At 40.2% G+C, this 251239-nt stretch overlaps 2 protein-coding genes and 4 pseudogenes across 2 annotated transcripts; all 6 read left to right on the forward strand.

Moving 5' to 3' along the window:
• Window positions 1-18771: 18771 nt before the first annotated feature.
• Window positions 18772-19972, forward strand: LOC128579346 (inactive serine protease 35-like; annotated as a pseudogene).
• Window positions 19973-62009: 42037 nt separating this feature from the next.
• LOC128579352 (poly(A) polymerase alpha-like) lies at window positions 62010-63963 on the forward strand (annotated as a pseudogene).
• Window positions 63964-80345: 16382 nt separating this feature from the next.
• LOC128579350 (sodium/bile acid cotransporter 7-like) lies at window positions 80346-202143 on the forward strand. Its single transcript, XM_053581493.1, has 5 exons — window positions 80346-80479; window positions 89639-89723; window positions 97183-97319; window positions 115786-115861; window positions 202072-202143. The coding sequence occupies exons 1-5, from the start codon at window positions 80400-80402 to the stop codon at window positions 202141-202143; spliced, it is 450 nt and encodes a 149-aa protein (XP_053437468.1). The 5' UTR covers window positions 80346-80399.
• Window positions 105004-106349, forward strand: LOC128579339 (NAD kinase-like; annotated as a pseudogene).
• On the forward strand, window positions 175795-176193 carry LOC128579351 (prefoldin subunit 4-like). Its single transcript, XM_053581494.1, has one exon. It carries the CDS (start codon window positions 175801-175803, stop codon window positions 176191-176193), a length of 393 nt encoding a protein of 130 aa, XP_053437469.1. The 5' UTR covers window positions 175795-175800.
• An 11592-nt stretch (window positions 202144-213735) lies between the features above and the next one.
• LOC128579347 (immunoglobulin lambda variable 1-40-like) lies at window positions 213736-214259 on the forward strand (annotated as a pseudogene).
• Window positions 214260-251239: the final 36980 nt, after the last annotated feature.

The raw sequence follows: 251239 nt of genomic DNA on the forward strand, positions 1-251239 counted from the left end.
TCCCATTTTTCAAATAAGAAAACCTAGACTGGGTGGCTCATTTGGCTCAGTGGGAAGGGTGCCAGCCCCATATACCGAGGATGGAGGGTTCAAACCCAGCCCCGGCCAAACTGCTACAAAAAGAAATACCTGGGCATTGTGGCAGGTCCCCATACTCCCAGCTACTTGGGAGGCTGAGGCAAGAGAATCACCTAAGCCCAGAAGTTGGAGGTTGCTGTGAGCTGTGATGCCACAGCACTCTACCGAGGGTGACAAAACTCAGACTGAGAGAGAGAGAGATTATGTGCCTGAGTCCACCCAGCTGGTAAATAGATAAAGTAGGATTTAAACCTAATATGAGAAGATGTTGACTGAAAAACAGACATTTTTCTTTGCAATTTTCGTTTTTGGCCGGGGCTGGGTTTGAACCCACCACCTCTGGTATGTGGGGCCAGTGCCCTAATCACTGAGCCACAGGCGCTGCCCTGAAAAACAGACTTTATGTTTGTTTACAGTGAAAACAGAATTACTGTGGGTTTTTAAAAAAATTGATAACTTCATTTTTAAAAGCAGTTTTAGATTCACATATTGTGAGGTTATTCTAGTTCTATAAATAAGCAATATAGTTTTTATTTAAAAAAAGTAAAATCAGTTGGAATCCTTAAAACTCCCTGTAACAATTTCATGCAATTTTTGTTTTTTTTTGAGGCGGGGTTTGGCTCTGTCGCCCCAGCATCACGGCAGCTTATGGCAGCCTCCTGAGTACCTGTGACTATAGAGGCATGTCACTGCACCAGGCTAATTTTTATAGAAGCAGGGTCTCGCTCTTGCTCAGGCTGATCTGGAACTCCAGGCCTCAGGTGATCCTCCTGCCTTGGCCTCCAAATGTACTAAGATTACAGATGTGAGCCACCATGACTAAACTTCAGCCTTCACGCATGTTCTATATGGTTATAAACATATATGCAATTTGAGAAAAAGCAGAGTCATATACATTTTTAAACATTCAAAAACAATTTTTAATGCAAATTTTTGGCTTTCTCCTGACATCCTTCCTCTTATTACTCACACATTTGAAAATACCATATAATATTATCTATACCTACTCCTTTATCACAGCATACACACATGTATATATGTATGTGTACGTAATCTATCCAAGGGATTGATTACCTTACCCAGGTTCCTCCCTGCATTTTTTTTAATTTTTTATTTTTTTGAGACACAGTCTCATTTTGTTGCCCTCAGTAGAGTACCATGGCATCATAGCTCAAAGCAACCTCAAACTCTTGGGCTCAAGCAATCCTCTTGCCTCAGCCTCCTAGTATAGGCACCTGCCACAATGCCCGGCATTTTTAGAGATGGGGTCTCGCTCTGGCTCAGCTGGTCTCTAACCTGTGGGCTCCGGCAATCCACCCACCTCAGTCTCCCAGAGTGCTGGGATTACAGGGTGAGCCACTGTGCCTGGCCCCACCATGCATTTCATGTAACCACCTTCTGAGCAGCTCCCTCTAATGCAGCTGGGTGGATGGTGTCTATTCCTGGTACAGCAGGCCCCAAAGTGTAGGTACACCCTCCTGATGGGCATTTACTTTAGTTCCACTTTTCTGCTGCTGAGAGAGGATACCTGGGAAAGGGGAGGTCTGAGAGAACAAAGGTCTCTCCAAGGAGGCCACAAGGATACTCCTGCAAGGTCCTCTCCATGGTGACTCAGCTCTTAGGAATTTGTAGAAACTTAGCTTGTTGGGGCCTGGAAACTAACTGCTTGCTTCTACTTCTATAAAACCTCAAGCCCCGCTTCTCCAGCTTGGTTTAAACTGACCAATGAGAAAGGAACCCGCTGGCTGGAACTTTTGACTAGACATAAAAAGGAAAAGACTGAGCCAGTGGGGGAGCACAGCCATTCAGACTAGTCTGCCATCACTCCACCAGCTGGAATAAGGCCCTTCCTCTATTAAACATGGTGTTTGGGTGTTCTTCCTCTCCATCAGGCCTCATCTTCCTGCAACACTGCTATGCAAAAATGGTTGCAATAAATATCCTTGCACATGGTCTTATTTTGAGCTCTTAAATTTTCCCTTTCCTTCTTTTATTCTCTATATTCAGCCATCAGCTCACTCAGTTTTGTCCCCTTCCCAACTCCAGGGCTATTGCCTAGTTCAAACTTTCATAAGATCAGCCTGAACTACTGTAAAATCCTCTGAGCTGTGCTTTCTGCTACAAGTTTAATTCTTCTCTTTTACATCTCTTTATCTTTCAACAATTCCTTCAGGTTCCAGGACTGTCTTTCTGATACATATGCAAATGTTGCTGAACTTTTCTGGCAGCTTCCTACCATGGAAATAGCATCCTGGGCTAAAGAGTAAGATAAAGAATCCTGTCCTGGAGAGGACAGATGGAAGCCCAGGCGCAGTCTGGATATGGAGCCGGCAGTAAGGATTGGCCACACCACCTGTCTCTCTAGACTGCCGGCCCCTGCTCAGCTCTGACTGACGATTGCCACCAGGGAATGTGGACCAGACTTGCCTATTATTATTTTTTTACAATAAACCTAGAACTCAGGATTTTAATGGAAACCTTCCAATTAAACACCTGCGATCTGAAACTTTTGTCCTGCAGGATGGAATGTGGCCCAGGCAGCTGGCCACTCCCATCTCTCTCTGCTCCTGTCCACATCTGTCCTCTCCTCACTGATAACCACCTGCTGTTTGTTCATCCACCTGATGTCACTCAGATGTTATGAGGGTTCATTTAACTGATTCTCTGTCTCTGGAGCTGGTCAGAGTCTCAGGACATAATGAGAAAGGAAAAGCAGAGGATGACATGGAAGTGACATTAGAGGCACCCAGGTCCACTGCCTCTCCTGGTGTTGCAGGAAGACCAGACCTGATGGAGAGAAAGAGCACCCAAACACCACGTTTATAAGAGGAAGGACTTTATTCACCAGCTGGGAGCTCACAGCATAAAAGAATTCCAAATGGCCATGCTCCCCGACTGGCTTGGTCTTTCCCTTTCTATCGACAGTCAAAAAGTTCCACCCCACAGGCACCCTTCTCATTGGCCAGTTTGAATCAAGTGGGAGATGCTATTCCAGCCCCTACAGAACTACAGGATTTCACAGAACTTGGAAATTTCCAAGTTCCAGGAAGTTAAGTTTACAAATTCCCAAGAGCTGAGTCACCATGGAGAGGACCCTGCAGGTGTATCCTTGTGGTCACCTTGAGAAGCCCTGTTCTCCTGGACCTCACCCTTCTTGGGTATCCTCTCTCACTGGGAGTTGCAGTGGTGACCTCCGTCACAAGCCACTGTGCTCTGCTCCAATGGCTGCTTCTCCAAGGCCCTGGACTCGGAATTCTAGCTCTACTTCTGAGCACCTGCCCTGTGCCAGGCTACAGGTGGGGCTGCTCTCCTACCTCTTACGTCTCCCTCTTAAACTGCTCTTCCAGGTAAGTTTTATGACACATTTTCACATGAGGGAACTGAGAGGTTAAGTTGCCCCAATCACATGGCAGTAAGTGGTAGGATTCAGGTTCAAATCTAGGTCTTTAACCCCAAAGACATTTGCACTGACTGTCCTGTTGTCAGATAGCTCAGTGCCTTATCCAGGGGCATCATAGGAGGAGAAGCCTTTGCTCTGTCACTGGATACGTGATTGAAGCTGTGGTTTGAGCCTGACGAAGGTTTTCACTGAAGCTTTGCTCATGTCCTCTGCTTATTTATCACCATTTCCAGAATCAAATCCCATGTAATTATATATATATATATATATATATATTCTTTTTTTAGAGTCAGAGTCTTACTTAATCACCCTCAGTAGAGTGCTGTAGCATCACAGCTCACATCAACCTCCAACATCAGTGCTTAGGCAATTCTCTTCCCTCAGCCTCCTGAGTAGCTGGGACTATAGGCACCCGCCACAACACCCAGCTATTATTTTATTGCTGTTGCAGTTTGGCTGGGGTCAGGTTCAAACCTGCCACCCTCAGTATATGGGGCCGGCGCCCTATCCACTGAGCCACAGATGCCACCCAATAAATTTTTTAAAATGTATTATACACTATCTCAAAAAAATAAAAAACAAATATCTATCATGAAATTTTAAGCTCAGATTATAAATAATTCTGCCTGTTAGTCCCACCTCACACTTCTAGGAATCCCACTTTTCCAGAGTGGTCTTTCACCCCATTTAGTCCCATCTGAGAGAACTCGTGGTGGGGTGCAGAGTTTCAGCCTTGCCTGCACGCCCTGGAGCTCTCACCTTCCTCAGGCTTCCCGTTTATGCTTCTCTAGGGAGGTGTAGGTTAAGTAAGTTTCAGTGATTTCTGGGTAAACCCAGTTTCTTCTGGTTGTCATCTGTGCTGTGTGTGAACGACAGGTGCAAGGGGTGGCCACTCCGGATTCTGGACAGTCTGGATTCTGGACAGTCTGGACTCTGGCCAATCTGGATTCTGGCCAGTCCGGATTCTGGACAGTCTGGATTCTGGCCAATCTGGATTCTGGCCAGTCCGGATTCTGGAAAGTCTGGATTCTGGACAGTCCGGATTCTGGACAGTCCAGATTCTGGCCATTCCGGATTCTGGCCACTCGGGATTCTGGACAGTCCGGATTCTGGACAGTCTGGATTCTGGACAGTCCGGATTCTGGACACTCCAGATTCTGGACACTCCCGGTGCCCTTCACTTTTCTCAGGTAACAGGAGGGAAGCACCCTCAGCTGTGCTCGGTGCTGGACACACAGGAGTTGTGTGGTCCTGTGTGGGAGGTGGACACAGACAAGCATTTCCCAAACAGTGAGACCAGTTCCCAGACCAGGGCTGGTACAAATGAGAGACCGACACTGCCCTCTGGGGAGGACAGGCCCAAACGCCACAGCTGGGGGGCAGGGTGCTACACCAGGGCTGCTGTGGGGACAATTTTCAGATCTCTGTCAGGAATACATCACAACTCACCCTTGGGCCACATAAGAGGACAAAGTCAATGGTTATGCAGATTTCTGGAGAGGCAGCACCTGTTCCTCTAATTAGCTGACCATTGGTGGCTTCTATGAGGATAGAAGCCATTTAGGGGAATGTCATCTTACCTTATTACATCTGCCTTGTTTCCTCAGTTGACCTTAACCTAGGGGTTAAGATTAAGATGGTTCTAAACATGCGGAACCATCCTATCTAAGGAATAAAGGGTTTAGATACAAGTTTGGGATTAAAAATTAATAGGGGAGATTCCGGCCCCAGCAAGTCATGCCCCTTTGACAAAGTTGAGTCATCACCAGGCCATCTGACTACAGACTGTGCAACAGCTCTTCCTGTCTTTCCATAGCTAAAACTTTCCAAGGACATTTCCGTGACAAATACAATTTAGCACCAGAGAGAGGGCTCTGCTATTCTGGTCTGAGTCTCTCGGAAAATCCAGTCTAGGACAAAGGCTCAGTGGCCTTAATCATAGCTGGGCCTGACAGTGGTCACCATTGTCTTCTGCAGAGGACACAGTATCACTAATGACCCAAAATGTAACAAGAGATGTGTTCATGGGCTCTTGGCCCCATTTCTGGGGAAACATACAAATGTCCCCATTAAGCAGGGTTTTCACAAAGGACGGGCAGTTATGAATTCTGCTGGTCAATGAGCAGAGGACTTGGGCTATGTTGGTAAAAACCTTTGTTCACAATAGCCACACATTAGAAGATGAAGGTAAGGCGTGCTGGGGAAAGATTCTGGAAGCTTTGTTACAAGTTTTTAAAAATTGATAACACTCCCTGCATTGCATTTTCTCCTAATATGGTAGGAGTTATATTGTACAAAGTGATTGCCCCATATGGAGACCTGGTCGGGGAACACTGGAAAACTGTAGGACCATCATAACAGGAGTGGGTTGGGATACGCTTCAGAATGGGTCTGAATCTCTCACATGGAGCTAAGAAAATATGATGGGGGGGGGGGGACTGGACAAGGCCTGAAGAAGGAATCAGGATTAAGAGAAGCCAGAATCCTGGAACCTGATAAGCAGCAAGCTTCAGGCATTGGGACCAGATAAAGAAACACAGTGGATGCTATGGTGACCCTGAACGGGTCCAGAAATGAAGAGTGGGAGGGCAGAGGGTGAAAGGTCAGGGAGGGGCGGAGCGCCCTGGAGGTCAGCTCTATGTGGGGCTGGCAGGAAGCCAAGTGGCTTAAGGAAACCAGACCTGAGTCTAGTCCTTCTCACATAGATGTAAGGGTCTCAGTCTGACAGTGCAGCCCCCACACTCTTGCAGCTCAGCCTGCTGATGGCAAATGGGGCAAGCTGAGGCCAGGGGTGGGGGGCTCTCACCACCAGTCTGTGGCAGACAGGGCTCCCACCCTGTGTTCTGGGCTTTCTCACCAACTTCCCCACACTCTGGTTGACTAGGAAACTTTAAAAGTTCAACACATACGTAGCACCTACTGTATGCCAGGCCCTGTGGTAGCTGGTGGTGTTCAAAGCAGCCCATGAATGTTACAATCTAATTGGTGAGACAGAGAGGGCAGAATTGTTACACCAGCCAAAAATTGCCAATAGATTTTAATGACACAGATAAACGCATATGTAACAATGTTACGTGTGAAGACAGCTAATAAGCAAAACCTTATACACAGTTGATCCTGAACTGCTTGGGTCCACTTAGAAGAGGATGTTTCCCAACCAAACATGATTGGAAAATATGGAAATCTTGGGCAAAACCCAGGTAGACAGAGGGCTGACTTTTCCCACAGGTTGGTGAATAGAAGGACTTGGGTGCAGCCAGGGTCCTGGAGCCAGTTCCCCTGGTATATGGAGACATGATGGTATGTGTGTCACAATTTCATTCTGTTAGAAAATTCATAGAAGCCTGAGAAATGCAGTAACTCACCACTGAACCAAGTGGCCAGGTCCTGCCTAGACCTGGCTGCGGGTCTGTGAGCACAGGTCTGAGGGCCAGGACCGAGTTTCTGACCTATCAGCACGTCTTGCTCTGGGCCTCCCAACCCCCCTCAGCTCAGTGGATGCTGAGGAAATGACACCCCCTTCTTCAACGGGCCCACCCCATCCACTCTGCTAGGGGCAGGGATGAAGCAGGTGGGAGGGAAGGATGGGAGAGGGGCCTGCAGGAGGTGGTGAGGCAGAGACTTATGACTCTCCTAAGTAGGACAAGTGGCCTTTTCTGGACAGATGGACACTGACCCACCCTCATGCTCTGAGATTGCCCCGTGTCCCCTCCTGGCCTGGAGGTGGCCCTTGAGCTTGAGGCCAGCACAGGACAGGTGGCCCTGGAGTCTGTGGGTCCGAGACCTGCTTTGGCTGGGCCGGGCAGCGGCGTCCCGCCCTTCCGCCCCTTGGGCCAATGTCGGGGTCTCACAGCAGACTGGGGGCACCCTACCTCCTCTAGAGCATCTTATGACACTGTTTGAGGGGTGTCCCTAGCACAGGGACAGGCGCTTCTGGCGAACCCCCTCTGGGCGGTCTCGGCTCTATCCTTTCCTCTGGGTCCCCACTTCCCGCCACTCTCCGGGCAGCACCGCCTCCTCTGCGCTCTGCGCTGGCAGCTCCAGCCTTGGACCAAGGGCTCCCGCGGGCTTCGGGCAGCCGCGCCCCACCCGCGGTCCCCCCCAACCCTGAGCGTGTAGCAGGTGGGGCGCACAGGTGAGCAGAGCTCCGGGACCCCCGGGACGCCCGGGAGCGCGCGCAGCAGGTGGGGCGCACAGGTTGGGCGCACAGGTGAGCAGAGCCCTGGGACCCGGGAGCATGTTTGAAGGGCTTTAACCACTGAGACTCAGCACCTTCCGTCCTCGGGGAACTCCCTTCCTACAGAGCCTGGGTGAGTTGAGACTCCTGCCAGGTTTAATCCGAATAGCAACAGGGTTCATGTTGGGAGAGAAATGGAATTATTTCTACTTAAGCAGTACGGGGCGGGGCGCCTTTCCTTGTCTGATTATTAGCAGATGCCATTGACAAAGGTGTAACCCCATTCTTGGAAGATCCTCTGGGCAGGTGGCTGTGACAGTTGCCTCAGAGCCCCTTCCCCTGTCACCTGGCCTCAGGGGTCAGGAGAGGAGCAGTGGGGCCGCTGAGAAAATGAGCAGGTGACACCAGGAGCCCGTGGCGGCACCTTAAACCCCAGTGAAACTGGAGTGGGGCGGGGGCCACGAAGAGGAGCCGGTGGCCGGTGCTTCCCCCTCAGCTTTTCATGCCTTTGCCTCTACTTTTGATAGTCTTGAATTTTTTTTTTTTTTTCTACCAGGGCCAGGTTTGAACCCGCCACCCTGCGTATATGGGGCCGGCGCCTTACCGACTGAGCCACAGGCGCCGCCCTAGTCTTGAATTTTTTGATCAGAAGACATTTTAAAGATGTAAAAATATTCCCACCTGATTGCTCTCCACACTGTCATTGATTTGAAAAGAAGCTGCTGGTTACATCTAAGTCACCCCAGTACACTTGTCTCTACAGAGGATTATAAAAGTCATAATTTGCTGCCTGGACAATTATAATTAGAATCTGCTTTATAATTAAGACAAAAAGTGAAATCCCAGCCACATAAGGGATTAGGCTTGAAAGTAGTGGCCAGTCGTCCTATGGAATTTTATTCTTATTAGGAAATATCAGAGGAGTTCCCTTCCTGTGAGAACGAGTGGATGTGATAGCCTCCCCACTTTTCTTCCAGGCAGCTGGGAAACCTGTATGCTTTTAAGAATCTTTTATGTTGGGTGGTGCCTGTGGCTCAGTGAGTAGGGAGCCAGCCCTGTATACCGAGGGTGGCAGGTTCAAACCCAGCCCCAGACAAACTGCAAGAAAAAATATCCAGGTTTTGTGGCCAGCACCTGTAGTCCCCGTAACTCGGGAGGCTGAGGCAAGAGAATTGCCTAAGCCCAAGAGCTGGAAGTTGCTGTGAGCTGTGATGCCATAGCACTCCACTGAGGACGGTAAAGTGAGACCGTCTCTACAAAAAAAAAAAAAGGATCTTTTATCTTGTATGTTTTTAAACATGAAATTGTTAAGCACACGCTTGACACAGTATGTGTTATATGTTAAAATAAACAATTGCTAGTGTAAGTTTCCCTACTGAATAAATTAGTTTTCTCTGCCTAATGTGCAAATATCCAACAAGAATACTGCATATTATTTTATTTTATTTTTTACGAGACAAGAGTCTCACTTTGTCACCCTCAGTAGAGTGCTGTGGTTTCACAGCTCAAAGCAACCTCCAACTCCAGGGCTTAGGGCGATTCTCTTGACTCAACCTCCCAAGTAGCTGGGACTACAGGAGCCTGCCACAATGCCTGGCTATTTTTTGTTGCAGTTTGGCCGGGGCTGGGTTTGAACTTGCCACTCTCGATATATGGGGCCCGCACCCTACCCACTGAGCCACAGGTGCCACCCAAGAATATTACATTGTAGGACCAGGCTAAGAATTTTTGGAGGATGAAACTACCTCATCTTAGCACAGAGTTAACTTTGCAGATTAAAAATATGAGATGGAGAGGTTAGGAAACAGGTCAAATTAGTGGTATACAAGACAATTTTAAAGCTGCATATGGGTAAAATTGATGTATGACTAGTGAAAAACATTATGACCATGGATGATTTAAACCCTGAAAAGTAGCAAGCCTTTATAAATATTCTTTACTTTCAAAGGCCAATTTGAAAAACATGTCTCCAGCCATACGCTGAGCACTGCATGAGGTTGGACAGGAAAGTGTTCCCTCGGAGGCTCCCATAATACTGCCATTTGCCCCACATTGTATTTACACACAGCACATCCATCAGAGAATTGAGATGGGTATGTCCTGGAAAAATAGCTAAAAAAGTCAAAGGGGTTTTACTTTTTATTGTGATGAGAAACAGAAGTTGTGTGTTACTATAAAATAATCAACTGTGTAAGTCTACCATCTTCGACTCCCTCAAGTACTGTCAAACTTTTAAAGCAGACATGAGTTTACCTTCATTCTTGACACTGAACTTGAAAATTGTGCTGAAGTATGCTATTTTGAATTTGGCTGTCAGTGAACTCTCTTGCCATTTATTTTCAGCATAGAATCAGAGTAGAGCTTATCCTTTAGTAACGATTATAAAGTATTTGATAAACATATGTAAACTACTTGGCAAGTTCAAGATTTTCCTAGTGTTGAATCGCGTTGCAGCACGTTTGGGGGACTATTTAGCAGTGCTGTGGGTCACGGTGCAAGTGTGCTGGCGCTTCGACTGTTTTTGGAAAACCACCCGCCAAAACATTGTTTGGCTGGAGACAGTATTATAAGCTCTCCGTTCATCAGGATGGGCTCAGTGGTCTGTAAGTGGTTTTCTAAATGTAATAAATTCCATATGTGACAACTATTTTGTATAATATTATTAGCCAGTTAGACATTCCCCCCTCTGTGGAATCCCACAAGTTTTTAAAAAATAACATCTATTCCACAGCTGGGTGAATGTAAACCATTTAAACACCTGCTTAGATTTGCGTTATTGGGCTAGCTTTGCCATCTAGTGGTAGTAACGTGGATAGCAGGCGCATTCCTACCCCGGAAAGACTAGGAATGATCATTGATGGGTAAATTTCTGGTACTTGTGTTTTCTGGTTTGTGGTTTACTGCAGGACTTTACAGCTGAAAGAGATCTTAGACATTTTCTAGTCCAACTCAATAGTTAAGAAGGACCATCAAAGATTGTTTTTTAAATAAAGGCTTTGAAAGCCGGGCATGGTGGCACACACCTGTAGTCTTAGCTGTTTGCAAGCCAGAGGTGGAAAGATCCCTTGAATCCAGGAGTTCAAGGTTGCAGTGAGGAATGGTCACCCCACTGTTCTCCGGATGGAGTGACAGATTAGAGGCCCTGCCTCTAAAAAGATTAAAAAAAAAAAAAAAAAAGCTTTGAGGTGATGCATAGCAGGGTAAGCCCCAGGTGTGTGTTTGCTGATAACCAAATTTATCAAATTTATCAACCCTAGTTCCCTTTCCTGTGTTTCTCTAGAATTACTACTACTTTACCACTATGAAGTGGTATCACCATCTTCTGATTTTAGTTTTAAAACTGCATGTCAAATTTTCCTTAAAAAGAACTTCATTGATGTTTTGAGTCACACAAAGCTCTCTTTTCCACTTTATATCACTCTTACAATTTCTTTCTTTCTAAACACCGAGCACGTACAATTTTATTCTATTTCATTGTTTGAGTCACTATTTCTCTCTGTTTCCTGGGGCTAGAGTGCAGTGGTGTCACAGTGCAGACAATTTCAGAAACTAGATTCTCACCTTTACAAATAATCACCCATTTCTACTGTAATAAATCATTAAAAACATAGTGTCTAACAACAACACAAATTTATTATCTTATCCACCTGGAGTTCAGAAGTCTGAAGTGGGTCAGTAGGACTATTTCTGTGGAAGTTCCAGGAGAGAACTGTTCCTTACCTTTGGTGGCAGTAGAGGCCGTCCACCCTTAGACTGGTGGCTCTGTGTCACTCCAACCTCCATTCCAGTTCACAGTTCTCTCACTCTTAACCCACCAGCCCCTTCCTTAAGGAGGCCTGCGATTCCATTGGACCCACCTGGATAACCCAAGCTTCCCTCCTCATCTCAAAATCCCTAAGCTAATCACATTAGCACAGTCTCTTTCACTGTGTAAGAAACATATTCACAGGTTCTGGGGATGAGCATGTGGATAATTTTGGGAGGCGTGGGCTGCTATGGGCCTGTCACGTGGTGAGGCTCAGTTGGGAAGGGAAGCCTGGGAGGGTGCCACATGGTGAGGGACAGGCAGGAAGGGAGGCCTGGGCTGGTGCCACATGGTGAGGGACAGGCGGGGAGGGAGGCCTGGGCTGGTGCCACGTGGTGAGGGACAGGCGGGGAGGGAGGCCTAGGCTGGTGCCACGTGGTGAGGGTCAGGCATGGAGGGAGGCCTGGGCTGGTGCCACGTCGTGAGGGATGGGCTGGAAGGGAGGCCTGAGCTGGTGTGGGCCTGCTGTTTGGTGAGGGACAGGTGAGGAGGGAGGCCTGGGCTGGTGCCTGTTGCCTGGTGAGGAAAGCTGCTGGGTCCAGATCCTTGCTAGGGAGTCAGCATCTCCATTTTCATCCGTGTACAGAAGAAATATTTAATTTGAAATATTTTTAATATATTGGCCAACCATCTGATCTGCCCTGCCTAATCTAGACTATAAACTTCTCAAGTTAAAAATAAAAAACAGAAAACAAAAGAGAGGCTGAACCTCAAGAGCATAACTCTGTCATGTCATAGTAAACTTCTGTTCACTCCAGATGTGCGCTCCCCAGCCCTGGGCTGCAGACAGCTGCTGGTCTGTGGCCTGTTAGGAACTGGGGCACACAGCAGGGGTGAGCAGCTCGGCTTCAGTGAGCCAAGCTTCATCTGTATTTACAGCTGCTCTGGTCACTCCCACCACTGCCTGAGTTCCAGCTCCTGCCACATCAGATTCTCACAGGAGCGTGAGCCTGACTGCACACCGCTGTGCACTCCTTATGAGAATCTAATGCCCTTCCTTACCAGTCCATGGAAGAATTGTCTTCCAATTGAAACCAGTTCCTGGTGCCAAAGGTGGGGGACTGCTGCTCTAGAGAGACTCATTCAAAAGTTAGGTTTTTCTTTCACTGTAATTCACTCTCTTAGAGTAACTATTTTGACATCAACTTTTGTCTTTTTAGGCTGTGGGTCTGATACAGTTCCAGAATTCCTAATGTAGATCCAGGCTATAAATAAGATGTGGAAATACAACTTAAGTCTTTTGTGGCTGGGTGATGTTTAATCGTACTCAGGTTTAACAGCCATGAAAAAGATACACAACAGAGTCACTGATATTCATAGACATGAGTAATTAGGAAAGCATTCATTTGGGAAGTTTCTAAAATGAAGCTGTCCTTGAACAAAGAAAAGAAGAATTTTATAGTGAGTTGGAAACTATCTTGAAATAAAAATATTTGACTATAAAACTGACTTTTTAGAAAACTACAGGTTCTCTCATTTTGGCTTATACAACAGCCTATTTTAAAGTGTTACTAGTTCACCCATTAAGGTAGAACATTAATTGTAAAATCCATACGTGTACTATGCCCTGAGCTCGGTAGTAATTCTTTGCAGGTATCACCTCATTTAATCTCCCGGTGGACATTAGGAGTGGGAGATTAGCCTTGTCCCCACTTTGCAGATGAGGAAGGAACAGGCTACGTGCTGCAGGTGGCCATGCGAAGAGAGCCTGGAAGTGGAGCCTGAGTCTTCTCCCTCCCTGGTCTGTACCTAAGGCCCCAACGCTAGTCCATATGCACATAGTCTGGAAGCTGTCAGCAGCACAGTTCTAAGAAATCATAAATAAACAACAAGAAGGTGGAAACAGTGAGCTGTCTCCTATGGGGGGGTGTGGCCACTTCTGTTAGCAGACATGTTAATGCACACACTGGGATGACGTCTGTAGGTCCATCACAGAGCATACATTTTCGCTGCTTCATGAGCACCCGGGACCAGCTGTGTGTGTGCTTACCCCTCCCCGCGGTCTTGTCTTCATGACCTTCCCTGCCCAGGACTAGCTGCACATGTCCTGACCCCCACTGGGGACTGAGGGCTGCCACTGCACTTCTGCTAACCAGAACTGGGATTCAAAGCCCCAAATGAAAGGTATTTTGACCTTGACAGTGAAGGTCACAGTGAAGGAAGACGAGAAAAAGCAGGGGCTGGGGGTCGAAAAGGACTTCAGACCTGTCAATGCTGGTGCCCCACCAGCTGGGCCTCTGCCCCCTTAGGTGGGCGAGTGAGAGCTTTGGAATGAAGGGCGTGTGTGGATGGATGGTCCTTTATTGTTGCATTGACATTTTACCACAAGACAAACAGATTTTCCAAAAGAAAGTGCCCTTAAGCATTTGTCCAATTTTAAATTACAGGGCAAATTAGACAGGCTGACTAAACTGTGTCCTCTTATTACTGGGATTCTGAGGCTGCATTATCCAGCTCTGCCCTGCCCAGGGCCAAGGAAAGATGTGGGCAAGGCTGGTCTCGCAGTGGTGCCCGAGACAGAGCTCCCTCAAAAGACAGGGCTTCAGAGACAAGCAGCTGTCACTAGAAAGCCAGGTCAGCCGCTGTCCCCAGGAAGGCTGCCTTCCTGCCTTTGGGGTGAGGCTCAAGCTGCTGCACCAGGGCCTCAGGCACCACCGAGGATCAGGGGCATCACAGTGGGGAGACCCCCCACCTCCCTCAGGAGAGTGTCTATCAGTAGGCTCAGGCTGGACAATGAGCATTTTCGACGAGCTCCAAGGGGACGTCAGTGCTCCTCCTGGTCAGGGATCTGAGACCCAAAGGTCCAGTCTTCCTTTGGTGAGCAACCAGGATTTGGGCTCTGAACCACCGTTCTCACCTGCTGTGAGAATGTTCACCTGAGTACACACTTGGTGGGAAATGAGGCCTATGTCACTGGTATTATCATTTGGTTTAAAAGGGACTGATGGTATTGACAATTTCCAAAGTATTGGCTGAAGAATAACAGATTTAAAAATCAGTGGGAGGCTCAGCACCTGTAGCTCAGTGGTTAGGGCACCAGCCACATGGCCCGGAGTTGGGGGTAAGAACCCGGCCAGGGCCTGCTGGACAATAATAACAACAACAACAATAACAATTAGCCAAGCATTGTGGCAGGCGCCTGTAGTCCCAGCTACTTGGGAGGCTGAGCAAGAGAATCGCTTAAGCCCAAGAGTTTGAGGTTGCTGTGAGCTGTGACGCCATGGCACTCTACCTAGGGTGACATTGTGAGATTCTGTCTCAAAAAATAAATAAATAAAAATTAGTGTGAGAGATAAGCATCCAAAAATGAAATTATACTTGAATACAATTCAATTCTAATGGGGCTTTTCCTCCCTTCCCCTCTCGTTTCCTTTTTTTTTTTTTTTTTTTTTTTAGAGATGGGGTCTCACTCTTTCACCCAGGCTGGAGTGTAGTGGGAGGATCATAGCTCACTACAGTCTTGAATCCTGGGCTCAGGTGATCCTCTCGCCTCAGGCTTGTGAGTCACTGGGACTAACAGGCGTGCACCACACCTGATTTGATTGGCTTTCTTAAAAGTCTGGCTACAGAATTATCACATGGGGCACATGTGTTATCGAGTATGGAAATTCTGTTTGACATCTGTATCCTAGTTCAATGATATGTATAGTAAAATATTGTCACGTTACTTATCACTTAATATTTACATTCTGTCTTTCTGATCTCTAAGTAGCTAAAAAGTTGCAAGACTGAATTAAATAATACAGGAAAAAAAAAAACAGGGGAAATAATACCACTATTTAGACATCCACAATTTTACCTGGGGAAGCCTTTGACCTGGTGATCACCCTCAGGTCGTTAAAGTCAGGTGTCACACAGAGTGAGCGTCTACACAGGTGGCTATAAAATCTGTGTGGGATTTAAAGTAGTGTGCAATTTAAAACTGCATGTGAACTTTATGATCACCTGTCTCCTGATGTGGGTCTTCAATAAGATCATATATTATTACTATTTTTTTAAGAACTCTTTTTTTTTTTTTTTTTGAGACAGAGCCTCAAGCTGTCACCCTGCGTATAGTGCTGTGGCATCACAGCTCACAGCAACCTAAAAATCCTGGGCTTAAGCGATTCTCTTGCCTCAGCCTCCCAAATAGCTGGGACTACAGGTGCCCACCACAACACTCACCCACCTAATAGGTAGGTGCCCACCCACCTATTTTTTGGTTGTAGTTGTCATTGTTGTTTGTCAGGTCCGGGCTGGATTCAAACCCTTCAGCTTAAAATGGTGCCTTAGCCACTAGAGGTATAGGTGCCGAGCCTACTATCTATCTATATCTATATCTATATCTATATCTATATATATATATATATATATAATTTTTTAGACAGCTGTTGCCCTGGGTAGAGTGCTGTGGCATTATAGCTCACAGCAACCTCCAAGTCTTGGGCTCGAGTGATTCTCTTGACTCAGTTTTTCTATTTTTAGTAGAGACAGGGGGTGGGGGGTCCTCAATTTTGCTCAGGCTGGTCTCCAACTCCTGAGCTCAAGCAATCCACCCATCTTGGCCTCACAGAGTGCTAGGATTACAGGTGTGAGCCACTGCACCCAGCCAATTAAATCATATGTTAAGTACATACAGGACAGCTGTTGTCTAAGGGGCTAAATGAAGAACCAATTAAAAAAATGTTTTCCACCCACAAAACACTCCCTTGATTAAAATTATTCTAAGAACCACACCCTTGTACTTTTGGCACTATGGAAGGCTGAGGCAGGTGGATTGCTTGAGCTCAGGAGTTCAAGGCCAGCCTGAGCAAGAGCAAGACCCTGTCTCTACTAAAAATAGAAAAACTAGTTGGGTGTTGTGGTGGGCTCCTATAGTCACAGTTATTTGAGAGTCTGAGGCAAGAGGTTTGCTTGAGCCCAAGAGTATGAGGTTGCTTTGAGCTATGATGCATGACACTCCACCAAGGGCAACAGAATAAGACTCTGTCTCAAAAGAAAACAAAAATATATATAGTCAAGAACATATATATATAGTCAAGAACATAATTTTTCATCTTGGGAACTACAATATCAAGGGCTCAGATTGTTACCACATTATGAGACTTTTTCATTCCAATTAAATCAAAATAATGAAATATTCTTTGTGAAAATTGCATAGAAGATGAAAGAAACCATTAATTAATATAATTACTGCTTTGTATAAATTCAAATTTGCAGTGGTGATGTTTAGAAGATATTGGGACATGAGTACAGGCTTTCCCCTAAAGTATGTACTTGTATTGATTTTTAAAAACAATATCAACACTATCTACAGAAGAATACTTTCCTTAAAATAAAAGAAATTACTAGCTTTTTAGCAAGTACTACAGTCTAATTTTAATCAGAATCAACATTACCCAGCATACAAGTATGAGCAGATAAAAAAAATGAAAACTGCAATAATTGTATATAATTTTGTTGATGCCAAGTCACGATAAAGATTATTCTAAACTTGCTTAATATTCTCAAATGTATAATGGCTCAAATTAGTTATATCATGTTACAGTGGATACATCATGCTTAAACAATACATAGGTTAATGTAGTATACATTTTTGTTTTAATAAAAGAATGTTACTCTTTTGTTAATAAAATCGTGCACTTGGATATGTTGAAATAAACTCCCATATCCAGGAATGCTGTTTTCAACTCTGCGTCCCAGCCAACCGTGGCCTGTGTGCACCCAGGCTGCAGCTGCTGCTAATACCCTGCATTCACTTTATCCCTGCAAAGAATTCCTGTTGGAAAGCATCAAGAGTGAAGATATTATAGGAATAATCTAACATTGAATTGCTTCTGCTTTATACAAAGTACAAATCATTTACTAAGCCTTCATATTTTAACTACTAGTAAAAAATATTTTAACTATCAGAGCAGAGCTGACCAATAATGCTGACACGTGTGAAACTGCTGCTCCAAAGAGGGCCACCACTACCTGCACCTCAGGCCATGCCTGATGAACACCACTCTTCCTAAATAGATCCCCCCACATGCCAAAGAGCCCCCAGAAGAGAAGAGGGGTAGAAGATGTGAGGTATGAGGTACTGTGTAACTTACCAAGTACTGGTCTCTCTAACAGTATCTAAACAACACAGAAGCACCACTTGCGGGGCATGAGACCTGTGATGAGAAGGGACTACACTCCAATCACTATCACGTTTTCCCAGGGACCAACCTGGAACCACAGCCTGTGCTCCATAGATTCCTACAACTACCTTTAATGTACAGTGAAAGCCTACCCCCAAATTATTTTGTATGTTGCTTTGCTTAGACGGTGGTTGTGAATGTAGTTTTTTTTTTTTCTTTTGAGACAGTCTCACTCTGTGCCCTGGATAGAGTGCTGTAGCATCGTAGCTCACAGCAACCTCAACATCTTGGGCTCAGGAGATCCTCTTGTCTCAGCCTCCCGAGTAGCTGGGACTACAGGTGCCTGCCACAACTCCAGCCTAGTTTTTCTATTTTTAGTAGAAAAACTTGTGTGCTCAGGCTGGTCTCAAACTCCTGAGCTCAGGTGATCCACCCACCTCAGCCTCCCAGAGTGCTGGGATTACCCGTGTGAGCTACTGCGCTGGGCTCCCCAGCTCACAAATTTGTTTGTTAAATGCATCTTTCTCACTTTGGCATAGAATGGCCTGGGCTGGACTTTCTTTTTATGACCAGAGGTCCCATAAAAACTAAAGCAGATCAATAGCAGACTGACCTGTTTATTTATAAGACTTCTGGTTTTAGACCATTATCCAGTGATTTGCAGGGACCATCACATCAGCTTGGGCTGTAAACCATGGATAACACACAATTTCCACAAAGGAACATGTCCTGAGCTCTGTGCTAGACATTTGCACTGTAGAGGCGAGGAATTTACGTGATCCCTGCTTTTAAGGAGTCAAGTGTGAGGACAGTCAGCTGGACATCTGCTGTCTTTATTTCAAAATTATTTGGAAATAAGGTTGTAAGAGATCCAGGGAGGAGGGGATGTGGCTTAGGCCACAGAGTGACCCAGTTTTCTGCAGTCCCTGGCACTGGGCTGTTAGGGGAGGGAGGTGGAGGAGACCAGTGGGGGTGGGACAAGGGAGGCTAGGGAAAAACAATCTTCTGAACTTGGAGTCTGAAGAAGCCAGCTTAGCTGTGTTTATCTAACATCAGTCAACTGGAAGCCAAGTGAAAATGAGAGCTCTTGCTTGGTGATGGTGCACTGCGGACCCAAGGCCTCCAGGAAAGGTAAGTAACACTTAAAAAAGCCACCATTGTAACTTCTATTTCTTTATTTTTAAGGACAAAATACAACTTCAAAATGGGAAATCTGCTGTTTTGGCTGTTTTTTTTTCACCCCTGGGTGGGCACTCCCTGATGTGTCTGACACAGAAGAGGATCTCAAGTGGCATTTGAGTAAAGTGCCCCGGATCGTCAGTGACCAGACCGTCCACCTGCCCAGCCCCACCTTCCAGGCGGACGCGTGGGCAGCGGTGTCCAGAGCGTGTGGCCTCGCAAGCCAGCAGGAGCTCGGGGCTCACAGCCTCTCAGAGCTGGAGCATCACCTGTCCTACGAGACAGTCTTCAAGAACAGCACCCGGACCTTGACCAGGGTGAAGGTCGAGGGCCTGGCCCTGGAAGGGGCTCCGAATGCCAGCAGGGGGCGCGCGCCGGCCCGGAGGCGGTGGCAGGTGTTCGGGAATGACAGCAGGTTCAGCATCGTGGACTGAAGGTTCTCGACCAGCTTCCCGTTCGGCAGCGCCATGAAGCTGTCAACGGGCTGCAGCGGCATCCTGGTGTCCCCACAGCACGTGCTGACCGCGGCCCACTGCATGCACGACGGGCAGGAAGGACTACGTCCGCGGGTGCCCGAGGCTCAGGATCGGGGTGCTCAGGGCGAGGGCCTGGGGCGCAGGTAGGAGGCGGCGGGGTCCCCGGAGGAGCCGGAGCGAGGCCGGGGACGACCGCCCGGGGGCGCCGCGGGCCGCGGGCCGGGGAGGGCACAGGCGCCGGGCGCAGGCCCCGGGCGCCGCCTTCCAGCGGACGCGCGTGGCGAGCACGCAGGTGCTGCGAGGCTGGGCCCAGGCGGGCGGCGCGGCCCCGGGACTGGACTTCGACTACACGCTGCTGGGGCTGCGGCTGGCGGCACATGTTGCTGGGCGTGAGCCTGGACGCGCCCGGCTGCCCAGCGGCATGATCCACTTCTCGGGCTTCGACCGCGACAGGGACGGCCAGCTCGTCTACCGCTTCTGCAGCGTGTCCGACGCGGCCGGCGACTTCCTCTACCAGCACTGCGACACCGAGGCGGGCTCAGCGGGCACTGGAGTCTACCTGCGCCTGCGGGACCCGGACGGCAAGACCTGGCGGTGCAAAGTCATCGCCCTGTACTTGGGGGCCCCCAGCAGGTGCGCGTGCACGGCGTTGCCCGGGACTACAACGTGGCGGTGCGCGTCACACCGCTCAAGTTCGCGCAGATCTGCCGCTGGGTGGGTGGCGACGCCGCGCGCGGTGCCTACGGCTGACCACGGGCAGGGCGGGGACAGCGGATCTGGAGATGACCTTAACGCGGCGGCTTCCCGGGACGAGCCTGCACCCGCCAACCCGAACCCTGCCCATAGCATTCAACGTTTTTACAAATGCATTGTTTCCAAAATTAGAAGATTTTCATATCTTTAAAAATGTGTAGGTGCCGATACTAAAAGCAGGTGGTACTTTGGTGCCGAGGATGTGCTCTTTCTGGGTGTCAGGAATGGGGAAAGTTTCGTTTACTTATGCTTTCTTAAAAATTAGACACTTTAAAACTTCCACCCGGTGCTAGAAATGGACGTATTCTCAGGGCCCCACTCTACAAGAATCTAGCGGGTGCCAGTCGCATTAAATGTGAAGGTGCACGAGCAGAGACAGGTGTTGACACAGTCAGGGTCAGCCCTGGACGCCTACTCCGAGACGGTGCGGGTGGCCTCGTGCCCCAAAGTATGTCTTCGGGGTCTGAGAAATCTATTGGGTTTTATTTTTTTTTTAATTTTCAAAAATAAAAAAGCAGAAGAAACAGCAAGCTTTATAAACAAAACCATTAACTATTTTACTGCCTTGAGGAATAGCAATATGCAGTGTGTATTATTTTAAAATAGGTAAAATACTTTGTTCTATGAAATGAACCTAGTTTAGAAATAGAGAAGCTGGGACATTTGGGGATCTCAAATGTCTTTTTTACTTAAAATGCGGATTTCTCATGTATGCCTAGGAAATGATCCTATATTCAAAACATCGTTTTGTGGTATACTTTCTATTAGGTGCGAGGTGCTGTATTTTTTGGACAAGGAATTCTATAATCTATAACTTTTTCTGCTTGAGAAAGTTCACCTTTCTTCACTAGGGCCATAGGCATGTTATTTTTGGGACTTCTCCAATTAGTAGTTTTAGATATATTCTTTCCTAAAAATGAATATAGATTACAAATATGAGGGTTTTTTTGTTGTTTGTTTGTTTGTTTTTTGTAGAGACAGAGTCTCACTGTACCGCCCTCGGGTAGAGTGCCGTGGCTTCACACGGCTCACAGCAACCTCTAACTCTCGGGCTTACGCGATTCTCTTGCCTCAGCCTCCCGAGCAGCTGGGACTACAGGCGCCCGCCACAACGCCCGGCTATTTTTTTGTTGCAGTTTGGCCGGGGCTGGGTTTGAACCCGCCACCCTCGGCATATGGGGCCGGCGCCCTACTCACTGACCCACAGGCGCTGCCCCTACAAATATGAGTTTTTAAAGAAGATTCTGGTTATTTTCCTGGGTGACTCTGGCCACGCAGCATGAGCCGTGTTTGCCCTGGGAGAAAACACGGACAGGCACCAGTGTGGACAGAGAGGTGCCATGACTGTAAGGGGGGCAGTTTGGGGCGTTGTGTTTGAAGAGTTCCAGTGATCCATCAATCAAGGCACCCTAAAATTTGGAACTGCAGGATGATTTCTGGTGTGCTCTTTCTGGAAGTTTCTTGGGCCACATTCTCTTTTCCCATGATACACTCAAGTCCCTGATTCTACTACGATTCAAATTTGTTTTACTTATTACTATTTTTTAATAGTGGGGAGCTATATTCTTGACTAGCATGCAAAGGGGTATTTGAGTATATTATGATAAATGATTTTATAAGTGGCGTCCAAAATAGCTGAACTTCAAAGCAAATGTTCATTTTTAAATAATGTGAACCTGTTAAAAATCATTTAATAAAGAGATCGTATTGTCACATTTCAATCCCTATCTTACTAATAGTCAAACTTGTATTTATGTTACCGACATCCTGTACGTATATTCATACACTGATGAGTGTGTGTGCTCTCAGGCGTGGCACAGGGAAGAGGAATGCTTTGAAAACAGAAAGTTGCCTGTGGCCAGTGTCTTTTTTTTTTGGCTGGGGCTGGGTTTGAACCCGCCACCTCCAGTGTTTTCAACCTTTCTTATCTCACAGCTAGAACACATCTGATCTCACACTAGAACCTCTAGTTAAACTTCCATGGCACATGTAAATTATGTTGATCCTCCTGCCCCCCCAAAAGAGTAAAAAATATATACTTACTATGCTTTGAACTTGTTTCAAAAATAATTTAACTGATGATGTTTAAAAATTTTGTGGCACATCTTGAGATCCTCTCGCCGGTTGAAAATCTCTGCTCTTAGATTTTGCTCAGCCCAGTTCCTGCTCATTTTTCTTATTCCTCTCTATAGGCTACACTTACTTTCATCAGTAATTTGTAAGACACCACACCATTAACATTTCATGATCTAGAATTTCCTTTTCTGATAATTTCAAGTCTCTAAAATATAACAAAAATGTTGAGTAAAAAATTGTGTCTTCTGAATAACCAAAATAGGCACCACAAAATTATTTTTACTCTAAAAATAGTCTTAACAAGTGTAGTTATCTGCTGTCTCAAAGTAAAATTAAAGGCTGCTGCTGAGACAAGTCCAGGGCAGTCCCAGTGCAGGGGGGTGGGCATAGACAGAGGACTGAGCTGCTGACCAGAGGACATGTGTACTGGGAAATAAATAAGCCCTGTAAGGAAGAGCAGCTCATGTGCTTTCATTGGTGTGTGGGAGCTGAACAGGAAAAACAGCTGATCTCCTGGAGTCAGAGGATGGAGGGATGGTTCCCAGAGGGTGGGAAGGGAAGTGGGGAGGGGATGAAGAGGGGGTGGTTAATGGTGTAAAATATAGTTATAAAATATATATAATGATACATAACTATATTAATAGCTAATATAATTAGAAGGAACAATATTTGATAGCACAACCAAGTGACTATAATCAACAAGTTAGAGCATACTATAAAATTACTAGAAGAGCAGAATTTGAATGTTCCTCACACAAAGACATGATTAATGCTGGAGGTGATGGATACCCAATTACCCTGATTTGATTAATTCACTTTGTATATCTGTATCAAAATATTACATGTGACCTTTAAAGATAAACAAGTATTATGTACCCATAATAATTAAAAATAAAACATTAAGAAAAATGGAATCATACAATATGAAGAAAATACAGGTATGCAAGAACTACAGAATTATATTAATAGTAGTTTGGAGCTTCTGAGTTTGAGCAAGTCCTCTATAAACTATACCAGCCTGTGAGGGCATACCAATCTATGCTATGTTTATATGATGACTGGATAATCAATACAAAATTATGCTCAGTAAGAGTTCTGGAAGGCGTTATAGGAACATTTTCAACAAAAAAGCTAACCATTTTTTTTTTAAATAGCCTTGTTTAAAATAAGAGAAACAGTGGTGAACAGAATTAACTTGGTTTACACTCAAATGAAATTCTATGCCCCAAAATTAAGAAAAAAATCCTTCCTAAATATTTTACTAAGCCCGTCAAATTCTTAACAGTTAAAATATATTTGAGTATTTTGAAGGCTGACGTGTTATTGAAAGTTTAGACAGCTGTGTTCAATTTTTGCACACACAGACACCACAAATCTGGTCTAATAAGAAAAAATGAAGCCTTCAGAATAAAATACCTTTAATTGTGTAGCCACAGCAGACTGCCCTGTGCAGAGCAAGTGTTGACTAGATGGAAGGCAGCCGTCACTGTCATTATTAATAGTACTGTGAGACTGTAAAGATGACCCAATAGTTGCATGTAATAAACAAGTTGCATTCTGTTTTGTCTTAAATTTGTGAAATAAAGGCTCAATTTTCCTAAAAGCAGAGCTCAGGTGTCCCTGAAGACCTGAATGAGTGCTGCTGGGCACACCGGAGGGCTGGTGTGATGCACAGCCTTTTTCTGAAAGGACTACCCCCTCCTGCTCACCCTCCCCTTACTCTCAAAGTCCCAGCTTCCTGGGCTTTGTGGTGTGGGTACAACACAGTAGTTCTCTAAGAACTGTCCATGAGTAGCAATTTGGGGATCTCCTGAGAAATCTAATTCGCAGAATACTAAGAGTCTCTGGAAAGCAAGGCGGAGAAGCCTCTCTCTGATGAAGGGGCTTTCCCTCACCAACCCTTCACCCCGCCATTAAGTGACCAGAATCAAGAGTTTGCAATTTTTGCTTTCCTTAGAATGTAAACCACTGCCATGACCAGACTCTAGATCACAAAACCATGTAAATGTCAAGGTAGAAGAGAAGAAAACATATACTAGTATGCACCAGAGAAGATAGAAGGCCATATATTTTTCCACTTTAAACTTACCATAAATGGATAATTATTTAAAAGAATCTACAAAAGGGCGGTGCCTGTGGCTCAGTGAGTAGGGCGCCGGCCCCATATGCCGAGGGTGGTGGGTTCAAACCTCAGCCCCGGCCAATACTGCAACCAAAAAATAGCCGGGCGTTGTGGCGGGCGCCTGTAGTCCCAGCTACTCCAGAGGCTGAGGCAAGAGAATCGCTTAAGCCCAGGAGTTGGAGGTTGCTGTGAGCCGTGTGACACCACGGGACTCTACCCGAGGGCGGTACAGTGAGACTCTGTCTCTACAAAAAAAAAAAAAAAAAAGAATCTACAAAAGATTGTAGTTAACAATCTTATGACTTTTTTTTTTTTTGAGACAGAGTCTCAAGCTGTCATCCTGGGTAGAGTGCTGTGGCATCACCACTCACAGCAACCTCCAACTCTGGGGCTTAAGAGATTATCTTGCCTCAGTCTCCCAAGTAGCTGGGACTGCAGGTGTCCACCACAACACCCAGCTATTTTTTGTTGCAGTTGTCATTGTTGTTTAGCTGGCCTGAGCCAGATTTGAACGCACCAGACTTGGTGCATGTAGCTGGCGCTGTAACCACTGTGCCATGGGCGCCAAGCCGAGGTCAAAGTTATTTTTATAATAACGTGGTGAGGTTAAATCATTTTCATGATAATTCTGAGAAGGCCATTTTCTCACACATGCGCTCACTGTGGAATTTTCTAGCACCTACCTGACATGGCCTGTTGTTAAGTCTGAATGCAGAAGCCAATTTCTGTTAAGTCCAATGCTAAAGAGATATTTAAAAAGTGGCAAAACAATACCACTCTCCTAAATTATTTCTTTTGAATTGTAACTTTTCATGAAAATATTTTATTTAATATATAATGGTGTTAATATTTCTACTTTTAAATAAACAGGTTCCTCAATTTTTAATTTCTAACCCAGTAAATACTGAGATGTACCAACAGAAACATAAATGTTTAGGGTCCTCAAGAGATCTAAAGAGGTAAAAGAGATCTTGAGACCAAACAGCTTGAAAATGTCTGCTTTGCAAATAAATTACAGAACAGCAGCGTTGAACATGTATGTCACACGTGGCGATCAGTTCAGAAAGTTAGAGAGTAGCTAAGGTGGGTGCTTCTCCCTAAACCGCACATACCTGTTCCTGGTACCCATCTCCATTCACAGGGGAGATCTGAGTAACAACAGAGGCAGAAATGGGACCCGCTGCTCTCGAGGTATGAGAAACAGAAATTTCTTTAAAGCCCAAGAAGATTAACAACAAACTACTACAAACTGCTGCCTAAAAAATACAAGCCAGTGTGACCCTTGTGGTAACATCAACACCCATTTTGACTTTCAACAAGGCTTCTGCACAAAACCCAGGTAAGCCCGGCTGTGAGACCAGACCTTTCCCTCCAGCAGAGATGTGGGGTGAGCAACTACAGGTACACGTTAAGGAGCGGAAAGAGGCCTTTGCACAATTTATCTTTCTACTAATCCAGTTCTCATTTCTCTTTTCATATCCTCTTCTCTTCTGAATCTGATGATTCCTCCTCTAAATCTTTAGTCTTTGTGGGCGGCGCCTGTGGCTCAAGGAGTAGGGCGCCGGTCCCATATGCCGGAGGTGGCGGGTTCAAACCTAGCCCCAGCCAAAAACCACAAAAAAAAAAAAAAAAAAAAGTTAAAAAAAAAATCTTTAGTCTTTGTTCCTTTTTAGAAGTGCAATAAATAGCATAGAGAAAAGTAGACAGTTTGATGCTGAGAAAACCACCCTTGCAATCATGACATATATAAAAAGATGTAAATCTTCAAGACTTTTTTTCTTCTTTTTGAGACAGAATTGTACTTTGTTGCCCTCCGTAGCGTGCAGTGGCATCACAGCTCACAGCAACCTCAGACTCTTGGGCTCAAGCAATTCTCTTGCCTCAGCCTCCTGAGTATCTGGGACTACAGGCACCTGCCACAACACCTGGCTATTTTTAGAGACAAGGTCTTGCTCTGGCTCAGGCTGGTCTTGAAACTGTCAGCTCGGGCAATCCACCTACCTTGGCCTTCCAGAGTGCTAGGATTACAGGCATGAGCCACTGCGACCAGCCCTTCCTGCACTTCAGTTAATTACCTTCTGAGCAGCTCAGAGCAACCTCAAACTCCTGGGCTCAAAGATCCTCCTGCCTCAGACTCCCAAGTAGCTGGGACCACAGGCGGCTGCCACAAGGCATGGCTATTTTTAGAGACAGGGTATTGCTCTTGCTCAGGCTGGTCTGGAACTCCTGAGCTCAAGCAAACCACCCACCTGGGCCCCCCAGAGTGCTGGGATTTCAGGTGTGAGCCACCGCCCCTGCCCACAATGGGGTTTTAATTGGTGTGAGTTCTTCCATTACAATGAGCTGAAAAAGAGGTATTTGTAATAATATTAAAGCCCAGATAAAACAGAACCACTCCAGGATCCCATCCAGCAATCCTGCTTCTGGATATATAGCAAAAGGATTTGAAATCCGTATGTTGAACAGATACCTGAGCCTATGTGCTGCGGCACTCACTGGACCCAACAGACCAGGTGTGGACTCACCTCAGGGACTGTCAGGGAATGAAGGGCTAAGAGCCACCTGGAGTGCACATACTCGGCCTGGAAGGGGTTCTTTCATGACCACACTGGTGAACCCAGAAGGCCATATGACAGGCACAGAAGGACAAACACTGCTGAGTACAGGAGATCTAAAATCGTCAAGTTCACAGAAGTAGAGGGTCGACTGTGGTTGCAGGGGCTGGGCGGGGTCAGGACGGGGAGACGGGGACCAACAGGTGCAACGTTTCAACTGGATGGGAGGAAAGTTCCTGAGATCTACCGGGAAGTACAGTTACTCACAGTGTATCGCAAATTTCAAAGTTGCTACGAGTAAATTTTTTTTTGCTTTTAATTAATTTTTAAAATCAACAAAATGTATGACATATAGTGTGGTATTTTGAAATATGCATACACTATGAAATGGCTAAATTGAGCCAATTAATGTATTACTTCACATACTTGCCAAAGGAGAGGAAGTTTCAAATGTTCTCATTGTAAGAAACGGCCAGTCCGTGAGGTAGTATAATAGCCTGATTTAACTACTGTCCCACGCTGTAGACATATATCATAACATCCCATTGTGCCCCACAAACATAAGCAGTTATAATTTATAAATTAGAAGTAAAAACAAAGAGACTCTCATAACATCTGACAATAAACACACTGTGTGAGTTATTCTCTAGTGAGGAGGATGGGAGCCCAGCCGCACCCAGGACAGGGAAGAGCACACCAAGGACTAAGTGCTGTGCTCATCCGGGGACATCTGCTCACAAGGCACCTGCTGGGTGGGCTGGCTGCTGATTATGATATGATATGGTCGGTGCTGAAGACCCATGAAGGCTGTGCTCCAAGAGAGGGTGGGAGACAGGACGTGCCTGCAGGGGTAGGGTTGGTGCTTTCACGCAGAGGGCCCCGTGTGGGCCAGCACAGTGCCAGGCACCCCTGCGGTGGGCAGTTGGTGTGGTTACACACTGGACAGTGTTGGCACAGCCCACTATCTGATTTAAAAATGATGATCTGGCAGCTTCGCCTATTAAGAATTGAATGGGCTGTTCAATGCAGGAAAAAAAGCTTATAAAAATAGTACAACAGGGCGGCACCTGTGGCTCAGTCGGTAAGGCACGGCCCCATATACCGAGGGAGGCAGGTTCAAACCTGGCCCCCGCTGAACTGCAACCAAAAAATAGCTGGGCGTTGTGGCGGGCGCCTGTAGTCCCAGCTACTCGGGAGGCTGAGGCAAGAGAATCGCTTAAGCCCAGGAGTTGGAGGTTGCTGTGAGCTGTGTGATGCCACGGCACTCTACCAAGGGCCATAAAGTGAGACTCTGTCTCTTCCCAAAAAAAAAAAAAAAATAGTACAACAATGGGCTTGGTGCCTGTGGCTCAAGCAGCTAAGGCGCCAGCCACATACACCTGAACTGGCGGGTTCAAATCCAGCCTGGGCCCGCCAAACAACAATGATGGCTGCAACCAAAAAATAGCCAGGTGTTGTGGCAGGTGCTTGTAATCCTAGCTACTTGGGAGGCAGAGGCAGGAGAATCGCTTGAGCCCAGGAGTTGGAGGTTGGTGTGAGCTGTGATGCCACAGCACTCTACCCAGAGAGACAGCTTGAGGCTCTGTCTCAAAAAAAAATAAAATAAAATAAAATAAATAAAAAAATAGTGCAACAGTAAACTCAAAATTATTTACAATCCAAAACACAATATTCATATTACAATATGCCTGTAAAGTAATGTATTATCAAAATGTAACCTATAAAATTCATATATTCAGATACTAGCCTCTGAAAGTTCTTAGGATACAATTTCTGGGTAACAAAGACAGTTTTAAAATAAAAGTAGGACTGTGTTGCATGAGAGAAATACTTGCATTTGGGATGGGACTGGCTTTTAAGATGTCATGATCTAGTTGCCAGGGTAAACTCACTGAATTTTATTAAAGGAGGTTAATCTAGGTCAGCGCCTGTGGCTCAAAGGGATAGCCACATACCCTTGGCCCCATAGCTGGGGGCCCATAGCCCCACATAGCACTGGCCCCATATGCTGGAGGTGGCGGGTTCAAACCCAGCCCCGGCCAAAAACTGAAAAAAAAAAAAAAGGTTAATCTAGATTTTGGATGAGAGTATTTTTGTGAAAGTGTGTGAGAAAATTATAACCTAAGGTCATATTATTCTTTAACTTCCAGGGAGACTTCTCATAAAAATAATTACAAGACTTTAACGACGTATTTTAAAAGAATTTTACCCCCCAATACATATTTTGAAATATGAAATTTCAAGTATTTGGCAGCAGTCATGGAGTCCTGTGTTTAACAAAAACTCATTACAAGTACTCTTTTAACCCCTTTTTAGTTTTTTTTGTAAAATAATCAAAAGTGTATCAGCATGGGCCACATATTTTAAAATGTTTAGTCTTTTGTGGGCGGTGTGTGTGGCATTTGAAGCAGAACTGTTCCCTAAGAAGCAATCACGGAGAGAAAGGTTGTGTTGTGTTTTCTTTATTCCAGGAGTTTATTGTATCTCAGAGGGCACACATGCACTGACTGGTCAACCAAACACAAAGAAAAGCCATTTCCAAATTGGTTTTAGGTAAGTTTCCCCCATTAAAATGTATATTATTCCCACAGTAAACTCAGATACAATCACTTTTAAATGGTACCAAACATCTATTAAATAATTTGAAAAATAGGTAAACACCTTTCCAACCCAATATGCTTTTACAAAGAGCTGCCATGCTACTGGCAACACTGATCCACAGCGACCTCGTTTATGCATCAAAATCGTAAGCCAAGCCATCAGCACAGACAGTGTGACAACAAATTAAAAATGAAAGAATACAATATGCACAGCAAAGAAGACAGCTCTCTGAAGCAGTTCAAATCCTAATCACAATGGCACAACGAAACCTGCTCTGAGCTCCATCTGAGGGATGAAGAAGGCTAGTTTACAGAACTCACAAGGAAGTGCTGAATGAACAGATGCACATGGAACCCACAACAAAGGGAGAATATTTGCAGTGGGCTTTAAGTTGCTGATACCCCGTGGGGTGCCTTCATCACCATGTGAACAGCACATCTCCATCTGCATTCTTGTGCACACGATAGAAACAGACCCTTCATTTTTCAGTGCATTTCACCAAGAATGAATAAACAGGTCAATTTAGATGTAAAATCTGTCAAATATCATTAAAATATATATTTTAATATAGCAGAGATACATACGGAATTCGCCCCATACCATTTTTCATTCTTAATAAGGTAGCTTCAAGGAGAAGTATTTATCATGGGCTTAACCTTTATATTTTTTAAAAATAAAATTTCTTAACATATACAGTGCCACAAAAATAAACATTTCTCACAATGGTTGAAGTTCCTGTGATTGAAAAAATGTAGTCAACACAGAACAAGGTTTTTGTGTATTGAAGAGTGTTTTCCTTACTATTCGAGATTATCACACTACGTTTGTAACAGAAATACAGAAGAAAAGAGAATTTATGGGGAGAGTTTAGGGTTTGTCCAAAAGTTGTATAGACATTGAAACCTTCAAAAACACAGACATCTTCCTGAGTGGCCCACCATGACAGCTGCATCTTCCTTCCATGGGCAAGGTTCAGAAAAGCACTAATGGCATCAGAAACACCCATTCATTGTTACATCATACGACACACAATAACCGGAATACACTACAGTGTGAGAGTAGGGATAACAGCGACGGTGGTGCACATGCCTGACGGCCATGGCCACGGCCATAGCCACGGCGGTGCCACACCTTTCAGAAGAGAAGTTATGAGTAAGCATTGGGTTTGGTACTGGTGGTTCACTTGGAACTCTGAGCGTCAGTTTCATTTGAAGTCTCCAAACTCATGTGGTTTCTTTTATTCCTATTGAGTCACAAAAATTGCAGCTGTAAAGAAAAAAGCATGTGAATTAGAAAAAAAAGACTATTCCATACTCCTCAAACACTTTACCTCCCTTGCAGTCATCCCTAACAGTTGGTACAACTTGTACACAAAAGTATTCTGTATTAAATTCACAATGATATGCTTTTCGCAATTCTTTAAAACGAGCTTAAGCTTTCAGCTAGAAAATTAAAAAACAAACAAACAAAAAACCCCAAAACTTTCAATGTATGTTTTTATCTCAGATAAAACTCATAGTAACAAAAAAATTGAAATTTAGATATTTATTAGAAATTTTAGTAGCAAGACATCCAAGGTTTAAAGGTTAAAGCTAACCTTTAAAAAAGAGCAGCCAAACTAAAAAGCAGAAAAAGGTGGTGGTGGGGAATGCCGAGGTAACTTCCGTCCGATATTTTTTCTTCTATTCAGTTATGGGGCTCAGTGAATCACTCGCTATACAAGTAAACTGGTGGTAGAGGATGGGGGACATCCCCGGTCTTCCCACGGCTACTCCCAGACACTCCCCCTTGTCCCCTGGCTCAGCTGTCCCCCCAACCCCTGGTCATCCCTGCCTGACCCTGCTCCTGGGGTCTTCCTGCAGCTGCTTTGGTTGCTCTTCTTCACAAACGGCCATCTCAATCCCTCTCTCCTTCCCCCTCCTGTGAATCAGTGAGGGCAGGGACTGTCTTGAGCACCTGGTTTCCTATACTTGTCAATGTTCCTGGCATCTGAGGAAGGCCAAGTTTGGGGAAAAAGATGTGGGTAAAAGGGTTGTTTGCAGTTTCCTGGGTCACTCCTGAAACTTTAATAAGTGCTCACTTTCTCACTTAGACCTGCGTTAGCTGACCCAACGTGGAATAGGAAATTGGACACATGGAGAAATTATGGGAAAGACAGTAGGCTTGAAAATGATATATTATTAATTGTGTAAAATCAAAGTAGGAACCCACAAAAATATGAGCAGGCACAAGTTTTTTTTTTTTTTTTGCATTTTTTTGGCTGGGCCAGGTTTGAACCTGCCGCCTCTCGTATATTGGGCCAGAGCCCCACTCCTTTGAGCCACAGGTGCCACCCACAAGGGGAAGCTTTTAATGAATACAGGTAGTAAGTGTGTAACAACATGGGCAGTGTCCAGGAACCTCGACACGCCCTCTGCTCTTCCTGCCAGGCTTCTGGCTAATCCCTTACTGCCTAGATCAGTTCTTCCAGGTGTGGAGTGGAGATAAAAACCATCTGGATAGTTTATATCACAGGATTTCAATTTTCTACTTAGAAAATCAAAGAAGTTAATGACTGGTACATGGATGGGAAAAGTAGTGTGTAAATTCCTGTTCATCAATTTAGCAAGTTCTATGTCTGTGGTTCTCAACCTGTGGGTCGTGACCCCTTTGTAACAATGAGGGGTGGGGCCTTGGTGTGTGTCACACTTTATGGGGGCAAGACATGATTGCAAGAGGGACTTTACCAGCAATTTCAATCAGTGTAACCTGGCTTATTGTACCCTCAATGAATCCCCAACAATAAAAAAAAGAAAGAAAAAGAAAATACATCCTGCATATCAGATATTTACGATTCCTAACAGTAGCAAAATTACAGTTGTGAACTAACAATGAAAATAATTTTATGGTTGGGGGTCACCACAACATGAGGAACTGTATTAAAGGGTTGCAACCTTAGGAAGCATTAGGAAGGTTGAGAACCACTGTTCTATGTGGAGAACCGACCCACTGTGTCAGGTGCTGGGTTAGTAACACACACATTTCTTCATCAAGTTCCATCTGTAAGTCCACCATTAATCATGTAATAAAGTATATGAAATTTACAAAATTTAAAACTAGTATAATAGAAATTTAAAATCCCGCTTGCTGGCAGAGATGCAGAAGGTAACAAGCTAAGCTTTACTTTATGAGGCAAAAGAAGGATGAACGGGGCAGCACCTGTGGCTCAAAGGAGTAGGGCGCCAGCCCCATATGCTGGAGGTGATGGGTTCAAGCCCAGCCCTGGCCAAAAACTGTAAAAAACAAAAAAAGAAGAAGGATAAACAGAATGAAAATACAACTATATGGCTAAATACATTTGGATGACTTCTCAATGCAATATTGTCAATGTGAGTTTTCTACCAATCTCAGTTATAATGTAATAAAGTAGTAATTTTCTAATTTACCAGGCAGTTTGGGCACCTTTATAAGTATAAGCTTGGTGCTTTTTGGGATAAGGTCAATTTGGAGATTTTGTTCCCTTCCAGTTTTATGAATTCAGATTTTAAAAATTCATTGATAAAGATAGCTTTTAATATCAATTTCAAAAGGAAAAGCATGCACATTATTACGATATAGACAGGTATTCAAAACACAAAGAAAACCAAATATATCTGAAACAGTGAAGCCCAGTACAGCTCATCATTACAGTCCCCAGGAAAAGCTCAGTCTTAGATACCTTAAATTGTTTACAAGAAATCCTTGATGTTAAGATACGCTAATGGGTCCTTGGCTGGAGGTTTCTTGGGACTCTGAGTGGCAGGTGTAGGGCTTGGAGAATGCTAATGGGGAAAGGCCAGCCCCAAAGAGCAGGAGCAGAAAGCAAACAGAGAGACAGGTCAGCGTTAGGCAGAATGCTGGCCAGGGAAACAAACGCGTGGAAGATCAGGCGTTAAAGGTGGAACTTCTCTGTTCCACCCAGTCACGGTGCTGTGTTTGACTGGGGACTAGTAAAGCACACTTCAACCGACACGACATCACACTTCAGCCAAAGTAAAATTTAGAGACTACCCTAACCCTAATATGGATCTGAATTAGGGAAGATGTGAAAAACTTAGTCACGTAAATTTTAAATATACAGTCAAACAAGCAAATGACCATTGATTTTTCTATACAAAAGCATTTTACTTCAAATTATTAGTACCACTACACTAATTAAGCAATTTAAATAGCTCTTATAGTGAGAGTGAATTTGAAGGAAAAATGGAAAGAAAATGGTTTGTAGAAAGCCACTTAAAAACCACTTAATTAGATAAAAATACTTGCATTTCATACCAAACGGTCACATTTGGAGGCACTGTTAGTTTCGGAGGACCTAAAGTTTTTCCTCTCATCCCAGAAATGACCACAATACCTCAGCAAGGTACATATAGGATAAGCTGTGGTTCTTACTTGAAAGTGGCCACAAAGTTCTGAGTGGGCCAGCCCAAGATGAAGGACTTCACAGCCTCAGTGTTGCCTTCTCCCTCTTCAGCCAAACAGCTGGTTGTCCACATATCTGATAATTTAATTGTGTTTTTTGTCTTGAAGTTCTTGATGCACCTAGAAAGATGAAAACAAAAGGACCTCTGGCTATTTTGTTTCTTAAATTTTATGGGAGATTTTGTATTTGTAATAAGTGTCTTATAGGCTCCTATTATCTTCAGTAGCTAGCACACTACACTGTAATGTAGTTATCTCCCTTGTTCCAAGAGAGCCTTTTGAACATTTGGTAAAAAATTTATTCCTCATGCATGCATGTACAAAAAAATGTATATAAAATAGCCATTTAATTTTTCTATTCATTGAGCATAGCATTTGGAGAAAATGCCTTTACTTTAAATTTACTACTTTTATAAAAAATTTACTCATTTATTATCTATGACTTGTTTATTTCCAAAAAGACTTGAAGGATAGTCACAAAACTATACATATTTTATTAAAATGTTTATCAAATTTTCATGTTAAAAGAGAGCCACTGAAAAAACTTGAGATTGGAAGAATTTATAATATGTTTTCACCTAAGAGGTTATAAGATTTTCTACTCTGTAGAAGCATAGAATATTTTACATTTTAAACCTTAAGATTTTGGTGAAAAATTCCCCCCTTATTCTCTTGCTTAAACTGAGAAATATAGCCTAAAATAGAATAGAAAAAAAAAAACAGGTTTGACAAAATCAATATTTATCCCTCAGGATGTAGAAGGTGATCTATTTTTAATACAGAAGTGAAATTACTTTCAGTCAATTAACACCTAATCCTCCTCAGACCCACGTGGTAGAAACCATCATATCCCTTCATTTAATAGACATTTTTACTGCTCAGACAGACCAGAAAATTGAACAGAAGGCATTGAGTAGGATGAAGTGAATGCATAGGGAGATTTGGGTCCTTTTCAGCATTCAGAACCTTTGTGGCAAAACTAGAGTAAAATCAAAGAGACCTCATACATGCAAGTATCCCTGAAACTCTGCTTCATGAAATATTTAAGGCCAACACTCTTAAACAGAACTTATAAAGATAACAAAGACAAAAAACAGAACTTATAAAGATCACAACGATCATTACAGGAAGCACAGAATCCCGCATATGGATAATCTAGTTTGAAGTGCTTCCCCTAGGGTGCACTGAATTTACCTGACATAAAAAAGGGGTTGTGGCATGATAGCTTCTTTCTATATTGAATTAAAGTACTTTTCACCCTGCTGCTATGAATCATTAGATTTTTATAAAATGAAAAAAGACTGAATTATAGACTGAATTTTATTTCATGATGCCTGTTATTTAGGCCACATAAAACTGTAATTACAAGTCTTTTGGAATGAACAGATTCTTCCATATTTGGTTTCACACATTTTGTGCTTTATAATGCAGATCACACATAAGTTCCCATATTAAAATGGAAGGTACGAAGAGCCAGGACTGAACCCATCACCTTCTCCATTTTATCTCCTACATAACTCAGGCATGGCACAAGAACTAAATGAATGCTTGTTGCATAAATAATTGACACATTTCTTTACCAAAAAAGGAAAGAATTATAAAACTCAATTTAGATGCTGGGCATAGTAACAGAGACTAGACATTATGACCATAGGCACTGAGTCCATTGAGTGAAAGAGTATCTTTGCTAGTGAAAATGCAATTGGATAATGATTACTGTGGAGAATATTCAGTCCACTTACTTGGTTTTGGTCACAACAAACACATCATTGTACAAGAATATATGACGCTTCTGCTTCTTCAGGCTTCTTTTCAGCTCAACTGGGCCGTCGATCAGCAGAGTCCTATTGGAGCACACAGATGGTGACAAATGCACAGGTGTTGACAGTAGCAGATGGTCTTTGCCACAGATCAGTAAGTTAAATGATCCAATACAGGCTAAGTTTACGAGAACAAAACCCATTCTCCAGGGCGGTGCCTGAAGCTCAGTGAGTAGGGTGCTGGCCCCATATACTGAGGGTGGCGGGTTTGAACCTGGCTCCCCAAACTGCAACAAAAAAATAGCCAGGTGTTGTGGTGGGTGCCTATAGTCCTAGCTCCTGGGGAGGCTGAGGTCAGAGAATTGCATAACCCCAGAAGCTGGAGGTTGCTGTGAGCTGTGATTCCACAGCACTCTACTGAGGGCCATGGGGTGAGACTCTGTCTCTAAAAAAAAAAGGCAAAGAAAAAAAATCCCAGTCTCTAATACAAATTGAAAAATTAGCTAGATGTTATGGTGTGTGCCTGTAATCTCCCCTACTTGGGAGTCTGAGGCAGGAGGATCACTTGAACCCAGGGGTGTGAGTTGCTGTGAGCTTGGCTAATGCCATGTGCCCAGGGTGACAGAGTGAGACTCTGTCTCAAAGAAAAAAAAAAAAAAAAAGGAAAGTTTGGTGAATAACACAACGTGTGATTTTACTATTCTTATTTCCAATTGTTTCTACAAATCAACTTTAAACTTTGACAAAATGTGCAACCTTGATGCTTGTGTACTATGTGATGTGAGATATAATTTTGAATCACTTTGAAACCAAGTGAGCATACACACCAGCTCTGAAAGGCTTTATGATTCCTGCAAAATATAGGCCTTATAAAGTAACCTCAGATTAGAAGTCAAATTTTTCATTCTTAAACACACAATGCTGGTGCTAATGGAAAACAACAACAACAACAAAATCCACACCTACAAGAAATGTGACCTGAAACTCACCATGGAATATAATGTTCTAAGCACACACCACATGTGCAGTACAAAGCCTCACACTTACCTGCCAGTAGGAGGCTGTTCTTCCGGGACTCTGTCTGGGAGAAGAGATGGAATGATCCTCCCTCTGCCTACTAATATGTTTGTTTTCTGTTTAGGAAAATATAAATGAAGATCATGTGGTTTATAAGAATGTAAACATTGATTTTCAATCTAATTCAATAAGTTTTGGATTGCCCATCTTTACATACCAAGGACCCTACAATTTCATTATGAAGATAAAAATATAACATCTAAAATAGAAAAGATTTTTTAAAAAGGATAGCAAGTATGAAAAACTTGTATAGGGGGCGGCACCTGTGGCTCAGTGAGTAGGGCGCCGGCCCCATATGCCGAGGGTGGCAGGTTCAAGCCCAGCCCTGGCCAAACTGCAACAAAAAAATAGCCAGGCGTTGTGGCGGGTGCCTGTAGTCCCAGCTGCTCGGGAGGCTGAGGCAAGAGAATCATGTAAGCCCAAGAGCTGGAGGTTGCTGTGAGCCATGTGACGCCACGGCACTCTACCAAGGGCAGTAAAGTGAGACTCTGTCTCTACAAAAAAAAAAAAAAAAAACTTGTATAGGAAGTAAGATTGCTTTGTGTGCTCAGTGACTAAAGTGGATGTTGATCACAGTATTTGGAAAAAAAAACCTAGTAAAAGAAAATCTAACTATGGCTTTTAAGGGCAAATCATACATTTGGAAGGGGCTGGACTTCTTTGGTGTAATTCTTAGCTCACAAAATCTCCCAAGCCCTCAGAGATCTCTCCCAAATTATTGTTGTCACCACTACTCTGGCCTCAGTTTTGCTGTTCCCCTCATTAATCTTCTGGCTCACTTGTAAAAACTATATGCCCAAATATCTTTCAGTCAACTGTAGGAATTAGATACAACATTGATAATAAAAGGTAGGATGGAAATAGGTTAAAAGGGAAATTCTCAACTGTCTCATTCAAGAGTTATTAACTATGAATTATATTTAGGCCAACTTACTTGAAATTTTTTTTTTTTTAATTTTTTGCCATGTTGTATACTTGGTGCCTCTCTACAGAAAAAGCCCACAGGTTCCATCACATTCCCAGAATAGTCTAATCCCTCTCAAGTTCAGTGGTTCAATAACCTAGTTTATACTTTATAGTGTGAAAGCCCAATGTCAGTGGTTCCATTACCTACACCTCTTAGGAACACAACCATCAGGAATCTAACTCCTTAGGCTGATGTGACTACAGAAGTGGCAAGAAGAAAGGAACTCTGGGAGCCAAGGATTTGCATTGCAATATGAAGTGTAAGAGAGTCTCAATGCTGGAAGACTGGACTGAGTTTACTAAAAAAGGAGGCATATCAGAAATACTTGATTTTACTTGTGGACAGACACACACACACACACACACACACACACACACACACACACATTCATGCCCTCCCTTAATCTCCGAAGGGAAAAAACACTGAGTACAAACTGCAGACTCAATACATCAAAGGATGAGGAGGCAGTTCACCCTGTACATGGAGTTCTCAAACACCTCTAGATAGCTCTCACCCACAGTCAATGTCCTGGGAAGCTCAGACACTTCCAACCCTGGGGCAGGGCTCTCACCCCTCTTCAATGGCCCTCTGGCCAACCCAAAATCCTGGAGGGAAGATTTAGGAATGGCAGTAAAATCAGGACAAGCAGGGAGGCAGTGCAACTCCCTATGTCCCTGCAGCACCTTGAGAATGATCTTAAGGAAGAGCCAGATATCCCTCTATCAGCCATTTGTTTCCAGAGACTCTCGAAGGGTTCCACTGCCATAAGGAAATACAGGGCCAAATATCAGAGTGACTTATGCAGGGGGATGGGGAGCTCAGTGACATGGACAGAAACACCAGTGCCAGTTTGTAAGTGAGCTGAATGGCTCTGAACCCAGGTACAATTGCTGGGAATCCTTCTACAGAAACTTGGACTCCATGGGAGCTCTCCTGCTACTTGATGGCTGAGTTATTGTGAAGGGACTGTTCAAGTAGAATTCTTCCTGCCACTTGGTGGCTATGTTTATCTAGGGAAATCTTGTAAGTCATGGCCCAGGTTGACCCTCCCAACAATGAGGAAAACATGCCACCCTTACTCCCCCAACAACACCTGCACCCCTCTCTAGCCTCCAGAGTCCTAATGGCCAGAGGAGCAACACCACCACAGACCACCACTTCTGCCCTCTCTACAGTACTCCAAGACCTATCACCCCCCTGGGTGGCCCAGTTTGGTCGAGGGTAGGCCAAAGCTTCATGTCCCCATGGTCACCAGGGTCAGCATCCTACACCCACCCTCCACCTCTCACCACCACTTCCCAGACCTGGAGTCAATTCTGGACACCTGCAGTGGGAGTGGAATATCCCCCATAATTCACACAGAGCAGCCACCAGTGGCCCAGCCTGGGGCCCAAAGCCCACCACATACCTTCATCAAAGTTTGCTGTTGCCCCATGGCACATGCTGCCACTCTTGATGTCTCTGAGCTGGCCTCACTGAGGGGTGGTCGCCCACATGTCACCTTGTAGTTCTTCTCTGACTGTGGCATCTCAGTATAGTCCCCGCCCAGGTTCAGTTGTCCATAGGTTGGGATGTTGAGTTGTGGCATCTCCTAGATGTCCACACCAGGAGGGATTGGTGCACAGCTCACCTCAGGTATGGCCCCCACCAGAGGCAAATCTGTGTCAGTCCCACTCAGGGTCTGTGGCACACAGGTCACCTTAGGGATGGCCCCCACTGGGGTCAACTCTGTGCCGGCCCCACCCAGGGTCTGTTGTGCACAGATTACCTCTGGGATCAACAAATGTGGCATTTCAAAGGTGGCCACACCAGGGGGGAGTGCTGCACAGCTCACCTCTGCAATCTCCAGGTGTGGCATCTCCAACGTGGCTCCCACAGGTTGGAATGGTGCACAGGTTACCTCAGGGATCACTTCCACCAGAAGCAATTCAGTGTTGGCCCTGCTCAGGGTCTTTGGCACACAGGTCACCTCAAGCATAGCCCCCACTACGGTCATCTCCATTCTGGACCCACCCAGGGTCTGTTGTGCACAGGTCACTTCTGTGATCTCTAACTGTGGCATCTCAAAGGTGGCCACACCATGGAGGAGTGGTGCGCAGCTCACCTCAGGGATGATTTCTACCCGAGACAACTCTGTGTCAGCCCCGCTCAGGGTCTGTGGCACACAGATCAGCTCAGGGATGGCCCCCACTATGGTTATCTCTGTGCCAACCCCACCCAGGGTCTGTTGTGCACAGGTCACCTCTGGCATCTCCAGGGTGACCTCACCAGGTGAGGGTGGTGCACAGCTCACCTCAGGGATGGCTTCTACCTGAGGCAACTCTGTGTCATCCCTGCTGAGGGTCTCTGGCACACAGATCACCTAAGGGATGGCCCCCACTGTGGTCATCTCTGTGCCAGCTACCCCCAGGGTCTGTTGTGCACAGGTCACTTCTGGGATATCTAACTGTGGCATCTCCAAGGTGGCCACAGCACAGGGGAGTGGTGCACAGCTCACCTCAGGGATGGCTTCTACCAGAGGCAACTCTGTGTCAGACCCGCTCAGGGTCTGTGGCACACAGATCACTTCAGGGATGACCCCACTGTGGTTATCTCCCTGCCAGCCCCACCCAGGGTCTGTTGTGCACAGGTCACCTCTGGGATCGCCAGCTGTGGCATCTCTAAGGTGGCCCCACCATGGGGAAGTGGTGCACAGGCCGCCTCAAGGATCTTCCCCAATGGGGTCAACTCTCTGCAGGCCCTGATCAGAGTCTGTGGCACGCAACTCATCTCCGGGGTCTCCCCCTCCCAGGGCATGTCAGTGCCAACCCCACACAGGGTCCATGTCACAAGGGACACCTTAGGGATTACAGGCCTTGGCTTCTCCAAACTTGCCCCCCCCCTACGGGGCAGTCGCTCATAGGTACCCGCAGGGACTGAGGGCTGAGGACAGGGATGGACAAGGGCATGACTTTCTCGACTCCCACCCCAGCCTGGGCTGCCCCCTAAGGCAGGAAGCAGGCTTCAGATCTTGCTGCTCATGAAGCCTACAGAGTCTTTTCCTGAAGAAATAAAACTCTCTGGATGTCTCCAAACTCTTCACAGGATCACAGTGAGTCAAGAAGCAGCGGTAGTGTTGCAGATACCGTGTTGTGGCCGGTAGTGGCGGGACAGACAGTGCGAGAAAGTCTCCAACAGACGTGGTGCGCAGGCTGGAAGTGGACCAGTAAACCTCCACTGGGGCTGTACGCCAGCAGGTGCAGGAGCGCGAGACCGCAGGCAGGAGGGCACGGGATGGAGGACGCGGGTAGGATGGCACAGGACAGAGGACATAGGAAGGATGTCCCTGGAGGGAGGACGCAGGAAAGATGGCACTGGACGGAAGACGTGTGAAGGCTGGCATGGGAGGGAGGATGCGAGATGGAGGACATGGGAAGGACGACGCGGGAAGGAAGGCGCGGGACTGAGGACTCAGAAAGGATGGGACCGGATGTAGGAAACGGTTATGATGGCGCGTGAGGGAGGACGCGGGACAGAAGAAGCAGGAAGGATGGAGCAGGACCAAGAGCGTGAGACGGAATATGTGGAAAGTATGGCACGGAAGGGAGGATGCGGGAAAAATGGCTCGGGACTGAGGAGGAGGGAAGGATGACACGGGACTGAGGACGCGAGAAAGATGGCACAGGACTGAGAGCATGAGATGGAGGATGTGGAAAAGATGGCGTGGGAGGGAGGACGCGGGAAGGATGGCGCTAGAAAGATGGTGAGGGAACGAGGACCCGGGATGTTTGGCGCCAGCGGGTGGACAAGGTAAGGGTGGCGCCGGACTAAAGGCTCGGGATGGAGGACTCAGGAAGCTTGTCTCTGCACTGACAGTGAGGGACACAGGGCCCAGGATGGACCCACAGGAAGGATGGGTTGAGAAGTAAGGCACTGACAGCAGCTCCAGGGCCTCATCATCTCTTGGAAGGTGTCCACACTCCCAGAGATTCAAGTCAGAAGACAAGCCCAAGCGGCCCCTGAAGCCTCTTCCTTTAGGACCTTCCATCACCTGCAGCCAGGGAGGTGTCATGAACTGTCATGAACACAACTGGGAAGAGAAAAAAGGGTGCTGGTAAGGTGTGGCTGTGGCTCTCAGGCCAAGAAACAGCTGCAGTGAAGTCTGACTCTTCAGGGACTGGCACCAGCCTGGAGGCAACAGACCTGTGACCTCATTTCAGTGCCCTGGCCCGTCCACCTGCAGGCCTCCTTCCTTCTTACACCTTGCCAGGTATGATGCTGGTTGAATGCCAGACCCTTTCCAGGCGGCTGTGGTGGTTTTGGGGACATGTGCTTGAGAAGCAGGGTGATGATGACCTCAGTCTGAGCGCAGAAGCTTCAGCCCTAGGGTGGAACGGAGGGGGCACTCAGCAGAAGCTGAGACTACACAGTACGGCCCAGACTCTGAGTGATGTTGGCCTTGGTTTCCCCATCTGCATGGGAAGGCAGCCCCCAGGCCCTGTGGTTCTCAGCGGGTGGGTGTAGTCCCTGAGCTGGAGCTCAGAGGAACAGAGCAGGCTCTCCATTGGAGACCACCCCTCCTGAGATACCCCATGTCAGAGGCAGGAAATGAGATGAGCTTCTCCTTCCATCAAAGGTAGAAAGCTCCCTGATACTAGGGCTGTGTAAGCTTTGTGTCTGTCAGCTGCAGCAGCCGCCCCCTGGGGGAGGAGGAGGCCCAACCCTGACCTGGCTGCACAGTGCCCCTAGATCCCACCCACCGTCCCTGTGAGCAAGGGTGGATGGGAAATGCGTGGCTCAGGTGGTGTTCTACATCCTGATGACCACCAAGTCCACTTGCAACATGGCCAGTGCCATTGCCAGGGCCTGACAATGTCAGCTAGGACACCTTTTCCTTCTGTCTGTGTTCTTCCAGGTCTTCCAGATTGTGGACATCTCTGCAGTCCATGGCAAAATGGAATTCCTCCTGATCATCTACTTTATGCTGACACTTACTCCAATTAAGCCTAGATTATTTTTTTTTCTGATAATTTGTGAACTCTATCTTTAGTACATCTTTTTTTAATTGCCCTATTTTGTTCAAAGTAAATAAAGAATGATGTAGTTAAGTGACTTAACTTGTCTTGAGTATTGCGGTACGAATAGCATTTTAGTCTTTCAACACTAATGAAGTACAAATAGCATTTTGTATTTATGAATGACAAAAAATCAAAATAAATGTACAAAGGTCATTTCTTATACAATAATTTTAAATAATATATCCAGACAGAACATTATAATAAAACCTTTAACACCTCTCATGAACTAATAGATTTAGGCAACGATCATTAAGGAATGCTTAAACAGTTAAAAGCTGGATGGAGAAACTAAAACTAATTCATGAATCATGTTGAATCAATTGATCAATCGTGCCCAGATGGGGCAATCATATATATTATATAACTTCTTAAAAGATGCTTTAAGATGTACACACCCCCTCCCTGTGTAAGGTACAGAAACAATGAAAACAACGGTGAAATCCAAATCCTAGAAGAATGTGGCAAATATCACAAGACACATGTTCTTCAACAAATAATAAACATAAAAATAAATGGAAGAGAACTATTATAAGCTTTAAAAAACACATAAGACGTACTATCCAAATGCAAGTGTGTGGATGTCATTTGAATTCAGCTTTGAACAAACAAAGTATACATAAAAGATAAATCATGGAAGAATTATCCGATGATATTAAGCAAACATTGTTAAAACTGTCACTGGGTGGGACTTGTCAGGAGGAAAGACCCACCTGCAAGGGGATTGGGTGAAGGAGCCACCAGCATGAACAGGGAGCTGGTAACCACAAGCTATTGTAATTTGAAGGAGCCAACCAGAGTTCACCACCAATACCTGGGAGAAAACTTAAGACTTACAACCCCAGACAAAAAGCCAGGAGTGGCAACCTGCCTTGGGCCCTCGGCTGCACCGGAGGCTTTGCTTTTCTCTTATCTGCAACAAGATCTGCCCTCTCACTATCTCATGGTCCATGAATTAATTCTTTAATTCCTGAGACCAAAGACCAGGCAAGGAAATCCTGACATCAATAGCAACCCCTGCTGCAACTCAAGCTTTCCTTCCTACCAACTCCAGGTCTTAGACAAAGCTTAACTCTTTCAACCAATTGCCAAATAAAAACTTCATAAGACCCATCTAAGGCTTGTAACCCCTGGCTTCAAGATGTCCCACTTGTTCAGGTCAAACCAATGCATAACCGTTTTTGATTTCTTATTTTACCTGTAATTCCTATCCCTGAGAATGCATAAAGCCAAACTATAATCTGGTCACCTGGGACACATTTTCTCAAGACATCTTGAGAACTTGTGTCCCCCAGGCCGTGGTTGTACACATTTGGCTCAGAATAAACCTCTAAATTATATTATGGAGTTTAGATTTTCTCCTTTGTGGAAGAGAAGGGAAAATTTACCCGCAGCCTCCAGAAGGTTCATTGAAACATTAACTCACAATAAGGCAGATTAATAAAAGAAAGAGATTACAAAATTATTTACCATGCACACAGGGAGATCACAGAGGAGTTACTCAATATCCCAGCCCAGAAGTTTATCCTAATTTTAGAGGGGAAATAAGAACTATAGGTAAATCTACTGAGGGGCAATAAATTATTACTAGAGAGGATGAATAGATACTGTAGAGAATGAATGGATGTTAGGGGGCAAATTGACTTGTGAATGATTCTCTTTGGAAATTAAATTAACCTAAGAGATGGGCATTATTCTTTAAATGGATTGGGCCAGGTCTGGTTGCATCCTTGATCTTCCCTCCTGCAATAGATATGGAGGTAAGGGGAAAAGGGAAGGAAAGACAATTGTTTTCCTAGGTAGGTCTGTATCTCAGAGAGATAAAGTAATTTCAAAACTTTGGAGGGAGCCAATGGTGCAGGTCTATTTCAGTCAATTTAATGTGTCAAAATTTTGGAGTAAAAATATTTCCTTCACTATTCTTGTGTAAATGGGGTGCCAGAACCAGGAGGAAGAGCCTATGGGTTAAAATTTTATCTTTCATTTACCAAGATTCAGAATCCTAGGAAGACAGCAAGATGATTCTCAAAGCCTGCCTTACTTTGAGAGTGTTTCATACAGTCCTTATACCTTCCCCCAAAGTTATTATCTTTAGCTGTACTCCATCTATCCCTCTCATCTCTAGCTGAAGGGCTCAGTGTTTGTTACTTCCCCAAGCTGCACACTGGGAATGTTACCAAAGAGGGTCAGGCTGCCTGCTGCTGTCAGCCAATATGTAGAGATGAGGATATGTCCACCAAACTTTGTTATCAGAAGGCTAGCAATTCTGGTGAACAGTGAGAGTAACAAGACTCTTCTGTTTGTCCATTTCCAAACTCACAGTTTGGTTTTTTTTTTAAACAATACTTCTTTTTATTTTTTATATTTCATCATATTTTAATACTTGTAATGTGTACATAATTTTGAATTATAAAATATCCATATATTAAATTGTTATTTCAACAAATATGTAATGTGCAGTTACTATGCCACATCATCTTGTAGGTTCTGGGCCTAAAAGTATGGATAAACCATTATGTCCTTATGTAACTTGCATTTACAATAAGCAAGACAGGTAAGTTTCATAATATAAGTACACAGTCTTTTTTTTATTAAAACATAGCTGTGTATATTAGTGCAATCAAGGGGTACAATGTGCTGGTTTCATATACAATCTTAAATATTTTCATCAAACTGTTTAATATAGCCTTCATGGCATTTTCTTAAGTTATTCTATGTAGACATTTGTATTCTGCATTTAGTTAGTTTCTCCTGTACCCATTCTAAGATTGGTGTGACCCACCAATTACCCTCCCTCCAGCTGAACCTTCCTCCTCCCCTCCCCTCCCTTGAGCCTTTCCCAATATTCTTGTGCTATAGTTGGGTTATAGCCATCATATGAAAGCTATAAATTAGCTTCATATTAGGGCTGAGTACATTAGATGCTTTTTCTTCCATTCTTGAGATACTTTGCTAAGAAGAATATGTTCCAGCTCCATTGACATAAAAATAAAAGAGGTATAGTACCCATCTTTCTTTAAGGCTGCATAATATTCCATGGTGTACATATATCACAATTTATTAATCCATTCATGAGTCAATGGGCAGTTGGTTTTTTTCCATGACTTAGCAATTATGAATTAGGCTGCAGTAAACATTCTGGTACAGATGTCTTTGTTATGTTGTGATTTGGGGCCTTCTGTGATAAACCTAGTAAAGAAATTATAGTATTGAATGGCAGGTCTATTTTGAGATCGCTAAGTATTCTCCAAACATCCTTCCAAAAGGAACGTATTATTGTGCATTCCCACCAGCACTGTAGAAGTGTGCCCTTTTCTCCACATCCATGCCAACATCTCTGTTTTGGGGATTTTGTTATGTGGGCTAATATTACTGGAGTTAGATGACATCTCAAAGTAGTTTTGATTTGCATTTCTCTGATGATTAAGGATGATGAGCATTTTTTCATGTCTGTAGGCCGTGTGCCTGCTTCTTTAGAGAAGTATCTATTCAAGTTCTTTGGCCACACTGAAATGGAATCACTTGTTCTTTTCTTGCTAATACGATTGAGTTCTCTGTGGATTCTGATTATTAAACCTTTGTCAGAGGTATAACCTGCAAATATTTTCTCCCATTCTGAGGTCTGTCTGCTTTTTATACTTACTATGTCCTTGGCTGTGCAGAAGCTTTTTAGTTTGATCAGGTCCCAGTAGTGTATTTTTGATACTCCCCAATTGCCTGGGGAGTCTTCCTCATAAAATATTAGCCCATCCTGATTCCTTCGAGAGTTTTACCTGCACTTTCTTCTAGTATTTTTCACAGTTTCATGTCTGAAATTTAAATATTTTATTCAGTGAGAGTCTATCTTAGTTAATGGTGAAAGGTATGGGTCCAGTTTCAGTCTTCTGCAGGTTGCCAGCTAGTTCACCCAGCACCATTTGTTAAATAGGGAATCTTTTCCCCACTGAATGTTTTTAATTGGCTTGTCAAAGATCAAATAATGGAAGTAGCTGGATTCATCTCTTGGTTCTCTATTCTGTTCCAGACATCTACCTTTCTGTTTTTGTGCCAGTACCATGCTGTTTTGATCACTATCAATTTATAGTACAGTCTGAGGTCTGGTAGCGTGATTCCTCCTGCTTTGTTTTTATTTCTGAGTAATGTCTTGGCTAATTCAATGTTTTTTTAGATTCCATATAAAATGAAGTATTTTTTTTGAGATCTTTAAAATATGACAATGGAGCTTTAATAGGAATTGCATTAAATTATATATTGCTTTGGGTAGTATAGACATTTTAACAATGTTGATTCTTCCCACCCAAGAGCATGGTATGTTTTTCCGTTTGTTAACGTCTTCAGCTATTTCTTTTCTTAAAGTTTATTAGTTCTCATTATAGAGATCTTTCACATCCTTTGTTATGTAAACTCCAAAATATTTCATCTTTTTTTTGGCACTACTGTGAAAGGAGTAGAGTCCTTGACTGTTTTTTCGGCTTGGCTATTGTTGGTATATATATAGGCTACAGATTTATGGGTGTTGATTTTGTAGCCTGAGACATTGCTGTATTCCTTGATCACCTCTAAAAGTTTTGTAGTAGAATCCCTGCTGTTTTCCAGATATATGATCATGTCATCTGCTAAGAGTGAAAGTTTGATCTTTTCTGACCCTATGTGGATACCCTTGATCTCCTTTTCTTCCCTAATTGCCATGACTAAAACTTCCTTTACAATCTTAAAGAGCAATGGAGACAATGTACAACCTTGCCTGGTTCCTGATCTAAGTGGCAATGATTTCAATTTAAGTCCATTCAATATGATATTGGCTGTAGGTTTGCTGTAGATGGCCTCTATTTGTTTAAGTAATGACTCTTCTGTACCAATTTTCTTAAGTGTTCCGATCATGAAGGGATGCTGGATATTATCAAAAGCTTTTTCTGCATCAATTTAGAGAATCATATGCTCTTTATTTTTTAGTTTATGTGCTGAATTACATTTATAGATTTACGTATATTGAAACAGCCTTGAGACCCTGGGATAAATCCCACTTGGTCATGGTGCATAATTTTTTTGATGTGTTGTTGGATTCTGTTTGTTAAGATCTTATTGAATATTTTTGCATCAATATTCATTACTGATATTGGTCTATAATTTTCTTTTCTTTTGGGTGGTTCCTGGTTTAGGGATCAGGGTGATGTTTGCTTCATAGAATGTGTTGGGTAGTATTCCTTCTTTTTTTGTATTTTGGAACAGGTTGAGTAATATTGGTACTAGTTCTTCTTTAAAGGTTTGGTAGAATTCTGACTTGAAGCCATCTCGTCCCAGGCTTTTCTTTTAGGGAGATTTTGTATAGTTGTTGCTATTTTAGAACTTGATATAGGACTGTTCAACATTTCTGCTTCATTCTGGCTAAGTCTTGGCAGGTGGCGTGCTTCTAAATATTGGTCAATTTCCTTCTGATTTTCATATTTCTGAGAGTAAAGTTTTATGTAATATTCGTTGAGGATTTTTTGAATTTCTGAGGGGTCTGTTGTTATTTCGTCTTTACCATTTCTGATTGATGAAATTAGAGATTTAACTCCTTTTTTTTCTGGTTAGGTTAGCCAAAGGTTTATCTATTTTATTGATCTTTTTAAAAAAACAACTTTTTGATTTATTGATCTGTTATATAATTCTTTTGTTTTCAATTTCATTTAATTCTGATCTAATTTTTGGTTATTTCTTTTTTTTTCTGCTAGGTTTGGGGTTAAAATGTTCTTCCTTCTCCAGTTGCTTGAGATGTCTGATTAAATTGTTAACTTTCTCTCTTTCTATTTTCTTGAGGAAGGCTTGCAGTGCTATAAATTTCCCTCTTAGGACTACCTTTGCAGTACCCCAGAGGTTCTGATAATTCATGTCTTCATTGTCATTTTGTTCCAAAAATATGGTAATTTCCTTCTTCATCTCATCTATGACCCATCTATCCCTCATCATAAGGTTATTTAGCTTCCATGTTTTTCTGTGAGTATGCAGATTCCTGTTGTTATTGAGTTCAACTTTTATTCCATGATGGTCTGAGAAGATGCAAAGAATAATTTATATTTTTTAAAATTTGCTGAGTTTAGACATGTGACCTAGAATGTGATGAATTTTGGAGTATGTTCCATGGGCAGATGAGAAGAATGTGTATTCTGTTTTCTTGGGATGAAATGTTTTGTAGATGTCTGTTAAATCCAGATGTTGATTTCCTAAGTTTAAATCTACACTTTCTTTGCTTAGCTTCTTTTTGGAGGTTCTATCCAACACTGCTAACTGGGTGTTAAAATCTCCAACTACTATGGAACTGGAAGAAATCTAGTTGCTCATGTCTGTTAGAGTTTCTCTTATATATTGAGGCACATTCTGGTTGGGTGCATAAATATTAATAATTGAAATCTCATCATATTGAGTTTTTACCTTTAACAAATATGAGGTGTCCATCCTTGTCCTTCCTTATTTTGGTTGGTTTAAAGCCTATTGTATCTGTGAATAGGATTGAAACACCTTTTTTCTGATTTCCATTTGTCTGGAAAATAGATGACCTTCATCTTAAGTCTATATCTTTTAAGGTAAGATGAGATTCTTGTGTATAGCAGATATCTGGCTTGAGTTTTTGTAGCCAGTCAGCCAGCTTGTGCCTCTTTAGAGGACAATTTAAACCATTCACATTTACTGAGAATATTGATAAGCCTTTTGAAAGTCCAGTGGACATTTTTAATCCTTTTGCAACTGTGGAAGTTGGAATTTGATCAAAAGTTTCTTACTTTTGTGGTGGAGGATTATGCTGGTCTTTATGGAGGATAGGTTTGAAGATATCCTGTAGAGCTGGTTTAGTTATGGCAAATTTCTTCAACATGTGAATGTCATTAAAGTATTTAATTTCTCTATCATAAATGAAACTCAGTTTAGCTTGATACAGGATCCTGGGTTGAAAGTTATTTTGTTTTGGGAGATTAAAAGTCAATGACCATCCTCTTCTAGCTTGAAAGGTTTCAGCAGAGAGATCTGCAGTTATCTAATATTATTGCCCTTGTAGGTTATGGTTTTCTTGTGAAATTGATTATGTGTCTGGGAGATGTCTTAATCAGGTTAAGTCATACTGAAGTTGTGAAACTGTCTGCTATCTGAATTTCAGAATCTCTTGTCTGGAAAGTTCTCTTTTATTAGTTTCGTGTCTGGAAAGTTCTCTTTTATAATCTCATGAAGAAGAGACTCTGTGCCTGTGAAGTCACTTTGTCACTTTCTGGGATTCCCAGAGCTTTGGCTTTGAATTATCCCAGAGCTCTCTGAGAGAGTGATCTGTTTTTGCCTTCCATTTCTCTTCCTCTTTGATAGTTTGGGAGTATTTGAAACCTTTGTCTTCAATGTCACAAATTCTTTCTTCTGCTTGCTCCATTCTGTTACTGAGGGATTCTATTGTATTATTCAGATCTTTGAGGGCTGCAACATCTTGTCTCAATATGTCAAAATCTTTGGTCATTTGATTTTTGAATTCGTTGAATTCTTGAGACATGTTTTGGAATACTGCTTGGAATTCTAATTCAATCTTGTTTGCTATCCAAATTCTGAATTTGATTTCTGACATCTCAGCCATTTGTTTATTCATGGGATCTTGTGCTGTGTTTGCCTTGTTGTTCCTTACGGGAGTTGATCTTCTCTGATTATTCATATTGCTGGAGTTTTTCTGTTGATTCTGCCCCATTATTGTTTTTAACTGTTACCTCTGGCTGTCCTCAGAGTTGGGGAGGTGTCTCTTCAAGATTAGACCCCAGAGGGATCACTCTACTGTTGCTGGATCTTTGTAGGTAGTGACCCTGCTTAGCTCCTCTAGGGCTTCCCCAGCCAGGGAGTTCTGGCTGTGGGAACAGCTTCGGTTTGTGGCGCACCCAGATCCAGCAACAGTGTGGGGGGTTGTGCACACCGTTCTGGGAGTGCCTGGCGGCCTGACTTTGGCACCGAGAGCCCAAGGCTCCAGCAGTCTGTGGCCAGGAGGAGGGCTCTGCACAGAGGCAGGGAGGGTGTGGCTTGCGTGGCTACCAGAGTTCCTGGGCAGAGAGGTGGGCCGGTTTGGAGGCATGGAGGGTATGGGTGGGAGGCTGCAAATTGTGTGTCTCCTGGAGTCTTCGCCAGGGTGAGCGGAGTCCCAGTGGGTGTGGGGTGTGGGTCCATGCAGTTGACTATGTGGTCCCTGGCGGAGCTGCCATGCAGAGGCTCAGCGGGCATGGTGCACAGGGCCACACAGTTGCTGGTGGAGTCCCTGCCTGGGGCAGGCATGTGGAGGCCCAGAGGGCATGGGGTGTGGGGTTGCCCAGTTGCCAGCAGTCTCCCTGGCTGGGGCGGGCATACGGAGCTCTGGAAGCTGCAGGGAATAGAGTCGCATGGTTGCCAGCCAGTCTCTGGCCGTGGCGGGCATGTGGATGACCGGCAGGCATGGGGTACAGGTCCGCTGTGTTCCAGCAGAGTGTGGGGTGGCTCAGTGCAGCCCCCAGACTGTCTTGCTTGGTGGGGGGGCACTTGGTCTGGCAGATGTGGGAGGCACTGCTCAAGAACTTCCTCCCTCAGTCTCAGCAGGGGTTAGGCTTCTGGTTCATCAGGTAAGGGGGGAAGTGTGTACTGGAAGTTCAGAATGGCAGGAAAGTCTTTAGTTCAATTTTTCTGCCTAGCAAGAAAGTGTTCAGAGTCACAGAAAGGTCCCTCTGAGGAAGTAGTCCCCACTTCCCACGGCACTCATCCATGGGAAGAGACAAGAGGTCCACAGTTCACCTCTTGTCTGTAGAAAACCCACAGGATCAAAGGAAGAGAAAAAAGAAAGGAGACAGGAAAACAAACAAACCCCACAGCTTTCTTGGGGGAAGGGATGGACACTTTTCTTTTCAGATGAATTTTGTACCTGAAGCTTAGTTTCTTGGAGTCGCAGCTTGCCTTAGCAGAGGTGACATGCAGTTATCATTTCTCTCTCAGCTGGGCTACTAGTCTTCAGCTTCATTGGGCTGTTTTTTGACGTTATCGTTCCTTTTGGACAGGAGCCTCTTTCACAGTCTGTGTTCAGTTGGCGATCTTGCCCCTCCACCCCCCCAAATTACAGTTTTATACATAAAAGTTAAAAGCAAGAACCATATCAACTCTTATCTTAAAACAGTAATTAACACTTATATTAAACAACAATAATCACTATACCCAGGAATGATAATATACAATAATTGACATAAACCATGACCCATATAAAACATTCTGGTGGAAAGTTAGTCTCTTAAGTCAATCACCCTAAACTACTCAGGTACACAACTTCAGGTTGAAGCTTAATTTACAAAACAACAAGAATGTAAGACATTAGGTAATGGTCAGATTGAAATTAGGTATGGGGTCCTTTATTGGCTAGCCTAACCAGAAGGATTTCCACACCTCCAATTTCTTGGCACCCGCACAACAAAAGGGAGTTTTTATATCTTCCTTTTAGTTGGGGTGGGAGTGAAGAGCAAGGCTTGACAAGGTTAGATTTACAGGGTTTTAGTTATGATGTGGGAGACTGAGGACAGGAATGTGGTTTTACAAGGGTCTGCACTAACTCTGGGTTAATTCCCTGTCTCTGCAGGATATGTTTGTTTAACAGCCCATTTCCGCAAGGCCTACATGCTGAAAGGGGTGTTGAAGAGGAGGAGGAAATAGAGTGCAAATGTGGGGCCATTTGACCTTTCAACATAGAACCTAAAGCAACCAGACCAGCTGAGTCCTAGAGGCCCTGGCCTGACTGACTCCATCTTATTTTTATCACATGTGTTCTTAGGTGGTCAGGGTCACTATGACCTTCATGTCCACTCAGGTGAGGTGGACATGAGTTGTCTGATAACTAGTTAGATCACTAAGCAACTTTTTGCAGCTTAAGGTGGAGGGGCGACTGTGACACTGTTTTTCCTCTTTCACTTGGATGAATTAGGTGGGTATCCACAGCACTTGAAATGTACAAGTAGATGATATTGGCTAAGTTGATATTGAAAGCACATGTAGTGAGAATAAGACAGAGTTATTCAGGCTGGGCCTGACATGACACAGCTGGTCTGGTCAGTTTAGTTCCTAAGTGACCTTTAACTCATGCCTCCCATTTTTGTTTTGTAAACTCAGCTTTAACCTGGAAGTGTGTGTATTAAGTAGTTTAGGGCAATTGATTTAGGAGATTCACTTTTTTTTTTTTTTGAAACAGCCTCAAGCTGTCATCTGAGGTGGAGGGCTGTGGCATCATAGCTAATAGAAACCTCCAACTCCTGGGCTTAAGCAATTCTTTTGCCTCAGCCTCCCAATTAGCTGAGACCTCAGATGCCCACCACAATGCCTGGCTATTTTTTGGTTGTAGTTGTCATTGTTTGGCAGGCCCAGGCTGCATTCAAACCCACCAGCTCTGGTGTATGTGGCTGGCACCTTAGCCGCTTGAACTACAGGTGCCAAACCATGGAGATTAACTTTTGAATTAGAAATGTTCTGGGTTGGGAGTTATGTCAATTATTGTTTTTTATGGGTCATGGGTTATGTCAATAATTTTTGTTTAAGGTAAGACTTAGTACTGTTCTTTCTTTTAACTTTTATGTATAAAACTGTGATTTTGGAAATGGAAGAACAGAACAGTCTTGGAGAAGCTACTTTGGAGAAGCTACTCTCACTGTTCTTCAATCACTGGCCTTCTGATAAATCAAGTTTGGAGAAGCTATCCCTGTCTCTGTGTATTGGTTCATAATGGCAGGTAGCTGGACCCTCTTCATCCAATTAAGTTGTGTGAAATAAAATAAAATCTTAAGTCTCTCCCTAAGCTGTTTACTGACTGGAACCACTATTGGCCAAGAGGACCCTTAAAATTGAGTCAGACATGCCTCATCAGGCCCCTCCCCTTCTTAGAGATGTCTTTTGTGACTCACTAATGTTGTAGGAAGGCAAAGCCCAATGGAGAGAAAGAGTACCCAAACACCATATTTAGGAGGAAATAGTCTTTTATTTCAGATGGCAGAGCAAACAGCATAGAAAAATTCAAAATGGCCACGCTCTCTGCACTGACTGCCTTGGTCTGTTCCTTTTTATCTCCAGTCAAAAAGTTCCAACCCACAGGTGCCTTTCTCATTGCTCAGTTTGAATCAAGTGGGACAAGTGTTCCAGCCCCCACGGAACTATAGAATTGCACTAAAGTGGAAATTTCCAGGTCCCAGGAAGTTAATTCTACAAATTCCTAAGAGCTGAGTCATTATGGAGAGGATCCTGCAGGTGGATCCTTGGAGTCTTTTTGACAAGGCCTCCATTCTAGACCCCACCCTTCCCTGGTATCCTCTCTCACTAACAGCCCTAAGGCTATGCAAGACCTGCCTGCAGGTCCTCAATATATGTTTACACCTTACAAACCATGTGAGTCTGTACAGTACTTTGTCTCTAATTAACAGACCCTTTATCTTAAGCATTCCTTTTCACTGACTTCTGGTCTTTTACACAGAACCTCATTCTTTCAGCCAAGTGTCAGCTAAAGAATTTTTAAACCCACCTATAACATGTAAGCAACCTAATTCCAGATAACTCACCTTTATGAGACAAACTAATAATGTATGTTTTCCATGTACTGATTTATGACCTCACCTATAATCCCCGTCTTCCTAAAATGTATAAAACCAAACTATAACCCCACCACCATGAGCCCATGTACCTCAGTGTTTCCTGGGTGTGGCTTTGGGTCATGGTCCTCAAATTTGGCTCAGAATAAACCTCTTTAAATTATTTTACAGAGTATGGTTTCTTTTCCAAAGACAGTTATTAAACAAAAAGAAAATGTAGCAAAACATTATGTACATCATAGAGCTTAATTTTTTTTAAATAAATACCTTTTAGAATAACAATGATTTGCCTTAAAATATGACTGGTGATTATCCCTGAGTGATGTCCTTATAGAAGATCTTGTAGTCTGGTCTTTGAACAAATTTCAATGACTTCTTTTTTTTTTTTTTTTCTTTTTTTATAATCCTCTTCTTTAACTAACTATTTGACCTTTTGAGTTGTTTCCCCGAAATGGTGGGTTCTCTGCAAGACAAAGGAGCTAAGATGCTGAAGGCTCCCAGGCAGAATTCTTGATTCCAATATTCACCATCGCCCACTACCTGCTCTCAAAGTATGTGGTTGGCATTTAAAGGCCCAAGATCTCCTGTTAGTCAGGGGAACAGATTTGAGGTAGATTCTCTTGTTCCCAATCAGATATCTTATGTAGTAAATAATTCCCCTCTGTCTTGGCAATCCAATTTGTCTCAATAATAGGATCTGTGTGTGGGGATCAACTGAAACCCCCTTGAAGTTATGTTGCGGAGGGAATAGCCTGAAACAGTATGGAAAAAAAAATACTTTCTGTCTCCCAAATTCTCCCAGGATTTGGGAACAGAATCCTGTATCCTTGTCTCAGCCAGTGGTTGTGGGGAGGGAATGTTTATGTCTGTGCAACAGGAGATAGCTCGAGGGAATCCTCTGGGTGGAGGTCATAAGATCCTCTTAGCCTGAAGTGGAATGAATCCAGGCTGAGCCCATTGTCTTGGCCCAAGAAGAGATGCCCAGATCAGAACCTTTAAAAGCTCCATGCTTCTTTCTGCTCAGAAGGAAGAATCTATATTTTGAGACCATTGTCTGCCATTTTCCTTTTTTGCTGGCAAAGTGATCAACTTCTCTTTCCTTCTCCTCAAACTGCCTGTCCCCTTTTTCCTGATGTGGCTTCAGTGAACAAGTGCTGAACTTGTGGTAATAATTTCAATAACACAAGGATGTATGGGAAATGTAAGCCACACAGGTACAATAACGTCTTTAAGATGACCTAGAACAGGCTCGGTGCTTGTAGCTCAAGTGGCTATGCAGGGGTCATCAAACTGCGCCCCACGGACCACACGAGGCGGTGTGATTTCATTTGTTCCTGTTTTGGTTTTTGACTTCAAAATATGATATATTCAGTGTGCATAGGAATTGGTTCATAGTATTTTTTTTAAACTATAGTCTGTCCCTCCAATGGTCTGAGGGACAATGAACTGGCCCAATGTTTAGAAAGTTTGAGGATGTCTGTAGGTTGTCAGCCACATACACCAGAGGTGGTGAGTTTGAGCCTAGCCTGGGCCTGTCAAATAGCAAGGACAGCTACAGCCAGAAAATATCTGGATGTGTAGGATAATATTTAGAAATGAACATATCCTACATCAAGCACACAAAGTGAACTCAGTGTGAGTTAAACAGTTTTCTGTTCTTGCAGAGGCTTAAGGAACTTGGGGCCCCTTGAGGCACGCACAGAGCTGGCTTACCTGGGGTTAAAATTCCACAAGATGATTCTCTGAAGTTGTACACTATGTCAAGCATGAGGTCAAAGAATATGCCACCCCTCCTCAGAGATAAGGCCCAGAGAGTTGATGTATGTTAAAAACATATCGTCAGAGGTCTATAGGTGTTCTGCCCTGGGGAGAAACACAGTCATTACTTCATGCTGGGTAAACTGAGTGAACGCTAGAAGGCACTTTTCCATTAACTCTGTTCCCCTCTGGCTGTTTTCTTCTTTGTGATCTTTATTTAGATGCCTGCCCAAGAGATTAGTCAGTGTCTAGAAAAGAATGTTTACTGCAGAAGTGATTATGTTGATGTGGTAACAAGATATTTCTTTACAAGTTAATTTCAGATAGGTAAAATGAGGTAACTAACAGATGATAGATTAAGTGTGTATGTGACTAGAAGTGTATAAAATCAGACCCCGGAATAAATAACTTTTCTACACGTCATCCCATGCTGTGTAGTCTGTTTCTTACCCCCTTTCCTTAACATTACAGGAGCGAGCTTATTCCTGAAGGCTACAAGGCTGTCTCTCTGTAACCCTGGCATTTACACCAACATATTGGTGATGAGGACGGGATAGAGTTGCAGCTATCAAGACAAGGAGCTTTTCCAGAGTCCAGGCTGGAGGACGGCTGCCCCAACCAGGACACCTTGATCTTCTCGTTGCTGTAGCCTCTTGAGGTAAGTTTGAGAACCCTGTAAATGCGATGGTGCAATTTCCACACAGAGTACATGGGATGTCTCCAGCATAGCAAGAAACATGGGAGGAAATAATATGAGTCTTCAGTTCTCTTCTTCCTTGGAGGATCAGTACATTGCCATTTTAAAAACTCTTATTTCTACCACTAAAATTCTGGTAAAAACCAGTAACCTGTGGGAACTTTTCCATGTGGTTATTAAGCATTGCCACTGGTTCATGCCTGACCAGAGAATCCAGATTAATTTGAAACTCTGGAAGAAAGTGGGTTGGGCTCTGTGTCATGCCCACCACAAAGGCAATTTTATAAGCAGGGAAGTATGGGCAATGTATTAGCTGGTTCACACAGTGCTGGAACTGTTCCAGCCATATTCTTAGCAATCCTCCAGGACTAAGGCGATTGGTGCTAATGAGCTGCCACCCCCACCTACTTGCCCGAGCTGGGTCAATTAGACCAGCCAGAGCAGGCTGTGGAAAGTCCCAAAGAGTCTGGACAAGAATATGATATGCCAGAGTCCAACTCTGACCCCAAGCCTAATAGGCCAGCTAAGCCTACAAAGAAATATGTGGGTGACTTAATTAGTCTAGATAGTGATGTGGAGAGCTGTCTGGGATTAATAGAAATGGCTGACGAATCAGCTCAAAAAGAGTCTGAGTTTTAACATCTTAAAAAGGTTATGGCTGAAGACTTTCAAACAATGAATCTAAGAATTGACTTCTTGGAAAGAAGAGAGCTGAAATACTGTCCTCTAGAGCAAGCTCTAAGGCAGGTTCTTGTAAAGATGTGCTTCCACCTTAAAGCCTTTAACTTCTTCTGCACCATCAGGTCCTATGTTGCAGAGGGATGGCCCCTTACATCGTAATGCTCCACAAGGAATCTATCCTGTGTGGCCTAATCCCCCAAATACTCGTTTAATTGCATGGTATCACTTTCCTTTAGATGTTTCTGAATTGGCTTTATCTAATGAGAACTCAGTTCAAATTTCAGAATTGGGTAATAATAAAGAGCCTGTTATACAAGCATATCCTGTTTTCAGGGAAATTCAAGAGAATGATCAATTAGATGCCACTCAACATGCTCCTATAGAAGTAAAAATTTTAAGAACAATAAAAGATGCCATTTATGCTTATGAACCTACTTCTCCTTTTGTGATTGGCATTTTAAATTCATATTGCACAAATCATATTTTTATTCCTGCTGACTGGGAAACTTTAGCTCGTACTACTTTAAGCCCTGGTCAATTTTTACAATTTAAGGCTTGGTGGCTGGAAGAGACAACTTTGCAAAACTGAGCTAGGGGAACTCCAGTTAACTCTAATGGGTACTGGCCCTTAGGCTGACATTCACCAACAGCTACAATTAACACAAGACTTATTAAAACAGGTTAATGATGTTTGCACTAGACCTTGGCGAAGACTAGAGGAAAAAGATGGGGTTAAACAGTTTTTTATAAGAATCATACAAGCAAACAATGAACCATATTCTGAATTTGTAGCTAGACTTCAGACAGCTATTGAAAAGTCTGTTCCTAAAGAACATGTCAGGTAGATGCTTTTGTTCCAATTAGCATTCAAGAATACCAATTCAGATTGTAAGCTGGCCATGGCACCTGTCAGAAATCGGGACAATGTTTCCATTGAATAATATCTCCACACTTGTTGGGATATTGGCCCTGGAACATTTCAGGCTAAGCTTAATGCTGCAGGTTTGGCAGATGCACTTAATGGGACTAAAAATAAAACAAAATGTTTTAATTGTGGAAAAATATGGTATCTGCATTCAGAATGTCTCAAGGCTAAAACTGAAAGTGCTCCAGCTGCTGCAGCTCATGATGCCAAGCCACAAACACCTGCCCTCTGCCACCACTGCGGAAAGGGCAAACATTAGACTAATGAATGTAGATTTTTTTATGAAAAAAGATGGCAATGTCCTGCCGCCCAAGGTAGAATTTGTTCCAGCTCAGGATCCAAAAAATGGGGTACATGGCTCAGCTTGGGGCCCGATGATAAACAACACGAGCACCCCAACTCAATTTCCAGTGAAGAGTGGAGTAACACATGCACAGGTGAATCAGAACAACTAATTGAAATAGAGCCTGTGAAACTACATGTTCAGGATCTAGTTCATGCAACTCAAGGAAGTGCAGCTTTAGATTTACCAATACTATGTGAGGTAGAAATCTTAGCTGAAAAAAAGCCTAGAAAACTTCAGACTGGAATTAATGGCCCTATTCCACCAGAATCTGCGGGGCTTATTTTAGGTAGAAACAGTTTAACAATTGAAGGTTTAAACATGCATCCTGGAGTTATTGACTCTGATTATCAAGGGGAAATTATGCTTATGGCTTCTTCTACCCAGAATATAAAATTAAAAACTGGTCGAATTGCACAAACTTTAATTCTGCCTTATCATAAATTAGTAAAGATTGTGGTAAAGGCAATGAGATGATAAAATGAAGATGGACATAGGAGCTTTCCTCTAGATATGATCTATAAAACTGGAATTTTGACCAGAAATAGGGTACAAGTCTGTCATCAGAACTAAATACTCCAGCTAGGAGACCTGAGTAGACAGACGTGTACCATTCACTGAGATTGGAAATATAGGTGGATAAGTATGTTTTGTTTTTTCGGGAAAAATAATTTTGTTTGGAATGTGCTAAACTTGAGATCACCATGTCATTTATAAGCCAAACCTATTGGGCATTCACTATGAGCTGGGTACTCTGCTGCCCACTTGCAGTGGTATGTAACAGTTTGTACAAAAGGAAGAGGTAAGGGATAGATAGAGGAATCATGCTTTGCATGGGTTTCACTCTGGCAGAAGAAAGAAATGCACACAATTTAGTATCATAATGGCAGATTAAGAATTCACTTTGAAGCGTACCTTTTTGTTTTCTCTAACCTATTTCTAAATGGTTTTAAATAGTAGTCCTCATAGGTCATCTGTCAGCTGCCCAAATTTGTATTTCCTATGCTAAAATACTTTGGTGGCTCCCTTTGTGGTTAAGCCCTAAATCCCTGACCTGCCTGCTGGACCCTGTGTGGATGATCACTAATTACCTCTCTTGGCTCTTTCAGAATCACTTCCTATTTCACTTCCCCAAACCCATCAATCCCTGAGTTCATAAACAATGTTCCCTTTGTAGTTTCTTACACCAGTGGTCCTCAAACACTGTTTAGCCTGAATGCTTAACAATAAAAACTTTGAGATGTGCATTCTTAATAAATTACATTTATTTATAACATACTGTGTATGCAAATGACACTGAATGAATATACAATAGTATGTGTCTTATAAGACTATACAAAATTAACATTTTAAAGGTTTAAACAAGTGTATACAAATAGAAGTCCTAATATTTGCCTTCTGCACCCAATGAATATGCCATTGTCAAGAGTACTCTTGACTACACTGCACTCCTCCCTGCCTCCCTCAAAACTATACACGCTGTTTTCTTAGGCCTGTAATGCTCTTGCTCTGTGGGTAGGACTAATTCTAGCTCCTTCCTTCAGCTCAAATGTGATTTCATCCTGTCCCAACCATCCCAATTTACACTAAATGACTAATTCTGTGTTCTTCTAGCACTTAGTAGCCTCCCTCCCCAAGGCATTTATCATAATTATAATTTAATATATATAATTTTTGGTTAATGTCTGCTTTCTCACTGGATTTCAAGATCTATTTCATTAGGGTAGTTGTCTCACAATTAGATCCCCTACCTCTTTGGTTAATAAGTCTAACTCACTCTTTAATGAGTGTTGACTATTGGAACTAATCTCATGCCCTTTACAACATCATTACTCTCTATTCAATATCATCTCCTGTTCTCTTATGAGAAAATCATCAAAGCTTCTGCAATGCAAGGAAATCATATATACCATAAGGCATTCTTGCAGGGTGTTCGCATACCAAGACTTTGAGTTAGAAAGTACTAAGATAATAATTGTTTCCAAATATTCTTATGATAATAATTGCTTTTATGAGGGTATTAAATCCAGGGCAGTATACCACAATAGACTCTGAAGCTCTGATTGCCTGGGTCAAAATCCCAGTTCCAGAACTTATGAACTGTGTGAGTTTATATAAGTCACTTAACTTCTTCTCCCTGCTCAGTTTCCTAATTTCTAATACTTAGGTATTGATAGTTTTACATACATTAACATGTCTACAATACTCAGAGGCCTTAGAAAGTACTCAATAAATGTGAACTGTTATTGTTAACACATACTAAAAAGACTATTCAATAAGTATCAAGAGGTTCAGTTTGTGTGGATAATCACCATCTAAATCTTCTGATCCTGGATATGTAAAGTAAGTACTTTAAAAGGTATTCATAAATTAATTTAAAGAAGTCACAGTATTTACAAGTAAAAATTTGAGAAGACCATATTTGAGCTCATTGTGAATACAAGGCATTTCCTGGTCTTGTGACACAGGGACATTTTATTTAAAGAAGCAAGGATCTTTATTTATTACTCATTTCTCTTCATGGTTCACAGCTTGTAATGATTTGAATCAACACAGTATCAATTATCAGCTTGTATGCATAAGTATATAGTAAGTATGAAAGATATATAGTCTAGTAGTAAAGTCTCCCTTTTCTTTCTTGCTTATAGTTGATGTACTCTTTCTGAAGAGGAGTTTTCAGAGGTCTGAACAAAGATCATGATAGAAAAATAAATTATGGTATGTATCCATTGGTGTCTCACTCATAAATTATTTATCTCCATTGATGCTCTTTTATATTGAGTGGTAGATTTAAAATTTTCTTCCTGGATATTACTCATTCAGGGATTGTACTTAAGGAGCTTGCCTTTTTTAGTTGGCACGCTGGTCCAGTCCAGGCTTCAGGTGAGGAAGGAGGGAATGCAAATAAGGACCATCTCTTCTCCCCTTTCCTATTTACTGTCACTCGTTAGAAAGTAGAAGAAAAATGCAAGAAGATACCATAGGGTTGTTCTTCCTCTACCTTTCAACACAGGGAATCCAATTGTGCTTCATGATTAAACCTATTTCATTTTTAACTTTGAATCAGTTGTTCTCAGCAGAGGTAGCATATCATAATCATACAGAGAACTTCTTTAAAAAGGGTTAATATCTGAATCTACAAAGAACTCAATCAAATTAGCAAGAAAACAAACAAACAATCCCATTAAGAATGGGCAATTGCCCTGAACAGAAGTTTTCAAAAGAAGCCAGACAAATGGAGCTCTCCGGCGCCATGTTAGGACAAAGGGGAAGGAGGAGAAGCGCTTAAAGCGGCGGGAGCGGGTGCGGGAGGGGTTGGACCCAGGGCTGAGGCAGGGCCCGCCTCCCTCCCGCCTCAGTGGATCATGCCCAGGGTGGCAGCGGCGGCGGTAGCGGGGGAAAGTGACTGGGCGGTGCCGGGGTAGGAGACGATGCCCTTTCCTGTTACAACACAGGGATCACAACAAACACAGCGGCCACAGAAGCACTATGGCATTACTTCTCCTATCGGCTGAGCAGCCCCCAAGGAGACTGACTGCACACTTACACAGAAACTTAGTGAGACTCTGAAGCCTTTTGGTTTTTGAAGAAGAAGAGGAACTGCAGCACAGGATTTTAATTTTGGGAAAATTAAATAACCAGGTAAAATAGTGGATTTGATAAATCAGTGAAAGCAAGAATCTTCCACAGTCTGTAATTGAAAATGTTGGAGGAAAAATTTTTACTTTAGATCTTACAGGTTAGGAGTACATACAAAAGGTGCTGATATTGATGCATTGTGTGTTGCACCAAGACACGTTGATCGAAGTGACTTTTTCACCTCATTCTATGATAAGTTGAAATTACAGGAAGAAGTAAAAGATTTAAGAGCTGTGGAAGAGGCATTTGTACGAGTTATCAAACTCTGTTTTGATGGGATAGAGATTGATATTTTGTTTGCAAGATTAACATTGCAGACTGTTCCAGAAGATTTGGATCTACGAGATGATAGTCTTCTTAAAAATTTAGATATAAGATGCATAAGAAGTCTTAACGGTTGCAGGGTAACCAATGAAATTTTACATCTAGTACCAAACATTGAAAACTTCAGGTTAACTCTGTGAGCTATCGAACTATGGGCTAAATGCCACAACATCTATTCCAATATATTAGGTTTCCTTGGTGGTGTTTCTTAGGCTATGCTAGTAGCAAGAACTTGCCAGTCTTATCCAAATGCAATAGCATCAACTCTTGTACATAAATTTTTCTTGGTATTTTCTAAATGGGAATGGCCAAATCCAGTGCTATTGAAACAGCCTGAAGAATGCAATCTTAATTTGCCTGTATGGGACCCAAGGGTAAACCCCAGTGATAGGTACCATCTTATGCCTATAATTACACCAGCATACCCACAACAGAACTCCACGTACAATGTATCCGTTTCAACATGGATGGTCATTGTTGAGTTTAAACAAGGTCTTGCTATCACAGATGAAACTTTGCTGAGTAAGGCAGAGTGGTCCAAACTTTTTGAAGCTCCAAACTTCTTTCAAAAGTACAAGCATTATATTGTACTTCTAGCAAGTGCACCAACAGAAAAACAACACCTAGAATGGGTGGGCTTGGTGGAGTCAAAAATTCGAATCCTAGTTGGAAGCTTGGAAAAAAATGAATTTATTACACTGGCTCATGTCAATCCCCAGTCATTTCCAGCACCTAAAGAAAATCCTGACAAGGAAGAATTTCACACAATGAGGGTGATTGGGTTAGTGTTTAAAAAAACAGAAAACTCTGAAAACCTGAGTGTTGATCTCACCTGTGATAGTCAGTCATTCACAGACTCAGTTTATAGGCAAGCAATAAACAGCAAAATGTTTGAGGTGGATATGAAAAGTGCTGCAATGCACGTAAAAAGAAAGCAACTCCATCAACTACTACCTAATCATGTGCTTCAGAAAAAAAAAAAAAAAAAAGCATTCAACAGAAGGTGTCAGATTGACAGCTCTGAATGACAACAGCCTTGACTTGTCTATGGACATTGATAACAGCATGTCTGTGCCTTCACCTACTAGTGCTGTGAAAAACAGTCCATTGAATAGTTCTGGCAGCTCTCAGGGCAGAAATGGTCCTGCTACAGCTGTAATAGCAGCATCCATGACCAACACACAGGCTAATGAAGTTTCTGTGCCACAAGTAAATTCCACTGAAAGCTCAGGGGGTACATCGAGTAAAAGCATTCCTCAAACTGCCACACAACCAGCCATTTTTCCACCACCAAAGCCTATGGTCTCCAGAGTTGTTTGTTCAACACGTCTATTAAATCCACCACCACCTAGACCTTCAGGAAATGCAGCAACAAAAGTACCTAATCCTATAGTGGGAGTCAAGAGGACATCTTCACCTCATAAAGAAGAGAGTCCCAAGAAAACCAAAACAGAAGAGGGTGAAACAAGCGAAGATGCTAACAGTCTTGCTTTGAGTGGACATGATAAAACAGAAACAAAGGAACAACTTGATACAGAGACAAATACAACTCAATCAGAATCTATTCAGACAGCGGCTTCTCTGTGGGCTTCTCAGAAAACATCCAGTACAGACCTTTCTGATATCCCTGCTCTCCCTGCAAATCCTATTCCTGTTATCAAGAATTCAGTAAAGCTGAGATTGAATCTGTAAAAACAACCTCAGGGGGCCATAAACAATATCTGCCAACTCAACCTGATGTCTTCAAATGCTAAAAAAGGAGAATGGAGGGTACAAGACTAGACATGACTGAAAAATGGATTTGGGTTTTTTTGGTGACCTCCCTTACTGATCTAATCAGCACTTGATCGAAAGTCCAGGTTAGTGTGTGAAGCCAGGACTACTATTATTATTGTGTTAGCAACAGTTGCATTAAGAATTTCAAAAAATTACTGCCTTTATAAAAAAGAAAAGCAAACAAACAAAAACCTCATCAAGCTATGTTTGTATCCCTAATTGACATCTGGATTGGGTTTACGTTTGCATTGTTTGCAAAATTTGCAAACCGGCATAAGACTTACTTATTCTGATAATGCACTTTTATGTATTTTTTATTAGAAAGTAGAACTAATTTTAGATTTTCAGCTTGATTGATTTTCATTTTTTCTGAAGAATTTCCTACAGTCTTCAAATTGGATACCATTGTGCAGTGGTGTACTGTTATACTTCAGAGAAAGGATAAGAGAACATCTAGTTCAGTCTTTATGAGGTAGCTGTCACCTTTAAAAAGGAAATTTCATCTCTAGGGTACATTTGACATTGAAAGAATAATTAGGAAATACTTGGTTTTGATGGGGTCATGATTAAGAAACGATATATTGGTTTTATTTAAAAAATTATTTTATAGTGCATACAAATCAGCGATCAGCCAGCAAATATTTTTCTTTGAGCTATGGAAGCTCTGTATTCTTTTGCCTTCATTGTCTTCAAAACAAACAAACATTTATGCACCTCCCCTTCCTATGTTTTCTTCTTTTTTCTTGTATGCACAAGGCAGGACTTATTTCCTAAGAAACAAAATGGCAGTATTTTTTTAAGCCATGTTATAAAACCAATGACCCTGTGACCACATGGCACAGAACACTTTAATTTTGGTCCCATGGCTGAAACGTTAGCATGACTAAAAGTAATGCCTCTGAAACACGATATCTATCTTGTATGGCCGTTTGATCTCTAAATAAGAAGAATTTTGTACACTCCATAGAACTACTGTCTGTAGTAAAATTGATTTTCATTTTTAAACATGTGGGCAAAAAGGCATTTTCTTCAGGATTTTAAAAATAATTTTTATTTTTAAAAGGTTTACCAATTTTGTCAGTAAATTTTACATATGAGAGCACTTTAAAAATCATTTCTAACAAGCACTTGACATCTAATCAGTTCTCTACTCCTTTTTTATTTTATCAAAAGATTAGGAAGTTTTCTTGAAAGAAGGTAATTTCTCATAACTAAGCAGCAAAACATCTATCTTTACAAAGTAGGAGGGATAACAAATGTTGGTAAACTTGCACTCTTTCTTAATCTGGACAAAGTAAGGCTAACAGATTTTTCTGATGAACGTGTTTATGAATCCTCCACTGTCCTCCATTCTATCACGTGCATTTTTCATGTTAAACTGCAATTACTTAAACTCTTCCCCCTCCTTCTAAATTAATTTTTCGAAGTTGGAGTGTAGTATTTCCCCCTTTAGGCTATGCATTAATTGAGGCTTTCTTTTCACCATGATTTTATGATGTCTAGTACACAATCTTTCTACTTCCGACATTGTGCTCTGCGCAGTCACCTTGCCCTTCCTCCCACCACCTATGAGAAAAGATGGTCATACTAACAGGTGAAGTGTACAAGGTGTCTGTGTGTTTTGTGTAGCTTCAGAGTTAGATTGAAATTACCAGGCGGAGATTTAGTCTTGTCATTTTGTTTACGCTTTGGGGAAAACAATTCAGTTTATTAAACGTTTCACGTAACTGCACCCAAGTTTTGCCAGGCTGGAAACTTGGATCTTTTTTGTGTAGTGAGTTTTTAATTCTAGTTTTCATAACCTGGAGATCAGACTGTTGCTTTTGCATGATGTATGTAGTGTCTCATGACTGGAGTTTGCTTTGTTTTATAGTATCTGTACTCCTTGTATTTTTTAAGAGCTATTTTATAAACAGATGATGTATTTCTCCATTGAAAACACAATAAAAAAAGGCACACACACAAAAGAAGCTAGACAAATGGCTAGAAAACACGAAGAAGTGTTCAACATCACGAATAATCAGGAAAATGCAAATTAAAACCACAATGAGGTACCACCTTAACGCTGTCAGAATGTTAAAAAACAATAAATGCTGGCATGGATGTGAAGAGAAAGGAATTTTTATACAGCATAGGAAGGACTGCAAATTAGTACATCTCTATGGAAAAAAACAATTTCTCAAAGAAAATGAATACAGACCTAGAATTTTATCCCATAATCCCACTGCTGGTATCTGCCCACAGGAAAAGAAGTCACTTTCTCAAAAAGATACCTCTACTTGAATGTTTATTGCAGCAAAATTCACAGTCACAAAGTTGTGAAATCAGTTTACGTGCCCTTCAATAAATGAATGGATTTAAAAGGTGTTATACATATTCCATGAGTGCTAATTACCCATAAAAAGGAATGAAATGATGTGTTCAGCAGCAACTTGAATGGAACTAAAAACCATTACCCTAGGCAAAGTGTATTGAAACTGGAAAGCAAACACCACATGTACTCTCTAATAATTGTGAGGTAACTGATGGGTACAACACAGGCACAGAGAGATGCAAACATCATTGGAAATAAAGAAGGAGGAAAGAATAATTGGAAATAAAGAAGGCAATAAGTACAATGAACTCTGTAGGTGGGAGATGGACACACTGATATTCTGACTGATATCCATGTAACAAAACCATTTATACCCCCTCAATATTTGAAATTTTAAAAATACTTACAATGAATACACTGATTTTTTTTTTCAACTTTCCCTCCCAATTCTAACTTATAGCTGCGGTTGAGAACCACAGCTCTAAGATGTCAGGTCTATGCAGTGAATTCAGTAAATTCCAATCAATGGGACGATGAAATGCAGTTGGTTATGGAGATGTAGGGGATTTATACAGCAGATGTACTCCTGGGCTTGTAAGAAAACAGTGTATGTATAGAACAAGCTGGCCTGAGACAAGTGGCCTAAAGCCAACTCGCAAGGTAGCTGCAGCCTTGTAAAGCTAAGAATAAGGGATACAAGGAAACTGGAAACTAAGCAGGCATATGAAGAGTGCATCCTAGTATCTAATTTGAGCAAATGTTACCAAAGTCACAAGTTAAGCAGAGAAACATGAAAAAGAAACTTGAAAAACAATAATAAGCCTAATACTGGGGTCACAAAGAGAAACCAGTAAATCCAATAGAACTGAAAAATAGACAGTAGACTTAACTAATTTAGGCAGAAAACTTTCTGAGCCAGGTAAGAACATCTTGAAGCAGAGACTCTGCTGCCGAATCACTTATCCTCAAGGTTTGAGCAATGCAGAATTTGTAGAAGAAAAAAGACCAGAAAAGACTTTCCTAAATCTGTATTCATAAATAATATTGCAGCCAAAACTTCCACAAAACTGACTATATTTTAGCCTAAATATGCTAGCTGACAAAATGTTTTCCATTAAAGAAATAATAGACCCTGCAGTAAATATAATGAATTCTTCCTTGATCAATTTGAGAGCCTCATTGGCAACTGTTCTCTTAATATCAAAGATTAAGCCAATTCATGAAGAATGGACAATGATGGTACTTAAGAATTGGCAAGGGAAAATGGAATATTTGTTCATCAGTGTTAAGACAAGCAGGCTATAAGAATATAAAGTGTAGTTTCAGATCATGTGTAAATGAATAGGTGCTTTGAACGAGAGACAGTCGCCAGTGGCATTAAAATTATTATATCTATGCAGAGTTACATGCAAGGTCAGACAATTAAATTCATGAACTCATCCTACAAAAAGTGCTATTCACCCAACTGCTACATATCACTGTAGTCACCTTTGGGGTAATCCCCTAGGGGAGCTGTGCCTATTGCCAGCATAGTTCACACCTCAAAGAAATTCTGAAACTCTTTTTTTCTGGAATGGCCATCAGAGCTATTGTACAAGTTCTCACAATTAAATTTGTGAACTCATCTTAGAAAAAGTGCTACATCCTTTGTTACTGAATATCACTACAATCACCAGCTGACTCGAAGATAACCTTAGTCATAAACCCTTTTTCTTAGATGAGTTCACAAATTTTATTGTCAGACCTCGTATAAGAGTGGCAAAGTAAAGAAATACCAAATATTTTAAAAGGAAGAGTTCACTTTAAACAATTTTTAAGATCTCCGTTATTAAATGAAGATGATGATAAAAGAAATATTGATACAATAATAAAAAAATACTGGTAAATAATGTTACCCTTCTGGAAGCAACAATAAAGTGCACTTTGGTATTTTATGGGTTTTGATTTAATTTTATCAAATAATGCATCTGATGGCAATGGCAGACTCTACAGTCTCCTCTTCATACTCCTCTTTTCCCATGTCCTTCCCAATAGAAGCACCCCCACCTCTCAGCCTCACTACTAGGTCTCAGAAGTTGACCCACTCCTAGAATGATACAATCAAGATTGGCATAGACCAATGGTTTTCAACCTTTTTATCTCACAGCACAGTTGAACCTGTAGTTAAACTTCTGTGACACACTTAAATTACGTTGTTCAAAAAAAAAGTAAAATAAAATATACTTACTGCCCTTTGAACTTCATTAGAAAGTAATTTAATTAATGATATTTATAAATATTCATGGCACATCAGTTGAAAATCACTGGTCTAGACCAATTATCGTGTTCGTGACCATTTGCGACCCCTTCAACTGATGCAGCTGTGTCACTAGGAGACACGGGAGAAAGGCAGCAGATGAAGGAATGAAGAGCCAAGAGAACCACAAAGAATATGAAGTCGAGCTTAGCTTAACAATAATACCCCTGGCGCCTGTGGCTCAAGGAGTAGGGCACCAGACCCATATACTGGAGGTGGTGGGTTCAAACCCAGCCCTGGCCAAAACTACAAAAATAAATAAATAAATAAATAAAATAAAATAAATAATGCCTCTGGAGTTTCACATAACTAGGGGATTTGCTACATAAGCTGACAAATAATTAAGTTACAAATGTGATATAAAGAATTAAGTATCACTATGAAATAATGTAAAAGGCAAAATGATGTGTATCAAGATCGCTGAAGACTCACCATTTAAAGATGGCCCTCTAAGAGCTATTGTGGATGATCTATAAATATACATATGGTTAAATTTACAAGCTTGTCATGTTCTTGGAAACCAACGATCTACGTAGTGGAGCTGATGAATTAACACTGTGCATTGTGTTGGCCGCTTACTGGAGTGTTCAGTAAGAGTCTAAAAACAAAAGACTGACTTAGACTGAAGATGAACCTTCTGAAAACAGAAAGGGAAAATCATTAAACTGTGAACAGAGAAAGAGAAAACTTTGTTCCTCCTCACCTTCGCCAAAATAAGTCCCCAAATAGTCTGATAATGTGATCATTTAGAATCAAAAAGGGCAGAATTGTTACTTCAAGGTAAACTCAGTGCAGAGATAAGTAATTAGTAGATAACGATTAAACTAATTAAAGAAGAGGCCTTTTCTTTGAAATTCAAAATTTCGCAAGTCTTATTCAAGACAAAAAGAAACAAGTTGCAAGAAATTATGATGAACACAAAAGTGGACATACACAAATATAGGAGGAATTTTAAAACCCCATGACAAAGATAAAGGATATATGACAGACATGACATATTGATAACACTATCTTTATAAACTTAGATGAAATGAATTATTGAAAACATTATGTCCTCCTTTTAAAAAGCTCAGAAATATACAAATAGCATAAATTGATCAATAATGGATTTAAAAAATGAAGGGACACAGTAACAGCTACTTCTAAAAACAATGTCATATCTAAAAACATATCTAAAAGATATTAAAGAAAAAATAAAAATTCCCATGTATTGACAACTAGGATCTATAGAGAACTCAAATTAATCCACATGAAAAAAGCCAACAATCCCATATATCAATGGGCAAGAGACATGAATAGAACTTTCTCTAAAGATGACAGACGAATGGCTAACAAACACATGAAAAAATGTTCATCATCTCTATATATTAGAGAAATGCAAATCAAAACAACCCTGAGATATCATCTAACCCCAGTGAGAATGGCCCACATCACAAAATCTCAAAACTGCAGATGCTGGCGTGGATGTGGAGAGAAGGGAACACTTTTACACTGCTGGTGGGACTGCAAACTAGTACAACCTCTCTGGAAGGAAGTATGGAGAAAACTCACAGCACTCAAGCTAGACCTCCCATTCGATCCTGCAATCCCATTACTGGGCATCTACCCAGAAGGAAAAAAATCCTTTTATCATAAGGACACTTGTACTAGACTATTTATTGCAGCTCAATTTACAATCGCCAAAATGTGGAAACAGCCTAAATGCCCACCAACCCAGGAATGGATTAACAAGCTGTGGTATATGTATACCATGGAATACTATTCAGCTATTAAAAAAAATGGAGACTTTACATCCTTTGTGTTAACCTGGATGGACGTGGAAGACATTACTCTTAGTAAAGCATCACAAGAATGGAGAAGCATGAATCCTATGTACTCAATCTTGATATGAGGACAATTAATGACAATTAAGGTTATGGGTTGGGGAGCAGAAACAGGGATGGAGGGAGGGGGCTGGGGCCTTAGTGTGTGTCACACTTTATGGGGGCAAGACATGATTGCAAGAGGGACTTTACCTAACAATTGCAATCGGTGTAACTGGCTTATTGTACCCTCAATGAATCCCCAACAATAAAAAAAAAAATAAATTCCCATGTAAACGGTTTAGACTAGACGTGAAGATTTGTGATGCTTTCAATTTTGTTTTATGGAAATGAAATAAAGAAAAGAATGACCTATAGACAAAACTAAGCAAGGGTAGCAGAAAAAATAAACATATAGACCACTCTCATTAATAAACACAAATGTAAATATTCTAATTATGTTATTAGCAAATAAATCCCATCTAGCCTGAAAAGGATAACATATTAACACAAAGTGTATTCTGTGCAAGCAATACAGGGTTAGTTCAGCATTAGAAAATCTGTCAAGTGAACTTACTACTTTAAATAATTACAGGCAAAAATAAAAATCATACTTAGAAGCTATTTTATAAAATATTTTACCAAACCTGATTTAAAAAAAATAATGAGCAAAAACTCTTAGCATGTTAGAAATGAAGTGGAACTTCCTTGATACCTACCAGAAAACTATAGAGCAAACATTTAGTAAAGAACTATTAGAAGTATTCTCCTTAAAATCAGTAACAAGAAAAACTTTTTAGTATTATATTGCTAATCAACATTGTATAAGAGGCCCTAGACAATTCACCCAGCCAGGAAATCAAGAAATAGAATATAGAAATATTAGAATGAAATATTGAGAAATAAATTACATACATATTGGAAAAGATAAAATAATGCCATTACTTTTAGAAACCAGCAAATAAGAAATTTTCTGTAGCTTTATTGTATGCTTGTAATGACAGAATAGATAATAGATGATAGGATCTGGTTCACAGTAGCCACAAATCATAAAATGAATAAAGATAACCCTAATAAATATAAGTGTAAGACCTATATGAACAAAACTATAAAATTTTACTGAAGGACATAAATGAATATTTGAATAAAGTATGAGCTAAGCCATATTCTGAATGAAATGGCTCGATATTATAAAGATAAGATTATTCCCCCAAATTAATCTAAATACAAAAACAATATCATAAAATTTTGATTAGCATTATTCATGAAACTTCAAATGCACCTTATATATTTCAGTTGGAAGGGGAGCTATGCCAAGGGAAATTGTAAAATATAAATGGGGTAAGAAGAGAGAGATTTGCCTACTGTATTTCAACACTTATTTCAAAAATAGAATTAAAAAGTAGAATAATTGAGAAATATAAGAATGGAAATAAAAAGATCATGGTCTAGAAACAATTTCATGAGAATTTAGTGCATGGAAGTGTAGAACTTTGAATTGTTGAGAAAAGGCAATTGGTGCTGTGTAAGTTGCAATTAAAAGATAAGGAAATTAGATTCTTATGTAATTCACAAAAATAACTTCAGGTATATAAATTTCAAAATGTAAGAAACAAAGTTATGAATATATTAGAAGAAAATAGTTTATGATGTAATGTTAAAAGAGTAAATTTCTCAAATGAAATACACATACATATTAAAATATACAATACAAATATCATTAGAAATGAATCAATAGATTTAACTATGTGGCATTTAAATTATTTTTATAATAAAAGACATTAAGCTATGCGAAAGTCAAACAGCGATAGAAGAAATAATATTTATTTTGTGTAAATAATCAAATATTTATATTTACCTAAATATTCTTGTGTGGTTTTGATTGCATGTATGTGTATATATACATATACAGCATGTGCTTGTTTACTATGAAAATATAGATAATTTGTATTCTTCCTATATGTGGGTGTGTATGTACATACACACATGTGCATACATAGCAATAAAAACTACATAAAAATCCAGGAGAATAATGGGCAAAAGATCTGAGCACACACCTAAAGAATCACAAAAGCTGGGACTACAGGCGCCCACCACAACGCCTGGCTATTTTTTTTTTTTTTTTGGTTGCAGTTCAGCTGGGCCTGGGTTTGAACCCGCCACCCTCGGTATATAGGGACGGCGTCCCACTCACTGAACCACAGGCGCCACCCCAACAGCAGATAATTAAAGTTAACAGCAGATAATTTTTAACTTCCTACAATATTTATTTTAATATTCTATTGTAGGAATATTATACAGCCATGAAAATAATAAAATTCTGTCATTTGCAACACCGTGGATGGAACTTGAGAACATTATGTGACCTCAAAACAAGCCAGCCACAGAAAGAAAAATCTTGCATGTGGGAGCTAAATATTAAAAGTATCAGTCTTGTGAAGACAGAGAGTAGAAGGATGGTTACCAGAGGCTGAAAAGTGTGGAGGGGATAAAATGGGGGTGGTTAAGGGATACAAAAATATATTTTAATTGAGCAAACAGTATTTGATAGCACAACAATGTATTTATGATCAAAAGTATTGTTAAAATGGCTATATTTCCAAAGTGATTTACAGATTCAATTCAATTCCCATGAAAATACCAATTTTTTTCTATATGAAGTGTAGAACTATTTTTTTCTAGATCTGAAAGACCGCCCCGGAGAGCTCAGGGCGGAAGCACCTGCAGAGAGAGCGAGCCTGGTGCTGCCGCGGCCAGAGCGGAGAGGATGGGCAGACCGCACCAGGAGCCGGGAAGCTCTTCTGGAACCCAGAGGCTGGAAAGAGACTCCCGTTCCAGGCTTGGAGCTGCCTCTGCAAGGGGCTCAGCAGAGAGTCGCCCCCGGAGCCGGAGCCAGAGCCAGTAAGGAGGTGGGATGGAGGAGGGGTACGGTGTGAGGGGGAAGGAAAGAGAAGGCGGGGGAGGAAGGGGGTGTGAAGGAGGAGAGAGACAACGCAGCCCGAGATGGAGAAGAGGGGCAGAGGGGAGGAAGGGGCCCGAGATGGAGAAGGGGGATACAGAGGGGTGGAGTGGAGGGGGTCTGGGATTGAGGGTGGGAAGCTGGTGGGGTGGAGGGGGCTGGGCTGGAGGAGGGAGGATGGAGGGGTGGGGGAGGGGAAAGGGCGGGTACGGAGTCGTGGAGCTGTGCGTGGGAGGCGGGGCGGCAGTGCCAGTCGCAGTGGACGGCGCAAGCGTGGGCAGCGGCTCCAGACGCGGGGAGTGGGCAGAGCGGCGCTGCGTCTCCGGCTGGAGCTGCGGTCACCGGGCGGGTCTCGGCAAGGTGAGGAGCCGCTGCAGCGGGGCTTCCCTCTCCACGTGCCTCTGTCGCCGGTCTGCGTGCTGCCAGCGTTCTGCTCTGCGCGAAGCTGCGGGTGGGCGCTCTGGTCCCTGCTGGCCTCCTGCCCGGTTTCCGTGGTGGCCAGGCACGTTGTCCAGGGCTTCCGGTCTGAGCGCTCTGCACCTGACGCTCCCGGTTTTCTCTCCCGCGGATGCTTGCTGCTGGCTGTGCTGTGCGTGTGCGCAGGCGCAGCTGTGGCGGTTTTCTGGATGATAAACAGTGGCTCACTGCTATCTCTCCGTACCACAAGGAAGTCGGACAGTGGAACAAATTATGAGAGATAAGTGCCAAGCACCTGGGTGCCCGGAGAGCGCGCTGCTTGGAAGCCTGGGGGTCGGGTGTCGGCGGGTGTGGGGATGGAGGAATTCAGGGCACGTCCTCTCAGGCGCCCTGGTGCGCCGGCGTGGCGTCTCCCGGTTCCCACTGCTCCCGCACCCGGTTACCACCAGAGCGTGCGAGTGCGGGCTCTGCTTCCCAACTTCTGAATGGAGTCTCTGGCCGCGGTCAGTAGGCAGCTAGCTAGATGCGCCTGGGAAATGGGAGATGTATCGCTGTTGAAGTAAACAGGATCCATCTGGTTACTAATTGTCTGTTAAGGAATTTGAGGGAGGAGGTAGGAAGATGCAAGATTTATTGATGCTTGCTCTCCCAGCTGGGGGGTTTGGCCGCACCAGTGAGTAGTTTTGCTGCCACCGGTTTTGTAAAATTACCCATCATATTTGTGCTTCCAGGTAAACTTTAATCCAGACATGTTTACAGTGCACTGGTGCAATGCACTGGATTGCATCATAATAGGAAAGGAATCACTACCCTAAAATCTGCAAGGTGGGGTCCTGCAGGTGACAGCGAATTAGACTGTAGACAGCCTACCCTGGGGAGTTTCCCAAAGGAGGGAGCCAGGGGCTGTGACATGTCGCCCCCAGTGGGTCTGAATGGGGCCTGGTGGAAGCTGCCAGGTGGGTTCTCCTGGAAGCCTTCAACTTGTCTGTGCCAGTGTGGAGGCAGCCCCAGCGCGTCTTTTCAAATTCAAAAGGCCATAAAGGGTGTGAGAGTGATTCGCTGAGGCTTTGTTGGCCCTTACTGTGACCTGTGAGAGGATTTCCTGTGGAGTCCTGCCCAGGAGAGGACTTCACTTCCTTCATCAGCTCATGCTGTTACACTTTGAGAAAATAAATGGGAGCTCCCTTTACTTTTCACTATGGCTACCCTACCCCTTCCTCAGGAACGGATAAGTCCAATCAATCACATGGATTCCTGAAAAAACACTATTTTTTACTTCAAAATTAGATTCAGCTAGTTGATACTGGGCATGGGTATGTAGAGTGAAAAAAAAAAAAATAACCCTTACTGGTTACATGCTTTAGGAACAAGCTTAAACATTTTATTGCTCAATGAATGCTCTGATAAAAGCAAACACTTCGTACATTGGAGTTGAGTTTATACAAGCATTGGATATTACCAAGAGAGCAAGCAAATGAATGAGATATTTCTAAAGCTGGAGAGAATTTGTCATGTCCTGATTTGGAAAAAAATAGGGAACCGTTGGCACAGTGCTTTCACATTATGACATTTCATTGTGTAATGGCTACTTTATCTTCTAAAAATAAACTTTTGCAAACCCTCTCAACAGTGGGATATGTTTAGCAGACATACTGCTTGTGTGCTGTTTTCTATATTGTTTAGCTGTGTTGGGCAATGGTAAGTCCTAGAGGCCCATGAGGGAGAATTGGGAAAGCGCCACCACCTTCTCTCAGAGCTGGGCTGGGTTTGGGGGTAAAAGCTTTCTTCTCCGAAATACATTTTAAAATCTTGAATGTCTTGGAGTTCTCTGACTTTATTCAGAATTCTTTATTGAATTGTTTAGAGTGATGGTTGGATAGTTTTGAATGTGTTTGATTTAAACTATTGAGACAGATGGTGTTGCCTGTATAGAACTAAATATTTTAGAATTCATGCAGCCAATTTCTATAGAGACTGTGTTTTACTGGTATCTTATTTTCAGGTATTCTTACATGATATCAAGGAAAAAGTTCATCAAAATTGTATGTAAATTCAAATACAGTATTTACTGAGATTTTTAAGCAGTATATGCTTTGAAGTATAGGTCATGCAAAAAATGTAATGACTTATTTGAAAAACGTACATCAGATTTTAGCATTACCATTTTAGCAAGACAATTACAGTTTTGAAAAGATTTCTGGGGGGCATGGAAAAGATAAAATAGTATTATTTTTTCCCTTTCAGCTACCTGTAGCTTATTAGCAACATGATAAAATGTTGCTGACAGTGTGGCTTCTCAAATAATAACTCAGAATGCATAATGTAGAATTTTTATTTAGATCACCCACTCCTCTGCCATTTACACATTGTCTTTTCCTTTTGGGAAATCATTAGCTTCATAATTTCCCTGCATCTTTCAGGATATTGTTTATTTTTTAGTTCATTTTTACAGCTGGAAGCACATTGCTTGAGATAATGTTACACTGCACCAATCTGCCTTTCAGTGAATCTCCATGATCACTCACATATTAAATTATGGATTTACATTCTGGTACAAATATCTTTGTTATAATGTGATTTTTGGTCTTCTGGGTATATACCTAGTAGAGGAATTATAGGATTGAATGGCAGATCTATTTTTAGATCTCTAAGTTTTCTCCAAACATCCTTTCAAAAGGAATGTATTAATTTGAATTTGTACCAGAATGTTTATTGCAGCTCAGTTCACAATTGCTAAGTCATGGAAAAAGCCCAAGTGCACATCGATCCATGAATGAATTAATAAATTGTGGTATATGTACACCATGGAATATTATGCAGCCTTAAAGAAAGATGGAGACTTTACCTCTTTTATGTTTACATGGATGGAGCTGGAACATACTCTTCTTAGTAAAGTATCTCAAGAATGGAAGAAAAAGTATCCAATGTACTCAGCTCAACTATGAAACTAATTTATGGCTTTCATATGAAAGCTATAACCCAGTTATAACCTAAGAATATGGGGAAGGGGGAGAGGGAGGGTAGGGGGGATGATGGACAGAGGGAGGGTGATTGGTGGGATTACATCTGCGGTGCATCTTACAAGGGTACATGTGAAACTTAGCAAATGCAGAATATAATTGTCTTAACACAATAACTAAGAAAATGCCAAGAAGGCTATGTTAACCAGTGTGATGAAAATGTGTCAAACTGTTTATAAAACCAGTGTATGGTGCCCCATGATTTCATTATTATACACAGCTATGATATATTTATAAAAAAAATTATGTAGGTATACAACAGGAGATAATAACTTCACGGAAAATACATGTATCAAGTCTACTAGTAACTCCCAAAATGTAAAAAAATAGTGAAAACAGCCTAATATTTCTCGGCCTTCAAGAGCATGGAAATAAATTATTTGTAAGGATCACAAAAAAATCATGGATTTACATGTTTAGTTTATAGAAAGGCGGAAAGGCGGAGAGAGAAAGAAATGTGAACTTCTTCTTTAAGAAATGATTTACATGAAGGCCTTTTTAGGGGTTTTCTTTTATAAAAATATAATTTCATTTAGAAAGGAAAAAAAAAAAGAAACTTTGGGAAGCCACAGCATAATTATTACTAGAGGTAACCCTTACCTTCTTGTGACTATTTTGTATATTTAACATTGATTTATGAGAAATTCCCTAATCAAAGTTTGAACTATGAAGACAGAGGCAGAGATTGGAGCACTGTAGCCTCAAGCCAAGAAAGTTAAAGAATGCGCCACCACAAACTGTTAAAAGGTAAGGAAGGGTTCTCCCATATAGCCTTCTGAAGGAGCAGGGCCCTGCCAACATCTTAATTTTGGATTTCTGTCCTCCAAACTGTGAAAGAATAAATTTCTGTTGTTTGAAGGCAACCAGGTTTGGGTTATTTGTTACAGCAGCCTCAGTAAACTACCATACGCATTAACAGGATAGAATTCAGAGTTATCTTATGTTCTTTAAGTACCATTAAAAACAAACAAAAAAAATCTTTCTGTGAGGTGGAGTCTGCTCTAAATATAATAGTAAACAAGACTCTTTGAACAGCCATAAATTTAAACCAGTTCAATTTCAGTAAATATGTTTAAAGATCTTTTAATGTAAAATTATTCCTTCAATGACTAAGATGTATGACTCTTTAACCTACTAAGAAATTACCATCAGAAAATAATAATTGTGTTGTAAACTATCCTTCATGTATCCACTTATCTTGTGAATGCCTGATTAACTAACATCAAATTTTATCACACCTCATTTGCTTCTCCCTTTTCAGGGTAAGTTGTTTAATGTCACCTGTGACTCCCTTATCAAGTTCTTTTTATCTTTAGATTAACTTTTATGTTACTGGACGCATAATTACATGACACTTGGTGCTGTGTAACTTACAACCAGTGGCACAAAGGCTTATGGTGCCTTAGTTTTTGGATTAGGAAGTCATGTCATCAAGATAAAGCCAAATAGGAGGAAATTGCATGGTCAGTCTCTTTCAAACTTTGAATAAACACAAGATTAACGTCTGGCATCACTAAACAATCCCTTCCAAACCTCAAGTTCAATATTTAACCATTTAAGTGGAAGATACCACGCTACTTCAAACTGTCACGTAATAGTCTTTTTCCTTATTTGGGTGCATCAGAGGGAAGACGCTGATGCTCCTGCCGGTGTACGGGTAGAAAGTACATTTATAAAACTATGTATCAATGTCACCGGTGGCCACAAAACACTTCAAGGAATAAACTGGAAGACGGTTAGAATTTAGCAAGAAGGACAAGGAAATGCAGGACCCCCCTACCCCTCAGACTCAGTCCCTCACAACTTTGCTTTGGACTCCTTGCCTCCTTCGTAGAATATTCCTGTCACATGGGTGGGTCAGCTCTGGGGGTCCAGCGAGAGGGCGCACCCACGTGTCCCTGGGACTCGCCGGTAGACCTCTCTCCCAACCTGGGTAGCTTCGTTCGTAAGACTCACTTACCGCCCCCAAAGAAAGACATGCCCGCCCACTCTAACAATTCCCTCCACTCTCGCTGGCAGGTGTTAACCCAGGAGCGGCGGGGATCTGGGCCAAGCCCCCACCCACAGCCGACAAAAGCTGGCAAGGTCCGGCCAGCCCTCCTTGGGGTTAGGACTTTGGAGAGCAGCGGTCCTGCAAACGTGAGCGCCAGCCCGGTCCAATTTGCAATCCAACCTGGACTACAGTTACACCTGTGGTGCATCTTACAAGGGTATATGTGAATCCTAGTAAATGTGGAATGTAAAGGTCTTAGCAAAATAACTAAGAAAATGCTACAAAAGCTATGTTAACTAATGTGATGAAAATGTGTCAAACGATCTATGAACCAAGTGTATGGTGCTCCACGATCATACTAATGTACCCAGCTATGGTTTAATAAAAATAAAAAATAATAATAATATTAAAAAAAAAAAAAAACCAAAGAGGAAGATCCTTCCCCGCGCTGTCTGCGGAGCGCCACAAACTCCGGCTGCGGGCTTGGGAACCGGTGGCGAAGAGCGGCCTCCCCTCCCCCAGCGCACAAGTCAATGGCGTTGTCGGGGAAACGCCTTAATGGTCTGAAGAAGCGCGCCACACACAAAAAAAACCCTGCATGGTGCTGCAGCAGCTCCGATAGAAAAATTTCGCCTCCAAGTCCACGCTAGCTCTTCTCGGACCCATGGCCGAGCAAAAAAGAGGCTCTCCATGGGGATATACTCTGTGGGGTATACTCCAGACACACGGGCGGCTGTTCTGTAAAGGTTTGTTGAGGCAGAGCTCTCAATGAAGCCTGGTGCTACGTCGTTGTAAGGCTCTTTCCCGCCCCTGTCATTCAGAAGGTTGTGCAGGTCTTGACGGCGGTAGGTCTATCGGCCCCAACCAACAGCCAGCCTTAACTTCCCCGATAGCTTGCGTTTGCCGGCTTGACCTAAGACTTTGTTTCGGTATATCTGCCCTTGCGAGCCCGCGGTCAAAAGTGCAGCGTCGCTACGCGCGTCTATTAGGAACCATAGGGTAGTGATGGCGGCGCTCTGTGAGACTTTCCTGTCACTGGATACTACTACTCCCAGCCTTTCTCAAAGCCGCCGGAGCAACCCCCAGGTCTTTAGTTTACTAGTGGCAATTTGACTTGCTCTGCTGCATGTCTGCAGGGACTGAGGAAAGTGTGGAGACGCCCCGGGGATTGAGCAATCGCAGTTTGAAAAGAAAAAAAGCCAAACAAATTAACAAAACCCACCCACCCTAACAAACGAGGCTGCTGGAGAGAATGAAGAAAGAATGGTTCATGGTCGGAATAGTACTGGCGATCGCCGCAGCTAAGCTGGAGCCGTCCATAGGGGTGAATGGGGGTAAGTGTTGCACCTCTCCGGCTCCCCCTCGGTCCCCGCTTCAGAAGTAATATATGAATCTTGGAAAGGAGGGATGACCATAATTGGCAAGTGCTTGCCAATCTCGGGGGCACTGGACAGCCCTTGGCCCTTTTGCTGATTTTCCAATTTACCAACCCCAGGGAAAACTTGTAATTCGGAATGGGACAAAGGAATTTGAGCACAGGTAGCCTTTTCCGCGAACAATAACTCTTATCAGTGTTAAGGTGTGAGGTTATAGAGAATTAAACTTATTCCTCTTGCCTTCAAAGTAGCATCCTATCCCAAGGGACTCTAGCTAGCCAGGACTTCATGGAGTGGACTTTATCTAATCTACTTCCAACTCCTCCCCGCCCCCACCTTATAAAAACGTCAAGGAAAAAAACAAAAGTGGCACCCCCGCCCTGAACTCAGATTTTGTGGCCCACATATCGGAGAGTGATGATTTGCTGCAGTTGCTGGCGCTCCAGAAACTCCTAGCCCGACTGACCCGTTGCGCTCTTTCTTTTTTTTTTTTTTTTTGTAGAGACAGAGTCTCACTTTACTGCCCTCGGTAGAGTGCCGTGGCGTCACATGGCTCACAGCAACCTCCAGCTCTTGGGCTTATGTGATTCTCTTGCCTCAGCCTCCCGAGCAGCTGGGACTACAGGCGCCCACCACAACGCCCGGCTATTTTTTTGTTGTTACAGTTCGGCCGGGTCTGAGTTTGAACCCACCACCCTCGGTATATGGGGCCGGCGCCCTACTCACTGAGCCACAGGCGCCGCCCTTTCATTACAGGACACTACTTCCGTGTGCTGCTGGGGTTCAGTTGCTAGGCTAGCAGTCTAACAAATACAGCCTGTGTTAGACAGACTGTGTGGTGTGTATTAGGGCAAGGAAATGTAGATGGCCTAAAAACATACTCAAATCTCTGAATAGCGGGAACTTTATATTGGGGTGATGGGGACTAGTGGGAATACTAGAAATAGCTTTTTATGCTCCCCTCACCTTTAGACAATCTTGTCCTACTTTTCACAAACATTAATTGAATTTCTTCAGTTCATTCGTCTTTTGACCTTGTCAGTTTCTAAACTTATTGACGGGTATAATGGGGAAGTCATACAACAGGCAATTAAGAACAGAAACGAACACACCGTCTTTATGGTAGGGAGTGTTCATGAGGATGTTAGAAGTTATTTGTACATTTTTGTTAAAGCATGATGGACGAGAATGATCTCTCAGGAGAATAGTAGTGGTTCCTTCTCCCCTGACTGCCTCCAGTTCCTCTATCTAGCAGTAGTTTATGGAAACATTCTTTTTTTTTTTTGAGACAGAGCCTCAGGCTGTCGCCCTGGGTAGAGTGCCGTGATGTCACAGCTCACCGCAACCTCCATCTCCTGGGCTTAAGCGAATCTCCCAGCCTCCCAAGTAGCTGGGACTACAGGCGCCCGCCACAAGGCCTGGCTATTTTTTGGTTGTAATTGTCATTGTTGTCTGGCAAGCCAGGGCTGGATTGGAACTCCCCAGATCTGGTGTATGTGGCTGGCGCCTTAGCTGATTGAGCTACGGGCACTGAACCTATGGGAACATTCTTAAAAGAATCATTTAAGCAAAATTTGTGGAGATTAAAGTTATGTTGTTGTTGTTGTTTTAAAATTTTGTTCCTCTGTATTCATCTTAGTACACGATGTATTGAGTATATGCTCTGTGGGAAGAAAGATTGTTGAATGCTGAATGATTTCCCTGAGGTCTTCCTGCATGTGTGAGATAGATTCTGCAATGTTATTTGTTCCCTTGGACTCTGCTTATTGAAGTTTTGGTACATTATTGTATCTTAGAACTGTTACTCATTTACTAGTCTTTATGCCATTAATATAGGACAATTGATTCTTTAATTCTAAAAGAACAGAACGTTAAGAGCTGGAAGGGACTTTGAAAGTATGTTAAGCCAACATGCTTCTTTTACAGTTGAGGATACTGAATGAAGCCTGAGGCCAGGTGGCTCACTCTAGGTTAAGTTATCTAGTATGGGGAAGAGGAAGCACTGGGACCAGGATTCCCCCTAACTTCATATCAGTTGCAAAATCTATACTAATGTTTCTGGCAAAAAAATATTACTGAAAATGAATAACCATTATATAGAAGGGCATTTATATAATAAAGACATTTCCCATGTCCTGATTTTTTAGCCCAAAGGAGCAGAGTAAAATCAGCTAATATTAGAATGTATTAATATGATTTCTTTGATAGCTGTCTATGTGTAAAAGTCACTTTTTTTGAAACCAGAAGTTAAATGAACAATTGTTTGGGATTTCCTTCGTAGGCTATGAAACTAAGTTATTGATGCTTCTGTTGAACTTTTTTTTTTGAGACAGAGTCTCACTTTGTCACCCTCAGTAGAGTGCCATAGGGTCTTAGCTCACAACAAACTCAAACTCTTGGGCACAAGAAAGCATGTTGAATTGACCTTCACACCTGACCCTCATAAATAAAAACAAATCTCCAAATAGTACCAAATCACACTTTCACTTGTGAACAAGAATTATCTGACAGGGAATTTGGAGAAAAAACACTTTATTCCAGTGACTAGTTTGCAAACCAAAAAGACACAAACAACCTTTGGTATAAAAGACGGTGCGCCGGAGAGCAAAGGGAAGGCTTGGGTTTTATAGCAAAAATTCCCACCCCAAGTACTCAATCAGATCTATTTATGCAAGTAAAATACTGAAACTTGCTTAGTTTTGATTGGTAAATGTAGCTGAGCTTTGAGTCAAGTGAACTCTGATTGGTTGATTCAGGTGAGCCCCAAAAGTCCCAAAGATAAAAAGGTGTGGGTTTTCAGAGGACTCTGTGTGTGTGTTGATCCACAGTCAGCAAATTGTCACTTGGCTCTATTTTAAATTTAAACACAGTTAGACACTTGGGATCCATCTGAAAGGATTGGCTCTTTCAGGTTTTCATTTGTTCACACAGTCCTCTAGATAAAACAACAAAAATCTAGGAACCAGGAGAGGAGTGGTGGCTGAAAATATTAGTGTTATAGCCTGCTCTTTAGAGTGTTCTAAAGGACCTCTTTTGGCTTGTAACTTTTAGTCAAAAGTTTCCATTTGTGGGCTTTGTACAATGGGAATGTGTGATTTTTAATGCATTCACATTGGACAATTTTCAATCAGACAATATTTTTAGGCATTCTTTTAAACAGGACAATTTTTAGTAGTTTTTAATTAGTTGTTAAGATGCTCACCTCACCTTTACTTGGATTAACTCCTTAATGACTATACTATTTTCAGGTATGAGACTTCTATACTTAAAGTATCACACACATGGATACCTAAATTGGCACATGGAAACCCTAAATTATAGATATTGAATAACTATCCAAAGGGGCAGAAGCTTAGATAATTTAGTTCTTAGTTATCTGTTGCTTTTAATAAGTTGAATTTTATTTACATATAGAAAAGCAGATTGAAATTCAAAAGCCATGGTAGATGTAAATATGATAGTCTGTTCCGGTGTGACTTAGGGAAGCCCTGAGCTATTGCACACTTTATAGTTTATGGTAGATGTAAATATGATAGTCTGTTCCGGTGTGACTTAGGGAAGCCCTGAGCTATTGCACACTTTATAGTTTATGGGAGTTCAGCACTGTGCAGTTAGTTCTCAGGAAGGGAAAGTTTACTTCTTTGGAAATACAGACTGAGGTTTTCATTTCCACCTGCATTTTAATTATTCCTGTTAATAAGACATTAATCCTAAAAAGGAAACTGCTTTGTTTTTTCATTAAAAATCATGACCAGAAACATACCATAACCTTAAATAGACTAGCATGAATATCCTAGACTATTTTAGAGTAGGTTTGGAAATAAAGTTTACCTTGGTGATAAGTGGCTTTTGTGAAATGGTAATAGTTCCTTGCATTCTTTTTTTTTTTTTTGTAGAGACAGTCTCACTTTACCGCCTTCAGTAGAGTGCCATGATGTCACAGGACTCACAGCAACCTCTAGCTCTTGGGCTTCAGCGAATCTCCTGCCTCAGCCTCCCGAACAGCTGGGACTACAGGCGCCCACCACAACGCCCGGCTACCTTGCATTCTTAAGTATTCCTAAACATTTTGTTTTTTCCTACTATTAAAAAGCATGAGCTTTGGAGTCCAAAAATTGCTTCATTTTTATGGCAGATTTTTCTTTTGATTGTGACTCCCCATTCCATTTTGATCATAAACATTTTATTCTTTTATGTTTAATGCAAAAGTAGATACACATTTCCAATTTGAGCTTTATAGCCATCTCAAGATCAGTATCTGGTTATTTTGGTGACTTAGTGGATATAATTGTTAGGTTGGGGAGGGGATGCATATCATTTTTATATCTTAGTTTCAACTCTTACCTCTGCGTAAATATTCACTAAGTTTTATTTTTGCCCTAGGTAACTTCTAGTTTTGCGTTATCACCTTGGGCTATCGGTTAACCTCTCAGTTGATTGTGTCTTAGAGGGGCCTTGGGTTTCTCTGAATGAAAATTAATTATTCTTTTTTTTGAACAGTCTCACTTTGTTGCCCTCAGTAGAGGGTTGTGGCGTCACAGCTCACAGCAACCTCAAACTCTTGGGCTTAAGCAATTTTTTTGCCTTGGCCTCCCAAGAAGCCAGGACTACAGGCGCCCACCACAACGCCTGGCTATTTCTTTTTTTTTTTTTTTTGGTTCTAGTTGTCATTGTTGTTTGGCAGGCCCTGGCTGGATTCGAACCTACCAGCTCCACTGTTATGTGGCTGCCACCCTAGCCACTGAGCTATAGGCGCTGAGCCAAAAAAGTTAATTATTCTTTCCCCCTAAAAGATGCATTGTAGGCAGTCCAGGAATATCCTTGCTCATGTCCTTTTGTGGATTAGAGTTATTTTGATGTGTATCTAAAACATAAGGTGTATACTCCCTCTCTAGGATTTAAAACATGAAAAGTCAGGAATTCTTCCATTGAATTAATACTAATTAGTTAATATTTATATGTATTTATGTGTGTGTGTAGTGTGGATGAAGTTAGCTTCTTAAAGAGTAAAGTTGGTCAATTAAGGTAGATGTTTTCATTTTCCAAAGTAATATGTTATGTGTTTGCTGTGGAGATGCATCTCTGGACATGTCCCTGAGCTCTCATTTGCTACCATATTCCTAATTCTTACCCTTCATATGTAGAAATTCTGGAGGCACCACTGTGGATGAAACTACAATGATAGAATAATAAAGAATTCAAGAATAATAAAGTCTCATTAAAAGCAGGGGATTGGAGGAAACTGAAAATGATACAAATTTTTAAAAATCAGGTCATTTGGCTTGGCGTATGTAGCTCAGCAGCTAGGTGCCAGGTATATACACCTGAGCTGGAGAGTTTGAATCCAGCCCTGGCCTGCCAAATGACAATGACAACTGCAACCACAAAATAGCCAGGCGTTGTGGTGGGCGCCTGTAGTCCCAGCTACTTGGGAAGCTGGGGCAAGAGAATCGCTTAAGGCCAAGAGTTTGAGGTTGCCGTGAGCTGTGCCGCCACAGCACTGTATTCAGGGTGACAGCTTGAGACTCTGTCTCAAAAAAAAAAAAGAAAAAAAGATCAGGTCATTTACAGTTCGTGGGTCTCAAAAAAAAAAAATCAGGTCATTTACAGTTTGTGGGAAATAACTGTAGAACTTCTGTAGTTGACCTCCTCCCTAAATTGACCTAATTTTCACAGACCAGACATGCATGTGTACCTATCAGTGCAGTAGGCCTAGTTTATTATGTAGACTGCCTTTGTGTGTTGACCAGTTTGTTACAGTCCCTTGGGCAGTCAACCTATAGAAGTTCTACTGTGTTTTCTTCCCAAATCCACTTACTTTAAAATCTGCTCCTGAATCACCCTCCTCAGCTGTTGAAGAAATAACTACTTCAATTAGTTATTAGAAATACTTATAAATGCTTCTAGTAGTTATTAGCTGCTGAGACAGATTCGCTCACGAGTCTAGAAATAATGCATCTTTCTAACAGTTTTTGAATAACCTTATGCCCCCAACGGAATGCCTTTTGCACTTGCCTTCTCCCCTTTGCTCCCTTTTCTCCCATCTCAGCAAATGGTTTATGTAAACGCCAAGCATTTATTTATCTCAAAGTTTAAGGACATCTTTGTTTCTATCTCTTTTTTACCTCTTAATTTTTTTTATTAAATCATAACTGTGTACATTAATGCATTTATGGGGTACAATATGCTGATTTTATATACCATTTGGAATGCTTACATCAAACTGGTTAACATAACCTTCACTTCACTTAATTATTGTGTTAAGACATTTATACTCTCCGCTTAACCAATTCATAATTGTCAAGTCATGGAAGCAGCCCAAGTGCCCATCAACTCATGAATGGATTAACAAATTGTGGTATATGTATATGATGGAATATCATGCAGCCTTAAAAAAAGATGGAGACTTGACCTCTTCTATGTTTACATGGATGGAACTGGAACATATTCTTCTTAGTAAAGTATCTCAAGAATGGAAGAAAAACTATCCAGTGTATTCAGTACTATTATGAAATCAATATATAATCACCCGTACTTTCATATGAAAGATAAAACACAACTATAGTCCCCAGTGAAGGAGAGAAGAGAAGGAGGGGAGGGAGGAGGTTGGTGGAAGGAGAGTAATGGGTGGGACCTCACCTATGGTGTATATTGCAAGGGTACATGTCAAATCTATTAAGAGTAGAGTATAATTAACTTTGTTTCTTTTATTCACTGTTCTACCTCAAATGCCTAAGACGTAGTAGATATTTGTAAATATTTGTTGAATGCATAAATGGTGATTTTTTTCTTCCTGAGCTTGGTCTTCTGTCCATTTACTGAGTAAGTGGAGGGTTTGAGGGTATGGAGGAGTTGTGATTATGGTCTTGTTTTATTTAGGGGATGTATTAGTTTCTCAGGGCTGCTGCGACAATTTACCACAAACCAGGTGGCATAATTCTACAGAAAATTATTCTCTCATGTTCTGGAGGCCAAAAGTCTGAAGTCAAGATGTCCTCCAAAGGCTCTGGGGAAGAACTCTTCCTTGCCTCTTGTAGCCTGTGGTGGTTGCCAGCTATCCTTGGCATTCCTTGGCTTATGGAAGTATAACTCCATTTTCTGCCTCTGTCTTCTCATGGTACCTTCCCTGTGTACGTGTCTATGTGTCCAAATTTTCTCCTTTTTATAAGAGTACCAGTCACTGAATTAGCAACTACTCTAATTCAACAAGACCTCATCTTAACTTGATTACATCTGCAAAGACCCTATTTCCAAAAAAGGTCATATTCACAAAATCTGGTGGACCGGACATTAATTTTGGAGCTGGACACTACTCAATCCAGTATAAGAGCACTGTAGAGAGTGTCAAGTATGAGAAGATCTTGGATTGTAACATGCTGGTATATATCAGGATTTCTCAGCCTTGGCACTATTGACATTTTAAACATGGGAGTTTGGTGTTGGAGGGGCTGTTCTGTGCCTTCTGGGATGTATATCAGAATTCCTGATCTCTACCCACTAGATACCAGTAGCACACCTTATCCCCAAGTGAAAATAACCAAAGAAAGTTTTCAAACATTGCCAAATGTCTGTGGGGAAGCCAAATTGTCACTGCAAGAGAATCACTGATATACAGTTCTGACAATTAAGTTTGTGAACGCATCCTAGAAAAAGTGCTACATATCTCCTTGCTGAGTATCACTATGGTCACCTTCCAAGTACTCCCCTTGGGGAGCTATACACTGATGCCAGCACCTAGTCTACCCTTCACCTTGTTCTTATGTTGGCAGCACTGTACAAACAACTCAGTAAGGTTTCATAACCTTGGTATATTAGTGTCTCACAGCTGTGTTTGAATTGACATGTAGTGGTGTCTTGCTGAGTGACATTCATTATTTTTGCTTATTTTTGTGTGCCATGCAATGGTAGCTCTGATGGTCATTCTAGAAAAAGAGTTCCAAAATTGCTGGTGGACCTAGTGTGGACTAGGGGCTGGCATTGGTGCATAGCTTCCCAAGGGGAGTACTTCAGTGGTGACTGTAATAATTGATATTCAGGAATGTAGCACTTTTTCTAGGACGAGTTCATGAACATAATTGATAGACCTCATACAAGTGTAAAAGTCAGTTTTTTAGACCTCCGTCTTTTAAAAGAACATTCTTTGGGGGCGGTGCCTGTGGCTCAGTGGGGAGGGCGCTGGCCCCATATACCGAGGGTGGCAGGTTCAAACCCAGCCCCGGCCCAACCGCAAGAAAAAAATAGTGGGCACCTGTAGCCACAGCTTACTCCAGAGGCTGAGGCAAGAGAATCGCCTAAGCCCAGGAGTTGGAGGTTGCTGTGAGCTGTGTGATGCCACGGCACTCTACTGAGGGCCATAAAGTGAGACTCTGTCTCTACAAAAAAAAAAAAAAAAGAATATTCTTTGGATAATATTTTAAGTTTTAAACCCAACTATATGCAAGTTAGAAATGATACTTTAAATGTCAGGATTGCCCCTGTTGTTCTCACAGTACTGACACATTTGCCGTGGAAATAACCCAATTTCCTGGAGGGTAAGGACCAGGCCTGTCTGATTCATCATGGTATCCCCAGGGCCTGGAACAATTTAATAGTAATTATAATCATAGCAATATACTATTAAGTACTCTATATGTATTATCTCATTCACATAGTAAGTGCTCAATAAGTATTTTTAGAATGAATACTGAGTACATGCATGATTATAAGCTTTTATTTCTGGGAAGAAGTAAGAAACTAATAGTTGCTAAAGAGAAGGGAACTTCCTTCCATTGATTCTCTTCTTTGGATTCAGAGGTATTTTGATTGTTATATAAGCACTGATACCATGATAGATATAATTAGCACCTGCATTGAATTATGTTACCTTCCTGCTTTCCTATGTGCTGATTTTCTGGTCTGAGGATGCTATGCTAAACCAGACAGCCGTGGTCTTTGCCCTTTGGAAAATCCTCTCTGGAGTTAGCTACGTTACACAAAAGCTTACCTCTGTCAGGAGAGGACACTAGAGGCAACACTAAAATGGAAAGTGCCATTTGTTGTCCTGTAATAGATTCTACTTTTATACCAAGTTATCTACTGGAAATTTTTTCTAACAATAACTCATTTTTCTCTTTTTTGGACCACTGAAGCCAGAAATAACTGTATCCTGCATTGCTGTTGCAACAATATTCTTTAACAGTGGACTATCATTAAAAACGGAGGTACTATCACCGGTGGGGCACATGAAAAGCAGGGAGAAAAATTTAATTTGTACTTGAAATTTCACAGTCCTTTCACAAAGGCAGTTATAGCTATAATTAGCTATAATCTGAAGGTTTCCCTGTGACAGAAGATAACTTGGACTTCAGGTTATCTTGAAGGACTTGTAGCCTTGTGTGCAAAGGACTTTTATTTCATTTCTACATATGCATATTATAAAAACTTTATGGTTAGCAGCATGGACCCTGAGGATATGGTTATAATGAGTATGTTTTTAATACATGATTGAACTGAAGCATTTTCATGTCTTCCTACCCTGGTGACTATTGTGCTTGGGCACGTTTGAGCTGTTGTTTAGTTGTGGTTTTTATAACTTCTGTGGATCTATCTTTTTTCCCCAGGACCCATGCTGTTCAAATACTGCTTATTTTGTCATAACTTTTAAGTAATTTTTATTTTTAAAATATCCTTCCTTAGCATATCTATTAATAAATAATTAATAATTAACTAATTAATTTAAATATTGGTATTTTTTCATGCCAAGTCCAAATCTCATATAGACAATATGGATAATGTTATTTACTGATCCAGGTTTCACTGAACCTAGGCTTTTCTTGGAAGTAAAGAAATCTAAATATTTTTTCACATGGGAGAGAAAAACAAGTAGATCTTAAGAGTCTCTTTTGACTTACAATAGAAGAAAAAAAGAGAAGAAATAACCATTTGCTTTTGAAGAAATTACATAAAGTTATTCTAATGGGCTTATTCTTATGTAGATAGGGAAATCTTACTGTAAGAAGGATATTTTTTGAAAATGGTTTTAAAACTTAACATTCTGGCTCAGCATTATTCATTCTGGTTCATTGTGATTTGAATGAACACTAATTTAGTTACCTTTTCCTTAGATCACCCTAGTAGCAAGATGGAAAAATATTATTTTATTGAATTTATGTATTCTGTATGTTGATATGAATCTTTTTGGGGGAGTTTTTTTGATACATGTAGGATTAGTGTGTAGTGTCTACAACTGATGAATTTTGTTTCAGGAATTGTAAGTATTCTTACTAATTACTGCTCTTCTGGAAAAAGTGGAATAGGATGGGATTTCCTAAATATGTCAAATCCCAGTTTTTGTAAAGAATATTGATATGAGAGGACCATGATTAGTGGTTATTGGGTACAAGCTTTTTCTGTCAATACCTGAGTTCTAATATTGGTTCTCCAATGTGAGGCAGAGTGATGCAGGAGGATAGTTACTGGGAGGTCTTCCTGCTGCACTTGGCTTATGTTCTTTGAGGAACAGCTGCCTTATCTAAGTCCTCTTCTTGGGACGTTGCTCCAACTATGTCTAGTGGCTGCTTAATGGCGACAGCTGTTACTTATGACATAGGAAAGCTGGCAAGAGACTTGATTTCTCTCCTTCACTTCTTACTTAATGCTATTCTGTAAAGCAGCCAACTTTGTGGGATGTAGGAATTAAAGAAGGAAGAATGTCACAGCTTTCAGCATTTCTCTGAGGACCAACTTCTTTTGTAAGCACCTAAGAAACGTTCCGAGTCATCCCACTAATTTGGATGTAATGATGAAGTGCCTTGATCTCCTGGTTTATCATGGTATCTAAGTAACCATCAAAGCCATTTCCTCCATCAAAGGCCCTTTCAGACTAATATGTTAAGTCATTTTCATGTAAGTACCATGAGCTAAATTGCGCCACTGGAGCTCCCATCAAGTCATTTTCAAAAGCCATTTAACTTAAGATGTCCTAGATTGCATCATTGTATGGTATTAAGCCATCTCTAAGCTCTACTAATTTCCTGGGTAACCTAACTTACAAATTAGAAGGTAGTAATCTTGTTATTTGTTTTCTAGGTAGTAATACTAAATTAATTGCAGCATGGACTATGATTTGTGTATCTCATGAGGTCTTAGGATAGTGGATTTTTGCATACAGAAGACTGTAAATTATTATTGAATTAAGTTTATTTGGAAGCATTTATGTTGATCTTATTCAAGTTTATTTATATTGAATGTTTCTACGGTATTACTCATACGTTTATTTAATGATGTGTATTCTAAAATTTGTTTCACTTATTTGTAAAAATTATAAAGGACACTGTACTAATGCAATGCTACATCTTCAGCTTTATGACAGTTGATAATTCATTTTTGAAATACCTGTTGAAATTGGTTTCTGAGATTATGTTTTGTTGAAGTGAAATAAGGTCACATTTAAAATTTATTTTACATTTAGCTAACTTCAAACCTGCAGTTTCAGAAGGTTTGTCACATAACAGACTGTGGTAGGGGCAATTCATTTAAATACATACCAATTAAGCGCCATGGCTACAGGCACTAGGCTTGGCCCTGGGAATGGAAACTAAGATGAGCAGGAGACTCAAGGCCTGAAAATGGGTCCTGAGTGGGGCAGAATATATACATGTTTATTTTTCTAAACAGAGTATTTTTTTTTTAAATCTCATTAGTTGAAAAGTAAATATGGCAAATTCTTAACTTGGGTTTACGCTGCTTGTTTCAAGTCCAGAGCTATGAGCCTGACTCTCAGAAAGTGAATCAGTTGAAGTCCAATAAGGGTTAGGAAGGAAATTGGTATGTAATGAAAATATTCCTATGCCCCAGTCAGAGCCCTGGCTTTAAGCAATTCTTGATGCTGTCAGTGAGACTCTGGTATAGTCAGTACAGTATATGGAGTGTCTCCTTAAGTTTATTTTAATGGAATTTGACCTGTTTTACATGTGAATATACAAACTGTTATGCAGAGGCAACTTTTCCATTATTCCTGATGGCATTTATTTATGTGGTCCTAAATTCTACCCAGGTTTATGAAATAAATAGTATCGGGCGGCGCCTGTGGCTCAGTGAGTAGGGGGCCGGCCCCATATGCCGAGGGTGGCGGGTTCAGACCCAGCCCTGGCCAAACTGCAACAGGAAAATAGCCGGGCGTTGTGGCGGGCGCCTGTAGTCCCAGCTGCTCGGGAGGCTGAGGCAGGAGAATCGCGTAAGCCCAGGAGTTAGAGGTTGCTGTGAGCCGTGTGACGCCACGGCACTCTACCCGAGGGCGGTACAGTGAGACTCTGTCTCTACAAAAAAAAAAGAAAGAAAAAAGAAAGAAATAGTATCATATGGAATAATCCTATTTTGGATTTTATAGAGTTTAGTTGCTTCTTCTTTTCCATTGTTACTGGATTTCATCTTTATGGTTGTATAAAGAAGACATGGAAAAGATACTACATTGTTTTTTTCTTTAAGTCATGAAAACCTTTATTAGAAACACTTCCCTTTTGTTTAAGAGCCCCTCATGGCCTACTATGGTAGGTTGTTGGGACTCATTTTGCTAAGTCCTTTACCACATTCTGATGCAATATCAATTTGTAATTATCATTTGTTAAGTCAGCTAGCATTTTCTATCTACATTGTAGTTTTTATAACATTTTTCTGATTATAAAAGTGATATTTACTAATTATAGAAAGATTAGAAAGAATACTTGTTATTAACATTCATGTGATTTTTAGTCCTTTTTAAGATTAGAAAGAATAATTGTTATTAACATTCATGTGATTTTTAGTCCTTTTTTCTAAATATCTTTTTTTTTTTATTGTTGGGAATTCATTGAAGGTACAAAGAACCACGTTACATTAATTGCATTTGTTAGGTAAAGTCCCTTTTATGATTGTGTCCCACCCCCAAAAGGTGTGTCACACGCCGTGACCCTCCCTAAAATATCTTATATATAGAATTTTTTTAGAAATAAAATATTCATCATATTCATTTTAAAAAGTAAAATTGTATATGTATGTATGTGTGTATACGAACTTGCAGACATATACACATACACGCATATATTTGCTCATATTTTTTCATGTAATGTTGTATAATAATTTTCGTGTAGTTTGATATTATTTAATTTTCTATATATTTTATAATAAAAATAATTATTTCCTTTTATGAATATATGATTTATTCACATAGTTCAGAATTAAAAGGTAGAAAAGTATATATATGATAAATCTTCCTTTCATCCTTTCACTAGATACCTGGTTCTCTTCTCTGTAGATAACTAATGTTAACAATTTCCGTATACCGTCCATATACCTTTCCAAAAATATTCTATGCAACACATACAGATGTGTATCCATCCCTCTACAAATTTTAGTATTTTATGTTTGGTGCTTTATCTTATTTTATTTTAAAAAACACATCTTGTAGAGTGTTTCATATCAACACCTAAAGAACCTTGGTTCTTTTTGTATACCAAATAGTATTCTATTGTATGGGTGTGTAATAATATGATTTACTTATCTTTTATTGATGGACATTTATAAGATTTTGCTATTACTAATATGTTGTAAAGGGTAACCTAAAAATATGTCATTTCACACATTTGGGAACATATGTGAAGGATAAATTCCTGGAAGTAGAATTACCAGGTCAAACGACATATGTAGTTTAAGTTGTGTACCTAGAATGGTGACATGTACTTATTAAGTGTTTTCTGAATGAAGGAAGGAGTTGCCAGATTGCTTTCCATCGGCTAGACCAGTTTACACTCTTATTGATGAAGTAGGACCGAGATACTGTACTCCCACATCCTCATCAACATCTGCTTATACTTTAACTTTTACGCCAGCCATATACACCCAGGCTGGTGGGTTCAAACCCAGCCTGGGCCAGCTAAACAACAATGGCAACTGCAACAATTATGTTCCTACATTTGGGCATTTGTTTTCAGGTTTTGTTTTAATAGATAATGTTGTGACTATGACGATTAGTTCTGTGTATATATGTTTGTAACTGCCTTTTATGTTCTTAGTATAAATACCTAGACATGAAATTTTGGGTTCCCCAGAATGTGAATTATATGTATATACAGGGTGGCCACCAAGTTCATGTGCAATTTAAAACTTTATGGCCACCCAGATTATATATATATATATATATATATGGTATATAAGTATAAAAGTATATATATGTTTATATATATACTTTTTTTTTTCTTTTGAGACAGAGTCTCGTTTGATCGCCCTCAGTAGAGTACTGTGGTGTCACAGGCTCACAGCAACCTCAAACTCTTGGGCTCAAGCAATCCTCATGCCCCAGCCTCCTGAGTAGCTGGGACTACAGGTGCCCACCACAATTCCTGGCTATTTTTTTAGAGATGGGGTCTCACTCTGGCTCAGCTGGTCTTGAAATCCTGATCTAGGCAATCCACCTGCCTCAGCCTCCCAGAGTGCTAGGATTACTGTCATGAGCCAACGCACCTGGCCCCAAAATGTGAATTATATTATAGTCCTTGTTATGTATTCCCAAATTGCTTTTCAGATAAGTTATGCTGTTTTCTATTCCTATCAGAATTATAAGCAAATGACTTAGCTAATCATTTTATTATGATTTTTAGAAATGCTAATATTTATTTCGTATTTATCATATTCCTCTGAGTATATTTAAACGAAATTTGGTTTCAAGACTGTTGATAATTCTCTGAACTACTTTTGCTCAAGATTTATTTATTTATTTATTTTATTGTTGGTGATTCACTGAGGGTACAAGAAGCTAGGTTATACTGATTGCATTTGTTAGGTAAAGTCTACTGTTGCTCAAGTTTTATCTAGCTCAGTGGGTAGGGTGCCAGCCACATATACCCAGGCTGGTGGATTTGAACCCAGCCTGGGTCAGCTAAACAACAATGACAACTGCAAGAACAAAAAAAAAATATTTGGGTGTTGTGGCGGGTACCTGTAGTCCCAGCTAAGCCCAAGAGTTTGAGGTTCCTGTGAGCTGTGACGCCATGGCACTCTATCGAGGGTGACACAGTGAGACTCTGTCTCAAAAAAAGAATTCAGATTAATTGTAAGGTTGGCTTATTTTTCTTTCTTTCTTTTTTTTTGTAAAGACAGTTTTGCTTTATCACCCTCGATAGAGTGCTGTGGCGTCACAGCTCTCAGCAATCTCCAGCTCTTGGGCTTAGGTGATTCTCTTGCCCCAGCCTCCCAAGTAGCTGAGACTACAGGCACCCACCACAATGCCCAGATATTTTTTTGTTGCAATTCATCCGGGGCCGGGTTTGAACCCACCACCCTCGGTACATGGGGCTGGTACTCTACCCCACTGAGCCACAAGCACCTTCTTTTTCTTAATCTGAGGGCCTAATATGGCTTCTGGTAGGCCCAACATCTCCCAGCGGTCCTAAATTAGACCCAGATTGCCAGAAATTCTCTAGATATCATTAGAGATGTCATATGATCAAAAAGGAAGTAACTGTTTATATGTCTCCACCCAGGGAGATAGTGGGAACCTATGAGACAGATCTCAGAAAGTAGCAATTAGCGAATGAGTTTGGGTTAACCTACTGTCTATTAAACTGATAAATTTAGGCTAATGTCCTTGAAATTGAGGATCTCTTGAATCTCTCACTTCAACTAAGGGAGCCATTATGGTTCAATGTTTATAACCAGTGAATCTCTGGCATCTTTGAATATGCTGTAATGACTACTGGCTTTTTTTAAAGGACTGTACTTTTTCTACTGCACTTTGAATTTGTTTTCATTCAACTAAATAGCCACATAACACTAATTCAAATGCAAATGTTTTAAAGTTTATATATAGTTGAACCCCAAGGTTAACCAATTATTCTTTTTAGCCACCAGATTCATAACATGTGCCTGGATTATCATGTTTGATGTACATTTGTTCCCCTCTTGGGGCAGCAATGTCATACAATATAAGAGGCAGCATGCCCCAAGTAAGTTTAATTCTGATCTGTACTGGACAGTATCTCTACTTCAATTTCCTCATCAGTGCAATGGAGACAATATTATCTACTTAAATGGGTTATTATGAAGATTTGATGAGATAACAGGTAAAATAAAATGATAAGCTCAGGTCATGGCATATAACTGGTATTCAGCAAATGCTCACAAAGAATCTAGTGAGTAGATCATGGAGGGGAAGCTATTTTGAATTAGAGACTATCACTGAAGAAAACATTTAAACAATTATTTATAGATTCCATAGCATCTTGCCACATTGAGGCCTGATAGGTTTGATATAATGAATACTGATTATTTAATTTAAATCTGATAGGTCCTGTTATAAGTTTTTTAAAAGATTTATTTTTTTATGCAGATAAACATACATGTGTGCTTATATTGTCAACAATCCTCAAATCTATACTATTGTAAAGGTTTAGCTTAGTCCTAGTCCAGAATATTACAAGTCTGAATTGTTAGGCTGTATTATATATTTGAAGGAAATTAGAATACTTCAAAAATTTTACACAAAAATATAATCATCATGAAATTGTATCATATGCATATACTTGTAGATAAAAATTTCAGCTATGAAAAGACTGGAAAGCTAACTTAATGTGATGTTATGTGAATAGCAATGTCTTTTCAGAGATAGCTTTCTTACCTGGCTTTATTTTGTGTCCTTCCTTTTTCCAGGAACTGACCAGTGCTTTGGTGCATATCAAACTGCATCTGTTTATTCAGATCTTTACACTTGCATTCTTCCCAGCAGCAATATGGCTTTTTCTTCAGCTTTTATCAATCACACCCATCAATGAATGGCTTTTAAAAGGGTATGTTTAAATCTTTTCAAGGGTCTACCTTTAAGGGGGCATCTCTAGTGATATTATTGTTTCTATGGCCACTATATATAAAAGGGCTTTTTGTATTCTAACTTATAAAGAAAGAAAAGCACTTCTAACATTATTGTTTACCTTTTAAACAATAGTGTTTCATCAAGAAGTTTCTTCAAAAAATTAACAGAATTTTAAAATATACCTTAATGCTTCATCTTAAGGTTCTGGGATGGATACTTTATGGGGAATTTAAAAGGGTGATCTTGGGAGAAAAATAAAAAGGACTAAGGATCTAAGCTTTGTATGTGTGTGTATAATGTAAGCTGTTATTAGATGCTTTGCCTTTGCATTCTAGATTTTATCAAATGTAAATATATAATGTCTGAGTATAATATGTATTTTTAGAATGTGTAAGAAAGAAAAAATATATATGTGGGATAGCATTTATTTTTTTCACTTGTTCTAAGTTTGATATAATGGTTCAATTAACAGTAGATTTTTAGTAGAATCTTTATTAAAATATTACATTTATTAAAAGGATTTAATCATTTAAAAGAATTATTTAAAGTGGTTTAAAGCTAATCATATTTTAGCATCATAGTATAATAGCTAAAATATTGAGCTTAGATCCTGAAGATCCTGAAGATTGAGTTCTGACCCTACCTCTAACATACTGAGTAACTTCGAGTAAAATTATTTAATAGTTTTGAAATTGTTTCTCTGTCTATAAAATGATAAAATGATTTTGGGTATATAAATTGTAATCACTTACTCATTTATTCAAGTCATTTATTTATCTCTATTATATGCCAGGAAGTATTATGCCATTGGAGAAACAATAGTAAAATGCCAGTTAGTTCTGCATGTTGAGGAGACTTGGGGGATATGATTATCAATAGACAAGTAAATATATGAGCAAGGTAGAGGTAAGTGAAAAGAGAAATACAATGTATATGGTTGAAAGTGGTAGGGTGGGCAGGCTGGTGATTAATGTAGATTTAGAGATCTGGGGCAGAATGTTTTCTAGGCACAGGAAACAGCATGTACAAAGGCTCTAAGGCAGAATCAAGCCTGGTGTGTTGCAGGGTTAGCAAAGCAACCATGATGTCCAGACTTGGTGATACAGAGGAAGAATAATAGGACTTGGAAGTGAAAAGGTAGGCAGGAGCCCAGTATGCAGAGATAGACCATGGTAAAGCATTCGGATTTATTCTGAGTGTTGCAGGAAACTGTTGGAGTGATTGAAAGGAGGGAGTGATGAGGTCTGGTTTATATTTGCAGATGATTCTCCTGGCTGCTGTGTGGACAGTAGGTGGTAGAGAATAGAGAGGAATCTAGGAAATCAACGAGGAACTGTTGTAGTGAGGTAGCAGTGCAATGGAGAGAAGTGAAGGTGAATTTCAGAGTTAGAGCTGTCAGAGCCCATGGGTGCAGAGGATACAGAATGAGAAGGACAGAGAAGAACTCAGAGTGACTTTTGAGTGATAGGTATGACCCATGGGATAATCGGTGGCATCATTTACCTAATGGAGGGGTAAATAGATTAGGAAGAGAAGAGGAAATTAAGAATGCTATTTTGGGGCAGCACCTGTGGCTCAAAAGGGTAGGGCGCCAGCCCCATATGCCAGAGGTGGTGGGTTCAAACCCAACCACGGCCAAAAACTGCCAAAAAAAAAAGAATGCTGTTTTGGCTAGATTGAGTTTGAAAGAATAAACATTAAGTTTCACTGAAAAGCATGAAATGCCACATAAATGTAACATCATTTTACACAGCAACTATGTATTATGCATATCAGGAACAATAGTAACTGACTATCTGCCGTGTGTAGGACATTCAAGGAATAGGAAGTGTTTTCTGGTAAGTTCCAACCTAGTTTGGTATGTGGATATATGCATATATACACACACACATCCATATATATGACAGTAATCAACCAAACAGAGAAGCATGTGGGTTGTCAGGTGAGTGGTGGAATCAGTAAAGGATAAGCAGCTCCAGGTGGCGCCTGTGGCTCAGTGGGTAGGGCACCAGCCCCATATATGGAGGGTGGTGAGTTCAAACCCAGCCCTGGCCAAACTACAACAACAAAAATATAGCTGGGCACAGGGGCAGGCGCCTGTAGTCCCAGCTACTTGGGAGGCTGAGGCAAGAAAATCAACTTCAGCCCAAGAACTAGAGGTTGCTGTGAGCTGTGACGCTACAGCACTCTACTGAGGGTGACAAAGTGAGACTCTGTCTCTAAAAAAAGAAAAAAGAAAAAAAGAATAAGCAGCTCCCCAAAGGTTGGGCATGCCCATAGTGGAGAGTTCAAAAATGAGGCAGTGGTGAGAGACAAAAGTAAATAGTTTCTTAGAACCAGCTTGTAGAAGGCCTGCACTACTGAGGCGAGGAGTTTGAGTTTGAAGCTGTGGATGACGGAGAGAGGGAGAGCGCTCCTAAAAGTGCTGAACAGGAGAAGAACATGTTAAAAAGTGACCATGAAGGAAGATTAGTCTGATAGCATTATCCTGGGTTTATTATTAGAAGAGTAGTACTTGGAATCTCAGTATGCTAAATAAAAGAAGCATACAATTCTCACCGTAAGCTGTTAAACTTAAAGGAGTATGCACTTGCTCCAATTCACTTAGAGAAAGCTTTTCTTTAGCTCAGTTTTGTCTCTTTCCTACTCCACAATTCGAAAATACCCACTTAGTATGTTAATTTGAGGGAGTTGCGTATTCCTACCTCAGAATCATGTTTCAGTCATCGAAATAAAAGTGTTTTGAGGAATACTCCTTTCATGCCTTGCTGTGTGAAAGGGACAGAGTGTAGGTAGAGTAAACATTCAGCAGGCATTTGTGGGTGTCTGGACTTGGATAAAAAGCATCTAAATGGGAATGGCGGTGGTGATGGAATGCTTTTTGAGGAGCAAGTGGGACCATATATAACTCCAAAGATTCAAACTGGATCTTTAGGAAAAAACTGATCTCATTCACAGAAATAGGTTAATAAAGAGGGGAAATTGATATTTTAGAAATTACATAAATTCAATCTATAGATCTATTGTATAACATGGTGACTATATGTAATAATAGTATATTATATACTTAAAAACTGCCAAGAGAGTAGATTTTCTATTATTTTTTTTTATTATTGGGGATTCATTGAGGGTACAATAAGCCAGGTTACACTGGTTGCATTTGTTAGGTAAAGTCCCTCTTGCAATCATGTCTTGCCCCCAGAACTTCTATGTTTTTATCACACACACAAACCCCCAAACAACTGTGAGGTGATGGATATGTTAATTAGCTTGATTGGGGTAGTCATTTCACAATGTACACGTACATTGGTCTGATAAGTTTGTGAACTGATCCTAGAAAAATTGCTACACACCTCACTGTTGAATCACTAAAATCACCTTTTAAGTAGTTCCCTTGGGAAACTACATACCAATGCCGGTGCCTAGTCCACCCTTCAAAGCAATTTGGGAACTCTCTGGAATGACCATCAGAGCGGTTGTCATATGAGGTCTAAAAATTAAGTTTGCGAACTTGCCACCAACGTTGGCAGGTTTCCTAACTTTGGTATTTTAGTGTCTCACAGTCGTGTTTATGTCAACATGTGGCAGTGTTTGCTGAGTGGTGTTCATTATTGTTGTTGCATGTTTTTATGTGCCATACAATGACAGCTCTAATGATCTTTCCAGAAAAAGAGTTCCTCAATTTCTTTGAAGGGGGGACGAGGCACTGGCATTGGGGCATATCTTCCCAAGTGGAGTACTTTAAAGGTGACTGTAGTGATATTCAGCAAGGAGGTATATAGCACTTTTTCTAGAATGAGCTCATGAACCTAATTGCCCAACCTGGTATATGAAGGTTACCATGAAAGTTTTGAGAGAGACTATGTTATGGTCCATTATTTCATTTCCAAGAAATACAGTTGACAGCAGCATCCTCTCAGATACCCATGCGAGTTCCAGCTTGCTTACTTTATTGGTGTTGCAGGGAGGGCTTCATTTGTTTTCATCCGAGAGGCACTGAGGCATAGCTGTGTAGATGGGAAGAGAGAACTTTTGCATGATGATTTTCTACGATTTTAAAAGTGGGTTAAAGTCTCAGAGTTTGGAGCATTTATAACAGGCTTTCAGGACCCTTCTCCTTCCCACGTGACAATTTTTGGTGGTTTCTAGAATTTAGAAAAGGCCGAATTTTACTGAGAGATAAGGAAAGGAGTGGACACCCAGCAACTGCTGTGACTGAGGAAAACATTGCTACTGTGGAAAAATGGTTCGTGAAAACAATCCAGTGACATTTAAGGATGCTGAAGTGGCACTACAGATTGGATCACTGGTGGCGTCTAAAATCCTGCAAGATTATCTTGAAGTTGGTAAAGTTTCATCCCGATGGATGCCTCACACTTTGACAGATGAGCAAAAGCACATCCGCACTGAATGGTGTGAAGAAACGCTGGCCACATCTGATGGAGGGAAGTCGAGATGCGCTTCTGACATCGTTACTGGTGATGAAACCTGGAGTTACTAGTTTGGTCCAGAGAATAAGCATCAGAAATGTGGATTTCTTTTCCTAATGATAATCCACCAACAAAGGTGAAGGGGCCCTGAAGTGCTGGGAAGAAAATAGCAGCAACTTTCTTCTCCAAAAGCAGTCATGTTGGATCCGTTCCTCTGCAGGAACAAAGGACTGTCACTGCACAGTGGTACACGACAGTGTGCCTACCCAAAGTTTTTAGGAAGCTTCAGGAATAGCAGATAAGAACAGGAGTTCAGGGGACTAACTTCGACCATGACAATGTATCTGCCCACACAGCTGACATCGCCATTTAGTTCCTGGAGTCCACAGAGTCCTGGCCTGGCCTCAGGTGATTATTTCCTGTTCCCCACAGTAAAAAAGTGTGTACATGGAAGAAGTTTCTCCAGCCCTGTTGAAGCTGTTCACATCTACAAAAGTGAAAGGAGTGAAAAGAGTGGTTTCACAAATGGTTTACAAGAATACACAGGTGCACAGACTGTTACAGTGACTATATTGAGAAAGTACAGGTGGTAATCAAAATGATTTTACATTTCTTGGTTTTTGTGAATACAAAATTTGTGTAAGTGTCCCTCATACTTTCAAATTTACCTTTTTAGTCCTAGCTGACATTCCCAAATTCATAACTGCCTTGACTGCCTTGACTCAAACTAAGCATGTCTAATATCGGATATATATTTCCTTTTTTTCTAGCTTTATTGAGGTTTAATTAACAAATAAATATTGCATACGTGGTATTCCTATATGCTGAAAATAAAATTTGAAAGGAAGTGGGAGAGCCAGCAACCAACCAGAATGGGCTGGTTGAAAAGACAAGAGACAAATAATAATGAGGAAGTAATTATGAAGGTAACCAAGAAAACAGAGTGCCCTGAGAAGCAAGAAGGTACACAAAATGAATATGGAAAAAGGTTTTGGATCTGGTGGTTTGGACATCACTGTTTTGTTACCATTGCAGGCCCATGGGCTCTCCCTGGAATAGACATTAAGAGGCAAAGGGAGAGTCACAAGCAAAGCTTTTTTGAGGCTCATGTTTGAACACAAGGGAAAAAGCACAGAGGAAAAATCCTCAGTCTGGCTCCTGGAGGGGAGCGTTATAAAGAGGCAGGAAAAGGGTGATGTGTATCTAGGTAGAGGTGGAGATTTTCTTCTGCTTATGTAGTTTTATTACGTGTGTTGTATGTCTCATTAGCATTTTAAATCTCCACCCCAAGCCTGGTTTTTAGCATTAAAATGAGATAATAATGAGGGAAAGTGGGGTAAAGCCAGTGTGAGCGGCTGTTTAGCTTGAGGTGGTTAGATCCAGATAGGTTTGGTTTCTTTGCAGCCACATTCCTTATCAGAAATGCCAGCATCTTGCTTTGGTCATTTTGGAATACATTAATCAAGAGACAGATTGTGGATCCCCCTCCTTTTGGGGGTATGAGCTGAATTCCAGTAGCTAGGAGGTCAATTTTTGTTTGCCTCTAAAGTTAATTAGGCTGGGTCATGCTGTCTTGTGTTGCCTCCCTTGGTTAGACATAAGGCCTGAGTCCTGTCCCTGTGTTGTCTAATTACTTTTAAGGTTGCAACTTTTACTAGTAGAGGGGTACAAGTTCCATTTTAGAGGAGTAAAGAGAAAATGATGTATGGGGCCCTGGAGTAGAGTACTCTTTAAAGAAGGTCAACAGAGAGTTACAATGAAAAAAGTAGGATTGGCTCAGTGCCCATAGCTCAGTGGTTATGGTGCCAGCCATAGTCACCGAGGCTGGTGGGTTCGAGCCCGGCCTGGGCCAGCTAAAACAACAATGACAACTGTAACAAAACAATAGCTGGGCGTTGTGGCGGGTGCCTGTAGTCCCAGCTACTTGGGAGGCTGAGGCAAGAGAATCACTTAAGCCCGAGAGTTTGAGGTTGCTGTGAGCTGTGACTTAACGGCACTCTTCCAAGCCTCACATAGTGAGACTCTTGTCTCAAAAAAAAAAAAAAAAAAAAGAAAAGAAAAGAAGGAAAAAGCAGTATTGTATCTTCAGGAGACAATAGTAATAATTTTGTTACCTATATTTGTATATTGTTTCTTCTGCCTCTTTGAAGGCAAGAACATCTTAATGTTGTTTTCTTTCTTTCTTTCTTTTTTTTTTTTAATACTTGGTGTAGGATCCTACCCATAGAAGGCACATGTATTCAATATATAGTTTAGGGATTTTTTTTAAAGATGGAGAGATAAGTAGATTCTCTTTTTGTACATAGAAGTGAAGAGGTCATAAGTGAGAGAAAGTTAGAAAAGGTACAGATATGCAAAGTATCTGAGAGAATCTGTTTCTAGTGTTGGTGGTTGGGGGAATAGAAGGCACAGAGGCTGGAGAGGGAGATCTAGGTAAGTCTTTCACCCTGGATGTCAGAATAAAAGTTTAACCCTAGACAACCAGCTTTGTGAGCTTGGACAAGTTATTTAACTTCTCTCTTAACTTCAATTTGTAATAAAATGAGAATAATAATAGTATTTATCTTAAATACTTTTGAGGAATAAATGAAATCATACATATATAGTATCTAGAATACTATTACAATTGGTAAATGTTTAATAAGTATCAGGGATGAAAATAGTGGAACATAAGAAAGGCTCAGAGATTAGGAATTCATAATAGGACAGACTACTTTGAGTGTCACTTGGGAAAATAGACCTTAAAAGAAGACTATGTTATACTGAATGGAATCAAAATGGAAATTCCATAAAACATATTTTATTATGCTTCAGTCAAAATAAATTAAAACATTTTTTCTTATTTCAGAGAGAATGTAAATTCATTGCATAAAGATTAGACAGTATGTTCTTACAAAAATGAATATAAGTACGATTGACCCTTCAACAGCTCTGGGTTTAGGGGAGCTGGTCCCTAGTACAGTTGAAAATTCAAATATAATTTTGATTTCCCCAAAACTTAACTACTAATAGCTTCCTTGTGGGCACTGGGCCACCGCGGTGCATTGTTGCTTGGCGGCACCGGTGCTGGTCCGGGTGGCCATGGGGCAGCAGGTGGCCAGGGCACGGAGGGCCAGGTAGCGACAGCCAGTAGCGGGGCCTGCGAGGTTGGTCCGGCGTGTAGACGCCCCGCAAGTGCCCACAGCTAATGGCATCAGTGTTTTTTCTGACTGAAGTTCTCATTTATTGACTATGGAAATGGAACAAGAAAAAATGCCTGTGAACAAGGAGCTGTGTCCAGATTCGGCCACGTACTGCTGTTCTGTGTGCCATGGCGAGGAGGCCTGGAGCTACGGCCACCCCATCCGGGGCAGGGCCAAGTCACGCAGTGTGCCTCTCCCAAGCCAGGGAGCACCAATGAGTTCAGGAGGACATGCTCTCTGCATGGGCCTTGCCCAGTGACCACCTTTGGACCAAAGGCCTGCATACTGTAGAACCCTCAGACCATCATGCACGTTCAGGACCCTGCAAGCCAGCAACTGGCATGGAACAAATCTCCAAAGAGTGTTCTGGTGGTCAAGAAGGTTCGCGATGCCAGCCTGCTGCAGCTGTTCAAGGAGCTCTGCACATACCTCATGGAGGAGAGCAACATGGCTGTGTATGTGGAAAAGAAGGTGCTGGAAGTCCCTGCCATTGTGAGTGATGAAAACTTTGGGGCAGTGAAGAAGAAATTCTGCACTTTCCGAGAAGATTATGATGACATTTCCAATCAGGCAGATCTCATCATCTGGCTGGGAGGGGATGGGACCCTGCTGTATGCATCCTCTCTGTTCCAGGGCAGTGTGCCTCCAGTCATGGCCTTCCCCCTTGGCTCCCTGGGCTTCCTGACACCTTTTGCCTTTGAGGACTTTCAGTCTCAAGTTACCCAGGTGATAGAGGGGAATGCAGCTGTTGTCCTTCAGAGTCGGCTGAAGGTCAGGGTGGTGAAGGAGCCCAGGGCCAAGAAGGTGTCCATCCACAACAGGCTCAGTGAGAACAGAACACCCACTGCAGGCCTGGATGTGGAGGCCGGGCAGCAGGCCATGCAGTACCAGGTCCTGAAGGAGGTGGTGATCGACAGAGGCCCTTCCTCATACCTGTCCAATGTGGACGTCTACCTGGACGGACACTACATCACCACAGTGCAGGGCGATGGAGTGATCATGTCCACCCTCACGGGCAGCACGGCATACCAGCCATGGCTAGGGCCTCCATGATCCACCCCAACTTGCCAGCCATCATGATCACACCCATCTGCCCCCACTAGCTGTCCTTCTAGCCCATCGTGGTCCCCGCAGGGGTCGAGCTGAAGATCATGCTGTCACCAGAAGCACGGAACACAGCCGTGGGTGTCCTTTGACGGCCGGAAGAGACAGGAGATCCGCCATGGAGACAGCATCAGCATCACTACCTCTTGCTACCCGCTGCCCTCCATCTGCGAGCGAGACCCCATGAGCGACTGGTCTGAGAGCCTGGTGCAGGGCCTGCACTGGAATGTGCGCAAGAAGCGGGCCCACTTCCCTGAGGAGGAGGAGGGTGAGGGTGGGTGTGTGAGCTAGGCTGAGCTCCTGTGCGGGCACAACGGCCAGAGCCCCGAACCCTCCTGGGTCTGCATTCCCCTTCCTGCTTTCCCGTGCGCTCTCCGGGCACAGACCAACCTGTATGTGTGCATGTGTGAACACGTCTGTCTCTCGCCATCGGTCACGAGCCGCCTCTGTCGTTGGAAAAGCCTGCATCTGCGTTTGTTGACCAGATCAGCTGTTTTTTTTTTAATGTTTTAAATCTGACGTCTTTTTTACATTTCTAATGGAGCAAAGTGAGAACTGGGCTGAGGACTGTCTGCACAAGGCCCCCTGCTGGTCTTGGTGCTGGTTTCCTGTGACCCACCCTCACCCACCCCCAACCACCCCGTGATTCCACAAGTCAGTCTACTGAATCAAAAGGTCAGGAAGACTTCATCTGTCCTTTGATGTTGAAAAGAAAGGTCTCCACCAAGAATCTTCTTCATATATGATGCTTCTGCCCTTGGGCCTGCACTTCCTGAAGCTCTTCTGGGGAGGATCTTAGGCAAGCCACAGCCCAGAGGGGTCTGGGTGCCAAATGCGAGGCAGGCTGCTTTGCCCTGGTTTCTGGAGAGTGCTGGGTGCGCCCCTACCCTCCCTGCTCAGGTCAGCACCAAGTCTTGCTGGACTCCCCAGCGCTGAGCCAGAGGCCTCTGGTCCCCTCCCAGAGCTGCTGTGTGGCCCAGCGTTCCCAGAGGGCTGTCAAGCATTCTGGGCTGATACACATTCCTCATGCAGCTTCAGCTCCCAGGAAGATGTTTTTAATCCTACATATACTTTGTAGAGATTCTTATAAACTTTCTGAAGTGCTTACGTACATATTTTCTTGTACACACTTTTGTGAAGAGTCTGCTGATGTTTACACTGTGTCCTGCCTGGCGCTGTCCAGCCTCTCGCAGCCCTGATGGTCCAGGAGAGAGCCGTGTTTGAGCCGGACAATTGCGAGGAGAATTTTGAGACAAAACAGTGAGGGTACTCCTATGAGCCCCCTGCAGAGAACCAGGAGTCTCTTGAATGCGTGGTGTGGTGCCTGGGGTGTGGTCTGCACATGGGAGCAGCACCCTGGGCGCTTTCCAGCAGGAGTCCCAAAGGCAGGAGGCTGTTTTTGAGTAGCTGCTCTTAGAGGTTTGCCCAAGAGATCACCCCTCTCATCATTCAGTGGTGAGAACAGGAGAATGAGGACCCTTTCATGAGGTGCAGGTCATGCCCTCAGCATCGATGAAGTTGAGTGTCTGAAGACGCTGAGTATGATTCTGGGCAACACTGAAGTGGCAGAGGGGCCCCCCGGGTCCTGAGTCTTCCCATGACTCTGAGTGCCAGCAGGACCTCCACCTGCCACCCACAGGCTGAGGGGAAGGGGCCCCAGTACCTCAGTTTTAGGCCCAGAGACAGTGGTATTTGGAATTTCAGTCCCTTATCTAAACAAAAAAGCAAATGCTAAATTTTGTCCTAAAGCAGTATGAGATTGGAATTGGAATGATCTAGACAATTCTAGATTTTTGAAGTGAATCTTAATGTTTCATATTGTTAATATCTTAAAATTTGTTAAATGTTGAAAGCCTTACTACTATTTTCAGATCCTTTCAATAAACAGACTTGTTAAAAAGAAAAAAGTAGCTTCCTTGTGACCAGAAGCCTTACCTATAACCCTATTATTATCATTAATATATAATAATATCACATATAACCTAAACAGTTAATGTATGTGTATTCTGTGTGTTATATGCATTGTATACTGTATTCTTAAAGAAAGCTAGGCAAAAGAAAACATTATTATGAAAAGCATAGGAGGCTCGGTGCCTGTAGTTCAAGCCACTAAGGCACCAGCCACATACACCAGAGCTGGCAGGTTTGAATCAGCTCGGGCCTGCCAAACAGCAATGACAACTATAACCAAAAAATAGCTGGGCATTGTGGCAGGCGCCTATAGACCCAGCTATTTGGGAGGCTGAGTCAAGAGAATTGCTTAAGTCCAGGAGTTGGAGGTTGTTAATCTACCCAGGGTAACAGCCTGATGCTCTGTCTCAAAAAAAAAAAAAAAAAAAAAGCATAGGAAGAGAAAATAATTTTACTTTTCATTAAGTGAAAGTGGATCATTTATTTTATGGGTCTTCATTCTTATCACCTTCATGTTGTATAGGCCAAGGAGGAAGGAGGGAAAGGAGGGGCTAGTTTTGCTCTCTCAGGGGTGGCAGAAGTGGAAGAAAATCCACCTGTCAGTGCATCCTCACAGTTCAAATCTGCGCTGTGCAAGGGTCAACTTAATCCGTAATCTTAATCACTCAAAATCTAAGTCAGATGCTCTCTGGCCTCTATGCCCTGTGTGAACTTTTCACTTAGGCCAGTTATTTGATCTCCTGGAAGGTATATTCTATATGAATTTTAACTTTTTTTTTATTTTTAGTACTTACATTTACTACTCATAATTAATTTCATTTGCTTGCCATGCAATTTATTGTCTATTTTAAAAATAAGATAGAAATAAGATAATTTATTTTCTATCTTAAGTATAAGGTAGAAATAATACAATTTATTTTCTATCTTAAACATACAATAATCTATCTGAGAGAATAGATGTGTGATTTTGGGAATACATACCTAATTTAATACCAACCAAATTGGATACTAGAATTTACTACACAGTCTGAATGCAAGAAATATCTGATTGTGTCATGCCTGTTTCTGTGATATGCAGTATTACAACATGAAAATGTCTTTTATGAAATGAGAGTTTTGAAAGCCCAAGTGCCCATCAATCCATGAATGGATTAATAAATTGAGGTATATGTACACCATGGAATATTATGCAGCCTTAAAGAAAAATGGAGACTTTACCTCTTTCATGTTTACATGATGGAGCTGGAACATATTCTTCTTAGTAAAGTATCTCAAGAATGGAAGAAAAAGCATCCAATGTACTCAGCCCTACTATGAAACTCTGCACTCTCCTCTAGTATCTTTATAGTTTCATGTCTTAAGTTTAAATCTTTGATCCAGTGAGAGTCTATCTTAGTTAATGGTGAAAGGTGTGGGTCCAGTTTCAGTCTTCTACAGGTTGGAAGCCAGTTCACCCAGCACAATTTGTTAAATAGGGAATCTTTTCCCCACTGAATGTTTTTAATTGGCTTGTCAAAGATTAAATAACGGTAAGTAGCTGGGTTCATCTCTTGGTTCTCTATTCTGTTCCAGACATCTACTTCTCTGTTTTTGTGCCAATACCATGCTGTTTTTATCACTATTGATTTGTAGTATAGTCTGAGGTCTGGTAGCGTAATTCCTCCTGCTTTGTTTTTATTTCTGAGTAATGTCTTGGCTATTCGAGGTTTTTTCTGATTCCATATAAAACGAAGTATTGTTTTTTCAAGATCTTTAAAGTATGACAGTGGAGCTTTAATAGGGATTGCATTGAAATTATATATTGTTTTGGGTAGTATGGACATTTTAACAATGTTGATTCTTCTCGGCCATGAGCATGGTATGTTTTTCCATTTGTTAATATTTTCAGCTATTTATTTTCTTAGAGTTTCATAGTTCTCTTTATAGAGATCTTTCACGTCCTTTGTTAGATAAATTCCCAAATATTTCATCTTCTTTGGCACTACGGTGAATGGGATAGAGTCCTTAACTGTTTTTTCAACTTGACTATTGTTGGTATATATAAAGGCTACCGACCGATTTATGAATGTTGATTTTGTAACCTGAGACGCTGCTGTATTCCTTGATCACTTCTAAGAGTTTTGTAGAAGAGTCCCTAGTGTTTTCCAGATATACAATCATATCATCTGTGAAGAGCGAAAGTTTGATCTCTTCTGACCCTATATGGATACCCTTGATCGCCTTTTCTTCCCTAATTGTGGTGGCTAAAACTTCTATTACAATGTTAAAAAGCAATGGAGACAATGGGCAGCCTTGTCTGGTTCCTGATCTGAGTGGAAATGATTCCAATTTAACTCCACTCAGTATGATATTGGCTGTGGGTTTGCTGTAGATGGTCTCTATCAGTTTAAGAAATGTCCCTTCTGTACCGATTTTCTTAAGTGTTCTGATCATGAAGGGATGCTGGATATTATCAAAAGCTTTTTCTGCATCGATTGAGAGAATCATATGGTCTTTGTTTTTAAATTTGTTTATGTGCTGGATTAACATTTATAGATTTACGTATATTGAACCAGCCTTGAGACCCTGGGGTAAAACCGACTTGGTCATGATGTATAATTTGTTTGATGTATTGCTGGATTCTGTTTGTTAGGATCTTGTTGAATATTTTTGCATCTATATTCATTATTGATATCGGTCTATAATTTTCTTTTCTTGTTGGGTCTTTTCCTGGTTTGGGGATCAGGGTGATGTTTGCTTCATAGAACGCGTTAGGTAGTCTTTCTTCTTTTTCTACCTTTTGGAACAGGTTGAGCAATATAAGTACTATTTCCTCTTTAAAAGTTTGGTAGAATTCTGACATGAAACCATCTGGTCCCGAGCTTTTCTTTTCAGGGAGGTTTTGTATGGTTGATGCTATTTCCGAACTTGATATGGGCCTGTTCAACATTTCCACTTGATTCTGGCTAAGTCTTGGAAGGTGACGTGCTTCTAAGTATCGTTCAATTTCCTTCAGATTTTCATATTTCTGAGAATACAGTTTTTTGTAATATTCATTAAGGATTTTTTGGATTTCTGAGGAGTCTGTTGTTATTTCGTCTTTGTTGTTTCTGATTGATGAGATTAGAGATTTTACTCTTTTTTTCCTGATTAGATTGGCCAAAGTTTTATTGACCTTTTCGAACAACCAGCTTTTTGATTTATTGATCTGTTCTATTATTCTTTTGTTTTCAATTTCATTTAATTATGCTCTAATTTTGGTTATATCTTTTCTTCTATTGGGTTTGGGGTTGGAATGTTCTTCCTTTTCCAGTTGCTTGAGATGTCCCATTAAGTTGTTAACGTCCTCTCTTTCCGTTCTCTTGAGGAAGGCTTGCAATGCTATAAATTTCCCTCTTAGAACTGCCTTTGCGGTGTCCCAGAGGTTCTTATAGTTCGTGTCTTCATTGTTGTTTTGTTCCAAAAAGTTGGCGATTTCTTTCTTAATCTCATCTCTGACCCAGCTATCATTCAGCATAAAGTTATTTAACTTCCATGTTTTTGTATGAGTATGCAGATTCCTGTTGTTACTCAGCTCAAGTTTTATTCCACGGTGGTCCGAGAAGATGCATGGAATAATTTCTATTCCTTTAAATTTACTGAGGTTAGACTTGTGACCTAAGATGTGATCGATTTTGGAGTAAGTTCCGTGGGCTGATGAGAAGTATGTGTATTTAGTTTTGTTGGGATGAAATGTTCTGTAGATGTCTGCTAAATCCAAATGTTGGATGGTTAGGTTTAAATCTAAGATTTCTTTGCTCAGCTTCTTGCTGGAGGATCGATCCAACACTGCCAAAGGAGTGTTGAAATGTCCGACTATTGGGGCGGCGCCTGTGGCTCAGTCGGTAAGGCGCCAGCCCCATATACCGAGGGTGACGGGTTCAAACCCGGCCCCGGCCAAACTGCAACCAAAAAATAGCCGGACGTTGTGGCGGGCGCCTGTAGTCCCAGCTACTCGGGAGGCTGAGGCAAGAGAATCGCTTAAGCCCAGGAGTTGGAGGTTGCTGTGAGCTGTGTGAGGCCACGGCACTCTACCGAGGGCCATAAAGTGAGACCCTGTCTCTACAAAAAAAAAAAAAAAAAAAAAAAAAAGAAATGTCCGACTATTATGGAGCTGGAGGAAATCAAGTTACTCATGTCTGTTAGAGTTTTTCTTATAAATTGAGGTGCATTCTGGTTGGGTGCATAGATACTAATAATTGAAATCTCATCATATTGAGTATTACCCTTAACAAATATGAAGTGACCCTTCTTGTCCTTCCTTACTTTTGTTGGTTTAAAGCCTATTGTATCTGCAAATAAAATTGCAACACCTGCTTTTTTCTGATTACCATTTGCCTGAAATATGGACGACGATCCTTTCACCCTGAGTCTGTATTTATCTTTTAAGTTAAGATGTGACTCTTGTATGCAACAGATATCTGGCTTGAGTTTTTGTCTCCAGTCAGCTAACCTATGCCTGTTTAGAGGATAGTTTAAGCCATTCACATTAATGGAGAATATTGATAAGTCTGTTGAAGTTTTGGGTATCGAGTTTTTCAAAAGTCCAGTGGACATTTTTTATCCTTTCGCCAGTGTAGAAATTGGAGTTTGATCCGAAGTTTCTGAGTGAGTTTACTTTTGTGGTATAGGATTGGGTTGGTCATTATGGAGGATAGGTCTGAGAATATCCTGAAGAACTGGTTTGGTTATGGCAAATTTCTTCAACATATGAATGTCATTAATAGCTGGGCGTTGTGGCCGGCGCTTGTAGTCCCAGCTACTCGGGAGGCTGAGGCAAGAGAATCACTTAAGCCCAGGAGTTGGAGGTTGCTGTGAGCTTTGTGAGGCCATGACACTCTACCAAGGGCCATAAAGTGAGACTCTGTCTCTACAAAAAAAAAAAAAAAAAAAATATATATATATATATATATATATATATATATGAATGTCATTAAAGTATTTAATTTCTCCATGATAAATGAAACTCAGTTTAGCTGGATACAAGATCCTGGGTTGAAAGTTATTTTGCTTTAGGAGATTAAAAGTTGGTGACCACCCTCTTCTGGCTTGAAAAGTTTCAGCAGAGAGATCTGCAGTCATTCTAATATTCTTCCCTTTGAAGGTAATGGTTTTCTTTCTCCTGGCAGCTTTGAGGATTTTCCCCTTCATATTAACTTTAGTGAAGTTAATTATGATATGCCTGGGGGATGTCTTATTGGGGTTGAGTCGTGCTGGGGTTCTGAAGCTGTCCGCTATCTGAATTTCAGAATCTCTAGGCATGTCTGGAAAATTCTCTTTCATAATTTCATGCAGAAGGGCCTCTGTGCCCAGCGAGGCCACTTCATCTGTTTCTGGAACTCCTATGATTCGGATATTCGCCTTCTTCGAATTATCCCAGAGCTCTCTGAGAGAATGATCAGTTTTTGCTCTTCATTTCTCTTCCTCTTTGAGAGTTTGGGAGCATTCAAAATCTTTATCTTCAATGTCAGAAATCCTTCTTCTGCTTGCTCCATTCTGTTGCTGAGGGATTCTACTGTATTTTTCATATCTTTGAGGGCTGCAAATTCTTGCTTCAGTGTGTCTAAGTCTTTGGTGGCTTTGTCTTTAAATTCGTTAAATTCTTGAGACAACTTTTAAATTTCTACTCGAATTCCTAATTCCACTTTGTTAATCTTGTCTGCAATCCAAATTCTGAATTTTATTTCTGACATCTCAGCCAGTTGTTTATGAATGGGATCTTCAATTGCATCTGCCATATCTTTCCTCGGGGGTGGGGGTTGATCTATTCTGGTTATTCATGTTACCAGAGTTTTTCTGCTGATTCCTCCCCATGGTTGTTTACTCCCTCTGATTTTTTCCCCTGGGGCTTGTTTTCAGCTGGTTTCTGTTCCACCCTAGTGAAACAGATACTCTGGATTGAAGTCTCAGCTGTGGAGAAATATCAGCATTTAAGTCACCCCACCTCCCACCGGCAAAGAATTGGAAACGAAAAATCAAACCTTCCTACCACCGTGCACCCAGGACACCACCTGATTTGTCCTCAGGCAATTGGTTCAGTTCAAAAAGTCCAAATCAATTGTCTCAGTCTGCACCTGTCTCGGGTGAGAGAGTTTAAGAGGTCTCTGGGAACTGGATCACAGGGATCTGGTGACTACTCTGGTGTGGCTTGCTCCAGTGCTGCATGGAATCAGGAGGAGCCACCCAGCCAATAGATCAGTCTGGGAAGGTTGCTGCCTCCTTCCCCACCTTGCACCACTGTCACACCCAGTCACTGATTGCCCTGGGGTTGGCTGACCCAGTTGCCTGTAGTGAATTGTTACTCCAGAAGTTTGTACATGCCTGAATCACAAGGAAGTCTGCCAGGCTGCTGCGCTCTGTCTCTCTCTAGCAGGAGGAGGTGAGGCCTGACAACCTCGGGCACTTGATGAAGTTTGGGGGGTTTTCACTCAGGTCCAGTCTCGCCCCTGATTAATGTTACTGACAGAACAGAACAGAACAACTTTGCGGTTCCCCTGCAAAAGAGAAGCTGAATTGAGTTCCAAATCAGCTTGTCTTTGCTCTTGTATTGTTTATAGGCTGACGATCCCCTGAGGGCCAGGTGCATCTTAGGTTTGGTAAAGCGGACCTCTGGGTCAGCCCTGCCCTGGGAGTTTCCCTGGTTTACAAGTTGGATTAGCCTCAGGCAAATCCTATACTCAGAGTCTCTGGTTGCCCAGGGAGACAGAGGATGTGGCTTCAGAATATTCGATAGTAAGCCGTATTGCTAGCAAAAGAGGGCTGCTGTTTTATGGCTCAGGCAACCTCTGCTCCCGTGTAGCTCCCTTCTGGCCAACCTTCCTCTCTCCGCTCCTGTACCCCAGAGTCTGCACCAACTGGCTGCAGCCCAGCACTGTCTACACCCCTCGAGCAATCGCCCAAGATTCTGGACCCCTGGGGTCAGGCCTCCAGACCTTGGAGCAAGAGCAGAGGGGAGTGTGGGGAGTGCTGGGAGCCTGGGGTTGCAGGCAGAGAACACACACAGCTTTACACAGTTTTATGCCTGGCCATATTGTCACCAAAAGATGGCTGTCGCACTGTGCCTCAGGGAACTAGCACTCAGGTGCGGTTCCCTCTCTGCCGACCGGGACTGGCCTCCAGACCTCAGTGTGAGTAAAGGGGAGCGCTGGGAGCTCCCTGGGAGAATTCCAGGTAGAGACTATATACAGTTTCTACAGTTTTATGCCTGGCAGGAGGATGCCGTGGCACCCTAGTAGGGGAGATAAGTCCAGTTTTTAGAGGGTCTCTCCCGTGGAATGTAGTGGGAGGACTTTTGAACTCTGCCCGATTGTTTGTGGGGCACTCTGAGCCATTCTCATGTGGGAGGGGACTCCTGTCGGCTTGGTGATGGATTTTGTACCTTTTGTTTATATCCTGTGGTCGCAGCTCACTTCACCGGGGTTGACGTGCGTTCTTCAACCTTCTCTCTTAGTGCAGCTCAAATCCACCAGGTTACTTGCTGAATTTTTGTCCTTTAACTTTCCTACTGGATGGGAGCCTCTGTGGAAAGCTGGCTTCAGTCAGCCATCTTGTCTCCTCCCCTTAAATAACTTAAAAAATAAAATCACCCATGCCTGGAACAGAATGAAAGCTTAGAACTCCTATGTTTGCAGCATCTTCCAAGCCTGCTGACTCACGTACAATTGTCTAAATCCAACAGGATATGTGTATCAGTAAACATTCTCTTATTTTCATTTGCTCAGCTCTGCTACTTTAGAATACTTAAGAAATCTGTTTGTAATTGAAAATATTTATAATTGGATTTTCTTTTATTTTTCAGTTTACAGACAGTAGGTTGCATGCCTCCTCCTGTGTCTTTGGCAGTGATTTTAACCAAGGCAGTTGGTGGAAATGAGGTAAGTCCTGGGCGCTAACTTTGCTTAGGCATAAGTGTATGCTGAACATTTATTTTGTTCAAAACTTAGGTTTTGAACATGAAGGGGTCATGTTGCAGGAGACTCATGACTATAACAGCTTATGAAAGAAGCAGGTGTATTCATATTATTAGAATGATGCTAAAATTGATCATGATGAGATGAATTGAGGATTTTTTTTGTTGTTGAGACAGAGTCTCACTATGTCGCCCTCAGTAGAGTGCTGTGGCATCACAGCTCAGAGCAACCTCAAACTCTTGGGCTTAAGTGATTCTCTTACCTCAGCCTTCCAAGTAGCTGGGACTACAGATGCCCACCCCTGTGCCTCGCTATTTTTTGTTGCAGTTGTCATTGTTGTTTAGCTAGCCTAGGGTTGGGTTCAAATCTGCCACCCTCGGTGTATGTTGCTGTAGCCATAACCACTGTGTTACGGATGCCGAGCCAGGAATTGAGGATTTCAAAGAGAAGAGCATAGGAGATGAAAGAAATAGAGATGGTGAATTTTTCTACCTCACTGGGAAATTGGAAGACAAAGGATATAGGAGTCCCAGGAAAGAGACTTTTCATTCAAGACTCATAGACTGAGGACACATGCTATTGGTGAATCCTTAATTTCTAAATTTTTTTTAACAAACTAAAGAGACTTGATGCGTTTAATGGCTAGTGAAAATCACATAAAAAGGAGAAATTAGGCCAGATTTCTAAGATGAGTCCAAAGAAATTACCCAACTTTGAGGGGACTGGCGAAAGAATTGCATTTGTTTATCTAGGTAGCAATTGTCCATTTCAGAAGCTTTTTATAGGTCATTTTTTCTTTTCATATGAAGGGCCCATCTTTTATGATAGCTTATTCCTCCTTTTCATCCTATATTGTCTCATTCAGAAAAGATATTGTTGAATGAGGGAAGGCATAATGGGTTCCCAATTCAGTTCATGCTTAGGATTATGTGTTCTTGACATTTATTTTCATTTTCATCCACTTGATGCTTTCCAAAAATATTTCCTGAATACCTGCTGTATTTTTTCTAAAACAGGTTTGTTGAAATATCATTGACATATAGTAAACTGTATGAATCTGTAGTTTAATATTTTGACATATGTGTACCCTGGTGAAATCATCACCACAATCAAGATAGTGAACGTATCTGTCTACCTTTCTGAGTAATTTAAAAAGAAAGACGTTTATGGCTCGGCGCTCAAGGTACAATGGTTATGGTGCCAGCCACGTACACCAAGGGTGGGCAGTTCAAACTCAGCCCCGGACAATTAAACAACTGCAACAAAAAAAATAGCCAGGCGTTGTGGCAGGCACCTGTAGTCTCAGCTACTTGGGAGGCTGAGGCAAGAGAATTGCTTAAGCCCAAGAGTTTGAGGTTGCTGTGAACTATGACGCCATGACTCTCTATCGAGGGTGACATAGTGAGACTCTGTCTCAAAAAAAAAAAAAAAAAGGAGAAAGAAGTTTATTTATCTTACAGTTCTGCAGGCTGTACAAAAAGCTTGGTGCCAGAATCTGTTTCTGGTGGGGACCTCCAGGAAGCTTCCAATCATGGCAGAGGGCAAAGGGGATCAGGAGTATCATATGGCAAGAGAGGACGCAAGAGACAGAGGAGGAGGCAAGGGAGAGAGAAGGAGAGTGCAGGCTTTTCAGCGTTCTCATCTCAGGGGAATGAATAGAGTGAGAACTGGTTACCAAAAGGATGACACCAAGCCTTTCAGGAGGGATCTTCTATGACCCAAATACCATCTGCCAGGCCCCAGCTCCAACACTGGGGATCACATTTCAACATGAGGTTACGAGGGGACAAATATCCCAACGGTATCACTGTCACCCTCACAAGTTTCCTGTGTCCCTTTGACATCTCATCCTTCTGCTCTTCTTAGCCCTCCCTTTCTCCAGGCTCTGACTGACCTGCTTTTTGTCACTATACATCAGTTTGCATTTTCTAAAGTTTTATATAATGGAGACATATGGTGTATATTCTTTTCTCTCTTTCTCTCTCTCTCTCTCTTTTTTTTTTTTTTCTTGGTCTTGTCTGGCTTCTTTTATTCAGCATAATTATTTAGAGATCCATCTAGGTTGTGTTTATCAATAGTTCATTCCTTTTTTATTGCTGAGTAGTGTATGTTGTGTGGATATACCACAAATTATGTATCCATTCACCTGTTAATGGACATCATTTGGGCAGTTTCTAATTTTTGACTGTGAATATCTATGTACAAATCTCTAAGTGGACATATGTTCTCATTTCCTTGTCAATGCCTAGGAGTGGAACAGCTGTATCATTTCATAGATATAGATTTTAGTACCTCTCAACAAAACAAGAATTATCTATAAGTAATGATAGATCTCCTATAAGTAGCTTCTGATATGGACAGTTTCTATCAATATCCAAGCACTCTTGTTTTGCCACATATGTATGTTTAAAACTTTTAAAGAAATCGTCAAACTGTTTCCCAAAGTAGTTACACAATTTAGTATTCCAACTAGCAGTGAATGAGAGCTCTAGTGCTCGACTTCCTAATTAACACTTTGTCCTGTATTGTTAGTCTTTTTAATTTTTGCCATTCTAATTTGTGTGTAGTGCTGTCTCATTGTGGTTTTAACTTAATTTGCATTTCCCTGTGACTAATAACGGTGAGCATCTTTTCATGTACTTATTTGCTTTCCGTATGTCTTCACTGATGAAATGTCTATTAAGTCTTTTGCTCATTTTAAAAAATTAGGTGGTTTGTTTGCTTATTGATAAGCATTGAGAGTGTTACATATTTTGGATATAAATACTTTATTAGATAATATGCTTTGTAAATATTTTCTACTAGTTTGTATCTTGTCTTGTCATTTTCTTATCAGTGTCTTTTGAAGCAGTGTAGTAGTGGAGGCAGTAACAATGATTGGATTCTAGGTGAATTTTCAAAGTATAGGGTGTGCTGATAATTGGATGTGGAGTGTGAGAGAAAAAGAAGGGCCAGAAGGCCTCCAAGGTTTTTAAATGAGCAGCTGAAAACATGAAGTTGCTGAGATAGAGAAGAGGACTTTGTGAAAGCATGTTCAGGGACTACTAGCCTAGGGGGATATGCCCGCATCCTGAAAATTTCTCACTTGCTACATGTCCCATGTGGGTCTTGGGAAGATCTTTGGCAATCCCAAGGAACCCTACTTGATTGAGACTCCACCATCTTGTAGGTACACCATCTGGACAGAACACAGAGCATTTACAGTTGCCACAGCAAGAGAGAAAGACTGGAGAACCACAAATGGGATTTTCACTGCCCAGGTTAGCAGTGATAAATGGTACTTGTGCTCATATTCAGTTGCCCGGAATAAGTCATATGGCCATTCATGTGGCCTGGAGGAGAGAAAAACTGGATGTTGGTGAATACTTGCAGTATCAGTGGAATGGGCAAAGATCAGGAGTTTTTTTTTTTTTTTTTTTTTAGTGTGTTAAGATGCCCATTATGTATCCAAGTGCAAATGCCAACTCAGAATTAGAGATTACAGTTGTAGTTCAGTTCTAAAGATGTAATGTAAGGAATCATCAGTGAGAAATGGTATTTAAGCTGGGTGTGGTGGCTCATGCCTGTAATCCTAGCACTCTGGATTGCCTGAACTCAGCAGTTCCAGAGCACCCTGAGCAAGAGTGAGACCCTGTCTCTAAAAATAGTCAGGCATTGTGGCAGGCGCCTGTAGTCCCAGCTATTCAGGAGGCTGAGGCAAGAGGATTACTTGAGCCCCAGAGTCTGAGGTTGCTGTGAGCTGTGGTACTACAGCACTCTAGCCTGTGGCAACAGAGTGAGACTCTCGCTCACCCTCCCTCCCTCCCGCCAATGGTATTTAAAGCCCAAATTGGATGAAATTACTTGGAAAGAGAACATAAATGTAAAAGTGGGGAAGCTCAAGGATCCCCATTCAGGTTCAGGGAACCCTGGGTCCCTCCAACATTGACAAGTCAAGGTACTGAGGAATAACCAGGAAAGACAACAGAGAATTAGTGAGAGAGAAGGAAAAACAGGAGAGCACAGTGTTGAGGAAGCCAAGTATCCTGGAAGCCATGTGAAGAAATTGTTTGAAGGAGGAGGTTCTGATAAGCTGTGTAAAATTACGCTGTGAGAAGTTATGCTTACATAAGTTAAATTCTGAGAATTAACCATGGTAACCTGACCAGAATGGTTTTGGTGGCACACTGGGACAAAACCTTGTTTGGAGTGAGCATGAGGAAGAAATGGGTAAAGAAGAATTAGAGACAGGAGGTCTGTTTTAGAAATAGGTGCCTGTTTTCAGGTTCTTTGTGATAAAAGGGAAGAGAGAAATGAGGCTTTATTTAGAGGTCGATGTGAGGTCAGGGTTTTTTACAATGCAGAGATGTCTGTTTCTGTCATGATGAGAATGGCACAGTAGACAGTAAAGTATTGCTAGAAGAGAGAGAGTGCTGACGGAATGGATCTGATCAAATGAGGGAGAATGGTATTGGCTGGAAGGGTTTCAGCAGGAGCTGGGACCATAACAAGAGGAGGGAAGGCAGGGTGTGAGGAGCAGAGGGGTAGACTTGGGAGTGCTCTTCTGGTGCCTCTATTTTCTTAGTAGGAAGAAAGGTCAGCATCTGAGAGTAATGATAGAGTAGGTAACACGAATGTTTGAGAAGAGAGGAGAAGGTGTAAGATTTCCATCAAGATAAGGAGAGTGCGTTAAATTTAGAGTGTGGTAGGATCGCCAGGCGGCCCTGAGGACCCAGCTAAGATCCATGGATGTGCATTTAAAGTGAATCCAGTCATCATGGTTATAGGTCTTTTCTCAGTCACATTTAGCTTGGTGGTGTAAGAATGGAATCGGCAAATAGTTGGATTTAACCAAAGGTTTCATTATTTCTATTTGCCACGTATTTATTTACTTTGATTTGCCACATATTTGTTTATTTATTTTGAGACAGAGTCTCACTTTGTTGCCCTCAGAACAGTGTCATGGCATCATAGCTCACAGCAACCTCACATGCTTGGGCTCAAGTGGTTCTCTTGCCTCAGCCTCCTGAGTAGGTGGAACTTCAGGCGCCTGCCACAACTCCCGGCTCTTTTTATAGACGTGGTCTTGCTCTGGCTCAGTCTGATCTCGACCTCATGAGCTTAAGCAACCCACCTGTTTCGGCCTCCCGGAGTGCTAAGATTACAGGTATGAGACACCAGGCCTGGCCTTTACTTTTTAGAGACAGGATCTCACTCTTGCTCAGGCTGGTCTTAAGCTTCTGAGCTGAGGCAATCCACCTGCCTCGGTTCCTAGAGTGCTAGGATTACAGATGTGAGCCGCTGCACCTGGCCTATTTGCCACATAATTAGTGAGGTAGAGGAGTTAGAGGAATTTTGGACTAGTCGCCCACGATGGTTTTCTTTCTATTAACCTTAAAAGAATTTGGGGAAAGGATCTTTTTGGTATATCTAAGAGTGGTGTCAATTGGCTTAAAGATGGCATTTATCTTTCTCTTTCTTATGTGATTACCTTCTAAGCCATATTGATGTAAAAGACTCTTCTCGTTTTTTGTTCGCGAATGTCTTTTTGGCAGAAGTTCAAAGTTCACTCATTTCTTGACATTAACACATAGCACTAGATTCTTCTGAAGTATATTTATTTGCATCAATGTTGCAAGATAATGTGGAATTTAGAGATATCTCCTTTGTTTTCTTAAAAGTGATCTATTTCTCTAAATGTTTATATTATGCAATTTCATGATTATCAAGCATTTTTGTAAACCTCAGAGTAGATACAATTTTTCCTAAATCTTTGAAAATAAAACTTCTGAAATGAAGTTGGCAGAATCCAGTTTGGTCACATCTTGTGTGAAATGAATAGACTATTTCAGATTTATATCAGATTATGGGAAAATGATCTGCAGGTAAAGGTAAGAGATGATTTTAAGTTTAATATTTCTCTAAAATACTATTATTGGCTAACCAAATATAGGTTTTTGTTGAAGTAAATGTGAGAGAGGATTAATTTTTTATAATATATATTGAAAGGCAGCTTGGCGCCTGTTGCTCAGTGCTTAGGGCACCAGCCACATACACCAGGGCTGGCAGGTTTGAACTGGTCTGGGCCTGCTAAACAATGACAACTACAACAAAAAAATAGTCAGGCATTGTGGTGGATGCCTGTAGTCCCAGCTACTTGGGAGGCTGAGGCAAGAGAATCACTTAAGCCCAAGAGTTTGAGGTTGCTGTGAGCTATGACACCATGGCACTCTACTGAGGGTGACAAAGTGAGACTCTGTCTCAAAAAAAAAAAAAAATATATATATATATGTATAGGGAGTGTGGAAAATAAGGCAGTTGGGACTCCAGTGTAGAAGAATGGAAGTGAAGTTAGTTTGAAGTGAGTAAAAAGAGTATATTTTATTTAAAGTAAAGCATATAGACTTTTCCAGTAGAGTGGTAAAGGGTCTCCTCTTACTAGAGAGAAGAGACTTTTCCGGGAGAGTAGAAAAGGGTCCCTTCTCTCTAGTAAAAGGAGACCCTTTACCACTCTTTGGAAAGGTCACACAGAAGCAATATTTATCTATAAGAATTACCATTGGTTCCCTTTAGGTCTTCAGGCATGCTGTCCTGGTTCCACTGGTTGTGGATTACCCCAGTTGTCACAATCCAATTTTCTTTACCCTGTGTCAATAATTATTAATTGTTATTTTACTAGTGGTGGTATGGTGGTGTCTGTTAGTCTTGTGATGTTTGTGGCAATCATGGTATACATTGTTCTGTCATGGGGATCTTTATCTTTGTTTTCAGGGGCAATCATTCATAGGCTTGAAGTCACGTGTCAAAGGCTAGAGGTTATATTGTACGAGAAAAGCACATACTTGGTTAACTAGGTCCCTCTGCTTTCCCTGCCTAAATTCCCTGTTTTGCTTCAGGGCCCTTTCCAACTTTCTTTTCCAGAAGACCATAGTTCTGTTCCCCCTCCTTATAGGCACTTTAATGTCCTTCTATCCCTAATCAATATACATGTTTAGCATATGGTCTCATATATTAAAGAAAATGTGTGGTTGTATACTGTGCATTTGCTTTTAGTGATTTGGGAATGAATGCAGATATAATAGTATCATTTGAAATGATTATTTTTATTTTACAAGTCATTATATAACTTTCTGTTACTTATACACCTTTCATTTTATTATTTATTTATTTGTTTATTTATTTATTTGAGACAGAGTTTCACTATGTCACCCTCAGTATAGTGCCATGCCGTCACAGCTCACAGCAACCTCAAACTCTTGGGTTTAAGCTATTCTCTTATCTCAGCCTCCCAAGTAGCTGGGACTACAGGCGCCCACCACAATGCCTAGCTATTTTTTTTGTTGCAATTATCATTGTTGTTTAGTTGGCCCAGGCTGGGTTCAAACCCACAAGCCTCGGTGCAGGTGCCCAGTGCTATAACCACTGTGCTACGGGCACCGAGCTTAAATCTTTCATTTTAAATGATTTTCAGTAAAATTATTGGTTAACTAAAGATTTTATCATGAAATTAAAGAGTTATTGCATACCTTTAAATTCACAGTTTATTCTTTGGAAAGAAGTAACTTCATTATTTTTGTTAAATTAAAAAGTGATTTCTGTTTTCATAACTTAGGTTATTTTTGCTCCAGTGAGCTAACTGGAATTTGTAATCACTTTTAGCAGCAAAAGGAACCCAATGTATGTGCATAACAATGTATATAGACTGGACCACCAGTATATCTTTTAGATATTTAAATGAGACTGTTTAGGGATATAGCTCACTGACAGTTTTATTTTGTGGCTTTGATATTTTTTTTTTCTTTGCTGACCTCTAGGTCATGGGCAAAAGGCTGTTGGGGAACAAACTTTCTTTTTTTTTTCCTTTTTTGTTGCAGTTGTCATTGATGTTTTAGTTGGTCAGGGCCAGGTTCGAACCCGCCACCCTCGGTATACGGGGCTGGTGCCTTACCCACTGAGCCACAGGCACCGCCCTGGCTTTGATATTTAAACTGTTTTTGTTTCAATACTAGAAACATGCTTAGGTTCTTTTGTGTGACTGTTATTTATTCATACCAGCATTTTAAACACAGTTTTTCAAAACTGCAGGGTATGCTGTAGGGTACAAACTGTAGAGTATGCTGTTGATGTGGTCTAACTGGTGGTGATGATGTAGTGATGGTGTGTGTGTACACATGTGGTTATAGTTCCTTTTTTAAATAGAAGAAAAAATGATAAGATTAGGCAAATTCTAATTTCACTGTCAAATATAAGAAGACAGATCAGAATGTTTTATTCTTTATTCTGATATGAGAAGCATAGAATACATGCTTATATGTTGTTTGAAACCATGTGCATTAATTTAGTTTAAGATTCTGTTCCAAATATAAAGTTCTGTGGTAAAAAATTTGATTTTTTTCCCTCCAAAACTATGCAAAGGTTCTAACCTTCATGAGACTTGCTAAGAGACTGATCGTATTTAAATTCAAGTTACTTCTGCCTTACAGTAACTACCACAGAGATTCCTTCTAAAAAATAACTTTTTTTAAAGATACCAAAAAATTGTCCTCTTATGGTTCAAGACATGGTTATCCGGTTTTCATGTTGTTGTAGATAAATTTTATCTGTCTACCATTTATGCTGGTGTTTAGGGAAAAAGCAAGAAAATTAGGGTTTAGAAAAAAGATGCACTCTCTTCTTTTACCTATTTCTTCTTGCAAGGATTCTGCTAAAAGCTATTGTCTAAAAATGTGAAGTGAACATGAAACATTTACTTTGAAGTAAAGTTACAAAGCTATATAGCTTTGTAGAATTTTGAGAATCTATATATTAAGACAGGTAGGAGAGAAATATAATTAAGGATTTCTGTCCTCAGATTTCCGAAGGAAAAAAGAAAAGAAAAACATTAAGAATTACGGAAGTCAGGGCAAGTTTAGAAGGAGCTTCCAGACAGGTCTGGGAGTAATATTTATGCTAAACTCCATGTTTTCTGTGTTTAAGGCTAAGCAGGGTAATCTGAACCATGAAAATAGGCACCTTTAGCAGTAATAGCAGTATACTGGTTATAGGCATGTTATTTATGTTTTTTTTTTTTATTTTCCAAAATAAATTTCATTCACTATTTACACTGGTATTACCTGGGTGATTAGAAAAATAAATTTAAGTTATTTATATCTACCTTAGGTGTGGTGGAAGGGTTCAGGAATCCCCCTTCTTTTTAAAATTATGAAATCTATCATAGCTAGAAAAGGTGTATAAAACACATGTTAACAGTTAAGCATAACAAACACTTCGATATTCACCATCCAGCTTTACAAATAGAATGCGGCAGTTAACCAGAAGTTCCGTATCCACTTTAAGTACTATTTTCTGCATAAGGAATAATAAGGACAACAAGATCTTATAGGGAGAAAAGTAATCCTTTGCTCACCCATAAGCCTGATTGACAAGAGAAAAGCATAACAAATTTATTTAGCCCAAGTTTTATGTGACTGAAGAGGGGTTTCAGAAATGAAGACCTAGAGACTAGGAAAACTATGTTTTTATGCTAAGTGAGAAAAGAAGCATATAGTTATGGAGAAACATGACTGGAAAAAATGCTATATGATCTAGTGAAAATAAACTGGGGGCAACTGAGCTAGGCCAGTTTTTTCTTTCAGATTCCTTTCTGTGCCTCTATAAGATATGCCTTTCCCCTAACCTGTCTATGGGGCAGGATGAAGGACAGGTGGGTGGAGGAAGGTCTGAGAGTCTGAAGTCTGAGACCCCTCTGACTTCAGGGGTCTCTCTTATCCCCTTTAGCTCAAAAATACTCCATATGTGAAGGCACCCCATACTTTGGGGTGTTTTATTCTGAGCCCCTGCAACCTGTCTTTTAAAGCTTACATTTAGTGTGATATTACAGTATTTAATAATATCTATTTCATATTACAAACCTCACAGAAATAGGCAAAACAGAATGGGATAGTTTTAGATCAACCTTTATCATTGAATTACTGTTTTCCTTTTTTGTGGGAAGGGAATTCTCATAACCCTGACAGGAGTGCAGCCATTTTAGAAAATCAGGTCAGAAACCAGCAATCTCCTTCCCAGATTCGTGGAACGCCTCAAGGCCAGAGTTCCTGGAAACACCCTACCCATCGACAATCCTGACCCAAGGATACATCCATAATCCTGACCCACACTAGGCTCTCAGCCCCATTCCGGCTATACTGAAAAGGCTAACAAAAGCCTTTCACAACTGCGTGGGGAGTATGCTGACACTTGGTCTCCCTCCACTCTCCTTTTCTCCTTTGGTTAAGTCTTTCCTAGTCTCTGGACTGGCCTTCTCTCCTTTCTTGCAGACCCTCATTCCAGTTCCATACCAGAACCTCCCATATTTTAGTGTAGAAAAAAACCAAAATCACACCAAGTTAGGTCAGCTCCACCCACCTGTGTAGAACAACCGGAACTTCAGTTTAGGGATTTGGACCTTATTTGCTCCTTGTAGACCTATGAACCGAATGGTGTAAATGGTGATGCCCAGAGATGAGGCCACAGAAGAGATGTTTGGGTCAGATTTATTGAAAGGGGAGGGTGACCAGCCTGGACAGCACAAAGATGGTGTGTGAGGAGCAATTAGAGACCACTTTTATATGGGGCTGGCTGGGTTGCCTGCCAGGTTTAGGGTCTTTTGGTGAGAACTTCTGGGGGGTGGGCTAGCCAGATCCTTTGTGTCTTTGTTTTAGAAGGAGAGGAGGAGAAGGAGGGGGAAAGGGTTTGTGTGTGGCTGTGAACAGGGTTCCCCCATCAGGGCTGGACAGAGGAACCCCACCCCCACTCACCACCCCCGCCTCCATTATCTAGGCCCAGGTGAGCTCAGAAATCAGACCTCTATCGCTAGGCACAAAGGGGCTGCTCTTTTCCAGGCCACACCTTCTGGGCTCTAGCAAGGTCAAGAACAAAGAAGCCTGAAGGGTTTTGGGTGGCTCCACCTTGAGTAGGGAGCACATACCCTACTCAATTCCTTCCCTGAGGCAAAAACTCTGATTAATCTTGCCCCAGCGGGAGGGACTGCATTCATTCATTTGTTAATACGCTCATTAACTGTGAACAGGTGTCTTTCATCTACCAAATCCTGGCCAAATGTAATTCTGCAGACTGTATTATGCCCCTAGACTTCCCATTGGGTCTTTCCGTTTGCTGGAGCTCTGGTGCTTTTTACTCCTTCTGTATTCCTTTCTGTGTAATAAGTTCTATCTTACTACTGATCTGTGGTCCCTGGGTTCATTCTTTGAATCCCTGAGACCAAGGACCTACTGAAGAGAGAAATTCCATTAACAGCAGCATTCCCCCCCCCCGCCCCGAACATAAATGTATTTTAGTTAGCATTTTTATTGTACAAGGTGGCCATAAAGTTCATGTGCAAAATTTAAAAGTTGCACACAAACTTTATGGCCACCTTGTATTCTTTTTCGAAGGTTTAAGGATTAAAGAAACATTTTGATTTTGGATGTAGAAGAAAGGCAACACGTGAAAGTATATGTGTGCACAGTGTGTGTGAGAGAGAGAGAGAGATTAGTTTTATCAATGGGGTTGGTGCCCAAATCTCTTCAAAGAAAATTTAAGAATGTCCCCTGAGCAAAGAAAATTACTACATGTGGTGAATTCTTCAAGTCATGGACGAAGGTCATGGCAGTCTAAGTGTATTTAAAATAGATTTTCTATCTGCTTGGAAAGCAAATGAAGCACTCATTACTAACTTTAAAAGTATAGCTATGAGGTTTTCGCTAGAGGTGAAAGATCAAGATCATCATAGTCCAAATGGAGACAATGGAGACTGAAAGTTCAATTTCTGACTTATCAGCTAGGCCTGAAACATTTCAGGGTTATTTTGCATTATCAGTGGGGAGTTGGTCTTGCTAATCCAATGCATGAAGATAAGATTCATTGAAACATTTATAAAGGCAGTGAGAGTAGATCTTATCAGTAGAGAGAGAGGAGTGAGAAGGAAATCTGATCAGTGGCTTCAGCAGTCACTAGGCCTTTCTGATTCTTGTCTTTCTCTTCTGCTAAATGGGGTTTCTATTTTGGCTTATAGTGGAAGGTTAGTGGCATCCTGGGGGAATCTATGTCTGAAAAAACCCTGTCAGTGTTAAGCCTTCTTGGAAGCTGGCAGATGTATATTTTTTAACCACAGACTGGGAAATGAGAAGAACAGTCATAATATATGCAGATATTCTAATATTGACAAAGGACAATTAGATTAATAAAACTTTCTTTGGCAAACGAAAGAACAGAAGTAACAGCATCAGCGACGACAAATTCTATGTCCCTATTCTTCACCATCCCCATCTTTTAGCTTTAATCTTATCTTCTGGATGGGGTGAGAGTTCTTAGGAGGTGGAAAGAGTTGACTATGTTTAAGCTACTGTAAAACTTATTGAAATGTACCTAGATTTTTCAGAATTGTTGTGTGTAACTTAGAATTTTCTCATTTAACTTGAATGCTTCTCAAATTATCTTCTATTTCTACTACTCTAAGTAGAAGTATCCTCTTTAACCACTTTTTTTTTTTTTTTTGGATTTTGGCCGGGGATAGGTTTGAACCCGCCACCTCTGGCATATGGGACCGCCACCCTACTCCTTGAGCCACAGGCACCGCCCAAGAAGTATCCTCTTAACAGCTTTTTAGTCACCAAAGCCAACGGTGGCCAATTCTCACTTCTTATCTTCCATGAGAAACCAGCAATCCCCTCCCTAGATTCCTGGAGTGACTTAAGGCCAGAGTTCCTGGAAATACCCTACCTTAACCCCTTAATGCCACAGTCACTCATGTCCACATTCCTTCTGCTTCCCTGGCACTAATGTATCCTAATTTTCGCCCTGTATCTTTCATCTCTTCTCATTTCTTTTTGTTTCATTCCTTTCCCATCGCACTGGGAGTGTCTTTCAGAAATTTGGTTTTGAAGCATTTTGTTTAGCTTTTCCAGATTCCCGTTTCAGAGTCCTTCTCCATCACTAAAACCACCTTTTAATCTGACTTTATCTGAGACACAGGGACGAGTTCTGAGCTTGGGTGAGCATTATTTAAATAACTCTAGCTTAATGTGCTGTGGCACAGCATCATCTCCCTTGTTGGTAGGCCACCTGACCTTGAGCATCAAAGAACACACCTGCCTTGGAAGCAAAACATGTGCCTGATTCCTGCTTTTACCATTATTCCCCTTGTGGTTCCAATAAGCCCTGAGCCTTGCTGAGCTTTGTGTTCTTCATTTGAGGAACAATAATATATATGTACTTACTTCATAGGATTGCTTACATAATTTTGTCATAAATTTGTACGTGGAAATACTTGTAAATTGTGAGGGAACATGTCAAGCAAGCACCAGCATTATCATTATTTGCAAAGGTGTTTGTCATTGATCACATCACTTGGTTTTCTGAATCAGTAACCATTACTGTCTCAAGAATTTGATCTTTTATTCATGCATTCACTCACTTCATTGATTTATTCAAAAATCTATGTTGGGTTGAGTGTGGTGGTGCACACCTATAATCCCAGCTACTCAGGAGGCTGAGGCAGGAGGATTGCTTGAGCCTAGGAGGTCAGGCCTGCAGTGAGTTATAAGTGTGTTACTGCACTCCAACCTGGGTGACAGAACAAGACCTTGTCTCTTAAAAAAAAAAATTACACACACACACATACACACACTGAGCATGCCCAGGCATGTGCTTGCTGTAGCTTCCTGTATGTATATAGTACATTTATAAAACTTTCAGTTTAGTAGATGACACAAAACAGATGAAATATAAGATGGTTGGTGTTTAAATAAATTTAATAAACTGGATAATTTCAGTTTATTAATTTGTATTATAAGTTCTCAATATTTTTGTTTAAATATTTCCTGTCCTAACCTGGAATACTCATGTCAGATATCTAAGATAACCCCTTTAGAAATTAAAGGGCATAGGAAGCCACATTAGCAATTGAAGGATTGCTCTGAGAATTTAGAATTAGATAAAGGGAATTGAATAATAGATTTATAGGATGTTTCCTTTAAACTCTGAAGCCCAGAAAACCATCCCAGCTCCACTCCAACAAATAAGAAAATAAGCCACAAAAACAAACAGGTACCATGTCTATCTTAAACAGTTATGCACAAACATTGAAAAGTTGTTATTAATCTAATTGTCCTTTGTCAATATTAGAATATCTGCATATATTATGACTAGCAAATTATTTTTAATAATTTGATTTCTTTTGATTAGTTGCATTTTAAATATCTGTAGTTTATCTGCGTACTGACTGCATGCAGGTTGCATGTGTATTTGTGAATTTTTATGAAGTTGTTACTCTTGAAAATAGGAGACTTGTTCTCAATAATTTACTACTAAAGTATGCAGTTATGGAAATCTCAATAAATTAAATCTCAGAAGATAGCTTCTTCTTTTGGCCCTGTGCCTAACTAGCTCTGTGATCTTGGTATTTTTTTCTTTACTTTTTAAATCAATTGAATTTAGGCGGATTGTTTTAGACCAAAATATTTTTGGGAAAAAATAAAGACCTGTGTAAATTTGTCTTTTTTTTTTTTTGTAGAGACAGAGTCTCACTTTGTGGCCCTCGGTAGAGTGCCGTGGCCTCACATAGCTCACAGCAACCTCCAACTCCTGGGCTTAAGAGATTCTCTTGCCTCAGCCTCCCGAGTAGCTGAGACTACAGGCTCCCGCCACAACGCCCGGCTATTTTTTTTTTTGGTTGCAGTTTGGCCGGGGCCGGGTTTGAACCCGCCACCCTCGGTATATGGGGCCGGTGCCCTACTCACTGAGCCACAGGCACCACCCGTAAATTTGTCATTTTAAACTGCTTCTTGGTGAAGTATGATCTGCTTTATTGCATTAATTGTAGATCTTCATGCTTTCTTAATTTATTCTCTTTTTGAAATTATATTTCAAAAGATATACACCTATCTTTCATATGAAGTTGTTTGGCTTCTATAGGCTCTTTATTAAGGACATGGAAATTGTGGAGATAGGCTAAAGGATTTGGGTTTGATTGTGGGGTTGCCACAATAAAGATCAAACCAGACTCCTTTAGCCTATTGCCACAGTTTCCACGCCCTTAATAAAGAGTCTATAGAAACCAAACAACTTCATATGAAAGATAGGTGTATAATATAACTCTCGTTTGTGAAAGATAATCTCTTTATCTCCAATAAAACTTTGGAAATGACCCTTTAAACTTCACTTGCATTGTGAAGACATCAAACTATGTCTTCTGTATCTAAGGAGGAGAACATTCTGCATAGTGCAATAAGATTTTCAAGCAGATTATTCGTTCCCAAGAGCCCTCAGGTCCAAACTAATGATCTGAATATACTAGGTGGGTTGAGCTGGTTTCTAATCAAGTGCTGATATATTGGACTTGTGGGACCCTCTAAAGGAATGGTTTTCATTTTCTTTAAAATACAACCCATACATTCTGGGAGGCTGAGGTGGGTGGATTTCCTGAGCTCACAGTTCAAGACCAGCCTGAGCCAGAGCCAGACCTCGTCTCTAAAAGTAGCCCGGTATTGTGGTGGCACCTGTAGTCCCAGCTACTCAGGAAGCTGAGGCAAGAGGATCATGTGAGCCCAGGAGTTTGAGGTTGCTGTGAGCTATGATGCCTTAGCACTCTTACCAAAGTGAGATTCGGTCTCAAAAAAAAAAAATATATATATAACTCACAGAAAGAAACTGAAAAGTTTTCCAAAACATAGTTACTCATGTGTAATTCACTTTCTCTTCTCCTTTCTTCCCATTTTCCTTTCCCCTGTCCTATCCACCTTTCCCCTTTTCTTTCCCTCCTTTCCACTTTGGAAAAAAATGCCTATCAGTATTCACCAATTTGATTTAGTGAACATAGCTTGAGAAACCTTAAACTCTAGTGTGAACTTTCTATGCACATTTCTTCCTGAGTTAGCTCCTTTGATCATCTGGACAAACTTCTTGGCCTTTGGTCTATACTTGGGAATTCATGACCTCCTATTACAGCAGTTTTGGCCCTCAAGCCACCTTGAGAACTTTGTCTGTCTGATGAATACTTCTGATTCTTGTAGTCAGTGAAACAGAGCTGGCTGTTTCTATAATAGCTCCTTATCCGCTTATATCTACTAGTTGAAGTTCTGCTCATCAATCAAGGCACAGATCAGATACTAATTCCCTCTTAAGAAGTCATTGCAAATGCCCAGACAAAATTAAACTTTTCTTTCCACAGTAGAGTACTTTGTACCTCTGCTGTGATATTTAAAAAAAATTATTTCAAAATATTAAGGGTATTCAAATGTTTTTGTTACATAGGTATCCTGTATAATGCTTAAGTCAGGGCTTTTAGTGTGTCCGTCACCAAGATAGTGTTCACTGTACCCAATAAGTAAGGGTTTGCCCATCACTCTGTCTCAAACCCACCCCTTCTTGATTTCCAATGACTTCTACATCTCTTTCTATCACTGTGTGATCATCATTCAGCTTCCAGTTATTACAGAGTACATGTGCTATTTGTTTTTTCCATTTCTGACATACTTTGCTCAGGATATGGTCTCCAGTTTCATCCAAGTTGTTGCAAAAGACATTATTTCATTCCTTTTTATGGCTAAGTATTCTGCCACGGCGTGTTTTTTTTTTTTTTTTTTTTTTGTGTGTGTGTGTGTATGTACACACCACATTTTCTTAATCCACTCATGAATTCATAGGTGGTTAGGTTGACTCCACATCTTTGTGATTGTGAATTGTGTTATGACAAACATTAGAGTGCAGGTATCTTTTTGATAAAATGTCTTTTCTTTTCCTTTGAGTACATACCAATAGTGGGATGTACTGGGTCAAATGTAAGTCTACATTTATTTCTTGGAAAACTTTCCATACTACATAAAACCAATAATATCTGGTTATGATGCCAGATCTTTTAAGAAGCAGTGAAGAATGAGTGCCAAAACAACCTATTTATGTGAGGAATAGATGTACGAAAGAATACTGTCATTTAAGAGGAAATCTTTTATTATGAACATTTTATTTATAGTCTTGCTGTATATTTATCATTGACTTGAACTATGCATACCATTCATATGAGGTTAAAAAGTGGTTATTTCTGATTTATATTTAATATTGAAATAATCTCAATTATTTTGGCTAAATTAATCTATCCTATGCTGTATTTACATCCATAATGATATATGTAACATTCCAACGGGTACAAAATAAAAATCCAAATATTGAACAAAAAACAAACAAACAAAAAACAAAGAGGATGTACTACTTTCCAGTCCCACCATTAGTATATAAGTATTCTTTTCTCTTTGCATCCACACCAGCATCTGTTGTATTCTGACTTTTCAATAATGGCCATTGTGACAGGAATAAGGTGGTATCTTATTATGGTGTTAATTTGCATCTCCCTGAGGATTAATGACATTTACCTTTTTTTTTGGCCGGGGATGGGTTTGAACCCACCACCTCTGGTGTATGGGACTGGCACCCTACTCCTTTGAGCCACAGGCACTGCCCGACATTTACCATTTTTTTCACATGTATGTTGGCCATTTCTCTATCTTTTTTTAAAAAACATTTTATTTATATCTTCTGCCCACTTTTTAATGAGGATGTTCATTTTTTTCTTACTGATTTGTGTGAGTTCTTTATAGATTCCGGATATTAGCCCTTTATCAGATATACAGGGTGTCCATAAAGTTCGTGTGCAATTTAAATAGTTGGCTATTTTAAATCGCACACAAACTTTATGGACACCCCGAATAGTTTGAATATTTTCTTCCATTCAGTAGGTTGTCTGTTTACTGTTCTGATTATGTCTTTTGTTGTGTAGAAGCTTTTTAATTTAAACAAGTCTCATTTATTTATTTTTCTTGTTGCAGTATTTGCCTTTGGGTAAATTCCTGTGTAGGCTGATGTCTACAAGTTTTTCCAACATGTTCTTCTGAAATTCGTACATTTAAGTCTTTTATCCATCTTGAATTTATTTCTGTATGTAGAGAGAGATGGGGGTCCTGTTTCATTCTTCTGCACGTGGCTATCCAGTTTTTCCAGCACAATGTACTGAATAGGCATTTCTTTCACTAGTAAATGTCATTGTCTGCTTTGTTGAAGATGAGTTGGTTGCAGGTAGATGGTTGTCTATCTGGGTGCTCTATTCTGTTCCGTTGGTCTGTATCTCAACTTTTATATCACTGCCATGTTGTTTTAGTTATTCTAGCCTGATAGTATAATTTGAAGTCCAGTAATGTGAAGCCTGCAGATTTGTTCCTTTTGCTTAAGATTGCTATGGCTACTTGGATTCTTTTTTGGTTCCAAGTGAAATACAGAATTACTTTTTCCAGATCTGTAAAATGTAACATTGGTTTTGGCTCGGCACCTGTGGCTCAAGCGGCTAAGGCGCCAGCCATATACACCTGAGCTGGTGGGTTCGAATCTAGCCTGTGCTCACCAAACAACAATGATGGCTACAACCAAAAAATAGCCAGGCATTGTGGCGGGCACCTGTAGTCCCAGCTACTTGGGAGGCGATGGCAGGAGAATCGCTTGAGCCCAGGAGTTGGAGGTTGCTGTGAGCTGTGATGTCACAGCACTCTAGCCAGGATGACAGCTTGAGGCTCTGTCTCAAAAAAAAAAAAAAAAGTGACATTGGTTTTGATGGGGATTGTGTTGAATTTATAAATCACATTGGGCAGTGTGGACATTTTAGCAATGTTAATTCCACCAGTCCAAGAGCATGAGATGTTTTTCCATTTTGTTTGTGTCACCTATGATTTCTTTCATCTATGTTATGTAGTTCTCCTTTTAGAGATCTTTCACCTCTTTGGTTAAGTATATTCCTAGACATTTTATTTTCTTATAGCTGTTATGCACGTAACTGAGTCTTTGATTTGATTCTCAGCTTGACTGTTATTATAAAGAAATACACTGTTTTGTGTACATTGATTTTGTAACCTAAGACTTTGCTGAATTTATAAATTCTAAGAGTTTTTGGGAGAGTCTTTAGGGTTTTCTAGATAAAAGATCATATCCTCAGTGAACAGGGATAGTTTAATCTCCTCTTTCCCAATTTGGATATCCTTTATTTCTTTCTCTTGCTTGATTTCTCTGGCTACAACTTCCAGTATTATGTTGTAGAGAAGTGGTGTCAGTGGACACCCTTGTCTTGTTCTAGTTCTTAAGGGAATATTTTCAGCGTTTTCCCATCCAGGATGACGTTGGTTGTTGGTTTGCCATATTTGGCTTTTGTCATTTTAAAGTATATTCTTTCTCTGCCTCATTTCTTGAGGACTTCTATCCTGAAAGGGTGCTAGATTTTGTTAAATGCTTTTTCTGCATCACTGAGATGATCTTTGTTTTTGCTTCTGTGTATGATGTGAAGCACGTTTGTTGATATGTGTATGTTAAAACATCTCTGCATCACTTCCTCATGGTGAATTATTTTTTCAATATGCTGTTGAGTTTTGTTTGCTAATATTTTATTGAGGACTTTTGCATCACTGTTAGTAAGGACATTGGCCTACAGTTTTCTTTTTTCATTGTGTCCTTTCCTGGCTTTGACGTCAAGGTGATACTGGCTTCTAGTATGAAAGATTATCGCCTTCTCAATGTTACAAACAAATTTCTGTAGGATAGATACCAGTTTTTCTTGGTAGGTCTGATAGGCTGTGAATCCATCTGGTCCAAGGCTTTTTTTTTTTTTTGTCAAGAGATTATTTATCATTGCTTCAATCTTGTTGCTTATTATTTGTCTGTTCAGGATTTTTACTTCTTAAATGATTCAGTCTTGGAAGGTTGTATGTTTCCAGGAATTTATCCATTTCCTCTATGTTTTCCAGCTTGTGAGAGGTTATCATAGTATTTATGGATGGCATTTTATATTTCTGTGGAATCAGTTTTAATATCTTTTTTTTTTTCATTTCTGAGTAAGCTTATTTGAATACTTTCTCTTCTATTTCTGGTTAATCTGGCTTGTGATCTATTGATTATGTTCATTTTTCAAAAAAAGAACTTTTTGTTTCAGTAATACTTTGTATTGTGTTTTTTGTTTCCATTTCCTTTAGTGGTGCTCTGAGCTTCATTATTCCTTTTCTTCTGCTGGTTGTGGGTTTGGTTTAGTCTTCTTTGAGATGTGACATAGGTTGTTAATTTTGATCTTTTTGTCTTTTTGATTGTAGACATTTAAGCCTATCTATGTTCCTCTGAGGACTGCTTTTATTGTACTATGTATCCCATAGATTTTGATAGCTTGTGTCCCCTCTGCTATTCAGTTCAAGAAATCTTTTGATTTCCTTCTTAATTTTATCATTTAACCAAGAGTCAATCAGTAGCAGGTTGTTTAATTTCTGTGACTTTGTAGATTTGAGTGTTTCTCTTGGAACTGATTTCCAGTTCTATACTACTGTGGTCTGAGAAGGTATGATTTCGATTTTTTCAAATTTGCTGAGACATGTTTTGTAGCCTAAAATATGATCAGTGTAGGAGAATGTCCCATGTGCTTATGCGAAGACTGTATATTCAGTAGTTTGGGGGTAGAATGGTCTGTAAATGTCTGTTGAGTTTTTTTGTCTTAAAGTCTTATTTAAATCTTTTTTGTTTTTTTTAATCGACTTTCTCCTCAGATGATATGTCCAGCTATATCAGTAGGGTGTTGAAGTCCCCAGAAATTATGATGTGACTGTTTGTTCTTTGCTTAGATCTTGTAGGATTGCTTCATGTATCTGGGAGCTCCGGTATTAGGTGCATATACATTTATTATGGTTATGTTATGTTATGTTATATTATTGTATTGTTATGTCTTCCTGTTGAATTGCTTTACTATTTTATAATGACTTTGTCTTTTTTACCATTATTGATTTAAAGTCTATTTCAGATGAAATAGACTTTATATGGTTATATTTGTTTGCTTTGGTTTCTATTAGCATATGAAATATTTTTTCCATCCCTTTACCTTTAACCCTTGCAAGTTATGTATGTTTCTTGGGGACAACATATACTTAGAATGTATTCTTTCATCCATTCAGCCAGTCTGTGTCTTTTAAGTTGGACTTTAAGACTATTCACGTTCAGCGATATTATTAATATATAGGATACCATTATGTTCATCATGTTGGATGATACCTTGTGTTTTTATCTGTGTGCTATTTATAGTTTTATACTATCAGGAAGGTTTAACTTTAGGGTGTTTTTTGTGACTAGTATCTATTGTGTCATTTCATTTATGATGCAGATGATGCAATTTTGAGTATTTCCCATAGGGCAGGTCTAGTAGGGACAAATTCCCTTTGTGTTTGCTTGTGTTTTTCCCATCATTTATTAAACTTACTTTTGCAAGATATAGAATTCTTGGCTGACAGTTGTTTTGTTTAAGAAGACTAAAAATGTAGGCCCTTCTTTTCTGGCTTAGAAGGACTACCCTGAGAAGTCTGCTGTTAGCCTGATAGCTTTTTCTGTCTAGGTTAATTTTTGCTTTTGTTTTTCAGCTTGTATAATTTTTCTCAATCATTTTGACTGTGGCCAAGTTGATCACTATGTGTTTTGAAGATGTCTTTTTTGCTATGAATCTGCCTAGTGTTTGATGACCATTTTGTGCCTGGATATTTGATACTAGGAAAGTTTCTCAATAATTTTCTTGAGTAGGTTTTCCATGCTTTTGCTTTTTCTTCTTCTCAGTCAGGGATATTATAGTTCATATATTAGTTCACTTCACTTAGTGTCATATTTCTCTGAGTGATTATTCATTTTTCTTATTTTTTTCTTCATGTTTGATTCTGTTAGTTTGAGAGCCTTTTTTCAAGTTCTGAGAGTCTTTCTTCTGCCTAGTTTAGCCGATTATTTAAGCTTTCTGCTATTTTGAAATTTCCTAAATATCTCTTTCATTTAAGTTCTCTTATATCCTTCCTTATGTTGTCTATCTCTTTAATAATATTTTCTATTGTTTTTTTTTTTTTTTACTTTTCAATAAAGGTATATATTTTTAGAAACTATAAATAGAAAAAAGTGGAAATACATGTGACCTATTTATAAATACATATTAATAGAGTCTTACATTACTTTCACGTGATGGCATATTTTATAGACATGGAATGATATTTTGGAAGAATATTAAAGAATTGAAATATAGTAAAACCTCTGTAAGTTGACCACCCAAAGGACTATAGCAAACTGGTCAGTATTCAGAGATGGTTAACATATAGGAAGAAGGCCTATTGTACTGATATATGCATGTGTTGCATGTCTGGTCTATGAAAATTATGTCAACTTAAAGAGATGGTTAAGGTAGGGATGGGGTCAACTATGGAGACTCCTCTGTATATTCAGTACACAATGTGGAGTCAGAAACAAAGACACCAAATATTAAATCTTAGTATCTAAAGCCTGTAAAATCATAAGCACATAGTAAAACGTATGAAAAGTAAATCCAAAACATTATCATCCAACCTGTGTTTTTGTCTGTGACTATGAATTTCCTATAACAAATATGTTAATTATAGCAAACCAATGAAATTTGCTTATTAACAAGCAAATTATTTTCTTCTTTTTCTATTTTTTTTTTTTTTTTACAGAGTCTCAAGCTGTCACCCTGTGTAGAGTGCTATGGTGTCATAGCTCACAGCAACCTCCAACTTGGGGTCAAGAGATGCCTCAGTTTTTCTATTATTTTTTTGTAGAGACAGGATCTCACTTTTTGCTCAGGCTGGTCTTGAACTCATGAGCTCATGTAATCCACCCATCTTAGCCTCCCAGAGTGCTAGGATTACAGGTGTGAGCCACTGTGCCTGGCTTTTTTTTTTTTTTTTTAGACCACAGTTTCACTTTGTCACTCTTGGTAGACTTCTGTGGCATCATAGCTCACAGCAACATCAAACTCTTGGGCTCAAGCAATCCTTAGAGCCTCAGCCTCCCAAGTAGCTGGGACCACAGGTGCCCACTATAATGCCCAGCTATTTTTAGAGACGGGGTTTTGCTCTTGCTCAGGCTGGTCTTAAACTCCTGAAACTCAAGCAACCTACCTTTTTAGTCTCTCAGGATATTTTTATTTTTTTTTCATTGATATCCTAAAATAATTTTTTGGCTTCCTTTTGTTAGTTTTCCACTTTCTATTCAATCCTCTTTTTCTTAGTTATCATCCATATTCTGAATTTCATTTCTGACATTCTTATAGTTTCCTTTTGGTTTGAATCTACTGCTATAGCTCTGTTGTAATTTCTAGGGAATGTTCAACTAATTTGAGTTTTCATGTTGCCAGAGTTCTTTTGCTCATTTATTCTCATCTGAAACCTTCTGTCAGCTCAGAACAGATAGGTTTGCAGCACGTTTGTTCTTCTTTTTTGTGAGGAGAGGCCCTTAAATTGTGCTTTTGTGTACTACTCTAGAAGATTATCCTGGCATGGGAGGGAAAGATGTATTAAGAGCCTGTAATGCAACTGGTTCTGTGTTGTCCTGTTCACCTGTGATTATTACAGACCAAGCTGGTGCTGGATGATATTCATGCACGTGGATTATTCCCCAGGTCACTGTTGGAAGCTTGAATTAGGGGCTTGGTGAAATCATCTCCCTGAAGGTTGGCATTGTGGGAGATTGCTTTGCCTGGGCCTTCCCAAAGATGTGATAGTGGCAGCTGGATGAGCCTATCTAGATGGTAATCATGGGTGTCTAGGTTGTTGATATTTGCTCTAACCATCTCCATGTGCAATCCCTGCTTGAGAGTAGTGAGTCCTTGGTGGAGCAGTTGTACTGGGGGGAAGTTCTCACAAGGGGCCCAGAGGCCCCTGGAGGATAGGGCTATGGATTCCACAGGCAGTGAAGAGCCTTAGCGCAGGGTCCACAGGGCCTGTTGGCAGCACTGGAACCTCAGGGGCAGAACTGTGAAGCCCTCCAGCAGCAGTACAGTCTTGGGGGCAGTAGAGTTTTGGGGGTAGTCTCAGGGGCAGAACTGTGAGGCCCTCCGGCAGCAGTCGAGTCTTGGCAGGTCTGTGGGGCCTGGCTATTATGCTGGAGCCTTGGAGGCAGAGCTGTGAGTCCCTTGGCAGTGCTGGAGCTCAGGGTTGCAACCATGGGGCATGCAGCAGTGTTAGATCCTTGGGGTGGAGTCTCAGGCACAGAGCCTCAGGGCCCAGAGGCAGGGCAAGAGCTGTATGATTAGGGCTATAGTGTCAGATATCAGCCTGAGAACTTTGGAGACTAACTTTTGAGCTCTGCCCACCTGGCAACTTAGGCACATTGAGGGTAGTGCTGTGGGCCTGCTTAGCAGCATGGAAGTCAAGGGTCACAAGGCCAGGTTGCTGGGTGGGCCCAGAGCTCACCCTTGCCGAAGTTCTACAGAGGTAGTCGTCACAGGGCTTCTCAGGTGGTGTCTGTGGCCTCTGTTCTGCTAAAATTCTCTGTGTGGGAGCGGTTCCTCAGCCCTCACTGGTGGCCTTGTGAGAGCATCTGCTCTGCCTTTTCCCTCCCTAGCCCGTTAGGGCTATTGCAGAGTGGCTGAAGCAAAGCCAAACCCCATGTAGACCTGGCATTTTAGACCTGAGAGCTCAGAATGGCATCAGTTGCAGCAACTGGAATGGAAGCTACCAGGTCCCTGCCGTGCACACTCTTTGGTACAGTATCACTGCACAGGCTGATACTGTACAGTTCAGCAGTTCCCTGATCAGTCCAGAGGTCTCCAGTGGTAGTGGGGGTCTATCTCACAAATCTGGCCTCAATGTCTTTATGGGGAGCATGGATACCCAGGGTTCTCTCCTCCTATACTTTCTTGCATGTGGATGCCTCTTGCTGGATGAGGCATCCCTTAAATGTCCCCTGTTGCTTCTCTGGTGATTCACAATGTTCTTTTAAATAAGGCTCATCTATAGGTGGGCATCCACCTGTAACTTTTGATCCTGTTCTTGAGAGTAGTGCAAGCAGGCTGCTTCTAGTCTGCCAGCTAGCCCTTCCCGTGTGATACTCACTCTTAATCAGGTATTTTTGCATTTATTTGGCTACCCAACCAATTTTTTATTTTTCTTTGCTGAAACTACTTTTGTTTGTATCTCCTTCATGTTGTACAGAAGTATCTATAATAATGATAGCAAAAGAGGGTTTGGGGAAGCTGGAGAATGATCTAGTTTCCTCTGAGTCATATCATAGTTAAATTAAGTTCCAAAAGTATATGTTCTCTATCCCTTTCAATCTTTTAGATCTGTCTGTTTTAGATCCATATTTGTATTTATTGTGCCAGGATAAAGTGGGGATAGAATAAAACAGGGTCCTTGAGTAGATATATTTTCTCCTTGATGCAAGCCTCTTTTGGTTTCTGTTAAGAGAACTTGTGGGAATTGTTCAGCATTTGTACTCAGGAGTGTACCTCATTTAATGATCTTTTAATGATCTTAGGTACAGACCTAGAGACAATGTTATTACAGCGCCAGTCAAATTACAGTTATATTATATTCACACTGGTTTGAAAATGGTATACTTTCTCAAACAGGCAGTCCATGGAAATTAATTCTGAAAAACAGTCTGCAAAATTAACTATATAAGGTAAAATATTTTTATATATCTATCTACATTAATTTTTGTTTAAGTGCATGATGAGTTAGCTTATAACAATGCTTTTCATTTTTGTGGTCCTTATCAAGAACAACAGGGGTGGATGTACCTTGACTCTCATTTGAATTTATATTAAGTTCTTGTCCCAATAAGCTATCATAAATAATCATTGCATTTGTACAATATAGTTGTTGGCATCCATGTATTATTTTTGTTCCTCCAAAGTTTTATATTTCTATTTCCTCAATAATTGTTTAATTATCAACTATTCTGTGTGTGTTGGCACACTTACCGATGGTATACATAGTCACATTTCAATATGAAAAATGAGAACTGTCATAATTAAAAGAGAATCCTCCATGTTCAGGTAGTCTATAGAGATATAAATTCTGTTGATTTGATGTCATTATCTTTGTGTGTGACACACACACAGAATGGAATAGATTTACCTGCTTTGGGAACAGGAGAGAGCAGGCTGGCTGATGAAGCAATTGCAGTTTGGCTGATAATTTGACTGGATTGTTGCTTCCTTACTGTCAGTTGGTGGCAGAATTATTGCTTTACAGTACCCCATAGATAGAAAATCTAAATGGAATAACCAAACACTTGGGTAGTATAGGTGGGCCAGGGTCACAGGCCTGTGTGTCCTGCATCATGGCAGTTGTAGACTTCAAAGAAAAGACTCCCACTTAGACACATGGAGATTACCCTGTCTACCTCTGGGATTCTCATACCCTGTAGGATGAGAAGGCAAAAGCAAAGTTAAGGTTTTCTTCTACATCTCAATCATGAAAGGACCTTTGTTCTGAATTTGTCCCGGTATCAATAATCTAATCTCTACCAGAAAGCCACTCCCACCCATGAAAACAGCTATAGCTATATCTCATTCTAACAAATGTTATAAGTTGTATCTGAAACTGTGAGATACCATGTACATATTTTTTAATTTAAAATCTATTTCTTTAAATAAAGGGAAAAAAATTAACTGCAATGCTAGAAGACCTATTTGTATGTATCCACTCCCTCCACCCCCAATCCATACTGTTGATTAGGTTATATATTTCTTGGCAATAGGTCTGTGTTGCTTAGGATTGGCTTGTTAAATGATTAAATTAATAAGTGTGAACTAGCTTTGTTCACAAAGCTAAACATTATGCTATAATTACAAAACATTATGCTATTTGTATGTATCCACTCCCTCCACCCCCAATCCATACTGTTGATTAGGTTATATATTTCTTTTTTTTTATTTTTTATTTTTTTATTTTTTGGCCGGGGCTGGGTTTGAACCCGCCACCTCCAGCATATGGGACCGGTGCCCTACTCCTTGAGCCACAGGCGCCGCCCAGGTTATATATTTCTTGGCAATAGGTCTGTGTTGCTTAGGATTGGCTTGTTAAATGATTAAATTAATAAGTGTGAACTAGCTTTGTTCACAAAGCTAAACATTATGCTATAATTACAAAACATTATGCTATTGCTATTGCTATTAAAAGACTGGCTTTTAAAAAACCAGTCTAATGGAAAGTCTATTGGATGTAATTAATTGGTGATAAATTAATCATTGCTCTCTCAATGGCTTATTTGAATGAACTACAGTTTCTAGTTGAGTCTTATTGAATGCTGTATAATTACTTTCGGGGTTAGGAGTTAAGTGTGATATTTTCTACCTCGGTTTAGAGAACCATGGTTTTATTATGATACCTGAAAAAATGTTGGCTATTTCCTCTCTTTCATGCTTAAATTGCTTTGTACATGTTTTTTTACCTCAGAAGGCTGGGAAGAGAGGATACCATAATAGTCTACCCATTTTTTAAATCTTTTTTATTTTCTATCTCTGTATTTAAAAACTTATACCTCTATCTCTGAGCTACTCACCTTCTCTTTCATTTTTTTTTTCCTTTCATCATTATCTGTTGAATTTTAGTTCTTCCACTAACTAGCTCTCAACCAAGCTAGATTCTTTAGAAGGAACTTGCACGGTCCTCTGGCACCCACGTTGTCGTTATGCTTATTGTAATTGTCATTATCACGGTCCATTTCTCTGGACAAAACTGTTTTTCAGCCAAGAGCAGGACTTCATATTAGTTCTCCAAATCCGAGATGAACTTAGACTTCTCGGCTAACCTATGTGTTTTCCTGATACAGTGTCTTTTTCCAAGAGCGATCTCAGTTTGTTATTCTACCCTGGCAATAATACTTTCCAACAGATGTTTCTAGAGGCCACTGGACTCCTAAGGCATCCTGCCCTAAGCACCAAGATATTTGTAAGGTTCTTCCTAACTGTGTGACCCTATTTTGCTGTAACCACACATCTGTTCCAGAGATTGCTGCTGCTGCCATGCCTCTATGGGACTTCTGTTTGGCAGCCACCTACTCTTTGAAGTGTTGCTTCCAAAGACTCCCCTCAGTATGAATCACTGCAGCTTTGTTTGAATGTTGTAGAAGCCAAGGAGAAAGACAGTCGGACTGTATCTATAACTCAAAAATCTCCACTCAGGGTCAAGTGAAATAATCTTTTAAACTTCCTCCTGTGTGATTCTGTACATATCATTCTCTACCTGGTCTGGGAGATAGACTCAAAAGGCAATTGATTTAGTTATCATAATTTTTTTTTCCCCACTGGGGGCAAGAGACAGGAGTGGGATAGTAGAAAACCATTGACTTCAGTCCCTATCTAAGGCTATGTTCTGGTTCCCACATTTGACTTTGTCTAAGGCAACATGCATTGTTAACTCATTGGAGGGATCTGCCTGTATTATTTACTTAGTAAGTACTCAGTTCATACTTAAAGAAATAATAGAAGTTCATTTGGTCATGAGGCAATTAGTTACTTACGTCTGTCTTTGTAATTGGATAATATTTTATCAAATTGACCCAATTTAAAATGTTTTACTTTATTTTTTAAAATTGATTTATTTATAGGCTGGGCACCGTGGCTCATGCCTATAATCCCAGCACTTGGGAGGCAGAGGCATGTGGATTGCCTAAGCTCACAGGTTTGAGACCAGCCTGAGCCAGATCAAGATCTCCTCTCTAAAAATAGCCAGGCATTGTGGCCGGTGCTTGTAGTCCCAGCTACTTGGGAGGCTGAGGCAAGACAATTTCTTAAGCCCTGGAGTTTGAGGTTACTGTGGTATCACAGTGATTCTCTTGCCTCAGCCTCCTGAATATCTGGGTTTACAGGTACCTGCCACAACACCCAGCTATTTTTAGAGAACGGTCTCCTTGCTGAGGCTGGTTTTCCAACTCCGGGGCTCACACACACGCTCAACAATCCACCTGCCTCAGCCTCCCAGAGTGTTAGAATTACAGGAGTATAACAGACCTCCTAGAGTGTTAGAATTACAGCTTATACCTGTAATTCTAACAGGCATGTAATTACTGTTCCCTGCAAAATTTCTTACTTTTATCATGGTGATTTATTCATAGCTCACACTCTTTCATCTGAATTATGCTAATCTGATACTAGTAATAATATTGACTTTGTTGTCCTTTTGTTTTGAACTTGTTTGTTTACCTATAATAGTAGTTCCATTTTTACTGAATTATCCTCGTTAATATATGTGTTGAATAGCTTCTATTTACTTTCTTTTTTAAAAAACAGATTTTATTGGCTCAGCGCCTGTGGCTCAAGCAACTAAGGCACCAGCCACATACACCTGAGCTGGCGGGTTCGAATCCAGCCAGGGCCCACCAAACAACAATGATGGCTGTAACCAAAAAATAGCCAGGCGTGTGGTGGGAACCTGTAGTTCCAGCTACTTGGGAGGCGGAGGCAGGAGGATCGCTTGAGCCCAGGAGTTGGAGGTTGCTGTGAGCTGTGATGCCATAGCACTCTACCCAGGGCGACAGCTTGAGGCTCTGTCTCAAAAAAAAAAAAAATAGATTTTATGGTATATACTTAAGGCACACAACATGATGGGGCACATATAAATTGTAAGAAGGTTATGATAGTGAAGCAAATTAACATATCCATCATTTCACAAAATTACCCATTTTTTTGTTTTTGTTTATGTGGCAAGAGTAGCTAAAATCAACTTATTAAGCACGAATCCCATATATATTACAATTTTATTACCTGTAGTCCTGCCATTTTGTATCCTCTGATCTACATCTCTTTTCTTTTCTCTGCTCCACCCTAATAACCACTGTTTTGTTCTCTATCTCTGTATATTTGAAGTTGTTGTTTTTTGTTTTTTTTTTTTTTTTTGCTTTTTTTGAGACAGAGTCTCACTATGTTGCCCTTGGTAGAGTGCTATGGTGTCACAGCTCCCAGCAACCTCAAACTCTTGGGCCTAAGTGATTCTCCTGCCTCAGGCTCCCAAGCAGCTGGGACTACAGGCGCCTCCCACAATGCCCAGCTATTTTTTTGTTGCAGTTGTGTAGCTGGCCCAGGCCAGGTTTGAACCCACCACCTTCAGTGTATGCAGCTGGCTCTATAACTACTGTGCTATGGGTGCTGAGCCCGTATATTTGAATTTTTAAAAAAATGAGATTCCACATGCAAGATGGTGTAATATTTTTCTCTCTGTGTATGGCTTATTTCATTTAGCATAATATCTTCCATATTCATCCATGTTGTGTCAAATGGTAAGATCTCTCTTTGAGGCCTGAAAAATAGTCCATGGGGTATGTGTATATATATACACACACACATATAAGCTTTATATACACATATATGAAAATATATATTATATATACATATATACCTTATATGTACATGTATGTTATAATATATGTGCCCAATGGAATATTAAAGTATTATATGTTATTATCTATTATATATTATGTATACATTCTATAGTTTCTTTGTCCATTCATCTGTCGACAGACACTTATTTGTTTTCATATCTGGCTATTGTGAATAATACTGCAATTAACATGGTAATGAAATTATCTTGATAAGATATTGATTTCATTTCCTTTGAGTATATGCCCAGAAGAGAAATTGCTTGGTCATCTGACAGTTCTGTTTTTAATTTTTTTAGAAACATTCATAGCATTTTCCTTAATGGCTATACGAATCTACATTCCCACTAATAGTGTTCCGGATTTCCCTTTCTTCACATCTTCACCACCATTTGTTATCTTTTCTTTTTTTAAATAATAGCCATCCTACCAGGTATGAGATGGTCTCTCATAGTGGTTTTGATTTGCATTTCTCTGATTATTAATGATGTTGAGCACTGTTTCATATCTATGTTGGTTGTTTCTTCTTTGGAGAAATATTGATTCAGGTGTTTTGGCTCTTTTTAAATTGTCTTATTTGTTTTTTTCACTATTTAGTTGTATGAGCACTTTATAAGTTTTGGATTCAACCCCTTACAACACATGGTTTATAAATATTTTCCCAATTTATAGGCTGCCACTTGATTTTGTTCATTGTTTTCTTTGTAGTGCAGAAGCTTTTTAGTTTGACATAGTCTCATTTGTTTATTTTCTGCTTTGTAGACTGAGCTTTTGATGCGACATCCAAAAAATCATTGCTAAGACCAATGTCCAGGAGCTTACCCCCATGTTCTCTTCTGGGAGTTTTACAGTTTAATGTCTTATATTCAGGCCTTCTATAGATTTTGAGTTGATTTTTTTTTTTTTTTGAGGCAGAGTTTCACTATGTTGCCCTTGGTAGAGTGCTATGGCGTCACAGCTGACAGCAACCTCCAACTCTTGGGCCTAAGTGATTCTCTTGCATCAGTCTCCCAAGTAGCTGGACTACAGGTGCCCGTCACAAGGTCTGGCCATTTTTTTTGTTGCAGTTGTCATTGTTGATTTTTAGCTGGCCTAGGCCGGATTTGAACCTGCCAGCCTTGATGTATGTGGCCAGTGCCCTACCCATTGAGCAACGGGCACTGCTCGATTTTGAGTTGATTTTTATGTGTAGTGTAGGATAAGGTCCAGTTTCATTCTTTTGTATGTGGAAATCCAGTTTTTCCGGTACTATTTATTGAAGAGATTATCATTTTCCCATTGTGTCTTCTTGGTGACCTTATCAAAAAATTAGTGACAGTATATGTTTGGATTCATTTCTGGGCTCTGTAGCCTGTTCCATTGGTCTGGGTGTCTATTTTTATGCCAGTACCATACTACTTTCATTAGTATTGCCTTGTACTATAATTTTATTTTATTTTTTATTTATTTTTTTTGTTTGTTGTTATTGCAGTTTGGCCAGGGCCGGGTTCAAACCTGCTGCCCTCGGTATATGGGGCAGGCTCCCTACTCACTGAGCCACAGGCACCACCCTGTACTATACTTTTAAATCAGGAAGGGTGATCCCTGGAAGTTTGTTTTTCTTTTTCAGAATTGTTTTAGCTGGTTAGGGTCTTTTGTGGCTCCATATGAATTTTAGGATTTTTATTCTGTTTCTATAAAGAACACCATAGGGATTTTGATAGAGATTGTACTGGATCTGTATATTATTTTGGGTAGTATGGACATTTTAACAATATTAATTCTTCTGATCCTTGAACATGGCATAGCTTTCCATTTATTTGTATCTTTTTCAATTTCTTTCTTTGGTATTTTATAGTTTTCAATGCACAGATCTTTCACCTCCATGGTTAAATTTATTCATAGGTATCTTTTTAATGCTCTTGTAAATATGATTGTTTTCTTAATTCCTTTTTAGTTATGTTGTTATTTGTGTATAAAAATGCTATTAATTTTCGTATATAGACTTTGTATCCTGAAATTTTCTGAATTCTATTATAGTTGTAACATTTTTTTGGTGTGAAAACTGGAGTTTTTTTTACATATAGAAGTATATCGTCTTCAAACAGAGATAACTTTACTTCTTCCGTTCCAGTTTGGGTACCTTTTATTTCTCCTTCTTGTCTGATTGTTGTTGTTATGCTTCCAGAAGTGTGTTGAATAGAAGCAGTAAGAGTGGGCATCTTTGTCTTGAACCATATCTTAGTGGAAAATCTTTTAATTTTTTCCCACTGATTATGTTTATGTGGGTTTTAATAAATGACTTTATTATGTTGTCATAATGCCTCATACCACAGTTAGGTAAAAAGAAATATCATAATTCCTTTTATACCTGTTTTGAGTTTTAAATTATAAAAGAATACTTGACTTTGTCGAATGTTTTTTCTTATCAATTGAGGTGATCATGTGTTTTTTTCTTTTATTCTGTTAATGTGATATATCATATTGACTTATTTGTGTATGTTTAGCCAGTCTTGTATGCCAGGGATAAGTCTCATGTGGTTATAACATACACTTTTTTTAATGAGTTGTACTTAAATTTACTGATTTTTGTTGTTGTTGTTCATTAGAGATACTGTCCTATATTTTTGTTTTCTTGTAATGACTTTCTCTGGTTAGGTATCAAGGTGATGCTGGCCTCATAAAATGTGTGTGGAAGTATTCTTTCTAGCTCTATTTTTCAGAAGTTTATTTTTGGTATTAATTCTTTGAATGCTTGAATAGAATTCAGCCGTGCAGCCATTTTGTCCTAAACATTTCTTTGTTGAGATAATTTTTATTACTTCTTCAATCTCTTTATTTGTTATTGGTCTGTTCAGGATTTCTATTTCTTTTTGACTCAATCTTTGTAGGTTGTATTTGTCCAGGAATTTACCCATTTTATCTAGATTATCCAGTTTATTAGTATGTAATTATTCTTAATAGTCCTTTATCCTTTTTATTGCAGAGGTATCTGTTGTTTCTTCATATTCATTTTTAAATCTTATTTGAGACTTCTCTTTTATGTTCCTATTTGGAGTAGCTGAGGGTTTGTCAATTTTGTTTATTTTTTCACAAAACCAACTCAGTGTTTGGTTTTTTTTTTGTTTGTTTGTTTTTGAGACAGTGTCTCATTATGTCACTCTCGGTAGAGTGCTGTGGTGTCACAGCTTACAGCAACCTCCAACTACTCTTGGGTTTACGTGATTCTAGTCCAGTATTTCCTTATTAATTTTCCGTCTGGTTAATACCTCCATTATTGAAAGTGGCCGTTGAAGTCCCCTACTATTATTATATTGCTATCTATTTCCTCTTTCATATCTGTTAATACTAGCTGTATGTATTTAGGTTTTCCAATGTTGTGTGCATACATACTTACAATGGTAATGTGCTCTTGATAAGTTGACCTCTTAATCATTAAATAATGACTCTTTTTGTCTCTTATGTCAGTTTTTGACTTGCAGTCTGTCTTATCAGTTGTACTGTAGCCACTCCTGTTAGAGAACAGGATTGATTACTACTTCCATGAAATATCTTCTTCCATTCTTTCACTTTAAGCCTGTGTGTATTCTTGAAGCTTAATTGAGTACATTATAAGCAGCATAGAATTGGATCTTTTTTTTTTTCCTTTTTCTTGAATTGGAACTTTTTTCTAAAATCCATTCAGCCACTCTGTCTTTTTAACTAGAGAATTTAATCCATTTACATTCAAAATTGTTACTGATAGGGACTTGTCATTGCCTTTTGGTATTTGTTTTCTGTTTGTTTTGTCTTTTATTTCTTTCTTCCTCTCCTGTTGTTTTCTTCTGTGACTTGTTTATTTTCTGTATTGCTAAGCTTTGATTTCTTTCTCTTTGTTGTTTGTATATCTGCTGTATTTTTTTGTGTGTGTGTTTACCAGGAGACTTACATGAAACATCTTACAATAATAATCAACTATTCTAAGCTGAAAGCAACTTATCTTCCATTACATCAAAAACTTTTCATGTTTAGCCTATTCTCCATTTATGTTTTTGATGTCACAATTTGCTTCTTTTTATATTGTATATTTTGAAACAACTTACTGTTGCTTTTGTTATTTTTCACTGTTTTGACTTTTAAACCTCATACTTAAGATATGTATGATTGGGCAGCGCCTGTGGCTCAATCGGTAAGGCGCCGGCCCCATATACCAAGGGTGGCGGGTTCAAACCCAGCCCCACTGAACTGCAACCAAAAAACAGCCGGGCGTTGTGGCAGGCGCCTGTAGTCCCAGCTACTCGGGAGGCTGAGGCAGGAGAAACACTTAAGCCCAGGAGTTGGAGGTTGCTGTCAGCTGTGATGCCACAGCACTTTACTGAGGGCCATAAAGTGAGACTCTGTCTCTACAAAAAAAAAAAAGGAAAATTCCAGGAAAGCCTGGAATGGTATGCATGAAACTCCTAAACAGTCCACAAATGAATTAAAATGTGTTTAAAAAAAAAAAAAAGATATGTATGATTTTCAGACCCCGTTACTATATTGGAGTATTTTTTTTTTTTTTTTTTTTTTTTTTTGGTTTTTGGCCAGGGCTGGGTTTGAACCCACCACCTCTGGCATATGGGACCGGCGCCCTGCTCCTTGAGCCACAGGCGCCACCCTATATTGGAGTATTTTTTATTTGTTTTTGCCTCTACCAGTGATTTTTATACTTTCATGTATGTATATTCAGAATAGTAATTATCATCTTTTTCTTTCTACTCGAAGAGCTCCTTACAGTATTTCTTGTAAAGCAAGTTTAGTAATTATGATTCCCTCAGGTTTTGTTTGCCTGTAAAAGACTTTCTTCTTCATTTCTGAAGGCTAGCTAGATTTCTGGGTGACAGTGTTTTTCATTTAGAAAATTAAATATATCTTCCCATTCTCTCCTGGCCTGCAAGATGTCTGCTAAGAAATTCATTGATAGTTAAATGGTGAGTCCCTTATATGTGACTAGATCCGTTGTTTTGCTGCTTTAACATTCTTCATTTCTCTTTCATTTTTGAAAGTTTGATTAGAATGTGCCTGGGAGAGGAGCTCTTTAGATTGAATTATTTGGAAATTTTGAGCTTCATGGATCTGGATGTCCATATTACTTCCCAAATTAGAAAGTCTTCAGCTATTATTTCCTTAAATTAGTATCTTATCCAGTTCTCTGTCTCTTCTCTGGAACTCCCAAAATGTAAAACATTTGTTCAGAGATTTCAAATCCCAAAATGGTGGCACAGAACTAAACTGGTTTCACCCCTTCCCCCAAGAACACCAAAAACAAATATACGGCTCTGAGCTTATCACTAACAATGTTCTAGTATCCAAACATGAAGATCACACAGTTTCTGCAACCACAGTGAAATGAAAAAACACTGAGTACATGTTAAGAGAATCAGACTTCCATATCTGTGACATCACTCCTCCCGTTCTGCCCAGCACCAAGTGTGTGTAAAATTTCCTCCAAATTCACAGTTTCTACCGTGAGATTAAGGTAAACAAGCAGCTTTCCTTCCATCTAAGGTTTCCTGTAGCCTATCCCACAGGAAGCATCATGAGTTCCTGAAGTGAGATACATCCTGAGGATAGAAAGAGACAAATGGGGGAGTTAGGAAGACAAGCTACTTTATTATCATGCCTAGCCCTGAAATTATAATATTATATATAAAGGCACACATAGATAACGGTGAAGATATGAAAAAGGTAGTCCATGCAACTTGAAACCACAAGAGAGGAATAATATCTGTACTTGTATCAGATATAAAGAATACAAATCAGGGGGGTGCCTGTGGCTCAATGGGTAGGGCGCCGGCCCCATATACTGAGGGCGGTGGGTTTGAACCCGGCCCCGGCCAAACTGCAACAAAAAAATATCTGGGCCTTGTGGCCGGCGCCTGTAGTCCCAGCTACTCGGGAGGCTGAGGCAAGAGAATTGCCTAAGCCTAGGCATTGGAGGTTGCTGTGAGCTGTGTGATGCCATGGCACTCTACTGAAGGAGACAAAGTGAGATTTCTGTCTCTACAAAGAAAAAAAAAAAGAATACAAATCAAAGACTATAAAGAGAGATCAAGAATTTTACTATATAGCGATAAAAGGGTCAGTTTGGCAAAATGATGTAATAATTATAAATATTTATACAACCAACACTGGAGCTTTGAAGTATATAAGGCAAGCATTAATAGGTATAAAGGAAAGGATAGACTGCAATTCAGTAATCATAGGGAACATTAACACTTCACTCTTAATAATGGACAGGTCTTTCAAGAGAGAAAAATCAACAACACATTAAAGGCAAATGTCAAACTACAGGCCAGGCCTGGTGGTTCAGTCCTATAATGCTAGCACTCTGGGAGGCTGAGGCAGGTAGATTGCTTGAGCTCAGGAGTTCGAGATGAGCCTGAGGAAGAGTGTGACCTTCTCTCTACTAAAAAAATAGAAAAACTAGCTGGGTATTGCAGAGGACATCTATAATCCCAGTTACTTGGGAGGTTAAAACAAGAGGATCACTTGAGCCCTGGAGTTGGAGGTTGTCTTGAGGTATGACACTTTGGTACTCTACCCAGGGTAACAGAATGAGACTCTGTCTCAATAAATAAATAAATAAAGTCAAACTACATGCAGGTATGTGAAAAAATGGTCAGCATAACAAATCACTGGAGACATTAAAAACAAAAGTATAATGAGATACCATCTTAGTCTAGTTAAAATAGCTCTTATGAAAAAGGCAGCTCTGCACTATTAGGTTATCATAGGTGCAGAAAGTAATTCAGCTCTTAAAGTACCTAGCTAGATATCATATTATTTCAAATTATATTCAGTATAGTTCCGATGTTAGGTATACTTTATTATATTCTATCATTTGAAAATTGCACCTTTATGCATTTTCTATGTATTGTTCTTAAGTTTTTCCTGCATACAAAAAAAATCCCAAATAAGAATAGCTTATACAAGAAATATATGAATTTCCCCTTTATGTAAAAGAGGTAGTCAACCCAGAGGTAGCATGGCAATTCCCTAGTCAAAATGACCCAAAGTTCTATTCTTCTGGCCCCATTAGCAGGCTGTCTCCTGGCCCAAAAATGCTCCCCAAGCTCCAGTCCTCAAATTAAAATTCCAGTAAACAGAAAAAGGAAGAAAAAATGAAGGCTGTACTACTCCATTTAAGGAGACAACCTGGATGTAATATATTAATAAAATACTTTATTTACATCTCAAAGATAAGAGTTTAGTTGCATGTACAAGTAGAACACTAGAAAGTCTAGCTGGGTAGCAGTGTGCTCAGCTTACAATTGGAGTTCTATTCTAAAAATGAAGGGAAAAGTAATATCAGAAAGCAACCAGAGGAGAGATACTAGCAAGATGGCTGAACAGAAGTTCCTAGCAATCTTCCTTTCCCACATAAATACCCTGTCAAAATGAATAAACAACTACATTTTGAGCAAAATACCTTAAAGAGAGCACCAGAGAATAGTAAAGAAGCAATAGAAATTATGTAGAGCACAGAAACTAGGGATGGCTGCAGAGAGAAGAAAAAAAAATTTTCAGGCCTTCCACATATTGGAACAAGCTTTCAGCACACAGGAGCAATGGACTTTTCCAGCACCACAGCTGATATGGCACCTGAACCCCAAGAATCTAGAGGTTCTGCCAACCTCCATAGCTAGGCTTGCTGGAGCAAGGAAGATGCTATAACTCCCCAGGAGAATCAGAACCTTTGCAGAACTACACCGCTATACTTATGCCCTTCAGCCAAATAGGCACAACATCGCACCTACCAGGAACTAGGCTAACCTCCCTCAATCCAACTGCTGGAACACCCTACTTCTCTAGGAAATGGAGTTATTACTGCTCTGCTCCCAGTCCCTAAAGACACAAGCCTTTTGGGGAACTTCTTGCTACTGCACATGGCCTCACAGAACCTGTGCTACTGTCATGTCTCACCATTGCAGGGAACAGAGTCACCACTGCTTTGTACCTTATCCCCTGGAGCCTGAGTGGCTTTTGTGCCCCGTTGGTTCCAGGTTCCAAATTGCAGCTGTGCTCTGTTCTCTGGGCCCAAGCCTCTGGAGCATCCTTTCTCTCTCAAATCTGTGCCAGTACAATGCCCTGCCTCCAAGGGCAGAAACACAGCTACATCTCAGCCTGGGAACTGAGCACCTAGAGTATGCCTAAGTATAACAGACATCAGCTTAGTGAATTGCATTTAATCATGTTGTGGAGAGTGAATCTGTTGTGCCTCAAGCTGCAAAAAGACATCACCACTGCGCTTACTTAGAACCGGAGCCCTTCAAACCTGCCTAACCAGCATCCTCAAGCCCTCCTGCAGGAGAAAGTCTTCCCCTATGAAAGCACTGTATAAAATTTAGAAGAGAAAGACATCAATGGGAAAGAAGAAAAAGCAAATAAAAATGACACCAGCAAAGGAATACAATAATTCTTCAATAACAAGACCCAAAAGAAATATAAATTTATGTTATCTGAAAAGGAATTCAAAATAATAATATTAAGGAAGCTCAGCAATATACAAAAGAATACAAATTGATAATTCACTGAAATGAGGAAAACAATCTGTGATCTGAATGAGAAATTCAGTAAAGAAATAGATATTTTAAAAAAGAATCAAACAGAAATCTTAAAGCTGAAGAATTCAATGAAATGAAAAATTCAGTAGAAAGCTTCAAAAGTAGGCTAGATTAAGCAAAAGAATCTGTGAAGTTGAAGTGAAAGTTCTGAAATGAGTCAGTCAGAAGAAAAAAATTGAAAATGAGTGAAGATAGTGATAGCCAATAGGACTTATGAGATACCATCAAGTGAATACATTTTTAAAACAATTTTTTACTTTTGTATAATGGATGTAGATAGTTTCAGGGTACATGTGATAATTTAAGAGATTCGGGTAATGTGTAAAGTTCACATAAATGTACGTAGGGTATTCATTATCGTAAATATTTATGATTTTTTGGTGCTAGATACATTCAAATAATTCTCTTCTAGCTATTTTGGAATATACAATAGATTATTATAAACTATAGTCACCATACCAATCTATCCAACATTATGTCTTCTTTTTTTTATTATTAAATCATAGCTGTGTACATTAATGCAATCATGGGGCACTATACAATGGTTTTATAGACTGTTTGACACATTTTCATAACACTGGTTAACATAGCCTTCCTGGCATTTTCTTAGTTAGTGTGTTAAGACATTTATATTCTACATTTAATAAGTTTCACATGTACCCTTGTAAGATGCACCACAGGTGTAATCCCACCAATCACCCTCCCTCTCCTCCCTCCTCCTTCCTCCTATTCTTCAGTTATACCTGGGTTATAGCTTTCATGTGAAAGCCATAAATTAGTTATTAGTTTCATAGTAGGGCTGAGTACACTGGATACATTTTCTTCCATTCTTGAGATACTTTACTAAGAAGAATATGTTTCAGCTCCATCCATGTAAACATGAAAGAGGTAAAGTCTCCATCTTTCCTTAAGGCTGCATATTATTCCATGGTGTACATATACCACAATTTATTAATCCATTCGTGGGTCGATGGGCACTTGGGCTTTTTCCATGACTTACCAATTATGAATCGGCTGCAATAAACATTCTGGTACAAATATCTTTGTTATAATGTGATTTTTGGTCTTCTGGGTATATACCTAGTAGAGGAATTATAGGATTGAATGGCAGATCTATTTTTAGATCTCAAAGTGCTCCCCAAACATCTTTCCAAAAGGAATGTATTAATTTGCATTCCCACCAGCAGTGTAGAAGTGTTCCTTTTTCTCCACATCCACACAACATCTCTGGTCTTGGGATTTAATGATATGGGCTAATCTTACTGGAGTTAGATGATATCTCAAAGTATTTTTGATTTGCTTTTCTCTGATGATTAAAGATGATGAGCATTTTTTCATAAGTCTGTAGGCCACGCACCTGTCTTCTTCAGAAAAGTTTCTCTTCAAATCCCTTGCCCAGCCTGTGATGGGATCACTTGTCCCTTTCTTGCTTATACGTTTGAGTTCTCTAAGATAGACTCTCGCTGGATTAAAGATTCCAACAGTATGTCTTATTTCTTATACCAGATCTATATTTGTACCTATTAATCAAAGTCTTTTTATCCTCTCCTCCCCACCAAACTTCCTGACCTCTAATAACCAAAAACTGCTCTCTATCTATCTAAACAAGATGCAATTTTTTAGCTACCATATGTGAGTGAGAACATTCAATATTTGTTTCTTTGTGCTTGGATTATTTCATTTAATATAATGTCCTCCAGTTCCATCCATGTTGCTGCAAATGAAAGGATTTCATTCATTTTTATGGCCAAATTATATTTTATTGGACACATGTGTACATATACATGGAGACACACAAACCCCACATTTTCTTTCTCCATTCATTCACTGATGATTGATTGTTAGGTTGATTGTTTCATATTTTGACTATTGTGAATAGTATCACAAAAAAACATAGAAGTACAGTTATGTTTTTGATATACTGATTTCTTTTTTTTTTTTTTAAATAGTATATTCAGTAGTGGAATAGTGGATTATATGTGTGGTAGTTCTATTTTTAGTATGTTGAGGAACCTCCATACTGTTCTCCACAGTGGCTGTACTAAGTACACATTCCTACCACCAGTGTATGAGAGTTCCCTTTTTTATACATCTGTAGTCCCCAACCCTGGGTTGTGAACTAGTATCAGTCTGTGGCCTATTAGGAAAGGAACTATACAGTAAAAGGTGAGTGGCACACGCAGGTGAATGAAGCTTTATCTGTATATACAGCTACTCTCCATCGCTCGCATCACCTCCTGATAGATCAGTGGTGGCATTAGATTCTCATAGGATCATGAACCCTATTGTACACTGTACATGCAAAAGACCTAGGTTGAGCACTCCCTATGAGAATCTAATGCCTGATAATCTGAGGTAGTGGTGATGCTAGCACTGGGACCATGTAGTTGCAGGAAGATAGGCTCAGGGCTCCCACTGATTCTGCATTAAGGTGAGCTGTATAATTATTTCATTATATATTACAATGTAAAAATAATAGAATAATAAATTTAATATGCTTGAATCATTCCAAAATCATCCCCTGTCCGGGTGTGTAGGTAAATTGTCTTCCGTGAAACCAGTCCTTGGTGCCCAAAAGGACTACAATGCTACTGGTGTATAGCATTGTAAATGTCATTGTTGTCTTGAAATTCTGACTTTTGAATTCTTCTAGAAATACAGAATAACACTGAAAGATAGTCTTGTACTTAGCAGCAGTACTCTTGATACAAAGTATAGAACTCCAGACATTTAAGGAAATTTGGGGAACATTCTTTCTGGAATCCACTTTGCTTATGTGTTCTGAGACTGATTTTATGCTTTTGTTTGTTCCTTGAATATTGATAATATAAATATGTAACTTAAAGTGTGGTTGGTAATGCTTCTCACAAACTTTATGCATCTTTAGTTAAGAGGAGAAAGTCAAAATAAAAGATCTCTGAATTTTCATTGTCTTTGAGTTTTTACTTGTAAAATTTTTGAATTGTAAAATATACATAATATAAAATTTATCATTTAAACAATTTTTAAGAGTATAATTTATTGGTATTAAGTTGTGTGAGCACCAAGGTCTACCTGTAAAACTTTTTCATTTTGCTCAGCTGAAACTCTGTATCTGTTAATTCAACAGTTAAGTCCCCATTTCCCCTTTCCACTACCTCCTGACAAACCACCAGTCGTCTTTATAAATTTTGACTATTCTGGAAACCTCATGTAAACAGAATCATATAATGTTCTTTTGTGACTGGCTCTAACATAATTCTTTTGTTTTTACTTGGAAAATTAATCATAATTGAATTACGATTGCATAAGATTGCGATTCCTGTGTCTATGTTCTGAAAATTTTTATCTGTTTTGGTAATTATAATAGATGTCAACAGAGTAGGTAGTGTTATAGTAAAATAGAGTATTAGAATTGTTAATCTATGAAATATAGGACAAAGTAGAAGTCATTATATAGTGATATGTTTTTATTATTACAATGACAATTGAAACATAAAATGAGTAATCTCTCTTAACAATAGACCTGAGATGATTGTGTTGAGTATTTTAGCAATCTAGTGAGTTTTCCATCACTCTGTAGAACAATATAAATACCATTTTTCAGTGTAACATTTGATTTTATATATTATTTAAATCTATAATCATGTATTAGAAATGATAAAAAAAATTTAGTATAAAATATTAAAGTTTGCAAACTAAGCCATTTTCCCACTTGGCTTATATTCTATATATGTAACAAATGGTAAATCATTTTTTCTTTCTCCGACTATATAGATTTTTGAGGTTGACCAATATTACCCAAAAAGGCATTAAGATATTCATGATTATTTCTTCCCTTGGGAAAAATATTGGTGATACTTTCACTACAAAAATAACATTTTGTTCTTGACTTTGCTATTTTTTTTTTTTAAGCAGGCATTATTTCTTCTTGTTCTTTCTTGGTTTCCTCAGAGGCATTTACAGAAGTCCACTTTAATAAAACCTTTCTGGTTTTATTAGCTGAGGTTCTTTCAACAGAATCCCAGTTATAAGAAACAGGATAGAAAGTTGGCATAATGGGAGGCATGCGACTGTATTTGCAAATCTTAGACATTGTCCCACAATTTTGGTGTAATCCTTCAGCTGACAATTAAAATCTTTGTTTTATCATTCGTCACCCAACCCTAACAGATGGGTGAAGCATTAATCTGATTTGTATTTTTCCCCATAACTTTCACCTACATATTGTAATATTCTGTGATTAACATTCAGTGAATTCTTAAAGATGATTGATGGGACTTAAAGGTATAATGTATACATTCTATTTAAATTATGCCAGAGTATTATCACAGAACAGAAGAGCTCCTAAGACCCTGTAGAAATTTGAAGACAATTTTGATACTCTCATCCACTCAAAAAGAGATCTCCTAATACTGTAATGTTTTTTCCCTTGCCAGGGCCCTCCTTGCCTGGTGTCATTTCTTTAGCTCTCCTGGGAGGAGATTAGTCTAAAACAACAAAGTAGCCAGATGTCTGTTTTTTGTTTTGTTTTGTTTTGTTTTGTTTTTGTAGAGACAGAGTTTCACTTTATCACCCTTGGTAGAGTGCCGTGGCGTCACACGGCTCACAGCAACCTCTAACTCTTGGGCTTACGCGATTCTCTTGCCTCAGCCTCCGGAGCAGCTGGGACTACAGGCGCGTGCCACTACGCCCGGCTATTTTTTGGTTGCAGTTTGGCCGGGGCTGGGTTTGAACCCGCCACCCTCGGCATATGGGGCTGGCGCCCTACTCACTGAGCCACGTTCTGTTGCCTACGATAGCCTGGCATCTGGGATTCTCTCAGATGTCTGGTTTTGAGAGAGTCCCAGAGGCCAGGCTACGGTAGGCAACAGAAACCACGTGGGGCTGCAGATCAAAGATACCCGCAAATTACTTATGGGCACATAGTATGTGTCATCCCCATTATTAACAGTCTGACGAAATTTGTTTCCCTAATTAACCCTTCTGTTTGAGTAACCTTAAATTTTAGTGAGTGTATTTCTGTTTTGATTTTTTTCTTTTGTGTAGTTTTAAGAAGCGTATACACCAAAATAGATGAATGAAAAGGAACTTATGTGCTTGATTGAAATCTCTAAGCTGTTATTATTCCAAATAGATAAGCTAACAAGCATGTTATCATTTGTCATGAAATAAGTGGCCATTATGGTTGTAAGTTTAAATTATAAGTCAATAGCTAGGATCTACATTGTTTATGTGTACTAAGATTTGTTCTTAAATGTCTGATGCTTCCCTTGTAGTACTGTGATTTCAACTTTTAACTGATTTAGAGTAGAGATTTTTAGATCTCAGCTTCCTGGGCTGAAAATGAATTCAGAATAAATCTCAGTGGTGGGAAATCTGTACCTTATTAATAGTTGACCTCTTTTTTTTTCATATCGGTATTACTAATGAAATTAGTAATTAAAAATTGTTGTTATCCTTTAACTATTTGGTTTATAGGTATAATTTTACATAGTTTAGACATATAAAATTTTTGAAAATCTGAATACACTTGCTATTTTAGGTGGTGCTTAATTCTGGAAACTCTAAAAGCTTTTAACTGAATTTATTCCAATGACAACTTTTGATTTCTTAACCTCTAGATGAAAGTATCAGAAGAGAAAACGGAAGATTTTTGTTTGACCTTGTTTCTGTTCAACATTATCATGTAACACAAAAGTGTATAAAAGCCTCATTGCTTCTTTTCTTGAGATATAATCATAAAGCATTGTTATCAACAGCACGATTAGTCAGTGTTAGCGCTTTTAAGAGCTACAACACATTCTTTAGCATCTAGTAATAGAAACTTGGCATAAAAGCCATAAAAATGTCTTTATATCTAATTGGAGATATGTGTTAGCAATTTAGTGCAGAGATTTCATATTCTTTGTGTAGTGGTCAAGGCTTCTTTTAACTCCTTGAGGAAAATGAAGCTCCTAGGAGCAGTTTACAAGGCTTAATTGATTTATCTCTTCGTTTCTAGCTTTAAGTATTAAAGCAAGAATAAAATTGGTTTCTTGTGCAAGGAACAGGAGGGAAGCAACTGTATTTTTTCTTTTCTTATTATTTTTTTTTTCCCCAGAGCAGAATTTGTTGTTACTTCACTGACAAAGGGTGATCTGTGTTTTTCCTTTTATACCTGCGTTCTGTTACTGATTTACCCCCATTGTGAACATTATTTGCTTTCACCTAACAGGTCTAGTCATCTGTTTTTCTGTTTTGATTTGCAAGCGGAGTCAGTGATAGACACTGTACCATAAATATTCCTGAGCCCCAATTAACGGATTATTTTAAGCAAGCAGTATTCAGATTAACAAAATATCTCCCAGTGTCAATTTCTTGGAGTAGATTAAGGCAAGATTTGATCTGAGGGAATGGGAGCCACAGCTCTAGAACTAAGGTCCAAAAGTAAATGTAGCCTTCCACTCTATTGTGGCTCGGGGAGCTGTTCTTGCTTTGTCTCCTGAGGGAATTCCACGTGTGCCTCCCCCTTACTCCTTAATCCCAAGACACACACACACACACACACACACACACTTTAAATGGGCATTATCTAAGGGGAAGACTAAAAGATAACTTCTTCTATCCTCTAGAAGCTGCCTCTATTACTAATCACTCACCTCTTTTTTTTTTTTTTTTGAGACAGAGTCTCAGTTGTCACCCTTAGTAGAGGGCCCTGGCATCATAGCTCACAGCAACCTCAAACTCCTGGGCTCAAGTGAGATTCTCTTGCCTCAGCCTCCCAGTAGCTGGGACTATAGGTGCCTGCCACAACGCCCAGCTATTTTTAGAGATAGGACATCGCTCTTGCTTAGGCTGGTCTCGAACCTGTGAGCTCAGGCTGTCTGCCTCAGCCTCCCAGAGTGCTGGGATTATAGACATAAACCGCCATGCCTGGCCCTCTTCTTATTGTATTTATCTTGAGTTATATCATTGTCCATTGGCACTATTCTTACTCACGTTTCCCCCACACATTACTGCTGCTGCTCTGTCTTCTCCTTGTGTGGTGTATCAATACCACATACCATGTTCAATTATGCTTCAAACATAGATATTATCAATGTTAAGGAAGTAGAATGTTTTCTAGTTCCTGCTCTATTTACTTCCTCCACCTTCCTCATTCACAGATATCTTTTTACTTTGCCTGCTCCTCTACCCTCTCTTATTTTTTCGTCTTTAGTTCTTTAATTCTGTTTATGTGTAGTTTTTCAGGAAAGTGAAATAAGAGCTAAATTTTAAGAGCAGGCAATTAAGATCTCTTTCTAAAATTTTTTTAGTAACTTAATGCGTAATAATTTAATACGTGAGTGGGTGTTGAGATAATAATCTATAAACTTTTTGTGATAGAATATGTGCTAAATAAAAATGTTTGCAATGTAAATCCTTTTGGCTTTATTGGAATGTGATGATTTAATATGAATTTTAATTTCTGTTAGTTTTTTGGAGATTGAGTACAATCTTGAAACTTTCTTTTTAATCTATCTATGATGGTCTGAAAGATTTTTTAAAAAATTTATTTACTTCTTTACTTATTTGATGAATTTCTCTAGTTTCAATTCACAGTTATATCTATCTTCACCAGAGATTTGGAGTAATAGCTTTGGAACATCTGTTACTATTTAGAATGGTGGTCTTTGACACTTAAGTTACCTAAAAGGCTGAAGTTGCAAAGTGATAGGAGTAGATTTTGACAGATGGGAGGGTCCTTTCCCCAATGCCAAATGTGGAGTAGCATGCTGTTCAAGAGGGCAGCCCTGATAGGAAAGTTATGATTTGGAGGCAAAAGTGGTCAGTTCTTGAATCCTTATGACTTCTAACTTAATTTCTATAATAAAGATCAACATTTTTAAAAGAAATAATATAAAATTAAGTATTGTCATCAACTGTATCCAATATAAACAGTAGACAGATGAGAAATGTTTTAAGTGGTTTACTTTTCTTCTTTTTTTTGAATAAGATGTACGTGGTTACATATGAAATGAATTACAGCTGATAGATCATCAGATACCTAAGAATAATGTTTGGGAAACTGGGTTTCCTAAAGATATGAGGCTCAGTTATTTTAGCCTGGGGAAAAATGTACGTGCCTCAACAGCTGAAGGGCTATTCAGGAGGAAACAAAGTAAAATAGCATCTATTTTAACGTGTAATTTTGATATTTCATACTTAATCTTATTCTTGGCAGAAATGTCAAAATATACTAGCTCTGAACCCTCTCTGAAGCCACATCTACACTATCAAATTAACTTGAGTAAAGTCCTTCAGATCAAATGGTTTTCACTGGGGAGAGGAGGGTCCTTTCTAGGTAATTCTCCAGAGGAAAGGAATGCTGTATTAGTAGACTAAAAATGAAGGTGCGGCTTATTTCAAATATAGGCATGTATAGCTTATAGAAACTGGTGGCAGGGGGGTGGGAGCAGATTTTAAGATTATCGTATCACACTTAAAGATAAATATAATTTATTTCACATGACTTTATATTCACTCCCACTTAAAATTTTAAATAATATTTTCCTTCATTTATCTTTACTTTCTGTGTTTTTAAAACTTTAAGCTCATCCAAAGTTGAATTGCTAATGTTAGAAATAATGCAATTCTGTCCTTATTACCTTTCTATCATCCTTTGCAGACCAAATTACTAGCTGAGTAAGTTGGTATTTAAGTTAAAATGAAGTTCTTACTAATGGGATGGCTAAATTTCCATTTCATATATATGCTTTTCTTTGTTTACCCTAGAGCGGCAGTATATCCCTTTAAGGAATCCAAGTGGTAAAGTCTGGCCACTATTTATCTTGTCACCACATGGCTGTTGTTTATTGTTTTCTAATTGGAAATCAAGTTTCTGTATTTAATGACTTAGAAGATGCATTACAGTTTGTCAAAATATAAGAATTTTTGAAGAACAAAAATCTCCTGGATCCCCAAAAGATCAAGAAGGGGATGTGTGTAATTTTGTTAACACATATGTAAGTATTAATATGTATAGTGGAGTTCAGTATTTTGTCTTTACACTTCCATCAACCTGTAACATACTATGGTACATTAAATAGCTCAGGATTTACCCACAAAAGAAAAAATTCTTTTTTTTTTTGTTCTGTCTTTGAATTTTCCCCAGGTTGTTTGGTAAAGAGCAAACAAATTTCTTCATTATGAGGGTATTTACCTTATATAAAACCCTCTCTGATATGTAAGGAAGTAATCTAAAGAACTGACAAGTTGCTGAATTGTCACTATTGTCGGTTATAATGTATTGCAAAAACTGTAAATGCTAAGGTAACTGAAATAATTGTGCCAGTCAGTGCCTTGTGTAGATATGGCTCTTGAAATTTAATTTTTGCTTAATTATTAGAAAGTACCTAAAATATATCAAGTTGTTTGCCTTAAATAATAGTGTTACTTTCCTAACATTTAAAATTCATAGAAATGTTAGATAAATGCACTTTCATTTGACTGGAAGATTCATTTTGTTATTAAAATACACATAAAAGACTAAATATAACATTTCCAGAAACTCATTTTTTTTTTTTTAGAAATACCTGATCAGTAGAAAATGTTTCCCTAGCCAAAATGGGAGTTTCATGTTCTTTTAAATAACATTATTTAGAATACTTCTAAAAGCAATTTTTTTCATATTAAATATCAAATTATGCCCCTTCTTTTTAAAGAGAAATTTCAAGGAATGAAACTACTGTGTTTAATTTACTGAAGTGAGTTATGATTTCAAACATCTGATGAGGTGTTTTAAAGCTGATCTTGTGTAACATGTTCTAAATATACCTTTTTAGTGGAAGATACCTTTGGTTTTTTTTTTACTTGATATGTATGACAGCACAGAAAGAAAAATCACACATAGATCAAAGATTCCAGGAACTGAGAAGCATTAAAATAAAACATGCATGTTATACGTGCAAACAGTAAAATGCATACCATGGGTCAGCTTTTTTTTTTTTTTTAAGAGTCTTCGATAATAATTTGAGTTAAAAAAATAATTTTTGTAGTATCTTTTATGGTTCTTTATGCCTCCAACTGATTGTAGTGATCCATCCACACACTTCCCACATCGGGATCAGTGTGTGTGTGCACGAAGGCTTATGCTTGAAGGATATGCTTGCACTAGATTAAGTAACTTTAAGGAAGGTATTGATGTAGAATTCCCCTTACTTTAGTCCAGGAAATAGTGATGGTTGCCATTCAGGTCTTCCTCACACCTCTGGTCCCCTGTATTGATTGAAGAATCTTTAGACCATTGGTAACCAAGGAGTTAGCTTTTTACCAGCTTGGGCTCTTACATTTGAAATTCACATTTTGGTCTCATTCCTAACTACTGCAGCAGAACGGCCTTTGGATAACTAGACTTTAAAAAGTTAAAAGGCAATAAGTCACTCCCCTGGAAACGATGCAGAAACGTAGATTCAAATCATAAATAAGGAAATGCATTGAGTACATTAAACAGACATAGAAAAATGGATTTCTGTCTTTTGTAGTAAGGTAATTGGGCACCACTGCTTGGCAGGAGCTGGTGCTATTGAGTTAGCTATAGCTGCCACAGGTTGATAGGCAGGTGATAAGGCAGCTTCCACCAGGGTCTGTACAGGAGGCCTACCTAATATGCTGTCTGCCTTTAGGGCCTATGGGAACACAGTTGGATTATTAATGTTAATGCATGAGCCCGCTGCCCTCTTCCTATCCCAGCTGGGTTCCCTGTTGTTAGGAACTGCTTTGCACTGACAGTGGAGTAATATGCTTCATGATTGAAAGGGCAAAGGGGCTTGAAAGAAAAAAATAAAAAGAATAGGCCTGCACAGATATGTAAATGAGGGGAGGAAAGCTGTAGGAAGATTTCCCTCTAAGTATAGAGACAAAGTTCATTAGAAAGTTCTTCTCATAATGCTGCTCTTAAAACCACTCATTTCTTAATTAATTTCTGGGCTTGCTTTCCTTCCTAACACTAGTATGTATATAGTACCTGGAAGTGTTTTCCAAAACAGGCACTTAGGCTGATTGTTTTAAACTAAGATGCTCTATCGGTTAGTAGCCAGGTATTGTACTGACAGCTGTGCATATCTTCACAGTCATTATTCTTTATCATTCGTACTTCAGTCTTTATTCCACTAGAGAATATTATTTTTTAAGATGTTGAAGGATTTATATTTTTTGTTGATGTCACTTTTGTTTTCCTTTAATTTTGATATAAGCTTAGAAAACTGCACGAACTTATCTTTTGGGAGTATGTAGGGATAGAGGACAGGAAACAGTTGGATGGGGCAGAGGGATATTTCTTGGGTTTATTAATTTGGTATGAGTGGTAACCTAAACGTTTTGTGTTTAGTCAGAGTTTTTAATGTTGACACCATAACCTAGTGAGTGTAGGCTTTGATGTCTGTGGATCTTTTCCAATCCTGGCTAATTAATTACTATCTGATTTTAGATAAATTATTTTACTTCTCATTTCTGCTGTAAAATGGGTATAATATAAATTTTAAATGGTAGGATAATACATATAAATCAGTTATTCTGACAGAGTGAATGCTCATTAAATGCTAGCTGTAGTGATATATTTCATTTTTTTGAGATGGGATCTCTCGCTCTGTCACTCAGGCTGGCGTGCCTACCGTAACCACTGCTTCCTGGGCTTAAGCAGCCTCCTGCCTTAGCCTCTTGGGTAGCTGAGACTACAGGTGCATACCACCACACCCGGCTAATTTTTTTTTTCTATTTTTTGGCAGAGATGGGGTCTCACTGTGTTGCTCAGGCTAGTTTTGCGCTTTGGGCCTCCAGCGATCCTCCCTCTGTTACTGCCTCCTCATGTTGATTGCCTGCTGCTCCAGAGGAAGCCAATTCACTGAGACAGCATGGTTTACAGCAGAGAAAGAGTTTAATATCACAGGTGCCAAGCGAGGGGCTGGCAGGAATTTCTCAAATCCATCTTCCTGAAAATTAGGGAGAAAGCATTTTTAAAGACACTTTGCCAGGCAGAAGCCTAGGCAGTTGAGTCTGCTAATGGTCTGGGTTCAGGATGGAACTTTAGGGGTGTAGAAATGTTCTTTGTTGAGTCGGTTCTTAGGATGGGGAGGGGTGTCCCGAGACCTTTTAAATCATTTCCTTAGTATGGGCCATGGGTCTAGATGGGTCAGTTCTTCTATCAGAGTGCAAGGCCTGGAAGATACCTCAGAAACTACCGTTCGAAAGGTGATGTTATCTATGGTGGAAGTTAGTAGTTTTTACAACCACCAACTATGTGACTCCAGAGTACCAATTACAGAGAGGCAAACAAAGAAACAGTAACCAGTTATTATCAAATGAGGGGACTGTGGCTGATTATCATTGTTTTTGGCGGGGCATGTTCCTTCCTAGAGTTTTAGGCACTTACCGACCCTCCCCATTCTCGCCTTTTACCCCTTTATTGATTTGTAAAGGGCGATTTCACTGCCAGCCTCCCAAAGTGTCAGGATTATAGGTGTAACTAATGGTGCCAGGCTAATGATGATATTTAATTGCCAGTGTAACAACTGTCATTTTCAGTTACAAGACCATTATTTTAATACTAATGACTGTATTTTCAGTGGGTTGAGGATTTTATCTACCTCCTTTTCATCAAGCTTCACCAAAGATGAGTGATTTTAGCTTCAGCCACATTTGACACAGGAAAATATTCGACTGACAATGGTTCCGTGTGACCCACCACCAAACACTATTAGCTCCGTCTGGCTCAGCGGCTCAGACTGGGGCCCTAGACAACAGCCAAAGTTCTCCGCACTCCCGCTCAGGCCTTCCCCAAGGCAGTTCAACTCAGTGCCAAGTCCAAGGACATCAAAACAGTTCACAGGTCTATTTTATAGGGATGCAAGGTGTTAAAAGGAAGACTACACATGACTCAATGAGCGAGAATGGACAGACCAAACAGATCAACATCCGTGTGAGAGATACATCAGAACACCCTCCACCACAGTGTGGAGCTCACTGTATGGTGTACACTCAATCAGGAGGGACGGGAAGCGGGAGACCATAAGGCACTAAAGGTGGAACTCAACTCTAACAAAAATGCTCAACCCCACCCAAAGGCATGGAAATTAAACAATCTTCTGTTGAATAACAGATGGGTGCAGGAAGAAATAAAACAGGAAATCATTAACTTCCTTGAGCATAACAACAATGAAGACACAAGCTACCAAAACCTGTGAGATACTGCAAAAGCAGTTTTGAGAGGAAAATTCATCGCTTTTAGATGCCTACATTCAATAAACAGAAAGAGAGCACATCAACAATCTCACAAGAGATCTTATGGAATTGGAAAAAGAAGAACAATCTAAGCCTAAACTCAGTAGAAGAAAAGAAATCTCCAAAATCAAATCAGAGATCAATGAAATTGAAAACAAAAGAATCATTCAGAAAATTAATGAAACAAGGAGTTGGTTTTTTGAAAAAATAAATAAAAGAGATAAACCATTGGCCAGACTAACGAGGAATAGAAAAGTAAAATCTCTAGTAACCTCAATCAGAAACGATAAAGGGGAAATAACAACTGATCCCACAGAGATACAAGAGATCATCTCTGAATACTACCAGAAACTCTATGCCCAGAAATTTGACAATGTGAAGGAAATGGATCAATATTTGGAATCACACCCTCTCCCTAGACTCAGCCAGGAAGAAATAGACCTCCTGAACAGACCAATTTCAAGCACTGAGATCAAAGAAACAATAAAAAAGCTTCCAACCAAAAAATGCCCTGGTCCAGATGGCTTCACTCCAGAATTCTATCAAACCTTCAAGGAAGAGCTTATTCCTGTACTGCAGAAATTATTCCAAAAAATTGAGGAAGAAGGAATCTTCCCCAACACATTCTATGAAGCAAACATCACCCTGATACCAAAACCAGGAAAAGACCCAAACAAAAAGGAGAATTTCAGACCAATCTCACTCATGAATATAGATGCAAAAATTCTGAACAAAATCCTAGCCAATAGATTACAGCTTATCATCAAAAAAGTCATTCATCATGATCAAGTAGGCTTCATCCCAGAGATGCAAGGCTGGTTTAACATACGCAAGTCCATAAACGTTATCCACCATATTAACAGAGGCAAAAATAAAGATCACATGATCCTCTCAATAGATGCAGAAAAAGCATTTGATAAAATCCAGCATCCTTTTCTAATTAGAACACTAAAGAGTATAGGCCTAGGTAGCACCTTTCTAAAACTGATTGAAGCTATCTATGACAAACCCACAGCCAATATTTTACTGAATGGAGTAAAACTGAAAGCTTTCCCTCTTAGAACTGGAACCAGACAAGGTTGTCCTCTGTCACCTTTACTATTCAACATAATGCTAGAAGTTCTAGCCAATACAATTCGGCAAGACAAGGAAATAAAGGGAATGCAAATGGGAGCAGAGGAGGTCAAACTGTCCCTCTTTGCTGATGACATGATCTGATACTTAGAGAACCCCAAAGACTCAACCACAAGACTCCTAGAAGTCATCAAAAAATACAGTAATGTTTCAGGATATAAACTCAATGTCCACAACTCAGTAGTCTTTGTATACACCAATAACAGTCAAGATGAGAAGCTAATTAAGGACACAACTCCCTTCACCATAGTTTCAAAGAAAATGAAATACCTAGGAATATACCTAACGAAGGAGGGGAAGGACCTCTATAAAGAAAACTATGAAATCCTCAGAAAGGAAATAGCAGAGGATATTAACAAATGGAAGAACATACCATGCTCATGGATGGGAAGAATCAACATTGTTAAAATGTCTATACTTCCCAAAGCAATCTACCTATTCAATGACGTTCCTATCAAAGTACCTACATCGTACTTTCAAGATTTGGAAAAAATGATTCTGCGTTTTGTATGGAACCGGAAAAAAACCCGTATAGCTAAGGCAGTTCTTAGTAATAAAAATAAAGCTGGGGCATCAGCATACCAGATTTTAGTCTGTACTACAAAGCCATAGTGGTCAAAACAGCATGGTACTGGCACAAAAACAGAGACATAGACACTTGGAATCGAATTGAAAACCAAGAAATGAAACTAACATCTTACAACCACCCAATCTTTGATAAACCAAACAAGAACATACCTTGGGAGAAAGACTCCCTATTCAATAAATGGTGTTGGGAGAACTGGATGTCTACATGTAAAAGACTGAAACTGGACCCACACCTTTCCCCACTCACAAAAACTGATTCAAGATGGATAAAGGACTTAAATTTAAGGCATGAAACAATAAGAATCCTCAGGGAAAGCATAGGAAAAACACTGGAAGATATTGGCCTGGGGGAAGACTTCATGAAGAAGACTGCCATGGCAATTGCAACAACAACAAAAATAAACAAATGGGACTTCATTAAACTGAAAAGCTTCTGTACAGCTAAGGAGACAATAACCAAAGCAAAGAGACAACCTACACAATGGGAAAGGATATTTGCATATTTTCAATCAGACAAAAGCTTGATAACTAAGATCTACAGAGAACTCAAATTAATCCACATGAAAAAAGCCAACAATCCCATATATCAATGGGCAAGAGACATGAATAGAACTTTCTCTAAAGACGACAGACGAATGGCTAACAAACACATGAAAAAATGTTCATCATCTCTATATATTAGAGAAATGCAAATCAAAACAACCCTGAGATATCATCTAACCCCAGTGAGAATGGCCCACATCACAAAATCTCAAAACTGCAGATGCTGGCGTGGATGTGGAGAGAAGGGAGCACTTTTACACTGCTGGTGGGGCTGCAAACTAGTACAACCTTTCTGGAAGGAAGTATGGAGAAACCTCAAAGCACTCAACCTAGACCTCCCATTCGATCCTGCAATCCCATTACTGGGCATCTACCCAGAAGGAAAGAAATCCTTTTATCATAAGGACACTTATACTAGACTGTTTATTGCAGCTCAATTTACAATCGCCAAAATGTGGAAACAGCCTAAATGCCCACCAACCCAGGAATGGATTAACAAGCTGTGGTATATGTATACCATGGAATACTATTCAGCCATTAAAAAAAATGGAGACTTTACATCCTTCGTATTAACCTGGATGGAAGTGGAAGACATTATTCTTAGTAAAGCATCACAAGAATGGAGAAGCATGAATCCTAGTACACTCAATCTTGATATGAGGACAATTAATGACAATCAAGGTTATGGTGGGGGGAAGCAGAAAGAGGGATGGAGGGAGGGGGGTGGGGCCTTAGTGTGTGTCACACTTTATGGGGGCAGACATGATTGCAAGAGGGACTTTACCTAACAATTGCAATCAGTGTAACCTGGCTTATTGTACCCTCAATGAATCCCCAACAATAAAAAGAAAAAAAAAAAAAAAGAAAGAAAATATTCAAGTAGACATCTAACTTACAGATTTAAAGGCTCCTCAAACAAAATGCTAGTATATTTGTCCAAACAGTCCTATAAGAAGCCATACTTCAAAAGGTAAAAGATGGTTGAATAGAAAAGAAAAGCTAGTCAGTCCAGCATTCACAATAGTTTCTGGAGTTACTTTTAGTGTATGTCTGAATTTGTGAAGGTTCTCAAATATCTCTATATATCTCTAACTAACTGTTTTTCAGGTTGAGTGTCCCTAATCTGAAAATTCAAAATCTGAAATACTTCTGAAATCTGAAACTTTTTGAGTACCAACACGACACTTATAAGAAATGCTCACTGGGGCATTTTGAGTTTTGGATTAGAGATGTTGAACCAGTAAGGTTCATACATAATGGAAATGCTCCAAAATCTGAAAAAGTCTCACATACATAATGCAAATACTCCAAAATCTGAAAAAGTCTCACATCTGGAACATTTCTAGTCCCAAGCATTTCAGATAAGAAATGCACAACCATAATACATTTGATTATTTAAATTAAATTGGTGATATGTGGTTGGGTGCTGTTTTAAACACATCTTGTGTTTTGTGCTTAGCTGGTACTGCTCCTACAGAATGAGATGATGCTTGTAAAAATGATGTGTGCGTGGTGCCTGGCACACATCGAGGGACTGAGGAGTGGCGGTCATCGTTCTTAGTGCCAGTGCAATTCCCTTCCCAACAGACCAGCCTGTGTTAGTAATGCCGTGCAGATATACGAGTAGGAATTTCAGAGAGATTCTCAAAGTCAGCAAATGCAGAAAGTTTAGGTTGGTATAGGCTCCATAGGCTACTGGTATGGTTACCATGTATCTGGTGAAAAAGAATACACACGATTTCTTCCATCAAAACATAAATATGTAAACATCATTTTAATACTCTAGTGAAAACTTGGTTGAAGTTTGGGGTAAGTACCTTGTATTGTACCAGAAAAGAAACTTCTTTCTGGGTTGGCATCCGTAGCTCAGTGGTTAGGGCACCAGCCATATACACTGAGGCTGGCAGGCTCGAACCAGGCCCAGGCCTGCTAAACAACAATGACAACTGCAACAAAAAAAATAGCCGGGCATTCTGGTGGGTGCCTGTAGTCCCAGCTACTTGGGAGGCTGAGGCAAGAGAATCACGTAAGCCCAAGAGTTTGAGGTTGCTGTTAACTGTGATGCCATGACACTCTATTGAGGGACGACATAATAAGACTGTCTCAAAAAAAAAAAGGAAAAAAAAGAAACTTCTTTCTATCAAGGTAATTGTGCGTTTGACTTTTTTTTTTTTTTGAGACAGAGTCTCACTTTATTGCCCTTTGTAGAGTGCCAAGGCATCACAGCTCACAGCAACCTCAAACTCTTGGGTGATACTCTTGCCTCAGTCTCCCAAGTAGGTAGACTACAGGCACCCGCCACAATGCCTGGCTATTTTTAGAGACAGGGTCTCGCTCTTGCTCAGGCTGGTCTCAAACTCCTCAGCTCAAGCAGTCCCCCACCTTGGCCTCCCAAAGTGCTAGGATTACAGGTGTGAGGCACTGTGCCTGGCCTGCATTTGACTTTAAATATTTAGAAAAAGGGAGAAGAAACTAGTTCTATCTAAGCAATATTTCTTTGTAATTTTAGCAAAATCCTTTTCTAATATGTCTTTATATATTACACATTTACTAATAGTCACATACATACATAGGGTGTGCTGTTGTGTGTATATGTATGTGTGACGATATATGTACATGACTATACATATGTATGTCTGTTTCTGTATATCTCTGTGCATCTGTGTCTGAGAATCAAAAGTGTAAGTATACCTGGGAATATGTTGAGAGGAGTTCTAGTTGAGTATATTTTTTTAAAGTGGCATTTTAAATAAAGTATTAAGTTTAAATAATTGAATAATAGTTGTTAAGTTGTTAAGACTTGAAGAAAAGTTATTCAAGGAAGCAATAAGCTCATGAAGTAGATCGAGCTATAGTGAAAGGATCACCACTTTTTTATGCCTTTGTTCTCTCACCAGATGGCAGTGCAGGCAGAGTCCATATGCTGCTTGTTGCCAGAACATGGTTATGCATCTGCCCCGAACATAGTCCATTGCAGAGTAAATCATAAACTCTGTTTGAAAGGAAGTCTTATTTCAAAGGGATGCCTGGTTTTCTTCCAAGTAGCTTTGTATTTGACACATGCAAATATGCCCTTGTGTGTTGAAAATGTTCATGAGGACAGAGGTCATATCTTATGTTAAGAAAATATTTTGCCATTTCTTATATGTGGTAGGAATTCAGCAAATGCCTGTTGACTGAGTAATTGGGTTGATTTTGATGCTAGTACTCAGATTCAAGTAGAAAGATTTCAAATCCATGGATCCTAGCGTCCCTTGTCTTCTCTTTACCTTTCTCTTGTACTGCTTTCAAGGAAGTGGTCTCCATGTGCCCTCTGACAGCTTTGTGAGACTGTGGACCAAGTTAAATTTCCAGCCTTTCAGACTCCAATGACAAGTGGTTTCCTGACCACCTTTCTGCCTCCACCAACCGTTTGTGGCCTTTATATTCTCCTCATGTTACTACTTTATCAGAAGCACAAGAAAGGCTAGAATTGAAGAGATGAAGACGGGGTTCGGAGATGTGCTTCAATAGGAAAGATGCAAAGATTTTGCCAGGGGAATTGGTTTGTGCCCTCCTAGAAGTCATTAGCCTCTCTAGTGACTATGCTGTCCTTCTGGTCATGATCCCCATTCAGCTTTGTTTTTTAGGGGACTTTTGGGAGAAGCTTGAATGGTTCTTTCAATCCAAACCGCAGTCCTAATGAGGACTGTTAGGACCACCTCCTTCATACAATTTTGTTTTCTCCCTGAAGACATTCAGGTTTTTCTTTCTATGATGTTAAAAAACAATTGATTTGTTGTAGAATATTTTCCTAAGCCTCACAAATCTCTAAATATTAACAAAGAAGTATGATTTTCAAATCAAATTATACTGTGAAAAATAAACACTGCCTTGCCCCATCCCTCAGTGTTCTTCCTTCTTTCTTTTCCCCATCTTTAAATGTTTATTTGTCGCTGTGTTTCCAAACTTATCAGAAATTTTTAATTTCTCTTTCCGGATTCCTAATTTGGCAAATCATTGATTATTGGTTTTCACCACTTAGTAATGTGATGATATTGATGAATATAAAGTCAATAATAGCTAACATTTATTAAGCACTTACTATGCTAATGTTTTACATGGGTGATCTAATTTAATTCCCATAAAGTCCTTGTAAGTAGGTATCACTGTTTATACCCACTATTGTCCGTCAGTTAACACAAGACCACACTAGTAAAAAAATTTTTCCTTGAGGCCAGGGTGTTTTATTACAAAGATGTAATAAAAGCTTTGAAAACAAAATGATCCTTTCTAATTTCATGAAATATTTGTTATTTTTTATTGCTTCTGTATGTAAGTTATATGCAACTGACATGGTGTTAGAATCAGTTTTTACACTGCATGTCAAGGGGGTCGTATATGACTCATGGCGTACTTACTGAATTTGTTTCTGAGATTTGAGTCTTTTGTGATTCCACAAATATTTAGGTTTTTTTTTGGTTTGTTTGTTTGTTTTTTTGTAGTTTACGGCCAGGGCTGGGTTTGAACCCACACCTCTGGCATATGGGGCCAGCGCCCTAGTCCTTTGAGCCACAGGAGCCACCCAACAAGTATTTAGTTTTGTCTGGAGTGGACCTTGTGTGGTCTTGAATGAGGACCTCTGAGTCATACGCCCAAAGCATGTGCAACACTGTCACATCAAGGTGTGCTATCGTATTGATTGCATTTGGATAGCCACCAGGCAAACATTCAAAAGGAAATGGACAACTGGAAGTTACAGTGATTGGAGAACTTAGTCTAGCACATGTGATGGGCAGCTGAAGCTTATGTGGGTATGAAGCAGGTCAACAGAGTGTGAGGGAGACATGCCAATGAATAGCAAAGACAATGAGCAGAGATTTCACAGTACACAGGGGGGCTATGGACCTTCCCGCCTATCCAGCAGTTCTACATGCTTCAGGAGGTCCTGGGCTTAGAACTACTGTGAGTTAAATACAATTCATGTGAGAATTAGTGTGTTAAACTTGTTAGGGCTTCTCTAGCTGTAGAGCTGGCTTGAGACCATGGTAAATTAAGTCTGGGGCCCTCTGATGTCTGCATTTCTTGGCTGTTGAAATGGTAGACTACATGCTAAAACATTTCTTCTGCCACTTACCTCCTTCAAATCTTTGGGTTGTGCCCATATCTGTGCTTGTACAGGGTATTGTCTAGTATTAGATATAAGAATATCACACAAGATCAAGGTGGCTGGGACATGAAAAATGAGGGGAAAATCATGCTAAGGAGCACAGAAATCTTTGTTTTTTGTTTTTTAAATGGACTTTTCAGGGTTGATCAGCTAGCAACTTTGTGTTATTGTATCTTGGTAATCTCAAAGGAAAAGGTCAGAGCTAGCCTAACTAGTCCCTCCTTCACTAGTAAAGCATAGCAGCAAAAACTGTGTGGAAACTGATGGGTTAACAGGAAACTGACAGAGGAGAAGAGGGAAAGGCAGAATTTTAATTTGCTTTAGTTTCCTTGAAGGTAAACCTAACCTTGGAGCTAATGATCTGTTAAGCATAAAAGCAGATCCTGAGGATAAAAGAAGAAAGTTACCAGGAGGAAGCAGGGCATCCACCAGATTCCTACTTTATGATAAAGCCTGACACTGAGCGATGAGCTGGCCAAGTAAGCCCAGAAAAGCCCTGAGAGCCTCAACCATGAAACTTGGCGGCCACCATGAAGAAGGTGGCTGCAGAAGATGTCAACGTTGCTTTTGAAGATCAACAAAAGATAAACAAATTTGCACGGAATACGAGTAGAATCACAGAGCTGAAGGAAGAAATAGAAGTAAAAAAGAAACAGCTCCAGAATTTAGAAGATGCTTGTGATGACATCACGCTTGCAGATGAAGACTGTTTAATGATACCTTATCAAATTGGTGATGTTTTCATTAGCCATTCTCAAGAAGAAACACAAGAAATGTTAGAAGAAGTGAAGAAAAATTTGCAAGAAGAAATTGATGCCTTAGGATCCAGAGTGGAATCAATTCAGTGGGTGTTAGCAGATTTGAAAGTTCAGTTATATGCAAAATTTGGGAGCAAAATAAACCTTGAAGCTGATGCAAGCTAAACATTTTATAATACTTTTTTCTAATTTGTTAATTTGTTTAATAAACTTGAATATTGTTTAAAATGATAATTTCCCTTCTTCAAATGACATGGAAAGGAAAACTTCCTTTTTTTTAAACTTTTCATTTATTTAATGGAAACTTGCCTATTTTCACATGTCTTGCTTATTTATTTTATATTTTTAAAAGAAGACAGTATTCATCTTTGTATTTTGCATAATGATTATGTCAAGTCTAGGGGCTTTATGTCATGTTATTAAAATCAGTTGAGCAATCAAAAAAAAAAACACACACACAATGAAACTTCCTGAAACATTCTATCTAAGCTTACAACAAGAGATGAACATGTCTTCTGGGGCCACTGAAATCCCAGCAGCCTGTTCGAGAGGATTGTAGTTAAATTGAAAATTGAAAATAGGTGCTTGGTTGTAGACTTTCCTCATAAGGTGTCTCACCTTTACAGAAATGATATTATCCTTTTACCTAAGAGCTCATCACTGATTCATTTCATTTATTTCTCTCAACCACCTCACTTTTCTGTTTCTTCTTCTTATTATTATTATTTTCACATCTACAAAATGGAATAACCCTTACCTCATAGGGTTATTTTGAGGAGTAAGTAAAATACTGCTTATTGTCTGGCACATAGAAGGTACTCAACAAATGTCAGCTTTTTTTTTTTTTCTGCTTCTGAAATGCTATTTTGAGGGAAAAGTCAAGTTAGTTAATCATTCCATTATAAATTCCTGGGTCAGAAAAACAGATTTTGTCTTTTGCCCTTACAGAATTTTATGCATCATGTCTCATTTAGGACTCTGTGAGCTACTGATCTAGGGGGAAAAGAATGAAATTCAGTTTGGTTAATAAAACATCTTGGAAGGCAGTTTTTAAACTGTGATGAAGCTAGGTTAAATGGGAGCCAAGTGGAGCCATTTTCAGGGGTTTTGGAGGTGAAGCAATTTGTTTTTATATCAGTGATTCTACTCTTTAAAATCTCATGTCTAGTCCCCAAGGTTCTATAATAAAGTCTTCAATACTATACATTTTTATTAAACATCTTTTTTGGACTCCAATTTGCATTTCAGATAATATAACAAAATGTGTGTGTTTCAAATATTCACTGCATAATTGTGATTAGAACATGTAATCCCTCAAAAGATGTTAATTGCAATTTAAATTCACACTGAATATAATTAAGTGAGTTGGGGATTAGAAAGTAGATGTAAGGAGTAGTTCGGGGAACACATATTAAAAAAGCATCTACATTTTTTTCTCCTAAAATATGTAAACCTCTTTCAACTTCTGAGATTAAAAAGATGAAGGAACAGAAAAGAGGAGGAGGAAGCAGGTTAAAGGACATCTTTTTAAAAATCTCAAACTATGTTCACAATTTAGATCTTGAATTTGTGCTAATTGTGATTAGGAAGGAGGGCCGGTTTAAGTAACCTTCTCATTTGTATTCTTGAAGAGTCTTTGAATACATGTTGACTCACTTGGTGTCTGATAAAGACTTCAGTGAAACTGAGATCTTTCTAAGAACTGCAGAGAGTGATTGGATGGGAAGTGCCAACAGAGATCTTTTAGTCCAACTGTTATCTGACGCTTCAATCTTCCTCACAATCTCTTTGTCAAGGGAGTGTTTTCTGAATAATTTGATATAACAGGAACTGTGTGTGTGGACAATTCATATTTAAGCAGTGCTTTACCATGAATGCACTGTTTTAATGGAAATAAAAGAGTATTGCAAGAAACACCGATGTCTTATTTTCTTTTCTAATATGATAGTTAAAGGATACTAAAACTTGAGATTTAAGGTTTTAAAAAGTGTCAGACAGTTGTATCTTCCAGTGACTGAGAATTATTTGGTATTGAATCAAGAAGCAATTATTCAGAAGGCTCCCAGAATAAGATTATACCTCTAAACTTCATTTTATTCATAAATTTTCCTAAGAATGAGTTTTAAATCTGAGAGATCTGTCTTGAGTAGTCTAAGCACAGTTTTAAAAGTAAAAGTGTTGCTTTTACGTAAGTCATTTCTTTTTCATATGTGTTTAGAAGAGGAAAATAGCAATTAACTTCATAAACCTGTTTTGAATGAGTCACACCATAAATATAATACAAAAATTTCTTGAAGCAAAATAGAGAAAGGGAAAGAGGGAGGGAAGTGTGAGAGTAACAGAGAGAGACAGAGACAGAAAGAATGTGTGTTAGTTACACATATTGGCTGCCTAACACATTGTTGGACTCTATAAAACATAAATTTTTAAGAAACAATTTCAAAGTCTTTTCAAATTTTGTAAATGTTTGAAATATTCTTAGTGGAAATATTTCATGTGAAAATTCAGGTGGGAAGTTCTGTCTTTGTTTCATAAGAAATTGAATATCCTTTAAAAAGAATCATGAATCTAAGCTGGACTTTATCTTTTCTATTGTGGGGACTATTAAAGAAAAACATTTTTAATGTGAGTAAATAATAAGCTCTATTGAAAAGGACATAGAAACTGTTCTTCTCTAAGATAATATCTGTGGCTTTAAGTATTTGAACTCTCATCTGTCTTGTTTGCAACCTAAAATCATTCCACCTAAATGTCTTTGTTTTTTTGTTTGTTTGTTTTTTGCTATTTATTTTCCCTATAAATGCCTATTTTGATAATGACTATCATGGATTCTTTTTCTAATAATATTAAAATTACTGTTATTTTCAATGAAATGATTTTGGGGGGGAGGGTGTTAAATTCACATTATCACATGAACGTAATTTTCGACCAATGGTGTATCAAGGGAAAGGATTACCAGTCATTCCCTGTCCTAAAGCACATGGCTCTGTGACTCCTTATAGTCACATACAAAATTCCACAGTGACTATATAATAAAATTTTGTGTTCTTGTCCAGGGGCAGTGGCTGACACTTGTAATACTAGCATTTTAAGAGGCTGAGATGGATGGATTGCTTCAGCCTCAGAAGCTCAAGACCAGCCTCAATAAGAGTGAGACCCCCATCTCTACTAAAAATAGAATATCACACCCGTAATCCTAGCATTCTGGGAGGCTGATGTGGGTGGATTGCCTGAACTCACAGGTGGAGACCAGCCTGAGCCAGAGCGAGACCTCGTCTTTAAAAATAGCTGGGTGTTGTGGCGGGAGGCTGAGGCAAGAGAATTGCTTGACCCCAGGAGTCTGAGGTTGCTGTAAGCTATGATGCTACATCACTCTACAGGATGACTGTAAGCTATGATGATACGTCACTCTACAGGATGAGACAAAGTGAAACTCTGTCTCAAAAAAAAAAAGAAAATTATGTTCTTGTATGGTTTAAAAATTTTTAATAACTTTATTTTTTATATATTCCTAGTAGATAATCTCAAAATATAAACAAAGAAATACCATAATCTCACTGTTCAAATAACTATATACGTGTATATATATATATATATGTCTTTCCAAACCTTATTATCTGCACATACACTTAATGTAATGAGATCATACAGTGCATACTGTTTTGTAGTCCTGTTTGTCCACTTAATATATTGTGAACATCACTCCATGGTGTTTTATAATCACTCTTTTTATAGACTATTTATTATTTTCATGTGTGGATGTGTAAGGATTAATTTAGCCCTGGATATTTCCAACTACTTTTGCTATTAAAAATAATGGTGTGGTGAAATTTCTTTTAGTTAAATCTTTTCTTGGATCTGTAGTATTTTCTTTCTTTCTTTCTTTTTTTTTTTTTTTTTATTGAGACAGAGTCTCACTTTGTCACCCTTGGTAGAGTTCCGTGGTATCATAGCTCCCAGCAACCTCAAACTCTTGGGCTCAAGCAATTCTCTTGCCTCAGCCTCCCTAGTAGCTGGGACTATAGGTGCCTGCCACAACACCCCGCAACACAAATATATATATTTGTGGTAGTTGTTTGTTTGTTTGTTTGTTTAGGAGGCCCGGGCTGGGCTCAAACCAGGCACCCTAACTGCTGAGCTATGGGTGCCCAGCCAATTGGTAGTATTTTCATATAAAGTTTTAGAAGTCGAATTGCTGGGTCCAGGGACATGTATGGATATTGTTGAGGTATTGATGCTTACTAAACTTCCAGCAAGGTTATAAAGAGTGTAAAATTGCCTTTTCCTTGAACTCTTATCAAACATATGCATCATTATTTTTTAAAAATCTTTGCTCATTTGATGTTTTTTTTTCTCCTGCTGCTTTTGTTTTCTCAGTGCAAGTTGGCCCATTTTTTTAAAGACAGGAGGTCCACTTCTAATATGTTTTAGAAGTGTGTATTAAATAAATATTTTTATTTGACATCCTCCCCCAATATTTATCAGTCACATTTTACAGTAAAATTTAGAGGGAAATGTTTATGAAGTTATTCTATTTGTTTGTTTTGCTTCAATAAAAAAAAATGTACATTGTAGTCACTGAACACATTGTTTAACTAGATGTCTAACCATGCTGTAAATGGTGCCTGTAGAAGGATCAAGGGACAAGACCTTTAGGCTTTTTTTCTTTTTAATCACACCTTAAAATCTTAGAGAATCTGAACTTATATGTTTGGGCTACTGTTATTACAGTGAAACCTTCTGAGAGTATCTTCTCGGGTAATTTTTTTAGAGAAAGTCACTTACAGATATAAAACGTTTGACCAGAAGAAAGCCTCAGGTTGTCAGAGTTACTTATACACTGTTGTTCAGCTGGGCCTCTTTATTAAATCATCTCTTGGCAGTCCATTAGTTGTGGTGCTACAGCTATTGCATGGCCCACTAAGCTAATAGACCTTCAATCACCAGCAGAAAGATAACCTTAATAAAAATTTGAAGTCGGTTTAGTGCTTCGCTGCTTGCCGACTAGTGTTTTACTGTTTACTGTGTCTATAGAATTTCCATACTCTGTATTTTGAGATACATATATATCTTATCTACATAGTATAGTAGAGTTAGATAAAGATTAATGACCTAGAGTGGACTGTTCGGGAGTTCATCCTTGTTATTCTGACTCAGCCACTGTGTGATCTTAAGCAAGTCACTTCCCACAAGAGGCTTCTGTCAAACCCTTATAATGTAAAATTAAGAAATTGGAAAGAGGTTTTCTAATTTTTTTCTGTATTTTTAGAAAATTTAAATTACATTCTGCTGAATGTAACATGTTGAAGCTTTGTTTAAAGGTTAGCTATGATTTTATAGAACATAAAGAGAATTTTTATATTCTAACCCCTACAAAAATGTTAGTAAACAGAATGAAAATAGAAGAGATTACATTATTCAACGTTTGTGGTACAAGAGAAAGATTACTTAAAGTCTACTAATTTTTTTAAAAATCAACATTTTTGTAGTAATTACTGAAAAGTATTGTTTTTATTTTAAAAAGTAAAACTGTAAATCATGAAAATAAGCTCATTTTATCATTCACTTAATACAATTTGGATTGTAGATATTTACAAATTCTTACAATGAATGAAGAAAAAAATCAAATGTTGCTTTTTTTTTTTTTGAGACAGTCTTACTATGTCACCCTTGGTAGAGTGCTGTGGTGTCATAGCTCACAGCAACCTCAAACTCTTGGTCTTAAGCGAATCTCTTGCCTCAGCCACCCAAGTAGCTGGGACTACAGGCACGCCCACCTATTTTTTGTTGCAGCCATCATTATTGGTTAGCTGGCCCGGGCCTGGTTCGAACCTGCCAGCCTTGGTGTATGTGGCTGGTGCCATAACCACTGTGCTCCAGGCGCCGAGCCTTAATTAAGTGTTGCTTTTGGGAAGCCAGGCCTGATGTAATTTTCCTAAGAAAATTATATGACTTGATGATGTATTTTTTGCTGGTGTTTTGTTATTTTTTGCAATGAAGCCATAAAAATATGAATTTGCAAAAAGAATACAGTCTTCATCAGTTTCCACAGGTGCTCTCAAAAAAATGTTCTGCTTGCTCTCTTTTTAAGCACCCATCTGCTTTTTCATTTTCCTCATTTCTCATTGACTTTGTTCTGATTTCATTAGGTTAATTAAATGGTACATCTTCTGCAGGATTGACAGTTCTATTTAGCAACATATTTGCATTTTATGTGTGATATGTTACAAGGTTTTTAAAATTCTGTACAATTATTTAGAGTAAGCTAACCAAAGCTGAAGGGTAGAGATAGGTACTTTATAAAGGAGTTAGGGTAGGGGTGCAGGAAAGGAAAAGATTTTCTTGGGGATCATTTTAGAAATGGTTAGTTCATTAGTGGAACTTTTCCCACTGTGATGTCTCTTATGTCCTTGTACAACCTATGTTCTTCAGGGAGTTTGAAAATGAATAATTACATGATAAAGTTTTGCTGGGCCTTATTTATATAGTATATGATATTTGGTAGAATTTTGTAGAATACCCAGTAGGATTTTTTTGGTTTTTTTTTTGTTTGTTTGTTTTTTGGGACAGAGGCTTACTCTGTTGCCCAAGCTAGAGTGCCATGGCTTCATCCTAGCTCACAGCAACCTCACATTCCTGGGCTCAAGTGATCCTCCTGCCGCAGCCTCCCCCAAGTTGCTGAGACTACAGGCATCTGCCACAGCAATACCCAGTGGTTTTATATTTGCCCTCATTTAATCCTCATACAAGTTTTATAAAGTTGGTATTGTTATTCACATCTAATAAAATGAATAAACTGAGATTTAATGAGTTTTCATAGATAAGTACATGACCAAATTGTTTTGAAATCAAGTCTTTTGATCCCATTATCAGTGCTTGTTCTAGTATTTCACAAATATCTGTGTGATGATAGTTTATTTTACATGAAATCCTTACCATTTTTAAATAAGTGAAAGACAGGGTATCTTTTTTGAATGTCAGATAAAGTCAGAGTCTTTAAGCATCTATATTATGTTATTATTAAAAATAATGACTTGAAAAGACATTTTTATGATACAAATCACAAGCATGCCTTGAAGCTTAATCTTTCTAAGATAGGAATTAGTAACTATAATTCTGTTGTTTTGATTCTTTTATGTTTTTATTAAATCTTATTGCTTTTTTATTAAAATTTTCTGTGTAAACCTTAGAACCAAGTAAATAAGAAAAAGGTAAACCTTAGAAAAAAGAAAAAGATAAACCTTAATGCCATACAGTTATGTTTTTCTACCTTTTGTTGACTTTTAAAATGTTTACATATATGAAAAGTCTTGTTTTTATGTATATCATTTACAGAGATTTAAATTCAAGCTTTATAATATATGTGCATTAGTTTGGAAAATATTTCAAGTTCGTAAACCCTAACACAGTCAAGATTTAGATCACTGCCATCATAACAAAAAATTCTTTTATGCCTCTTTCCCTTCTCCTGCCTGCAGTCCCTGACAGCCAGTGAGCTGGTTTCTATCTGTATGGTTTTGCCTTTTCCAGAATAGTCTATCAATGGAATAGTAAGGTACTTTTGTGTCTGGCTGCTGTACTTTCGCATAATGCTTTTGAGATTCATCCATGTTGTTGCATGTATCAGTAGTTCAGTCCTTTTTATTGCTGAGGAATATTCCTTTGTATGCAAATCTATCACAATTTCTTTATCTATTTCTTTATCCAGTCTATCAAATCTATCACAATTTCTTTATCTATTTCTTTATCCAGTCTATCAAATCTATCACAATTTCTTTATCTATTTCTTTATCCAGTCTATCAAATCTATCACAATTTCTTTATCCATTCACTAGCTGATGGACATTTGGGTAGTTTTTTGGTTTTGAGCTATTACAAATAAAGCTGAACATTTGAATCCAAGTCTTTGTGTGAACATGTGGATGTCTGTCTCTTTTATAAATACCTAGTGGTGGGGTGGCCACATCAGTCATATGGTAAGTATATGGGTGAGTGTGAAAGAAACTGCCAAACTATTTTCCATAGTGGCTGTATCATTTTTAGTCAAAGCAATGTTACATGAGGGTTCTAGTTGGTCCACATCCTCACCAGCACTGAACTGTCAGTGTCTGAGTTTTATCTCATGGTGATTTTAATATACATTAATATCTAATGATGTTTAGTGTCTTTTCATGTGTTGATTTACCATCTATCACTCTTCTTCAGTGAAATATCTGTCCAAATCTTTTGTACATTTTTTCCATTAAATTGTCTTCTTATTTAGCTATAAGAGGTTTTTAATTTTTACTTTTAAATATAGTCTACATATAGATATGTATTTACAAACACATTCTTTCAGCCTGTGGCTCTGTTTTTCATTTTCTCTGCATTGTCTCTAAAGGAAAGAAGTTTTAAATTGTGATAAAGTCATTTGTCAATTTTTTTATTCTAAAGTTTATGATTTTTGTGTATTAACTTAGAAACATTGTCTTAATCCAAATCACTAAGATTTTCTATGTGTGTTCTTCTAAAAGTTTTATAGATTTAGCTCTTGTGTTAAAGTCTATAATCCAGTCCAACATAGATTTTGTATATAGTGAGGTGAATGTCAAAGGTTTTTTTTTTTTAATTTATAGATTTTTTTTTGGTTGTTTCATATAGATGTCCAGTTACCACATATTGAAAAGATTATCTTTTCCCCACTAAATTACTCCAGCACTCTTGTCAAAAATCATTGTACTGTATCCATGTGAGTCTGTTTCTGGACTTTCTATTCTGTTCCATTTATTGATCTGTATATCTGCCTTTAAGCCAGCACCACATGGTCTTAATTGGTGTAGCATTTTATTAAGTATTGAAATCAGTAGTGCAAGTCTTCCAACTTTTTTCCCCAATAAAATTTTGTTGAATAATAAATAAATAAATAAATACATAAAATTTATTTCAAAAATAACTTTGAGTCATCTTGTCAATTTCTACTAAAAATCCTGCAGGGAATTTGATCAAGATTACATTGAGTCTATAAATCAATATGGAAAGATTTGTCATCTTAACACTGATATTCATGTCCCTCCATTTAAGCCTTTTAAAATTTCCCTCATCAATGTTTTGTAGCCTTTAACATACAAATTCTGCACATATTTTGTTAGTTTCTATGTTTCATGTTTGTGATGCTATTTGTAAATAGCATTTTTATTAATTTTGATTTAAAAGTATTCCTTGCTAATACAAGCAAAAGGGATGGAGGGAGGGGGTGGGGCCTTGGTGTGTGTCACACTTTATGGGGGCAAGACGTGATTGCAAGAGGGACTTTACCTAACAATTGCAATCAGTGTAACCTGGCTTATTGTACCCTCAATGAATCCCCAACAATAAAAAAAAAATAGAAATGCATTTATTTTTATAGATAGACCTGTATTGTACGACCTTGATAAACTCATTCATTGTTGTAGTTTTCTGTTTGGGGAGGAGAGGAATTTTCTAGGATGACATGATTTGTGAATAAAGATGGACTTATTCTTCTTTTCTAATCTGTATGCCTTTTATTTCTTTTTCTTCAATTATTGCATGGTTAGAACTTTTAGGCTGTCAAAACAAAAGTCAAATCATATTAGTAAAGTGAATTTTCAAGTTTATTATTGAATAAAAGAGTAAACACAAATTGTGACTCAAGCGACTTCAAAATTTAAATTAGTTAGAATCCCAGAGGTAGACTATTACAGATTGAGTTATATTGCAAAAATGGGAGAGTTGTTTAAACTTTATAGTGATTGGTTATAAAATTGGGGATTTCCAGATAGCAGGGAATTGGATAGTAACAATTATTTTTACCATTTTTGGAGATGACTTAGTTTTATTTCTGATTATCAGAAGCACATACAAGAAATAGCCCAAGTTAAGGTTAAGGTCTCTTTCTTTCTTTTTTTTTTTTTTTTTTTTTGTAGAGACAGAGTCTCACTGTACTGCCCTCGGGCAGAGTGCGTGGCCTCACACTGCTCACAGCAACTTCTAACTCTTGGGCTTACGCGATTCTCTTGCCTCAGCCTCCAGAGCAGCTGGGACTACAGGCGCCCGCCACAACGGCCGGCTATTTTTCTGTTGCAGTTTGGCCCGGGCTGGGTCCGAACCCGCCACCCTCGGCATATGGGGCCGGCGCCCTACTCCCTGAGCCACAGGCACTGCCCCAAGGTCTCTTTCTTGGTCTGTTGGGTAATTTTAAGTCCTGGTCTTCATTTTATTTTACTTTGACAAGGCAAAAGTTGAGCAGAAATAATAGTGAAAGTTGACATCTTCACTTTGTTCGTGATTTTAGGAACATACACTTTTTTGCCATGAAGCCTAACATTAGCTGTTTGGTTTTTATGAAGACATTCTGTGTCAGGGGAAGAAATTTTTAAATCAATTCTAGATTTTTGAGTTTTTACTCATGAATATCTGAGTTTTATCAAATATTTTTTTCTTCATCTATTGGAATGATTATATGTTTTCCTTTTAAAAGCTTTTGACAAGGTACATTGCTTTGATTGATATTACAATCTTTTTTTTTTTTTTTTTTTTTTTTTTTTTTTTTTGTGGTTTTTGGCCAGGGCTGGGTTTGAACCCGCCACCTCCGGCATATGGGACCGGCCCCCTACTCCTTGAGCCACAGGCGCTGCCCTGATATTACAATCTTAAACCAACTTTATATTCCTAGAATAAACCCTACTTGGTCATAATGTATCATTCTTTTCTTATATTACTAAGTTTAATTAGTTCAAATTTTGTAAGGAGTTTTATGTCTATCTGTGTGCGCGATGATTATTGCTTTGCAGTTTTCATGTTTTAATCTGGTGTCGTACAGGCTAGTGCTTGTCTCATAAAATGATTTGGCATAATTTCCTGCTTGTATTTTCTGTGTGATTTTCATGAAATTACTATTATTTCTTCTTTAAATATTTGGTAGAATTCACTGGTGAAGGCATTGGCCCTGTAAATTTTTTGAGAACATTTTTAAGCATATGTTATCTTTAATAGAGAATGGTCAGTTTAAGTTGCTTGTTGTTTTTGAGAGAGCTTTGGTAGTTTGTGTCTTTCAAGGAATTTGTTCATTTTATCTAAGTCAGGAGTTCTCAACCTGTGGGTCGTGACCCCTTTGTGGGGCAAACGAGCCTTTCACAGGGGTTGCCTAAATATATACTGCATATCAGATATTTACATTACGATTCATCACAGTAGCAAAATTACAGTTATGAAGTAGCAACGAAAATAATTTTATAGTTGGGGGGTCACCACAACATGAGGAACTGTATTAAAGGGTCATGGCATTAGGAAGGTTGAGAACCACTTTGTTAAACTTTGGGGCCTAACGTTCTCAATTTACTCATCTTTTAAATGTCTGAAGGATTTTAGGATGTCTCTTCTTTCATTCCTGGTAGTGGTAATTTCTGTCTTTCCTTTTCTTCCCCTCGAAAGCAGGAATGGACAAACTGTGGTTTGTAGCCACATCAAGCTTGTCACATGTTTTTGCATGGTATGTAAGTTAAGAATAACTTTTACATTTTTTTAACGATTAGGGGAAAAAAATCTGAAGAAGAATAAAATTTCATAACACATGAAAATTAAGTGAAAATCAAATTTTAGTATCCGTGCATAGATAAAGCTTTGTTGGAATACAACCTTACTCTTCAGTTCATACAGGACCTACAGCTGCTTTTGGCTACAACAGTGGAGGTGAGCATTTGTGACCATAGGGCCACAAAATATGAAATATTTATGTGGCTGTTGCATGATAAAAAATATATCTAGTGTTTGTCCTGTGTTTTTGGCATGAAGGTTCAAAAATCTTTGGAATTTCCTAAGTGTTAAGAGTGTCTTTGTTTTGCCAATCAGATGAGGTGGTGGGCCCTTAGATAGCTTCGAGGTGAGGGCTGGTCACCAGAGAGACTAAGCGTGGGATTAGAACCTTGGAACTTTTAGCTGACTGCTCTTCAGGGAAAGGAAGAGCTGGCGATTGAGTTTAACCATGTGGTCAGTGAGTCAATCAATTATTCCTACATACTGAAACCTTATTTAAAAACTCCAGACACTGAAGCACAGTGTTTCTTCCTGGACACCAAAGCTTAGTGTTGCTTCCTGGTTGGTAAAGATCTTAATGTTCTCTAAGATGGTAGGAAGCTCTGTACTCCTTCCCTGATCTTGCCCTTTCTCTACATATCCCTTACAATAAAACTGTAATTATAGCACTTTTAATGAGTTCTGTGAGTTATTCTAGTAAATTATTGAACCTAAGGGGAACATGGAATCTCTTGAATTTACAGCCAGTTGGTCAGAGGTGTAGGTAGTCTGAGGACTCTCAAAGTACAGCTGCTGTTAAAAGTAGGGTGGTCTTATGGAGGCCTGAGTCTTTAACTTGTGGAATTTGACATCAATTCCAAGTAGTTAGCATAACACTGTGTTGCAATATAGGTTAAATCAGTTGGGTAAAATAAAAGAGTGACTCTTTACAGAGAAAATTCACTAGTCCCTCCTGTTCTAGAGGGTTATCAGTTCTATCAGTCTTTTTCCAAAAATCTAGTTTTTTATTTTATTGACTACTCGGTTATTTTTCTGTTTCTTTATTTCATTAGATTTCATTAGTTTCTGATCATATCTTTATTATTTCCTTCTTGTGCCTATTTTGTGTACAATTTGCCCTTCTTTTTCTAATTTATTATGTTTCTTGGCATTATGCCATTTTTCTCATCTTCTTTTTCATTGACATCATGTTTGCAGCTTGAAATTGGCCGTGGTGGGAGTATTTACAGCATAAAAATCAGCAAATATTACAAATTGGTATTCCTCCCCTTATCCTTGGAGTCAGTTGTTAACTATTTAGTAGCCCATTACTTGTATTGGCAAAAATAGCTCTTTAAAATTTTTCTCAGGGGATCTAACATGAAAAAATAGTTTCCAATAAAAAGATAGTTCAGAAACAGAAAGAATTTACTAGCAAAAAAATGTGATTTAAAACACAGACTTTAGCTCAAAACTCAAAAAGAGGTTGTGCTGTTTTCAATCCTGAAGACATGAAGAATAGGATAGGTAGGGACCATTAGTTAGTGATTTCAGTGTGGTCCTTTTCGAGGAGGAGGAGTGCCTTGATTAGATGATGTACAGAAGTCCATTGCAGTTCTGTGAATCTAGGGTAAGTTATTTCCCAGAAGATGGTAGGAAAGCTATTTTATTGCTAATGAAAAGCTGATGAGAGAGTTATTGCTGAGGGACTGATCCATTGCCCTCTTAAGAAGCTCTGAGATTCCCAGACTTAATGGATGGAAAAGGAGCAGAAATAACAGAGTTAAGTCAGCTAGAGTCTAAAATTTTTAAGAAACATTAGATACTTTGACATAGGCTGTCACTTATGTTTTGTGGATGCCCTTCTAAACAAAGTGTTAGAAGTGTTAGGGGAATTCTTGGCTAATTCCTCTCTTGGTGTGCTGAGAGCTTAGTTCATATGTTGACATTAAATAGTACTTCCATTAATTGATCAGAAAAGTGCTCATTGTATATCACTAGAAGATATTGAAAAACCCCTTATTTTTATAGTTATTTTCTATGCTATCATAACTCTTTGTTACCCCCGATCTTGTATCGTAGCTATCGTGATGTTTGTCTTCTAGTCTAGGCTGTGTGTTAGTACTCTGTGGTATTTATTTTTGTGTTCTGAGTTCCTAGCTTAATAAATTGCTTAATAAATTTATGTTGAATGAATTAATAATTAGAGAAGCATTTGTTTTGTTCTTTTTTGGGAGATAGGAAACCCAAATGAGTCAGAGCAATTAAACTTTAGGAATATTGAGAAATTTATAGCAGTACATCTTTAAGAAGATGTACTGTCAGCAGTATATAACATTTTAAGTTTCATTCATCTTAATCTTAGATATTTACAAGAGCTTAATAAATATTAATAGACAAATATTAAAAGTGTACATTTGCAGTTCAAGAGTTGGTATTCTGGCTTAAGTCCCTGTTTGTTCCTAGGAATATTGAATATTCAATGTTAGTATAGAAAAGAAGACCAAGTAGTTTCTTCTCTATATTAGCACCTAATAGGTGCACAGCATTGTTCAAGGTTTGCCTAAGTTCAAGAGAAAGCCTCTAAAATTACAATTGTACTTAACATATACAATTTATTATGTGGTTTTTTTCTAAGAAATATATAATCTGTACACAAATATTGAAAGTCAAGAAAAAGTATAAAGGAAAAAATATCCATAATCTCATTACCTCAACATAACTGCTATTACTGTTTTGGCATATGCACTTTTTCTGTTATATAGCTACAAATGTCTGTTTAAATAATATAGAAGATAGGCAGTGAGGGTGTAATAGAGAGGGTGCAGGAAGTGTCTGCCAATGAGTTCTGTTCTGGCTTTGCTACTGTACAATATGAACTTGGGAAAGATCCTTCGCCTCTGGAGTTCTGTTTCTTGATTTATAAGGGATTATCATAGTACCTAAGAACACTCCTCACTTGCAAACTCTCATTTCATTGAAATTCAACATTTTTTTGAAGACTGATATTTCAAGAGGATGCAATCAGCAGTGTTGGATTAGGTCTGTATTCATCTCAAGTACTATAAGGCAGATTTAAAAATCTTGAATTAATATAAATATTTTCCTGCTAATATTAGGTTTTGTTATAATGAACCAGTAACATGTAAAGTAACAAATGTCTTCTAGAATCATACCCAAAATTGGAATTGATGAGCTTATTCAAGCTCATAAATAAGTTTTATAAAAATGTTAAAACATTTCTTTTAAGCTTTCAAAAAGTATGCTATTTGGAATAAGAAACACAGAATCACTACTATTTTAAGAACATGGTGTTTTATCAAGAAAAATCAAAGCAGCTGTGTTACTTGGTTCTTTATTGCACCTAAAGAAAATTGATTTTGCCCTCTCTCTGCTGCTCAATGCATATTGTGAAAATGTAGATGGGCATGCAAGAACTATTGCATATTATACACCAAGGCTTTAAAGGTGTTAAAAGGTGTCTGGTTTGTCTTAGAAGTGTCAGTTTGCACTTTAAGCGATTTTTGTTGCACAGTTAAGATGTCCTTTTACCTTTACCATTTTGTTCTGGGCTTTTTTTGTATGCATTTTAACGGTTATTTAAGACTCCCCATGTGCTTAGAAAGGAATCTGAATATATGTGCCTTTTTTTTTTTTTATAAAGCCTCTCAAATGACTGGGAGCTGCAGTTGGAACAATATGTAAAGATAGAGCTTGTGAAAGATTTCCTTTATTAACTGTCATCATCCGCAGAATATATGTTCAAATAAACGTTGTATAATAACTAAATTTGAGATTAATAGGCCCCTTAAGAAACAGCGAAGTCATTCAGAATAGTCAGTGAAAAATAGGCTGCAAGACTGTAACATGCACATATTGTCCTGCTTACGTGCTCTCTCTGGTGTCATTCCCATTCATCACTGTCGGCCTGCTCTGTTCTCATTAAAACACTCCTGCACAAAAGCAACTTAATTTTCTTAAGAGGAGAGGACACCTGATTCAATTCAGCACCCAGAAACAGTAACTTGAATATATTTTTTTCCTAGCCTGAATTGAGATGAATAGTTACAAATAGCAACCCCCTTCATTCACCTCAAGATTTAGAATATTAAAAGATTTTTTTCCAGTGGTATCAAGAAATGGACCAGTAGAAATAGACAGAAAATGTAGCTTACTCTTAGCAAAACAGCTGGATGTTGAACATGTACCTTGTATATCTAATATGTAGGTGGGTGTTTAAGTGAGACAGTGTGTAAAGTTCTGTTTTCTTAAGTGGTGAATGCCTTGTAGCAGTACCATAGTCTTCATTGAGGTTTCTTTGTTGAGAAGAACTATTCAGTAATGTTTTCAACAGTATTCTTTTTTAGCCATTGCTGCTTAAAAAATACAATGATACATATACACCCAGTGAAAAGTATCCCTAATGTAGAGCATGAACTATAAACTCACATTTTAATTATTATCTTGTATATGCTTATCTGCAGTATGGTTTAATAATACTTAAATATGGTATAGAAATGTATAACTCAAATTTTATTTGTTGTGACATTTATACAAGGAAAGTAGTGATAATTAGTCAGTATTAGTAAAATAGCAACGAAGGTTGTGTGTGAGAATGCCAATTAAATTGGCTTTGAAAACAGAATAAACTTTTCTTAATTATTTTTTGCCTTTCTATAGCACTTTACAAAATATATTACAAGTAAAAAGAAAGTTTTTTGTGTTTCCATATTTAATTGAAGACCACAATTTGGAATTCTGTATTTGGTATTTTAGTCTTTATGTGTGTTTCAAACTGAACTTACGTTTTGGAAGAAAATAAATATGAAGGCCAGTTTTTTTTCTTGTGACTCAGAGACAGGTGTGATATAAGTTCACACAGTTGAGAGATTTTCCCATGGGAAAGCAATTCACCTTTGATTTCCAACACTAGTGACCAACAGTCAATTTTCCTTATTTTCAACGATATTATATGCAATGGGAACAAGAGATTGTTCTAAGTAAAAATATGACTACTCAAATTCATAACTTAGAGGAAATACTTTTTAATTTATCCAACTTGCCTGATTAGTTCTTTATAATTTCCCCCCTTGTTTAAAAACATGATTGTGTCAACTCGTTCTTCTAGTAATAGAAAATCAAACTAAAAATGGCTTAAAGAAGCAAGGATTTATTTTTCTCATATATCAAGATCATGGAGGTAGGGGCTTTCGGCCTTTTTTTCTGAATCTCAATGATGCTAGAGTGGCTTATTCTGCAAAGCCCTTATGGATGCAAGAGCGCCTTCACTGCTCTAAGCAAGAAGGGGAAGTGCTCAGAACTAACCTCCCTCCGTCTCCCAACATCCAGGTTGCGTCAGTTTTTATCTGCCTGGCCAGAACTTTGTTGCAAGGCAATGGCAACCCCTAGCTTTTCCTTTTTCTTATTTTGAGGTATGTACCTTGTATATCTAATATGTTGAATTTTTATCATGAAGGGATATTGAAGTTTTATCAAATGTTTTTTTGTTTGTTGGTTTGTTTTAAGATAGACTCTCACGCTCTCACCCTTGGTAGAGTGCTAAGGCATCATCATAGCTTACAGCAATCACAAACTCTTGGGCTCAAGAGATCTTCTTGCCTCAGCCTCTCAAGCAGCTCTGACTATAGGCTCACACTACAACACCGGGCTAGTTTTTCTATTTTTAGTAGAGACAGGATACCTCTCTTGCTCAGGCTGGTCTTGAACTCCTGAGCGCAAGCAATGTACCTTCCTCAGCCTCCAAGAGCACTAGGATTACAGGCATGAGCCCCTGCAACTGGCCTATCAAATGCTTTTTGTTGTCGTCTATTGAGATGAGCATATGGTTTTAGCTCTTCATTCTGTTAACGTTCTGTATCACATTTATTTATTTGCATATGTTGAACCATCCTTGCATCCCTAGGATAAATGTCACTTGATTACTGTGTATTATGGTTTCGATGTACTGTTAGATTTGGTTTGCTAGTATTTTGTTGAGGACTTGTGGGTCTATATTCATCAGGGATATTGCTTTGTAGTTTTGTTGTCTTTTTCATATTGTCCTTGTCCATTTTTAGTTATCACGGTAATGGCTGATCCCTTAGAATTATAGTAGAACCTCCATAGTTGACCACCTCCTTAGGTTGACTAATTCCCATAGACCAGACATGCACCTCATGTGCGTATCAGTACAATGGGCTTGACCACCTCTGTATTTTGAGCAGTTTGTTACAGTCCCTTGGGTGGTCAACTTACAGGGGTTCTACTGTAATTAGAAAGAATTTCCTCTTCCTCATTTTTTGGGAAAAGTTTGAGAAGCATTGATGTGACTTCTCCTGTATAAATTTGCTAGACTTCAGCAGTGAAGCCACCCAGTCCTCAACTTTCTTTGTTGACAGACTTTTTATTAGTGATTCAATCTCATCACTTGTTATTTGTCTGTTCAGGTTTTCCATTTAGCTTTTCCTTTTCCATGTATAATTTTATATCTTGTTTAAAGAAATTTTTTTCTGAAGGTATAAAAATACCTTCTAAAAGTTTTAAAGGTTTTTCCTTCTGTATACAGGTCTTTATTTAGTATTTTTTCTTTAGTATATTTGACAAAGCCAGTTGCTTCTCCTTTCCTCCCTGCTTTGTAATGGTACTCATTTTATACAACATACAGCTTTCACATATGGCTTGTAGTTTTTTTATTGTTAGCTTTTTTCACTAGGGGCCGTTTTGTCTGAGAATCCACTTTGTTCTGGTTAATGAAGTAGCCTCAAAGAAAAGTTTGCATTTGTTTCTTTCAGGGCCTCGGGAGTTCCACTATCCCTTAATCAATTTTGTCCTTTTGTTGTTGTTGTTTAAATTAATTCTTAGAATGGAATTCCTTTTCTTCTTCTTATTTTTTTTTTTCTTGAGACAGAGTCTCACTCTGTTGCTCCAGGCTACAGTGCCCTGGCATGAGCTGAGCTCACAGCAATCTCAAACTCAAGTGATCCTCCTGCCTCAGCCTTCTGAATAGCTGGAACTACAGGCTACACCATCACACCCAGCTAGTTTTTTTTTCTATTTTTAGTAGAACTGGGTCTTGCATTTGCTCAGGCTGGTCTTGAATTCCAGAGCTTAAGCAATCCACCCACTTCGGCTTCCTGGAATGCTAGGATTACAGGCAAGAGGCACCACACTGGCCCTTAGTTTGGTTTCTTGAATCCACTATATATGGGTTGTATAAATTTAGTCTCTACACTCACCCTTGATGGGGGCCTTATGTTACTTTCTTGAATTTGTAAGTATAGTTTCCTAGTTGCTCTTACACAGTGGGAACAGTCTTTCCAGACTTACCCTCTATGTAAAAGGTATCTAAGTTCCAGTTCTCCATACTTTGTAGATCAAAGTCTATGCTTCTTATTTCTTAATGGGCTTTACCACTCTGCCTCTGACTAACTTCTCTATATATAGTGCAGTTTTCTCTTGGTATCCATGGAGGATTGGTTCTAGGAACCTCCATGGATACCAAAATCTGAGGATGATAAAGTCCCTTATATAAAATGGCCTACTATTTTCATATACCCTATGCACATCCTCCCTTATACTTAAAACATCTTTGGATTACTTATAATCCCTAGTGCAATGTAAATAGTTGTTATTCTGTTTGTTTAGGGAATGACAAGGAAGAGAAGTCTATTCATGTTCGGTACAGATACACCATTCCTTTTTTCCCTTAAATACACTATTTTCAATCTGTGGTTATTTGAATCCACAGATAGAGAACCACAGATAATGAGGCTAACTATACTTATTTTTTGTTGTGTTTTTTTTTTAGCCCAGCTGTGTGTTTAAAATGTTGTGGTTTTAATAGAATCTGTTTATTGAATGGTGTGAATTTAAAGATTATATAACTGAAATGCTTTTTCACATATTCCTGTTCCCCACCCCGACCCCTCCTTTGACAATATCTGTCAGATCTCATGGTTTTCTAGTCACTCCATTATAAGATAATTGTGTATTTGTTAATTAGGATTAACTTTTAGCTATTAAAAAATTCAAGGCAGTCTAGCTTAAAGCTTCAAATGTACATCTTTTCCAATTTAGGCCTAACCTATATTTGCAAAACATAGAAAATTATGCTTTTTAATCAAGAATATATAAATATAAAAATTTTCTTTTTTTTCTTTTTTTAGAGACAGAGTCTCACTTTGTCGCCCTCAGTAGAGTGCTGTGACATCAGCTCTTGGGCTTAGGTGATTCTTTTGCCTCAGCCTCCAGAGTAGCTGGGACTATAGGCGCCCGCCACAACACCCGGCTATTTTCTGTTGCAGTTAGACTGGGGCTGGGTTTGAACCCACCACCCTCGGTATATGGGGCCAGTGCTCTACCCACTGAGCCACAGGCGCCACCCTAGATATAACAATTTTAAAATAGAATCAGTGAAGAAGAGGTCATGGTCTATTTCACTATTTTCTTTTTTTTTAACCTTCTCACCCTTCCTACTTCTGGGTTCTTCAGAGTCAGGGAGGAGGTAGGACCTCAGTGGGAGTAGGACCAAGTCCTCTTTTATTGCACTGTGGTAGTATGGCCCTCAGTGCTCTCAGTCAGACCAGGCCTCCAGATGCTGCGTCTGTTTGCTGGACAGATTAGAGGAAGGAGCTCTTCAGAGTCTACCTCCAGCCCCTGTTCCTAATCACAACCCTGCAGTCTCTTCTTGCTGAAGTCTCTTCTTGGGTGTGGTCTCTCAGACTGAACCAAGTTTGAAGACAGTCCTCTGAGGCATCTTCTTGGCTGCTATGGAAATGGCAGAACCTTGTCCCATCATAGAATTGGCAGAATCTTCCTGCATCATAAAGTTGAAGCATACTTTGTCCAACTGCTCATCCTGTCTCTTTGCCCTACATCTTTGCTGCTTCAAGTCAGGAAGCAAGTACCTGTTTCTGGTTTATTTATATGTCCCTCCATCCCTGCCATCCATGAGGGAAAGCACCATGATTCCCAAGAACTCTCACAGACTGTTCCCTCTGCTTCTGTGGCAGTCAGCATGGAATATATCCCCTCAGCAAACATCTAGCACGGGACAGCAATGCTATTCTCACCTCTTTGAAATTTCTTCTGTTTCTACTGTTGGTTCTTTTATAGAAGGCATCCCCACCCTCAACTTAGGTGGTGTGGTAAAAGTACCAGCTTTCTCTCCTAGAAGAGGAGAAAATGTTAAAACACTCTTCTAGAAATTTCCTTTTATCAATCTCCTCTGGAATTACTTTCCTTTATGGGAATAGAGCCTGCATGTGAAATGGTCCCTAACCTATTTTTGGTTTCTTTTTATAAGTACCTAGGTATTCTGGCATACTGTAAGTTAGAACTTCATAATGTTTAGAGCCATTCAACAATGAAAGAGCTTGCTTTTATGAGTTAGAGAACTCTTTGTCCCTATTTTCTTTAGTTTGTTTTTAAAATTTACCTGTATTTTAATGAATTCCAAGTATGTTATGAAAAAAATAATTTGCTCAATTTTCCAAATAATTTAATAAAGACATGGTGTACAGTATATAATGAAACATTAGTAAAATACCTTATATTGGATAAAATTGGGTTGATATCAGAATAAATATATTACCTACAAATATGTAATACAAAGGAAGCCAGTCTACTCAGTATTAAAAAACTACCTCAACATGAACTTTTTCAGTTAGCATTGATCTAATTATTTATCAAATATGATTACTCCAAGGTGTACACTGTGCAAATGGGATTCATGAGCTAATAATAAAATGTGAGAATATAAGACTTTCAATTGGCATAAGAAGTATTTGTTCATTCATGCATTCATTCAACAAATTAGGCAAAGTTCTTGTGAGAAAGCATTCGAGAAGGGGAATGGATTTTGAAATTGTTTTTAGCAAAGGGGATATTAAAAAGAGAAGTGCTGTCTTTAAAAATCAGTGGACTATCCCAGGTATAGCTTTCAAAATGCAGAGAAGAGAAAACTCAAATCTCAAGAGGGTCTGTTGGTATAACCTGAAGGGTCCTATCTTCATAAAAGGTCATCTTTGGTGGCTCATGTTTGATCTCAGTTCATGAAGATTGTGTTCTCTGTAGCCATGTTTGTGTTAATATAAAAATAATGGTAGATTTGTTGTTTGTTTTCAAAATCACATATTTGCGTGTTACAGATGCTCCCAAAAGATGCCTTCTGTTCTTCCCATGGCTTCTTAAACCCCAACCACCATGATGAGTGCACAGCCTCCAGCTGTGAGCAAACAGTAAGAGAGATCACTACCATGCAAAGTAGGAATTGAATTTTTTTTTTTTTTTTTTGAGACGGAGTCTCACTCAGTCACCTTGGGTAGAGTTCCGTGACGTCATAGCTCATAGCAACCTCAAACTCTTGGGCTCAAGTGATCCTCTTGTCTCAGCCTCCTGAGTAGCTGTGAATATAGGTACATGCCACTACTCCTGGGTAGTTTTTCTATTTTTAGTAAAGATGGGATCTTGCTTTGCTCAGGCTGGGGGATTGAAATCTTAATTTTATTTTTAAATGAAGTATTTATTATATTTTTAATGCAGAGGAGTTCAAAAAGCAAACAATAAATGGCCTAACATCTCCCTGCCCTCATAATCCTTGTTGCAATTAAAAAGATAACCTGTGAAAAGATTTAAAAGCTGAATGTGACAAACAAAACAAAATGAAAAAAAAAAGACCTCCCTTTAGTCCTTTTCAACATATATAATCATAGTTAGAAATATTTTAGTGATCTCTTTTAGAAAACAATGGTGTGCTTTTATGCCTTAGTTGTATTTGTATGTGTGTGTGTACACGTATTTATACAATAGGAATCATACATGCTTATCAGAATTGCTTTTTCACTTGAAATATCTGTGCCTGCTTTCATTTATATCAGTGTATGCAGATCATCCTTTTATAGTGGTGCAAAGTTTTCCTTGGTAATATTAGATTTTACCTAACTATTGTTGTTTAGCAACAGTAAGGTTTAAAACATTATTTACATTAAATGTAATTTATGTCATTCTATTAGGATAGGAAAGTTAAAACATTTTAAAGGAAGTTAAACAAGATGTTGTGAAAGGCATTCTTATGTTGTACCATTTTTATGTTGCAAGCGGAATTATAAACACCAGCACACTGAGTTCAAATTAAGCCAGGGTCCTTTATTGGGCTGGCCAGTCAAGAGCAGGCTCACACCACAGAGTCTCTTGGCCCCCTTGAAGTGGAGGTGCGAAGTTTTTATAAGGCAGTTCAAGCGGGAGATGGGAAGCCCTGGCATAAGCAGAATTTTACAGAAGCTGATATCTGCAAGGTTAGAGCTATGGGGAGGGGGGGTCTTACAATGAGCACATACATACCAGACAGACCTGTGACAGGGTTGTGGTTTCCACAAGATTTTTTCAGGTGTCACAGGATTCTGCAGCTCTCAGCTAAATTTCCTTCCTGTTTCCAAATCCTACCAAATCCTACCCCTACAGAGTCACTGCTTGCTCAAGGGGCTATTTGGTTACAAAAGGGCTGGGGGGCTGCAAGCTCTTAAGAAAATGGGGTAAGTCTGGTTCACTTTCTCAAAATGGATGGAGTTAGGACATCACACTTAGATTAGATGATGGTTGGAAGTCTAGATTGACTGTCGTTACTAGTGCATGGTTGTGGCACCAGGTGTCAGATCTAGTCTTCTGTGTCTGCAATCCTTGGATTCTGCCAAACACACATGTAGAATAATTTAGTCAGAGTGAGAGACTTTGGACATTTCAGGGAATCCTACTTATTTCACCAATTCATTAACAAACATTTAGGTGCTGAGGATGAGTTTTATTAGGTTCCTTTTTTAGAAGACATTAAAATATAGGTTATTTCAATACAGTGTGACAAGTACCAGGGCAGAGATATACTCAGGATATTCTGGCAGCAAGTATGGGGACATTCAGTCTTCCTAGAAGTGTAGACATATGTGCCTGCTAAGTTGTGTGTGCATGTGGAGGTGATGGAGAACATCTTGGAAGGATGGCGCCCACACTGAGTCATTAACTTAAGTGAGAGTTAGCTGGTAGAGAAGGGGGGGAAGTGTATTTCAGGCCAGGGAGCAAAGAGGTAGGAAGAGCCTGATGAATTTGGGAAACTGCAAGTAGTTTGATGTTGTCAGAATATAAAATTTTGGGCAGGGAATGAAATGGAGAGAGACCTGTTCATGGAAGGCCTTGCACATCATGCTAAGGAGTTGGAAATTCCTCCTTAAATAAAAAAATATGTCTTTTATGTATCAATAAAATACTCTCTACATATTTATCATTTCTCCAACTCTAAAAATTATAATTATTTTATATACTGCAACTGCAGAATTGAGCTATTAGCTTAGTTATCTGTGGCTCCAATATCCTCAGTTCAGTGTCTGATTTTACACGGACTTCAAAGTACGCAGAACCTTATTCAACCGCTTCATAAAAGATTGCCAGAGCTCACTGCATGGGAGGACATTGTAGCTGAGTGAGTTCAAATCCATTGCTACTGTCAGAAAACAACTGAGAGTGAGTTGGCCTGTGGCATTTTCAAGTACCTAAGATATTCTATCTCTGGTATCACTGTCGTTTCACAAATGCAGGAACATAGCTGATTCACATAAAATATGTTGTTTGTGTTTCGGTTAAAAAAGAGAACAAGAGGGAATAGGAGTGGGGCAATTGGATCTGGGGAATACTTATTTTACTTTGATTTTGGAGTCTTTTGTTTTTTTTTTTTTTGAGACAGTGTCTCACTTTGTTGCCCTTGGTAGAGTGCTGCTCTTGGGCTTAGGCAATTCTCTTGCCTCAGCCTCCCGAGTAGCTGGGATTACAGGTGCCTGCCACAACACCCAGCTATTTTGTTGTTGTTGTTGTAGTTTGGCCAGGGGCTGGGTCCAAACCTGCCACCCTCAGTATATGGGGCCAGGGCCCTACTCACTGAGCCACAGGCCCCGCCCTGATTTTGTAGTCTTTTACTTCTAATGATTCTATGTTTAAATGTTAGGCAAAACTGCTAGTTATCTAGTATTAGGCACCAGACAGAAATGAATCTAGAAGAGAGGAGCTCAAAGGGGAAGGCTTCATTCCTTTACTGAAAAGAGAGATAAATTCATTTTAAGTACTAAGTAGGGTCTAGATGTAAAAAACGTTTGCAGGCAGTGTTTCCTGTTGATCTCACCACACCTCATTTATTTATACTCTTCTACTTATTTTTCTTCATACATAAAACTCGTTCTTGTAATCATCCACAATGTAATTCCAGGAAGATGTGTTAAATATGTTGCTATAGTTTACAGTTGTTGTCTATAATGTTTTATTTAGCTCTCTCTCTTTTTTTTTTTTCCCACTGCTCCCTGTACAACACGGAACACCATATGCCATCGTCCCTGTCAGGAACCAAAGGTTTCCCTAGTCTGTGCCTGTGCCTGTGTTTATGCCACAGAGGAGCTGTGGTCCAGTGCCATCTTTTATTGATAGGGCCAGCAAAGGAGAAATCTAATGAAATTATCAAAGCTTTGAATTAATTATGAACTGGAATAGGAAAGCTAAGCTCTCTGGAGCCAGGGATCTCATTACCCATTCACTCTCATTGCATCCTCTTCTGGAGCAGAAGGCATTTTCAGCTACAGCTCTTAGCCTGGCTTTGGACTTTATTCAAACTTACTTAACTGACATCCTCTCTGCACTACAGTGTGGCCGCTCATGTCCAAGATGATTAACTTAATTCTGCTCTGCATCTGCAGGAAATGTAAATAGGTTTTCTTTATTTCTTTTGCTTTTTTTTTTTCTTATTTTCTTGCATCATATTGGATGTTATACAAGTTTTTCTGCTTTTTCGGTAAGGAGAGAAGCTTTCAGGACTTTGGTATAGCTTCATTGAATGGAGAGATTCCTTTAAAGTTAAGAGCTATATAACATCTACTGTGTATCCATGGATATTTAGGTAAGCATAAAGTCAAATATTTCTTCTTTGTATTTTGAATACCAAATAGAATTTTTCTTGCTTGTTTTGACCTTGGAATTAAGGGCATACCAATAACTTCCCTGTTCTTAACAGCATTGTTCATATTTCTAATGTGTGTTTTAAGGGAACAACAGATCTCACCTTGTGATTGTAATTTGTAAGACTTCTGCTCACTGACAGGGAGCAGTTAATGTTTGCCTTATAATTTTGTTTTTCCTTCTCCAGGTAATGTGAATTTTTTGATGATTAAATCAATCTCTGATTGTTTTAAATCTAGTAGCAAAATCAATAACAACGAGGTTTTGATTTAGCATCGGTGATGATTCTTTTGGTGCTGTCACATAGATTCAAGGCATGACAAGTATTTCTGCCTGCTTTTGAGACCCATTATTTATGAATTCCTAAGCTGCAGCTCATCTATCTTAGTAAACTACAGGCCACTGGCAATTTTTGTAAGCAGTGACTAACTTTGCTTTATAGAATCAATGTTTTAAGGTTTTGAAAAGTGGGGGAAGAGAGTGTGCTTTTCCTATTCCTGTTTACTTCTAATGAGTTTTTTCCCCCATTTATTTTTTTTTCTATAGGCAGCTGCAATATTTAATTCAGCCTTTGGAAGTTTTTTGGTAAGTAGATGTGGTTTAATTTGTCTATTATAACTTCTGCTGTGATATTGTTTATATGAAAGATTTAGTGAAAGCTGGACTTGCTTTACTTGTTAGCTAAATGTAAAAGTTCTTGAATCTTTTCATTTGCCATTACCCAGACCCTGAAAAAAATGAGTTAATAAATATTCCTATACAGTGTATTTTGGAGGCTCGGGCTTTAATATTCCAGTTAATGGATTCAAGGAATCAATTAAAATACTATGTGTCTCCTTAAAGAGGGATGAACCTATATATTGATCATTTAATGAGGTCTTTTAGATTATTATTATTTTGTATCATGGGACTGAAGATTTTGAAAAGGAAACGTGACCCAGCTGGTCAGAAAGGGAATGCTAATTTTCTTGTTGACATGTCATTTGTTTTGTACATTTCACTGTCAAAGAAGGTACTATCTGGGATACTTCTGAGAAATGTATGTTAAAAGAATTTGAAAGGTTAGGGCGGCGCCTGTGGCTCAGTGAGTAGGGCGCCGGTCCCATATGCCGGAGGTGGCAGGTTCAAAGCCAGCCCTGGCCAAAAACCACAAAAAAAAAAAAAAAAGAATTTGAAAGGAAAATAGAAATAAGGAGAAATTTTCAAGACAATGCAATATATTTTAGAGGTTGGAACTATTATTATTGTATATAAAAAGAATCAAAAGTGGTTCAACTTTCATAAGTAGGACAAATATAAGGATGTTATTTTAGCATTTTTGATCATTATTTTAAAATGTATGATAGAGGGAGGTGGAGCAAGATGGCAGCCGAGTAACAGCTTCCACCATGACTCTGGGGAGATAGGACTCCAGGCATCTCTGGCTGTTGGGATCTGCCTATCATCACCCCTGAGAGGATACAGGGAGTCAGCGAGAGACTTCTGGACCCCAAGAGGAGGACTAAAAAAGTGGAAAACCGGCAAGTGGTCACGTGTGTTCAATCCATCTAAACCCGCCCGCAACTGTAAGTTCAGTAGCAGCGAGATTGCAAACTAGAAAGGCCTTACCTGTGAACTGTTTTTGTGTCTTTGGACTTGGCACTCAGCTGAACTGCCTTGGGGAGAGCCTGAGGGGGAGTGCGGAGAACTTTGGCCTTTGACTGGGGCCCCAGTCTGAGCTGCTGAGCCAGACGGAGCTAATAGTGTTTGGCTCAGGGTCACAGGCAGCCATTGTGAGTGATCTGCCCCGGCAAGCTCCGCCCTCAGGGTTGCAGAGCTAGAATTGGGTGGGAGCTGGTAAACCAGCAACCAAGTAGCCTAAGGGCGGGGTATGAGCCGCCTTGCAACCCTAACCCTCGCGGGCAGAGGGAGACCAGTTTTGGCACACAGGGTAAGTGGATAGCCACTTCAGCAGTGATTCCAGCGACAAGCACTTCCCTGGGAAAGATGCTCAGCAAGTGAACAAGTTCAAAGTGCCTTTTAAGTGGGCTTAAGAGAGATTTAGGGTGTCTACCTGCTGGGGTTTGAGAAACTAGCAGCCTCCAGTCGTATCAGAACTGTGATTTACATCTCATACCCCAGAAGACCACGTGTTGCCCAGACAATACTCAATAACATATACATACTGCTTTGTTTTTGGTTGTGTTTTTTTTTTGGGGGGGGGGTTTGGTTGTTTTTTTTGTTTATTTTGATATTGTTGATGTTGTTTTGTTTTTTAAGTTCACCTTTTCCATACAGATCCTTTTTCTTTCTCAATTTTCCTAGTTTAATTATAATTTCCCACTGCTGCCTATTTCAATAATTAGAACTTCATTTTTGCTAGTGGTCCTACCACTATTATTTGGTTTTACACCCAATTTTACCCCGTAAAGTTTTCTGTTTGCTTGTTTTGGTTTGATTTATAGCATTTTTGTCTTTCCTCTCTACTTGGTGGAGGTGGGGTACTGTGTCTGATCAAGTTAGCAAAGAGCTGCTGACCTCAAGGGAACCACCCAACTGGGTACCCAAAGAAGGTGTTTTTTGTTTTTTTTTTAAGGTTATATTAAAGTAGCCTGCTGTACACCTATATTGCTCTGTCTCCCTCTTTCTGTGCCACTCTTCTTTTTGTCAATATTCCTTTTACCCACCCTGTCTCCTTTCTCTATTTTTCTTTTTTTGTTAACACTCGGTCCTCCTTTCTTTCGTCCCTTTTTTGCTCTTCAACCTTCTCACCCTTCTGGTCCTTTAACCCTTAGTTCACAGGCACAAGAACTTAAAGAGCAAGAGGAAGTGAAAGGAAACTTAAGGCAAGGAAACAGATAAAAGAAATCACCCATGAGGAAGAATCAGCAGAAAACTCCAGGCAACATGAAGAACCAGTCCAGAACAACCCCAACAAGGGACAATGAGGTAGCTACTGCAGAGGATCCCACCTATAAAGAAATCTTAGGAATGACAGAAAGGGAATTTAGAATACACATGTTGAAAACAATGAAGGAAATGACGGAAACAATGAAGGAAACTGCTAATAAAGTGGAAAATAAGCAAAAGGAAATCCAAAAACAGAATCAAATAAGAGATGAACGATATGAAGAATATAAAAAGGATATAGCAGAGCTGAAGGAACTGAAACAGTCAATTAGGGAACTTAAAGATGCAATGGAAAGTATCAGCAACAGGTTAGACCATGCAGAAGAAAGAATTTCAGAGGTAGAAGACAAAGTTCTTGAGATAACTGAGATAGTAAAAGAGGCAGAAAAGAAGAGAGAGAAAGCAGAACGTTCACTGTCAGAATTATGGGACTTTATGAAGCGTTCCAACGTACGAGTTCTAGGAATTCCAGAAGGGGAAGAATGCCCCAGAGGAATGGAAGCCATACTAGAGAATATTATAAAGGAAAATTTCCCAAATATCACCAAAGATTCTGACACACTGCTTTCAGAGGGATATCGGACCCCAGGTCACCTCAACTCTAACTGAGGTTCTCCAAGACACTTTGTCATGAACCTGTCCAAAGTCAAGACAAAAGAAAAGATTCTGCTAGGTGCGAGGAGTAAGCGCCAGTTGACCTACAGGGGCAAATCCATCAGAGTGACCGCAGACTTCTCTAATGAAAGTTTCCAAGCAAGAAGACAATGGTCATCTACCATTAATCTACTTAAACAGAACAATTTCCAGCCCAGAATTCTGTACCCTGCTAAGCTAAGCTTCAAAATTGACGGAGAAATCAAATCATTTACGGATATACAAACATTGAGGAAATTCGCCACAACAAGACCAGCTCTACAGGAAATAATTCAACCTGTTCTGCACACTGACCACCACAATGGATCAGCAGCAAAGTAAGAACTCAGAAATTAAAGGACAGAACCTAACCTCCACACTGATGCAAAAGATAAAACTAAGCAATGGACTCTCACAAAATAAGACGAATAGCATACTACCACAATTATCAATTATCTCAATAAATGTTAATGGCTTGAATTCCCCACTGAAGAGACATAGATTGGCTGACTGGATTAAAAAACACAAGCCATCCATTTGCTGTCTGGAAGAAACACACCTGGATTCAAAAGACAAATTAAGGCTCCGAGTAAAGGGTTGGAAGACAATTTTTCAGGCAAATGGAATTCAGAAGAAAAGAGGAGTTGCAATCATATTTTCAGATACATGTGGATTTAAAGCAACTAAAGTCAAAAAAGACAAAGATGGTCACTTTATATTGGTCAAGGGAAAAACACAACAAGAAGACATTTCAATTCTAAATATTTATGCACCCAATTTAAATGCTCCCAGATTCTTGAAACAGACCTTGCTCAGTCTGAGCAATATGATATCTGATAATACCATAATAACAGGGGTCCTTAACACTCCTCTTACAGAGCTGGACAGATCCTCTAAACAGAAATTAAACAAAGATATAAGAGATTTAAATGAGACCCTAGAACAACTGTGCTTGATAGACGCATATAGAACACTCCACCCCAAAGATAAAGAATATACATTCTTCTCATCACCCCATGGAACATTCTGCAAAATTGATCATATCCTGGGACACAAAACAAATATCAACAGAATCAAAAGAATTGAAATTTTACCTTGTATCTTCTCAGACCATAAGGCACTAAAGATGGGACTCAACTCTTAACAAAAATGCTCGACCCCACCCAAAGTGATGGGAATTAAACAATCTTCTGTTGAATAACAGATGGGTGCAGGAAGAAATAAAACAGGAAATCATTAACTTCCTTGAGCATAACAACAATGAAGACACAAGCTACCAAAACCTGTGGGATACTGCAAAAGCAGTTTTGAGAGGAAAATTCATCGCTTTAGATGCCTACATTTGAAAAACAGAAAGAGAGCACATCAACAATCTCACAAGAGATCTTATGGAATTGGAAAAAGAAAAACAATCTAAGCCTACACTCAGTAGAAGAACAGAAATATCCAAAATCAAATCAGAGATCAATGAAATTGAAAACAAAAGAATCATTCAGAAAATTAATGAAACAAGAAGTTGGTTTTTTGAAAAAAATTAAATAAAACAGGTAAACCATTGGCCAGACTAATGAGCAATAGCAAAGTAAAATCTCTAGTTACCTCAATCAGAAATTATAAAGGGGAAATAACAACTGATCCCACAGAGATACAAGAGATCATCTCTGAATAGTACCAGAAACTCTACGCCCAGAAATTTGACATTGTAAAGGAAATGAATAAATATTTGGAATCACACCCTCTCCCTAGACTCAGCCAGGAAGAAATAGAGCTCCTGAACAGACCAATTTCAAGCACTGAGATCAAATAAACAATAAAAAAGCTTCCAACCAAAAAATGCCCTGGTCCAGATGGCTTCACTCCAGAATTCTATCAAACCTTTAAGGAAGAGCTTATTCCTGTACTGCAGAAATTATTCCAAAAAATTGAGGAAGAAGGAATCTTCCCCAACACATTCTATGAAGCAAACATTACCCTGATACCAAAACCAGGAAAAGACCCAAACAAAAAGGAGAATTTCAGACCGATCTCACTCATGAATATAGATGCAAAAATTCTCAACAAAATCCTAGCCAATAGCTTACAACTTATCATCAAAAAAGTCATTCATCATGATCAAGTAGGCTTCATCCCAGGGATGCAAGGCTTATGGTTTAACATATGCAAGTCCATAAACATTATCCACCATATTAACAGAGGCAAAAATAAAGATCACATGATCCTCTCAATAGATGCAGAAAAAGCATTTCATAAAATCCAGCATCCTTTTCTAATTAGAACACTGAAGAGTATAAGCATAGGTGGCACATTTCTAAAACTGATTGAAGCTATCTATGACAACCCACAGCCAATATTTTACTGAATGGAGTAAAACTGAAAGCTTTTCCTCTTAGAACTGGAACCAGACAAGGTTGTCCTCTGTCACCTTTACTATTCAACATAGTGCTGGAAATTCTAGCCAATACAATTAGGCAAGACAAGGAAATTAAGGGAATCCAACTGGGAGCAGAGGAGGTCAAACTCTCCCTCTTTGATGACGACATGATCTTATACTTAGAGAACCCCAAAGACTCAACCACAAGACTCCTAGAAGTCATCAAAAAATACAGTAATGTTTCAGGATATAAAATCAATGTCCACAAGTCAGTAGCCTTTGTGTACACCAATAACAGTCAAGATGAGATGCTAATTAAGGACACAACTCCTTTCACCATAGTTTTAAAGAAAATCAAATACTTAGGAATATACCTAACGAAGGAGGTGAAGGACCTCTATAAAGAAAACTATGAAATCCTCAGAAAGGAAATAGCAGAGGATATTAACAAATGGAAGAACATACCATGCTCATGGATGGGAAGAATCAACATTGTTAAAATGTCTATATTTCCCAAAGCAATCTACCTATTCAACGCCATTCCTATCAAAATACCAACATCGTACTTTCAAGATTTGGAAAAAATGATTCTGTATTTTTTATGGAACCGGAAAAAAACCCCGCATAGCTAAGGCACTTCTTAGTAAAAAAAATAAAGCTGGGGACATCAGCATACCAGATTTTAGTCTGTATTACAAAGCCATAGTGCTCAAGACAGCATGGTACTGGCACAAAAACAGAGACAGACACTTGGAATCGAATTGAAAACCAAGAAATGAAACTAATATCTTAAAGCCACCTAATCTTCGATAAACCAAACAAGAATATACCTTGGGGGAAAGACTCCCTATTCAATAACTGGTGTTGGGAGAACTGGATGTCTACATATAAAAGACTGAAACTGGATCCACACTTTTCCCCACTCACAAAAATTGATTCAAGATGGATAAAGGACTTAAATTTAAGGCATGAAATAATAAAAATACTCCAAGAAAGCTTAGGAAAATCATTGGAAGATATTGGCCTGGGGAAAGACTTCATGAAGAAGACTGCCATGGCAATTGCAACAACAACAAAAATAAACAAATGGGACTTCATTAAACTGAAAAGCTTCTGTACTGTTAAGGAGACAATAACCAAAGCAAAGAGACAACCTACACAATGGGAAAGGATATTTGCATATTTTCAATCAGACAAAAGCTTGATAACTAGGATCTATAGAGAACTCAAATTAATCCACATGAAAAAAGCCAACAATCCCATATATCAATGGACAAGAGACATGAATAGAACTTTCTCTAAAGATGACAGACGAATGGCTAACAAACACATGAAAAAATGTTCATCATTTCTATATATTAGAGAAATGCAAATCAAAACAACCGTGAGATATCATCTATCCCCAGTGAGAATGGCCCACATCACAGAATCTCAAAACTGCAGATGCTGGCGTGGATGTGGAGAGAAGGGAACACTTTTACACTGCTGGTGGGACTGCAAACTAGTACAACCTTTCTGGAAGGAAGTATGGAGAAACCTCAAAGCACTCAAGCTAGACCTCCCATTTGATCCAGCAATCCCATTACTGGGCATCTACCCAGAAGGAAAGAAATCCTTTTTATCATAAGGACACTTGTACTAGACTGTTAATTGCAGCTCAATTTACAATCGCCAAAATGTGGAAACAGCCTAAATGCCAACCAACCCAGAAATGGATTAACAAGCTGTGGTATATGTAGACCAAGGAATACTTTTCAGCCATTAAAAAAAATGGAGACTTTACATCCTTCGTATTAACCTGGTTGGAAGTGGAAGACATTATTCTTAGTAAAGCATCCCAAGAATGAAGAAGCATGAATCCTATGTACTCAATTTTGATATGAGGACAATAAATGACAATTAAGGTTATGAGGGGGGGAAAGCAGAAAGAGGGACGGAGGGAGGGGGGTGGGGCCTTGGTGTGTGTTACACTTCGTGGGGGCAAGACATGATTGCAAGAGGGACTTTACCTAACAATTGGAATCAGTGTAACCTGGCTCATTGTACCCTCAATGAATCCCCAACAATAAAAAAAAAAAAAATAGAAAACTTCATGGGTTGGAGATAAACTGACTGTTATCTTGCAGGTTAATTAAACCAAAAACATTATGTTTATATTATATTTATGTTTTCACAGGAATTTACAAACTAACAAGTTTGTTTCTGATGACATTTCACAGAAGGGCGTGTGCACTGAGGATGTCTCCATCTCAAACTCCTCCTCCAGTCTGTCCTGAAGGGAGGTTGGTGTTCCCTCTCAGTGTCCTGCATTCCTCCTGCCACTCCTCTAGGGCAGGGCTCCAGCCGTCCTCCCGTCAGCCCAGCAACCAAGGCGTATCACCACCCCCTGTCAGCAAGCTCCCCCGTCTGAGAGGTCCTCTTCCTGGATTACTAGAACACCAGCCCTGCCCAGCGCCTGCTTCTTTCTGAATCCTAATCCCTCCATCCCTGATTGCCACCCCCACCCAAATCTCATCGTTCATGATGTTCTCATCACCTTCACTTCAAACCAACACTTACTCCCTCAGCTTCTTCATCCCTCTTGCCCTGTGATCCTACCAACCTCCATCCCCTGTGGGCCCCAGAGTGCAACAGTGGCCCCACTAGCCACCCTGTCCATAAGGGTGAAGGACAGGAAGGGACACATAGGAGTGACTCACACCCCCATGTGTCCGCACAAGAGGCAGCTCCCCATGGAGGCAGGAACAAGGCTGGCTATTTCAGCAAGATACATCCTTTGCCAAACAAAGCACCAAACACAAGATAAGTGTTCATAATTATTTGCCAAAAGCAGACCTGCCTTTCACCGTGCTGGCCACATGATGCTGGGCCCAGAAGGTGCCTGAACTGGGAGAGAGTCACCCATGCACCATGACCTCGCTCTGTCCTCAGCCGGACAGCTGAGGGCAAATACCAGCAAGGAAAGTGCCCATGGGCTCCGAGGAGACCACAGGCAGCCTTGTCCTGTGAGTGAGAGAGTGCTCAACTGAGGTAAAGCCCTGTTTATTCAAGTGAGAGTAGTAATTACAGCACTTTGGGAAGCCAAGGCAGGAGGATCACTTGAGGCCAAGAGTAACTAAAGCAATCTGGGCAACACAGGGAGACCATGTCTCTACAAAATAAATAAATAAATAAATAAATAAATAAATAAATAAATAAATAAATAAATAAATAAAAACTTAACTACAAACGATGGCAGGCACCTGCAGTCCTGGCTACTTGGGAGGCTGAGGCAGGAGGACCATGTGAGGCCAGGAGTTCAAGACTGCAATGAGCTATGATATGCCACTGCACTCCAGCCTGTAGAGCAAGATACTATCTCTAAAATAATAATAAATAGAGTTATTTTTTTTTCTTGAGACAGAGTCTCACTCTGTTGCCCTAGGGTTGAGTGCCATGGCATCATCATAGCTCACAGAAAATTCAAACTTTTGTGTTTAAGAGATTCTCTTGCCTCAGCCTCCAGGGAAGCTGGAACTACAAGTGCCCTCCACAATGCCCAGCTAATTTTAATATATTTGTTAGTAGAAATGGGATCTTGCTTTTGCTCAAGCTGCTCTCAAACTAGTAAGGTCAAGCAATCCACTTGTCTCGGCCTCCCAGAAAGCTAAGAATACAAATGTGAGGCCCAGCACCTCTAGCTCAGCAGCTAGGGCACCAGCCACATACACTAAGGCTGGCAGGTTAGAACCTGGACCAGGTCTGCCAAACAATGACAACTACAACTTGTGGTGAGTGCCTGTAATCCCAGCTACTTGGGAGGACGAGGCAAAAGAATCACTTAAATGTTTGAGGTTGCCGTGAGGTATAACACCACAGTATTATACTGAGTGTGACATACTGAGACTCTGTCTCAAAAAAAAGGAAGGAAGGAAGGAAGGAAGGAAAGAAAGAAGAAAACGAACATACTACAGGTGTGAGTCACTCAGCCCAGCCTACCAGAGTAAATTTTAAAAATAAAAATAAAGTGAGATTTAAAGGACAATACAATTCACTGGAAATTCACACTGCATCATCAAAGACAAAGCAATGCTGACGAAACACAGGTGGCAAGCACCTGTTTCTACATGATAATGAATAAAACATCACAAAATATCTCATAGTGCTTTAAACACAGTCAAATGTCAAAACTTCCTGTTAAAAGAATAAACGTGGGGGCGGCGCCTGTGGCTCAGTGAGTAGGGCGCCGGCCGCATATGCCGAGGGTGGCGGGTTCAAACCCGGCCCCGGCCAAACTGCAACAAAAAAATAGCTGGGTGTTGTCGCGGGCGCCTGTAGTCCCAGCTACTCGGGAGGCTGAGGCAAGAGAATCGCGTAAGCCCGAGAGTTAGAGGTTGCTGTGAGCTGTGTGATGCCACGGCACTCTACCGGAGGGCGGTACAGTGAGACTCTGTCTCTACTAAATAAATAAATAAATAAATAAAAAGAATAAACGTGACTGAAAATCATGTTATGCTGATGAATGCAAATATATGCAAGAATTATGCTTATGAATACAACCGCCATGACTGATGTGTTCGACATTCACATATAAGTAAAAGGAATCTTTTCATGTAGGTATATGGACCTATTTTATTTAGGTGAGTGTTTTACATATTCATTAACCTATTTTTAAAACATCATGCATTAAAACTTTCACAAAAATCACAGTAATGAGACCAAAGTGTGATGAACTCAGCAATGGAGATGTCAAGCTGAAAGTGCTGCTGTCCTTCTCTAAGGCAGGTGACCTCCCAAAATAAAACATGGTGACAGTCTGCTGCATAGACTGAAAGCACTTTCCCAGGCATACATAAACATTTGTTCCTTCTTAGAATTTTAGGAAATGGGATTATCGTTTTGCAGAAGATGGATTTTTTGACAAAACAACATAAAGAGCATGTTTTTTCAGGACAGAGATTAATTTTTTCTCCTTATGACACATATTGACAGGTTGTGCGCAATGGCTCACGCATGTAATCCAAACACTCGGTGGGGGATGGGGTGCAATACAAGGTTGACTGAGCTCATAAATTCAAGACCAGCCTGAGCCAGAGCGAGACCCTGTGTCTAAAAATAGCCAGGCATTCTGGCAGGTTCCTGTAGTCCCAGCAACCTCAGTTTGGGGGGAAAGATAATCACTTAAGCCCAGGAGTTGAGGTTACTGTGAGCCACAATGCCAGGGCATTTTCTAAAAAAAAAAAAAAAAATCAGATTGCCGGCACTCATTCCTGAGTACAAACCATGTTTTTCCTTCACTCTCTATCTGGAGCTGTTGATCCTAAGGGCTCTCATGATTCAGGCTCCTCTGGAACCAGGTCCAAGTAATTTTAACATTTACCTTGTTACATCTCCAATGTTAGTGTGTTTACCACCCTGACTGGTCCTAAATAAATATTTCAAATAATGTCACTTAGTCTTTTATACCGTGTTTTTTGCTTGTAACAGATTTCTAGCTCAGTTACCAGTCAAAGTGCAGCGATGATTGTTGTGTTCAAGTGAATGGAAGTAAAGACAGTGAAGATTTCCACCGCAGAACTGTCTGGAATGCATGCTCAGCTGCCCCCAGCACATTACCATCCCTACAGAGAAGATCACTTGCTGTCCTCATTGCTGTGGGATCCAAAGCTGGAGGAGAACTCTGGCCACCAGACAGGAATTGCATGAAAGGGAAGAACCTGGCTTGGAGTGCAGCCAGAGAAGGGTGTCCATGGGAGCCTGTCACTGATCTGAACCTGACTCTGCCCTATGAGGACTGTGTATCAAGACCCCACCTCAGTCCCAACAAAAAATCAGCCCAGCAGGCCAGGGTCAGATTCACCCTGAAGAGCCCCATAGACCACGAAGACTCTGAGCAGTTGGGGAGGACACAGTGGAGGCTGCCAGCCAAGTCCTGAATGTAGTGGACAGAGCAGTGTGGGGACTGCTGGCTCTGGGAGGCTGTGATCACTTTGTCACATGATGCTGTATCAGCAGGGTCTGGGAACCAAGGGGAGCTGGAGGTCTGTTCTTTGGGGTCTGGAGGTGAGCAGAGCTGGGATCAGCCACCTGATGTGCCTGGTGCCCTCTGCTCAGGATCACAGTTCTGACCAACCCACCCCCTGGGACCAAACAGCCCCACCCCTGACACTCAGGCAGAGGGTCCTGACCACAGCCCAGGGTGGGATCAGAAAGCTGGGGGATCATTTGCATGGAGAATGGGGCCTCCCTTCTCAAGGTATTAAGAGGAGACAGTCAGACCTGGGGTAGCTGTGCCTCAGCTGTGGGCACAGAAGGCAGGACTCAGGACAGTCTCCACCATGGCCTGGTCCCATCTCCTCACCCTCCTGACTCACTGAACAGGTGACCAGACATGGGCCAGGAGAAGGGCCCTGGGGAGACCCTGGGCCCCTGCTCTCTTCTGTTCTCTCCAGACCCAGAATCACCATGTCTGTGTCTCTCCCTTGCATGATCCTGGGCCCAGTCTGTGCAGACTCAGCCGTCATCGATGTCTGGATCCCTGGGGAAGATGGTCACCATCTCCTGCTTGGGAAGCAGCAGCAACATCGGGCGTGGGATTTATGTGAACTGGTACCAGCAGCTCCAGGGAACAGCCCCTAAATCCATCATCTATGGTAACAGCAATAGATCCTCAGGGGTCCCTGACAGATTCTCTGCCTGCAAGTCTAGCAGCTCAGGCTCCCTGACCATCACGGGACTCCAGAGTGACAATGAAGCTGATTATTTCTGTCAGTCCTATGACAGCAGCCTGGGTGCACCCACAGTGCTCCAGGCCCACGGGGTAGTGAGACAAAAACATCCTTTTCACCCCCCAAGAGGGTGAACACCCAGAAGCTGCTGCTCAGGCCTGGCCTGTGGCTTCTACTGCTGTTGCTGCTGCCACCATGGACACAGCAGAACCCACAGGTGCCACCTGGGAGTGGAAGCTCCACCTTTTCTGTTATTCACAGCAATCTATTTCTAGAAAAAGTGTCCCCAAGGAAACAGAAAACCCTGCTCCTTATCAGCTTGATATACAGAATCTTTTTGTAAGGAAGTTCAAGGAAGTTTTGAGGTGGCAGTTCCAGCTCATCCATCCTCTTCCTGATTCCAGGATGTCCCAGATCCATGTCACCCTTGTGTGAGTTTGCAGTGTCCATACCTGTTCTCTTGGCTGTGCCCTTAGTCTCTTCTAACCATAGGATAACTAATGCACAATCATGTGACCATATTTAATGTGTGCAATTAGACACACTTGGGTATTTTATGCTCCCTGGAAAACATTCCCACAATCAATATAAAGAACCTCACTGCTACAAAGGCCTCTGGACGGCCCTTTCTGATTCTTCCTCGGATTCCTTCCCTAATGCTGCCCGACATGAGCACTGATCTACTTTCTGTCCCTGTTGTTTTCCATTTTCTATAATTTAGGAATGATATCCTATGGCATACACCTTTTGAGGTCAGGATTCTCTCCCTCAGCACAATTCCACCGAGGATCTTCTATACCACTGCCAAGTTTCCGGCAATCATATCACCGTCACAGGCACTTTTACCTCTGTGGGTCCTTCCTCTGTTCAAAAGTTATTAAAAACATATTTTCAAACACATAGTCATAGATACAGATATAAACCAAGCTGGTTTGCAGGCATTTTCCTTCTGTAAATTAGCATATCTCCCAGGGTCCCTGAAAGTGTTTGGTTGTTTAGGATCGGGGCCCACAGTGCCAGGGAATGCTTGGCCCTGCTTTCATCTTGTTATTATTTACTTGCCCTTCCTTGGTACTGAAAAATTGTGGGTCTTTTGTTATTTATTTTACTTTTTTTTGTGAAGATAGAGTTTTACTTTATTGCCCATGGTAGATTGCCATAGCGTGACAAAGCTCACAACAACCTCTCACTCCTGGGCTTAGGTGATTCCCTTGCCTCAGCCTCCCAGGTAGCTAGAACTACAGGCGCCTGACCCAATGCCCGACTATTTTTTGTTGCAGTTAGGCCGGGGCCAGGTTTGAACCCGCCACCCTTGGTACATGGGACCGACGCCCTGCCCACTGAGCTACGGGCACCACCCTATTTTTTAATTTTTAAGAAATAATGCATCATAAAGATATAAAATTAAAAGTCATGAAAGTAGGCTTAAATTATACCACAAGTTAAAAATAAAAATTTAGAGAAAATGGTAAGGAAGAACTTCCCAAATCTGGGCATGGTGTCTTCTACCTGTAATGCCAGCACTCTCAGAGGCTGAGGTGGGTGGACTGCTCAAGATAATGACTTTGAGACCAGCCTGAGAAAGAGTGAGCCTCCATCTCTAAACAAAGGAAAAAAACAAAAAAACTAGCCAGGCATTGTGGTAGGCGCCTGTAGTCCCAGCTACTGTGGAGGCTTAGGCAAGACAATTCCTTGAGCCTAAGAGTTTGAGGTTGCTTTGAACCGTGAGGCCACAACACTCAACAAAGGGCAACAAAGTGAAACTGTCTCAAAAAAAAAGAAAGAAAAGAAAAGAAAGGGACTCCCCTTTCTAAATGCTCTGGCTTGACCCTTTGGGTCAGCAGAAGTGACCCATGGTGCTGATGTTTATTTATTCTTCCAGTGAAGGTCTGTGTGTATAAACACAAATGTCTAACCACGCGCGTGTGTGTGTGTATCTACATGTGTGTTTTCCTGAACAACTATAACCTATTGCTTTTCTAATCTTTATTGATTATTTATAAAACCTATTTACTGAGTGTCCTGATTATTCTGAATAAGCACTATATTCTTAGAAGTCAAAAAAATCCCTAAGCAACATTAAATAGAAAGGCTTCCAAAAGGAAGAAGGATGGAAAAATTAAATATCAAGAAGTCAAATAAAGAAAACAAACTTTGGCCATTTCTTTTTTGTAATTATATTTATTGTAATAAGGAGATGTGGAAGAAAACAAGCTAGGAGTAATAAAGGAGAGAAGACATGAAATATTAGTGCTCTGAGAGTAAGTTGATCAGCTAAGTGAGGCCCTTGGGACTTTACTGGAAGAAGCTCTCTTGAATTTAACATTTTACATTTCTATGCATTGAAGCCAGGCATGTTGGCTTAGCATTCAATACTAGCTTCTGTGAGAGGCTGAGGCAGGTGGATCACCTGAGTTCTAGAGTTCAAGACCAGACTAAGCAAAAAGTGAGACCCCATCTCTATTAAACATAGAAATACTAGGTGGGCATTGTGGCAGTCTCCTGTAGTCCCAGCTGCATAGAGACTGAGGCAAGAAGATGGCTCAAGCCCATGCGTTTGAGGTTGCTGTGAGCTGTGATGCCACAGCACACTACTGAGGGTGACATGGTGAGACTCTGGATCAAAAGAAAAAAGCACATTACGGGTGCGAGTCTCTGAGACCGGCCTAATATCTAATAGAGTAAATTTTCAAAATAAAGTGAGAGTTAAAGGAAAATAAAATTCACTGGCCTTTACCTCCCCACAATACACAATTCCACCACAATCCACATGTGGAATTCCTTTCTTGATTCCACCCCACCTGCATCCTGGTGGAAATAAAGACCACATGATTTCTACAGAATGGGGATTCCATTTTCCTTTGTTTTGTGCCTTGCAATAATCTTTCTTCCTTAGATTAAGAACCTTTCACTTTGGGGGTGGGGGGCCGAGGCAAGATGGCTGACTGAAGCCAGCTTTCCACAGAGGCTGTTATCCAGAGGAGAGTTAAAGGACAGAAGTTTAGCAAGTAACCTGGAGGATTAGAGCTGAGCTAAGAGAGAAGGTTGAAGAATGCACATAAACCCTGCTGAGGTGAGCGGTGACCCCAAGGATACAAACAAAAAGTACAAATGGGGATACAAACAAAAAGTACAAAATCTATCTTCAAGTGGATGGGAGTCCCCTTCCCCATGAGAACAGCTTGCAGTACTTCATACAAACAAGAAGGTAGAGCTCAAAAGTCCTCCCATCCCACGGGAGAGACCCTCTTAAAACTGGACCTACTTCCCCAACTAGGGTGCCATGGGCACTCTCCTCCCAGGCATAAAACTATATAAAATTGTATATATTCTCTATCTGTGTTATTACCTCTTCTGAACTCCCAGCACTCCCCTCCACTCTCACTCAGAGGTCTGGAGGCCTGTCCCCCCAGGAATCCAGATTCTTGGGTATTTTCTTGAGAGTTGTGGACAAGGCATGGACTATGCTGGTCAGTGCTGATTCTGCAGCATTCGAGTAAGAAGAGGACAGTCAGCTGAGAGGGAACCATAGAGGAGCAGAAGTGCCCAGAAGCACAGAGCAGGTACCGCAGTGGCAACAATTGGGCTCAACACTGGATATTCCGGAGTCACACTCCTTGTCTTTCTGGGCAACCAGAGGAGGCCGGGCATCTTCTCCCATGGAAATCACTGGCATAACAGAATCACTGGGACTGAAATGCAGGCCCCATGAGTAAAGAGTTTGGCTGAGGCAGTACCAGCCTGGGTGGAGCTGGGGACTAGAATATGTGCACACAAAGCCGGCAGATTCTCAGGGCAGGGCTGACCCAGAGGACTGCTAAACTGTGAATAAGATGCATCTGGCCCTCAGGGGATCATTAGCTGAGACAAAGGACGACAGGCAGAGGCTGGAACTGACAACTAACTGTGCCACTCCAACACAAACTGCAGTCGAGACAGGGCAGCAGCACAGACAGGGCCTGAGTCACAGGTTTTATGAACTCAGTGCCTCTTCTGCAGGGAAATATAGGTGGGACAGAAACAAATTCTTCGAAGTTGTTCTGTTCTGTCAGTAACATCAATCAGGGGCAGGGCTGAAACTGAGTTAACAGCCTCCATTAAGCACTCGAGGTTGTCAGGCCTCACCTCCACCTGCTGGAAACTGTCAGAGAGCAGCAACCTGGCTGAGAATACATAGATCTCCCTGTAACTCTTGCAGGTGCAACTTCCTGGAGTATTAGCTCATTGGAGGGAACTGTGTCAAAGCCCTGTGTGGTTATCAGTGACTGAGTGTGACAGAGGTGCAAGAGGGGGAAGGAGGCTTCAACATCCCAGACTAATATATTTCCTGGGTGGGTCCTCCTGATCTCACAGAGCACCAGAGCAAGTTGTATTTGAGTTGCCAGTAGACCCCTGCAATCTAGTTGCCAGAGACCTTTTGAACACTCCCACCTGAGACAGGTGCTGACTGAGACAATTGATTTGGACCTCTTGAATCAATCGCCCGAGGACTATCCAAGTGGTACCCTGGGTTTGTAGTTGTGGGAAGGTTTGATTTTCATGTTCCAATTGTTGCCTCTGTGTGTGTATGTGGGGGGTGACTTAATTGCTGGTGTATCTCCAGAGCTGAGACTTCAACCCAGAGTAACTTATTCACTAGGGTAGGACAGAGCCTAGCTGAAAAGAAGACAGAGTCACTTAGCCCCACCATAGCAAGTAGGTCCCCAGTGGCTCAGGCCATATCACTGCATGGGTCATTGGCAAAGCTCCAAGGAAAAAGACACAGATACTAGTCCCAGCTTTTGGGCAAAGGGCTAGTTAATCACTACTCCTGGAGCCCCCAACCCAACTTCTCTTTATCTGCTCATTTAGTCAAATGGTGTAAAATAATCATAGGGTGGAAACAGCAAAAAAAAAAAAAAAAAATCTCTGGTAACATCAACAACCAGAGTAGATCAACCCCCACAAGAGAAAATATGGCAAACACAACTGAAGATCCCATTCATAAACAGATGGCCAAGATGTCAGAAATCGAATTCAGAATTTGGACTGCAAACAAGATTAATAGAATAGAGGAAAAATTGGAATTAGAAATTCTAGGAGTTATTCAAAAGTTGTCTCAAGATTTTAAGGAATTTAAAGACAAAATCACCAAAGATTTTGATATACTGTCACAAAAATTTGCAGCCCTCAAAAATCTAAAAAATGCAGTAGAATCCCTCAGTAACAGAGTGGAGCAAGCAGAAGAAAGGATTTCTGACATCAAAGATAAAGCTTTTGAACACTTTCAAACTCTCCAAGAGGAAGAGAAATGGAGAGCAAAAATGAATCATTCTCTCACAGAGTTCTGGGATAATTCGAAGAAAACTAATATTCTACTCATAGGAATCCCTGAAAGCGAAGAAGTGGCTTTGCAAGGCACAGAGACTCTTCTCCATGAAATTATGAAAGAGAATTTTCCAGACATGCCAAGAGATTCTGAAATTCAGATAGCAGACAGTTTCAGAACCCCAGCACAACTCAACCTGAATAAGACGTCCCCCAGCACATCATAATTAACTTCACTGAAGTTAACATAAAGGAGAAAATTCTGAAAGCAGCCAGACATAAGAAAACTGTAACCTACAAAGAGAAGAATATTAGAATGACTGCAGATCTCTCTGCTAAAAATTTTCAAGCTAGATGAGGGTGGTCATCGACTTTTATTCTCCTAAAACAAAATAACTTTCAACCCAGGATCCTGTATCCAGCTAAACTGAGTTTCATTTATGATGGAGAAATTAAATACTTTAATGACATTCACATGTTGAAGAAATTTGCCATAACTAAACCAGCTCTCAAGGTCATTCTCAGACCTATCCTTCATAATGACAAGCACAATCCTCCAATACAAAAGTAAACTCACTCAGAAACGTTTGATCAAACTCCAACATCCACAGTGACAAAAGGATTAAAAATGTCCACTGGAGTATTGAAAAACTCAATACGCCAAATTCTACCAGGCTTATCAATATTCTCCATTAATGTGAATGGCTTAAATTGTCCTCAAAAGAGGCACTTGGCTAACTGGACACAAAAACTCAGCTCAGATATCTACTGCATACAAGAATCTCATCTTACCTTAAAAGATAAATATAGACTCAGGGTGAAGGGATGATCCTCTATATTTCAGGCAAATGGAAATCAGAAAAAAGCAAGTGTTGCAATTCTATTTGAAGATACAATAGGATTTAAACCAACAAAAATAAAGAAGGTTAAGAATGGTCGCTTCACATTTGTTGAGGGTAATATTCAATATGATGAAATTTCAATTATTAATATTTATGCACTCAACCAGAATGTGCCTCAATTTATAAGAGAAACTCTAACAGACACGAGCAACTTGATTTCCTCCAGCTCCATAATAGTTGGATATTATAACACTCTTTTGGCAGTGTTCGATAGATCCTCCAATAAGAAGCTGAGCAATGAAATTTTAGATTGAAAATTAACCATTGAACATTTTGATTTAACATACATCTACAGAACATTTCATCCCAACAAAACTGAATACACATTCTTCTCATCAGCCCACAGAACATACTCCAAAATCAATCACATCTTAGGTCACAAGTCTAAACTCAGTAAATTTAAAGGAATAGAAATGATTCCTTGCATCTTCTCAGACCACCATGGAATAAAAGTTGAGCTCATTAACAAAAGGAATCTGCACACTCATACAAAAACATAGAAGCTAAATAACCTTATGCTGAATAATAACTGAGTCATAGATGAGATTAACAGGGAAATTACCAAATTTTTGGAACAAAATGACAGTGAAGACATGAATTATCAGAACATCTGGGGTACCACAAAGGCAGTCCTAAGAGGGAAATTTATAGCATTGCAAGCCTTCCTCAAGAGAACATAAACAAAGTAATTTAACAACTTAATGGGACATCTCAAGCAATTAGAAATGGAAAAACATTCCAAACCCAAACCCAATAGAAGAAAGGAAATAACAAAAATTAGAGCAGAATTAAATGAAATTGAAAACAAAAGAATTATACAACAGATCAATAAATCAAAAAGTTTGTTTTTTGAAAACATCAATAAAATAGGGAAACCTCTGGCTAACTTAACCAAGAAAAAAAAAAAAAAAGAGTAGGGCGGCGCCTGTGGCTCAGTGAGTAGGGCACCCGCCCCATATGCTGAGGGTGGCAGGTTCAAACCCAGCCCCGGCCAAACTGCAACGAAAAAATAGCCGGGCATTTTGGTGGGTGCCTGTAGTCCCAGCTGCTCGGGAGGCTGAGGCAGGATAATCGCATAGGCCCAAGAGTTGGAGGTTGCTGTGAGCTGTGTGACGCTACGGCACTCTACCCGAGGGCGGTACAGTGACACTCTGTCTCTACAAAAAAAAAAAAGTAAAATCTCTAATTTCATCTATCAGAAATGGTAATGATGAAATAACAACAGACTCCTCAGAAATTCAAAAAATCCTTAATGAATATTACAAGAAACTTTATTCTTAGAATTATGAATATTCCAAGGAAATTGACCAATACTTGGAAGCACGCTACCTTCCAAGACTTAGCCAGAATCAAGTGGAAATGTTGAACAGGCCTATATGAAGTTCTGAAGTAGCATCAACTATACAAAGTATCCCTAAAAAGAAAAGCCCAGGACCAGATGGCTTCACATCAGAATTCTAGCAAACCTTTAAAGAGGAATTAGTAACTATATTACAAAACCTTTTCCAAAATGTAGAAAACGAAGGAATACTACCCAACACATTCTATGAAGCAAACATCACCTTGATCCCCAAACCAGGAAAAAAACCACCAATAAAAGAAAATTATAAACCTGTATCACTAAAGAATATTGATGTGAAAATACTAAACAAGATCCTAACAAACAGAATCCAGCAACACTTCAAACACATTATACAACATGACCAAGTGGGTTTTATCCCAGGGTCTCAAGACTGGTTCAATATACATAAATCTATAAATATAATTCATCACATAAACAAATTAAAACACAAAGAACATAGGATTCTCTCAATTGATGCTGAAAAAGCTTTTCATAATATCCAGCATCCTTTCATGATCAGAACACTTAATAAAATTGGTACAGAAGTCACTTTTCTTAAACTGATACTGGCCATCGACAGCAAACCCACAGTCAGTATTGTATTCAACGAAGTTAAATTTAAACCATTTTTACTCAAATCAGGAACCAGGCAAGGTTGCCCATTGTCTTCACTGCTTTTTAACATTGTAATGGAAGTCTTAGCCATTCACCAATAGAGAAGAAAAGGCGATCAAGGGTATCCATATAGGGTCAGAAGAGATCAAATTTTCACTTTTTGCAGATGACATGATTGTATATGTGCAAACACCAAGGATTCTACTACAGAACTTTTAGAAGTGATCAAGGAATACGGTAGCATCTCAGGTTTCAAAATCAACAATCATAAATCTGTAGCCTTTGTATATACCAACAATAGTCAAGCTGGAAAAACAGTCAAGGACTCTATTCCATTCATAGTAGTGCCAAAGAAGATGAAATATTTGGGTGGGTACCTACCAAATGACATGAAATATCTCTATAAACTCTAAGAAAAGAAATAACTGAAGATGGTAACAAATGGAAAAACATACATGCTCATGGCTGGGAAGAATCAACATTGTTAAAACGTCCATACCACCCAAAGCAATATATAATTTTAATGCAATCAGTATTAAAGCTCCACTATCATACATTAAAGATGTCAAAAAAAATACTTCATTTTATTATGCAATCAGAATAAAACCTGTAATAGCAAACACATTACTTAGAAATAAAAACAAAGCAAGAGGAGTTATGCTATCACACCTCAGAGTATACTATAAATTGATAGTGATCAAAAGAGCATGGTACTGGCACAAAAACAGAGAGGTAGATATATGGAACAGAATAGAGAACCAAGAGATGAACCTAGCTATTTACTGTTGTTTGATCTTTGACAAGCCAATTAAAAACACTCACTGGGGAAAAGATTCCCCATTTAACAAACGGTGATGGGTGAACTTGCTGGTGACGTGTAGAAGACTGAAATGGGACCCACACCTCTCACCATTAATTAAGATAGATTCTCACTGGATAAAAGATTTAAACTTAAGACAATCCTGTAATCCCCCTATTGGGCATATACCCAGAAGACCAAAAATCACACCATAACAAAGATATTTGTATCAGAATATTGATTGCAGCCCTATTCATAATTGCTAAGTCATGGAAAAAGCCCAAGTGCCCATCAATCCATGAATGGATTAATAAATTGTGGTATATGTACACCATGGAATATTATGCAGCCTTAAAGAAAGATGGAGACTTTACCTCTTTCATGTTTACATGGATGGAGCTAGAACATATTCTTCTTAGTAAAGTGTCTCAAGAATGGAAGAAAATGTACCCAATGTACTCACCCTTATTATGAAACTAATGTAGGACCTTCACATGAAAGCTACAACCCAGTTACAACCTAAGAATAGGGAGAAAGGGGAAAGGGAGGGGAGGGAGGGGGGAGGGAGGGGGAAGGAGTGGGATCAATGGGATTACACCTGTGGTGCATCTTACAAGGGTATATGTGAATCCTAGTAAATGTGGAATGTAAAGGTCTTAGCAAAATAACTAAGAAAATACTACAAAGGCTATGTTAACTAATGTGATGAAAATGTGTCAAATGATCTATAAACCAAGTGTATGGTGCCCCACAATCTACTAATGTACACAGCTATGGTTTAATAACAATAAATAAATAAATAAAAAATAAAATAAAGTTAAGACATGAAACTATAAAAATACTAGGGCGGCGCCTGTGGCTCAGTTGGTAAGGCGCCGGCCCCATATACCGAGGGTGGCGGGTTCAAACCCGGCCCGGGCCAAACTGCAACCAAAAAATAGCCAGGCGTTGTGGCGGGCGCCTGTAGTCCCAGCTACTCGGGAGGCTGAGGCAAGAGAATCGCTTAAGCCCAGGAGTTGGAGGTTGCTGTGAGCTGTGTGAGGCCACGGCACTCTACCCAGGGCCATAAAGTGAGACTCTGTCTCTACAAAAAAAAAAAAAGAAAGAAACTATAAAAATACTAGAGGAAATTGCAGGGAAACTCTTGAAGAAATCGGTCTGTGAGAATATTTTCTGAGGAGGACCTCCAGGGCAATTGAAGCAGCATCAAAAATACTCTACTAGGACCTGATCAAATTAAAAGATTCTGCACAGCCAAAAACACAGTAAGTCAAGAAAGCAGACTGCCCTCAGAATAGGAGAAGATATTTGTAGGTATGTCTGTGACAAAGGTTTAATAACCAGAATCCACAGAGAACCCAAACGTATTAGCAGGAAAAGAACAAATGATCGCATCTCAGGGAGGGCAAAGGACTTGAAGAGAAACTTCTCTGAAGAAGACAGGGGCATGGCCTACAGACATATGAAAAAATGCTCATCATCCATAATCATCAGAGAAATACCAAATCAAAACTATTTTGAGATATCGTCTAACTCTAGTAAGATTAGCCTCCATCACAAAATCCCGAAACCAGAGATGCTGGCATGGATGTAGATAAAAGGGAACACTTTCAAACTGCTGGTGGGAATGCAAACTAATAGGAACCTTTTGTAAAGATGTTTGGAGAACACTTACAGATCTAAAAATAGACCTGCCATTCGATTCTACCATCCTCTACTAGGGGTATATTCAGAAGACCAAAAATCACATTATAAAAAAGACCTATGTATCAGAAAGTTTATTGCAGCCCAATTCCTAATTGCTAAGTCATAAAAGAAACCCATGGACCCATTAATGGATCAATAAATTTCGGTATATGTACACCATGGAATATTAGGCAGCCTTAAAGAAGGATGTAGACTTTACCTCTTCCATGTTTACATGGATGGTGCTGGAATATATTCTTCTTAGCAAAGTATCTCAAGAATGAAAGCAAAAGTGTCCAACATATTCATTTTATCAAAGTAACAATGTACTCAAATTATTTGATGAAACCTATTTAATAGCTTTCTTATGAAAGCTATAACCCAATTATAGCCCAGGAAGAAGGGAAAAGGAGAGAGAGAGGTGAGGGGAGGGGGGAGAAAGGGGGGAGGGAGAGTAATTGGTGGGACCACAGTTACAGTGCTTCTTACAAGGGTACATGTGAAATTTACTAGGTGTAAAATATAAATGTCTTAACACAATAACTAAGAAAATGCTGTGAAGGCTATGTTATCAAGTTTGATGAAAACATTTCAATTTGTATATAAAACCAGCACATTGTACCCCATGATTGCATTAATGTATACAGCTATGATTTTATATATATATATATCTGTGTGTGTGTGTGTATATATATATATATATATATATATATAAAACACAGCCAGGGGTGGCACCTGTGGCTCAAGGAGTAGGGCACCCACCCTGTATACCAGGGGTGGCGGGTTCAAGCACAGCCCTGGCCAGAACAGCAACAAAAAGAAAAAAAACATAGAAAATAAAAATAAGAATAACACAGCCAGCCACTGTACAGCAGAGCCTTCTACCTAACTGAGTATCCACCATGGTTGTCAAAGTATACTACAGCTAGTATTGATTAGCAATAGTGACTTGCATGTTAAGACAACACACAAACCTTGCCCTATATATTCTGTTTCATCACAGGTAAGCATAAAAATAGAATTTACAAGCCTGTTTATTTTTATAACAAAAATTATAGAACTAAGCAATCCTAGCCTGTTATTATGAAATGAGAACAAAAAAAATGAGTTGGTTGCATCCACGATTTGAAACATGTCTTTAATCATAGATGCTGTGAAATTGTTTTCATATCAGCATTGTGAGTTCTCTCTCATATATTGCAAGGAAGTAAGCTTTCTTTCATTCTGAACATTTGCTATGGCATTTATTTTTGTTAAAACTCATCTTGTGGGATTGAAACTGTAACAATGATGGCCAATTAGAATCCAGATTTGCCATTCAACATATTATCTGTCCTTTATGGCATTTTCTAACATATCAGTTTGATAGAAATGTCTTCTGTGTGTTCAAAGAAATAGTTGAGTATGTTAATATTTGAATATAAAAATTTTCAATCACATACAACTGAGTGATAACAGTATACTAAATTTCCATCGACTTTTGCCACTTGGGTTTCCTTTATTCCACTCCTTACAAAAACCATATGTCATTCCACCCACAAATAACTCAGTGTACATTTATAATAAACAAAGCCTTTAACACAACTAGAGTGACATCATTATGTTTGCCCAATTAACAATATTTGCTTAACATCATTGAATACTTCTTTCATGATTTATTTTTCATATATAGTTTATTTATTCAAAGCTGAATTCAAATGACATCCACACACTTACATTTGGCTAGCATGTCTTTTTTTTTTTTTTTTGTAGAAGCCTCACTTTATGGCCTTCAGTAGAGTGCTGTGGCCTCACACAGCTCACAGCAACCTCCAACTCCTGGGCTTAAGCGATTCTCTTGCCTCAGCCTCCCTAACAGCTGGGACTACAGGCGCCCGCCACAACGTGTGGCTATTTTTTGGTAGCAGTTTGGCTGGGGCCGGGTTTGAACCCGCCACCCTCGGTATATGGGGCCAGCGCCTTACTCACTGAGCCACAGGCGCCGACCTGGCTAGTATGTCTTATGTATTTTTTACAGTTTATGCTAGTTGTCTTCCACTTATTTTTATGTTGATTATTTGTTGAAGAAAATGTGTCTTGTGATATTTTCCACATTGTTCTAGGATTCGGATTTGGCTGTTCTTTTCATTGTTTCTCTACCTCACACAGGGAGGGGGTATGTACATCTTAAAGCATCTTTTTTTTTTTTTTTTTCCATAGAGTGCCGTGGCGTCACACGGCTCACAGCAACCTCTAACTCTTGGGCTTACGTGATTCTCTTGCCTCAGCCTCCCGAGTAGCTGGGACTACAGGCGCCCGCCTCAACGCCCAGCTATTTTTGGTTGCAGTTTGGCCGGGGCTGGGTTTGAACCCACCACTCTTGGCATATGGGGCCGGCGCCCTACTCACTGAGCCATAGGTGGCGCCCTCAAGCATCTTTTTAAGAGGTTATATAATATATATGATTGTCCCATATCGGCAAGACTGATCAATTGATTCAACATGATTGGTGAATTAGTTTTAGTTTCTCCATCCAGCTTTCACCTGTTTAAACATTCCTTGGTGATCATTGCCTAAATCCATTATTTCGTGAGCGGTGTTAAAGGTTTTATTTTAATGTTCTCTCTGGATATATGATCTAAAATTCTTGTATAAGGAATGACCTTTACATATTTATTTCGATTTTTTTGACATTCATAAATACAAAATGTTATTTGTACTTCATTAGTGTTGAACGACTAAAATGCTATTCATACCACAATACTCAAGATAAGTTACCCAACTACATCATTGTTTTTTTTACTTTGAACAAAACAGGGCAATTAAAAAAAAAAGATGTACTAAAGATAGAGTTCACAAATTATCAGGAAAAAAAAGAAAAACCATAGTCTAGGCTTAATTGGAGTAAGTGTCACCATAAAGTCCATGATCAGGAGGAACTCCATTTTGCCTTGGGCTGCAACAAGCAGTAGATGTGGTGACCTGCAGGTAGGGCTGGCATCTTCATGTGGCTCCTCTCAGCTGGGTATGGCTCTCCCACATGTACCTCCAGTGGTCCTGTGGCCTGGGCTGGCTTGGCCCAGCTGCCTTGAAATCCCTTCCAGGCCTCTGGGCGCTCCCCCTTCTCCTCATTCATGCTGTCACTCTCTGCTGTGCCCTGGTTTTCTGCCTCCTCCTTGCCCAGCATGCTGGCCCTGGCCAGCCCCAACCACTGGTGGCAAGTGTGCCCATGGCTTAGAGATTTGAATGCAGCTGTGGAGGGAGCTGCACACTGTTGCTTCTGCTTGAAAGAGGGGGCCAAAAAGTTAATGGCATGGCCTGCGTACATAACTAGGGTGTGGAGATGACCACAATCTGCAAGACCTGGAAGAGAGAGCACAGACAGAAGGTGAAGGTGTCCTAGCTGACATTGTCAGGCCCTGGGTGGCCATGCGGGAAGTGGATTCCGTGATCAGCAGGGTGTAGAACAACACCTGAGCCAGCCATTTCCCACCCACCCATGCTCACAGGGAGGGTGGGTGGGATCTAGGGGCACTGTGAAGCCAGGTCAGGGTTGGGCCTCCTCCTCCCCCCAGTAGAGAGGGGCTGGCTAGCAATCCATGCTGCTCCAGCTCACAGACACAAAGCTTGCACAGCCCTAGTATCAGGGAGCTTTCTACCTTTTATGGAAGGGGAAGCTTCGTCTCATTTCCTGCCTCTGACCATGGGGCATAGGAGGAGGGATGGTCTCCAACCCAGAGCCTGCTCTGTTCCTCTGAGCTCCAGCTCAGGGACTGCACCCACCCTCTGAGAACCACAGGGCCTGGGGGCTGCCTTCCCAAGGCAGATGTGGAAACCAAGGCCAGCCCCACTCAGAGTCTGGGCAGTGCTGCACAGTTTCTGCTTCTGCTTAACCAGTGCCCCATCCGTTCCACACTGAAGCCTAAGCTTCTGCACTCAGACTGAGGTCACCACCCCGTTTCTCAAGCATATGTCCCCAAACCACCTTCCACAGCTGTGGCTGCCTGGAAAGGGTCTGGCATTCAGCCAGCATCATACCTGGCAAGGCAGGAGTGTGAGAAGGGAGGAGGGCTGCAGGGGTACAGGCCAGAGGGTTGAAAGGCAGTCACAGCTCTGTTGCCTCCAGGCTGGTGCCTGTCCCCAAAGAGGCCGATTTCACTGGAGCTGTGTCTTGGCCTGAGAGCCTCAGCCACACCTTACCAGCACCCTTTTCTCTCTTGCCAGTTGTGTTCATGACAGTGAAGGTCCCTCCCTGGCTGGAGGTGATGGAAGGTCCTAAAGGAAGAGGCTCCAAGGGCCATCAGGGCTGGTCTTCTGTGACTCGAGCTTCTGGGAGTGCAGACAAGTTCCAAGAGATTTCGAGGCCCTAGAGCTGCTGCCAGTGCCTTCCTTCCCTCCCCATCCTCCCCCTAGTCTCTTTCCTGGGCTCTCTGTTCCTCACTATCAGTGCAGAGCCATGCTACTCGCGACCTCCATCCCGCGCCCTCCGTCCCACGCCATCCTTCTGGTGTCCTCAGTCCCGAGCCATCATTCCGCGTCCTTCCTTCAGTGCCATACTTTCCACATATTCCATCTCGCGCTTTTGGTCCTCGTGCCGTCCTTCCCGCGTCCTCCCTCACGCTCCATCGTAAGGGCGTCCTACATCCCGTGCCATCCTTCCTGAGTCCTCAGTCCCGCGCCTTCTTTCCGCGTGGTCCTTCCCGCATCCTCCCTCCCCCGCCAACCTTCCCACATACTCCATCCAGCACCATCTTTCCGGCGTCCTCCCACCAGGGACATCCTTCCCATGTCCTCCGTCCTGCACCATCCTTCCCGCATCCTCCCTTTCAAGCCATCCTTTCTGCATCCCCAATCTCCCGTCCTCAGTCCTGAGCCATTCTTCCCGCGTCCTCCCTTCAGTGCCGTACATGCCGCATATTCCATCTCGCGCTGTTGGTCCTGCTCCATCCTTCCCGCGCCAACCTAACCGTTTCCTATATCCCATGCCATCCTCCCTGAGTCCTCAGTCCCACACCTTCCTTCCCGCAACGTCCTTCCCCCATCCTCCATCTCGCATCCTCCCTCCCATGACCATCCCAGGTCTTCCATCCAGCGCCATCTTTCCGGCGTCCTCCCTCCAGGGACATCCTTCCCATGTCCTCCGTCCTGCACCATCCTTCCCGCGTCCTCCCTCTCGAGCCATCCTTTCTGCATCCTCCATCTCGCTCTCTCAGTCCCGAGCCATCCTTCCCGCGTCCTCCCTCTCGAGCCATCCTTTCTGCATCCTCCATCTCGCTCTCTCAGTCCCGAGCCATCCTTCCCGCGTCCTCCCTCTCGAGCCATCCTTTCTGCATCCTCCATCTCGCGTCCTCAGTCCCGAGCCATCCTTCCCGCGTCCTCCCTCTCGAGCCATCCTTTTTGCATCCTCCATCTCGCTCTCTCAGTCCCGAGCCATCCTTCCCGCGTCCTCCCTCTCGAGCCATCCTTTCTGCATCCTCCATCTCGCGTCCTCAGTCCCGAGCCATCCTTCCCGCGTCCTCCCTCTCGCCCCATTCTTTCTGCATTCTCCTTCTCGCGCTGTCAGTGCTGTGCCATGCTTCCGGCCTCCTCCGTCCCGCGCCCTCCTTCCTGGGGTCTCGAGCTCCCGCATCTGCGGGCCTGCAGCGCCAGCGGAGGTTGACCGGTCGGCTCCCAGCCCGCGCAGCACGTCGGTTGGACACTTTCCCGCACTCTCGCTCCAGCCACTACTGGCCGCAACACGGTTTCCGAGACCCTCCCGCTACTTCTTGACTCACTGTGATCCGGTGGAGAGTTTTGAGACTTCCAGAGAGATTTATTTCTTCAGGAAAAGACCCTGAAGGCTCCATGAACAGCAAGATCTGCAGCCTGGTTCCTCCCTTAGGGGGAAGCCCAGGCCGGGGTGGGAGTCCAGAAAGTCCTCCCCTTGTCCATCCCTGTCCTCAGCCCTCAGTCCCCGTGGGTACCTATGAGCTACTGCCCCGTGGAGGGGCCATTTTGGAGATGCCAAGGCCTGTGATCCCCGAGGTGTCCCTTGTGCCACGGACCCTGGGTGGGGCTGGCACAGAGATGCCCCAGGAGGGGGCGATCCCGGAGGTAACTTGTGTGCCGCAGACTCTGAGCGGGGCCTGCACGGAGTTGACCCCATTGCGGAGAATTCTTGAGGTGAGCTGTGAACCACTGCCCCCTGGTGGGGTCACCTTGGAAATGCCACAGCTGGAGATCCCAGAGGTGACCTGTGCACAACAGACCCTGGGTGGGGCTGGCATGGAAATGACCACAGTAGGGGCCATCCCTGAGGTGATCTGTGTGCCACAGACCCTGAGCGGGTCTGACACAGAGTTGCCTCTGGTAGAAGCCATACCTGAGGTGAGCTGTGCACCACTCCCCAGTGGTGTGGCCACCTTGGAGATGCCACAGTTAGAGATCCCAGAAGTGACCTGTGCACAACAGATGCTGGGTGGGGCCGGAACAGAGATGACCATAGTGGGGGCCATTCTTAAGGTGACTTGCGTGCCGCAGACCCTGAGCAGGACCGACACAGAATTGCCTCTGGTGGAAGCCATCCCTGAGGTAACCTGTGCACCACTCCCACCTGTTGGGGCCACCTTGGAGATGCCACAGCTGGAGGTCCCGGAGGTGAGCTGTGCAGCAGTCCCCCCTGGTGTGGTCACCTTGAAAACGCCACAGTTGGGGTTCCCAGAGGTAATCTGTGCACAACAGTCCCTGGGTGGGGCCAGTACAGAGTTGACCTCAGTGGGGGCCATCTCTGAGATAACCTGTGCACCACTCCCACCTGTTGGGGCCACCTTGGATATGCCACAGCAGGAGGTCCTGGAGGTGCGCTGTGCACCACTCCTCCCTAGTGTGGCCACCTTGGAAACAGCACAGTTGGGGATTCCAGAGGTAATCAGTGCACAACAGACCATGGGTGAGGCCAGTACAGAGTTGACCCCAGTGGGGGCCATCCCTGAGGTGACCTGTGTGCTACAGACCCTGAGCGGGACTGACACAGATTTGCCTCTGGTGGGGGCCATTCCTAAGTTGAGGTGTGCACCACTTCCCACTGGTGTGGATACCTTGGAGATGCCACAGCTCAAGATCCCAGCACTGACCTATGGACAACTGAACCTGGGCGGGGCCAGGACTGAGATGCCACAGCCAGAGAAGACCTACAAGGTGACATGTGGGCAACCACCCCTCAGCGAGGCCTGCTCAGAGACGTCAAGAGCAGCAGCACGTGCCATGGGGGAACAGCAAACTTTGATGAAGGTGGGTGGTGGGCTTTGGGAAATAGGATAGACCACTGGTGGCTGCACGGTATGATTTAAGGGGGATATTCCACACCCACTGCAGGAGCCCAGAAATGACTCCAGGTCGGGGAGGTGGTGGTGAGAGTTGGAAGGGTGGGTGCAGGATCATGACCCTGGTCACCATGGGGACATGCAGGTTTGGCCTGCCTTCGACCAAACTGGGCCACCCAGGGGGTGGTAGGCCTTGGTGTACTGTAGAGAGGGCAGAGGTGGTGATCCCTGGTGGTGTTGCTCCTCTGTCCAATTAGGACTCTGGAGGCTAGAGAGGGGTGCAGATGTTGTTGGCGGTGTTAGGGTGGCATGTGTTCCCTGTCATAGTTGGGAGGGGCAACCTGAGCAATGACTTATAAGATTTCCCTAGATAAACACAGCCACCAAGTGGCAGGAGGAATTCATCTTGTACATTCCCTTCAGAATAACTCAGCCACCAGGTAGCAGGAGGGCTCCCATGGTGTCCAGGTCTCTGTAGAAGGATTCCAAGCAAGTGTACCTGCGATAAGAGCCATTCACTTCACTCAGGAACTGGCACTGTTGTTTCTGTCCATGTCTCCGAATTCCCTGTCCCCCTGCATAAGTCACTCTAATATTTGGCCCTGTGTTTCCTTATGGCAGTGGAACACTTCCAGACTCTCTGGAAACAAGTGGCTGATAGAGGGATAACCTGGCTCTTCCTTAAACTTTCTCAAGGTGCTGCAGAGACATAGGGAGTTTCATAGGCTCTCTGCTTGTCCTGATTTTAGTGCCCTTCCTAAATCTTCCCTCCAGGATCTTGGGTTGGCCAGAGGACCATTGAAGAGGGGTGAGAGCCCTTCCCCGGGGTTGGAAGTGTCTGAGCTTCCCAAGACTTGACTGTGGGTGAGAGTCAGCACTGGCCCCTCATCCTTTGATGTATTGAGTCTACATTTTGTCTTCAGTGCTTTTTCCCTTCGGAGATTGAGGGAGGAAGGGCGTGTGTGTGTGTGTCCACAAGTAAAAGTCAAGTATTTCCAAACTGCCTAATTTTCTAGTAAACTCAATCCAGTCTTCCAGCATTGAGACTCTCCTACACTTCATATTGCAATGCAAATCCTTGTCTCCCAGAGTTCCTTTCTTCTTGCCACTACTGTAGTCACATCAGCCTAAGGAGTTAGATTCCTGAGGGTATGTTCCTAAGAGTTGTGGGTAATGCAACCACTGACATTTGGCTTTCACACTATAAGGTATAAACTAGGTTATTGAATCACTGAACTTGAGAGGGATTCGACTATTCTGGGAAAGTGATGGAACCTATGGGCTTTTTCTGTACAGAGACACCAAATATACAACATGGCAAAAAATTTAAAAAATATTGCAAGTAAGTTAGGCTAAACATAATTCAAGGTTAATAATTCTTGAATGAGAAATTTGATAATTTTCCTTTTAACCTATCTGCTTTCAACCTTTTATTAATGTTGTGTCTAATTCCTACAGTTGCCTGAAAGGAATTTGTGTATATAGTTTTTACATGGGAGCCAAAAGATTAATGAGGGGAACAGCAAAACTGAGGACAGAGCAGGGGTGAAAACAATAATTTGGGAGAGATTTCTGGGGGCTTGGAGATTTGGTGAGCTAAGAACTACACCAAAGAAAGTGTTATTCTCAGCCCCTTATAAATGCATGATTTGTAATTAAATGGCATAGTTAGGTTTTATTTTACTAGCTAAGAATTAGTTCTTTTAAATCCTGCGTTGGCATAATGACCCTGCGGTAGTTAGTAGGGTTTCTGTGGTTCCTATTGGAGCAACAGGCAGCTGTCATGCAGGGCTGGTCTAGTCTCCTAGAAAGTGGGTCACAGCTCTGGCCAGGCCAGGGGGAGAGGGTGGAGCAGGGAGAATGGGTTTGGTGATACAGCCTAAAGTCCACTCATGGCTCTTTGTGACTCTGTTGTTACTTTTACTCGTGAATCTCTAGGGACTGATTTTAGAGGTGTTAAGTACATCAGGTTAAATTTAGAGCATAATTATCTTGATAACTTGAGTTAAATAATACCGCATTTATCCCAAATTTTTGATCACTGAAAACAGAGTAGCCTGATTATATTTAAATTAGAAAGAAAACTGTACCTTTTAATTACAGCAAAAAAAAAAAAAATGATATGGAAGGAAGTATCTACAAATGTGTAAACATTTAAATTTAAAATAAGATTTCAAGGTTCGTTCTATTTTCATGAGAACACTATTCTCTGGGCCTTTTCTTTAACTATTTGTCCACCCTGTACTGGTCTTTCCTTGAAGGGTAGTTGGGACCTGTCCTGCCTTTGAAGTAGAGTAGTACCTCCTGGGATGACACTTTAATCAGGGAATCCATGTTCAGCCTTCAGCATAGGGCTGGGCACAACATACCAATAATAATGGTGCTTTTCCCAAATACTGTGATCAACATTTAACCACTTTATTCACTGAAGATACAACACAGTCTTACTTCCTATACAAGCTTTCATACTTGCTATCCTTTAAAAAAAAAAAAACTTTTCTATTTTAGATGTTATAGTTTTATTGGCATAATGAAATTGTAGAGTCCTTGGTATATAAAGATGGGCAATACAAAACTTGTTGAATTGGATTGAAAGTCAATGTTTATTTTCTTATAAACCACATGGTCTTCTTTTACTTTTTCCAAAACAGAAAACAAACACATTGCTAGACAGAGTCCTGGAAGAACAGCCTCCTACTGGCAGGTAAGTGCAAGGCTTTGTACTGCACATGTGGTGTGTGCTTAGAACATTATATTCCGTGGTGAGTTTCGGGTCACATTTCTTGTAGGTGCGGATTTTGTTGTTGTTGTTTTTTTCCATTAGCACCAGCATTGTTTGTTTAATAATGAAAAATTTGACACCTGTCCTGAGGTTACTTTATAAGGCCTATATTTTGTAGGAATCATAAAGCCTTTCAGAGCTGGTATGTATGCTCAGTTGGGTTCAAAGCGATTCAAAAGTGTACCTCACATCACATAGTATTCAAACATAAAGGTTGCACATTTTATCAAAGTTTAAAGCTTATTTGTAGAAACAATTGAAAATAAAAATACTAAAAAAATACGCATTGTGTATTGTGAATACTGTTTTGACCCTGTGGACTCCTGGAAAGGGTCTCTGGGACCCCCGGGGTCCCTGAACCAAACTTTGAGGCCACTGCCGTAGAAGACCGCAGCAGATCCCCAGGGTGACACTGCTTGGGACTAGCAGTCAGGCCTGGGACACAGGGTCCTGAAATCCTGAGTCGCCTGTGGTTTGCATGCACAGTCCTGGCCCAGGAATCTGGGATCCTAGATGACTTCCCTGCTGCAACCTCACTGGGAAAAAGTTCTGGTTTCTTTGATAAAACTGAACTGGCTCTGTAACCTTGGACAGATCACTATCCTCTTTGGGGCCTTTTTTTGTATTAAAGAAAGAATTGCTTAAAAAAAAATACGCATTGTGTTATTCACCAAAATTTCCTTTTTTTTTTTTGAGACAGAGTCTCACTCTGTCAGCGTGGGCACATGGCATCCCCCAAGCTCGCAGCAAACCACACCCCTGGGTTCAAGTGATCCTTCTGCATCAGACTCCCAAGTAGGGGGGAATTACAGGCACACACCACAACATCTAGCTCAGTTTTCAATTTGTATTAGAGACTGGGATTTTTTTTTTCTTTTCCTTTCTTTTAGAGACAGATTCTCACCCTCTGTCCCTCAGTAGAGTGTCATGGAATCACAGCTCACAGCAACCTCCAGCTCCTGGGCTTAGGCAATTCTTTTGTCTCAGCCTCCCCAGGAGCTGGCACTATAGTTACCCACCATAACACCTGGCTATTTTTTTGTTGCAGTTTGGCCAGGTCCAGGTTCGAACTTGCCACCCTCAGTATATGGGGCCAGCACCCTACTCACTGAGCTTCAGGCACCGCCCTAGAGAATGGGTTTTGTCCTCATAAACTTAGCCTGTATTGCATCATTTAACTTACTGATCTGTGGGAAAGACCATCTGCTAGTGTCAACACCTGTTGTGTCACCATCTGTGTGCTCCAATAGGACTCTGCTGATCGACGGCCCAGTTGAACTGAAAAGAGGCCTGAAGAAGCAGAAGCGTCATATATTCTTGTACAATGATGTGTTTGTTGTGACCAAAACCAAGTAAGTGGACTGAATATTCTCTATTGGTAATCATTATCCAATTGCATTTTCACTGGCAAAGATACTCTTTCACTCAATGGACTCAGTGCCTATGGTCACAATGTCTAGTCTCTTACTATGCCCAGCATCTAAATTGAGTTTTATAATTCTTTCCTTTTTTGGTAAAGAAATGTGTCAATTATTTATGCAACAAGCGTTCATTTAGTTCCTGTGCCATGCCTGAGTTATGTAGGAGATATAACGGAGAAGGTGATGGGTTCAGTCCTTGCTCTTTGGTAACTTCCATTTTAATATGGGAACTTATGTGTGTGTTGGGGGGATAGGATGACAGACTGTGATTACTATATGAAGAAATAGGGTACTGGGTGAAGTAAAAGATGAGGTGTATAGTTGGTAGGTGTAGTCAAGGAGAAAATCATTGAAGGAAGAAATGTAAATAGCCATTTAGATAGATATAGGGAGGAGGAACATTTTAGGTAGAGGCAACAAGCACAAAGGTGGTGGGGAGAGCTTGGCCCTCAGAGGAGTAAAAAGAAGCCCTGTGTAACTGGAGCCTAATGAGCAGGCGAGGGTGGTAATACTTTGAAGCAAAAAGAAAAAAAAAAATGGAAGCAAAGTTAGCTTATCAGGACCTTTGTAGGCATGTTAATTACCTGTTGCTGTACAACAAGTTACCCCAAAACATAACAGCACAGCACTGCAAACATCTCCTACATCTTCTCTGATTTGGAAATCTGGGAGTGTTTCACTAGATTCTTATAGTTCACGGGGCCTCCTCAGGCCACTCAAGCTTGTTGGAACAGATATGATTATCTCAAGGCTCAGCTACAACTGGAGAATCCACTTTCAAGACTCTTGGAAGTGGATGCTGGCAGCCTCAGTGCTCCACTGGCTGTTGGTCAGATGTCTGCTGTCCATGTGGATCTGTCCACAGGGCTGCTCATAATGGCAGTGGCTTCCTTCAAAGTGGAAGATCCAAGAGAATAGGCAATTGAAATAGCACCCAAAATAGAAACCACAGTCTCTTATAACCTAATTGTTGAAGTAGTGTACCATCATTTCTGATGTATGCAATGGGCCACACAGGCCACCCCTGGTAAGGCATGGGAGGGAGCTACAATAGAGTGAGAATAACAGGAATTAAGGATTATTGGGGAACATCTTGGGGATCTGGGTCCACAAAGCCTTTTATAAGGACTTTTTTTCTGAAGGACTTTTGCTGGGGGAGTGGCATAGCATTATTACTTTTTGGCAAAAAAAATATAATTCTGGCTCATGTTAGTTAGAAACTGGGTTTGAAGTTAGACCAGTATAGAAGCAATAGACTTGATACGAAGTTACTGTTTTAGTCATGACAGAGATAGTGAGGATTTTATCTGAGAAATGACAGCTAAGAGGTTGATGCAGACATACCTGGAATATCCTTTAGAGGTGTCCTAGAGGAGTCACTTTCTGTTCAACACTAAATATCACTTCAGTTAACACTCAACCTAGAACATGGTGGCTGCTACTGGCTCTAATTCTCATTCTCCATATTTATGAAACATTAGGAAAGAGAAAAATAGTTTTGAAAGTCCAATCCTGTGAGAGATATTTTCAGTCACTCAACAATAGTAGTTACTGTTATCTACTACTCACACTCACACAAGTATGTTATTCTGCATCGTAAATAAGACATGGACAAGGCTAAATAATTTTACAAATATTATATTTCATGTGACTGGCATTAATAACAAAAGAAACCAAGCATGTATTGGGATATTATAGGTATACTCTCTTAGATACTTATAACAATTGTAACAATTTTATCATTTTTGTACATGGGTATTCATTAATATTTGTCTCATTTTACAATAGAACTTGATACTTAGAGAAGTTAAGCAATTTCTTCAAGGTCAAAGACTAATTAGTTAACCCTCATTTGGACCTAGATCAATCTTACTTCAAAGTCCATTCTTTTAGCCAGCATGTGGTCTGTTGCCTTTATAATTATTTAACTCTTTTATTTTTTTAGTTACCTATTTCATAGAAGGTTTCTCAATCATACAGGTTTTTCTCATCATTAAAGTAGTCCTTCCTTTGTTATGAGTAAATAGTTCCATCTAAATAGCCATTTAGTAAGAAAAGGTATGAATTGCTTAGTGTCCTTTTCAAAATGAAAGGTAACATAAAGAAAAGGGTTTCAGAGTATTTTTAAAATAAGTGATGCCTACACATGCAGTTTTTGAAGCGGATATGGTATTATGAGTAATACCCAGAATGAAAAGGAGTTTCATTTTTGTTGTTTTTGTTGTTTTCCCAAGGCATTGCCTTTGAAAATGTCCACATGAAATTCTAAGTACAGAGGCTTTTAATGGAAGACCAAATCATTAATTTTCTTTTTAAAATAGACGTTTATTTAAAACATTGGATGAGTTCTTCATGGTAGGCATAACTATAAGAGGCTCACAAAGGTCTCATTTATGCAACTCCCTGAGATAAGTTTTTTTTTTTTTTTATTTTAAGATGTTGAACCCTGATGTTTAGGTAAGTTTATCATAAGTAATGGCACAGCTGGAGCTTGTACATGGATCTGAATTCCAAGGGCTGGCTCTATCAGTCTTCCTTACTGCATTCATTGTATTCATTAGGTGCAAAGCTTAGCCTGGAGCTTGATAAGCAGACAGCAACAAATGTCCTGAGCTCTGCCATTAAAGACTACTTCCAATACTCATTGAACTCTTAGGGAAGAAGATTTGTGCCTTTTTTTGATTTTGGTATCTTTTTCTTAGCAGTTATAACACTATTTAGCATAGAGAAATGTTTCATATTTTTTTACCTTAAATTATTTATTATTCCGTACATTGCTTACATGAACATGACATTCATAGTTTGCTAGGAACATTTTCAATAGATTTAACACTTGAAAACAGCTGTTTTTAGATATATTGACAAAACTTGCACCCATTATCTACTTCTATTGCTTTCAATTATCTCTCGTTTAAGATTCCATTATTTTCAGGTTCCATTATTTTTCCACACATAACCTAAATCTGTGTTCAGGCTAATGTTTTTAGGAAGTGACACAATTTCTCTCTATCCATTGAAATGCTGTTATTGAGGACAGTCAATTCATGAAAGTTGAAGTACTGTCTATAACCATTGGGGATATTTGAAGTTTTGGATGATCTGGGAGACCACTCTGCCTGAGGGAAGAGCAGATTCTCACCGGGGTAGGCCTCTGAGCTCCTCCTCTGCTGGGTTCTAATTTGACCCCAGCAGCCTGTCCTGACCTGGTGTGGCGGTCCTGGCTCAGCAGCCGCTGGATGGTGGATAGAGACCAGGGCTCACAGGAGGTGTGGCCTCTTTCACCCCAGCTGCCGCTAGGGGGCCTTCCCACACCTCCTGGGTCTGGTCAGACCTGGAATGGCGGAGCCTGCAAGACTGGGCACTCCCCGCTGCCAGTCCCCAGCACAGCGTTCCCTGTCTTTTGTAGAGGAGCGTCCAGAGGCCACCAGCATGTGGAAGGCCAGTGCCCGTCTCCTCTCTGCCTTTTCTGCTCCTGCCTTCTCACTGGCACGAGGTCCGAGGCTAAGGACTCTGAGCAACTTGCACCTGAACGTCTGGGCCACTCTGCCAGGGGAGCTGGGAAAGCCGCACCTATAGGCTCCTACTCAGTCACCTCTAGGGCGCTGGAAGAGCAGCAGGTGCTTTTGGTGAAGGCAGTGGTTCTCAATCTTCCTAATGCCGCAGCACTTTAATACAGTTCCCGTGGGTGGTGACCCACAGGTTCTCAACCTGTTCTCACCTGGTTCTCAACAGGTTCTCCCCTGGTAAAGGGGAGCCATTGTAGGGTCCCTCCAGTGCATGGGCTCTAGGATCGCGCAGGTGTCCCTCAGACCAGACTCTGGAAGAGGCCTAGGGCCAGGAGCTGAACTGCCACCTCTTCAGTGCCCATGGAGAGGCAGTCACTTCCTCCCACAGCTGTGCTTTAGTACTATGACCCTGTGCCATGGAACTTTCTGTCACAAGCACATATTTTGAACTTTTGCTGTTATTTATGGTAGCATACGCGGCCATTATTCATTTGACATGTGATTAGTGCAGCTGAGGAAACCATTTTAAAACTTCACTTAATTTCTGAGTTCAATTAATCACACGTGGCTAGTGGCTACTGTATTAAGATAGACAGACATAAAAAGAAAAAGAAGTCATGTAGAGTGTTGGAGTTTGAAACTCATTTGCTGATGCATATTTTTGTGCCACGTTGTTTTCTTTGGAGATGAAGATAATAAATGAACATTCAGTACTGAATATCATATTGGGAATAAATTTAGTGAATCTCACCAAAATATTTGTGTGCTCTGTCTGGCCATGGTACACAAATCTCTGTGTTCCCTTCGGGGTCAGGTTTTCTGAACACACAATTTTGTCTCTAGCAAAAAATAATTTCTATTGCTCCATTTTTATCTGGGATTTAGGGATAATATTCAACATCCCAAAGGGATTTTATTGGTAAGGAAATATAGTGGAAACTTTGAACAAGGTCAGCACTTTTTGGAGTGGAATATGAATTTGAAAATAAATAAAAGATTGGGTGATCTATGTTATTTTCCTTCTTCTTTATTTATTTATTGATTTGTGCTTAAATTGAAGACATAATCAGGCAAGTATTAAGGCTGGATGGTTTTAATAGCTCCATCAGAAAGCCTTGACGCTCAGGAGAGCTTAACAACACCAAAAAGTAGGTCAAGGAGAACAGCTGAACGAAACTTCAGGGAAAGATCCTTTCATGCAGGTGGTTTAGAGAATTGGAAATATTCAAGGCTTTTTATGCTCCTTAAGAGCCTAAGTAAGTTCAGGAGCTACCTCTGCTCAAGATCAGGTTCTTGGTCTGCCTTGTAAGCTGTTTGCCTTTAGGCAAGTCAATCTATTCATGACTCCATTTCCTTTTCTGTAAAATGTTTCAGTATGAAATAACTTGGGTAAAGTACTTACAACAATGACTGTCACCTGCTAAATTCTCAAGAATATTAGCCACTATTATTGTTATTATTTTTTTGAGACAGAGTCTCACACTGTCACCGTAGAATGCTTTGGCATCACAGCTCACAGCACCCGCAAACTCTTGGGCTTACGTGATTCTCTTGCCTCTTTTTCCCAAGTAGCTGGCACCCAACACAATGCCCAGCTATTTTTTGTTGGCCGTTGTCATTTAGTTGGCCTAGTTCCAGTTTGAACTCAACAGACTGGGTGTATGTGGCCGGTGCAATAATCACTGTGCAACAGATGCCAAGCCTAGCCATTATTTTTAGTATATGAGGATGGAAGTCATTGATCATAATTTTAGACACTTCCATGTTTTTGTCAACTGTGCTTGAATATTATTGATCTAGGGAATAGAAAATGCTATCACTTTTCCCCCAGGACAGTATATGTGGATGCTTCCACAAGATAGCTATAAGTAGACCACATAGACACAAAATGTGTGAAACCACACATGAAAGAGTCTTTTCATTCTAAAAGACTTGTAATTACAGTTTTATATGACCTAAATAACAGGCATCATGAAATAAGATTCATTCTGTAATTCCGTCTTTTTTATTTTATCAAAATCTACTGATTCATAGCAGTAGGGTGAAGAATACTTCAATTCAACAGGAAGAAGCTATCATACCACAACCTGAGTGCAGGTAAATTCAGTGCACTCTAGGGGAAGCAGTTCAAACTAGATTATCCATATGCAGGATTCTATACTTCCTGTAGTATCTTTGTGATCTTTGCAAGTTCTGTTTAAGTTTTAGCCATAAATATCTCATGCATCAGAGTTTCAGGGATACTTGCATATATGAGGTCTCTTAGATTTTACTCTAGTTTTGCCACAAAGGTTCTGAATGCTTAAAGGGACCCAAGTCTTCCTGTGTATTCACTTCATCCTACTCAGTGTCTTCTGTTCAATTTTCCAGTCTGTCTGAGCAGAAAATATGTCTATTAAATGAAGGGATATGATGGTTTCTACCATGTGGGTCTAAGGAGGATTAGGTGGGAATTTTCTGAAAGCAATTTCACTTCTGTATTAAAAATAGATCACCTTCTACATCTTGAGAGATAAATATTGATTCTGTCAAACCTGCTTTTTTTTATATTCCTTTTTAGCCTATATTTTTCAATTTAAGCAAGAGTATAAGGGGAGAAAGTTTCACCAAAATCTTAAGGTTGAAAATGTAAAATATTCTATGCTGCTACAGACTAGAAAATCTTATAACCTCTCAGGTGAAAACATATTATAAATTCTTCCAATCTCAGGTTTTTTCTGTGGCTCTCTTTTGACATGAAAATTTGATAAACATTTTAATAAAACATGTACAGTTTTGTGACCGTCCTTGAAGTCTTTTTGGAAATAAGTCATAGATAATAAATGAGTAAATTTTTTGTAAAAGTAGTAAATTTAAAGTTAAGACATTTGCTCCAAATGCAATGCTCAATGAATAGAAAAATGAAATGGCTATTTTATGTCCATTTCTCTGTATGTACATGCATGAGGAGTAAATTTTTCACCAAATGTATTAGAGGCTTTTTTGGAACAAGGGAGATAAACACATTACAGTTGACTGTGATGGGCCCTGAAGATCATAGGAGCCTATGAGACAATTATCACAAGTACAAAATCTCCCATAAAATTTAAGAAACAAAATAGCCAGAGGTCCCTTTGTTTTCATCTTTCTAGGTGCATCAAGAAATTCAAGACAAAAAACACAATTAAATTATCAGATATGTGGACAACCCGCTGTTTGGCTGAAGAGGGAGAAGGCAACACCGAGGCTGTGAAGTCCTTCATCTTGGGCTGGCCCACTCAGAACTTTGTGGCCACTTTCAAGTAAGAACCACAGCTTGTCCTATATTTACCTTTCTGAGCTATTGTGGTCATTTCTGTGATGAGAGGGAAAACTTCAGGCAAATTTTATTCCCCAAATTTGTAGAAAGATAACATTTTAGTCTGATTGTTTATGAAATCTATAACTGATTTTTACACCTAATTAAACCAATACACTTGTGTGACATGTTTCCCCTAAGAGATTTTGGCTTAAACTATATGAAAAGTAACACCACTATTGGGAACTCTTGTAGTCATTTATCTTGGTTTGGCCAATCTCTTTTAAAGGGGCTCTTCTGTGTCAGTGTCCTGCCATGGGGGCAGGGTCCACTAAGACCTGTGGAAGTGGCATCATCCGACTGAAGAAATATAATGTTAGAAACAATGGCAAAGAAAGAGACATGAGACAGAGAACAGAATTAAAGGTGGGAAGTCAAGGGTCCATTGACTGTTTGAGGGATTCCAGCAATGGCCCAGAGTGTTTGATCCATTCTGCTTCATAAATATTCATTTGCCCAGAGGGTAAGATGAGGGAGAGAACAAAGATGCCAGCACATTCTTTGAGTGAGCATATCAGCCCCTATTGTATTTGTTTTTTAAGGGTTTGAGTAGACTTGAGAAATCTGAAATCTGAGCCTTATAATGAGACTGCATCGTGCTTGAGATAGCACACACAGATTTCTAAGGAGGTGTTAAACTCCATTACTTCCCTGTTTAGTAAAACACCACCTCTGAGGAATCAGGGAGAGGCAGGAATTTTCCTCCCATCACCACCACAGAGGATCTTCCTCCAGGATAAGGGATTTAAGCTCTTCCACCCATATCTCAGGGTTTGAGCTACTGCCTTGGTTTCTGCCCAAGGAAAAGCAAATATCCCAAATGGGTGTCTGCTTTGCCTGTTTACTATGCAGGAAATGACCCAGTTAATGTATCTTTCTAGGTCTTTGTCATTGTCTCTTCTGTGGCCATTTTTCCTCAGAGTGCTCACAGACCCAGCTGAGGTGTTTAAAAGCTCTATCCCTATCAGGCTAGAATTTCAGAAAAGGCAGGAAGCTTGCCAGCATTTGGCTAGCTTAAATGTAAACTAGCTGACTTTTCTTTGTTCCAACTCACTCAGCTTATTGTTTAATATTCCTCTGTTTCTGGGGGTGCTCTCCCTTGCCAAGAATGAAGTCTTCGTTCTCCACCCTTCCTGCATACTAAAACAACAAAGGGGACTTGAACTTCTAGGGATAATGAAGGGGAGTAGATTGGTCAAACCCTTCAACTCCCTCTTCAACATCCCCTTTCCTAATGGCTAGGTGTTTGTTTTACATACCGAGCCTTTGAATTTCATAAGTCTTTAGAAGACACTGAAATGGCATGCATGAAGCTAATTTTATAAAATATTCTGATTTAGTTTGCATAACTTATTTATCCTCCAAATTTTGCTAAAGAAGTAGTTTTTCATCCTACAAAAAAATTGATGTCATGACATACAGGGTTGTGAATTCTGTATCAAGTTTTTATTTAGTTTCTATGGAAATGTGGGAGTTGAGAGCAAAGTATAGATTTTAAGGAGTAAACTTCAGTTTTCCAGGATTCATTATTTCCTGGATTTTAGGATTAAAGAATTTGTTTCCTCTTCTCCTGACTGTTCTTAGTTGGTACTTTTCAGTTTGGGGGGGGAGGCAAAAATCACAGCTGTGAATTTGAACACCTTTAGGATTTGTTTTTCCCTTAAAGATGTAGGGTCCTATAGATGAACCTGATACTTTTCATTCTGCTTTTCTGCCCAGCACCACCAAACTGTTAAGGCTTCATCCAAAAGCCAAAGGACTAAAGTTTTTCACACTGTTAAACTTCTCTAGTAAAGACAGGGATATCATGGCATTCTACTCTGCACTAGTGACATCCACAAGAGTTTTTGTTTTTTCCTTTTTTTTTTTTATTAAGACATTGGTGCATAAATCATGAACATATTTATGGCATTTTTGGATTCAATGTGTTGAGTATAGGTACAAATTGGAATGCTTACTGCCACTAATCAACATAGCCTTCACTTCATTTACCCAATAAAAACGTTTAGACATTTGTGTTCTTCACCTGATAGAACCAACTTGTACTTGCAATGTCCTCCATAGGTGTGGTTCCCCTACTAATCCTCCCTCTATCAACACAACCCTTTCTCTTCCCCTCTCCCTCTCCTTTCCTCCTTCATCCTAGGCTAGAGTTGTGGTTCATTTTTCATATGCGAGTGTGAGTCCTTATAAATTGGTTTCACAGTAGTACTGAGTACATTGGATATTTTTTTCTATTCCTGAGATACTTAACTAAGAAAAGATATTTTCTAGCTCCATCCCTGTAAACATAAAAGAGGTGAAGTCTAGATTTTAAGAACTTATTTGGAAAGAACATATGTTTTTATCTTTCCTTGCATGTCTTGTTTTTCATGGCAGACATCCATAGATATCCTTATTTTCTATTGCTTGACCTCCTTGGAGTTCCATGTACAGAGAATCTATTTGTTGTGATTGTTGTGACCATACATCCTTTTTAATCAAATAATTTTCATGAAGCTTTATAAGAAAGGAGGGGTTGGGGAATGTGGAAACAAGTTTTATGTACACTTTATTGCTCAAACAATGTCTCTTGAACTAAGTGGTCAAGGTTAATATCTCCAGTCATGGCATGTGGATATCATGTACTTCTTGATATAATGTCATGTTAAAAGCAATTTAGCTCCATGGTCCTCTCCCCCCCATAGAAAAACATAATTCTATTGTAATAATGTGAAAATCATCGAAGTAACACAAATTGAGAGTCATTCTACAACATCACTGACCAGTATACCTCGAAACTATAAAAGTAAATAGGCAAAAACAGGGAAAGACTGAGAAACTGTCATAGATCAATTTCTTTTCTTTTTTTTTTGGCCCTGGTCACATAATTTATTTGTTATATTCATAAAAATAACATAAAATCATGATTAAAAATTCAAGTAATGCAGAAAAATGACAAGTACAAAGTTTTAAAGTACCCAAGCTTTTCATTCCTACTACAGAAAAGTGGGGGCTATTTAGAAGTATAAATACATGTCACCATTTAAATGCCTTTTTTTATTAATATTAAATCATAGCTGTGTACATTAATGTGATCATGGGGTACCATACACTGGTTTTTTAAACAGTTTGACACATTTTCATCACACTGGTTAACATAGCCTTCCTGGCATTTTCTTAGTTATTGTATTAAGACAATTATATTCTACATTTACTAAGTTTCACATGTACCCTTGTAAGATGCACTGCAGGTGTTATCCCACCAATCACCCACCCTCTGCCCATCCTCCACCCCTCCTTCCCCTCCCTCTCAATTTCTAAGGAAACATGATAATTAAATGTACTATGGATACTCGATTAGCTCCTAGGCCAGAAAAAGGACATTAATGGAAACCCAGTGATGTCTGAATAAAGTCAAGAACTTACTTTATTTGAAGAATAGTGTCCCAATATTGTTTCTTAGCTTTAAAAAATAGTCATGATATTGTAAAAGGATAACATTAGAGGAAAGTTAAAGTGGGTGAGAAGGATGCAGGGGCTCTCCATCTTATTTTTATATCTTTGCTTAAAATCTGCCATTATTTTAAAGTTAAGATTATTTTCTTACAAAAAGGTGTGGAGTTTTGGCTTTTCTGATAATTGCTCTTGAAAAGCATTTCCTTGGGCTCCTTTTTCCCCTAAAGACAGCTTATTTGAGTGACATGGTCCCCAGCTTGCCCTGAGCAGGACAGAACTTTATGTCCTCCATCATTTGAGATAATCTTCCAATATGTCTTTACTTTCTTACCTTTATGACAAACTTCTTTCCCTTCTGAATATTAGTATTGTATTTTTCATAGTCTTAAGTGCTTTTACCAACAGAGAGCTAAAGTGTCTTTATAAACTCAAAGATAACCGTTCCTTTTAGAGCACTTTTGTTTTTTATCCTGTAAAATTGTATGATACTAAGAACTATGAAAGAAAATAACTCCTTGATTGTAGGATAGAGCAAGAGGAAGGGAAAACCTAAGAAGTTTACACAAATAAGAAGATTACAGAGTTTGCCCGACACAGTTGGTAATTTATTTTTTGAAGCAATGTATGCTATGTTGTCAAACTAGTGAACACCATAGAGCAATGAGAAGTAATGATCTAAAGCTGCAGGAAGTAATCCAGATACATTTCACAAATGTAATGTGGAATCAAAGCAGCTAGGCCAAAGCAGCACATACTGTATGATTATATTTACTGAAAGTACCAAGACAAGCAAACTATTCTCTGCTATGGAAAGTAGGAATGGTGACAACCACAGGCTGAATAGGAACATCAGTGGACCTTCCATGGCGATTGTCTGTTTCATAATCTGGATGGTGGTTAGGGAGGTGTGTTACACTTTAGCTTTGTGCAGAATTCTCTATACATGTTATTTGTCAAATAAAAGTTACAAAATTACTAAGAATCTTAAAATGAAAGTTTTTTTAATTTCTTTGAATAAAGTGAGTGGGTATAAAGAATATGTCTCATATATTCTCAACATTGAATAAACCCGAGCTTTGACATGAACTCTGAAAATGTGGGCGTTTTAAAAAAGAAAATGTAATAATTTATGAAAGATGGAGTTTGCATCATTAACTATTGGTTGACAAGATGCTATGTGCTTTCTGATGGCCAGTTCTGAGATATTGCTTATGCAGAATGTTGCAAAGCAACAAAAATCAGAAAAAAATACAAATACTTCTGAAGTGAATTTTGTTGGATCAAGAAAATAACTAAGGTTTCCAATTTCTCTGAAGAGATTAGCGAGAAAGTTTCAGAGAAGACCACATTGGTCTAAAGTTCATTTTATTTATAAATTTAAGAATTAAATACAGCTGGAGAAAACTATTAATAATAGCCATTTAATTCGAAATGAATTGAGCTTAAACAGGTTGTATTACTTGAAGGTAAGTTTTCTATGAACTCATTTGCTAAATTATAATTCTTCAGTATGTATTTAAATGTTGACATCTCTGAAAACATTTTGGTTGCTGAGCCAAGATATTTTCGTTCATATGCCAAATTTCGCCTTCACCTCTTTAATCTCAATATTAGGCATACTTTCCATCGCATGATGCTTTAAACTACAAACACAGTACAATTGAGATAACTAATCCAGCTTTACAGATGTGGGAAAACCAAGTGTTGGATTATACATCAAGTATTCTTGGCACTGTAAGAGCTACCACCCTTGCTCATATAAAACCACTTGTAGAAACTCAGTGAAACAGAGGGTCTGTGTAGAATCCATAAAAAATAATTTACTGTAACTAGAGTTGGGATTTTGAAATTTCTCCAAAAGGACATTTTCCCTTTGGGCATCTCCAGAACACAGTTATGCTGAGGTTGCATCTTCCATGTGCAACTATGTCAGTAACACCTGGCTGTTTCTATTTTCATCAGGATTGACAATCTTCAATATGCTAGCCTGAGTAGTTTGTGTGATTTTCCTCCTGTATTTTCTCTGATTGCAGTTCTTCACAGGAAAAAGACAAATGGCTTTCTCTTCTTCGGTGGTATGTTTTTCAGCATATATAGTTTTAATCTTTACGATGCAAGAAATGAATTCAACCTTTCCTGCAGAGATGTGCCCCAGATTGTTCTCTTCTCTTAAGTAGAAATTGTTCATTTGTCCTGAAAATAAGGTACCGTATGGAGTATTTGGGAGCTACTATTCGCTTTATATGTTCTTTTCTTACATGTTTGGCTTACTTTCTAGGAAGGAGACTATTACTATTCAGAACATTGAGGTCTAGTTATTTTATGTCAACCAGAAAGTAGTCAAGAATATCCTCCCACCCTTCCTGTCACCTCCTGTCTTCTAATTGGGACTAACAGTTTCCTCAGTGTGTGTATTAAGTTCCGATATCTGGAGGGCTTTTGCTGAGTACCTCAAAAGCCAATTCTTTAGCCCACCATTGTGTATACAGATTTCAACAGTAGATTTAGGCTCATATGTCAGAACCATAGTTCTTCCCTCCTTCCTCTCCCCTTCTCCTCCCCAACAAGAGGTATCAAGATTTGCACTCTGTCGGAGAGCAACATGAGAGGCAAAATGTCATTGCTTTGCTTTGCCCTTGCAAAGTATTACATATGCTTCTGTTGTTATCAGTATGGTGTGGACCTGTCCAGAGAAGGCAGGGAAGCTATAAGGATAAAATGTTACCCAGAGCTGCCTTAACCTGCTTATGCTTCTTAAACCTCACTAGACATGGAGGCCCCTATTCTTTTATGCGCCTTAGTCCAACATCCCAATTTCTATTTATTTTCTTCCAACCTAGAAAGTGATCTGATTTTGCTGAGTCTTATCTTATGTCTATAAGCATGGCACATGAGGATATTGAATATATTAGCAAAGCAGATTGATTTTGAAAATAATCTCTCAGCAAATTCCATCTAACTCAGTGTTTGCATTTGATTAGGAACATCGATCTGGAAAAAGTCAAAGATGACCCAAAGAACATTCCCTTAAAAATCTACACTCAAGATGTTGCCAATTGTGTCCATGTAAGTGATTATCAGGCAGTACATTTAATTCCAGGTTTCTGCATAAATCACATTACTGGGGATAATGCACATAAGAGAGACAGGCAGGCAGACGGGTGGACTGTGCGTGTGTAGCACAGGGAAAAATGCATTTTCCTAGGTGTATCTATGTCTTTGTATCTATGCAAAGCAAACTCTGGAGGACAGGAAGCAAGAGAAGCTTATCTTAGCTACAGTATTTGACATTTACACTCGGAAGGAACACCGGCTGTCAGAGGTCTCTTTAGTTTCTGTGCATGACTGTTTCCTGGATCTCATCAACAGCAGCTGCAGGGAATGGTCGTAAAGTTATTTCCACAAAGAGCTAATTCCTATTATTATTTATTATTATTTCCTATTATTATAAATAATTTTTCCAAGTTGTCAATTCTGAAGTAAAAGTGGTTTTGAAAAGTGTGTTTTTTGAGTTGTTATGGATTGAATTGTTCAGGTTAATAAGTGAATGATGTGGGAAAGGTGACATTTTTAGGGGATTAGGATTTTTCTGCCCCAATTTTTTGCAACATGGGTCAAATAAATATTGTTTAACTGTAGTTATAATATATAATTGGTGACTGATTTTACTACAAAATCCAGGATGTTATCAATGATGAATTAGATGGAATTTTATGAGTAATCTTATGATACCATATCCTGTCATAGTTCACCACAGCTCTAGCACACAAAATGGTTTCATTTGTGGAAAACTATGAAGTGAAGAATGGCTATGTTTTGGCTAAAGAGCAAAACTTATTCAAATGTTCTGAACAAGACCCATATGCCAGATATGATTTCTTGAGTGCAATACTCAAATTTTTAAGGCACTAAAGTACAGAGATCTTCTGTAGAAAAGTGGAAATAAATGTATTGTTATTACCACCTGATTTGATTCAATTGGTATGGTGGTTTGTTATTGTCACAAGATGATATTCAAAGAAAACCCCATAAATTTTTTGGAACACTTTTTTAAAATGTGAGTTCTTGAGAAAGGAATGATGTTCCACTCTTCAGTTAGGAAAAGATGAAAGATATGGTGGGTCGGGTGCTCTGTTGATACCACTAGTCCCCTAGAGTGTCATGGATGATTTGACACACTCTGTCCATTGCTCTCTGAAGCAGATTTCATGGGAAGCGTCTCTCTGAAGAGCTCTGCTTGCAGAGTGATTCCCCCACTTAGGAGCACTTGAAGGGGAAGTACTGTCTTCTTCCTTTAGCTGTGCACAACCTGTCATGAATACTGCTATTGTGCAACCAAATAACACCTTATCCATTTTTTTGTTTGTTTGTTTTTGTTATTCATCAGCTAGAGAGCTTTGTCAGGTGAAATTCACTTTTTTAGTATACCACAAAGTCATATAGCCATGTACACTTCCTGTAAGTATGATTCTGAACATGTATGCCAATTAATAAGAAAAACTATTACTAAGTAGGTAATTGGGAAGATAGATGCTTCACTTTATAAAAAACTCCATAAGATAATTTCTTTAAATGGATTGGTTTTAGACTTAACAAAAAGCAGAAACTTTTATTAAAATCAATTCTTAAGTCAAAGCCCAGTATTTAACATTCCTGTGACACGTCAGGCAAAAAAGTCTCTGGGTTGGGGCTTCAAATC

This window comes from Nycticebus coucang, unplaced genomic scaffold (genome assembly GCF_027406575.1).
Source record: "Nycticebus coucang isolate mNycCou1 unplaced genomic scaffold, mNycCou1.pri scaffold_46, whole genome shotgun sequence".
In the NCBI taxonomy this organism is placed as follows: Eukaryota; Metazoa; Chordata; class Mammalia; order Primates; family Lorisidae; genus Nycticebus; species Nycticebus coucang.

What these genes read in the sequence shown, in the direction of transcription:
- LOC128579350 (XM_053581493.1), top strand. Translation starts at nt 80,400, where the DNA reads ATGAAGAAAGAATGGTTCATGGTCGGAATAGTACTGGCGATCGCCGCA. An exon ending in CCGTCCATAGGGGTGAATGG is followed by an intron (nt 80,480 to 89,638) that starts GGGTAAGTGTTG and finishes TTTTCTCTTTTT; the next exon opens with TGGACCACTGAAGCCAGAAA. An exon ending in GACTATCATTAAAAACGGAG is followed by an intron (nt 89,724 to 97,182) that starts GTACTATCACCG and finishes TCCTTTTTCCAG; the next exon opens with GAACTGACCAGTGCTTTGGT.
- LOC128579351 (XM_053581494.1), top strand. Translation starts at nt 175,801, where the DNA reads ATGAAGAAGGTGGCTGCAGAAGATGTCAACGTTGCTTTTGAAGATCAA.